Here is a 243,793-nt window from a genome sequence, read left to right as displayed (position 1 = left end):
CTCTTTGGTGATTGGTCGGAATGTTTGATGGACTTTTCAGGAGAAGTAGAGAACGGAAGTGGAAATTATTTCTCTCCCTTCAGCCTACAACTTCCAGCAGCCTTGGCGCGTATTATGGTCACAGTTTAATAATTTTATTTATATTTCATCGTGTTAATTTTTGCATCAATCTAGAAACCTACTTTCAGCTTTTTAAAAATCCGATATACCAATACTCAGAACTACAAATCCCGGCCACCACCGCGGTACGCTGTACGGCAATTTGCGATACGCATGATTCGATTGTCCAACGCTGGAGGGCGCGATGCCAATCAGCGTGCAGATCAGAGCGGGGCGATGTGACGGGAGTAAGGAGGCCGATGATTGGTTGAGCGGGGGTCAGGTGATCGGGTGGTTATGGCGGTGAGGTGTTTTTTCGATTAGGCCTGAGCTGAGTAGTGAGTCCTCGGGCTGGCGTTTCGTACTGAGCCGAGGCACGGTGGTGAGTGGCAGCACGAATTTATTGGTTTGCTTAACCTATTTCCCTCCTCATCTGCTACGGGCTCGAACGCCTGCGCGGAGTGGCCACCGGCAGCGAGGCCCGGCCCTGCACCAGGATCGGGTTTTCCAGCTCGACCCAGTCCCGTCTTCGCCCTCCCCTCCCTCCCTCCCTTTCCCCACCCTCCCTCCCTTTCCCCCACCCTCCCTCCCTTTTCCCCCTCCCTCCCTCCCTTTTCCCCCTCCCTCCCTCCCTTTTCCCCCTCCCTCCCTCCCTTTTCCCCCTCCCTCCCTCCCATTTCCCCCTCCCTCCCTCCCTTTTCCCCCTCCCTCCCTCCCTTTCCCCCTCCCTCCCTCCCTTTTCCCCCTCCCTCCCTTCCCCCTCCCTCCCTTTTCCCCTCCCTCCCATCCCCTTCCCCCTCCCTCCCTTCCCCCTCCCTCCCTCCCTTCCCCCTCCCTCCCTCCCACTTCCCCCTCCCTCCCTCCCTCTTCCCCCTCCCTCCCTCCCTCTTCCCCCTCCCTCCCTCCCTCATCCCCTCCCTCCCTCCTCTCCCCTCTCCCTCCCTCCCTACCCCCTCCCTCCCCTCTTCCCCCTCCCCTCCCTCCCTCCCCTCCTCCCCTCCCTCCCTCCCCTCCCCTCCCTCCCTCTTCCCCCTCCACCCTCCCCTCCCTCCCTCCCTCTTCCCCCTCCCTCCCTCCTCTTCCCCCTCCCTCCTCCCTCTTCCCCCTCCCTCCCTCCCTCTTCCCCCTCCCTCCCTCCCTCTTCCCCCTCCCTCCCTCCCTCTTCCCCCTCCCTCCCTCCCTCTTCCCCCTCCCTCCCTCCCTCTTCCCCCTCCCTCCCTCCCTCTTCCCCCTCCCTCCCTCCCTCTTCCCCCTCCCTCCCTCCCTCTTCCCCCCCCTCCCTCCCTCTTCCCCTCCTTCCCTCCCTCTTCCCCCTCCCTCCCTCCTCTTCCCCCTCCCTCCCTCCCTCTTCCCCCTCCCTCCCTCCCACCCTCCTTTCCCCACCCTCCCACCCTCCCTTTTCCCCCTCCCTCCCTCCCTTTCCCCTCCCACCCTCCTCCCCTTCCCCCTCCCACCCTCCCCCTATCTCCCTCCCTCCCTCCCTTTCCCCCTCCCTCCCTCCCTTTTCCCCCTCCCTCCCTCCCTTTTTCCCCCTCCCTCCCTCCCTTTTCCCCCCTCCCTCCCTCCCTTTTCCCCCTCCCTCCCTCCCTTTTCCCCCTCCCTCCCTCCCTTTTCCCCCTCCCTCCCTCCCTTTTCCCCCCTCCCTCCCTCCCTATTCCCCCTCCCTCCCTTTTCCCCCTCCCTCCCTTTTCCCCCTCCCTCCCTCCCTTTTCCCCCTCCCTCCCTCCCTTTTCCCCCTCCCTCCCTCCCATTTCCCCCTCCCTCCCTCCCTTTTCCCCTCCCTCCCTCCCTTTTCCCCCTCCCTCCCTTTTCCCCCTCCCTCCCTCCCTTTTCCCCCTCCCTCCCTCCCTTTTCCCCCTCCCTCCCTCCCTTTTCCCCCCTCCCTCCCTCCCTTTTCCCCCCTCCCTCCCTCCCTTTTCCCCCTCCCTCCTCCCTTTTCCCCCTCCCTCCCTCCCTCCCTCCCTTTTCCCCCTCCCTCCCTCCCTCCCTTTTCCCCCTCCCTCCCTCCATTTTCCCCCTCCCTCCCTCCCTTTTCTCCCTCCCTCCCTCCCTTTTCCCCCCTCCCCTCCCACCCTTTTCCCCCTCCCTCCCTCCCTTTTCCCCCTCCCTCCCTCCCTTTTCCCCCTCCCTCCCTCCCTTTTCCCCCTCCCTCCCTCCCTTTTCCCCCTCCCTCCCTCCCTTTTCCCCCTCCCTCCCTCCCTCCCTTTTCCCCCTCCCTCCCTCCCTCCCTTTTCCCCCTCCTCCCTCCCTTTTCCCCCTCCCTCCCTCCCTTTTCCCCCTCCCTCCCTCCCTTTTCCCCCTCCCTCCCTCCCTTTTCCCCCTCCCTCCCTCCCTTTTCCCCCTCCCTCCCTCCCTTTTCCCCCTCCCTCCCTCCCTTTTCCCCCTCCCTCCCTCCCTTTTCCCCCTCCCTCCCTCCCTTTTCTCCCTCCCTCCCTCCCTTTTCTCCCTTTTCTCCCTCCCTTTTCTCCCTCCCTCCCTCCCTTTTCTCCCTCCCTCCCTCCCTTTTCTCCCTCCCTCCCTCCCATTTGCCCCTCCCATTTCCCCCCTCCCCCTTTTCCCCCCTCCCCCTTTTCCCCCCTCCCCCTCTGCCCCCCTCCCCCTCTGCCCCCCTCCCCCTCTGCCCCCTCCCCCTCTGCCCCCTCCCCCTCTGCCCCCCTCCCCCTCTGCCCCCTCCCCCTCTGCCCCCTCCCCCTCTGCCCCCCTCCCCTCTGCCCCCCTCCCCCTCTGCCCCCCTCCCCCTCTGCCCCCCTCCCCCTCTGCCCCCCTCCCCCTCTGCCCCCCTCCCCCTCTGCCCCCCTCCCCCTCTGCCCCCTCCCCCTCTGCCCCCCTCCCCTCTGCCCCCCTCCCCCTCTGCCCCCCTCCCCCTCTGCCCCCTCCCCCTCTGCCCCTCTGCCCCCTCCCCCTCTGCCCCCCTCCCCCCTCTGCCCCCCTCCCCCTCTGCCCCCCTCCCCCTCTGCCCCCTCCCCTCTGCCCCCCTCCCCCTCTGCCCCCCCTCCCCCTCTGCCCCCCTCCCCTCTGCCCCCCTCCCCCTCTGCCCCCCTCCCCCTCTGCCCCCCTCCCCCTCTGCCCCCCCTCCCCCTCTGCCCCCCTCCCCCTCTCCCCCCTCCCCCCTCTGCCCCCTCCCCCTCTGCCCCCCTCCCCGCCCTCTGCCCCCCCTCCCCCTCTGCCCCCCTCCCCTCTGCCCCCCCTCCCCCCTCTGCCCCCCTCCCCCTCTGCCCCCCTCCCCTCTGCCCCCCTCCCCCTCTGCCCCCCTCCCCCTCTGCCCCCCTCCCCCTCTGCCCCCCTCCCCTCTGCCCCCCTCCCCCTCTGCCCCCCTCCCCCTCTGCCCCCTCCCCTCTGCCCCCCTCCCCCTCCTCTCTGCCCCCTCCCCCTCTGCCCCCTCCCCCTCTGCCCCCTCCCCCTCTGCCCCCCTCCCCCTCTGCCCCCCTCCCCCTCTGCCCCCCTCCCCCTCTGCCCCCCTCCCCCTCTGCCCCCCTCCCCCTCTGCCCCCTCCCCCTCTGCCCCCCTCCCCCTCTGCCCCCTCCCCCTCTGCCCCCCCCCTCTGCCCCCCTCCCCTCTGCCCCCCTCCCCCTCTGCCCCCCTCCCCCTCTGCCCCCCTCCCCCTCTGCCCCCCTCCCCCTCTGCCCCCCTCCCCCTCTGCCCCCCTCCCCCTCTGCCCCCCTCCCCCTCTGCCCCCCTCCCCCTCTGCCCCCCTCCCCCTCTGCCCCCCTCCCCCTCTGCCCCCCTCCCCCTCTGCCCCCCTCCCCCTCTGCCCCCCTCCCCCTCTGCCCCCCTCCCCCTCTGCCCCCCTCCCCCTCTGCCCCCCTCCCCCTCTGCCCCCCTCCCCCTCTGCCCCCCTCCCCCTCTGCCCCCCTCCCCCTCTGCCCCCCTCCCCCTCTGCCCCCCTCCCCCTCTGCCCCCCTCCCCCTCTGCCCCCCTCCCCCTCTGCCCCCCTCCCCCTCTGCCCCCCTCCCCCTCTGCCCCCCTCCCCCTCTGCCCCCCTCCCCCTCTGCCCCCCTCCCCCTCTGCCCCCCTCCCCCTCTGCCCCCCTCCCCCTCTGCCCCCCTCCCCCTCTGCCCCCCTCCCCCTCTGCCCCCCTCCCCCTCTGCCCCCCTCCCCCTCTGCCCCCCTCCCCCTCTGCCCCCCTCCCCCTCTGCCCCCCTCCCCCTCTGCCCCCCTCCCCCTCTGCCCCCCTCCCCCTCTGCCCCCCTCCCCCTCTGCCCCCACCCCCTCTGCCCCCCTCCCCCTCTGCCCCCCTCCCCCTCTGCCCCCCTCCCCTCTGCCCCCCTCCCCCTCTGCCCCCCTCCCCCTCTGCCCCCCTCCCCCTCTGCCCCCCTCCCCCTCTGCCCCCCTCCCCCTCTGCCCCCCTCCCCCTCTGCCCCCCTCCCCCTCTGCCCCCCTCCCCCTCTGCCCCCCTCCCCCTCTGCCCCCCTCCCCTCTGCCCCCCTCCCCTCTGCCCCCCTCCCCCTCTGCCCCCTCCCCCTCTGCCCCCCTCCCCCTCTGCCCCCCTCCCCCTCTGCCCCCCTCCCCCTCTGCCCCCCTCCCCCTCTGCCCCCCTCCCCCTCTGCCCCCCTCCCCCTCTGCCCCCCTCCCCCTCTGCCCCCTCCCCCTCTGCCCCCCTCCCCCTCTGCCCCCCTCCCCCTCTGCCCCCCTCCCCCTCTGCCCCCCTCCCCCTCTGCCCCCTCCCCCTCTGCCCCCCTCCCCCTCTGCCCCCCTCCCCCTCTGCCCCCCTCCCCCTCTGCCCCCCTCCCCCTCTGCCCCCCTCCCCCTCTGCCCCCCTCCCCCTCTGCCCCCCTCCCCTCTGCCCCCCTCCCCTCTGCCCCCCTCCCCCTCTGCCCCCCTCCCCCTCTGCCCCCTCCCCCTCTGCCCCCCTCCCCCTCTGCCCCCCTCCCCCTCTGCCCCCTCCCCCTCTGCCCCCCTCCCCCTCTGCCCCCTCCCCCTCTGCCCCCCTCCCCCTCTGCCCCCCTCCCCCTCTGCCCCCTCCCCCTCTGCCCCCTCCCCTCTGCCCCCCTCCCCCTCTGCCCCCCTCCCCCTCTGCCCCCCCTCCCCCTCTGCCCCCCTCCCCCTCTGCCCCCCCTCCGTCTTCCCCTCTGCCCCCCTCCGTCTTCCCCTCTGCCCCCCCTCCGTCTCCCCCTCTGCCCCCCCTCCGTCTCCCCCTCTGCCCCCCCTCCGTCTCCCCCTCTGCCCCCCTCCGTCTCCCCCTCTGCCCCCCCTCCGTCTCCCCCTCTGCCCCCCCTCCGTCTCCCCCTCTGCCCCCCCTCCGTCTCCCCCTCTGCCCCCCCTCCGTCTCCCCCTCTGCCCCCCTCCGTCTCCCCCTCTGCCCCCCCTCCGTCTCCCCCTCTGCCCCCCCTCCGTCTCCCCCTCTGCCCCCCCTCCGTCTCCCCCTCTGCCCCCCCTCCGTCTCCCCCTCTGCCCCCCCTCCGTCTCCCCCTCTGCCCCCCCTCCGTCTCCCCCTCTGCCCCCCCTCCGTCTCCCCCTCTGCCCCCCCTCCGTCTCCCCTCTGCCCCCCTCCGTCTCCCCTCTGCCCCCCTCCGTCTCCCCCTCTGCCCCCCCGTCTCCCCCTCTGCCCCCCCCGTCTCCCGCTCTGCCCCCCCCGTCTCCCCCTCTGCCCCCCGTCTCCCCCTCTGCCCCCCCGTCTCCCCCTCTGCCCCCCCGTCTCCCCCTCTGCCCCCCCGTCTCCCCCTCTGCCCCCCGTCTCCCCCTCTGCCCCCCCGTCTCCCCCTCTGCCCCCCCGTCTCCCCCTCTGCCCCCCCGTCTCCCCCTCTGCCCCCCCGTCTCCCCTCTGCCCCCCCGTCTCCCCTCTGCCCCCCCGTCTCCCCCTCTGCCCCCCGTCTCCCCCTCTGCCCCCCCGTCTCCCCCTCTGCCCCCCCGTCTCCCCCTCTGCCCCCCCGTCTCCCCCTCTGCCCCCCCGTCTCCCCTCTGCCCCCCGTCTCCCCCTCTGCCCCCCCGTCTCCCCCTCTGCCCCCCCGTCTCCCCCTCTGCCCCCCCGTCTCCCCTCTGCCCCCCCGTCTCCCCCTCTGCCCCCCCGTCTCCCCCTCTGCCCCCCCCGTCTCCCCCCGTCCCCCTCTGCCCCCCCGTCTCCCCCTCTGCCCCCCCGTCTCCCCCTCTGCCCCCCCGTCTCCCCCTCTGCCCCCCCGTCTCCCCCTCTGCCCCCCGTCTCCCCCTCTGCCCCCCGTCTCCCCCTCTGCCCCCCCGTCTCCCCCTCTGCCCCCCCGTCTCCCCCTCTGCCCCCCCGTCTCCCCCTCTGCCCCCCCGTCTCCCCCTCTGCCCCCCCGTCTCCCCCTCTGCCCCCCCGTCTCCCCCTCTGCCCCCCCGTCTCCCCCTCTGCCCCCCCGTCTCCCCCTCTGCCCCCCCGTCTCCCCCTCTGCCCCCCCGTCTCCCCCTCTGCCCCCCCGTCTCCCCCTCTGCCCCCCCGTCTCCCCCTCTGCCCCCCGTCTCCCCCTCTGCCCCCCCGTCTCCCCCTCTGCCCCCCGTCTCCCCCTCTGCCCCCCCGCCTCCCCCTCTGCCCCCCGTCTCCCCCTCTGCCCCCCCGTCTCCCCTCTGCCCCCCCGCCTCCCCCTCTGCCCCCCCGCCTCCCCCTCTGCCCCCCGTCTCCCCTCTGCCCCCCCGTCTCCCCCTCTGCCCCCCCGTCTCCCCCTCTGCCCCCCCGTCTCCCCCTCTGCCCCCCGTCTCCCCCTCTGCCCCCCCGTCTCCCCCTCTGCCCCCCCGTCTCCCCCTCTGCCCCCCCGTCTCCCCCTCTGCCCCCCCGTCTCCCCTCTGCCCCCCCGTCTCCCCCTCTGCCCCCCGTCTCCCCCTCTGCCCCCCCGTCTCCCCCTCTGCCCCCCCGTCTCCCCCTCTGCCCCCCCGTCTCCCCCTCTGCCCCCCCCCGTCTCCCCCTCTGCCCCCCCCGTCTCCCCCTCTGCCCCCCCCGTCTCCCCCTCTGCCCCCCCCGTCTCCCCCTCTGCCCCCCCCGTCTCCCCCTCTGCCCCCCCGTCTCCCCCTCTGCCCCCCCGTCTCCCCCTCTGCCCCCCCGTCTCCCCCTCTGCCCCCCCGTCTCCCCCTCTGCCCCCCCGTCTCCCCCTCTGCCCCCCGTCTCCCCCTCTGCCCCCCCGTCTCCCCCTCTGCCCCCCCTCTCCCCCTCTGCCCCCCCTCTCCCCCTCTGCCCCCCCCTCTCCCCCTCTGCCCCCCCTCTCCCCCTCTGCCCCCCCTCTCCCCCTCTGCCCCCCCCTCTCCCCTCTGCCCCCCCCTCTCCCCCTCTGCCCCCCCGTCTCCCCCTCTGCCCCCCCGTCTCCCCCTCTGCCCCCCCGTCTCCCCCTCTGCCCCCCCGTCTCCCCCTCTGCCCCCCCGTCTCCCCCTCTGCCCCCCCGTCTCCCCCCTGCCCCCCGTCTCCCCCTCTGCCCCCCGTCTCCCCCTGCCCCCCGTCTCCCCCTCTGCCCCCCGTCTCCCCCTCTGCCCCCCGTCTCCCCCTCTGCCCCCCGTCTCCCCCTCTGCCCCCCGTCTCCCCCTCTGCCCCCCGTCTCCCCTCTGCCCCCCGTCTCCCCCTCTGCCCCCCGTCTCCCCCTCTGCCCCCCGTCTCCCCCTCTGCCCCCCGTCTCCCCCTCTGCCCCCCGTCTCCCCCTCTGCCGTCCCCCGTCTCCCCCTCTGCCGTCCCCCGTCTCCCCCTCTGCCGTCCCCCGTCTCCCCCTCTGCCGTCCCCCGTCTCCCCCTCTGCCGTCCCCCGTCTCCCCCTCTGCCGTCCCCCGTCTCCCCCTCTGCCGTCCCCCGTCTCCCCCTCTGCCGTCCCCCGTCTCCCCCTCTGCCGTCCCCCGTCTCCCCCTCTGCCGTCCCCCGTCTCCCCCTCTGCCGTCCCCCGTCTCCCCCTCTGCCGTCCCCCGTCTCCCCCTCTGCCGTCCCCCGTCTCCCCCTCTGCCGTCCCCCGTCTCCCCCTCTGCCGTCCCCCGTCTCCCCCTCTGCCGTCCCCCGTCTCCCCCTCTGCCGTCCCCCGTCTCCCCCTCTGCCGTCCCCCGTCTCCCCCTCTGCCGTCCCCCGTCTCCCCCTCTGCCGTCCCCCGTCTCCCCCTCTGCCGTCCCCCGTCTCCCCCTCTGCCGTCCCCCGTCTCCCCCTCTGCCGTCCCCCGTCTCCCCCTCTGCCGTCCCCCGTCTCCCCCTCTGCCGTCCCCCGTCTCCCCCTCTGCCGTCCCCCGTCTCCCCCTCTGCCGTCCCCCGTCTCCCCCTCTGCCGTCCCCCGTCTCCCCCTCTGCCGTCCCCCGTCTCCCCCTCTGCCGTCCCCCGTCTCCCCCTCTGCCGTCCCCCGTCTCCCCCTCTGCCGTCCCCCGTCTCCCCCTCTGCCGTCCCCCGTCTCCCCCTCTGCCGTCCCCCGTCTCCCCCTCTGCCGTCCCCCGTCTCCCCCTCTGCCGTCCCCCGTCTCCCCCTCTGCCGTCCCCCGTCTCCCCCTCTGCCGTCCCCCGTCTCCCCCTCTGCCGTCCCCCGTCTCCCCCTCTGCCGTCCCCCGTCTCCCCCTCTGCCGTCCCCCGTCTCCCCCTCTGCCGTCCCCCGTCTCCCCCTCTGCCGTCCCCCGTCTCCCCCTCTGCCGTCCCCCGTCTCCCCCTCTGCCGTCCCCCGTCTCCCCCTCTGCCGTCCCCCGTCTCCCCCTCTGCCGTCCCCCGTCTCCCCCTCTGCCGTCCCCCGTCTCCCCCTCTGCCGTCCCCCGTCTCCCCCTCTGCCGTCCCCCGTCTCCCCCTCTGCCGTCCCCCGTCTCCCCCTCTGCCGTCCCCCGTCTCCCCCTCTGCCGTCCCCCGTCTCCCCCTCTGCCGTCCCCCGTCTCCCCCTCTGCCGTCCCCCGTCTCCCCCTCTGCCGTCCCCCGTCTCCCCCTCTGCCGTCCCCCGTCTCCCCCTCTGCCGTCCCCCGTCTCCCCCTCTTCTGATTTTTTTTTCCTCTCAAATCATTTTTTTATACTTTAGGCTGAGCTGAATTTAAATTAGTGCCTTTTTCACAATAGTTTGAATGTAGGATCATGGGGAGGTTGCACTGTTTTTGCTTTTTTTCCCCCCTTTCAGTATCTAATTAGTTAAATCATAACAATCAGCATCTTGAACAGGAAACTGGAACTGGAGAAGCAATCAACTTTGATCCAATGTTTTTGGTTGATACCTCCCTTATAATCTCAGCAGCATTTTAGAGGGAGAAGTGTAGTTTCAGATTTCTGTGACTCTGGGTAAATGTAGTTAGATGTTTCAGTCAGTATAATTCAGTTTGAGTTTGTTGACATAATGCATGAATGTTTACTGCAGAAAAGGGTAAATATCACATGGAAGCACATTCACTAAAATTAACAAGAATGTTTGACAATAGATGCACTAACTTGGCATTTCAGATTTATTGTCAAGAGTGCATAAATGATATCACATACAACCCTGAGATTCTCTTTCCTGCAGGCAAAACAGAATTGCCTTACTGAAGGTGCCAAACAAAACTACTCAATGCACACATGTAAACAAATTTGCAATACAGAAATAAAAAAATCCAATAAAGTGCAAAAGTCAGCGTCCTTAAACAAGGGCCCTGATTGAGTTTATTGTTGAGAAGTCTGATAGTGGAGGGGTAGTAACTGTTCCTGAACCTGGTAGTGCCACCTGTACCTATTTCCTGATGGTAGCAGTGAGAACAGAGCATGCGCTGGGTGGTGTGGATCCTTGATGATTGCTGCTGCTCTCTGACGGCAGTGTTCCCTGTAGATGTTCTCAATGGTGGGGAGGGTTTTGCCTGTGATGTCCTGGACTGTGTCCATTACCTTTTGGGTGATGCAGCTGGTCAGCACACTTTCCACCACAGATGGGTGTAGAAACTTGCCAGGGTTTCCAATATCACGCCAAACCTCCACAAACTCCTGAGGAAGTTGAGGTGCTGTTGTGCTTTCTTCATGATGCCATTAGTATGTTGGGTCCTGGAAAGATCCTCCAAGATAGTGAAATAATTGAGGGCAAAGGGAAATCAGGGTCCTTGTGTGTAATTTGCTTTGTTCTCTGTTGCAGGGAATATGAAAGCAGTGCCAACATGACATCAAGATATGGGAAAACCTACAGCAAGAAGGGAAGTGCTGGCAATTCCAAATTTGATGAGGTGTTCTCTGGCAAGCGGGCGAAAATAAGCACAAAATGGGGAGAGACGACCTTTAAGGCTCAACTGTCCCAGAAGAGGCCAAATGTCAGAGCAGAGCCAGTAGAGCAGCCCAAGCGACAGAAGCTTGAAGACCAGTCGCTGGAGGACCCATTTGGGTTCGACAGTGACGATGATTCCCTTCCTGTATCCTCGCGGAATCCAGTTCCAGGCAAGGGCCCGCAGTCCACAGAGTCTCTGAAACCAGCTGACAGTGATGGTGTGACTTGCTTGCCAGAGGTGAACAGTAGAATGAGTCGGCCCACAGGTGGTGTGGCTCTTGTGTGCAGTAGGTTTGCATCTTTGGCTGATACAGTCCAAGAGAACAATTCAAGTTCAGAGAGTAAAGAAGTCCAAGTCTCTGGCAACAGGTTAAACTCGCTGGGTAAGTCCAGGTTTCTCAATTCCACAGACCAGTTCTCTATAAACAGGACAACCGTAAAGTTACTAACACTGCGCAAAGAAGTGGCAGAAAGAAGGGTGTTGATTTCATTCTGCAGGTTAAAGGGTGGATGTGTAACCTGCACTGGATGTGAGGTCACTCAGTAGTTTTGGGCAAGTCAGAGTGGAGAAGAGCAATTTTGGGAAGTGTAGGTGTTGTGGCATCCCACAGATAGTATGGTTATCCACCAACTTGGGGTTCGCTACAATTAGAGTTGCCAGTATTATGTCCCAGTGATAAGGGTCAAATTTGTTGCACTTAAGGCCACAACGAGCCCATCTGTGTAACAGTAGATCCTGAGAGCAAAATAGGCATCCTGCCAAATGTCTTCTGAAACAATGGATGTACTGTAGTATGAAATAATATTAATGTTTTGGACTCCATGTTCCTGTTGCAGGGATTACCAATTAGTTCATATATTCGTGTCCCTGTTTTCAGGGACTCCTAGCAGTGCAATTACTCCGTGTCTGTTTTACGGGACTGGTTTTATAATGGTTTTAAACCTTTCGTTCTGTAGTTTACCCATGGGACCCAATCCGGAGTATATATTATGAAATGTTAAAAATGGTAGGCATCCAAAGATGAAAGGAAAAATATAATTGGGGATATGTAATTTTTGAAAATATTGGAGTCCTTGATGTTTTATGGTAATTTCATTCCACTCTGATAACTTAAAATCTTAGTGTTATTTCTTCCATATGGTTTCTGTTCATGTCTTCAAAAGGCAATAATTTCCCACTCCATATTAGAATAAGAGAGGCCTTTTCTTTGACATTAACTGTTAATTCTTTTTCAATGAGATATCCAACACAAATTCACCCAGTATAAGAACCTTGCCTATCAGTACTCTACCCAGTGTTAAACTTTTGGTGCTGGCCATTAGTCCTGGGTCTAGAGTTCGAGCTGGTCTTTGATCTGGAGTGAGAAGGTCAGATGGCCCAACTTTGTTCCTGGTGCTGGGTGATTTACATTTGTTCAGTTAAATAAATTTGTGTCAAGTTTCTTATTCTAGTAATGGTTACCATTGGAACTGCTAGGTCATCATAAAACCCAAGTTGGTTATCTAATGTAATTTAGTTCTGTTGTCCTTGCCAACGTGCATCCTGCACAGCAGAAATGTACTAGACTCTTGTTTGATGTTTAAAATGCTACTCAGTTGCATCAAATTACTATATATAAAAAAATCTATAATGTCACTGAGACAGAACAGATCAGCTGACATCAAGGAAGGTGTCAGAACCAAAGACAGGAAGGCTCAGTTGATGCTGCCTAGCTCTCCCGTGACCACTTGGGAATGTGTCTAAATTGGGAAAAACTGTCCAGAAGATGATTTGAATAACAACCCCATGGTCACATGCATGTAACTGGGAGCCAGCTTTCCAGATTTTTTTGTTCTATCGCAAGCCCTGGGATATTCTGTCCTAATTAATTGCTGTGCCCCCTGGAAGTGGTGGTCCAGTAAGCATGGACTGGGTGGTGTTCTATAATTCTCCAGTCTTATTTACTCAAAATGGCATTAACTACATGGAAATTTTCTGTCCTCATTGGCTGTTGTGCCCCTTCATTAAAACAGTGATGACACTTTGAAAATGAATTCATTGAGTGTGAAGCACTCTGGAACATCTTTAAAAAATTCATTGTAGAATTGTAAGTTTTATTTCCAGGATGAGTTACCAAAAACTTGCTGAGATGTCCAATCACTGGTCCTCATTTCAGGTGAGAATCAACTGAGAACAAAAATGTTATGGACCCAGAGGACCCCAAAACCCAGCAGCAATAGAAATTCACCAAGTCAAATGGTTACTTAAACAAAAGTTGCTTTTAATTATCTTTAAACATGAAAACAAGATCAAACTTAAACTTGTTACTATTAATGTAACCCCCTTCTAATTCTAAGAGCATCTGTATGTAATGTGTGTAAGTTCAGAAAAGTTCTTTGATTCACAGCCCAATCTCACTTCTCACTCCTCCATGTTCACCCGTATCAGGCAATTCTTACACTGTGCACAGAATTTAACATTTATGAATTTCACCAGGCTTTGGTGCTTGAAAAGTAAATGGTTACCACTCAAGAAGGTTTTTGTCGGTTTTCAGAGAGATTTGTTGCTTGTTGGACACCCACTTCAGCATCCTACCAAAGAAACTTGCCCCATCAGGGATTTTCAGATAATAATCTCTTTCTTTCAGGTGAAGCATTATGCAGCCAGACCTCTCCTCTTGTATGGACCTCAAGGGCTTTGACCAGGCTGAACTCACAACCCGTCTTCAAAATGGGGGTTTTCCACAAGCTTGCCAGCTTGTCCTGTTCTAGGCCCAGCTGCTGCTCTGCTGAACTGTGGGACTGAATTCTCTCTCTCTCTCTCTCTCAAAACAATAATCCATTTCTCCACAGCATGTTCAGTTAACACCTACTTGTGAAGTCCTTATAGGCATCCTTCAAAGTTTTTGCAAAGGCACTGGGCTGTCTGGCTTGAGCAGAGCTCTGGCATTTTAAATGAGATCTGTGTTGTGAAGTGTTTGTTTGTGACCTACACTAAAAGAAACCTGTCACAATTTCTCACCTTTAAAACATTTTGTATACAATATAAAATGTAACATAATCTCACAAAATCAAAATACTAAAGCTTATATCTGCTGTTGTGATAGTGGCACCTGCAGTCCCCGAGCGTCTACCACTGAGAGTTTCAAGTATTGGATTCACGAGTCACAATAGCGGAGCGTGACTGGTGATGCACTGGAAATGAAACCCATCGGAGGAAGATTGGGATGAGATTTTGTTTGTTTATTGGATGGGAAAGGCTTTTGTTGTCATAGCCTGGTTTATATGCCTACCCACCAGTGTGAATTCAGTGTGATGGAAAATGGGAATATCAGGCACAGATTTATTAGCTTGTTCTCCAGTAATCTACTGAGAACACAATTCAAGACTTGTACTGTAGTTTTAATATTTTATGACTTTGGTCTGTTGATCTCTTCCATCGTGCTTCTTTCTGGCATTCTCTCAAAGGTCCACCCTGTGAATAAGGAGTGAGCAGCACAGTCAGGCTATCAATATTTCCCAATGCACAATGCAAGGCCCTCTCACACATTAACATTACTGTTTCCTTGGCTTGATCAAGCAGTTTTATCCTGTAATGAAACAAAGTCGGCAGATGTCGTGATTGCAGTAAAAACAGAAATGCTGGAGGAACCCATCATGTCTTGCACCGTCCATAGGAGGTAAATTTACAGTGGCTTCCATTATGTTTGGGACAGACACTTTTCCTCCACAGTTTTAAATCTGTAATCAAACAATTCACATGTAATTAAAGTGTACATTCCAGATTTTATTCGCTTATTTGATTACGTTTTGGTTTAACCGTGTAGAAATTACAGCACTTTGTATATGTAGTCCCCCCCCCATTTCAGGGCATCACAATGTTTGGGACATTTGGCTTAATAGTTGATTGTAAGTAGTCAGGTATATTTAACTGTTTCTGTGGTCAGGTGTAAGGGAGCTCGGCTTGCTTCTAAGCATTTGATCCCCTTTGGAGTCTGTAGTTGCCATTTTCAATATGAGGACCAGAGTTGTGCCAATGAAACTCAAAGAAGCCACTATGACTTTCAAAGACAAGAATGAAACAATAAACGACACCGTCCAAACCTTAGTGTTACCAGAATCAACTGTTTGGAACATCATTAAAAAGAAAGAGCCTACTTGTGAACTCAGTAATCTCAAAGGAACTGGTATTCTTAGGAAAACTTTAACTGCTGATTACAGAAGAAATCTTTTCATAATGAAAAAAAATCCTCAAACTTGTGTCTGACAGATCACAAACACTCTTCAGGAGACAGGTGTGGATATGTCAATGACTTCTGTCTGCAGAAGACATCATGAACAGAAATGGAGAGTTTATACTACAAGATGGAAACCACAGGTTAGCCACAGAAAGGATGACCAGATTACAATTTGCCATGAAATATTCAAAAGATCCTGCCGAATTCTGGAAAAAATCTTGTGGACAAATTAATCTGTGTCTGAGTGACGGCAAGAGCAAAGTGTGGAGGCATAAAGGAACTGACTAAGATCCAAAGCGTACCACCTTTACCATGGTTTGCATCTTGCAGTGTAGCTTCTATATTTATGTTCATGAAGTCTTCAGACAGAGTTGGGGAAATGTGTCGGGGAAAAGGTGTGTGGGGGGGTGGGGGGGGGTTAATGGAAACTGGAGAAGTCCATGTTAATGCCATCCGTTTGGAGGGTGCCCAGATGGAAGAGTTGTTGTTCCTCCAATTTGCGAGTGGTCTCAGTCTGGCAGTGCATGAGACCATGGACATACACGTCAGCAAGGGAATGGGACGGAGGATTGAAATGGGTGACCACTGGGAGATTCACGCTATTGCGGTGGACAGAGCCAAGGTGCTGAACAAAGCGATCTCCCAGTCTATGCCCAGTGTCTCTGATGTAAAGGAGACCACAATGGGAGCACTGGATGAAGTGGATGACTTCTATTTCATACTGTAATTTGCATGACACCTTTTAAGTGAAGTGCTACCAATGAATTTATGTTGGTAAAAGTTCCATTATTGTCACATAATACTACATTTAGAATGTAACATCCATGAAATTCTTTTAACTTTTGTCTACCGTAAGGCAGACAGTCGCCACTTTCTCTAGTGCCCCTAACATAAACCCACAGCACCTGGTGTTCCTAGGCAGTCTCCACACCAAGTACCAATCAGTCCTGCGCCTGCTTAACTTCTGAGATCAGACAATCCCAAGTGTATCAGGCTATTCAGTGGAAATGAATAATCGATTTCTAAAAAATAACTTTGTAAAAGCACTGTGCTTTGTGGGACAATCTCAGAAAATCTTCATTTGAACTTTTTAATAATTTTGACCTGCTGAACAGGTTTTATTTGATTTTTATTAATTGCTTTTTTATTAGACAAAGTATTTTTTGATCTTAACTATGTACATTTTGGGAATAGTATTTAAAAGTTGATGTCGACTAATTTCATGGGTAATGTCGAGTGGCTTTGATTCACTAATCTTGACACAACCAAGCTAGATGAAGTAAAACCAACCCTTGTACAATACTTTGTGGATGCAATTCTTTGAGGTTAGCAGATCCCACACAAAGGGAATCCTGTTGTGGGCAGGAGATCCCTTGGAGCTTTTCCCAATATAACCACAACAAGGAGACATCAGAGAGTTCCAGGGAAAGGAAGATTTTATTGTTTCCTGGTCTTATCAACAACATTGTTGCTTTTCTCTCTTCCTCCTTTTCCTTTACTGGAAAAGAGGTTAAGAAGTCACAATTGCTGATATGTTATCATAAAGGTGTGATCCTCCTCTTTCAAAAAAATGTGATTTTCCTCTACCACAATCAACCCAGCCTTCATGCGCACATCCTCCATTATCTGGCCTGGCCCCCTCTACCTCCATGCAAAACAAGGACAGGATTCCTCCTGTCCTCGGCTATCGCCTCATCATCTAACATATCATCCTCCAACTACGATATGATCCCGCTACCAGACAAGAGAGCAGGAAGCTCTCTCCTCTTTTACCGATGCCGCTCCCTCTGTGATTCCCTTGTTCACTCCTTCCTCCCTTCCCATCAGTTGCCTCTTGGCACCTATCCCTGTGACAGCAAGAAATGTACCTTCTCCCTCACCACCATTTGGAGCCCTAAAAAGTCCTTCCAAGTGAAGCAACACTTCACGTGTGAATCTGCAGTGGTCATCTACTGCATCTGTTGTGGTTTCCTCTACATCAGAGAGTCTGGATGATCACTTCATTGAGTACCTTTGCCCTATCCACTACAATAGAGGGGATCTCCCAGTGGCGATCTCCCAGTGGCAGCTCATTTCAATTCACTGCCCCATTTCCTTGCTGACTTGTCTATCCATGGTGTTGTGCACTTCTAGACCGACACCACCTGCAAATTGGAGAAACAGCACCTTGTATTCCATCTGGGCTCCATCCAATCAAAGGGCATCTTGCTATGTGGTTTCCATTAGCCTGCCCCATCCATCCTCCACCCCATCTCTCCCTATCCCTATTTCTCCTTTTCTCTTGCTGTTTCTCTCCCTTTCCCTCCAGCTCTGCATTTGCAAAGCCACCCATTCCCAGTTAGAAACAGAACATTATAGCACAGAAAACAAGTTCTTTTGCTCTTCTAGTCTGTGCTGAAAAATTATTCTGCCTACTCCCACTAATCTGCACCCAGTCAGTATCCCTCCATACCCCTCCCATCCAGTACCTGTCCACATTTTTCTTAAATGTGAAAATTGAACCTGCATTCACCACTTCAGCTGGCAGCCTGTTGCATGTTCTCACTACCCTCTGAAGTTCTCCCTCAATTTTTCCCCTTAATCCGTCTTCTGGTTCGTATCTCACCTATCCTCAGTGGAAACAGCCTACTTATATTTTCTCTATCTATACCCCTCATTCCTCTACACTCCTGGGAATAAAGTCCTAACCTGTTTAACCTTTCCTGTAACTCGGTTCCTGAAGTCCTTGCAACAGCCCTAGTAAAATCTGCACTTTTTGATATGTTCCCTATTTTCTTTGGCTTGGCTTCGTGGACGAAGATTCATGGAGGGGTATGTCCACGTCTGCTGCAGGCTCGTTGGTGACTGACGTCCGATGAGGGACAGGCAGGCACGGTTGCAACGGAAAATTGGTTGGTTGGGTTTTGGGTTTTTCCTCCTTTGTCTTTTGTCAGTGAGGTGGTCTCTGCGGTCTTCAAAGGAGGTTGCAGCCCGCTGAACTGTGAGGCGCCAAGATACACGGTTGGAGGCGATATCAGCCCACTGGCGGTGGTCAATGTGGCAGGCACCAAGAGATTTTAAGCAGTCCTTGTACCTCTTCTTTGGTGCCCTATAGTTCATCACCAACATCGAAATACTCGAGCTGGCAGAGTCCGCAAGCATCAAATCCATGCTACTGAAGACCATCACGTCTCCAGAATGGAGGACCATCGCCTTCCCAAGATCGTGTTCTATGGCGAGCTCTCCACTGGCCACCGAGACAGAGGTGCACCAAAGAAGAGGTACAAGGACTGCTTAAAGAAATCTCTTGGTGCCTGCCACATTGACCACTGCCAGTGGGCTGATATCGCCTCCAACCGTGCATCTTAGTTAGGTGATAAATAAGTACCCAATACTCCAAATTTGGCCTCACCAATGTCTTGTACAACTTTACCAAAACGTCCCAATTCTCATATTCGATTCTTTGATTTTATGAATATCAATATGCCAAAACTTTCTTTACAACCATATACCTTTCAGGGAATTGTGTGTCTGTATTCCAGATCTATCTGTTCAATTGCACTCTCCATGCCCTTCCATTTATGATATATGTCCTACATTAGTTTGTCCTTCCAAAATGCAGCATTTCCCAGTTGTTTGCATTAAATTCCATCTGCCATTTTGCAGCCCATTTTTACATCTAGTCCAGATCCCTCTTCCTCGCTTTCCACAACGTCTCCACTCTTTGAATCATCAACAAACTTGCTGACCCAATTTACCACGTTATATAGGACCTGATCCCTGAGGCACACACCACTGGTCACAGGCCTCCAGTCTGAGAAGCAATCATCCACTACCATTCTCTGGCTTCACCCAATTTACCATGTTGTATAGGACCTGATCCCTGAGGCACACACCACTGGTCACAGGCCTCCAGTCTGAGAAGCAATCATCCACTACTACTCTCTGGCTTCACCCAATTTACCACGTTATATAGGACCCGATCCCTGATGCACACACCACTGGTCACAGGCCTCCAGTCTGAGAAGCAATCATCCACTACCATTCTCTGGCTTCACCCAATTTACCATGTTGTATAGGACCCGATCCCTGAGGCATACACCACTGGTCACAGGCCTCCAGTCTGAGAAGCAATCATCCACTACCATTCTCTGGCTTCACCCAATTTACCACGTTATATAGGACCCGATCCCTGAGGCACACACCACTGGTTACAGGCCTCCAGTCTGAGAAGCAATCATCCACTACCACTCTCTGGCTTCACCCATATAGCTAATGTCTAATCCAGTTTACTATCTCATCATGAATTCCAAGTGTGTAAACCTTCTGGACTAACCTCCCATGTGGAACTAATGTCCATGTTGACAAAATCCACAGCCTTTCCTTCATTTACCTTCTTGGAAACTCCTCACATAAACTATGTGATTGGTTAAGCTTGACTTGTGCACAAAGCCATCCATCTTGATGATCCATAATCAGTCTCTGGCTTGTATATCTTGTGTATCTGATTGCTTAGGACACCTTTCAATAATTTACCTACCACATGTCAGGCTCACCAGTCTACAGTTTCCTGGGTTAATTTTGAAAATTTTAAACAACGGAACAAAATAAACTACCTTCCAATCCTCTGGCCCCTCACCTTTGGCTAAGAATATTTCTGCCCCTACACTAGCCTCCCTCAATGTCTGAGGGATTATTTTGTCAGGCCCTGGGGATGTCCACCCTCATTTGCTTTAAGAAAGTAAGCACCTCCTCCTCATTAATATGTTTAGGTTCCATGATCTCACTGCTTGTTTTCCTAATTTCCCTTGACTCTGTGTCAGTTTTGTGAGTAAATACTATTAACACTATATCTCCACCATATCTTTTGGCTTCATATGTAGCTGACCACTCTGATCTTCAAGGGGACCAATTTTTCCCCTTACTATCCTTTTTCTCTTGATATACATGTAGAAAGCCTTGGGATTTGCCTTCAAATTGACTGCCAAAGCAACCTTATGCCTTTGTTTAGCCTTTCTTAAATTTTTTTCTTGCATTTTCTTTATACTCCACAAGTACCTCATTTGCTCTTTGTTTCTTGTATCCCCTCAAAACCAAGGTTCCCAATACCTGTTAACTTTGCCTTTAATCCTGATAGGAGCAAACAATGTACTCTCAAAGTTTCACCTTTGAACACATCCTTGCCAGAAAATCACTTACCTCAATACACACTTTCCAGATCTTTTCTCATTTCCTCAAAATTGGCCTTTAACCAGTTTAGAATCAGATCTATCGAGATCCATAATTAATATGAAGCTAATGGCTTTGATTGCTGGACCCAGAATGTTCCCCACACATATTTCTGTCACCTGCCCTGTCTGGTTCCCTAATAGGAGATCCAGTATGGCACTCTCTCTAATTGGTACTTCTGTATATTTATTTAGAAAACTTTCCTGAATACATTTGACAAACTCCAAGCTATCTATTTGCAGTGTGGGAGACCCAGTCAATATGTGGAAAATTTAAATCTCCTACTATCACAACTTTGTTTCCTTCAACTGTCTGCTATCTATCCTCCCTGACTATTGGGTGGCCTATAATACAGCCTCATGTGTGTGGTCATAGTTTTCCCGTTCCTCAGCTCCACCCATATAGCTTCAGTGGTCTGTCCTGTCTTAAGCACAGCTATGATAGTTTCCATGGTGTGCAAAGCCACTCCTCCCCTTTCATCTCATCTGAAGCAGCAAACCTCCAGAACCAGTCCTGCCCCTTCTGAAACCAAGTTTCACAGCCACAATGCCATAATTCCCCATGTCAATCAGATGCTCTAAGCACATCTGCCTTTTCTACAATACTCCTTGCATTGAAATAGTTGCACCTGAGAACAATCCTTTGATTTTTTTTTACTGCAGTCTTCACATCATCTTTTTCCTCCTCCACCTCACTACCTTCTCTGGCACTCTGGTTCCCATCTCTCTCCCTCCCCCCTGCATATCTAGTTTAAACCCACAGGAGCAGCACTGGCAAATCCTCCCACCAGGATAGTACACCCCCTCCAGTTCAGATGCAACTGTCCTTTTGGAACAGGTCCTACCTCTTCCCTAAAAGAGAGCCCCATAATCCAGCAACCTGAAGTCCTCCCTTCTCTACCATGCCTTTAGCCATGTGTTAAGCTGCATTATCCTCCTATTTCTAACCCCACGAGCATGTAGCATGGGTAGCAATCCTGAGAGGTCTTTGGAGGTCCTGTCCTTCACCCAACTTTGGAGGTCCTGTCCTTCACCCAACTTTGGAGGTCCTGTCCTTCACCCAAGAGCCTCATTTCCTAAACACTCTTTGCAGGTCCTCATCACCCTTCCTACCCATGTTGTTGGTCCCTACATGAACCAAGACATCTGGCTGCTCACCCTCCCTCCTGAAAATGGCATGAACTTGAACTGAGATATATCAGATCCTGGCATCAGGGAGGCAACATATGAAATGGTTTTTAAAAAAATATATGTATTTTATTTATTAAAAAACAAAGTAATAACCACAATTGCAAAATGAAAATATGAACAAATTGTCAAGAAAGATTTCATGGTTACATAGAAAAAAAATCTAAGAAGAACTACGAAGAAACCTAAAAGAAAACTAATCACCCCCCCCCCCAAGTCTACTCCTCCCCTAAACCAAATCCTACCCCACTACTCCCCTAAGTGAAAGAGATAAGGAGAATAACTTCAATCATTCATTCACTCTCCAGGGCGGAGATCCAGCTGTACCCAAGATCAGTTTCAAATTGGCATAATCCAAATACTTTTTAAATACATAATATTTATCCTGTCAATTGTAAGTTATCTTCTCCATTGGTATACAGGACCTCATTTTTAAATGCCATCTTTGTAAATCTGATCTTTCAATGAACCAGCTATACATTTCCTTGCTTCTGCCAAAGCTAATCGTAAAAATGCCATTTGAAATTTATCCAATTTATTAAGCAAATCCATTTCAGTAACTTCCCCAATTAAAAAAAATCTTTGGATCTAAAGAAAATTGTATTTTCAGGATATTCTGCAAACAGTCTCTTAATCTAACCCAAAACCCCTTAACCCGATCACAAGACCATACTGAATGCAGAAAGGTACCCGTTTGCTCATTACAACATAAACACAAATCTTGTGAACCCCTCGGGTTATATCGTTTCAAATATTCTGGAGTTAAATATAATTGATGTATTGAAATTATAAGTCACCAACTTATATCTAACATTAACTAACTTTGTCATAGTGTCTCTGTTAATCTTCCTCCAACTAGGCATGTCAAACTGAATTTCCAAATCCTTCTCTCATTTAAGTCTTGATTTATGTAAATCAATCTTCAGCATTTTTCGCTGTATTAATTTATACATTTCTGAAATAAACCCTTCCTTCCCTCCATCTCGAATCAATAATGTTCAAATAATGTTTCTTTGTGTAAATCCAGATGTCTCCCTAAACAGTCATACAGCATTGATTTAAGATGATAATAACAAAAAAGAGTATTATTAGGGATTTGATATTTTTCCTTCAACCTATCAAACGTTAAAAAACTACTCATCTCAAAACCATCATTTTTCGTTCCAATTCTTCTGGTTCCAAATTTTAGAGGTTATTATCCATCATAAAAGATAAACTCTTGTACTGAAGCAGAGGACTATGTCTGGATAATCCACCTGGCATTCCTATAGTTTTACTAACCTCTTCCCACATATTTATCAAATGAAACAAAACTGGCGATTTATAACTATTGATAGTTTTACTTGTTCACTTATAAATGAAATGATCCCTTCTAACCGCTACAATTCAATATCAAACCAAGTAACAGAACTATTAAATCAGACATTCTATTAATAATTTTCAATTGAGTTGCCTTATAATAATTCACAAAATTTGGTAGCTGCATACCACCTAACTCATATTTCCAAGTTAGTTTATGCATAGAAACCCGCGCCAACTTTCCTTTCCATAACATTTCCTCACCAAAACATTTAAATCCTTAAATTTATTCGGTATCTTACAAGATAAAAATATTGCAATCTAGGAAATGTATTCATTTTTATGCAATTCACTCTTCCTACCAACGTTAATGGAAAATTCTTCCATCTATTCAAATCCTCTTTTTTTGCGGTCAATAATGGTAAATAATTCAAATCTACTAATTGATTTATATTTTTATTCACGTTAATACCTAAATACTTAATACAATTTAAATCCTGCTATGCATTTACTTTTAGAATAATTTGCTTCCAACAATGGCATAATTTCACTCTTATTCCATTTCACTTTATAACCAGGTTTATAATTATATAACATTATTGTTATATAACTAGAACAATCACTCCTGCAAAACCTTCAAAGACTCTTTTGGATCAGTCAACTATACCAATACATCATCTGCAAATAAACTAATCTTATACTCCCTTAAATCTGACATAATTCCCTTTATTTTCTCTTCTTTCCTTATTACTTTGCTATTGAATCACTAATGCAAACAAAGCTGGGGACAGAGAGGATACCCTTGTCTAGCAGATCGTTCTAAATCAAAAGAACCCTGCACTGACTGCCTGTTCCCTTTCCCTCTCCTGCCTCGTAGGTATGATAGCATCCCTATAACTCCTGTTTATTATCTCCTCAGCCTCTAAAGTGATCTGGAGTTTGTTCAACTCCAGCTCCGATTCCTTAATTCTTTTTGTAAGGAGCTGCAGTCAGATGCAATTCTTGCAGATGAAGTTTCCAGGGATGGTGTGGCTTCCCTAGCAATCCATATTCTGCAAGAGGAACATGTTGATGGCCTGGATGTCATTCCTCACTATCTAAGAAATAGAAAAATAGTTAGAAAAACCTGTCCTTGCTTTACCTCAACTCCTGCTCCTAAACGTCAGCCTATGCTCATTGATCCTAGTGAACCAAAGCCTCAAACTCCCACTCCCTCACTGAGCCACTCACATGATGGTTGCTCAGCTGTCTGACTGCTTTACTTTTAATTGCTCTCGTTCCTGTGTAGCTTTCTTGTTCTGCAACTTAACTGGTTAGCTGCTCAATTCTCACCTGTCCATGTTCAATTTATCATCTTTTAACTGTTCCTCTGTTCTTTCTTCACCTTTCCCACAGCCTTTTGATTCAGGCTCCTGCCTACTTTTTGCTCAGACCTTGGAGAAAGACTCAGTCCCAAAACGTTGCTTAATAATGTCTCAGTCAGCTGGAGTCTGCCACACTGTCTAACCTTCGTGGAAAGGTTTTTCCAGACAAACACCCTTGACCACAAGGCCATCAGATAGTGGTCAGCATGGAATATCCTGCATACACTGAGGACTTGATTGACCATGGTCAGACCTGGAGCAGACCATCCAGGTCATCTGGCTAAATTACTCAGCCCCAGTGATCACAACCGAGCCCTGGGGCTTGGCTGGTGATGTGAGGAGCTCTCTGCATCAAATCCTTCCTTTGCAACCAGAACATCAGCCACAACACCCGTTAACCCTGAGATAAATGTGGTGGAGTGAAGACAGTTGCCCATTTCTTTGCAGAATGCAGATTCGCTAAGAATGTCACTGTTCTTCCCCAGTGGCAGCGTGATAGAGGACTCTCTGACTTGCAGGCTATTCTGAAGAAGCACACAGTTAGACATCCAGAACTACTGGGATAAATCAACTTGGTGGAAGGTGCACTTTGGTCTGCCCAAAACCTGTTGGTCTTTCAGCACGCAGAGATGATGGTTCAGGATTGCTGCTGACTGGCACGTTCCAGGAGTACATACTGTTACATGCATTGAAGCTTGGTGGAGCAAGGTGCTGTCAGAAGGACTACAGTCTAGAATCCTTCTGTTTACAGGGCATTGAGGAGTTAAGACGGAAGGGGTGCGAGTAACAATAAAATGCTGCAATGATGTAAATACACATAAATGTAACATTATACAGTGATGGAAATGTATGGCTACAAAACTAAGGGTGGGAAGACTGGTTTTGCCTTTGTAAATAAATGATGGTGAATAAAGTCTATTTTTGGTTCAAAAGGTATCTGCCTCCAATGGACACTGCGAGGCCTGCTGAGTTCATCCAGCATTTCTGTGTTTTTTGAGAAAGAAAGAAATAAGGAGAATAACTTAAATCATTCATTCACTATACAGTATTTTTTTACTTGTCACAAACAGGAGAACTAAAGGATTTATTGAGCCCATGTTTTAAGTAGTGGGGGATGGTGAATGGCTGGGGAAATGGAATCTAATTTCAGAAACAATGAGAGCTGTCAGCTTATGGACAGGTACCCGAGAGAGAAGGTGGGAACAGATATCATCAATTCAATTAAGCAGATCTCATTATTTTTGGATCCAGTGTGAATAATTTGGGATGTTACAGATTTGGAGCAATTGGAGATTTAGGGTCTTCTAATTCCTCAAGACCTTTCACAGAAGCACCATAAACCAAATATTAATATTTGGTTCTGGAATTTCCCTCCTTGAACCTCTGATGTGAGACCCTTGAAACCAAATGTTTCAAGAAGACTTTCAGTGAAGGAAGGCACTCTGAAGATTTGATGGTCATAGAATTATAGAACATTACAGTACAGGTTCTTCAGCCTTTAATGTTGTGCTGACCTACATATTCCTACCAAAATTAAACTAAACCCTTCCTGCCTCATGACCTTCTATTTTTCTTTCGCCCCAATTGTTCCAGCTGCCACCACGTTCCTTGGCAATGCATTCCAGACACCCACAACTCTGGAATGCACACACACACTTATACACTCTCTCTGGATAGCTCTTCAAAACTTTCATCCATTCTCTCTTCAGATATCCTTTGGTGTTTGCTTTTCCTATCTCTTGTTTCTGTCTCTGAGAATCTCGTCGACCTCTATTAAGTAATCACTTGGTCTTCCTTGCTCCAAAGAGAAAAGCCTTAGCTCTGCTAACCTTGCCTCATAAGACTTATTTTCCAATCCAGACAACATGCTGAGTGTAGCTCCTCTGCACCGTCTCCAAAGCTTCCAATAATGAGGTGACCAGAACTGAACTCCCAAGTGCGTGGAGCCATAATTGAGAAATGAAGGGGTGCTTATGGGGGTTTAATGAGGTGTTGGCGGCTGGAGGAGATGGGGAGGGTGTGCCTTGGAGGGCCTAAACATTTTAAAAGAACCATTAGAGCTTTGCATGTGCTGGTGGCAACAACTCGCTATGTAGTAAAACGATCTCTAGCATAATTGGGACTTTGGTGCCGGACTGCTGGATTTTCCAGTGTTGAATGTAATTCCTATTAATACCTCAGTACCCTACCTTTTTTATTTATGCAGTATTATATGGTAGAAATCCTATAATCCGACTGCTTGGGGATTGAATCAGTCCGGATGTTCCTGATTCAAGAGATGAACATGTAAATGTTGATAGTTTATTCATGAGCAAATACAGCACGCTTCATTCATCAAAACGAGCAATTTAAAGAAAAAGTCAACATTTGACAAAAATATAAACATAACTTTCACGATGAAAAAGAGCGTGTAATGCTTGAAATTATGTTCAAAAATGAATATTGTAAAGAAAAGAAAAATACAGTATACACATGGATTTTTTTATGATAAGAACATGTATTGAGCGTAGTTGCTTGTTGCTACTGTGCACGCTTACGCATGCACGCACACAAAAGCCTGCTAAATTTTTTAAATCTGAATTTTCGATAAGTTCACATTCTTGGGTGGTCTGGATTTCTGGACTTCTGCTATAATACTTTTTCTGGTAAAGTTGGAGGTTTCTGCAGGACTTCAATGCACAAGCAGAATGGCAGAAAGCACAATGCATAAACCTTGGTTGTTTTGGATTGAGGCCTCGAGCTGTGGCCAATGAACCATGAAGAACGCAGAGATTTAGTAGCTTACCTTCAAGCCCTGATAGAGCAAATTTTTGACATCTGTATTCTGACCTAAACAGTTTGGTGGTCATGACGATGCAGAGGGAGAAGAAAAGCTCTAAACTTTGAACTGGTGATTCAAGTTGCATGAAGGAATTTTTCATTGATTAATTCAAACAGAGACTTCACTGGCATTTCATTTTACTAATTCATTATATATTATGCGGTGATAACATAATTTAGCCTTCCTCTCAATGAACCATTTAAATGTAATGAAAAGTCTCCACAGGCTAAACATTATTAGTTAAAACTCCAATGTTTTAAAATAGTCTCTTTTCTGTTGTATAAATAGGGTGTGTGCATGTCATTATTTGCTGAATAGTAGAGAATCCAGCCGTAGATTTTGTCCTTCCAAGGTTGGCTGGTTGGTATAGTAGGATATAAAGTACTGATCATTTATTTGCTGAAATGAGACATTTTTTTACATGTGTTAAGAATATCATACACAAACAAAATGGGCTTTGGAGCAATATTTGAAGAGATCATTGCTGATCTGATGATGGGCTCATCTCCACCTACTTATCTTTTCACCGCATCCCTTAATTCCCCTACTATGTAAAAAGTTATCCAACCTTGTCTTAAATATATTCACTGAGGTCACCACTGCTTCAACAGGCAGCAAATTCCACCGATTCACCACCCTCTGGGAAAACCAATACCTCCTTATCTCTGCCCTAAATCTACAACCCTAAATCGTGAGGCTATGTCCCTGCTCCCCCCCACCAGTGGAAATAACTTACCTAGTTCTATCAGCACTTTGCCTGGAGATTTCTATGCCTTGGTTATTCCATTGTTCACCCAGATACTTTGTGACAGCCCCTTCATCCACCACCCCCTTAGAATTGCAGATTGCCACCACCACTTGAGTAAAAAATATTGCCTTTAGTTTCTGCTAACCACCTTTCTCCTTTGGTCATAAATATCTCCATTAAAAGAAAAAGTGCTCCTCATAATGTTGCCCCTACCAGATCCCCTCAGCCTCCTCTGCTTTAAGAGTACTGTTATGGATTCCAGAGGACCCCAAAATCCAGCAGCAATGGATATACACCACCACACAGGGTTATTTAAACAAAAGTAGTTTTTAATTATATTTGATCAAGAAAACAGAATTAAACTTTAACTTGTTACTTAACCAACAAAAAATTTACGAAAACCAACAAGGTCGGGTCAGATACAGCAATGAGCTCTCTGAACCCTTCTCCATTAACAATGGCGTGAAGCAAGGCTGTGTTCTGGCACAAACCCTCTTTTCAATCTTCTTCAGCATGATGCTGAACCAAGCCATGAAAGACCCCAACAATGAAGACGCTGTTTACATCCGGTACCGCACAGATGGCAGTCTCTTCAATCTGAGGCGCCTGCAAGCTCACACCAAGACACAAGAGAAACTTGTCCGTGAACTACTCTTTGCAGATGATGCCGCTTTAGTTGCCCATTCAGAGCCAGCTCTTCAGCGCTTGACGTCCTGCTTTGCGGAAACTGCCAAAATGTTTGGCCTGGAAGTCAGCCTGAAGAAAACTGAGGTCCTCCATCAGCCAGCTCCCCACCATGACTACCAGCCCCCCCACATCTCCATCGGGCACACAAAACTCAAAACGGTCAACCAGTTTACCTATCTCGGCTGCACCATTTCATCAGATGCAAGGATCGACAATGAGATAGACAACAGACTCGCCAAGGCAAATAGCGCCTTTGGAAGACTACACAAAAGAGTCTGGAAAAACAACCAACTGAAAAACCTCACAAAGATAAGCGTATACAGAGCCGTTGTCATACCCACACTCCTGTTCGGCTCCGAATCATGGGTCCTCTACCGGCACCACCTACGGCTCCTAGAACGCTTCCACCAGCGTTGTCTCCGCTCCATCCTCAACATCCATTGGAGCGCTTACACCCCTAACGTCGAAGTACTCGAGATGGCAGAGGTCGACAGCATCGAGTCCACGCTTATGAAGATCCAGCTGCGCTGGATGGGTCACGTCTCCAGAATGGAGGACCATCGCCTTCCCAAGATCGTATTATATGGCGAGCTCTCCACTGGCCACCGTGACAGAGGTGCACCAAAGAAAAGGTACAAGGACTGCCTAAAGAAATCTCTTGGTGCCTGCCACATTGACCACCGCCAGTGGGCTGATAACGCCTCAAACCGTGCATCTTGGCGCCTCACAGTTTGGCGGGCAGCAACCTCCTTTGAAGAAGACCGCAGAGCCCACCTCACTGACAAAAGGCAAAGGAGGAAAAACCCAACACCCAACCCCAACCAACCAATTTTCCCTTGCAACTGCTGCAATCGTGTCTGCCTGTCCCGCATCGGACTTGTCAGCCACAAACGAGCCTGCAGCTGACGTGGACTTTTTACCCCCTCCATAAATCTTCGTCCGCGAAGCCAAGCCAAAGAAGAAAGAAAGAAGTTACTTAACCTACTTACTTAACCTACCTAACCCACTTAATCCCCCCTTTAATACTAAGCACAGGTGTGTGTGATGTATATTTAAGATTAGAAAAGTTCTTTGGATCACAGTCCAATCTCACTGCAGGCAATTCTTGTAGTGTACACAGAAGTTAGCATTAACAGAGTTCACCAGTCTTTGGTGCTTAACAGGCAAATGGTTACCACTCAGGAGGGTTCTTGCTGGTTTTCAGAGAGAAATTCCTTTTCCAGGACATCCACAACTGATTCCTTCTCAATCAGTCTTGCTGACAAAACTTGCTCCCTTCAATGTTCTCCAGATGATCCTCTTTCTTTCAGGTCACCTTTCAGACCGCCAGTCTTCTCCTTTGACCAGACAGCTTGTCCCTCTGGAACTGATTTCTGTGACTCCTTCTCTCTCACTCCCTCCCTCTCTGAGAGCAAAGCTGTTCTGTCTTTCCCTGCAAAAATCACATGCTCTCCTAGGCAAGCTGTATGTTGATACTTTGTTGCTCCTCTGCAAAAGTCCTGCAAATTCTGTGTTTTAAAATGTTTGTGTGCAAGCTACTCTAGCAATTCCTCCCAAACCACCTTAAAATACTCTGTCACAGTACACATGAAAACAAATAAAGAAATCTAAGCAACCTGGGATATAGAGAAAAAAATCCAATGAAGTGCAAAGTAAGTCTCCATAAATGTGTCCCTGATTGAGTTTGTTGTTGAGGAGTCTGATGGTGGAAGGGGAGCAGCTGTTTCTGAACCTGGTGGTGTGAGTCTTTTGACCCCAAACCCCTAAATCGTGAGGCTATGTCCCTCGTCCCCCCTCCCCCCCCCCCACCAGTGGAAATAACTTACCTAGTTCTATCAGGACTTTGCCTGGAGATTTCTATGCCTTGGTTATTACATTGTTCACCCAGATACTTTGTGACAGCCCCTTCATCCTGCTTGTGCATTGAAGTCCTGCAGAAATATATGGTAGCAGCGAGATCAGTGCGTGTGCTGGTTGGTGTGGATCCTTGATGATTGCTGCTGGTCTCTGATAGCAGCATTCCCTGTAGATGTTCTCGATGGTGGGAGAGTTTTGCTTGTGATGTCCTGGGTTGTGTCCTCAGCCTTTTGGAGGGTGTTACGTTCAGAGATATTGGTGTCCCCATACTTGACCATGAGGCAGCCGGTCAGCACACTTTCTCCCACATCTGTAGAAGTTTGCCAGGATTTCCAATGTCATACCAAACCTTAGATTTCAGATTTATTGTTAGAGTGCATACATGATATCACAGGAACCGTGATATTCTTTTTCCTGCAGGCAAGGCAGAAATACCATTTATCGATATTGGTAAATCATTGCCCCATTATTTTTATTTCAATTATTCCAGCTGAAATATAGTAGTGTGCGAGTGGAATGAATATATGAAGAACTAATGGGAACCTGTTAAAGATAGGATGTTGACTTGGAGGAAAAGGATTCAAGAACAATATTGGTCAAAATTGTGCTCTGATAAATATGACATCATTTATTGATGTCAGATGTAGGTTGGTACAATACAATTTTGTGTATCAATTGTACCTTACATTGCAAAAATTTCATGGTTTAAAATCTGAAATTCTAGACACGTGTTTTAGGTGTGATTTAGAGATGGAAACGTTTATACATCTAACCAGGCTGTGCATGAAAGTAAGATACTTTTGGTATGACTTGGCAGAAATTTTGACAAAAATCTTATGGTTATTGGCAGAAAACTGTCAAAATATCAAATACAGTTTGTGAGGATTGCACTAGCGGTAGGCAGGAAATGTAAGAGTACCCCCCCCCCTCCCCTAATTATTACTCGCTGGAATATGGAAAATGCAAAGTTGTGTCCCCCCCTGGAAAAGATAACATAACCTTCAGAAGCAAAATGACGTGTTGGTTAAAATGTGACAATCTCGTTTGAATCGTACTGGCTTAAGGATATAATCAACTTCCCCCAAAAGGTTGAAATAGTATAGTTAGGTTAATAGTGTTGAATTCCTGGAGATGAAGATATGGACTAAAACAACCCCCTTTTTTTAGACAATTTTTTTAATGTTGGCAGTTGGGAGGGGGTTGAGATTTGGCAATCATACGAGACTGTAATTTTGAAATACTATTTATATGATGTATTTAATAATGTTCTATTTGAGTCTTGGAAAAATTAAAATGTTTATTAAAAAAACTAATGGGGCCTCATTAGTCGAGCTATAATATGTTTGAATTTGTACAAGCTCTGCCCCAAGCCATGTTTGATGCAAGAAGATGGGCCTTGCACTCAACATCTGCAAATCAAAAGCTTTCTCTAAGTTTCTATAGCATGACCTTCCAATGACAGTTCACAATGAGCCCTCTAATACATGGACTGCTCATTGCTATTGCTTTCTGACCAAATATCAATCTTAAATCCACACAATGTATTTCTCATAATTTTAAATCATTCTGTAACATGTTCTCAAAGGCTTTCTGTAGGTCCAAATATAGCCAAATTACCTGTGACTTGTATCCGTATAGTCACCAAGTCAGGCCCAGCTCACTCTTGATTTTTTTCAAATATGTTCATGTACATGTAATATGTATAAATACAGTGATCTGTTTCCAGACCATTTGTGACATGTGCTTGCCTGCTTTGCAATGTTCTTTTAGAGTGATTTCAAAATGCATGCAGGGAACATTTTAGTTTGTGTTTATGTCCTTAGAAAATTATACGGAAGTTATTTGCTTGCGCTGTATATAAGACAAAGGAGAAAAAACCCAACACCCAACCTCAACCAGCCAATTTTCCCTTGCAACCGCTGCAACCGTGTCTGCCTGTCCCGCATCGGACTTGTCAGCCACAAACGAGCCTGCAGCTGACGTGGACATTACCCCTCCATAAATCTTTGTCTGCGAAGCCAAGCCAAAGAAGATATAGGATATAAGCGAGAGGACCCTTTTGAAATCTTTTTATGCTCAGGAAATTTGTGTCAGTATCCCTCATGAATTGGAAAGATAGTATAGTAAAACTCCTGGTATCCGGCACCTATGGGCAATGATAGATGCCGGATAGGTGTATTTTCCGGTTGCTTGGTATTTTTACAATGCCTAACTAAAACACTGCATTAAGAATAAACAGTTTAAAGGAGAAAAGACAAAAATACAATACTATACTACCCTTCACTGAACAAACTTCACTTGTATGAATATATAAACCTTAAAGCATTTTACTTTATTTTCAGTCACATTCTTTGAAAACATTTAACCGCTGCCGCATCTGTAGCTTCCTCCCACTCCATAGAACTTTCCAAAAAAAATTACTCCCCCTCCCTCTTACCCCCGCCCCCCCAAAAAAAATTTACACATCAAGCCTCTGACCAGGAAAACTCTTTCTCAGCAAGGAGAAGGAGACACTTTAAGAGAATTTCCCCAACAGCGAGCAGCATGAACCAGCTCTTCTTTCTGGGCAACACCATTGCTGTTTCACACAACTTTATTCAAACCGCTGCTACGAGCAAAACACAACCAAGGCCCTCTGCTGGCTGAATATTTGCTCCATTCCTGACCAAAGGTTTTTTGTTAATTCAGAGAACATTCACTTTTACAATTTTAAACTTGAGTATTTTTAACCTATTTTATTTTGCCGGTTGCTTGTATTCCTGATTCCAGGGGTTTTACTTACACCACATCCACTATTTTAATCATAACTGTTCTGCTCGTTGCAACCTACAAAAGACTAACAAATGTGTTAAACCTGTTTGAGTGATTCTTTTTGCTCACATCAAATGCTATTGTTAATAGCAGTGGCCTTTGACCGTTTCCTTCATTATAGATTCAGCATTTTCCCAACTACTAATGTCAGATTGAACTTCTTCTCTCCTTTATTTCTTCAGTTACTTTGGTCCAGTCTGTGTGAGCTTGATATGATTTATGGAGTTTTGAAAGATCCTTTCTCCTTTTAACACCATACTCCCAATATACGGCCTCTTCCTGACAATTTGTTGTCTTTAATTACTCCAGAGCTGATCATTTTTATTTGCTTTGACCACAGCACTCAAGACCTCTAGCTCCACTATTTTTGGAAGGTCTTGTCATATCCAATGAAGACACATAAAAGATGTTTAATTTCTTTGCTATTTCTTTATTTTCTCAGGCTTGCTCTTTCTTTTGTTGCAAAATGTGGATGTTTAAGCTTCCAAAAGGTTTTGTTATTAGGCTGATGTGAAGTGTTGTTTATTCCCTTGCTCTTTGTGAAGTGATGCCATGAGATCTTTTAAATCCATCAGAAAGGACCAGGAAAACTCTTTCTAAGCAGGGAGAAGGAGACACTTTAAGAGAATTTCCCCAACAGCGAGCAGCAGGAGCTTAGTTTAATGTCCTATGCAAAAGCAGCTGTTTCCACAGTACAGCATTTCCTCTGCCATGCACTGGTGCTCAAATTTGGGCTTTTGTACTTGTGCCTCTGAATGGAATTTAAACCCCAAACTGTTTTGGGCAAGAGTGCTCCCCACTAAGGCACAGCTGACACTCGGCAAGTATTTTTGAGAACAGTTGCTGGCTTCTATCAAGTGTTAATTTTTCTAAACTTTAGTTCTAGTTATGTTTGCATTGAGTCCCTAAGCTGTGGGAGTGATGGAGGTAAATCCCCAGATATTCGGACTATCTGAAGGGACTCTCATTTCTTCCTCTTATTGTTGTGGGTGCCAGGCAATGTTAGAGGCGTATAAGCATAATGCTGGAGAAGCCCAGCAGGTCAAAATGTGTCCTTTATTTAGCAACGGTAAAGATACATAATTGACATTTTGGGCTTGAGCCCTTCATCAAGCTAATGTTAGTGGTGCCTTTTTGTGTTCCTTTATGGCAAGCAAAAGTTGTCAAATTTTGTGCATTATTAACATTTTGTGTATTAAAACATTACAATAAAGGAATCTTGACTCTTGTTCCTTTATATTCAAACTAGCCTTCAGTGATTGGAAGTCGGGCAGGGTATAGCAGCTGCATGTTAAATAGTCCTCAATGTAAACCGTATAATGGGAAGATATTGTTTAACACCAGAGATCCATTTGAAAGATTGCATAATGGCTGGCTTTGTGCATTGTCATCTGTTAGTATTCCAAGCTGCCTTTATAAGAAAGAGATAGGATATGTTGGGAGCAGAGTTAATATTATTAAAAGTGACTACTGTGACATTCATTTCCACTTGAAACAAGGCTATTTCTCCCAATTTCATAATTTTTTAAATAAATTAGCCGTCATTAAAGCAAGATATGGACTCATTTTGTGCTTTTAAGTATTGGAAGTTGGTAACTTCACCCTTTCCCTCAAACATCCAGTGGTAGAAATGAAGAGAAAGCCTGCTAAGAGTGATGTACAAAGATCCGGAAGTCTGCAAACTCCTTTGTGGTTAACTCTCATCATTTTTCTTTGCAGGCGAATCTGGCTCATGGATAGAATAAATGAATGATGGCTGGCATGCCCTCTATGTGTTAATTGGGCAGGATCTGAAACTAGGCAGAATGGTTTCAATTGTACAAAAGTTTGTCTTGGGGAATAGATTGAAATGATACCTACCAATTATCTTCAATAGAGGGATGGGTGCTTTCCTCTCAAGTCTTGGTGGTGTTTCAAGTAGAACAAAAGCTTTATTTCTGTTCTGTTCAAACTTAAAGTTGATCATTATTTTGGAAAAGATTGTAGGAAATGATGTTCTGCTCTGAAATAAATACATTGCATGGAGGGACATTGTTATAAAGTTGGAGTGATGCAGAAGCACCATATTGAATTTTTGCCTTGAAATTGAATGGGAGCAACCACAAAAAAAACTAATCGAGCAAGACTGAGGTTTTGAGTATCCTGAGTTAATGTTTTGACTTCAAATCTGTGTCACCATTTAGAGTATAAATCAGTGATGTGTGTTTTTTTTTAAATTTTTATTTTTCACACCATAAATCACATTAGCCATGATACACACTTTTTCTTTTTCACACATATACAGTGACTTTTTCTCCCCCCCCCCTTCCCTCCTCCCAAGCCACCCCCCCACCCCCCCCCTCCCATCCATTTTAGGTATACAATCTCGGTTACATTAAACCAGTCAGACAATGTTGTCATTCAACAAAAATACACCAGAAATTCTACTGAGTCTATTCTTTTCTTTCCTTCTCCTTCCATCAACTTAGGTAATGTTTGTCCCTGGTAGGTTTTCGCTATTGTATTTAATGTAAGGCTCCCATATTTGTTCGAATATTTCAATATTATTTCTTAAACTATATGTTATTTTTTCTAATGGAATACATTTATTCATTTCTATATACCATTGTTGTATTTTCAAATTATCTTCCAATTTCCAGGTTGACATAATACATTTTTTTGCTACGGCTAGAGCTATCTTAACAAATCTTTTTTGTGAATCCTTCAAATCAATTCCAAATTCTTTGTTTTTTATGTTACTTAGGAGAAAGATCTCTAGATTCTTTGGTATATTGATTTCTGTTATTTTATTTAATATCTGATTGAGATCTTCCCAAAATTTTTCTACTCTCTCACATGTCCAGATTGCATGAATTGTTGTTCCCATTTCTTTTTTACATCGAAAACATCTATCAGATACTGTTGGGTCCCATTTATTTAACTTTTGAGGTGTAATGTATAGTCTGTGTAACCAATTATATTGTATCATACGTAGCCTCGTATTTATTGTATTTCTCATAGTTCCAGAACATAATTTCTCCCATGTTTCCTTTTTTATCTTTATATTTAAATCTTGTTCCCATTTTTGTTTAGTTTTACCATTTGTTTCCTCATTCTCCTTTCTTGCAGTTTAATATACATATTTGTTATAAATCTTTTGATTAACATTGTATCTGTAATCACATATTCAAGGTTACTTCCCTCTGGCAAACTCAAATTGCTTCCTAATTTATCCTTCAAGTAGGATCTCAGTTGGTAATATGCCAGCGCTGTATCTCCAGTTATATTGTACTTATCTCTCATTTGTTCAAAGATAAGAATCTACTTCCTGAAAAACAATTTTCTATTCTTTTAATCCCTTTTTTTCCCCATTCTCTAAAGGAAAGGTTATCTATTGTAAAAGGGAGTAGCTTATTTTGCGTCAATATTAGTTTTGGTAATTGATAATTTGTTTTATTTCTTTCTACATGAATCTTCTTCCAAATATTGAGGAGATGATGTAATACTGGAGAAGTTCTATGTTGTACCAATTTTTCATCCCATTTATATAATATGTGTTCAGGTATCTTTTCCCCTATTTTATCTAATTCTAATCTCGTCCAGTCTGGTTTTCCCTTGTTTGATAAAAATCTGATAGGTATCTTAATTGTGCAGCTCTATAATAATTTTTAAAGTTTGGCAATTGTAAGCCTCCTTGTTTATACCATTCTGTTAATTTATCTAGTGCTATCCTCGGTTTCCCCCCCTCTCCATAAAAATTTCCTTATTATTTTCTTTAACTCTTTGAAGAATTTTTCTGTCAGTTGTATTGGCAATGCCTGAAATAAGTATAATATCCTTGGAAAAATGTTCATTTTAATACAGTTTATCCTTCCTATCAGTGTTAGTGGTAGATCTTTCCAATGCTCTAAATCGTCCTGTAATTTTTTCATTAGTGGATAATAATGAGTTTATATAATTGGTCTAGATTTTTGTTTATTTGTACACCTAGGTATCTTATTGCCTGCATTTGCCATCTAAATGGAGATTCCTTCTTAAATTTTGAGAAATCCGCATTATTCATAGCATTGCTTCACTTTTATTTACATTTATCTTGTAACCCGACACTTCTCCATATTCCTTCAATTTCTTATATAATTCTTTTATTGATAGTTCTGGTTCTGTTAAGTACACTATAACATCATCCGCAAATAGACTGATTTTATATTCCTTGTCTTTTATTTTTATTCCTTTTATATTATTATCTATTCTTATCAATTCTGCTAGTGGTTCTATAGCTAACGCAAACAATAAAGGTGATAGTGGGCATCCCTGCCGCGTTGACCTGCTTAAGTTAAATTGCTTTGATACATGTCCATTTACTGTCACTTTCGCTAACGGTCCCTTATATAATGCTTTAATCCAATTAATATACTTCTCCGGTAAACTGAATTTTTGCAATACTTTGAACAAATAATTCCATTCTACTCTGTCGAAGGCCTTCTCTGCGTCTAAAGCAACTGCTACTGCAGGTGCTTTATTTCCTTCTACTGCATGAATTAAGTTAATAAATTTACAAATATTGTCTGTTGTGCGTCTTTTTTTGATAAATCCAGTTTGGTCTAAATTTACCATTTTTGGTACCTGTTCTGCTAATCTGTTTGCTAATAGTTTAGCTATTATCTTATAATCTGTGTTTAGCAAAGATATTGGTCTATATGACGCTGGTGAGAGTGGATCTTTCCCTTGTTTTAGTATTACTGTAATTATTGTTGTTTTACATGAATCTGGTAAGCTTTGTGTTTCATCAATCTGGTTGATTACATCCAGGAGGGGCAGAATCAATAAGTCTTTAAATGTTTTGTAGAATTCTATTGGAAATCCATCCTCTCCTGGTGTCTTATTATTTGGTAATTTTTTTATTATCTCTTGTATTTCTACTGTTCCAAATGGTTCTGTTAATTTATTTTGTTCCTCTATTTGTAGTTTTGGTAGTTCAATTTTAGTCAAAAATTCATCTATTTTCCCTTCTTTCCCTTCGTTTTCAGTTCGGTATAATTGTTCATAGAATTCTCTAAAGTTTTCCTTAATTTCTTTTGGATTATATGTAATTTGTTTGTCTTTTTTCCTTGATGCCAATACCATTTTCTTAGCTTGTTCTGTCTTAAGCTGCCATGCTAGGATTTTGTGCGTTTTTTCACCTAGTTCATAATATTTCTGTTTTGTCTTCATTATATTCTTCTCTACCTTATATGTTTGTAATGTTTCATATTTTATTTTTTTATCCGCCAATTCTCTTCTTTTAGTTGTATCTTCCTTCATTGCTAATTTTTTTTCTATATTTACTATTTCCCTTTCCAACTGCTCTGTTTCCTGATTATAGTCCTTCTTCATCTTGGATACATAACTTATTATTTGCCCTCTAATGAATGCTTTCATTGCATCCCATAGTATAAACTTATCTTCTACTGATTCCGTATTTACTTCAAAATACATTTTTAATTGTTTTTCAATAAATTCTCTAAAATCCTGTCTTTTAAGTAGCATGGGGTTTAATCTCCATCTATACATTCTTGGAGGGATGTCCTCTAGCTTTACTGTCAGTATTAAGGGTGAATGGTCCGATAGCATTCTCGCTTTATATTCTGTTTTTCTTACTCTATCTTGCATACTAGCTGATAACAAAAATAGGTCTATTCTTGAGTATGTTTTATGTCTAGCCGAGTAGTATGAATATTCCTTTTCTTTTGGGTTTTGTTTCCTCCATATATCCAAAAGTTTCATTTCTTGCATTGATTTAATTATAAATTTGGTTACTTTGTTCTTTCTGTTTATTTTTTTCCCAGTTTTATCCATATTTGAATCCAAATTCAGGTTGAAATCCCCTCCTATTAGTAAGTTCCCTTGCGTATTAGCTACCTTCAAAAATATATCTTGCATAAACTTTTGATCTTCTTCGTTAGGTGAATATACATTAAGTAGATTCCAAAACTCCGAATATATCTGACATTTTATCATAACATATCTCCCTGCTGGATCTATTATTTCCTCTTCTATTTTAAATGGCACATTTTTACTAATTAATATAGCCACTCCTCTTGCTTTTGAATTATACGATGCTGCTGTTACATGTCCTACCCAATCTCTCTTTAATTTCTTGTGCTCCAATTCAGTTAAGTGTGTTTCTTGGACAAATGCTATATCAATTTTTTCTTTTTTCAGTAAATTTAGTAGTTTCTTCCTTTTAATTTGGTTATGTATTCCATTAATATTCAAAGTCATATAGTTCAGCGTAGCCATTTTATACTTTGTTCATCTTCTCTTTCCGTTTTTCCATCATTACCTTTCTTCCTTTTCCATTTCTGTTTTCTTATTTTAAACCCTTTATAAGACAACATTCCTACAACATCAAACATTTTCCTTATTCTCCTATTTATATCTTCTTTAGCCCCAATCTCCCCTTCCCCTCCTGAGTTGTCCTTTATCCCTTGTCGGACAACCACATCTCCCTTCTCCATTTGGGTTTGCAAATTCACTCGCAAGTGTCAACTGATTTTGCAGTGACCGCTATTCCCCCCCACCCAGCCCCCCCCAGAAAAGATTTCACTTTTCATATGTAACAAAGGTCACTCTTTTAATTCCCTCCTTATTCTCTCTATTCCATTACCTTCCCTTATTAATTCTTGTCTATACTATCTATATTTTCCTCTAAGTACAGATACATTCACGTATGCACATTATATCTATTCACTCTTATACCTCTTTACCCACATACATATCAATCGTGATCATTTTTACTCTCATTACCCGTCTTCATCCCTCAGTCTATTTTGTAATTGTTCTGCAAATTTTCATGCTTCTTCTGGATCCGAGAATAGTCTGTTTTGTTGTCCTGGAATAAATATTTTCAATACCGCTGGATGCTTTAGTATAAATTTATACCCTTTCTTCCATAAAATCGCCTTTGCTGTATTGAACTCCTTTCTCTTCTTTAGGAGTTCAAAACTTATATCTGGATAAATGAAGATTTTTTGCCCTTTATACTCCAGTGGTTTGTTGCCCTCTCTTACTTTTTCCATTGTCTTCTCCAGTACCTTTTCTCTTGTAGTATATCTTAGGAATTTTACTAAAATAAATCTTGGTTTTTGTTGTGGTTGTGGTTTAAAGGCCAATGCTCTATGTGCCCTTTCTATTTCCATTTCTTGCTGTAGTTCTGGACATCCTAGGATCCTAGGGATCCAATCTTTTATAAACTCCCTCATATTCTTGCCTTTTTCATCTTCCTTAAGGCCCACTATCTTTATGTTATTTCTTCTGTTATAATTTTCCATTATATCTATTTTTTGAGCTAACAGTTCTGTGTCTCTATAGCTTTTTTATTAGATTCCTCCAATTTCTTTTTTAAGTCTTCTACCTCCATTTCTGCTGCTACTGCCCGCTCTTCCATCTTGTCCATTTTCTTTCCCATTTCTGTTAAGGTCATATCTATTTTATTCATTTTCTCTTCTGTGTTGTTTATTCTTCTTCTTAAATCATTAAATTCCTGTGTTTGCCATTCTTTAAATGACTCCATGTATCCTTTAATAAGAGAAAGTACAACCTTTATCTTGCCTTTCTCTTCTTCTTCTATTTCACTGTACTCTTCCTCTTCCTCTTCTTCTTCCTCTGGGTTGGCCATCTGTTGTTTCTTTGTTGCCCTTTTCTTTTCTTTCTTGTTTTCATTGTCTTTTGTGGTCTCTTCTTGCTGCAGGTGTTCTGCAGCTGTCGTTGCCGGCTGTGGAGATCGACTCCCCAGCTGGTCCCCCCTCCCGTCGGTGTGTTTTTTTTCATGCGCGGTTGCGCACTTTTACTCGGCTCAGCGAGCCATTTTTGTAGTCCACTTTCTACCGACCTGAGGGAGCGGGTTTCTCTCTCCACCGCGGGCCTCTTCGAACAGGTAAGGCCTTCTCCTTCTTCTTCCGTTGTCTTCTCTTCCTCTCTTCTTACCGTTGGTTTCGATTTTTCTTTTTTTGTCGCCATCTTCTTTCCACCTTTATACTCACTTTTCTTTAATTTTTATTTCTGTGCCTTTGTATTTTCCTTTGTTTTTCCCGACTTTTCTGGAGAGGGCTGGAGTTCACCGTCCGGCCACTACTCCATCACGTGACTCCTCAATCAGTGATGTGTTGATGTATTCTCTATTTGCTTGGGAGAGTGCTCAGAGTGGTGCAGTGCAAAGTGGGCTGTTTGACTAGCTCCAAAACACTTCCCTCCAGTACATATATTGACTCCTTTCACTTCAGACACACTGGCTGTTGGGTGCATGATTTGCAATGTGCATCATCTAAAATGCACTTTAGCAATCTCTGAAACCAACAAATTTTACTCCATCCTCTCTTTGGAAATGTATTGCCTTGCTTTGTTGGGTCAGACTCTGGAAGGCACAACTCATCAGCTTTGTTGGTTTACCTTCATAAAGTGTAGTGGATCTGCCCCGTGTTTCTGAAGGCCATTCAGTACGTATAATCTTTCAATCTTTTAAATTAAAAATTAAAACTTTAGTAGTAATGTAATATCTGAAGACTAAGAACTGAAGTTGGATTGGAGGATGATGGAAGCAATGCACTTTACATGACTTTTACTTCAACAGGTCTTCTTTTCTCCAATCTTTTGTTCACTGTTTCCACTGTGGTGTGTGTAACTGTTATTTTTCAGACTTTTTTTAAAAAGTCTGATGATGAATTGGTGCTGTAGGTGATGCAAGAGAGGGCTGGGTTAGGGACAAGTTCAGTTTATTTTGGTGTTTGCCCAAGGTCTGAACATGATGGGACAGTTTTAATGCTTCCTGCTGTTGGCCTTGAATGTAGATTGGATCGTACTGTGAGTAAGTGACTTGAAATATTTCAGTGCTAATATAAATAAGAGCAGGATGGGCGAGTGTAAGGGATCTGTGCCTGTCACTTTCAATTGCCAACAGATGTACCAAATGTTGTGGTGTTACTCAGCACTGATGGAGGTCTGAGTTTGGGTGTAAACACACAGGAGGGTTTGGATGTTAAAGGTAGTCAGCAAAAGGTGTTGGAAAAATAAATGAGAAAATCTATATTGTTTCCTCAGAATTTCACATTTAATTTAGTATATCAGTTAAATGAAACATTATGACCTCGTGTATGTTAATGCTGGGACTTGCATTTGTGATGTGCTGGAGATTTTAAAAGAACATATGATTTCAGGGTATATTGCAGAATTTGAGTTTTGGCCCAATCCCCAAAACTGGCCACCCTGACGTAAATTAATCACCTTTTGGGAGTTTCTCCATTTGATTTCTGGGCCTTCAAAGAGGCCTCAAAATTAAGTTGGATATTTTCAAAAGAAGTTTATTAGTAGATTTAAAATTTTGTATTTTTGAATGTAATTGGAACTGGTCACGGTAAAAACATCAAAGGGGAAGGAGGTAGAATTGTCCAGAGGTGCAAAATTCTGAAAATATTGGAACTTAGAAGTAAAAATGCTGCAAGTCAGAATAACTGCAGGAAATCACATTCTGGTAGTTGACTTCTCTTTCTCTTCAATGTTATCCAACCTGCGGAGTATTTCCCATATTTTGAGCAGCTGGGTACATTTTAAAGTACAGTAATCTCCAGCCATTTAATTTGGGGTTCAGGCAGATTAATTTACAGTTTTAAAAATAATTCTGATTTTTTTTAAAGAAGTTGAGGCTGTTAACTTCAACATTTTACAAGGTATAAATTAAAGCAAAATTTGAAGAAAAATTTCAAACTATTTGATTATATTATTACTTCCATGAGAAATTTTTGTATTTGCACTCCAGGGAAGAAAGTCCTGGCCTATTCTTGTAACTCAGGCCCTCCTTTCTTGATAACATCCTTGTGAATCTTTTCCCCTCGGAAACTTGCCTATTTTGGCTGGGCAGCTGATGGTGTAGTAGAGTTACAGGCAGGTGGGGGAAGGACCTCTTTCTTCTAGATGTTACTGTTTATCCTATCTTCCTCTGCTTTGAGGGAAAAAAGATCAGCAAGCGTCATAATGTACTCCAACTCTGTTTAGGTACTGCTTTACACAAATTAGAACATCTCATGGGATTACACCAGTAACATATTTTAAAACCGTATTGATTGATGCAGAAAATGTGACAGATAATTTAGACATTGCAAGATCTTGAAGCACTGATTTATTATAATGTTGATTGGGAATAAAAAAAATTGTTGAGATGAATACTCTGCAGTACAATAAGGTGTCATGTGTTTTTATTATTTATAGATAGAGCACGCTAACAGGCCCTTTCAGCCCATGAGCCAACGTCAACCAAACACACCCATTTACCCAATTAACCAACTCACTCTGTACACCTTCAGATGTGGGAGGTAACCAGAATCCCCAGAGGATCCCCATGCAGACAATGGACAAATGTACAAACTTCTTGCAGGCAGTACTGTATTGAAATCTGGGTCGCAGGTGCTGTAACCGGGCCTTTCACGTTATCTTAGATAAGGCCTCAGCTTACACATTTTGTTGATCTTAAGTGTGATCTTGGGCAGACTGCAGGTTTTAATGTTTTGAACAATAGTGCCATGGTTAGTGTAGAGGTTAGCACAATGGTGTTACAGCGCCAGTGACCAGGGTTCGAATCCGACACTGTAAGGAGGTCTCCCTGTGTCTCTGTAGGTTTCCTCCCACCATTCAAAACATACCAATGGTGTAGGTCATTTGGATGTAATTGGGTGGAATGGGCTTGTGGCCTGAAAGTGTTTGTTACCATGCTGTGTGACAGGATTTAATTTAAATGTAAACATCCAAGCAAAATGCCTTTTTCTAACCAGATCCTTTTAGCAATTCTGCCACTGCTTCATTTTGGGATGATTTATTTGTGAAACTCCCAGTGGAAAAGGCATTCCAGCACTTGCCATGCATTGATTTTTCTTCCCCCAAATAGAGGAGCCTTTGGTCTTGTACCAAATGTCACATGAAACTGTGAAGCTTGATACTGCTCAGCGTTGTATGGTGAGATTTGCTGTTTGTATCCTCTTTGCCAAGCTTTTTAAGAATCGGCATAATTTGAAAATGAGCTTTTCCTTCCACATCATCATGACCTTCTATAGAGAGGTGGATGGAAAAGAGATTCAGCAGGCCTGATAAAGACACCCAGATGGTGTGTTGCCTCCCAGGTGCCGAGGCACAGGGTGTCTCCGATCGAGTCCTCCAGCATGTAATCTCAGGATTACTGCCTGTGCCTCATGCTACTGAGGGCAAAAATAGTGAGATAAATGTGTGGCTGAGAAACTGGTGCAGAGGCTTTAGACTCTTGGATCACTGGGGTCTTTTTTGGAGAAGATATGATCTACACAAAAAGGATGGAATACGTGTAAAACCCCGCTTTACGAATATTCAGATTATGAAAATTTGCTTATACGAAGAAACCTGTGTTTGCTTTTATGAAGGAATTATAATGGGTTATCATTTTTATGAAAATTGCCTCCAATAGTATTCATTGGATCTTTGCTTTACGAATTTTCAGTATATGAATGGTTTCTCAGGAACACTCAACCATTGTAAAGCAGGATGTACCTGTACCACCTAAACTTAAATGGGTCCAATATTCTGGCAGGCAGGTTGAATATGGCTGTTAAGGAAGATTGACATTTTGTAGGGGGATGGGAACCAGAGTGTCAGAGCTGATGAAAGGTGAAATAGAAATAAACCAGTGTGCATCAAGGATGACGAGCAGGTGATGGGACAAAATTGCAACAGGAAGGATGACAGATATAGTGCATTCAAAAACTGGTCTAAAGGTATTATACTTAAATGCAGGCAGCATTAGAAACAAGGTGGATGATGATCTTGCAGGTTGGAGAGTGTGATGTTGTGGCCATTACTGAGTCATGGCAAAAGGATGGGTGTACTTGCGAGCTGAAGGATACTTGATGTATCGGAAGGATAGGCAGGTAGGCAGAGGGAATGGCTCTGTTGGTAAATAACAATTGGAAAGTAGTGACGTAGGATTAGAAGAGGTAGAATCCTTATGGGTTGAGTTAAGGAATGGCAAAGGTTAAAGAATCCTAATGGCAGTTATATACAGGCCTCCAAACAGCAGCTGGGATGTGGACCACAAAATACAACCGGAAATTTTTAAAAAGGCATGTCAGAAGGACAACATTACAATAATGAAGGGGGATTTTAACATGAAAGTAGATTGTGGAAAGTCTTTACAGGATCCCAGGAGGGAGAGTTTGTGGAATAACTAAGGGATGGCTTCTTAGAGAAGCATGTATCGGATATTTTGGATTGGGTGCTATCAAATGAACCAGTGGTGATTAGAGACCTTAAGGTGAAAGGGATGTTTGGAGGCAGGTCATCACAATGTGATTAAGTTCACTGTGAAATTTAAAAAAAGAAAGGCTTAAGTCCGATGTGTCTGATATTTCAGTGGAATAAAGGAAATTACATTAGAATGAGAAGAACTCGCCAGTCAATTGGAAAAATGCACTATTAGGGAAGACAGCTGATCAGCAATGGCTGGTGCTTCTGTGGGGGAAAAAATGAGGAAAGTGCAGGACAGGCTTGTAGTAAAAGGAAGGAAAGTTGTGAATGGGAAAATGAGACAAATGTGCTTGACAAGGGCAGATAAAGAAAGTAAAAGCAGCAGAGAGGGTATACAAGGAAGCAAAAAATAAGTAGAAAGGACTGAGAGAGAGGACTGGAAAACTTAGAGAAGGCAACTAAGAAGGTTAGCAAATAATTTCAAAGAGGATACTAAAAGTTTTGTTAAGCATATAACGAGCAAAAGAGAGACAAGAATAGACATAGAACTGTTAAAAAATGATGCTGGAGAGATTGTAATGGAAGACAAGGCAAAGGGAATGAATTAATATTTTGGATCAATATTCATGATAGAAGACATTAGTAGCTTACCAGGCTCTCCGGGGTCTCTGGGAAGTGAAGTAAGTGCTGTCAAGATCATGGGAGAGAAGGTACTTGGTCTAAGGGTAGATAAGTCTCCCGGACTGGATGGAATGCATTCTCAAGTTCTGAAGGAGGTTGTTGCAGAGATTATTGAGACATTGGTAATGATCTTCCAGAAATTAATGGATTCTGGCATGGTTCCAGAGATCTAGATGATCGTGAATGTCACTCTAATGTTTAAGAAGGGAGGAAGGAAACTATAAACCTATTAATCTAATGTCAGTGGTTAGGTAAATATTGGAATCAATTTATCAAAGATGAGGTTATGGGGTACCAGAGGACTATCACAAGATAGATCCAAGTCAGCATGGTTTCCTTAAAGGAAAATCATTCCTGACAAGCCTACTGCAATTTTTTAAGGCAATAGAAGCTTTGTACTAAGGATCTTTGTACTTGGATTTTCAAAAGACCTTCAACAAGGTGCCACATATGAGGATGTTCAACAAGATGAAAGCTCATGGAATTACAGGAAGGATACCAGCTTGGGTAGAGCATTGGTTATAGGCAGGAAACAAAGTGCGAATAAGGGGATCCTATTTGGGTTGGTGGCCTGTTCCTTGAGGTGTTCTGCAGGGGTCAGTGTAGGGGCCACTCTTTTTACATTGTGTATAAATGATTTGAATAATGGAATAGATAGCTTTGTGGCTAAATTTGCAGATGACACCAAAATAGGTGATAGAACTGGTGGTGCTGAGGACACGGAAACGCTGCAGAGGGTGGGACAGATTTGGAGAAAAAGCTGCCAGATAAAATACCATGTTGGGAAGTGCACAGTCATACACTGTGGTTCAAGAAATAGATGGGCAAACTGTTATTTAGATGGGGAAAAAAAATTAATAGGTACAAAGGGACTTGGGAGTCCTCATGCAGCCCTCCAGGCTGAGTCGGCAGTGAAGAAAACAAATGCATTGTTGCAATTCTTTTCCAGAGGAATAGCATTTAAGAGCAGGGATGTAATGTGAATTCTATAGAGAATCGATGAGACTGCACTTGGAGTACTGTGCACAGTTTTGAACGCCCAATTTGAGAAAGCATGTGGTAGCATTGGAGAAGGTTCAAAAAATGTACCAAGAATGAAAGGAGTGTTTGTCATCTCTTGGACTGTACTTGTTGGAGTACAGAAGGATAAAGGGGGAACCTCGTAGAGACATTCCTAGTGTTGAAAGGCCTGGACAGAATAGATGAGACAAAGTTGTTTCCCGTGGTAGGGAAGGTAGGGTGAGAGGCCACAATTTCAGGTTAAAAGGGCATCAATTTAAAACAGAATGGCAGAGAAATTTCTTTAGCCAGAGGGCCGTGTGTCTGTGGAACTTGTTGCCACAGGCGACAGTAGAAACGAGGTTATTGGGTGTACTGTATTTAAGACAGAAATTGACAGGTGTTTTTAGTCAGGGAGAAGGCCGGGGAGTGGGGCTGAGTGAGAAGAATCAGCATTAAATTGCAGAGCAGACACGCAGGCCGATTGGCCTACTTCTGCTCTTGGTAAATGGTTATATGGTTATATATATGGTTGGATCTTGTGACTTTATCAAGAGCTGGTCCATAGAAAGAATCAAAATATTCACTTGCCTTGACATTTATAAGGATCAAACTAGTTTTGTTAAACGCATTCGAAGTGATTTGGGGGTGGGTGCGAGAAAGACTAGTTTAACAGTGCAAACTGTTTTCTTCTCGCCTCATGTTAAGACAGCTGATCCAACAGTCTGTCTTGAGAGAGCTGACTAGATTTAAAGTGATATCTGCAACATTGTACAATATCCACAGATGAAAATTACCATTAGAGAAGAAAATGTACTGTGATAATATATTGGTAGCCCTGTAGTGGATACCATTATTAACCTTAAACTGCATCACAAGCAAAGCTAAGAATATTTGCTGACTTAGTGGTGAAGGATAATAGCTGTGTGTGTGTTCATCCAATTAATTTACGAATTTGCCTCTGTACGTTTAAAGCCTTGGAAGAGAATTAACCCCTTGATGGATACTGAGCTTGGGTGAGATCTAGGTTCAAAGTGCTGGAACGTGCTGACATAGCGGAATCTTGCTCACAGCTGTGGTGATACTGCATGTGAGAGGGCAAAACAAAATATATTGGGATTCTTAAGCCTTGCCCTTCGAATGCAACTTTTAATGTAAATGTCCAGAGACAAGAGTTCAAAACACACCAAGCAGCTGGGGAAATTCTGCTGCTAACCTGTTCATTGATGGTGTCAGAAAATTCTAGCCCATATGTGACTCCAGATTCTCCCAATGTGGACGAATCTTACTGCCCCTGAAGTACCCAGCAGGCTACTCGGTTGCACCATCTTGCTTTAGTCAAACAGAGCAAGTTTGATGTGATCTTCCAGGATTGTTGTCTGAAGATGGCGCGCAAAATCATTGAGGCCCCTGTACACATCATCTTTCAGCTGCTCCTGTCAGGAAAGAGATAGCATATCAGAGCCAGCTAGGCTGAAGAGCAGCTTCTTCTCACTGGCAGTGAGAATTCTGAACAACCAAAAGGATCTGCTCACACTAACCATCCAAGACTCTTATTCATGAAACAATATTTATTTATTTGTGTATATGAAAACTTGTCCTGCATATGTATTGTTTGTCTGTACAGGTGCTCCTCAACTTACAATGGGGTTGCATTCTAGCAAACCCATCGTAAGCCGAAAAAAAAATACTCCCACCGTTTGTTTTTTTACAAAGAAACCTGTGTTCGCTTTTATGAAAGAACTTGATTGGGTTTTCACTTTTATGAAAATAGCCTTCAATAGCTTTATACTATTTTGGCTTACAAAAGTGGGGTATACCCTTACCTTTATTCCACACTGAAAAAAACCATTAACAACCACAGCTGAAAGCACACTGGCCGTGAAGAATATTTGAAGCATTGAACTAAAATTAATTGCTGGATGGTGGGGATACGAGAGAGTAGCGTACCGCATATCACAAGCGCGGGAAAAGATCAGAATTCGAAATTGAAAGAACGGATTCAAACCATTGTAACTGAAAAATCGTAAGTTGGGCCTTCATAAGTAGGGCCACATCTGTATATGTGTTATGTCTCGTTGTGTTGTCTTCGTTTTCCACCGAGGACCAGAGAATGCTGTTTCATTGGGTTGTACTTACGCAGTCAGATGACAGTAAACTTGACTAAAACCAGATTTTCACACACGAAATCGTGACCTTTCAGGCTACATACCTGGCACTACCTTGACAATTTCTAGGCACATCCTTTCCCACTGGCTGGATAAACTGACCACGTTTTACAGCACAGAAGTTTACTGTGAGCAGGGTGACACCTTGAGTTTTCAACATTGATTTCAGCCTGTATAAAGTGTCAAGGCATCAGGTCAGGCATGGGCAAGGAACCACCATCCTGATCACATCTCCTATCTTCCTGGAGTTAGTATTAATCAGTAATCTGATTTTTAATAACACTTGGAAGAAGCACTGATAGGAGCAGGTGCATAGATTGTAATGAAGGTGGTGGACTTCAGTGACTTGGAGAGGGGTATAGATAGGTTAAGTAAGTGGGCAAGGGTCTGGCAGATGGAGTACAATGTTGCCAAATGTGAGGTTATCCACTTTGGAAGGAAAAATGTAAGTTCAGAATACCACTAAATGGCAAACGATTGCAGCAGGCAACCATGTCAAGGACTTTGGAGTGCTGGTGCACGAACCACAAAAGGTCGGTTTGCAGGTAGAGCAGGCTATCAAGAAAGTAAATTGAATGTCGGTCTTCATTGCTGGAGGATTAGAATTTAAGAGCAAAGCAATTATGCTACCTGGTGAGGCTGCATCTGGAGTTCAGTGTGCAATTGTGGTCTCCTTACTTGAAGGATGTACTGGGTTTGGAAGCAGTGCAGAAGAGGTTCACCAGGTTGATTCCAGAGATGAAGTGGTTAGGTATGAGAAGAGATTGAATTGTCTACAACTGTTCTTAATGGAATTTAGAAGAATGAAAATGGATCTTTAGAAACATGAAATTATGAAAGGCATAGATGAGATAGAGGTAGGTAAGCTGTTTCCATTGGTGGGGGAGACCAGAACTAGGGAACATAGTCTCAATTTAGGATGGAGATGAGAAGGAACTGCTTTTCTCAGAAGGTTGTGAATCTGTGGAATTCACTGCCCATTGAAGCAGTGGAGGCTGTGTCAGTAAATATATTTAAGACCAGGTTGGATAGATTTTTACGTATTAAGGGATATGGGGAAAAGGCAGGTAGGTGGAGGATTCTGTCATGAGATCAGCCACAGACTCATTGAATGGTGGTGCAGGCTTAAAGGGCCAGATGCCGTACTCCTGCTCTGATTTCTTGTATTTTCTTATAATTTCAGCAGGTTCCTAGTTTAGGCCTGCAGCTGGCAATGAGAAAGTCAGCGTGAGATGAACTTGCAATCTTGTCCGGTCTACATCTATCCACTCTTGCATTAATTGAAGTGACCAATGTCTAACAAGTATACAGTATTGGATACTGTTTTGATGTGTTGGTGCAGATTGCCTCCCAGGGAGAACAGCAGCAACAATAGAGTTTTGGTCACCTCTGTGTGATTACTGTGTACAAAATTAAGTAGACAGGACTGGAGGAGAATGGTAGGGGAGGGATTAGAAGAACAGGAAAGAGGTATTGGTGCAATTGTAGAATTTCATGCGGTCACGGGCATTGGTCCGAGGTGGGGGGTGATTAGTGGGAAGGGATGAGTGACTGAGAGAGCTTATACAAGGCCAGCAAAGTTGGATCACAAAAACCAATGTTGAAAAAACTCATAGGTCTAGCAGCATTAGTGGAGGCAAAATGCATTCATCAATGTTTCATGTTGAAATATGTGGACATACAACATTTTCCTCATGGTGCCACTTGACCCACTGAGTTCTCCAGCATTTTTTATTCCAGATTCCAGCATCTGACATCTCTTTTCTTTGGCAATATTGAAGAATGCCAAAAATGGAGCATTTGGAAAAGATTTCTATTCCATATTTGAATGCCTCCAATCATTTTTTCTGAATTCTAAGGTTTTATGATTTGATCTCTAATCTTGTTGAGGAACTCCAGTAAATCTCAGTTTTGGCTAAAAAGAGCATTCTCGAAGTGTGTGTGGAGCTCCTAATGGCTTATGGTGTTATTGTGTGAGTTAACTCTCCAGTGAATCCCAGTGAAAATCTTGTTTATAATTTGGAATCCAGCTTAGCTTGGCTTTGTTGTTAAAGACTTGCTAGAATTGAACCAACCTGAACAGTACTATTAGCTGAATGTACTGAGTGAAGATTCATGTGATGAGTTTGAATCCCATCATATAAAAGCTGAAGAATTTAAAAATTCCAGCTTTTTTTTTTCAGGAAGCTTCTTTTGCAGACACTTCAGCTGCAGCAAATATTTGTATATTTGAACCATAAAGGTAGCTTTCATACCCCTGAGTGGACCACTGATACTCAGAGAGTCAGGTTCTGTTGAAGAGTGAGCTGCGTATGTCAAAGCTCTGCACTAACCACATTCATTGCTGGATTCATTACTCGAGCTGTTTGTCCTTGAATGATGTGTGGGTATGTGAAACAGAGAGTATTTTTAACCTGGTGCTCAAAATGATTGGTAGTAAAAAGTTAGGCAGCTGTTCCCCCTACTCCAGGATCTGCTAACACTGTAAGTGAAGGTGATACAATAGATAGCATCGTGAAAATAATTGTCGACAGCCCAATATTAGATTGGATTATCAAGGTTGGTAGCTCTTTTTTTTTTGCAGCATTTCAAATGAGGCTTTTCTGCAGATATGTATTTTGTTGTTTATCTTGAAAGTGGTCATTGCTTGATACCTTAGTACAGATACATATCTATGCACAGTTAGTTCATAGCTTGATCGCAGGCATCAGAGTGTTTATAATCACAGAAAGGCTTCATAACCAGGCCTGATAGATTTCAGTTTTATTGAGTGACCTTGAATTAAATCGTATTTATGATGCACGATTGGGCTTAGCTGAGATATTCTTGGTGGTTAAGTGACCTGCAGGTATTGAATGCACTGGATGAAATGGTTCAGTACACCTGCTGAGTTTGGCAATATATTGGTGATACTGGACTAGCACAGAGTTTTGAGTTTTGGTCCATTGATTCACCATCATTTGAATTCTACCATAGCAGCTGAAGAATTTAAATCTAAGTAACTCAATAAATTTGTAACTTGAAAGGAAATTTCAGCAGTTTTAATCAGTAGCAATAACATAAAACTATCAGATTGTTACTAAACCATCTGGTTTAACTGGTGTCCTTTAGGGCAGAAACTACTGTTTTTGCTTGATCTTGCCCAAGTGACTCAATTTGCCTGACTTTTAACTGCCTCGTCCATTCATGGAATTAAGGATGGGCAATAAATGCAGACATTCCCTGTTATGTCTGTAAAATAATAAACTGAAAAGTGATTCTTTCTTCCGTCGCCTTAGGCATTTGTTCACATAAAGCTTTTTGGATTTTATTCAGGTGCTAACTTTAGCAATGAAGTGCTTTTTGATGTGTCATACTTCAAATTGTGCCAGGTTTGGGAAGGTCCTGTTATTGCAGGGGATATCTTTACTGCCATTTTATGGTGCACCCTCATGCAGAGGTAAACCAGGTATTTGAATATTTCACTCTAAATGTTTCCTCACAAACCTTGGAGACCATCAGGTCTGCAGCTTCCACCTCTGGTCCACAAAGTGAATGTTAGAATATTCCACTAAAAGCTTAAAGATAGGTGGTATATTAAATTTATAATACCTTCTTGGCCAGCCATTGATTTGGTCCTTTTTTTAAATTTATCATTACCCTCCATTGCTGAAAGTTTAAAATGGCCACGAGATCAGTGGTCCCTCATGTTACAAAGTGTCATTAAAGGGAAAGCACAGCAGGCTGACTCAGCCCTTACTACAGAACAAGCTGGTAATTATGAGATAGTAAAGAATGCCTGCTTAAAGCTTACGAATTGGTTCCAGAAGCTTACAGACAAAAATTCAAGACTTTGAGGAGATCAATGAATCAATCTTATATGGATTTTGCCTATGAAAAAGCTGTGTAAAGAATGATTACAACAGATTAAGAGAACTGATATTAGTTGAAGAAATCAAAAGATGTTTTCCTAATGATATAAAATCATACTTAGATGAAAGAGAAGTAGGAACTTGAGAAGAATCTGCTAAGTTAGCCGATGAGTATGCTCTGACCCACAAGGTTAAGTTTATACCCAATGTGGTTCATCACAGTAAATTTGAAAATAAATCAGGAAAGAATGTAAGAATTAAAGATGAAGGGAAGCAGGAAAAGGAAAAACCTTCAGGCCCTCTTTGTCATGGTTGTAGAAAATCTGGTCATGTGATGGCAAATCGTTATAAACTAAAAAGAGGCAGCACTAGATGCCTGTATTCAAAAAGATAAGAGACCTGGAAACAGGAAGTTTCAGATCTGCTGACAACATTAGGAATGTGTTTAAATATTTTGTGTCAAAGGATTTGATTTCAGTAAAGGAAGGAGCACCACAAGTTCCAGTGAACATATTTCAAAACTCTGGGGCAGCCCAGTCACTTGTGTTGAACGGTGTTTTGGGGTTTGGTGATGAGACTGCCATGGGTGAAATAAATTTAATCCGAGGTTTGGGAGGTGAAACAGAGCTAGTACCTTTGCATAGAATATTGTTGAAGTCCGAAATAATTAATGGGATGATTACTATCGGGATTTGAGAGAGTTTTTCAATAGATGAAGTATCATTGATTTTGGGGAAGGACTTGGCAGAAGTTCAAGTGGGTCCTGTGGTGAAAATGACAGAAGCCAGTTATTGATGAGATAAAGACTGATTTTGAAATCTATCCAGCCTGTGCAGTGACTCAGGCAATGGCAAAGAAACTTGATAAGGAAGACAAAACTATTGATAGGGCAGCACAGTTTTTGATTGTGTAGATTTGTCAGGAACTTTTCTTGTTGACCTGGATGTTGATGTTGAACTTGAAAGTAAAGATTTTTCTTTATCACAAAAGGAGCTGATGGGCAAACAGATATTAATCTTGCTGAGGTGAGAAGCAAGGTTTAATCTGAGGAGGAAATTGAGAAAGTGCCATTTGGATATTATTTTAAATATGGTGTGTTTATGAGAAATTGGAGACCAAGGGATATGCCTGCTAATGAAGAATAGGCAGTTATTCATCAGGTTGTAGTTCCTAAAGCATATAGGAATTATATTTTAAACTTGCCCCATAGCACACCCTTGGGTGGTCATTTTGGAGTAAAGAAGACTAGATAAAATAACAAAACACTTTTATTGGCCTAGTTTAAGGGGGTACTTTGTAACTTTTTGCAGGATGTGTCACATTTGTCAGGTTGTGGGTAACCCTAATTGGCCCACCAAAGGCAACATTGGCAAAAGGCATACCTGTTTGTGGAGAACTTTTTTCGAGGGTTATTGTGGTGATAAGTTAGATCATCTCCAAACCCAGGAAAATGAGAAATTGAAAAAAAAAACTACTTTTAAAATTGACAATTTGTTTCCAGATGTGCCTCAAAGAAAGTTGGTGATTTGTCATGTGTGGATGTAGGAGAAGCTCATCCCATAAAACAACACCCCTATCGAATAAACATCGAAAAGAGTAAAATAATGGATCAGGAGGTGGCATACATGTTGGAAAATATTATTAGACCTTAGAACTCAAATTGGAGTTCTTTTTGTGCTCTGGTACCTAAAACAGATGGAATTGTTAGATTTTCTACAGATTACAGAAAGGTTAATGCAGTAACCAAAACAGATGCTTATCCCATTCCTTGAAAATATCATTGTATTGACAAAAATTGGGAAAGCTAAATTTCTTACCTCGGTGGATATGTTAAAGGGTTACAGGTGCATTCCACGAACCGAAAGAGGAAGGGATTTTTCCGCATTTGTGACACCATCGGGGTTGTATGAATATAATGCATACGTTGTGGCATGAAAAATGCCCCAGCGAGGTCCCAAAGGATGATAAATTCTGTTCTTCAAGGTTTAAAACATACACTTGTTAATATTGATGTCTTGATCACAAAAAGTGGCACATGGGAAGAACATCTGATGGAATTGGAGAAATTGTTTGCAATATTATCTGAAGCAAACTTAACTATAATTTTAGCTAAAAGTGAATTTGGACGTGCTACTGTGTCATACTTACGACATAGAGTTGGACAGGGCAAAGTTGCACTTAATCAAGCGAAAGTGCAGGTGATTTCTGAATTCCCTATTCCCAATGGCAAGATGGCAGTGAGAAGGTTTTTTTTTGGGAATGACAGGATATTATAGAAAGTTTTACAAGAATTTTGCTGAACTTGCTCTTCCTTTAACCAATCTCCTGAAGAAGGAGGAGAAATTTGTGTGGACAAAATCTTATCAGAAAGCTTTAGAAAATTTAAAAGTGATATTGTACCGTAACCCTGTTTTAAAATCTCTTGATTTTGACGAATCATTTTCTTTAGCTGTGGATGCGAGTGAAGGAGCAGTGTTATTCCAAACGAATTCCCCCTCAGTTGGGTGGTCAGCAATTGATGGGGTTAATGAGTCTTTGAAATCATGGGGTCATTGGGATCAAGTGGGGGAAGAGTATGTTATTGCTCCATGTGACTCTTTGAACCTGCATCTCAGAAATCTTGTTACCCATTGCATTTCTGTACATTCAGCTCTTGCATATCATTAGCCACCTCAAATATCTCATCAGTAATTCAGTATTAGTATTGGAATGCTCATAATTGTCTTGCAATGTTTGGCAAAAGTAGAGATTAAGACTGGAGCAGATAATGTGTATGAGAGATGAAAGTGGCTTTGTTGGCAAACTGAATTTTTACCAGCTGATGGTTGATATTTTTTCAGGGGATGCTGAACATGTTCCGGGACATTAGCCTGGATACTTAAAAGAGGTATCCGAGCCAATATTTGTGAACACTTTGAAATTTATGGGCTCATAGACAAGCAGTTTGGTGTTTTGAGAAGAATGAAATGTAGCAACCTGCAAACTTCATTCAGAAATGGAATGTGCATATTGAGCCTGATGTTGCAAAATGTATTACAGATATAATGCCTATGGCATGCGCCTCACTTGAAGAATTTGTCTTTGTTGAAAAATTCGAACTATGACAAAGTAGGTTAATGTCACTAGGTGCAGTAACATTGTCACAGAATGAAACGTCGAATGTCTACTCTGTTGAAGATTGTGGATTCTGATGCTGTCATTTGTACAGATCACTCAGGGGACACTAGGTTTGAGAACTATGGCTGAAGAATAGATTTTCTCTCAGCCAAGTGCACGGAAAAACAGTTAATGAGTTGCTCATCGGTTAACCAGAGTCATTAGAATTTTTTGTAAAGTTCCGGTTAAGGAGAAGAAATCTGGATTGACCAAACTACATTTTGTGGATGGATGACCAAATTGTTTTTGTGAATTGTGTGGGGATTTCACCTCATTTTGGCCTTTCACGTCCTGCCTTGGGAACTCATTCTTGGGTGACATTAGACTTGCTCTTCCAGATGAGAATGATTTCAAAAGACTGACCTGAGTGGGAAGAAATTTAAAATTGGCATTTCATGCCAGCTGTAATTAAAAGAAAGGAACGGAAAGGAGCACAGTGGTAAGCACAAATCTTATCGTGCCAGCAACCCAGGTTCAAACCCGGCGCCGTCAGTAGGAAGTTTGTAAATTCTCTCCTTGACCTGCATCAGTTTTTGTCAGATGCTCTGGTTTCCTCCCACTCTCTAAAAGCGTAGAGGGATTGGTTAATTGATGTGTTTGGGGGTCATAGGCTCGTGGACCGGAAGAGGTTGTTACTGTGCTATACATCTAAATTATTAAAAATTAAAGGGTAATCTGCAACATGTAAACTGAGATGTGTTTTGTTCTGCAGGGGTAAAGCACCAGGATCCATTGAGAGAAGAAACTGAGAAAAATAATTCTCCTAAGAACAAGAATGCAACTGAAAATGAAAAGAAAGCTGAGGTGGCCAGTGTTGGGCAGGCTGGCATTAAAGAAGATGAATCACCCTTTTGTAGTTGGGATGAGATCATGAAGAGCTCAGGGCAACCCTCTGAAAGCCATCAGAGGACTGAATTCCAACCATGGGTTGGTGGACTTAGCCGGATGCCCTGCGTCAAAAATGAGGCATCTGATGGAAGGCAAGGCAGGCAAGGAGATACTTTCTTAAACCTCAATAAGCCTCTGGAACTAAAAGGTAACCAAGGAAATTCTGAGCGGGCAGAATACTCCAGCAACAAGGACGAGGAGATGGAGAATGATTCCCAGCCACTCAGGTCAAACTGCAGGACATACTGTCGCTCGAATAAAGGTAAATCAGGAATTGCTGGCACAACAAATTTTGATAAAATAATTGATGGCACTGGGCAATCTGCTCCAGCTGACCTAATGGCCAAGGACAGCTTAAAACTAGACACCAAAACATCAGGGACAGCGGGCAAGCCATCCACGGCTCGGACTGCAAGAGACACCATTACCTTGCCCTCGTCTTATCTATCACCGTGCAACGTCACCCTTCAGGACACCACGGACCGGTGTGATGAATTCACAGCCAGTCCGGCTGACATGGGAGAAGCAGGCCGCCTGCGGAAAAAAAACGAAGCTGCCACAGGGAAGACTACTGTCCGGTTTCGGCCAACCCAGTTCAAGTCCAAAAAAGACGCAAAGCTGGAGTTCTTTGGGTTTGATGACCAGGAGGGAGAGGAAGGTGCTTTCCAATCAATGGGTGGTGCCGCCAACTATAAGATCAAGTACTTTGGCTTTGATGATCTGAGTGAAAGCTCTGATGAGGATGAAGATTCTGACTCAGAAGGCAGGCACAAGAAAAAATCTTCTATCAGGGAGGGTGACGTTATCGATCTGTCAAACTCCGAATCAGCAGACTCTCAAGGAAGCCAGTCGGTGTCTCAGGATGGCACAAATACAGGTGGGTGAGCATTCAAAAAATGACATGGAAATTCATCAATATTTTAGTTCTGCTCGTGCATGATAGCTAGAAGTCAGTTTTGACATCAGTAAAGATCCAATTGTAAGTTGGAGATATCTTCACGGAAAAGGCAATTCAAGAGCTTCAGCTATTCCACTATTCAGTTGGAATTGGATCATGGGTTATGTGTTTCTTAAAATTAGTAAAAAGTGGAGAACATGAATGCAGTAAAACTATAACATTGGATAACAATTTTTTTTCGTGAGGTTTGCTTTCTGAAAAAAATTGGGGATTATGATGGACAACTTCAAGCTGAGCACAAGATAATTTCAGATTTACTGTATCACGTAGGAAATTGGAGAAACATTAAATTAACTTTTATTGAATTTAGCATGTTTAATTGGATGATGATGCTGACCTAAAAATGTTTTGCTGCTGATTTTCAGTTGTACTCAACATCTGATGCCTCTCAGGTCAGTGACCAACAATAGCGATGATGGATTTCAGTTGCCCTGATACCACTTTTCTGTGTTCCAATGTCCGGGTGAAACCTTACACCATGTTTATTACTGACTACACCAAGATCAGCAGGGAAGAAGTCTAAATGCAAATGCAGAAATGAATTAAAATGATGACAGGAAATCACAAAAATAGGTTCATCTAAAAAACCCTACATGCTAGGAAATTTTAAGGTTATTTTCATGATCAGCAGCCCAAATATATCCAAAAGTGTTCAGGCATCTTTGGAAGTTTGGTGCCAGATTCGCAGACTGTATGTTACTCCTATTGATAGCCCAACATATTGCTGTTTCACTTTACATTACAAAGTGGTATTATACATTTTCCAGTTAGTTTAAAGGGAATGGCAAACTTCTATGTTTTAATTGTGCTGGAAATCTTGAACACTCAGGACCCTGGCTTCAGCCATAAACCAACCCATGTTCCTCTTGACCACACTGACCTACACTCCAGATCCCAAAATCACACTCTGGCCTAAGGTGTGAGTTTGATGCTGAACTATTGGTGTTTGCAGACAGTTGGATATCAGATTAGCACAATTTAACTGTATTCAAAATATAGTGATAATGTTCTTATCAGGGAATGTAGAACAGAACTAAGCATATTGAAGAAGATAATCGGCCTAGTTGTTGTTAACTTTGCCTCATGTGAAATTAAAACTAATTAACACTAACATTTGTAGTCAAACATTTATGTTTTTCTACTTGTGATGTCACACCTTTAAAGCTTTTGTAATATTCTAGTTCATCAGACAGTGTATTCAAATTAAACCAACTGTGTGATATTTGTAAAATATTTGCTGGGCTCAAAAGCTTGTTCAAAAATTCTTATCCGTGTCAGCTGGTTTTTTTTTAATTAACCTAGAGTAACTGCAATTGAGAAGTGATTTTCAGTTTGAATAGCAACCATTAAATAAAAATGGAATACTGTGGGCAGCATAGTAGTTCAGCTTAGTTAAACGGTACAGTAAATTGCTTCTCATGTTTTGGTGAATGCTAGGATAGATCTTGATGATATTTGAAGATTATTTGCAGGTTGAACCTCTATTATCCAGCACTCTGTGGTTCAGCAACTCCCATGTTTTTAATCTGCCACCGTTGCTACAAACTCCTTACAGACAGACAACACGGGACTCAAATCCAGGTCCCGATCACTGACATTGTAAAGGTTGAATCTGTCGCGATCAGGGCTGGCGTTTGAATCCCACGCTCTCTGTAAGGAGTTTGTACTAACGGTGGCAGATTCAAATTTTACAGTACCAGCAATTGGGTCCAGGATTTGCATCTGCGCTGTCTGTCAGGGGTTTGTACTAACATCCCGATCGCTACGTTAACAATGCCGTCCCACAGTATTATTTCCTGTTTTAAGCTTTGTTCTACCTTTGATATGTTACATGGGGGTCCCCTTAGGGGTCAGTTTCTGTTTTCCAGAAATTTCTGTGGTCTGGCAATGGCCAGGTTTATCTCCCCCTGATTGCCCAATGATTGAAGCCTCCACTCGCTCAGCCCTGTACCTTGCACCACCACTCTAATTCTTTTGTTGGTGCATGTCTAGCTTCCTGAACCCCATCAATGGTGTCCATGTCGTTCATTAACAAAAACAATGGAGGCATTCACCGTTGAGCATTTGCAACAAGATTTTTAAAAAATTCTGTAAGTAACTCAAAGACAAGATGGGTGTGGATTGAGTCTGGGTTTCTTGCCCTTGCCCTTCCATATTGATAAAATGGAGAAAAGTAGAGGTCTGGTGAGGTGTGACCAAGAGGAAAAACAAGGAAGAGATGGGAAAGGTCATAATGGGAAAGAGGGAATAAAATCTAAGGGAGGTGATTGAGGTTGGAACAAGTGGGGAAAAAGTAAGTGAAAAGATTTAATTGACCCTCTGCCTCTTTCTCGTGTGCTCTCCCTCTTTCTTGCTTTCTTTTATAAATTTTCTCACCCTGTTTATTCTGCTTTAACTGCAAGTTAAATCTCCCTGTTCTTTCTCCAATTATTCTGAGTAACTAAATTTCACCTTCGGTCAAAGTTGAACGCTGCAAGCTATGTAGCTGTATGTTGCACAGAGGAGTTCATATTTACAATGGATCAAAACAGTTCCAAACATTAGTGGGATTGTTATTAAACAATTTTAGGACACAATTGTATGACCAAACTAGATGAATTGTATTTTATATGGCCATGAAAATGTCAAAGGATTTAAATTTGTTTCTATTTATATGGGATTTATTTTAATAATGTTGCAGTTCATTTAAAAATGTTATGGAATGAAATTTGCTCAGTAAATAGGGTAATAGTCATCCAATTTTTTCTGTAAGCATTTGAAAACTGATGTCAACAATGCCTTTACTTGTGTGCACGTGTCAAAGAGGGCTTTAAATTAAACATTTTTTGTACTCTCAGTGAGCACCAGTACAGTAATGAAGCTATTCTTGATGAATTAGGAGGACTGAATGCGTTAGTTATCATGGGTGCTGGATCCTGTAGAGAGTTCAGTGAGTGAAGCCCAGCATTGTTGAAATTTTGAATCCTCTTGGTTCAAACTAGTGATCCTAGGATTTTAATGCAAAGATTGAGGAGACAAGATGACAGAATTTTTTTTAAAAGTCTGAATAGAGGGAGTTAAGAACTATATTAAAATAAATTAGTTCTTGATTGCCAGCAAATTTATGTCCCTCACTTTTAGATGTAAATGATTGGAGGATTTAAAAAATTTGCCTGAAAACGTGCAATTAGGCTGTAAAAAGTTGATGAGAAGCCGTCCATAGTGGCAGGGTGATTAGAGTTGCTGCATTACAGCTTCAAAAATCACTCCTTGTGAGTTTGTGTGCTGACAGTGCATTCTTTTTGTTACTCTCCCTGTGTGCTCTGGTTTCCTTCCACGTCCAAAGATGTTTGTTGATTGACTTCTGTAAATTATCCCTCTTGTAGATGGGCACTAGGGAATTGAGTTATTTGATGGACGCTTGCAAGAGAATAGATTACAGAAAGCAAGGTTAGGGAAATGGAAATGGAATTGAATGAGTGAGTGCCAGGGTAGCACGGTTAGTGTAGCGGACAGCACAATGCTGTTACTGAGCCAGCGACTGGGATTGGGCTTCGAATCCCGTTCTGTCTGTAAGGAGATTGTACATTCTACCCGTATCTTCCAGGTACTCCAGTTTCCTCCCATTCTTGAAAACATACCAGAGCTTGAGGCTCAATTGAGTGTAATTGGGCATCAAGGGCTCATGGGTCGAAAGGGCCTGTTACTGTGCTGTATGACTAAATTTAATTTAATAAATAGGTGAAATGGACCAATGATATGAAACTGAAGTAACCAAGCGAAGCTGGTGTAAGTTTCTGACATGATCAGACAAGGTTTGCTGTACTGAGTACGCAGCAAGATAATTGAGGTTTTTTTCCCCTCAATGTAGCCAACGCTGGCAAGCTAACACTTATTGCTGATTCGGAACTGCTTTGGTAGGGTGGTGTTGGACAACTGTTTTAAACCACTTCTATTCTGCATTTAAAAAAAACCAAATCTACAGCAGTGTTAGGTAGGGAGTTCAAGAAAATCCTACTTGGCTTTGATCAGGAACAACATGAATCTGGTTAGAATGCAGGAATTGAGGGTAATATTAACCTGGCTGTTCTAGGACGACAAATGTTTTTTGCCTACTGGATTAATGGCTTTCCAGAAGAAAGAATAAAGTCAGTGAATGGGTCAAATTCACGGATATCTTCAAAATCTCACACCAGCAGGGCATGATACCCACCTGTTTCAAACAGGCGTCAATCATATTGGGGATGAATAAGCCTACAGGTGCCCAAGAAGAGTGTAGTAACCTGCCTTAATGACTATCAACATCAACAGTGATGAAGTGTTTTGAAAGGATAGAGATGGAGCATTTCAGCTCCTGTCTGAGCGGAGACATGGATCCATTCCAGTTTGCCTATCATAGAAACAGGTCTGCGGCGGATGCCATCTCACTGGCTCTACATTGAAGGGAAATGTTTTACAGTCCAGAGGAGAGATTGTGGCTTTATTGAGGTGGAATGTATGGGCAAAATCAATTCCTTTCACACCATAAATCTTTGATCTGTGAACTTCTCTGACCTCAAGCAGTACAAATAGAATATCTATGTAGAAATTACAGACAAGGAATGATTCTGCAATGCTTTCTCAATATGTGGAAGAAATATTCCTCCATTCTGTCAAGCATTGTTGTGAGTTACGCTGCAAATGTAAATTTGAAACAGATAGTGAAAAACCTTCAGTTCTTAGGAAACCATCTAATGTCGTTCTGTTTTTAAAAAATCAGATCCAAAAATATAAATTTTGTTCAACTACTTAACAAGGAGACATTGGAAACCAGGACACCCTCAAATAGGGCTACTCCAATTGACCAGAACCCCTTGACAGACCCATATCAGTTCCTCATGGGCCCACAATAGGCCAGAATCATTTTTACGATTGTTATTGCTCACCTCCACTCCATAGAATTGCCACAGAATGATCTTATCCACCACACCCTCCCCTTGGAGCAGGCCAATTTGTTCACTGGTTTTAGATTCAGAAAAGACCCAGACTGACTAACCATCATCTACTGGGAGACCGGGACTGAGTTTCTCCACCAGGACAAAGTTTGCTCCATATTATTCATGATAGATGCTGCTGGTCATAAGGGATATGAAGCTGAATTCCTTGTTTTGGGGGGGGGGGGGGGGGGGGAGGTTTAAGAGTTGTATGCAGCCAAGGAACTGGGAACTATTATTCAGAGATGAAGAGAAAGTAAAGTATTGGCAATAATTCACACCATCCAAAGTAGTGGAAATGATCAACCAGCATGTTGATGTTCCCACCACCAACTCGGATGCATGCACACCTACAAGGGAGAATGGCAACATTGGCCTTGAAGTGCTCCGTCGTTGAGTGCACAGTATTCCAGTGGGTATAGATAGTCACTATAGCAAAATACTGGATATTCAACTACCACAGCTCAAATAGTGGGGCAAATTCCAATGAACTATTTTTAATATCATACAAGAATGAAGGTCTCAATGGGAGAATAATGTCCGAAGCTATCCCACATAGCCAGCAACTGGACAAGATTTCCACCACTAAACTTACAAATAAAAATAGAAGAGATAGGAAATATCCAGTTAACTACCGATGACGGACACACAATTAATGTTTGAAGTTGATGACCTTTCAGAACAGTGTCTTTCTCCACAGATATAGTCAACCTGCAAACATTACAGCATTTTCTGCTGAGGTTTTTCATTCCTAGCACCTAAACTGGAAAAGAAAGATTTGGGCAAATTTTAAATTGTGGAAAATTAAGAAAAATCTGCTAAAGTAGTCAAAACAATTGTCAAACCCTCCTCATTCTAACCTTTCGGGGTATCGCTTACAACAGACGTCATCAACGAGCTTCAAAACCTGGACATTAATATGTAATAATTGTACCCACTGGCACATGATGAGAAAGGAAACCATGTTTGCATTTTGTCTAAGTTTAAAAGTACCTTTTGATGGTACAATGTAGAGACATGTACCTTTCTCTACAATATGATCCAGTCCTCCCAAGAGTCTCAATTCCTCTTTAAACCAGTCTCCTGCTTGCTTGGATGTGAGGGAAAGCAGCGTCTCCATTGCCAAATGTCCCGTCTGTCCAAAAGAAAACAGATTCAACTCTAAAAGCAAGAAAAGCACAGCTTATTCCCACATATACCTTAATTGTACCAGGTGCCACAAAATAATAATATTCTGTCAGGCAGCACCAGCAGTAGGACATCAGATATCCACAACCACATTACTGTTCGACAGCAGATAACATTGCATCTCTTCTCCCCTCTCCCAGTTTGACATGTCCTTAACCTGACCATTGAGTCTATGGTACCTATGAATCTGCTCAATGCCTCCCAAGTTTGATCATCTTCCTCTCTGGCTTTCTGTGCTGTTAGTAATTAAGAAACTCTAGATTTCAAACTACTTATCCCATATGGTGCAAATCCTGATGTATTGGCCTTAGTTTTTAATGTTCAATCTCTTTAGGATAGGTGACTGGTGATAGATCCAAAATTGTGAAAATGCCAGTGGGCCAGAATCCACAATGCCAGCCACATTTCAGTGGACCCAGAATACAAACCTGCCTGTTCCCTCCTGTCTGATGCAATTGTAAATCTATCATTTTTCTTTTTTTTTTTAAATTTTTTATTTTTCACACCATAAATCATATTAGCCATGATATACACTTTTCTTTTTAAATCTATCATTTTCAACCGGAAACTAGATAGGGCTCCCTGCTCTACTCACTTTACATCTACGACTGGTGGCTCAGTACGATGATAACAAGCTACAAATTTGCCTATGATACCACAGTAGTGGGTTTTATAAAGGATGGGGATGAGTCATCATTCAGGATGAAGATAGGCTTCTTCAGGTGCATTCTTTGCAAAGAATGCGCCTGCAGAAGTGGATTCAGACCTGTGGAATGGTCGTTCAGGTGTCAGTGCTGAAAGCGCAGCGCTAGCCATCTGAAAGTGACAGCTTCACAGGAGGTGCCTCAGAGTCCGCTCCGGCTCCCGTCCCTTCAGGCTGTCAGAGCTGGGACAGGCGAAGTGGGCTTTCAGCGAGGGGATGTCCCCACACTGATCCACTGTGGCGCGGCCTGTCCCCGCGCTGACAGTCCGTGCCAGCCGCCCCACAATGTGGGGAGCTGATATAGGGCTGTGAGGAGAGAGCGGGGCAGCGGGATCAGTGTGGGGAAGTCCCCGCGATGACAGCCTGCGCCAGCCGCCCCACAGCGTGGGGGGTGATATTGGGCTGTGGGGATAGAACAGGGCAGCGGGATCAGTGTGGGGACAGCCGGGGGGCAGGGGCAGCTGGGAGGGGGCTGTCAGGCGCTCGCCAGCTTATTGTCATCCCCTTAGCAGCCGCATTCAGGCGGCTGCATTCAGATGCCGGGGGGACCTCAGTGCTCGGCGATTATCCCTCCCAGAGGATGGTTACAAAGCTCACCTCCCATGTTCCTCCTGCGCTTTCAACTGGCCTTCGAACAGCCGTATATGGGCATAATATGCAGCTTTACATCGGGGGATTTTGGCCACCTGAAAGTGCCTATTGAAAACCTGGCTGAATGATGCACCAACACCAGCCTTGCATTCAATGCCACCAAAACTAAGGAGCTGTTTGTTGACTTCAGGAAAGGAAAACCAGAGGTGTTCAATCAGTGATCATTGGGGGAATCCAGGGTGGAGAGGGTGAGCAAATTTAAGTTCTTCAGAGTCACTATCTCGGAGGAACTTTCCTGGACCTAACACATCAATGGCATCATGAAGAAAGCATGTTCACACCTCTATTTCCTCAGGAGTTTGTGGAGGTTTGGTATGAATTCAGAAACCATGGCAAATTTTTAAGGAGGTGTGGTAGAAAGTGTGCTGACTGGCTGTATCATGGACTGGTATGGAAATACCAATACTCCTGAGCATAAAGCCTTTCAAAAGGTAGTGGATACAGCCCAGGTCATCACAGGCAAAACCCTTCCACTATTGAGCACATCTGCAGTGAGTACAGCCATCGGAGAGCAGTATCAGTCATCAAAGACCTTCACCACCCAGTAAATGCTCTGCTCTCGCTGCTGCCATCAGGAAAGAGTTCTTGCACCACCATGTTCAGGAACAGCTGCTACCAACCCCCCCCCCCCCCCCCCCCCCCCCCCCCCCCCACCCACTACCATCAGACTTCTCAGCAACAAACTCAATCAAAGACTCATTTAAGGACCCTGACTTGTGCACTTTATTGCTTTCCTTTTTTGTTCTCTCCATTGCAGTTTGTTTACATTTGTGATCTGTTTACTGTTCTTTTATTTGTTTACATGTTTATGCTATGTACAGTTTAATTTTTGCACTACCAATAAGTTGTAATTCTGCAGTGCCCGCAGGAAAAATGAATCTTAGGGTTGTATGTACTCTGACAATAAACCTGAAATCTGAATAATTACTTGCATCTCTCGTGAGAAATTTGCTGTTTTAAGAAACCACCAGAACTATAAATTCGGGAAAATTGCAAATTTCATGCAGTCGTTTAACCTTTTTTTCCTACATTCTCCACTTGAGATGGACACCAATCAAAAACTGGGGTGAAAATCAAAAGTTTGCAGATGCTGTGATGTAGTAAAAAACGCACAGAGGCAAGGTTAGCAGAACCTTTTTTTATTGGAAGGCTAAGAGGAGACTTAGTAGAGGTCTACAAGATCATGATAGGGTGGGGGGGGCCAGTGCCTATTTCTCAGAGCGGGAGTAGCAAACACAGAGGACATCTTTACAAAGTGAAGAGAGGGAAGTTTAGGGGAGACATCAGGGGTAAGTTCTTTTCATATACAGAGTTGTGGGTGGCTGGAATGTCTTTCCATGGATGGTGGTGGAGGCTGAAATATTGGGGGCATTTAAGAGACTCTTAGGCACATGGATGGAAAAAAAATAAAGGGTTACGTGGTAGGGAGGGTTTAGTACATTTTTTTAAGGAATGTATAGAATAGCACAACTTTGAGGTCCAATGTACTGCAATGTTCTAAATGCTTGAGGAACTAAGCGGTCTCACAGCGTCCATTGGAATACTATTGACGTTTCAGGCCTGAAGCCTTCTTCAAGGAATAAGCAAAGAACTTGTTCCTTGAAGAAGGTCTGAACCAGTGACAGGGACCTCCCATTGGCTAACCCTTTCAGTTATGTGTCCCACTCCCATACTCACATGTCCATGGCCTCATGTGCTATTCCATCAAGACCACCTGTATATTGGAGGAACAACACATAATTTTCATTGGGGTACTCTCCAACTGGATGCCATTAAAATCGAATTCTCTGGTTTCTGCTAACCTATTCTCCTTTCTCCCTCTCTTCCCTCCCCCCTGCCTTCTTTCCCTTAGCTCTCCACCCCCTTCCCTCTATTTCACCTAGCCATCCCTCCTCCCCCTGCTTGCTGCTGTGCCCTCCCTTCCTTCTCCACTTATTACCTCCTGCTTTTGGGACCATGCTCCTCCCCCATCCCTACCACCCTTTATGTTCAGACGCCTGGCGTCATTTTTCCATACCCTAATGAAGGGCTCAAGCCTGAAACGTTGGTAATGTATCTTTATAAAGTACATGGTTTGACCTGCTGAATGTCTTCAGCATTGTGTTTTTACTTCAACCTTGCTGTCTGCAGACTTTCATGTTATACTTCTTTTACCTTGAAGAAGGGCTCAGGCCCAAAAATCACTAATATATCTTTACATCCTATGTGCGCTGCTGAGACCAGCTGAGTTCCTCCAACAATTCTGTGTTTTTTTTAACTAATCAGAAATTCCATTGTTAAGATTTCCATTAGCAATGTTGTCAGGTTGATGGTGATATTTTTATTAATGCATGTGATGAATTCTTCTATGCCCCACCAGATAGTCATATAGGCCATATATAGATAGCGCACAACATATTTTGACCTAATTAGAGGCTGACTTCAAAAGGTGATGTAAGCCTCTGATCAATTTTTTTCCCCTTTAATGCCCCCAAAAAATTTCTTGCTTGCAATTATCATAATCTTGTCAGAACCTGTTGTACTTAAATTAGAAGTTGCCTTATTTCTAACAGAGGCTGCTTTGAAAGGATTTTGCTATCATTAAAGTACTTTGGGGTGTTTTCAGACTGTGAAAGATGCTGCAAATATTTAAGATCTCATTTTACAATGTGACTTCAGGAATTTGCGCCAATTTTTAATAGAGATTCCAACCAAATAAATTGGGAAAATTTCCGTTTGCAAATAAGACCACAATGCCCTATAAAATTTGCTGACTCTTCTCCAGAAGAAAATTACGACTTCATGAAATGATTAAGAAAACTACTTTGGTAAATTTGTCGAGGGAAAAATATTAGTCAGCAAGAATATCCTTTTATTGTAATCGGCAGAAAATAAACATAAGCCCTGAATCATAAATAGTTTGGTCCATTGGAACATCACAACGTGCCATTAGAAGAGCATCGATGTGCTAAACTTTTTATTCCTGATTTTCCAGATTAAAGTTACAAAAGATGATGGTAGAAATTTGGGCATTTCACCCTTGAAGGAATGAAAGATCGTTTTAGAGAATTAGTTGTTGAACCTTAAAAGCACAAATCATTTGGGTGAAATAATAATGAGCTTTAGGGTTGATTACATTGAATGATTCCTGAAGAGGTAACAAGAGTGACCCAGATTGGCTTTTATCATCCACAAGTTAGGCCTTTTTACACAGAAAACCCACTTAATTGGTGTGTGACAACCTGTCTTTAAAGGCAGCTCAGGTTGTTTATACTGAACAAATAAATGCTGGGTCAGTGCGACCTTTTGCATAAGCAAACCTTTTGCATAAGCAAACCTGCATCCTGTAACAAAAGGAGGTGGGACCTGTAGCATCACAGTGTCAACATCCTATCTGAAGTATAACATACATGCTGGGAAGTGACTAAGCAAACCTTGACCCTTTTAGACAAAAGCCATTCCGAAACACATTGGCTCTGATGCAATTTCCCATGGTAGAATCAGACATGGGGTGAAAATGACACCCCCCCCCCCCCCCACCCCATCCACCTTTGTTGTATTTATACAGGTAGGTGAAACAGTTAAAAGACAATTAATTCCTGTGTTGTAATGGCTGTGTAAAAGAGGCTTGAAATTGTCCAAAGAAATTGCCAACTGGATGTATCAGACACACTCAACAACAAAAAAAAATCAATGCTGAAAACACTGAAGGGAAGCTTGTACCTATCCTGTGGCAGTTGGAACGAGGTACCAAGCTGAATTCCACCTTCCAATATATGGCAATAGATCTCCAGTTTATGGCTGATCATGTACATTTATCCTGTAACATTTATGTACAGTAATATTCATCCTGCATGATTGATGCTGATTGCTTAATCTGTCTTTGTTTTTAAATTACCCTATATAAACTTCAATAATTAATCCATGAAATTCAGAGTTCTTTCACCTGCCACATTCCATCCAATGTGACTTGATGCAATGATAGAGTGGAACATTTTTACAGAGTTCTATTGAATATAGATTATTCTCCATTAGAGACAAAATTGCAGTGAGACCACCTACACTAGAAAAACTTCTGTGAATGCTGCACTGCTGAATCGACTTGTATACCTCTGAAGAAGTGAATTATGGTGTTTACTAAAGAGAGACCACAGAATTTAAAAAAAAAACAATTCTTGGCTGTGCATGGAGCAGAAATGGTTAGATTACCACCTAAATTGGGAAGGGTTGTGGCTGTCATGTGACAGCACTGCTCCCTACCTAGTCGAGGACACACCAGCTCCACATCAGTCCTGCCCCACCCATTAGTGCACTCCTTGCCATTGGACCCATGTAAATTACCTGGACCTCCATCCTGCCTATACTTGGCTGTTGTAATTGGATCAACTCTCCTGCCACCAAGCCATAGTCCCTGCTAACGACCTGGGCTGGACCCTCCCTCTTTACCAGCTTGAACCACCCTGTTTCACTCCAGGCCTAGAAACGTCCAAGGGCACTGGAGAAACTGTAGGTAAGATGTGAACTGTTAAAAGGGTTGGGAGCATTTAATTAGCGTAGCATAGAGCCGTGCCTACACTGAGTCAAGGGATGGTGGGGCATTGTAGTAATTTTTCCTTGATCATTGTATGTACCAGTTTATGTGTGTGTGTTTTGTTTTACACTATTTTTCCCACGTTTGTTATTAAATGTACAAGTGTTTCAGTGCCAATATTACTTTCCCACAGCTGCTGTAAACTCTGTGCGTGCGTGCGTGTGTGCACGCTACATCTGTTACCATTTCCCACACTTGACTTCTGTAAATAAAACCCTTCACGACCAAAACTCTGTGTCCAGAGTTCTTGCATTTGAGACCTATCAAACCTGTTTCTTCACCCATAATACCATGGTGGCACAGGTAGCATAGCGGTTAGTGCAACCCTATTACAATGCCAGTGACCCAGGTTCGAATCTGTATTGTCTGTTAGGAGTTTTTGTTCTCTCGATGTTAGCATGGATTTTGTTTCTGTTCTCCAGTTTCCTCCCAACCTCCAAAAATGTTTTGGGAATTGTTGGTTAATTGATATATTTAGGCTGCATGGGCTCATGGTCCAGAAATGCCTGTTTACATGCTCTTATCTCTAAATTTTAAAAATAAATTAAAATTAAATTAATACATTTCTGATTGATTTTCAGTGTGTCATGGAGTATCAGGTTGTTCTGACGCAAGGAGAGCAGATGCAAATGTATCTTGTTTAAAAAAAAAGCCTCTGACATCCTTGTGCCAATATGAACACAAAATGGTGGCCTTTGGATAGATGTCACTTTCCTGTACTTCATATAATACTTCTGGTCTTGGCCTAAGGGATTTCTATAATCAGAAATTTGAGATTTCCATATGACTGGCATCAGTTTACTCTTCATGTTGTGGTAAAGTTCACAGTCATTCTATTACAAAGAAGAAAATCAAAATGAATGCCAGATAAATTTGTATGTAATATTGTTCTTGTGACTTCTATCTTCATAGTTTATTGAAGTAGAATGTAATTTGAATTGCCTTTCAATTGCATCAAAGAAATTGGAGGAACAAAATGCAGGCCTTTCAGGCCCTGACGTGGATGTGAAGATGTTGGTCTGTTGATCGTCAACTACATATATTGGAATATGACCAATTGAAATGAAAGTAAACCAACATTGTGCAGTCCTATGCCATAAATTACTGTATTGCACTACATTGTTAAGAGTTATATAGCAGCCTTTTTGTTTCACATTGAATGTGGTAATCTGCGCTCTTTCAGATTCTTTGGACTTCATTGATGAGTCAAATCCCAACTTCCCTGAGGTTGGTAGAAAACAAATGAACAGACAAGAAAAAGCAAAGGAAAATACCAGGAAAATCTTCCATGGACCTAAACGGGTAAGCATCTCAGGCTGCTGATATAATCAGAAGGTGCTTTATTTATAATCATGCTTAGACCTCATGCTTAGGGTTGTGTTTGATTGAGCAGATGTTCAATATTTTAAAGCCAAGTACAAAGTTTCAGTCAGTGTTCCCTTTTCCTGATGCCATAGATAGCAGGGTATTCTGCCCTTCCCAAACTGGCTATGATTTCCCTTAAAATTAAATCTATTAATATCAGACTTAAATGCAAGAACTCAATAACTTTAACTCAGTGAAGTATAGATTTTCAAATAATCAAAATATGTCACAAAAGAAGCTGGTGGATCACATCCAATCACTATGCTTGAGAACTTTAGATTGGCAATTAAACACATCTGTATCCTTCTACTTGCCTTATGTGGGTAAATGGGATCGGTGAAGATGGGCAAAATTTGGCTTGAACTTGGTGAACCTGTGCTGTGAAACAATGAATGCAATTCTCAATAACTCAACCTCTATGAATATCTATAGAATCTACTCTTTTAGAAAAAAGTTTAATCAAGATATCTTTCCATTCTTCCAATAGTCCTACACATTGTATTCTGTTGCTCTTCCACACAGCTTCACCAAGGCCTTGGGTAATTAAATAATGTTTCATATAGTTGAGTGCCTTTAGCATGAAGCTTAGCTTAATGTTTTTTTTCCTGTTCTTGCATGTTTTGGATTAATGTACAATGCCATCAATTTTTCATCCATGACATTTCTCTACCTCTACCATTTAAATATTAAATATATTTTCTATGTCTTGTGTATATGGATAAATCATATTGTATTTCATACTACTTGATTACTATTTTCGTTTGAGCCGCTAAACCAAGGGTGGCCAACCTTTTAATTTTTAATTTAGACATACAGCATGGTAACAGGCCATTTCAGTCCACGAGTGTGTACCAGGGCTGTAGGTTAATTAGGCGGCATGGATTTGTAGGCCAAAATTATGTCTAAATTAAATGAAAAGATTGGCCACCCTGCTCTAAAGCCTTCTTGCGTTTTAGCTTCTCACTAGCCTCATTCTTTTCAATAAACTTGGATAAATTCTGTGGCTTATCCATTTATTCCTCAAGATACCTCACAACGTGCCTTCCTCTCGTACATTCCCAATCAGTGATGTGAATTGGATAATGACCAAGGCTCAACTAATCTTTATAGTGACTCACTGGTTGCAGCATCTAAACCCAAACATGACCCATTTATACTACTATTTTGTCTTAGGTTTTCCTTATTCTATGCTGACCCATATTTCAGTTTCAATAAACACAGCATTGCAGTTAGTGCTAGGCCGTTACAATGCCAGCGACTGGGGTTCGAACTCCTGTAAGGAATTTGTGCGTTCTCCCCTTGTCTGCGTGCATTTCTTCCGGATTCTCCAGTTTCCTCCCACCGTTCAAAACTTACTGGGGGTTGTAGGTCAATTGGGTGGCACAGGCTTGTTGGCTGAAAGGGCCCGTTATCGTGCTGAATGTCTAAATTTAATTTTAATTAAGTTTGTGTACCGCTATGATTTGGCTTTTTGAAAGTTCAAATTTAATCCAAGTTCCCACATTTAGTCTGTTGCACCCTTATAAACTTAATTTATCAAACACAAATTTCCTTTCATCAGTATTTACTTAAACTTGTGTGTCCTGTATCTCTCTTTGGCTTGGCTTCGCGGACGAAGATTTATGGAGGGGGTAAAAAGTCCACGTCAGCTGCAGGCTCGTTTGTGGCTGACAAGTCCGATGCGGGACAGGCAGACACGGTGGCAGCGGTTGCAGGGGAAAATTGGTTGGTTGGGGTTGGGTGTTGGGTTTTTCCTCCTTTGCCTTTTGTCAGTGAGGTGGGCTCTGCGGTCTTCTTCAAAGGAGGTTGCTGCCCGCCAAACTGTGAGGCGCCAAGATGCACGGTTTGAGGCGTTATCAGCCCACTGGCGGTGGTCAATGTGGCAGGCACCAAGAGATTTCTTTAGGCAGTCCTTGTACCTTTTCTTTGGTGCACCTCTGTCACGGTGGCCAGTGGAGAGCTCGCCATATAACACGATCTTGGGAAGGCGATGGTCCTCCATTCTGGAGACGTGACCCATCCAGCGCAGCTGGATCTTCAGCAGCGTGGACTCGATACTGTCGACCTCTGCCATCTCGAGTACTTCGACGTTAGGGATGAAAGCGCTCCAATGGATGTTGAGGATGGAGTGGAGACAATGCTGTTGGAAGCGTTCTAGGAGCTGTAGGTGGTGCATCAAACACAAATTTCCTTTCATCAGTATTTACTTAAACTTGTGTGTCCTGTATAATATTACTATTAATAGATTCCTGGATTTTTCTCTTGGGAAGACTAGTTGATAATTCCTCATTTCTCTATCCTTCCCTTCTGGAACAGGGTTACATTTGCCACTTTCAATTCCATGAGAGTCGCGTTCAACTTTTAGGGAATTCATCTGCATACCTCAATATTTAAAAGTAAATTGATGCCAGTAATATTAAATATTCAGTCTTAATCCTCTCCAGTTCATGTAATGACACTTCACAGCTCGGTGTCTCCTGCCAGTTGGAGAGTGGAAGAGCCTGTTAAACAACTATGCACATAAGCTTCTAATAGCTTAAGATAGGTAGTCTCACAATATCACATGTCTGCTCAATGTCCAGCCCTTCAATCAATCAGTTACAGGTCATATCAGTCATCCTTTAGAAATTGCTTGAACTGGAATGTCAGCAGCATGCAGAAAGACGAGTCCCTAAGATTCCCATCCCAATAGTTCACTTTCCTTTTGCCTCTGTGGGGCTTCTGCCTTTATTTCTTTTTTATATATATCCACATTTGCTGAGTCAAACTAGTGAAATAGTGATCCTGTCCTGGGTCAGCAACTCTTGTCTTATTGAATACACGATGAAAACTTAGATTGATGGAAACAGTGGCAACTTACTGCAGCATTTTGAAATCTTTAACCACTTGTGGTTGCTTGTCAATCAATGCCCAGCTAGTGGAACTGATGCCTTCCTTCGCAGCTCTGGTGCTGCAACATGATTGGATTCGTGCTGGAGTATGAAGGAGCGGCAAAGACTAAGAAGGGGTCAGGGTCTTAAGTCTGCAGTCAAAGACCTTTCAGAAATTGGCAAGTGGATGGGATGGCAGGGAATAATCAGCTGTTGCTCGGGAGTGTGTTAATTGTGGTTTTGATTTTGGATTTCTTCAGACTGCTGCAGATCCAACTCCTCACTGCCTAAATGTGGGCTTCTGGGCCTGCCAAGAATCCTGTGTTGCTATGTAAACATGGCTGCTTGCTACTGGCAGAGGATTAACCTTCATATTTCTCAAGGCAAGATCAGAGCCTTGTATTAGTGACTGTTGGGATGCAGTAAAACTGGACTGAAGAAGCTTCTTCAAGGGACCCATCCAAACTGTGGATTTAATCAGGTTTTTAATCATGTGAAACCTGAATGTTTATGGTGAAGGCATAATGACTGAGAAATCATGGTTAAATATGGTCATTTGTGGACAAAGTTTCCACATTTGAAAACATGCTTGTTCACCACTGCTCTTCAGGACTGTAGGCCTCCTCATTTGGACGAGAGTCCAATTCATTTGTTAGATCAACTAAAGGTAGATCTTGTATATTATTGTCCCATATTTTACAAAATATTACTGTGAAACACACTTGAACAATCTTGATTACCACTAGTTCTTGGTGAGAAGGTGGGATTAATCAGGTGCTCCATTTAGGCACTGGAAACATCCTGTTGAAGCTGAGTTTTGAACTCATCAATGTACACAAAGTCCATCAGTTAATGGGTATAGGGAGGTATGATATTAATTGCTGTTTAGGATGCAGTAACATTTTTAAAAATTCATTATGGATATTCATCCTTTTTGTATAAGTGGCTGCAATCAATGAAGCCATGTATTGGCAAATATTGAATCTTCCCGGGGCAGCGGACAAATGAAATTCCACAAAGACATGGAATACATTTTAAAATGAACAAGAATATTTTTCTTCTCCTGTAATCTGCGCTCTAATTATCTGCCATGATATGTAGCTTTCCTTGATGCGGACCATAAAGACCAGATACTTTTTTCCCTGATGTTTATTGAAGGAATGTGTTATGTACGAGTATTCAGGATTCAATGTTTTATGCACAAGTTTTTCAATGTCCCTGTTTATATTCCTTGGGGAGGAAAAATTGGAGTGGGTAAGATGTGAAGACAAAGGGGAATAATGTTTGGGTGTACCAGCTATTTGGTAAAATGTTGTTTTGTAGGCACCTAGTTAATTGCACCATGCCTTCAATACATTATCCCTGTGAAGATCTGTGTTTACATAGTGCCTTTCATAGAATCCATAATACTTTGAAATGTCGCTGTGGTTATAATTAGGAAAGAGCAAGGAAAGTTGGAATAATGCACAGTCATCCCCTTGCATCTTTGTAGCTGCTTAGAGCATCAATGGGGTGATGACTAAGAGTATGGGCCTGGCAGAAGATAATCAATCATGGTGATGTGCCGGACTAGGAAATGAAAACAGCCATAAATAAAGCAAATTTGCATTTGAAAATGAGTTGGGTTTTAAGGCTTTAACCCATATTCTGGAACAATTCTTTTGGGAAGGAAAACAAGACTCCACATTTTAAGCATTGATTCAGCTGGAATTTTAAGAAAACTGTATGGGCAAATAGTCCAGCTTTCCTTGATGAAATGGAGTGGGTTTCTCAAAGAACATCTCGGAAGATGCTTCAATTGGCTGTCAATGTTTTTGTATCGACTGTTGGAATGTACTCTGTTGAATATAGAGAAAATTACATTGACAATTGGAAATTTCTGAGATGCATGTGGTTCAGGAAAAAAAATGTCTTGTTCCTATCTAAAATGTTAACAAAAACTTTATTTGTGGATGTTGCTGACATTCTTTTTCAATAACATTTGACAGCTTTTGTCTGCAGAGTTTTCTGTTTAACTGGCATTTTTGTTTGCAGTTTGTGTCACAGTACTGACATTGTCTTGTTTTCTTCCACTTTTGAATATGAATGCTTTGCAGTCCAGTTTGATCACCATTCTTGGATTATAGTGAGAATTTTGGACATTTGGTTTTGGCTCTTTGTCAAGTGTTGATAAAAACAGAAAATAGAACCATAGAAAATTAGAGCACAAATTTTTTCCCTAGTCCCACTGGCCTGCACCCAGACCATACCCTCCATACCTCTCCATCCAAAGTCTTCTAAAATGTTAAAATTGAGCCCGCATTTACCATTTCAGCTGGCAGCTCGTTCCACACCCCCTCAACTTTTCGCCTTTCACCCTTGTATCTCACCTACCCTCAATGAAAAAAAGCCTACATTTACTCGGTCTATCCCCCTCATAATTTCTTTTGATAATTTATATCTTCAAATCAATACGAAAATTCATCATTTACGTAAAAGAAATATAATTTTATAATTCATTGTTGATTTTGTGGAAGAAAAGAAAAAATGCAAGGAAAAAAAAGAACAAACTCTCACCCTCCCCTCCACACCAGGGGGGGGGGAAAGGAGGGAAATAGTCAATAGAATTGAAGAGAGAAAAGAAAAAGAGATGAAAAAAGTCTATCTCCTCCTCATTTAAAAAACCTCTATCAAATCTACCCTCATTTTTTTTATACTCCAGCGAATAAAGTCCTAACCTGTTTAACTTTTTCTTGTAACTCAGTTCCTGAAGTTCAGACAACATCTTGTAAATCTTCTCAGCACTCCTATTAATAAGAAAATGTCTTTCCTGTATTAGGTGACCAAAACTTCACACAATACTCCAAATTTGGCCTCACCAATGCTTCTACACCTTTAACATAAATCCCAACTCCTATACTCAAAAGCTCTCTTTATGTGTCTATCCCTGTGCACCACTTTCAGGGAATTATGTCCCACTCTTCTACTGCACTCCTCATTGCCCTTCAATTTACCATGATGGGAACACCTAGATCAAGCAACATACATGGAAGAAAACTTTTTTTTCCCCAGTTCTGATGAAAGGTTCTGCACCCAAAATATTGTTATTTTCACAGTTTCTGCCTGACCTGTTGATTGTATCCAGTGTTTCTTGTTTTTATTTAGATTTTCAGATTTAATTTTAATGTCAAGTGCTAATATTGGTTTGTGGATATATTAATTTTAAGATGCAGTCGACTGTCAGTACAGTTGTAACATCCCAGAGTTACAATATTATTTTGAAGTGATTAGACATTTGTGAACAAATATATTTCCTTTTGTTTTTTTCCATAATCTTCAAGAAAATTAACAGGAATTGTGGACTTGTATTTAATCCTCACTCTAGCTATTCTATGCTCTTCAGTAATTGTACGTGATTGAATGACAAAAGCATCAGAATCCCCCATATAAATACAAAACTTGCTACTTTAACATGATAAATTTCAGTTCTATTTCAGAAGGAAAGGCTGTTTGGTTCTTGATCAACCAATGCCCACAGCTGTCAATCTGATCCCTGCATCCCAGATTTGGGCAACACATTCACCATCATGGTTAGTGTTAGTTACACTGTTATAGTGCCAGCTATCAGGAATGGAGTTAGAATTCCATGCTGTCTGTAAGGAGTTTCTATGTTCTCCCCGTGCCTGCATGGGTTTCCTCCAGGTGCTCTGGTTTCCACCCACCTTTCACAAAAGTACTGGGGCTTGTAGGCCTATTGGGTGTGATTGGGGAACAAGGGCTCTTGGGCCGAAAGGGCCTGTGTAACATGCTGTATGTCTAAATACTGACAAGATCCAAATCTGACACAAACTTGGCAAATCATCAAGTAAATTCCAGTAGCAAAGCCTATTGTTAAATATTGGGTACTACACCTTAGGAAGGTTATTAAACCTTTGGAGAGGGTGTAGAGGACATTTATCTGAACGACTGGGGATAATAAACAGGGGGTCTAGAAGCTGGGGGCCACATCTCTTGGATAGGAAAAGTTAACAAGAGGTTTAGAATCATGAATGATTTTGAGTGCATAGTTGAGAAGCTGTTTTAAAAGTGTTATTTATGAGATTTAATGTGATTTGCAAAAGAGAATTAGATTTTCCCCCCACATTATTATAACTAGGAATGATCCAATTAGAAGGATAAAGAAGGAGAATGAATAGTGACTTTCTGAAGGAAATTAAACTAATCTTGGTGAGAAATTTACAGTCTGAGAAAATGCGGAAAAGCACTTAATTTGGCACGAATGTTCAGCTGAATGATATTCAAAATATGCAAAATATTTAGCAGAAACCTAGCTAATATATTTTAAGATCAAAGTAATTATGTTTTCTCTTTTAAAACCCACATGATGTCATTCAGTCCTTCAAAGCTGCTCAAAAATTTATTCAATCATGACTCATCTCTGTTCTAAATTCATTAATCTGACTCTACTATAATCCTTAAATCCTGTGACCATCTAAAGTCTATCACTCCCAATTTTTGAATTTTTCATTGAATCACCCTCTGATCTTCCATATTCAGGAACCCTTGTGTTATTCCAGTTTTTGAAAATTTTGTTGTCTGAGAATCTTCTAAAGTGGAGTTACAGAACATACAGGACCTAACCAGAGCTTTTTGTAGCTCATTTAAATCACTGTCCTTCTGAGATGAAAACTAGCATTTAATTGGAATTTAATACTATTTTTAGTCCTGGTCAATTGGCCTTAATTATTTATGCAAGATGCCTCAAAATCTCTGTTGCTCAGTGATGCCACATGTCTCAACAGAACTCCAGCTGCCAGTTTGCTCACAAGCAGTCCTGTTTGCAACTGGAATCTAAGCATGTCGATAGAACATTGCTTTTGTATGATAAAGCTGCAAACTAATAGGCTTCTGCCTGATCACAGCTTTGTTGAGGTCACATATTCTTTGCAGGGTAACTTGTAGCAGTCGGTACTGTCCTTGTCTGGACATTTTCTTTGGGTTTTTGTCTTCTCAACTGCACAAGTCCATAAACCTTTTGAGATGTGTTTTAGCTGGTTGTATTTTTAGAGATGTGAAACTTGTGCAGTAGCAAAAAAAGAGTTTCAGAAGAATCATGAATATAAACACCAGACTTCTGTTCAGCGTACTTAGTCTCCAACTACAATTTTAAGATCAACAGCGTTGAGTGGGATCACTCTGGACTTGCATCGCTCAGAAAAGGTATACTCCAGCAAATAGATCCAACAAGTGGATTAATTCAAGGGATCTTTTAAAAATGTGAAAGGTGTTTGGCACAAGGATAAGAACTAAATCACAGAATTTGGGAATTAAGAGTGAAGGCCTCATTCAGCTCGGAAACACAACATTAAAGGTTTTATGTGGAGCATTATGAGGGTGATCGTGTAACTCCCATCTTTTTTCCCGTCTCATCTTTTCTTCAAGCACATGGTATCACACCTGTGCACCCAAGCTTCTTGGGAGAAATGGCCTTATAGCTGACCTGTATGCTAAGCCCTGATTTGTTACAATATCACATGACTAAGTAGTTGATGGTGAATGAAGAGTTCAGTAATGTAGACTGCCATCTACTCTGACATGTATTACATCTCACCAATGCTATGAGATTTTGGGGACAAACCAAGAGTGCAGACTATTTGACTGCTCTACTCTTGTAACCCTTCCTAACCTAAAGTTAGGAACTGCAGTGGGCCATTTCGACCTCCAAGCCACTCTTCCATTCATCATTACTGCTGATTTTCAAGCTCAGTTCCATTTTTTTGCACTATTTTGCCCTGCCCTGGCAATGTTTCTGATAGATGTTCTCAAATGGGTGACGATAATCTACTGGGCAGTTTTCACCACCCGCTGGAGTGCTTTTCTGTTCGATATACGACAGTTGCCATTACCACACTGAGATGCACCCATTTGAGAACATCTATCAGAAACGTTACCAGGGCAGGGCAAAAAGCAACATCAGGGATTCTCCTCACCATAACTATGGGTTTTTTACTCCTTCCATCTAGTAGGTGCTAAGGAACCTCCAGAACCAGAGGCCTCCAGAAAAGCTTCTGTCCTGCTGAATCTTACATCAGAGCTGAGCAGTCTTGCACCTCTATCGTGCTATCAGTAATTTTACACTTGTTCGTGTGCTGGAGCGCTTGCTTTTGTTCGCAGTTACTTGTAAATAACATGATTCTGGTCAGATGCTTTGTATCTGTACTTGGCACAATGGCAAAAAAGTTGATTAGTTAATCAATTGATCAGTCTTTATTTGAATGATGTGCATTGTACAGTTGTTGTCCCCACAGAGGAAGGACACGATTGGATTGGAGGGTGCAGAGAGGGTTCCCGTGGTTGATTTCTCGAGGGAAAAGCATGATATTTGTAGGGCGTTTGAGTGGATGTGGCTTATCCAACGATGTTAGAATTACCAGCGATTTTACTGAAGTACAAGATTCTAAGGGAGCTTGACAAAATGGATACTTCCCTTTTTGAGGGAGTGGGGTGGTTATCTTGAACTTGCACCGTTTCCGAACAAAAGAATCAGAATCAGAATTTCTTGTGAATATGTCACAATATTTCTAGTTTTGTGGCAGCATTACAAATAGTGTTATTTGGACTTGCCTTTGAACCAGAAGTTTTCAAAATTTTTCTTTCCACTCACATACCACTTTAAGTAATCCCTATGCCATAGGTGCTCTGTGATTGGTAAAGGATTACTTAAGGTGATATGTGAATGGAAAGGGAAAGTTGAGAACCACTGCTCTAGACCCAATTGTTATTGAAATATTGAGAAAAATTGTCATTGGCCCATTTCCTTTGGAGTTACAAAACCGTGCACATAATGAGTCAACTGGGTACAATTAAAAATAGTTTTTATCCACTCACATACCACCTTAAGCAATCCTTTACTAATCACAGAACACCTATGGCATAGGGATTAATTAAGGTGGTATGCAAGTGGAAAGTAAAAGTTTGAAAACTACTGCTGTAAAGGATGACCCATTTCAATTGGAAATGAGAAGAAATTTCTTCTTTTTAGTGTGGTAACCCTTCCTAATTTCCTATCCCAGACAGCCATGCAAAGCAGTCTTTAAATATATTCAAGGAAGAGTTGCATGGATATTTTAACAAGGAAGTCAAGTATGAACAGGAAGCAGGAAAATTTTGGGTTCGCTTAAAGCTGACTATGCTATTCAATAAGATTGAGGGGCCGGTTATTGTTTTGCTCCTGGCTTTTATGTTCAACATGGCCAATATAATTGCAGCAAGGCATCTTTGCTCTGTTCCTTTTGTCAATTTGTACATCTATTTTGATGAAAATAGATGAAACTGCGGATGCTAGAATCTGGAGTGGATAAATAAATTGCTGAAAGAACTCAGTGCGTCCAGCAGTGTACATGACAGTGTTATGTCACAGAGCAGCAGCAATAGAAATTCACCAAGACAGTGTTATTTTTAAAACAATATATTTGTCACTAACTATTACTAAAACAACAACTTAACCCCAACTATGCGCAATTATACCTATGTGTTTGCATGTCATACCCAAACCATTACAGCTTAGGCACAATTCTGGAGTCGATTCAAAATTCAGTTTTGGAAATCCTTTGTTGAAACTCAGACTTCTAAACTGTTGTACAGAAGTAATCATGATGGAGGTGAGAGAGAGACAGTGATCAGACTGCAGAAAACTCTCAAATCCTTGTCAAGTTGCTTCCAGAGAAATGTTCTTTTCGTACAAATAATTGTCACAACTCCCCTCTTCCTTGCTTAGGGGAAATGAAATGTGTGACTTCCATGATGCTTCCTTTACCCAGATGTGGGTTAATCAGAATGACCATTACAATGGTCACGGTGGGGGTCAATACTTCTCCTGACAAGGAGAACCAGCAAAATTGTCCATTTCACACAAAGTCACCCCACCTTTGCGTCTGGCAGATCTCTGGTTGCTCATTAATCAGTCCTGCCTCTTCAAGTGCCCCTGTCACAGGACTTTCTGTAAAGCCCACTCCCATGACTCTTTGTAAGTGTCCCATGTTTCTCTTGAATAAACACCATTGTTTTCTTACCTTCTTCCAGAGCATTACTCCATTTTTATAGTCAATATTTAATCATGCCTTTCTGTCTGTGAGCTGTGAAAAGTTTGCAGCCTGTTTTAACCCTTTAAAGTGTCTTTACTAAATGAAATGTGAGCTTATAATAAATCAATATTTTGGGTTGAGATGCTTTTGATCAGTTTTTCTCCACAGATGCTGCCTGCCAGTTGAGTTCCTCCAGTTGACTTCCTTTGATCCTCAATTCAGACCAATAGTTTAAAGTTTGGATTTGAAACTTGTGTAATTTGTTTAAAAAAAACATAATAAGTTGGCTTACACAGGGCAACTATGAGTTTTCCTTAATGTGCATTAAAGGGTTAGGTCTGACATTCTTTCACATCATGCTCCACCCCATCATCTCTTATTTCTCTTCCCCCGTTTCCTTGCCCCTCAAGAACGTTCACTTTTGCAGATGGTATTTTCACAATGTCAAGAATGTGAACATTGATATTCTTCTTCCAATCTCCCAGGAAAATACTGTCACATGCTGCTTATTTAGAACCCATGCATGTGGAGGTTCAGAGTACCAGCAAGATTGGGTGAATTTTGGTCCAACTGCCACTTTTCAATTGTAGAAGTTAGAAAATGGTATAATTTAGAAAAGTTACTTTTAAGATTCAAATAGCATCAAGATGACTAGCAATGGATGCTCTGATGCAGATTAACCTGACCTAATATACAATTAAAATTCAAGGCTATATTTTCTGATGTTATATTTTTGTGTCTTGTGCAGTCTCCTACTAAAGCTGTGTATAATGCCAGACACTGGAATCAGCCCGAGACAGAAGAGCTCCCTTCCACACTGTCGCAACCTCACAACCCAGCAGGGAGTGCCACAAGCAAGCAACCATTGGCACAGTCTCAGGCAACACCGGTGAGTACTGTTCACTGACGGTATCCATGATTGGCATGTGCAGAAAGGAGAAGCTGACTCTTGTCGAGTGGGATTCTTAATAAACACAGCTGCCCTCTACAGATGGTGCTGGAGAATGTTTCAAAGTTAACTCTTGATGTTGACCATGAAAGAATTCCACTTCTTTTACTCCTGTCCCCGTCTGCAGTTCATGTTCACTACTCAAAGCTGACTGTCCATCCTCTGGATCTTCTTTTGGCTCCTTGCTGTACGTTTCTCCATTTTATCTATGCTGTAGCCTCACTTCCAAAGTTATTACTCCTCTCCAGTTAGATTTTGGGCAAAATTTGCTTGCTTCAGTGCATCTGAGCTCTCCTGACCTTACGTCATTGGAGGTTTCAATGCAGAAACCAAATAATTCTTCCCAAACAATATAGCTGCATGCCCTTATCCCATATCCTTTGTTCCTCATTTCTTCAATTCACCTCTCCAATCTAATTTTGGCACAGTTTCAACCATTTTCTATCCCAGGAAGGGAATTCTTCAGGGAGGGAAGTTAGCATAGCGGATAGTGCAATGCAGTTACGGCGCCAACAATTGGAGTTTGACTCTGGCGCTGTCTGTCAGGCGTTTGCACGTTCTCTGCATGTCTGTTTGGGTATTCCTCCGGGTGCTCTGATTTCTTATCACTGATCAAAAAAACTTACCAGAGGTTTTGGTTGATTGGATGTAATTGGGCAGCATGGGCTCAAAGGGTCTGTAACCGTGCTGTGTCTCAATTTAAATTGGCAAATAAATTTTTTCAGCCCTCCTCCAATCCTTTCATCACCAGCTTCTCATTTTGTGCCCCTCAATTCCTAGAAACCACCTGCTTTTAACTTCCCAGAACTGCCCGTATCTTCCGATTGTCTACTAAATCCTAAGCCTGAATTGTTGACGGTTCTCAGATGTGTTTGATTAAATTGAATGGAGTTTGATAGGGTTTATCTTTAAAACTTGAAGGAGCTCTTTCTGGTGGGGAGTAAAGAACTTCCTTTCCTGCCTTGTGTCACTTTTGGCTAAGTTGATACTTATTAAAAAAATTACCCTCGAGTGAAGTGGTGGTTTCCTCTCGTCTCAGGTGTGGAATTACAGTTGTAGTTGTTTCTAAAATTAGGCACAATACGCTGCAAGTACTGAGTCGGTGCAAGCAGAAATTTTGCAAAACAAAATGAGAGTTACAATGAGTTTTCGGGAGGTGAAAGGTGGTCAACCTGAAATGTCAGCCCTCTGATTATTTTCAGCATTTCCTGTTACTTCCAGTTGAGCAACATCTACAGTATTTTCCCACCTCCATTCTGACAGTAGGAGCTTTTGTTCTTGTTCCATTGCCTCCATGTCCCATCACGTGCTCTGACAACTTAGTTCTATACCTCATAACCCTAGTCCTGCTTCAGCTGATCAGACTCATCTGCACGTTATCTGATTAACAACCAGCTGGTGACCTATTTACTGCTGAGTGTGGCTAACTGCCTTCTGATTCAGTTACACAACTTAACACTGAGCTTGAATTTCAGCTTGACTATCTTATAATCCATTTCATTCCCAAGCAGGTTTACTTGGATACTTAATGAAGTTCATTCTTCTAGCTCAGACTGTTTTATTTGCCCAATGAGGACATATCAAAGCCAGCATTGTATGGCTCACAATTAAAAGGAAGTGGTAAGTTGTTGCTGTGAATTACAATCCAGTGGAAGATCTACCTTTAGTATTTTACTTTGAAAGTCCATTCATTTAACCATTTCCCTTTCCTGGACTGTTGAGACATTGAGCAGACAATACATGTTCCAGAATCTGGCCATCACTGGTAACGCCAGCATTCATTGCCCAAGCGGTATTGATAATGAGCTATCGACAATTGGATCAAGAAAGCCACCATGTTAGAGAGCATTTAAGAGTCAACCAGATTGATTATTTTGTTTCAGATGCACCAATCTGCTGGAGGAACTCAGCGCGTTAAGCAGGTTCAGTGCACACAAAAAAATTCGACTTCTCAGGTCAGAACCCTTCCTCAAGAGTTTATCCAGCAGATTAGTCTTGGCGCCAGATTCCATCATCGGCAGTCTATTATATGTCTTGGGTGCATCTGGAGTCAGGCCACATAGGGATGGGAGATCTCCTGAAGGGCATCAGTGAGGCTCGTTATTCCAAATTTCTGATCGTTGATTGAATTTAAATTTCACTGCTGCCCAAGTAGGATTTGAACTTGTTCTCTGGACTCTTAGTTCAGGCATCTGGACTGTGAATGTAATTACGTATTTCCTTTTTTTAAAAATGAGTGAGAAATGATCTCCTCATAACCAACAGAATTGAACAGGTTGGATGAAGGGAGGATATGTCCTCAAGCTGAGGAGTATAAGCAGGGCTCAGTGTTAGAGTCAGATAAAGGCTATTTAGGACTGAGATGAAGAGAAATATTGAATTTGTTCAGATTTCTGAATATTAAGGAGTTGAGGTAAATTGGGATAGTGCCAGGAAATAGCATTTTGAGAGTAGAAGAATGGCCATGATGCATGGTAGAAGAGACTCAAAAGGGCTATATAAGGTACTCCTGCTGCAAGTTATATTTCCTTGTACTCACTGAGTCATTAATGTCTGTGTTTAGTTAAACATTGTTCTTCCGCATCTCCCTTTGATATTCCTCATCAATGACCTTTTGCACTTGCCAATTGTATGGCTTTAGAAGAAGTTGTTACGGAGTCCAGAGGACCCCAAAACCCAGCAGCAATAGATATGCACCACAACACAGGGTTACTTAAATAAAAGTAATTTTTAATTATGATTGAACAGGAAAACAGAATTAGACTTTAACTTATTATTATCAACCTACTTAATCCCCCCCTCTAATACTAAGGGCAGGTGTGTGTAATGTGTATTTAAGATTAGAAAAGTTCTTTGGATCACAGTCCAATCTCACTGGTTGCAGGCAATTCTTGTACTGTGCACAGAAGTTAGCATTAACAAAGTTCACCAGTCTTTGGTGCTTAACAGGCAAATGGTTACCACTCAGGAGGGTTCTTGTTGGTCTTCAAAGAGATATTCCTTTTGTTCCAGGACATTCGCAACTGATTCCTTCTCAATCAGTCTTGATGATGAAACTTGCCCCCTTTGGGGTTCTCCAGATGATCCCTCTTTCAGGTCACCTTTTAGACTGCCAGCCTTCTCCTTTGGCCAGACAGTCTTCCAAAGGTTTGCCAGCTTTGTCCTTCTGGAACTGATTTCTGTCTCCTTTCTCTCTGTTTCACACCCTCCCTCTCTGAGCAAAAACTGTTCTATCCCTTCCTGCAAAAATCATATGCTCTCCCAGGCAAGCTGCTGAATGCTACTTTGTTGCTTTCTGCAAAAAAGCTCTCTTCAAAGGTCCTGCAAAAATTCTGTGTTTTAAAATGTGTGTGTGTGCAACCTGCTCGAGCAATTCCTCCCAAGCCACCTCTAAATACTCCGTCACAAAGTGAATTAGGCCATACACCCATCATGTCTGCTTACCTTCTGACAACATCACAGCTGATCTTATACCTCAGCACCACTTCCCTGCATTAATCCCTTACCTATTGATTCTTTAATTGCAAATTATGGAATCTCATCAAAATTTTAAGTTTAGAAAGACAGCATGGAAACAGGCCCTTCCAGCCCATGAGCCTGTGCCGTCCAAATACACAGTATTCGTATGGTGAAAGGAAACTGGAGCACCTGGAGGAAACCTATGCAAAGACGGGAGAAAATACAAACTCATGGCAAACTGCGCAGGGTTCGAACCCAGATCACTGGGGGTGTGCGAACCACTGCGCTAACTGTCCTTGGTGCTATCTGAATCATTATGCTTTGTGAGCAGCTAACTAGATATTTGACAATTCACATAGAAAATAACCATTAGAATCATGACAAAGTTAATTAAGTTTTTGTTTTGGGGGAAGAAAAAAGCACTGACATGAAGGTGCATTCTTCTGATTTTGGTTCACAGTACTAATCAACAAATATTTTAGTGTAATTGTAGCTTGTGCTTGACCTAGTTCACTTTTAGATTACAGTCTTAGTTGTAGCATTTATCCATTTTTTAAATTTGTGAATCATGCTTCTCAAAGCAGCAAACTTAGTTATAAATTATGTATAATGTGTTCTAGGATTTTATTTACTTCTTGATTACACTGGACAATTTTTTTTCAAAAGGTTTGCTTCCTGTAAAAGAACAATTGGGGATTATGATAGACAACTTCAAGATGAACCAAAAATGATTTCAGATTTTCTGTCACATACGAAGTTGGAGAAACATTAACTTTTATTATATTTTGCATGAAAAATCACATAATGATGCTGACACATTGCGTTAGTTCGATGGACCTAAAGATGTTTTGTTGCTGATTTTCGTTTGTACTCAGCATCTGATGCTTCTCATGTTAGAGTCCAATAATCGTTCAGTATTCCAGTTGCCCTGATACCACTTTTCCACGGTCGTAATGTCCTGCTGGAACCTTTCACCATGTTTGTCACTGACTGCACCAGGATCAGCAGGGACCAAGACCAAGTGTGAATGGAGAAATGAATGTTCAATTCCAAGGTTTTGTATGCTTGAAGTCGATTTGAAATATGACAGGAAATCATAAAAATAGGTTATATCTAAAAGAAAAGGTGCGTGATTATGAAATGTTAAGGTGATCTTCATGATCAGCAACCCAAAATCGATTAAATACACCTAAAAGAGTTCCAGAAGCAAAATCTTCATTGTCCAGTGTTACTAACTGGGTAAAAGTAGGACGTTGGTGACATTGTGGGTTTGATGCTTAACATCTTGTGCATGCCAACAATAATCTTTTTAAAAAAAATATATATATTTTCCACATATAAACCTATGCCATTTTTACTTGTAATCTTGGAGCTTTATGCCAAGCATGACTTTTCTGTCTCTGATTAAGGTGTATGTATGTATGGTAAGTGGGTAACATTGGGCAGTATAATGGCACAACAGATATTGCTGCTGCTTCATTGTTCCAGTAATCACAGTTTGATCTTGAGCTTGTTGGATACAGATATATTGACGGGGAAGCTTGCAGAGAGGCTGTCTGGTTCCCAGTGACAAAAAGGAAGTCCTCCTTTTTTGCAAAGACATGTGGTTGGTAAATGATTTGGGTGCTGTGATTATAGGTGGCTGAATAATTGGAAGGAGCGTGAAAGGGATTGATGAGTATGCGAGGGAATAGACTGCAGGAAAATAAATGAGACCATAGGATTGCAGATTGGATGGAATGATTAGCTTCATGTTTCATACGATGGAACAGCCCCTTTGCCCCATTTCGTCTCTGCCGCACTATTTTTCCACCTCATCCCAATGACCTGCACCCAGTCTGTAGCCATCCATAGTCCTCCAATCAATGTTACTAGCTAAAATGTTCTTCAATGTCAAAAGTGAACCCTCATTCAGCACTTCAGCTGGCAGCTCATTCCACATTTTCACCATTGCGAGAAATTCCCCTTAATGTTCCTATTAAACATTTCCCCTTTCACTCAACCCATGTCCTCTAGTTCTTGTCTCACCTAACCTCAGTGGAAAAAGCCTGCTTGCATTTACTCTATCTATACCTTTCATAATTTTGTATACTGTACTATTAAATTTCTCCTCACTCTTCTATGCTCCAGAGAATAAAGTCCTAACTATATCTTCTCTGTGCTTTTTCAATTTTATTGATTGCTTTTCTATAGTGAGGTGACCAAAATTGCACGCAATGCTCCGAAATTGGCCTCACCTCTATCTTGTGCAATTTCACCATCGCATCCCAATTCCTATACTCAATACTTTGATGAAGGCCAGTATGCCAAAAAAACTCTCTTTTCAACCTTATCTACCTATAACAACGCTTTCCGGGAATTGTGTATCTGTATTCTCAAATCCCTTTGCTCCACTACTCTCCACAGTGCTTTGCTGTGTACCATTTCTCTGCTACCTCGGTTAGTCCTACGAAACTTAATCTGCATTAAATTACATCTGTCACTTTGCAGCCCATTTTTCCAGTTGGTGTAGATCCCACTGCAATCTCAGAAAGCCATCCTTGTTGTCCATGACATCTCTAATCTTTGTGTCATCTACAAACTTGCTGATCCAATTTAACACGTTATCATCCAGATCGTTGAAAAAGATGACAAACAATATCCGATCCCTGAAGCACCCAAACCATAGGGCTCCAGTTCGATAAGCAATTATCTACAACCGCTCTCTGTCTCCTCCCGCAAACCCAATGTCTAATCCGATGTACTATCTCATCTTGAATACCAAGTGACTGAAGATTGAAACATGAGACAATTAAAGTTACTGTAGGTTATAGGAATATTGATTCAAGAAAGGGGTTTATTGTGCTCTATTTTTAAACAGCAACTTCCCCTTTCTAACTGTGCTCTTTGTTTCATCTTGTGCATGATGAGACATTCACCATTGTACTCCCAAGAACTTGCAACAGTTGATGAGAAAATTTGCACGTGACCCAACAAAGAAATATAATAGTCATTTTGTCAGCATCTTTTTTCTTAACCTAGTTATTTTCTGGATTTTGCTCTTAGGTTGTAGCCACCACAAAGGAAACTCCGCAGAAGGATGAAGGTGTCTTCAAAGCCCCTCCTCCGCCTCCCCGTGTGATCAAAACTGTAACCATACCAACCCAGCCATACCAAGACATTGTGACTGCACTGAAATGTAGAAAGGAGGATAAAGAGGTATTGGGCTCCTTCTCATTAATTTGGATGATACAATCAAACTTGGATGTTGGCAGAGAATTTTGGAAACTTTTTAGCCATTGAATGTTTATATAAGCTGCTTAATTTAGCAATACTAAAAATTGAAAGTGTTGGCTTGGCTCAGAAGATCACAGTGCAATTTACATTTTTCACCAATATATTAACAGCATTGTTCCAAGCATTTTGAATCCTGTGTTTTTCTTTCTTCCTCACGGATTGCATAACTGATGATAACTTGGCATAGGAAGAAATGTACAGTTCCTCCAGAATCATTGAAATATATGGCAAGGTGTGTAACACATTGGTGCAACAATTGGTGTTGTAACATTGTACAGCACAAACAGGCCCATCATCCCAACTCATCCATGCTGACCAAGGTGCCTGCATGAACTTGTCCCATTTACCCGAATTGCGCCCATATCCCTCTGAATCATGGGCAACTTTTTTTTTAAACTCACATCCCACCTTAAGTATTACCTATGCCATGTGCTCTGTGATTAGTAAGGAATTGCTTAAGGTGGGATGTGAGTGGAAAGAACAAGGTTTGAAAACCACTGGTTTAATCATATCTAATTGACTGTTATGCACGCGGTTTCATAACTCCAAAGGAAATGGGCCAAGGACAATTTTTTTCAAGCAAAATATTTCAATAACCATGGGGTCTAGAGCAGTGGTTCTCAACCTTCCCTTCCCACTCACACGCCACCTTAAGCAATCCCTTACCGTAGGCAAGATGGAATGTGAGTTTTTTGAAAAAAGGTTGCCCACCCCTGCTCTAAACCATTCCTATCCATGTACCTGTCCAAATGCCTTTTAAAATGTTTTTGTACCTGCCTCTACTGCTTGATCTGGTATCTTGTTCCATATACTCACCAGCATTTTGGGGGTGTGGGGGTGTGAAATGATTATTTAAGTCTTTATCCTTTCACCTTAAACCTATGCCCTATAGTAGACAATCCTACCCTAGGAAAAAGATTGTGACCCATTCACCTTATCTGTACTCCTCATCTTTAAATAGATTAAAACTCCTGGTATCAGGCACCTACAGGAAATGGTAGATTAGTTACTTGAGACTTCCTCTTACAATGTCTGCCTCTAATACACCTGCATTAAGAAAAAAATAGTTTAAAAGACAAAAATACTCTTCTGCACTTGCACTGAACAAACTTCACTTGCATGAATCTATGAACCTTAAAGGAATTTTACTTTATTTTCAGTAACATTTAACCTTCGTTGCATCTCCATGGAGCCACCCGAAAGACTAATAATAACATTATAGATAATTAATTCCCCCTCCTCCCCAAGTTACAGATAAAGTCTTAATTATATACTTAATAATATACTAATAACGATGAAGAATCTTATGAAGCAGGGAACAAGTGTCTTACTAAGCAGGCAGCCAACGACAAGTGGCATCAACATCATACTGAGCGATGCCATTTTATTGAAACACAACTTTATTCACACAGCTGCTCTGTGCAAAGCACAGCCAAGGCACCCTGCTGGCTGAATATTTGCTCTCATCTTTATAAAATGTTTGTGTTACTGAAAGAAAATCTACTTTTACAATTTTAAAACATTTATTTTAATTTTTATTTAGTCTTGTTATTTTAAATTTTTATTTATTTTCCTCTTTTTTTCAGTTGCTTGAATTCTGGATAACGGGGTTTTACTGTATATAAATTAAAAATTTTAAATTTGGACATACTGCACAATAACAGGTCCCTCCGACTCATGTGCCCATGCCACCCAAATCAATAAATTTTGAAATATATCACCAAGTTCAACCCCACATGTCAGGGAAAATATTCCCAACCTATCCAGTCTTTTCTTAAATGCTATCCACCACCAACAACGTCCTTGCGATCTTTCCTCCATCCTTTGCACTCTTGATAACATCTTTGTCAGCACTGCACACACTACTTCACGTGTGGTCTCAGCAACGTCTTGTTCAGCTGTAACACGACATCCACAACTATTGTACTCTGGCCTGATAGATATGATGCCAAACACCATCTTCCTCACCTACCTACCTGTCATTCAGGGAACTATGCACTTGTACCCCAGGTTTTCCTGACCTCTGCTATTCTGTGTGGAGTTTGCACATTCTCCATGCCTGTACATGTTTTTGTTGTGTACGTTTTCCTCTAACATTCCAAAAGCATATCAGTAGGTTAATTGACCACGGCGAAAAGTCCCAGTTGATGTAGCTCATGGCTAAAAAGAATCAAAGGGCAGTTGATGACTTATGAAAGAGTATAAGTTGCAGAATGCAGGTAAATAAGAAGCAGAAGGATGGAATGGCCTGATAGACCAAATATATTATTGATAGACCAAATAGTATCGTGTAATAAATAAGGATACCATTAAACACATTATATTTCTGCTTGGCTAAAAAAAATAGGAGGCAAACCCATTCCCACATCCCATCTCACAAGATATGGGAGCAGCCCATCAAGACTGCTCTACCATTCTAATCACGAGCTGATTCTTCCTCCCACTCAGCCCCACTCCTCGGCTTTCTCCCCGTAACTCTTGATGCCCTGATATGCAGATGTACTCTGCTTTAAGAATGCTCACTTTTACGAAGAAACCTGTGTTCGCTTTTACGAAAGCAGAGGCCGTGATAGAGGCTGCGCGTGCACCCCGAGCTTCTCTTCCTCTCTCTCCTACATCTCAGTCTCCTGTACCTCCCACCACCCAGCCTCCGAAGACTCACCCTAATTACTCTGTACATACATTATTTATACTTTATAGACTGTGCATTTATCATATTATTCCTACTTTTAATAAATTTTAAGTGTTATTTTAGGTTTTAGGTGTTATTTGGTAGGTTATTTTTTGGGTCTGGGAATGCTCAAAAAATTTTCCCATGGAAACCAATGGTAACTGCTTCTTTGCTTTATGCCATTTTGGCTTATGAAAGGTTCCATAGGAATGCTCTAGTTTCGTAAACCTCTACATCTCGGCCTAAAATGCACCAAATGGCCTCACTTCCACAGCCGCCAATGACACAAATCTTCCCAGGTCAACAAGTGTCAAGATGCTGGAAAACTGGAGCAACGCACAGAGTGCTGGAGAAACTTAGCAAGTCATGCAGTATCCGTGGAAAGCAATAGACAGTTGACCTTTCAGGCTAAAAACCCTTCAGCAATCGCAAGAACCTGAGGGTTAGGACAGGAAGGCAGGTGAGAGGTGAACACAGGTGGGAGAAAAAAAGGTGATGGGGAAGATACACTCAGAGAGGAGGAGGGCGGGGGGGGGAAATGAAGGAAGGTATGTGTGACAGGAAAATGAGAGGCTGTTTCTTTAGAAAGCAGTCTCTATCTCCAAGGACCCTCCACCACCCAGGTCATGCCCTTTTCACCCTGCTATCATCAGGAAGGAGGTACAGGAGCCTGAAGACGAGCCCTCAGTGGCACAAGAACATCTCCTTTCCCTCTGTCAACAATGAACCACAGGCGTTGACTTTGACTTTTTCTTGCACTATTTTTTATTTATTTTGTAAAGTGGTTTATATAAATGCACCGTGATGCTGCCACAAAACAATGAGTTTCGTGACATGTTCATGACAATAAATTCTGATTCTGGAATAGGAAGGGTTGGAGAAGGGAGATAAATGAGACCAATGAAAAAAGAGAAGTGGGGTGATGATCGCCAGAATTGAAAGATTTCTGTTGATGCCATCAGACTGCCAAGACAATACAATACAAGTTGTTGTTCCTCCCTGTGGCCTCAACCTGCCGGTACATTCGGCTATGGACAGACATGTCAGTATCTGCACTGAGAGGCAATGTGCCAAGTTAGTTCCATCTTGCATTCATGCTGACTTGCACTGGATTTTATTTCAGTTGTACACTGTGGTCCAGCACGTGAAGCACTTCAATGATGTGGTGGAATTTGGAGAAAACCAAGAGTTTACAGATGATATCGAGTACTTACTCAGTGGATTGAAGTGCTCTCAACCTCTCAACACACGCTGCCTTAGGTAGGTTATTGTGCACAGAATCGTTTTGCTCAAGTTTTCCTCAAAATCAACTGATACATTCTATATAGTTCTTGATCGTAATATAGAACAGATTTGGCATTGTTTTCTTGGAAATCCCTCAGATTTTTGTTTGCATTGTATGAGTTATTCAGAGGAAGGAATTAATGAACTTTACCTATTGTATGGAAAATAGCAGTGGTTGTGAAGAATCAATCAGCTCTGCCAAAGCCTGTTCTTTCTGATTTATCAAATGGCTTCACTCTTGTGTTCTGATTTTAGGGGGCGAGATCTTTCACCAGTCGGATCATTAGTTTAAGCCTCACACTGTATCCTGAGCCGCAGGTCGACTCTTCAGTGCAGTTGGAGTGGGGGGGGGGGGGGGGGGGTGGTCTGTCCTATCATCAGAAGCAATTCTGTTGCTCAAATTGAGGTTTCCTGGGTGCTCTGGCTGACATTCTTTCCTCAACTAATAATTGCATGTTCATTAACCTCATCATGTTGTTGTGGGACCCAGATGTTGATGGACTGATAGGTTGAGTTGAATTGCCGTCAGAGTGCTTGTAACACTCTTAAGGATGTGAAAGGTGCTGTATTAATACAGGTACTTTCTGAATTCTTCCTCTAACACATTTCAAAATTGGAATTTGCAGCTTATTTTTCTCCGGTGTGTGGATGACACTCCAGTTCATGTTAAATTATTTCTCCTATCTGACCTTCGAACTAATGTTCCCCGCGAGTCCATAGAGTCTTGCATTGTAATAGTTGGTGCAACTTTTTATAGTGTGCTTGCTGGAGCATGCAATCAGGAGCTGAAATGACTTTTGTACCAAGTCTACAGATTCAACGGTGGAAGCAGAGTGAGGAAAAGCAAACCTGCAATCAGCCGTTGACATGTTAGAGAGGCACTGAATCAAAGTAGATTTAAACCAGCTGTCATAGTTTAATCCACTTAATTATGCCAAATCTTCACAGGCAGTGGGAACTTTTGATAGTGTCCACACTATACTATTTGTTACAGATAATTCACTATGTTTGGATTTGCATGGACTCTGGTAACCATTTACCATTGTGGTTGATTGCATATCAGTAATCTTTGAGATGTTTGTATATTAAACTGCCAGAACTGCTATATCACTGTGCTGAGCAAATGACTGCTTAGTCATTGTGTACTAAGTAAACATTGAACCTGGCAAATCCAGCTCTGGTGTGACTAAAAATAAATGTAGCTCACAGTGGAACTCAGACCAATCTCTTGTTTAGTGATGATAAGGTTATTGTCATGTGCTTTATGCTATGTGCATATGTACCAAAATTCTTGCCTCCTGAAGCCAAGTAGATATTTGTAAAGAAAAGCTACAACAGTAGACTAATTAAATTTTAAACAAAATTAAAGTTAAATATTTAAGTTGGTCTTGTTTAATCCTCTGCCCCTAGACACAAGAAAAATTAGGATTTCCTTTGCTATCACCTACCATGCCACCAGCCTCCACATTCAACATTTAACAAACTCCTTGTGCAATTTCCACCACCTACAAAATGATCCCATCATCAGACACATTTTCCCCTCTCACCCTTCTGCAGGGATAGCTCCCTCCATGACTCCCTCGTCCATTCATTTTGTCCCACCAATCGCCTCCTTGGCATCTTCTGTGACACTTTCACCCATACCTCATTTCTCACCACGATTCGGGGCACAAGTAGTCCTTCCAAGTGAACAAACATCACTTATGAATCTGCGGGAGTCATCTTCTGCATCTGGTGCTCCTGTTGTGACCGTTTCTACATCAGAGAAACTATATCTGTACTGGGAGATTGCTTTGCTGAGTATCTTCACTCTGCCCGCATCAGCCAGGGATCTCACGGTGGCCAACCATTTCAATTCTTCACCCCACTCCCACGCCAACGTGTCTGCCCATGGCCTTATAACTCTGCCAAATCAATGCCACCGGTAAATTTGAGGAGTATTACCCAATATTCTATCTGGCCACTCTCCAATCTGACAGCATTAACATCAACTTCTCTGGTTTCTGCTAGCCTACTCCCTGTTCTCCGTCTCTTCCCCATCTCTGTCTATTTTTTCTTCCAGCTCTCCATCCCCTTCCCTCTCCATTCACAGAGCCACTCCCTCCTTGATCTATGTATTATCTCCTGCCTGTGGACCTGTACTCCTCTTGCTGCCCCTCCCCCCACCATTTTGTTCAGGCACCTGTCTATATTTTAGCTGATACTTTGATGAAGGGCTCAGGCCTGAAATGTTGGTTGTGTATCTTTATATTCGTTCTGTAAAGTACACTGTGTGACCTGCTGAGTTTCTCCAGCATTGTGTTTTTACTTCAATCACGGTGTCACAGGCTTTCGTGTTTTACTTAAATCAACAATTTAACACAATTAGTCTAGAGTATCCAATTATATATCATTGCAAGTTGATGTGTGATGGTCTATGCTATGCCAGTCAGTAATAGACCACTGCAGGATGGCCTGAATTGTGGATCTTTGGAAGGGAAAAGAAATGGGCAGGGTAGGACAGTGTGGTGGGGCACCAGCCAGGGCAGGGAGACAGAGGGCTGGGTGGGGTCGGGGAAATAGAGGGCAGGTAGTGCTGGGGAATAAGAGGGTGGGGTAATGAAGGAGCATACGAGGGGCAGGGGAATGGGATGGGCCAGGGACATAGGGTGGTGGGGACAGGAGCTAGGCAGGACAGGGGGTCTGGCTGGCCAGGAGGGTGGGGGGGGGCAGGCACGGTAGGGGACAAGGTAGCAGGGTAAGGGTTAGGCAGAGGGAGTGGAAGGGAGGCACTATTTTGGGGGGGGAAGGTGTCAGGGCAATGGACTGGGGGAGAGGTTCAGGACAGTGAGGGAGGGGGAATGCAAGTGGGATGGGGGGAGCGCTGGGCAGGGCAGTATGACTGGAGGCAGTTGTCCAAGTTGTGGGTTGGTGGTATCGTATTGCAAGAGGAGGTCATGGTTTGATGATATATTGTTCAAAGGAAGTTGGTCAACTAGGCCACAGCATTAGGGCCTTAGTAAGCAGATTACTCAGTTTGGAGTGGAGGACGATTATTGTCATACACAAGTTCAATGTGTATCTGCACCAAAATTCTTGCTTGCTGCAGCCAAACTGGTACAACCAGATAGCATAAGGCAGTCAAATAATTGAGATGGACAATGTCATACCTGCAGTTGATGATGAATGGTCTTAGGGAAGGTCAGAGGCCACTTGGGAAGGTATTCCAGAGGCAGAAGATGGACAGTTTGGGGTGACAAAGTTTAACCTGTCAGGGTCAAATTTCATTAAGATAGGGACATCAGGGCATGTCTTGAGGCTTGTTCAACATCAGAAAGGGGGAAGAAGAGATGAGGTGTCGTTCTGTGAGGAAATTGGGTCAAAGAAAAATTAAGGATGGCTTGAATTTGAGAGCGGCTGAAGTTTCCAATATTTGATTTGGTTTTTTTAAACTTTATTTAATATTTTCAAAACAAAAACTTTTGCTAAGTCCGTAATATAAAAATGAAAACTACAACTATCCCACCCTCAGCAAAGTCCATTAGGGAAGCATTAAGAAAATAAAAGAAACACATAGAGCAGTTTAAGATATTATTAAATTCATACGTTTCAAATAAGGCGACCACATCTTAACAAAAAAGTCATAATTATCATGCAAATTATGAGAACAAAAATATTATTTCTAGACACAATTTATTGTATTCTACTTCCTGCTCAATATGGTATCTAAATTGGAAATGAGCTGACCACTGTGAATAGCCCTGCAAGGGAGTTTCCTGTTATCTGTTCCTTCTCCATTTTACCACGCTTTGATCTCTATCTTTGCATCTGATGAAATGGTGCAGCCGAGATAGGTAAACTGGTTGACCGTTTTGAGTTTTGTGTGTCCGATGGAGATGTGGGGGGGCTGGAAGTCATGGTGGGGAGCTGGCTGATGGAGGACCTCAGTTTTCTTCAGGTTAACTTCCAGGCCAAACATTTTGGCAGTTTCCACAAAACAGGACGTCAAGCGCTGAAGAGCTGGCTCTGAATGGGCAACTAAAGCGGCATCGTCTGCAAAGAGTAGTTCACGGACAAGTTGCTCTTGTGTCTTGGTGTGAGCTTGCAGCCGCCTCAGATTGAAGAGACTGCCATCCGTGCGGTACCGGATGTAAACAGCGTCTTCATTGTTGTGGTCTTTCATGGCTTGGTTCAGCATCATGCTGAAGAAGATTGAAAAGAGGGTTGGTGCGAGAACGCAGCCTTGCTTCATGCCATTGTTAATGGAGAAGGGTTCAGAGAGCACATTGCTGTAACTGACCCGACCTTGTTGGTTTTCGTGCAGTTGGATAACCATGTTGAGGACTCGCCAAGGCAAATAGCCCCTTTGGAAGACTACACAAAAGAGTCTGGAAAAACAACCAACTGAAAAACCTCACAAAGATAAGCGTATACAGAGCCATTTTCATACCCACACTCCTGTTCGGCTTCGAATCATGGGTCCTCTACCGGTATCACCTACGGCTCCTAGAACGCTTCCATCAGCACTGTCTCCACTCCATCCTCAACATTCATTGGAATGACTTCATCAACATCGTAGTACTCGAGCTGGCAAAGTCCGCAAGCATCGAATCCACGCTGCTGAAGATTCAACTGCGCTGGGTAGGTCACGTCTCCAGAATGGAGGACCATCGCCTCCCCAAGATCGTGTTATATGGCGAGCTCTCCACTGGCCATCGTGTCAGAGGTGCACCAAAGAAGAGGTACAAGGACTGCCTAAAGAAATCTCTTGGTGCCTGCCACATTGACCACCGCCAGTGGGCTGATATCGCCTCAAACCGTGCATCTTGGCACCTCACAGTTCGGCGGGCAGCAACCTCCTTTGAAGAAGACCGCAGAGCCCACCTCACCGACAAAAGACAAAGGAGGAAAAACCCAACACCTAACCCCAACCCACCAATTTTCCCCTGTAACCACTGCCACTGTGTCTGCCTGTCCCGCATCAGACTTGTCAGCCACAAATGAGCCTGCAGCTGACGTGGACATTTACCCCTCCATAAATCTTCATCCGCGAAGCCAAGCCAAAGAAAGATCTCTATCTTTAACCTGGAAAGATCTCTATCTTTAACCTGTAATGATGCCAAGTATCAGCTCAAGAAAGCATTCTCTATCTGGGCACATTGTTGCCTTCTGAGACTCATCGTTGAATTTTACACTTGCAGTTCGTTGCATTTTCCCTCTTGATGCTCTTCGATGTTCAGGCACATTTATTTCATTTCAATTAATTTTTGCGTTTACCATTTCAAATGGTCCACTTGTAAGAAATTGTTACCTAGATGACCCCAGCACCTCATCATAAACATTCCAACCTTTCCCTTTGAACTGAAAATGTGTGTTTTCTGGCTTTTCCAATTTGGATCGAGTTGGCATTTCAGGTCAAGGGCTCCATTTGTCTCTCCACGGGGGTTATTTGGCTGAGTGCTTGCGGGGTTTTCTGCTTCAGCCTCAGATTTCCACCATTGTTTTAATTTGTAATGTGCCAGTTTAATCCTACAGCCTATGCACTTACAAGTCTGACTATAAGAAATGTAAGAGGCGCTTAGGCAATTTCTGCTGGTGGCAAAAAGGAATTTCATGTAATACGATGCCGTTTTATTGCTATGACAGTGAATTGAATCTTGAATCTTAAAGAGCAATGTCTCTCTTTTAAGTTTTGCGTTTGCGTTGCCTTTCAGTATTATCAGCTTGGCTACCAAATGTGCCATGCCCAGTTTCCGAATGCACCTGAGAGCTCATGGGATGGTAGCCATGGTCTTCAAGACACTGGATGATGCACAAAAGAACCAGGTAGTCTTTTTAAATTTTAAATTTAGACAAACAGCACAGTAACAGGCCGCTTTGGCCCACAAGCCCATGCTGCCCAACTTGCACCCAATTAACCTTCTCCCTAGTGCGTTTCAAATGATGGGAGGAAACCGGAGCCCCTGGGAAAAACCCACGCAGATACGGGGAGCGAATACAAACTCCTTACAGATAGCGTGTTATTCAAACCCCAATTCTTATCACTGTTAAAAGCTTTGCGCTAACCGCTCTGCCAACTGTGACGCCCTAAACTGTTTCATTCACTTACTTGAGGAAGTAACTATTGATACCAATTTTTGTGGTTCTTTTTTATTTAAGTTCTTAAATTCTTCAAGCATTGGCATGAAAATTAACACTGAACTAGTTGGAGCTCATGATTAAATAGAGTTTCTGGGGAATTTTAAGAATAGAAACAACAGTTGAGATTTAAAAGGGAGCACCGTACTAAAATCCCTGATGGGCCCAATGAGTGGTACTCAAACAGCACAATGACCTCTAGTTGAAGAAGATTTTAAGGGACTAGTGTGGGTGAGTAAGATTCAAAAAGAAAGAATTTTGAGATCAAAATGCTCTTGTCATCCAGGAGCCACTGCAAAGCATCATGCATGGCAATCATGGGTGAATTGGGGTCTTTGCAAGTTAGGTGCGAGATTACGATTTATGCACCTGGATGCCCAATGTCTCTTTTCCTCAGTGGCTCCCAACGGCTAAAAAAGTTCACTTTGATCCGAGTGCATGACTGCTTCTATTGGATATGTCAGTATTATTCGACAGGTTCCTGTTCTCAACTCTGCAGATCGGTATGCCTTCTAATTTGGAGGTTGCAACCATTTTCCCTCTGCTTGGAAATTTACTCTGAGATGTAGTTTCACCTTCATTTTATAGCTACCTGTCTTTAAATTTTTAATTTTTGAATTTCGACATGCAGCACAGTTACAGGCCATTTCAGCCCGTGAGTCTGTGCCGCCCAATTTACACCCTATGAACCGACACCCCCGGTACGGTTTGAACGGTGGGAGGAAACTGGAGCCCCCGGAGAAAACCCACACAGACATGGGGAGGATGTACAAATTCCTTTCAGATAGCATGGGATTTGAACGTCAGTCTGTTCCCAAAGTTTGTCCATTTGAAGTGAATGCTACATAATTGGAAATGTGTTTTGATACAGTTAAAACCCTTGGTATCTGTGCCTCTCGGCATGGAAGATGCCAGATAACTGAACTTTCTGATTGCTTGTTGCGTGATTTGCGAACTAATGGCGAGTTGCACCAATTTTTAAATGCATATATTTTACATATTTATTTCCCATAATTTTTTTTACTTGTTGCTTGAGGCTGTCAGTTGCTTGAATTCTGAACAACGAGTTTTACTGTACTAAATATCTAATTACATAGTCTTCATCTGCTCACTTGATATTCACAAATCTTTTTACTCATAAAGATTGCTCTGTATTTCTGGGAATGTTGGTAAATACAGTGTGTATCTGCGGTGTCCAATGAATGCTGTTGAACAGGAAGTGGATTGCATCGTTGTCTTGTGCGAGCAAATAGTGAAGTATCTCGAGCTGAGGTGTAGTTGGAGATGGGATCAGGAACATGAGTAGGTTTTCAACTGGATCCAGGGATCAGAGTGTGGGCTGGGTGGGCATCTGGGTTCAGGATAGAGAATGCTTTCTTGTGGCACCTTTCTCTCTCTCCTGATTGGAGCAGTGAGAAGAGAGCCTGTGCTGGGTGGTGAAGGTCTTTGATAATTGCTGCTTTGGATGAATTCCAGAGGTCAGGAATGTGAAGATTTGGCTGGAGCTGGAGTGTTTGTATGTTGCCACTTGCAGACATACAAACTAATCCATGCAGGGGTTGACCACTGAATCATCGTTTCCTTGGTGATATTGCCAGAGGCTTTAGTAATATCCTGTTTTCATTGTTATCCACAAGAAGCCTATGTCCCCTAATGAAAATGTGGTGTGTGTGTGCTCAGTGTCCTCCTTTTGTTATTGTGTGGCCATTCATTGAGTCCCTCACAGTTTTTTTCATTAAATTGTCAGAATCTAGCTCTTTGCACGGCGGCACTAATGTACATCCTGAGCCGAGACAGGCTGAACATGGATCTGGATCGAGCCAGTCTGGACTTGATGATTCGCCTTCTGGAGTTGGATCAAGACCCATGCTCACGTCAGCTGAATGAGAAGGAAATGAAAAAGATAAAGGAGAAAATCCGCAAGCTCTGTGAGACCGTTCACAACAGGCATCTGGATCTGGAGAATATCACGGTAAGCAATTGCTACTTGGTATCTCCTTACTTTAAGTTTAAGGGAGGTGCATTTAATTCAGTGGCTGATTAATACTTCATAAAGTGGAACTATAATTTAGTCAATGGAGAGCTGAGGAATTGGAGTTTCTCTGCCATCAGGTGATTGTTCATATTCCAAATGCTGCCCTATACCATTACTGATCCAGCAATGTGCAGTGAACCCCATTCTGACTTCTTACAAACTTACTCCTGGTACCAGCCTCCACCATCATACCTGGCAATGCATTCAAGACACCAACTACTTTGTGTTTTTAAAAAAAAAACACTTAATCCTGACATCTCCCCTCACCTTAACCAGATGTCCTTTGGTATTTGCTACTGTGTTGTTCCACAAAGATGACACCTGATTGATTGGCTGATGGGAGGGTATGCTACAACTGTACAAGATACTGGCGAGGCCACATTTGGACTACTGTGTGGAGTTCGTCTTCTTACTTGAGGAAGGATGTACTGGCCTTGGAGGCAGTGCAGAGGAGGTTCACTAGATTGATTCCAGAGATGAGGGGGTTAGTTTATGAGGACAGATTGAATTATCTGGGACTGTACTCTCTAGAATTCAAAGAATGAAAGGGAATCTTATAGAATGTATAAAATTATGAAAAGATTAGAAAAGATGGAGGTAGGTATTTTATTTTCCACTGGTAGGCAAGAACTAGGGGACATAGTCTCAAGATTCAGGTTAATGCATTTAGGTCAGAGATGAGGAGGAACTGCTTTTTCCAAAGGGTGGTGAATCTGGAATTCTCTGCCCAGTGGAGACAACCTCAGTGAACATATCTTAAGGTAAGATTGTATAGTAGGGAAATTGAGTGATATAGGGAAAAGGCAGATAACTGGAAATGAGTCTATCATTATATCGGCCATGAACACATTGAGTGGCAGAAGACGCTCAAAAGGCTGGATGGCCAACTCGCTCTCATTTGTTATGTTACTATTGGAGCTTTGGTGAGATTCTGAGTCTAGTATTGCAGCAAAGTCCTGCTAAAGCAGCATCATGCATGTCTATTCTAAAGTTTGCCCCATTAATATGGCACAGTGGTTATGAAGCAGTTGTTACTGGAGTATTCGGAGGATAATCACACTAACCCCCTCATCTCTGGAATCAATCTAGTGAACCTCCTCTGCACTTCCTACAAGGCCTTTATAATCCTTCCTCAAGTAAGGACGCTAGAACTCAACGCAGTACTTCAAATGCAGCCTAACCAGTATCTTGTACAGTTGTAGTATTACCTCCCATCAACCAATCAATCAGGTGTCATCCTTCCTGAACAACACAGGAACAAATACCAAAAGACATCTGTTTAAGTTGAGGGGAGGAAAGTTAAGGGAGATGTCAGGAGTAAGTTTTTTTTTAAAAACAGAAAGTAGTTGGTGTTTTGAATGCATTGCCAGATATGATGGTGGAGGCTGGTACCATGTAAGAGGTCATTTGAAGTAGGCAGTTGAAGTTGTTCACACAACCATTCAACTGTTTGAAGTTGTCTGTTTTGCTGTTGTTTAGTAGATTGTTTGAGTTAATCCAATGAGCTTTTGTATCCAAAACTGTTGATTATCCAGTTGCAATTGACAGGTAAACTTACATAATTGCATCAGACAGGAGGGAACAGGCAGGTTTGTATTCTGGGTCCACTGAAATGTGGCTGGCATTGTGGATTCTGGCCCACTGGCATTTTCACAATTTTGGATCTATCACCAGTCACCTATCCTAAAGAGACTGAACATTAAAAACTAAGGCCAATACATCAGGATTTGCACCATATGGGATAAGTAGTTTGAAATCTAGAGTTTCTTAATTACTAACAGCACAGAAGGCCAGAGAGGAAGATGATCAAACTTGGGAGGCATTGAGCAGATTCATAGGTACCATAGATTCAATGGTCAGGTTAAGGACATGTCAAACTGGGAGAGGGGAGAAGAGATGCAATGTTATCTGCTGTCGAACAGTAATGTGGTTGTGGATATCTGATGTCCTACTGCTGGTGCTGCCTGACAGAATATTGTTATTTTGTGACACCTGGTACAATTAAGGTATTTGTGGGAATAAGCTGTGCTTTTCTTGCTTTTAGTGTTGAATCTGTTTTCTTTTGGACAGACGGGACATTTGGCAATGGAGACACTGCTTTCCCTCACATCCAAGCGAGCAGGAGACTGGTTTAAAGAGGAATTGAGACTCTTGGGAGGATTGGATCATATTGTAGATAAAGGTACACGTCTCTACATTGTACCATCAAAAGGTACTTTTAAACTTAGACAAAATGCAAACATGGTTTTCCTTTCTCATCATGTGCCAGTGGGTGCAATTATTACATACTAATGTCCAGGTTTTGAAGCTCGTTGATCCGAAAGGTTAGAATGAGGAGTGTTTGACAGTTGTTTTGACTACTTTAGCAGATTTTTCTTAAATTTTCCACAATTTAAAATGTGCCCAGATCTTTCTTTTCCAGTTTAGGTGCTGGGAATGAAAAACCTCAGCAGAAAATGCTGAAATGTTTGCAGGTTGACTATATCTGTGGAGAAAGACACTGTTTGAAAGGTCATCAACTTCAAACATTAATTGTGTGTCTGTCATCGGTAGTTAACTGGATATTTCCTATCTCTTCTATTTTTATTTGTAAGTTTAGTGGTGGAAATCTTGTCCAGTTGCTGGCTATGTGGGATAGCTTCGGACATTATTCTCCCATTGAGACCTTCATTCTTGTATGATATTAAAAATAGTTCATTGGAATATGCCCCACTATTTGAGCTGTGGTAGTTGAATATCCAGTATTTTGCTATAGTGACTATCTATACCCACTGCAATACTGTGCACTCAACGATGGAGCACTTCAAGGCCAATGTTGCCATTCTCCCTTGTAGGTGTGCATGCATCCGAGTTGGTGGTGGGCACATCAACATGCTGGTTGATCATTTCCACTACTTTGGATGGTGTGAATTATTGCCAATACTTTACTTTCTCTTCATCTCTGAATAATAGTTCCCAGTTCCTTGGCTGCATACAACTCTTAAACCTCCCCCCCTCCCCCAACCAAAACAAGGAATTCAGCTTCATATCCCTTATGACCAGCAGCATCTATCATGAATAATATGGAACAGACTTTGTCCTGGTGGAGAAAAACTCAGTCCCGGTCTCCCAGTAGATGATGGTTAGTCAGTCTGGGTCTTTTCTGAATCTAAAACCAGTGAACAAATTGGCCTGCTCCAAGGGGAGGGTGTGGTGGATAAGATCATTCTGTGGCAATTCTATGGAGTGGAGGTGAGCAATAACAATCGTAAAAATGATTCTGACCTATTGTGGGCTCATGAGGAACTGATGTGGGTCTGTCAAGGGGTTCTGGTCAATTGGAGTAGCCCTATTTGAGGGTGTCCTGGTTTCCAATGTTTCCTTGTTAAGTAGTTGAGCAAAATTTATATTTTTGGATCTGATTTTTTTAAAAGAATTACATTACACGGGTTCCTAAGAATTGAAGGTTTTTCTTATATGTATTTTTCTGATATATATGCACATTTAGAGGATTTTCATACAACCAGGAATTTGAGAACTTGTTTGCTTTGTCTTCTTAGTGAGGATTTAGACCAATTTTCATTTGGCCCATTTATCTGGTGCTGATAATTTTCAGTTTTCCGACCTATGCTTCAGACATTTTGAGATAACAACCCATTTATCCTAATCTTCGTAAATCTGATTCTACATTACCAGTAAAAGAATGTGTGGAGCAGTTGAGTGAAAATGAAGAGCAGGACAAACTGGTCGTATCGTTGTGGGGTGCAGAGCGATGTTTGCGGGTATTGGAGAGTGTAAGTTTCATTGTGATTCACTATCTGTTTCTAATTTGCATTTGCAGCGTAACTCACAACAATGCTTGACAGAATGGAGGAATATTTCTTCCGCATATCCAGAAAGCATTGCAGAATATCATTCCTTGTCTGTAATTTCTACACAGATTTTATTTGTACTGCTTGAGGTCAAAGGAGTTCACAGAATCAAAGATGTATGGTGTGCAAGGAGGTAATTGGCCCATACATTCCACTTCAATGTAGCTGCAATCTATTTAGTCCCACTCCCTAATGCACTGTAAAATTTTCCCTTCAATGTTTTACCCAATTCTATTTTGAATGCACCACTCTTCCACCAGTGCTTTAAGATGCTAACTGCTTGCATTTAAAGAAAAGTTTTCCCTCAACTATCTGCATCATTAATGGTACTCATTCACCTTGCCAAATGTGAAGTGCCCAGTTGTAGCTCTTAGCTCTCATCCAGAAAGTGGGTGAAATGTTTACATTAGGTCCTTTCAAATGGTCCACTTCATAACACCAGTGGGCCCACAATCCAAATTTTGAGTCCAGGGTCGGAGATGATAGCTTCATCAATTGATTGTTTTTGAACCATTGATGGGGAATGTTATTTCAAAGAAAATATTCACCGGCTCTCTACATAGTGGCAACCAAAATGCCATATACATTGTGAGTGTTCGAACTGCTGATATCTGTCACAGTTTGTTGCATCTTGCAGTCGTGTTTGTCTTGATTCTGTTTTGGAATACTGAGGTGGAACAGAGAAAGAGTCTTTGCCAATATAAATGTTTGCTTGACTTCTCTCCAAATGTTTGAATGTACTGCTGGGTAAATGTACTTGCTGCCTTAAATTTATTTATTTATTTTTTAAAATCAGGTCACAGTTCACAATCCAGAAAACCAGGGTTATCTTATAGCATACAAGGACTCCCAGCTCATCATCTCTTCTGCCAGGTAAGCATGTGATGAAGAAACCCTTCATATTTTTGAATGGGGGGTAAGGTTCACCTGAATGCTTTCTGTTTGTGTCTGTCCAAGTGTGCATTGGAAATAAATTGTGTGCCCTTTAAGATGGGCACAAGATGTAGTCTCTTCCTGGACCCAAATATTCTCTACACATTCATTCACACAATTATTTTAAATTCAATTTTCCATCGGTGATATGTGTGACCAAAAATTCCTAAAGAAGTTCAAGCTGCATCTAACTCCATACTTTTCACCTGAGAACCAAAAAAAAACAATGTCCGATTTTAAATTTTTAGAATCCACTTCTCAAAAACCCCTGCAGCAAGATTTTTTTGTGGGAGGGAAGACTGGAAAACAGTTTTGCTATTGATCTGCTAAATGTGACATTTCCTGATTTTTAATGTTTTTAAATAGTCAGTGAAAAGGGATAATAGACAATCAATTTTAGTTGATACAAGCTCTCAAGATCTCTGCCTTGTTAATGTGGCATTATCATAATTAACTCCAAGGCATGCATCAGTACTTCAGATCTGTCTGAATTACAGTAGTAATTAAGTGTGCCTGCCATAGCTGCCGATGACCCTCAATTCTTTATCAGAAGTTGAGTAAAAGTGAATTTAAACCTCATTGTTCCTTTTGCATCAGTATGGTCAAATTCTGGAATCTGACAATGGAGAAGGAGGTTATTCATTGTTGGGCTCCATGATACAGCTTTACAATTTGTTCCACAGCCCTGGAAATACTTTTCTTTCAAATATTTATTTCATTATCTTTGTCATTTAAAAAAAAATTAGACATACAGCACGGTAACAGGCCATTTCAGCCCACAAAGTCAATGCTACCCAATTTACACCAAATTAACTGATCCCCCTCTCCCACCCCCCGGTACATTTTAAACGGTGGGAGGAAACCAGAGCCCCCGGGGAAAACCACTGCAGACATCGGGAGAATGCACAAACTCCTTACAGACAGCATGGGATTCGAACCTCAGTCCTGATCGCTGGCACAAACTGTGCTACCCATGGTTTTGCTATCTAATCACTGCTTATTTGGGTATTGCTTTTCAGTTGCATCTCCACGTGTTTATGGAAAAATCTTCAGTGATGGATTTTTTTAAAAAAAAACTCCAGATGCTAGTTATCAGAAGTAAGAGCAGAAAATTCTGGAAACAGTCAATATATTAGACAGAATTTGAGTGAAGAAAACAAGTCCCTTCAACTCTCCCCTCATTCTTTTTACCGGTCACTTTTTTTTTGTGGACCTTCCTGCTGTTCTATTAAAACCAGTCATGATTTTGAGCATTCAATTAAACAACCTTTCAAATCCTCTGCTGCAAGGAAACACCACCTTAAATTTTCCCTTGTCTTTCCATGTTAGTGCTATCATTTCACTGGGGAGAAACACAAAAGTCTGCAGACGCTGTGATTATAGTAAAAACACAGAAATGCTGGGGAAACTCAGCCAGTCTCGCAGCAACCATAGGAGGTAATGATACATTACTGACATTTCGCTGATGTGTTATCTGATACCTTCCTGTTCTTTGCTTATGCATTGAAGAAGGCCTCGGGCCTGAAACGTCGGTAATATATCTTTACCTCTTATGAGCGCTATGAGACCGACTGAGTTCCCCTAGCATTTTTGTGTGTTTTTATTATTTCACTGGAACAATTCTGTGAAATTGCAACAGTCTCTTTCTATTTGTTCTAAAGTGCATTGCTCAGATTGAATAGCTATGATCTATCCAGTATTGTATAAAAGTGAAGACATTTTTGCTTCCTTTTAAATAAACAAAGCCAAGGATCCATTGTGCTCTTGAATTAGCTTTCTCTCTGTGATGCTGTCATGCTAGGTTGTGTGTACAACTTGGTGCACATGTTCCTGTACCTACTTTAAAGTTATCCCATTTGGTTCATATTGTCTCTTCATTCTTGCTCCTGAGATATCCACGCACACAGATCTTCATCTGGGCCCCGTGCTTATTCAGGACTTTAGATGTCTTTGTGGAAATCTTAGCCTCTTGCTGCTCCAAATCTTTCTTGGGTTGGGAAGCCCAACTTCCCACTGAACCTGCAGGTACTACACTGTACTCCCCTTTCAAGATTCCTTTATTGTTGTTTAATAGTACAGAATGTGTAATATAACCCGAAATTGCCTTTTGCCTACCATAAGGCAGAGTTGCCATTCGTGTTGCCTTACACTCCTTGAAAGAGAGGCCCTTCTGAGTCACTTATTGTCTGTGGATTTGCCTCCCATGGTCCAGGAACATCTGCAGCTGCAGACTCTTGTTCGATCCATTGGCATCTCGAGCTCCAGCTCCAAACCTCTGAGATGATCAGGAAGCCTTCAGCACCCGAGGCCCTTTGGGAGTCCTTCTTGCCTTCAACATCCTCTTGGATTCTGGCTGCGATATCTGGTTCCCACAAGCCTGCTGCCTGTGCGGGTTCCCCAACCGCAAGACACCCACAGCCTATGTGGCTCACTTAGGCAAAGAGCCTTTCGCTGGTCTGCAGCCATAGTCACCATCCTGTAAGGTTGTCTTCTCTGCTTCCCGTTCTCAGCGGGGGTGGGCGAGAGGTGGTGTTCTCTCAGTTTCTGGTCCCCGCTGGTTTCCCTGGAGTCTGCAACTCCTCGTGGCCACTGCCAAGTGTAGGCACCGCCATCTTGGGTACAGACCTGCGGTGGCAGGGTTTGAAAATAAAATAGTCGGCTCCTAAATAGGCCACTTAAAGCTTGTCACTCCCCCAGGTCTGCGACAGCACTGCCATGACAGCAGCTCCAACAGTGCCTCCAATTTTGGATGCTACGTCTTTCTCTCCTTCAAAGACTATGGTTAGTTACTACCTGAATCATTTTTCAAGCCCTCCCATTGTTTTATCCATTTTTATTTCCAATTTTTGATTATCTTCCCACTCCCTTCCAAGCTTAATATTTGGTTATGTATTTTGGTTTTCCATTTCTATAGGCCAGTAATTTATTCGCTCTTTACCTCTAAATTCTTTCTCTGGTACAGAGAACAGTACAACTCCGATTATCTGAAATGGTCAGGACTGGGCCCATTTCTGATAAACTGTTTTTTTGGAGAATTGGTCATTTTTTTAAAAACAGCCCAGTAGCAAAAGCAAATCACTTGTAACAGTGTTTAAATAGCAATAAACAACAGGGAGGGCTTTTTAAGCATTAAAGTAATGTTTAATTCTCAACAAAAAAAATGCTGGTCACTGCTGATCACCGACACTTCCTCCCCGAGGGTCCTGCTCCTGTCCGAGAGCCCAAGGTCTACTGCTGCCAGGGGCCTGAGGTCCCCAATCAGTTTGGCTCCAAAAAAAATTTCAAATAAATAATGATTTTGGATATCCTTGTTTATCCAATTTTTAAAAAAATTTTGGATAACAGGATTTTGGATAATTGGAGTTGTACTGTATTCACTTGCAATTATTTGTTGCAAACTTTCCTTTGATCTCCCATCTCAACATCTGTTCTTTAATTATATTTGGATGCCCTCGTAAGGATTAATTTGTACCTCAATCACTTCTATGAAAGGCTCCAATTGTTCATTCGCTATTTTAAGTACTGGTACTAATGTTTTTTTAATTATCTGCCTGGGTCAAATCGCTTTGCAATTTGAAGTTAGTTGCCTTCCAAAGAAGTATTTTTTTATTTCTAAAAATATTCTAAATTTGCTATGATCTTAACATTTACTCTTGCCTCATGTCATTCCCCAGATCTAGATTTAGTCGTGCTTCTTTCCATCTTGCCTGGAAGTGCATTAACTGGTAAAGTTTTACTTTAACTTTTTAGGCATACAGCACGGTAACAGGCCCTTCCGGCCCATGATCCTGTGCTGTCCAATTATACCAAATTGATCTGCAACCCCTGTCCATTTTGGAGGGTGGGAGGAAACTGGTGGAAACACACGCAGGCACAAGAGAGAACATACAAACTCCTTTCAGACAGTGCCAGATTTGAACTGGCATCGCTGGCGCTGTAACAACGTTGCTTTAACCACTACCCTAGCTGCATCCGCATTTGCAGATTTTCTTTCAAGAGTTCACCACCCCTTTCCCAAGTACATGTTCCTCTCATGTCCAACTCTAATTCACGTATCTCTCTGAGATTTTCCCTTCTCGCTGGATTCTTTCTCTCCATTCTGTCAATCTTTGTATCCTGTAGGCTAATGAGTTTTCTGCTGTTTCTTGATTTCTCTTGTGCTCTGATATCTATCTGTCTATCCTTTGTATGCCATTTATACTACTGTAGTTAGTGTATTTTGCCTGTACCTGTTGGCTACAGCAAAAAGGAATTTTGGTGTATCTGTGCATTGCACTTGTGCTATGACAATAAACTGTCACCTGGCTTTATTTTCCCCCCCGAGCTTCATTATTGTTCAGCACTGCTGTAGTTTATTTGAATGCCAAATCCCTCTTTCCCATCTTTTCTGAACACCTTAAAGCCCATGTCATTGACTTTCTGGTCCTTTTTTTGGAATTTTGCCCTTGAGCTTGAACCTGAGAAAGCAGGCCTATAATATAACCACAATAACATTTTCATAAATTGGAGAGTATCACATCAGTCACTCTGCCTCCTCCTGTTAAATTGTCCTTCCCAGTTAAATGAGTTTGCTCCACTCCCATTAATCCAGCAGGAGTAAGAAAACTCAAAGCCAATGTTAGCCAATGTTTTTTGTTTTCCCTGCTATTCACCGCTGAGTGGGAAAAAAATCATTTTAATTTTCAGTCTGGTCTCCTGCCAAAAACTTTGTTTCTAGAAGGTGAACCAGAAAACCATTTTGCTGAGCAACTTTTTTACGCTGCCATCCTGCTCTGAGCAGTCGTGTTTAAATTTTGTTTTTTGAATCTGCTGCTGCGCACATCCTTTTTATATAAAAATGTTTTTATTTGCCAACAAGTTTTTAGTTGACTCAGATAGTTGAATGAATCTAATGGTTGTCAGCTTTGAATAGCCCTTGCGCAGTGAAGCATCATTGCATGCCATTGTTCTCCAGTACCGGATCCGAGTCAAGTGTTCAGAATGCACTTTCAGTCAAGATCTATTTTCTCATTTCCTTGCTTTGCATAAAGTGCTCATGTGCTCAGTGCTTCTAGCTAATGTGAAAGCCTGTTTCTGCTAATCTGCCCTCTATTTTTTGATTTATTTGGTGGCCCCAGTCTACCCTTGTTTCTCCTCCCTGATGCTCAAAAGGAAAAACTTATCTATCCCAATTGCCAAGCTGTGGTGCAATTAGAACCTAGTGAACTGTTTTCTGTTCTCTATCAATTCTGTCAGTTTTCTTGATAAGGCCACTGAGTGGCACTCAATCCAATTAAAAATAAAGATGCCATGCAGAGGTGCACTCTAAATTTCTTGATCTATCTGATAGACTAACGTATTAAATAGGCAGAAGCTGAACCTTGTGTGCATCAAGGGAACCCATCATTTTCATTTGAATGTCGGATTGCACTGCAGTTGCTTGAATTTATTTTGCAAGTTGTTACCTTTCATTGGCTGGAATAAGCTTTAAGCTTCTCGGTTGTAGACCATTTACTCACCCTAAAATTAGACTGCGATATACTGTCACATGGGTATTTTTTTCAGAGGGCATCAAAATTAAAGGAAAAATAAATGGCTTGTAGTAATTATAGGATTTAGTCATCACTTTATGATGAGTCATGTTCTTTAAAGGGATATTTAATTTGTCATGCAAGAAACATAAAAGTCACATTGCATGCATCAATCCCCCACAGGTGCCAGGCAAGAGTGCTACCTACTTAGCCGTAGCTAACGAATTTAGAATTGATACCAATGAAGGTGTATTAAAAAATTTCAGGACATCCGCTGCTTAGCGCAGCGCCTTTACACCACCAGCAATTGGGACCAGGATTCAAATCCTGTGGTGTCTCAAAGGAGTTTGTACATTCTCCTTGTATCTGTGTGGGTTTTCCCTGGGGGCTCCGATTTCCTCCCACCATTCGAATTGTACCGGGGATGTAGGTTAATGGGGTGTAAATTGAGCAGCATGGGCACACGTGCCGAAATGCCCTGTTACCAAGCTGTAGGTCTACAGTTAATAAATAAAGAGAAGTAATTATAATAATTGTAATCCCATTGAACCGTGATGAGACTGACCAGCTGTATATAGATGTGTGTGTATGCTAAGTCGTACCAATAATTGCTTAGGAAAGTATGGGTGGGGCTGAACAGAATGGAGCTCTTTTCTCGAGACTGCCGAATCATAACCTAATAGAGCCCTTTATCTGCCTGATTATAGTGATACTTTTTTTTAGGGGGTGCCCAGGGTTGAAGGTCACAGATAGAAGGTGGTCACAAATAGATCCCATGGTGAATTTAGGAGAAGCAGCAATTTCATTCATTGGATGGATGTGGCACGAGAAGTTGTTGAGGAAATGGCACAATGCATGTATGAAGAACCCTGCTAAACCAGGTTGAAAATAGAGTTTACCAATAGAGAGGTCAAGTCGGAGGGAAAATGGCTTTCAGCATGGACTAATTGAACAGAATGGTTTCTTTCTCTGCTTTGAAATTATTTGATAAATATATTTAATGGAGAAGCTTCCTTGCAATACTGTAGCACAAACAAGTTATGTGGTGTATTTTCCCTTTGTCAGCAATTTTAAAGAGCTATCTAATTCCATTCCTTTTCTGATTATACTGAAAATTTCCCCTTTAAGTATTTGAGTGCCATTTTGAAGCTATTATTCAATCTTCCCCTCCCCTTCAGACTCTGCTATTATTGCTTGTGTCGTTTCACTTCAACTTGCTTGTCCTGACACAGCGCAGATCAGCAACTTAACATGAAGCCTTTCATGTGAAGCTGTCACACTACTCCAGAATGACTGTCAGCATTAATACTTCATTGACTCACCTGTGAGGAAACCTAGAGGTGTCACTTTATGGAAACAGGAGTGTTGATTGCTTTGTTTTGTATAGATTATTACATTGGAAATGCCAATCAGTGCAGACCTGCTAGAGGAATGAATTCAAGAGTGAATGGTCTTCAGCATTGACTTGTATCTCATAGACTGGACCTAACACTTGGAAGGGAACCTCCTGCTTACCACCATCACACTCCCTCAGCTGACGAATTAATATTTCACATTAAGCATTTTTTGAAAGAAGAATTATTGATAGTAGATAGAGAATGAGAATCAGAATTTATTGTCAAGAACAAGCCATGAAATTCGGTCTTTTATGGTAGCATTATAGTACAAACATATTATAACCATCTTATAACATTACTATATCAAAAAAGTGCACGAAAAATAAGGCAGTGTTTTTGGTTCATTGATTATTGTGGAATCTGATGGCAGTGGGGAAGAAGCTGTCCCAGTGCTGCTGAGAGCTCATCTTGAGGCTCCTGTACCTATTTCCTGATGGTAGCAGAGTGCAGATGGTAGCTCTGCATACCAAACTGCATGCGTTTTTCATGCTCTGCTGGGACCAAGGAAAGCTGCCTCAGGACCTTCGTGATGCCATCATCATCACCCTGTACAAAAACAAAGGCGAGAAATCAGACTGCTCAAACTACAGGGGAATCACGCTGCTCTCCATTGCAGGCAAAATCTTCGCTAGGATTCTCCTTAATAGACTAATACCTAGTGTCGCCGAAAATGTCCTCCCAGAATCACAGTGTGGCTTTCGCGCAAACAGAGGAACTACTGACATGGTCTTTGCCCTCAGACAGCTCCAAGAAAAGTGCAGAGAACAAAACAAAGGACTCTACATCACCTTTGTTGACCTCACCAAAACCTTTGACACCACGAGCAGGAAAGGGCTTTGGCAAATACTAGAGCGCATCGGATGTCCCCCAAAGTTCCTCAACATGGTTATCCAACTGCACGAAAACCAACAAGGTCGGGTCAGATACAGCAATGAGCTCTCCGAACCCTTCTGCATTGACAACAGCGTGAAGCAAGGCTGCGTCCTCGCACCAACCGTCTTTACTATCTTCTTCAGCATGATGCTGAAACAAGCCATGAAAGACCTCAACAATGAAGACGATGTTTACATTCGGTACCGCACGGATGGCAGTCTCTTCAATCTGAGGCGCCTGCAAGCTCACACCAAGACACAAGAGCAACTTGTCTGTGAACTACTCTTTGCAGGCGATGCCACTTTAGTTGCCCATTCAGAGCCAGCTCTCCAGCGCATGACGTCCTGTTTTGTGGAAACTGCCAAAATGTTTGGCCTGGAATTCAGCCTGAAGAAAACTGAGGTCCTCCATCAGCCAGCTCCCCACCATGACCACCAGCCCCCCCACATCTCCATCGGGCACACAGAACTCAAAACGGTCAACCAGTTTACCTACTTCGGCTGAACCATTTCATCTGATGCAAGGATCGACAAAGAGATAGACAACAGACTCGCCAAGGCAAATAGCGCCTTTGGAAGACTACACAAAAGAGTCTGGAAAAACAACGACCTGAAGAAACACACAAAGATCAGCGTGTACAGAGTTGTTGTCATACCCATGCTCCTGTTCGGCTCCAAATCATGGGTCCTCTACCGGCATCACCTACATCTCCTAGAACGCTTCCATCAGCGTTGTCTCCACTCCATCCTCAACATTCATTGGAATGACTTCATCAACATCGTAGTACTCGAGCTGGCAAAGTCCGCAAGCATCGAATCCACGCTGCTGAAGACCCAACTGCGCTGGGTGGGTCACGTCTCCAGAATGGAGGACCATCACCTTCCCAAGATCGTGTTCTATGGCGAGCTCTCCACTGGCCACCGAGACAGAGGTGCACCAAAGAAGAGGTACAAGGACTGCTTAAAGAAATCTCTTGGTGCCTGCCACATTGACCACCGCCAGTGGGCTGATATCGCCTCCAACCGTGCATCTTGGCGCCTCACTGTTCGGTGGGCAGCAATGTCCTTTGAAGAAGACCGCAGAGCCCACCTCACTGACAAAAGACAAAGGAGGAAAAACCCAACACCCAACCCCAACCAACCAATTTTCCCTTGCAACCGCTGCAACCGTGCCTGCCTGTCCCGCATCAGACTTGTCAGTCACCAACGAGCCTGCAGCAGACATGGACATACCCCTCCATAAATCTTCGTCCGCGAAGCCAAGCCAAAGAAGAAAAGCAGAGTGAAGAGGGCCTGGCCTGGGTGGTGGGGGTCTTTGAGGACAGCGGCTGATTTTTTAAGACACTGCTTCATGTTGATGTCCTCGATGGAGTGAAGTCTGGTGCCTGTGATGTCGCAGGCCGAGTTAACAACCCTCTGGAGTTTATTCTTGTCCTGAGAGTTGGCGCCTCTCTGCAAGGCAGTGATGCAGCCAGCCAGAATGCTCTCCACGGTACACCTATAGAAGTTTACGAAAGTCTTCGATGATATACCGAATCATCTTGGACACCTCACAAAGTATAGCCACTGGCGAGCCTTCTTTTGTGATTGCATCAACATGGAGGCTCTAGGACAGATCCTCGGAGATGTCGACACCCAGGAATTTGAAGTTCTTGACCCTCTCCATAACTGAGCCTCCGATGAGGACTGGGTTGTGTTGCCCTGACTTCCTTTTGAAGTCCACAGTCAATTCCTTGGTTTTGCTGATGTTGTTTCATTAGACTATTCAATGAGCTGATCTTTATCTCTCCTGTACGCTTTCTCATTGGCACGTGATTCTGCTGACAACTGTGGTGTCATTGGCAAATGTAGATAGCACTGGAATTGTGCCTGGCCACACAGTCATGGGTGTATAATGAGTAGAGTAGTGGGCTAAGCATACATCCTTGGGGTGCGCCTGTGTTGATGATCAGTGAGGAGACATTGTTTCCAATTCGTACTGACTGTGGTCTTCCAGATAGTGGGGGTGGGGGTGGGGGGTGGGTGGTATAGAGGCTGAGAGTTTGTAGCTCCTTGATTCACCAGCACTGAGGAAATAATGGTATTGAAGGCCAAGCTGTAGTCAATGAACAGCAGCCGTATGTATGAATTGCTGTGTTGAGGTGATATGGAGCCAGCGATATTGCATCTGCTGTGGAGTGATTGTGACAACCGGCGAATTGCAGTGGGTCTAGATATTTGCTTATGTACGTGTTAATTCTGGCCATGACCAGCTTCAAAACATTTCATCACAGTAGAAGTTAGTGCTACTGGACGGTAGTCGTTGAGGCAGCTCACGCTACTCTTCTTGGGCACCAGCTTTTGAAGCAGGTGGGAACTTCTAACTGCAGCAACGAGAGGTTGAAAATGTCCGTTAACACTCCGGCTAGTTTGTTGGCTCAGATTTTCAGTACCTTGCCAGGTTCGCCTTCAGGGCCTGACGCCTTGCAAGGGTTCACCCTCTTGACGTGACCCTCAGAGACAGATACCACAAAGTCCTCAGCCCTTGCAGGGATTCTAGTAGGCACTGTTTGGTTTGATAAACAAGATAAACAAGCGAAGGTTCAAACAATGTATGTATTCCAAAACAAATAGTACAGTAACTTGAGAAGCCAATGTGGAAACTTGTTCATTTGTATGCAGAACATAACCATGCAATAAATCAGTACTGCTAAAGAGAGCCACATACTTGTGACATTTTATCACTGCTCAGCCAACAGCTACATGTCATTACAGCCTTGGTATGTGTGGGAGAGAAAAAAGCCAAATTCCTGAGATAGAGAATAAATGGCATAATGGCATATGACTGATGATAACATTGAAGAGAGGTGAGTCAGAAGAAAGTTGGTTGATTGTTGCAGATCGGTAAGCTCACCCCCAGATCATTGCTGTCAGGTTAACTACAAGGTAAATAACAAAAGGGGCAGCTGAGGTGTCACAATCTAGAATTCACTCTGTGAAAAAGTGGTGGAAGTTGATTCAATATCAGCTTTAAAGGAAATTGTATAAATGCATGACATAAGGCACTTTTACACAGCTGGCAGTGTAAAAATGTCGAGACGGAGTTTATAACATAAATTTCATCCCATAATTTTTCCACCAGGACCCCAACACTTTTTTACAGAGCAGCTGCAGTTTAAATTGACCACCGGCACTCTACAGAAATGGGCTCATAGCCCCAGTCGTCCGTCAGTCGCCCCTGCCCCCATCTAACTTCAGATGTGGCAGCAGGGGTGCTTTGCTGCCGAACCCAGATTTCACCTGAGCGCTGCACCAGCTCGCGGCGAGAAGTAGGTGGGGGTGACGCCTCAAGGCTGTCTTCCTTACCCATGATTCCCCCACGCAGCTGGAGCTACTCCGCGTATCCCTGGCTCTGGGGACGGGGGATGACCTACTCCCATCTCAACTACCCCCACCTCAAATGTACAGCCTCTGAAAACGCGTCAACTCCGGAATCACTGCAACAGCAGTGAAAATGTCCTGCCTGTGTGAATGGCCACTCCAGAGGCAAGTACGCTAATTTTTTTTTCATAATTTCTCCTGCACTTCTGTGTAAAAATGCCTAAAGAAATAAATGCAAGATATTGATTAAGAACAAAGTAATGGAACCAAATGGATAGCTCCTTCAAAGAGCTGTCCATGCTGGCACACGGGCGATTAAAAAAGACTATTTGCCACATTATTATTGACTTGGATATTCATTCAAAGGGCTGTAGTGCTTTGTGCAGTTTTTCTTTTTTAAATAGTGTGATTATAAGCGCATGGGTTCATGTAACCACACCAGCCAGAAAATTTAAATTTGTGGTTAAAAAAAAAACTTGTCAGTTTGGAAGCCAAAAGGCTAAAGATAATCTTTTATCCAGAATTTCAAAAACTGGCACTTTTTTCGATAGATGACATTTGCTCATAAAAGATGGAGTTTGGCAGCAAACATGACCCAATGTTGCTACCCTCGCTCATCTCCCATGTATCCCATCGCGTCTCCGAATTGCCTGTGCTAATGCCCATCCAGGTGTCACGGTGCTTTCAGTCAGCCCAGCGGCGACTCAGTGGCCTTCGTTGCTACCCATGATCCTCCACACAGCTGAAAATACTGTGCCAGCGCAGGGGAACCAAGAAAAGGGCAGTTTTCCTGCCAAAGGTACAGCGGGTGGGGGGGCTGGGGGGGAGAGAGAGACAGCAGTGCAACTCAGTCAGGTGAGGCAGGAAGAGATGGCAGTGCAACTTGGGCAGGCGAGGGGGAGAGACGGCAGCACGGCTCAGGTGAGTGGGGGGGAGAGATGGCAGTGGGGGCAGGCGGGGGGAGATGGCAGCGTGACTCGGGGGGGGGCTAGGGGCAGAGCCAGCAGCACGACTCGGGCGGGCGGGGGGGAGATGACAGCATGACTCGGGGGGGCTAGGGGCAGAGACAGGACCACGACTCTGGCGGGGGGGGGGGGGGGAGAAGACAGCAGTGTGACTTGGATGGTCTTAAACGGATGAAAATCAAAATAATTCCAAAATCTGGAAGATTCTGAATTGGCAGGTGCTCAATCCTGATGACCCCGGATAGATAGAATATTAAGACACCTGTATTGCTTAGGTAAGGAGAATGACCAGTGAGCAAGAGAATGAAATTGAGAGGGAAATATATCAGTCATGATTTGAATGGCAGAGTGGACTTGATGGCCTGAATGGTCTCATTCTACTCTGATATCTTGTGGTATGTGATTTCCATTGCAATATAGTTGTTTCTAATTTGCCCAAAAAAAAACAGCCCGTATTGTCACCCTTGAGTAAATTTTTAACTTGCCTGGAGACAATTGATGCTCATTTTGCTAATTGTGTCCTGAGAATCTACACAATTAAGGACATAATTTGATATTCAAATAGTGTGCTAAAGAAGGGGAGGAGGAGGGACTTTGTTTTTGTTTGTTGTGTTTGTGAGAAAAAGTTTAATATATTGTATATTTAAAATATTACTATGTATATTTTTTGTAAAGTAAAATATTCAAAAATAAGAAACGTGTGAATTCTTGATGTTTGCAGTTACCAATTAATTCTAACATTTTTTTTCCCATGTCCATTCATTGGACAATTACTTAACAGATGTGCTGCCAATTTATTTGGTCTGTTCCTCTGTCTTCTCAGGCATGACAACCACATTGTTAGCCCTGTAGTTTTTCATTCTTGGGAGAATTGAAACAAAATTCATATGCATGTGATTTACTTTTAACAAGATGCATTCGTTTGTTGGGCGACTTGGTGTTGGTAGTCAGACAAAGAATCCGTAGGTACCGGCTTTGATTTATGATTGCATTGGACCTGAGAATAACCATCTGCATGTTCCTCATTGTTCCAGATTGTTGAAGTTCTTTGGTAATAGAATTTGGATATTGGTTGCGTACATATGCCAAGGCTAATTTTGATGTGAGATTCAGCAACAATGACAGAATTTGGTTAAACCAAAGCTACAGCAGTCACCAACAAAATATACAAAAAGAAAAAATGATTGTGATGGCTTCAATTTGAGTTTTGAAATAATCCAATCAGTCCAGTATTTGTTTTCAGTCAAACCCTGCACTTCAACATTCTCCAAATGTGGTTTTGGCCCTTTCCAAAATTCACTGCCTCATTTCCACATTTAATTTTTAAAAACATGGCATTAGCCTTTGAGTTTTCAGCATGTATTCAGATTTTCTTGGTATGTACTGGCTTTCTAAATTTTCAAGTCTTAAAGTATAAAATTTTAATATAAACCTAGTTTAAAAAAAGAAGTATTTTCCAACACTTCAAGGAATTACTTGAGAATCCAGAGCCAATCATGGAAATACCCATACATTGGGGAGGCAGTTCAACCAAGATTCATTTCCTGGCCTCAATATGCCACGTACAATCTTTAATTATGCTTTAACACATTTCCCAATTCTCGGTATTTGATGGGCTGTGAAATGTTTTGCAGTGTAGTTAACTATAACAACCCAGTGTTGCATTTCATTTAATTGAAATATGGCATTTAAACATCTGTTATTGTTTGCTCATGTCTGATTGCCTGTTCACTAACAGATTGTGACCAACAATCTTCATTTACTGGCTCAACACTTGTGGTTTTATAGGTTTTGATTTTTGACCAAGCTGTGTTTGTGACCTTGGACGGGTTGCTGAATCATTTGGTCCTTGCACTCTGCCTAGTCAGTGGCTTTTATGTTCTGCTATGGGATTTAAACAAGTGTGTGGATTACTTGGTGCATCCTCCAGACAGGCAGCACACACGCCAATGACTGCAGTCGTTCAGTTCATTGTAGCACTCAAGCTGTAGTGGAAAAAAAGTTTTCGATATTGCAAGCCCAGTTAGATAATCTATCTGGTTCGAAGTCTGTTGGAAGAGTAGACACTAGTAAGTGCTCAGGCTAATGCCACCGAGTAGTTTGTGGAGTGGAAGTTTGTTCCATATCTGTGGCATTTTATTTGACTAGTTTGTCAAATATTTGCAGAATGTCGGACTTTAACTTCACCTTTGAAGCTTTCAAAAGTAGAAATAGTTGAAAGCATTTATTGTAAAGGGGGCAGGCTGCTCGTGCTCCAAGTGTGATTCCGAAAACACTGAATTCTTCGTTTCTGCTGACCTTCAATGGGGCTGAAATCTAGTTATGATCAAAGCAAGCCAAGGTCGGTATCGTAAGTCTGCAGCTGCTTGATGATTAAAAGATTTGGCTACAATGATCAATTGTAGACACAGGAGATATAGAAAAGGCCAATTACAAATGTATTTACAACTTGGATGGACTCAAGGATGACTTGCTTCTACTGTGGTGGCTGATGAGACTGTTGTGACTTCCATGAATGGCAGAAAGTAGCTGGTGGAAGAGTTGGATAGGGACTTTATTAGATGATCTGTTCTTTTTGCCATTTATGCAGAACTGTGTACATTTAGTGCATGGTCTCGAGACTTTTCAGTACCATCCTGAGTGCTGCTTCTCTGCTCGGAGACATAATAGGGCAGCAGTTGCCAGGAGCTGGTGGGAAGTTACACTTCAAGGAAGCTTTGAGTTGTTTTTTTTTTCTCTTTAACTGCCTGTTAACTTTTCATGACAGAACTTGGCCATAGAGCATAGAGTGTAATAGTCGAAACCATGTAAAAATCAACCCCCTATTTTTTTGGCCTAAAAGTCTGAAATTTTCCAAATGCGTGTAAAAGTCATTCCCTCCTATTTTTGACCCTGTTTGCCTGCCCACCGAAGCTCCCAATGTCCTGACCCCTGCTGCCCACCCATCCGAGCTCCCAACACCCTGATTGCCCGCCAATCCGAGCTCACGATGCCCCGAGCAAGTACTTTCGCTACATCTCAGCCACTTGCCCGCCCGCCCATCTGAGCTCCAAACACCCTGACTGTTGTTAATCCGAGCTCTCAATGCCCCGAGTGAGGACTCTCGCCTAGGTCCTGACTGCCCGCCTGTCCGAGCTGCCGACGCCCTGACCACTTGCCAATCTGAGCTCGTGATGGCCAAATGAGGGCTCTTGTCTAGGCCTCGGCCGCCCACTGGCCCATCTAAACTCCCAATGCTCAAAACATTGGACTTGCCTCCTGGTCGAAGCCAGCTGCCCATCCGTCTGAGCTCCCAGCACCTTGAACGACGCAGGTACTTAGCGCGGTCAAAAGTAGTCAACTCCCTAAATTTTACCCTAAAAATCAATCCACAAAACTCAACTATTACACACAAGGTATCTTTCAAGTGTCTGTGTCAGCAATTTGGAGGTGAAATGCAGTTTCGCAATGAGAAATGTCACAGAAGTGTCACAGCAATAACACAGCCTTGTTTGTTCTCACTCTTCACTGGGCTTAGTTGTGTTGTTAAATAGTTTGTTAATATCGTGGTTTGCATGCCATTGTGGAGCAAAGTAGAATGGAGACAAATTTCAGTAGGCAGCCAAATTTGATGTTGTCTCAATGGATTGATGGGTCAAGCTTGTATTTAGTGGCTGCTTCTGCTCTTGGAGTTTCACTACTCTGAAGAACTGTCAGTCATGCTTCTTGATGGATGAAATCCACAGTGAGTTGGGAATTGGGAATCTTTGACCATTGGGAAGAATAGTTGAGCAGAATCCTGTCAGTGAATTTCCTTGGCAGTTAGCAAAGTTGTATGTCTCCTTTCTCAAACATGATTATGATGACTGTACATCTGAAGTCCCCTGGTGTATCCTCTTCCTTCTCTGATGTGGCTAAGGAAAAGGTAGATTTATGTTTGAAGCTCTTCCTGCCAAATTTTAAAATGAGAGCGCAGATGCCATCTGCTGAGGTTTTATTATTTTTGAGTTAGATTTCCTTAATAACTTGTCTGTCAGGAATGACAATTGTGCTGGATAGGCTGCTGTGTGTGGGGTGAAGTGGTGGGGGAGTTGGGTGGGGGGGGGAGTGGAAAAAGAATCCAGGGTGCTAACAATAAGGGCAGAGACACACAGAGATCTTGAATGTTTTGGGTCCAGCAGTAAGTGATTGGACATGATTTGTTCTTAGTTTGGAGCCTGGAATGTTTAGGAAAGAAATGGCTTTTACAGCACTGAGGCACCCACACATATTGTGTTTATCACCAAGATGCTAAGCCTCTACCCTGATTCTTTAGATCGGCCATTCTCAGCCTTGTTTGGCTAGGCTTACCCCACCCCAGGACTCTGTCAAAGTTTATGGGTCTCCTTCCCGGTGAATCCGTCAAGTTTCGGTTTCTTCTGTACTTCTACCGACTGCATAAAAAAATCAAAAAATATTGATGTTGCGCGAGGTGAAACAAGGCTTCCACTTGAATGTGCTGTGGCACCAGGGTGACCACAGGGCCCCCGTTGAGAATGGCTGCTTTTGATCACAGATTTTCTGCTGTACCTTTGCTCAGAGCTTTTATTTTCCAACAAATTTACCCCCTCCATAAATCTTCGTCCGCGAAGCCAAGACAAAGAAGGGAGTAAATGAAGAATTTAATCTTTGAAGGTCATAATTCTTTATTTCCCAGAGCTGTGGAGCCTGAATTCAAAGAAGAGGTGGGCAGATTTTTTTGACTAAGTAGGAGGGATTATGAGGAGCAGGATGATGTTATTGAACTAGGGAATCAACTCCAGGGGCAAGATAGCCAGCTCCTTTTCCCCTTTATTAAATTCATTGCCCAAACAGCAGCTTGTAAACTTTTCCAAGTGCACATCAGTTGAATCAAAATAGTCTTTCCAGATTGATCATTCCATATTGATCAGATATCATTTTTTTTGTTTGAGTGCTGCAGCCTTAAACATTTGTTGAATTATTTAACTGCAATCTGATTTTTGTTGCATTATTTAGTCTTTTTTTTTCCTTTCACGGATAATGATCTACCAATGCACAGCTCTTCCACTCCTGATGTCTTGTTGGTGTGCTTTATCTGCAGGGCGTTAAGGCACTGTGAGCAATTGATCGCGCGATATAACCGGGAAGACAGCAAGCTCTGCCTAGCAAACAGCAATTCTCTGCCAGAGTACAGTGCCTCTAGTCATATTGGCAAAGCAGTAGAAGACTGCATGAGAGCAATCTTTGGTGTCCTCTTAAACTTGACCAATGACAACGGTAAGTTCCTGTGGAAAAGCCATGTCTATTTGCTGGAATCTACCAGCAAGTTAAATTCATAAATTGGGCCTAAAATGATGGGACTTGAGACTGCATCTAACTTGCATGGTCAATCGCAGTGAACTACTGGTGTTGGGATGAAATTGGGTGGGTGCAGCATTAAACCAGAAAAGCCTTCAAAAGGTGACTTGGATGTTTAGATTATCCTCTTAAATTTATTTTCCAAGTTCTTTGAGATGCATTCATTCTATTGTTGACCCCTCGCCTCTGTCCTTAAATTGAAAATATGTTCTTGAATTGACCTTGCTACCTAACTGGGAATTTGATGGCTGATTACCTCAGCACCTCTGCCATTTTTTGGGGCAGTACCAGAATCACTTTTCAGGCTCAATAACAGCAGCTGCCAATGGCAGAAGTCAGATGCCCCAATGTTGTTCATTTCAGAGCACAAGTTATAGCGGTAAACTGGAGCGTTGTAGGCTGAGAAGGGGAGGTGGGGGTGGGAGAGGTTTAAAGAGGGATTGCTGTTGGAAAAGTTTTTTTTTTAAACAGTGTGATATGTGCCCAGAACGGACTGCTCGTGAAGCAGATGTGATAGTGGCATTTAAGAGGCTTCCAGATAGACATCTGAAAAGAGGGAGATGTATCATGTAAATAGAGATTTACCATCGCTTAATTTGGCATCCTGTTTGTGGGTTTTTCTTGTGCGAGGTTCAACATGTATCAAGTATTTGGTCTAGTTTTGCAATGATGCTGCGAGGTCCTTTGTGCTCGCACCATTGGAAGAACATGTCCACATTGGTGATGGGGCCGGATCTTGATGATGAGTGCTTACAGTAACAATCTGGTAGCTTTTAACAGTGTATTGTCAATAAAACCACATCTGCTTCCTCACAAACTTTATGCTACTCATTAGGGAAAGTCAGTTACTCAGGCAGTGACCATTTAAATTATTCTGCCAGAAATTGTCCAGTCATGAGCAAGTATAAAAGTACTCTGGTACTTTGTGAGAGCAAAATTTGTAGCCTACTCATTGTTGTGTGTGTAAGCAATTATGTTGCTCCTTGCGTGTATCTGTGAAACTAGAATATTGGAAACAGACAGAGGCTGTGCAAAGGAGTGCTGTAGCTCATAAGTTACTCAACAGGCCACCTTGCCTGGTATCTCCTCCTCCCCCCCCCCCACATCTGTCTAAGTGTCTGTGGTTCCACATTGCCTTTATTAGTCACTTTAAACAGTGGCACCCATCATGTTTGGGACAAAATCACTTTTTTCCTTTATTTGCCCCTGTGCTCCACAGTTTTCAATTTGTAATCAAAGAATTCTCATGTGATTAAAGTGCACATTCCAGATTTTATCTAAGTTATTTGTATACATTTTGGTTCGACCATGTTGAAATTACAGCACTTTTTATACATAGCCCCCATTTCAGGGCACCCTAATATTTGGGACATAGGAATTGTATGTATATTAAAGTAGTTGTGTTTAGTACATTGTTGCATATTCTTTGCATATAATGATAGTTTGAAACCTGATTTGTAGGCATCACCAGGTGCTGAGTATCTTTTCTGGTGATGCTCTACCAGGCCTCTGCTGCAGTCATCTTCACCTCCTGATTGTTTTGGGGGCTTGTCCCCTTCTAATTTTTTTTTCCTTCAGCATGAGGAAGGCATGCTCAATTGGATTTGGATCGGGTAACTGACTTGGGCATTCAAGGATTTTCCAGTTTTTAGCTTTGAAAACCTCCTTGGTTGCTTTAGTGGAATGTTTGGGATCATTCTCTTGTTGTAGGATAAAGTGCTGTCCAATGCATTTAGAGGCATTTGCTCAAATTTGAAAAGATGAGCTGTTTCTGCTGTCAGCAATTACATCATCAATCAAGATAAGTGCACCAGTACCTGTGGCAGCCATACATGCCCAGGCCATAACACCCCACCACCATGTTTCACAGATGAGGTGGTTCGCTTTGGACCTTGGGCAGTTCCTTTATCCCTCTACACCAGGGGTTCCCAACCTGGGGTACATGTACCCCCAGTGGGACATTTGCACTTTTCAGGGGGTACATTGGGTCTGAGAGAATAACCACTACTGTACAATACATGGTGTTGTAATCTGCAGTCAGATTGCACAATGTCGTTATTTTTTATCCTTAATTTTTAGGGTTACACGGGAACCTATAAAAATGCCCATGGGGTACAAAAAGATTGGGAACCCCTACTCTACACTTTACTCCTGCCATTACTCTAATACAGGTTCATTCTGGTCTCATTTGTCCACATGATCCTTTTCCAGAATTTTGAAGGCTCTTTTAAATACTTGGCAAACTAATCTGGCCATCCTCTTTCTGTGGCTAACTAGTAGTTTTCATCTTGCAGTCTCGTCTCTGAATTTCTGTTTATGAAGTCTTCTACAGACATTTGTCATTGCCACATCCACACCTGCCTCCTGAAGAGTGTTTCAGATCTGTCGGACATGCATTTGGGGACTTTTCTTCATTATGAGGAGAATTCTTCTGTCATCAGCAGATGACTGATGACTGGCCTCCCGGTCCCTTTGAGGTTACTGAGCTCACCTGTACGTTTTCTTAATGCTGTTCCAGACAGTTGATTATGGTAATCCTAAGGTTTGGGCAATGTCTCTTACTGTTCTTTATTTTTAGCCTCATAATGTCTTTTTTTGTCTTTCATTGGCACAATTCTGGTCCTCACGTTGAAAAATGATCAAAATGATCAAAAGCTTAGAAGCCAGCCTAGCTCTCTTCAACCTGCATCAATTAAGCAATTAAACATCCCTGAGTGCTCACAACCACCTGTGAAGCCACATGTCCCAAACATACAGGTGCTCTAAGATAGAGGAACTAATTCTAAAAAGGGCTGTCATTTCTACATGGTCAAACCAAAGTATGTTCAAATAACCTTGAATAAAATCTGCAATGTAAACTTCAATCACGTGAATTGTTTGATTATAAATTTAAAACTGGAGCACAGGAGCAAATAAAGGAAAAATGTGTCTTTGATCCAAATATTATGGAGGAGCAGAAATCAGATATAAAGCCCCTCATCTGTTCTGCCATTCAATCATGAGCTGATCCATTTTCCCACTCAACCCCACAACCCAGCCTTCTCCCCTTATCCTTTGATGCCATGTCTATTCTGGAACCAATCAATCTCTGTCTTAAATACACCGAACGGCCTGGACTTCACAACCATCCATTGCAACAAATTCCATAGATTTACCATCCTCTACCTGATTAAATTTCTATGCATTCCTGTTCTAATCGGACACCCTTCAATCCTAAAGTTGTGCCCTCTTGTCCAAGACTCTCCTACCATGGGAGACAACCTTGCCGTTCAACATTTCAAATGTTTCAATGAGATTTCCCCCCCTAAATTCCATAAAATACAGGTCAAGAAGTGTCAAAAGTTCCTCATATAATAACTCTCATTCCTAGAATCATCCTTGTGAACCTCCTTTGAACCTTCTCCAACCCACAAAGCAAGCGTAGAAGCAGGTCATTCTTAATCCAAAAAGTAATTTTTCCACACACACCTGCAAGATTTTGTCTCCACAAGGACTATGTCTTAGTCATGAATTGATATAAGATTAGGGATGGGGAGTTAAGATATTTATGATTTTTCATTCACCACCTACCATAGTGTTGCAAACATGAACTTTTGCTTTTTTTTCCGTGCTTCTTCCCAAGTGGGCTGTTCAATGAGGAGAAGCACAGGTTCATCAGCAAAAGGAAATCTATAAATGGATTAGGTGATGGTTTCTTGGTTACTGGGGCCACTCCCTCTACCTTTTCGTTCCATTCTACTGCCAACTGTGAATAATTGCTCATGAGACCAAGTGTTTTTTTACAGAGTTTGGCTTGTACTCTGTGAATGATCATTTTGAGTTTTTCTGGAAGAGCCAAGTGTCCCATTTGAACCAAAAATCCTCAGGTATTTTGTGAGGAGATTATCTGAACTTTATGCAATTTTGCCATGTCTGAAGTTGTTGAGTTTGTCCATTTTTATTCTCTTGAGCACTTATGATGCAACTAATTGGTATCCTTATGGTTCAGAGAGCATTTCAGAGCAGTCCTCAGAGGGTAATCACTTGGCAAGTTCTCGAGTCAAAAACCAGACTAGGGAGAGACAGAAGTCTCCATTAAAAATCACATGAATCAAATTGTTTTAGAATCTGGTAGCTTCAAGCTATAATTGCACTGGCCATCATCATTCATATCTGTGCTGATCCCACTTGCCTCCAAGAATTCCACGTGTTTCTTCATGCCTTGCTCGTTCAAGAGCAGCAAGAGGTTGAGGTGGTGTCTTAAGAAAGTTGCCTGGATCCTCAAGGACCTCCACCCAGGCCTTGCCCTCTACACACTGCTACCATCAAGAAGGAGGTACAAAAAAGGAGCCTGAAGATGAGCACTCAACAGCACAAGGACAGGTTCTTTCCCTCTGCCATCAAATTTCCGAACGGACAATGAACCACAGACACTACCTCACGTTCTTTTTTTTCCCACCAATTTATTTATGAATATATTTGCACTGTAATGCTGCCACAAAACAACAAATTTTGTGACATGTTCATGACCATCAATTATGAATCTAATAATTGCTGTCACCGCATCTTTTTAAAAAAAATTCAAGAATAAATTAATTTTAAAATTCTTGGCTGCTCCATTGGATTCAAGGTTCCCACCTACCATCTTGCCTGTATCAATAATCAGGAACTCTGACTTATGGTCAGAAACCTAACCTCTGTAGCTGAATGAAGAATTTATTGTCATGTACAATGTGTGGGTATGCAAAAATGTCTCACTTGTTCATGAGAGCCGTTTACTTGTGTGTGATTTTAATTGAGAAGCAAACTTATGGCTCATTTTCAGCTTGTTTTATTGTTCATTTGTCTCTTTAGAGTGGGGCAGCACAAAGACTGGTGAGCAGGACAACCTCATCAGTACAACCATGAACTGTGTGCTTCAGGTTCCACAGTACATACCTCAGGAACAGAGATTTGATATTCGAGTGCTGGTAAGAAAATTGCATTATTTCCAGCCTAGCTTATCTTGTCTACATACACTATAAACAAGATTTTATTTTAAGGGTAAGCTCATTCTCAGTGCTTCTTTCAATGTGAATATAATTGACTTCTTTATGCACACAGGCAATCTATTATCAGGTAGTTCAATGTCCACTCCTTGTAAAGGCCAGCAGTAACTGCTTGCGATGATCTTTATGGAACATAACATTCCAGTTCAAAACCAGATTGCATCTCGGTTAATTTTGATTTATGATGTACCAGCAAGGGCGACAAGTAAATATTAATGTTTTTGCTGAAGGTTTCCACTCGTTTAGTCACTATTTTCCCCAATTGCATACTGTATGTGCTGGCATATAGGGTGATGCTCAAAACTTGAAAGGGGGGGGGGGGGGGGTCATCTTATACAGTGAGTCTAAAATTCAACACTTGACAGCTGCTGCCAATCTTGCAAGTTATGGACTAAGTCTCAGCGCTCCCTCACGGGGTCTGTCCGCCCAGTTCCAATGCCCTCAGCTCTCTATAGGCTTTGAACGGCTTGTTATAGGGTGATTTTAAAATGTGATAATAAAATTAAAACCTGAACGGAGTATTCTGGTATTCAAATATTGTGATTTGCTTTTAACAACATCCACTGGTCAGCATTAAGTGCCAGATTTTGGGGGTGGGATTCGTCTTAGACCAAGGGTATAGCTCAAAACTAACATTTTAGGTGGAAATTCCGAAGTCATCCAATACATGTGTATTCAATTTCTGATATGCAACCTGTTTTAGCCCATGCACGTGCATGCCGTCACATGATGAAACAGATCTGAACACTGGCAGTACCCCTCTCTTCCTTTTTTTAATTACTTTTTCTTCCTCTTTCAGATTAAATTCTTTAGTTCTGCATAAAATTATTGCACAATTTTGTTTTACTGGGGAATCTGAAAAGTTATAAGTTCCTTCATAGCATTATGCCATATCCGTGCAGGACCATCCAGAAGATAGTGAGCAAAGCATTCCTTTGGTTGAGAGTAGGGTCTCAGGATGGGCATAAAGGAGGTATGTGAGGTGAGGGGAAAAGCTAAAAGGCAGAAGTTGGGAGATCCACCTAAATCTAGGTACAGCATCAGTGGAGTTTGAAAGTCTGTATAGTTAATTTCTCTCATTCACAGTGGTGCATCTCATGCAGTTTAAGATCAGAAACACTGGTGCTCTTGTTCATGCTACTAACCCTCAGCTGCATCACCAGATCCAACAGTGTCATCAAGTTTTCGGATGACACAACAGTAGTTGGCCTCCTCAGAAATAACAATGAGTCGCACTACAGGGAAGAGGTAGAAAATGTTGTGAAATGTACTTGATCGCCTATTGGGGAGCAAGACAGGTCAGGTCACAGATGTATGTGTAGGCGAACATTTTGAGTCCAGTGATCAAAAATTCATTAGCTTCGAGTTAATTTTGAAAAAGGAGATTCTAAATTGGAGGAAGGCAAATTTTGTGGAAATGAGAAAGGATTTAGAAAGAGTGGATTGGGGTATGTTGTTTTCTGCCAAGGGTGTATTAAGTAAGTGGATGGTCTTCAAAGGTGAAATTTTGAGAGTGCGAAGTTTGCATGTTCCTGGTTGGATTAAAGGCAAAGTTAACAGGCGTGGGGAACCCTGGTTTTCAATGATATTGGCGATCTGGTCAAGAATAAGAGGGAGGTGGACAGGACGTGTAGGCAAAAAGGAGCTAATGAGATACTTGAAGAGAACAGAAAATGCAAGAAAATACTCAAGGAGGAAATCGGGAAGGCAAAAAGAAGACATGATGTTGTTTAGGTAGATAAAGGTAACCTTCAAGGGTTTCTACAAGTATGTTAAGAGTAAAAGGATAGAAAGGGACAAAATTGGTCCCCGAGATGATCAGAGTGGTCAATTATGTGTGGAGGAAAGCTGGGAGTCAGATAAAAGTCAAGTGGTAGAAAAATCTGGAGGAGCATTTTCATCCAAGCATTGTTAAATTTTGTGATTTTTTTTTTTGACACCAGAAAGAAAAAAGCCTTTTGTTAAATCACCAAATGAGACCAAGATACAGTGCAATTTTAATAAAAATGGTCCAAAGGTGAATAATCAACAGCTTAACCTCCCTGGTCTTGTGACACATTGTACCCAGATTAAATATCCAACAGTGGCTGAAAAGACGACTGCCAGGGACAGCAAGTAAGCCAAAGGCAGGGTCTCGACACCTCAGCCCTGAGGGATAGGATGGGACAGGTCCTCAACAGGTCTTGGCTTCACTGGAGTAACTGGCCTTGGGGTTCAATGGAAACAAAATCCCAGTTTCACTCGCACTTCCTCGTGCTCCGGGTTTCTTCTCATGTTGTTGCCCAATACCACTTGCATTTCATTGCTGTGTTTGAAGAATTATGCAGAGATGATTTACCCTGTTAAATGAAGCTGATCTGAAAGTAAATTGAATTTTTAAAAATTATTCTGCAGTATCAAGAAGCTGTGAAATGAGCTTTGTGGGAGTGTGGGAGGAGCAGTGGGCGGAAAAAGATAGTCACTTCACAGAAGGCCAGTGAGTCAGAAGAGTCACTTATAGCAACAACCTGCTGGAGCGTAAGCTGCATTGACTCATTCAGGCTCCCAGGAGTAGGATGTTTCTACCAGCCCAAGGAGAAAGTTGGCTCCATAGCAGTAAAGGAAATAAAATACTTCTGGTCATCAGATCAGTTGTCTTCTCTTCAGCATTGCCATTAACTTTTGTTCTCGATCTCTCTGTCACCGACGTTAGAGAAGATCTCTCGGATTTGTTTTCCTTGACCACAAACATTATAATGGTGGCTTTTGAATTGTAGGCTTTACTCAGTGTCATCATTACTTTCCAGCCTCCAGTTCCAACATCCTTTTTGCATGTTTGGAAAGGCAAATCACGAATGCACAGGACTGATTAAAGCTTTTGAGGTGTGGTGCTCTGTGTTCTGCATCCCTTACTCAGGACATCATTTTTAAAAAATATTTAAAGTTTAAAATCACAAAACCTAACATTAGTTACTACATTTTGATACATACATAATGCGATTAATCATTTGTATATAACAAAAACCCCAACCACCCCACTAATATCCTCCATTCCCCACCTACAAAGGGAGAGAAAAAAGAGATCCTTATCTTGTGCAATCACTTTTAGAACATGAAAGCTTCTTGGCTGCAGGAGTGGCGGCATCCGTCGGAGTGGATCGAGAGCTAACATCAATAGTTTTCAAATATGGGCTTCAAACTTTAGCAAAGAAAAAAATATTTATCTCTCAAATTCTATGAAATCTTTTCTAAAGGAATCCATCTTTTCATCCCTAAAACTGAGTCAGATTTCCACGTAATAGCTCAACACTTTTTAGAAACCACCAATGACAAGTGCAAAAATTCAATTGGATACATACTCAATTTCAATCTTAAAGCTGTCGACTTAATATCTCCTAGTAAAAACAACATTGGGTGAAAAGGTAAACTTACTTTTAATATCTGCTCTAAAAACAATTTAATTTGCAACCAAAAATTTTTAACCTTAGAAACCGTCCACATCGAATGAAAAAAAGTACCTCTTCTTGGCTGCATCTGAAACATAAATCTGAAGAACTAAGTTGAAAATTTATCAGTTGATACGGAGTCAAATACAATTGATGTAAAAAAAATATACTGCATCCTCGAGGTAGTTTTGTAATGCGTGCAACCACGTTCAATGAGCAATGTAATCGGAGTATGTTGATTATGCCCCTTTGCGATTTAAATATTTACACCATGTGTTCTGGTACCTTGGCTGGTATTGGTCATGCTTTGTTTTGGTGCCTTGTTACTGCTGGCAGGCTGTTTATTGCCTATTATGAGCAAAAGTGCTAATGACATGCCATGTGTGCAAACCTAGAAAGAGACATATTTGCATTTGTATAATGTCTTCTCAACCTCAGGATATTACAAAGCATTTTGCAGGTGCTTGGAGTGCATTTAATATTTTAATGTCGCGGTATGCAGCCTGAGAAGTAGGAATGCACAGTGAGATGTGTGTCCACGTCAGGATGAGTCGTCCTTTTAAATCCTGCCGTGGAATCTGAGAAGACTGAAAGTTCTCGATTTTAAAATTTATAGCTACCTGGGAAAATTCCTGCAGGTGATTTCCTGTAATCGCAGTTATACGCTCTTTTATGTAGGAGGTAGAGCAACAGGGATTGTCTTGGTGATGAATGCAAAAAAATTTTTTGAATTTATACATACAGCACAGTAACAGGCTAATTTGGACCTATGAGTCCGTGCCGCCCAATTTACACCCAATTAACTTGCTCCCCGGTACATTTTTGAAGGGTGAGAGGAAACCGGAGCCCCCGGAGAAAACCCACGCAGATGTGGGGATAAGGGACAAATTCCTTACAGCCAACACAGGATTCAAACCCAGGTCCAGTCCCGATTGCCCTTCTCCTGTCTACACCAAAATCATGAGTTTTGGATGGAAAGACGAGCATTTGGGATAATTAGATACTTAGGATTTTGTATGTTTGTGTTCTGCAGGGTCTAGGTCTGCTGATTAACCTTGTGGAGCACAGTGCTCGCAATAGGCATTGTCTTGTTGACATGGAAACGCCTTGCTCCTTTGATTCATTCTGCGCTGTGGATGGAAATGATAGTTTGCAGATGGAAGGACAGGTGGGAGCTATCGAGGCCTTGGTGCAGGTGGGTGTCTGTTATATAAAACAAATTTATTTAAGCCATTTGCTGAAGTACAATGTGATTTTTTTCATATTACCTGTCTCGATATAATTCAACCAGGATCATTTACCATGATAAGAGTGCCAGCTGGTGCGATTTGCAGTCCGACACTGCTTTCTCAGACTAATCCACTGACCAGTGGGTCTTGGCTACAGGATAAAAGACTGAGTGAGATGAAGAGATGGAAGGAGGTTCACACAGACCCAAAACAACAGCCAAGTGTAGTTGATCTAAGTGACACCTTGCTGATCTGTATATTCTGTATTATGCTCTGAGATATGCAAGGTTGGTTTAGTTAATATCTAACTATGTCCAACTTTCTAGATTTGCTGATAATAAAAATGAGAGAAATAAAAACATTACCCTTGAAGGACATGGAAAACTTGGATCTGTCTGGATATAGTCTCTTGTCTGTATTTGCAGATTAAGAATCCTACGTATTCCATCCTGTCCAGATGTTCACTGGTTCATTCCCCATGCTACCAATTGCTTCTTCCAGATTTGTGTATGTTGAAACCTTGAGTTAACCTAATGGATATACCTGGAGTGCTATGTTCAGCATGTATCATTGTTCCAACGTTCAGTGCAGAATTGCACCCTTGTGATTCAGATATGTTGTTCCCACTTTGCTGGCAGATGCCTGTCATTTCCATTTCCAAATACCTCATTTCCAGGTTACAATTCATCATGTTAAATCAGGTACTTAATATTATGAGGGGTCTTTCCCTCAGACGCTCCTACAAGTCTCTGGAACCCCTTTCAAACAGCTTTCCTTCATCTTTTGCTTTCTGTCACCTGGGTGAGTTTGTATCTCATGGCAATTTCATAAGATATAGGAGCAGAAGTAGGCAAATCGGCCCATCGAGTCTGCTCCACCATTCTATCATGAGCCTTGGATCTCCTGGTAGTTTTCTTCTACGGAGCCTTTTAAAATGCCCTGTTAAAAACTATTGAGCCTTCACTTTAACTCCTCAAAATTTTCTGTTAAATCAGGCAATTTACCTTCAGGAGGAATGCAATGATTCTTCAGTAGGAGAAACCAAATGGTCGATGTTTGAGTTGAAACCCTTTATCGAGACTAAATTGATACTATTTGACCCGCTGAGGTCCTCCTGTGGGTTGTGTTCAGCTTCACATTCCAGCCTCTTCAGCTTCATGTGTGTTTTTAAACTATTTACATTTGTTTCTAAAGAACATACCCACTATTCCTTAATTGAGGGAAGTTAATGTTGGTTTTTAATGTCGATTTCTATTAATTAAAATACAACATTTGTGGAATGAATAATTACGCTGGACAAGAATTTTTTTCCCCAAAGGTTTGCTTCCTGAAAAATATTGGGGATGATAATAAAGAACTTCAAGCCAAACACAGATTTGCTATATCATGTAGGAAGCTGGAGACATGAGTTCAACTGACATAAAAATGTTTTGCCACTGATTTTGCATCTGATGCCTTTCTTGTCAGTATCCAACATTGATGGATTTTAATTGTCCTTTTCCATGGTCGCAATGTCCTGGTGAAACCTTTCACCGTGTCCGTCCCTGACGGCTCCAGGATCAGCAGGGAAGACGTCCAAGTGCGAATGCAGAAAATAAATTTTCAATGACATGGCGCATTTCATAGTTTTGTATGCTTGAAGCATGTTAAAAATATGACAGGAAATCACAAAAATATGTTGTATATAAAAAATAGTACGTGATAGGAAAATGTTACGGCGATTTGCTTGATCAGCAGCCCAAAATCCATAAAATCCACCCACGTGTACAGGAAGCAAAGTTTTTGTTGTTCATTGTTATTTGTAAAGCCTGTTATGGAAACTTGAGCTGTTATACTGAAGTGTACCAAATCTTCCTAGGTGGCATTTGATAACTTGTCATTTTATTAGCTCGTAGTTTTATTAAGAATCCTGTGTATATGAGCCACTGACTCATTCTAAATTACATATTACGTTGCACATTTGTTTTTCTGGCAAAAGTTTGACCTATTTCATCTCTTGCTCTTTCAGTTGTTTCTGCAGCGGGAGCGAGCTGCCCGCCTTGCGGAGACTGAGACTGATGATTTCATCAAAGACACACCAGCACCACCACAGGATCAGAGTGGCCAGTGGCAGGAGACCGCTGGGTCATTGGAATGGGTGCAGTCTGAAAATTGTACCAAGAATGACAATGAAAAGAAGGAAGAGGAGGATGAAGAGATTGATCTAAATAAAGGTATGAAAGAGGCATTTCAGCATGGTTTTGATCAGTGAGATTCCCCTCCTCCCAAAGCTGTTCCACAAATATCCTAGTGTTTCAAAATTTGTTTGCTATTTAGTGGATTAGGGTACTGTGCACCTGGAAATTCTCACGGCATCTTCACATGTTCATAATTGTTCCATTTGAGAATTTGTTGCCCCTTTTTCAAAATCCATTTCAGTGTTCGATTTGTCAAAAGAACACGGTTCTTGGATGGCACGGTTAGCGTAGCAGTTCGCTGTTGCACTGCCAGTGACTCGGGTTTGAATCCAGCACTGACTGTAAGGAGGTTATACGTTCTCCCTGCGTCTGCGTGGGTTTCCTCTGGGTGCTCCAGTTTCCACCGACCCTTCAAAACATTTGGTGGTCGTGGATCAATTGGGTGCATGGGCTCATGGACCAGAAGGGCCTGTTATCGTGCTATATCTCTAAAATTTAAAATAATTGTGCATCTATTTACATTGGCTGCTAAGAATTCTGGCTACATCTGGAGATCTGTGATAGGAATCTCCAACCACTGGTTTTATTTGTGCTCTAGTCGTCAGAGACCTTCATGCATTGCCCCTAACAAGCTGAATTACTGTGCTTTATATATACAACAATAGATTCTGTCATTCCTGGATGCAGTTTCCAACTTCATTCCCGACTGAATAACTTGCACAGCCAGAGATTCTGACTTCTACCTGACACCAGCTCCCAGTTTAACATCTCATTTTTGTGAGACAGGAAGTAGCGGGTATTTCCTGTTTATAAATTTTGGACATGAGATCTGCTGTTATTCCGTGTTCATTAAGCAAAAGTACTTCTGTCTGCCACTAAGTGTGCACATGTTCTTCCCCCCCCAACCCCCCCCCCCCCCCCCATACTGTGATGCAATTACTGACCCAAACCCACTTGGTCGTTCCCGCATCGTTATTTTAATGCCCTTTAATGAAATATTTTCAGTCACATGAGACTTCAATAACTGACAGTCTGTCGAGTTTCAAAATACACCTGTACTGTTTCATCTTAAAGTTTTAATATATGTATTCACCAACATGGTTGAACTGCTGGACAGAGCACTGCACAATTCTTGGCTGGGGAATCAGACTGATCTAAGAATTTTGTTGTTTCGGTCAGTGCTAGAACAGGGCAGTTGGGAAAAAAAGGAGTGATACTTCAGTAAAGAGAGCTGTTGTTGGAGCTCAAAAACAAGAGACAGGCTGAGAACCAATATTTAAAAATGGTTGATGTAGATCTTGCCCAGCACTCCCAGCATTATCACTTGATACAACACATGGATAAAAAAAATAGAGGGTTACGGGGTAGTACTTAGCATCTTAGTACTTTTTTTCGAAAGGAATATATAGGTCGACACAACATCGAGGGCCGAAGGGCCTGTACTGAGCTGTAGTGTCTATGAATCGATGCTGAACATCAAGCACCAATATTAACACTGATCCTATTCTAGCTCGCTTTATTCTCCCCACGTTCCCATTAACTACTAATTCCCTGCACCCCTTCCTAGATTCTGCCTCTCCTCATACAGGAAGGACAATTTACAAGGGCTATTCAATCCAAACCTCTCATTTTTTTTGGAATATGCGAGGAAACCAGAGTACCTATTTTAAAATGTCCCTGAAATTGTTCCAAACTTGCTCTGATTTTCCATAAATTTTCTTTCTAATATTATCTTCAACACATCCAGATCCACCTTTACTCCTCTGTCCAGGGGTTCTTTTGCTCATAATTTGTACCTTATTTTGCAGCCTTGCAACATGCTGGAAAGCACATGGAGGATTGCATTGTTGCCTCCTACACGGCACTGCTTCTGGGCTGCCTATGTCAAGAGAGTCCAGTAAGTCATTTCATCATAGAATAAAAATGTCTTCCTGAAAGTGAAAGCTTGGTTTGTTTGTGTGTGTTTTTAATTGGTTCACTGTACCGTATCTTTGAACAATGGCTCCAGTCAAACGCTCAATCTTTGCATGATTTGAGCTAAGCATATGCAAACCCATTCACTTTATTGAAGAAAGAAGTGCGTAATTAATCTTGCAGCCCTGTAAGCACAGTCTCTTAGCTGGGATTCAGTTCCAAGGCTTTGTTAATAATTTTCTTGCTTGTGTGTTGAGTGGAAGCAAGCATCTTAGAATTTTCTCCACATACCCAGATGAGTGTAGCTCAGCAATGTTCAGAGCTCAGTGAAGCAGCCTGTTGAAATAACCTTATCTCACTGTGTCTAATGTTTGTTGCACCTGCAGTAACTCACCTCAGGTCCCCTGACAATAAATCCATTTCCCCTCTCACAGGCAAGGACCAGAGTAACAAATGCATGGGAACCCAACAACTTCCTTGTTCTCCAGTTACATGACCTGGTTTGGCCACGCTAATGATCCATCACTGTCACTACTTCCAAATCCCCGGGTAGCATTTTGGCAGTCTTACGGTTTGTCATAAATCTGGGGTCAGCAACCTTTTACCATGTGTGGGCCGAATGCTGTGTCAGTGGTTGAACGGCGGGCCGCACGAATGCTTCCTTAAATGAAATTTTTAAAAAGATAGATAAATGAGATGAATAAATAAATAGATAAATGGAATAAATACAATGATGTATTTCAGGTCAGGGAAGGCATCTTCAAATCAGGAAATTCACCAAAAAATTATGAGTTAGTCATTAAACATGACGCAATTAAAAAAACCTAAAAGTTACAGTGAAAACAAAATATCCCCAAAACAGACAGCAGTGAGGGGGCTCTCAGGCAGAGAGTCATGTCACAGAGAGAGGTTGAGTCACACACAGAGAGAGGAAGTGACAGAGAGGGGGATTTAGGCACACACAAAGAGAGGGATTTACACACAAGGAGAGGGAATCCAACCCAGGGAGAGAGTCCAACAATCTGAGTGGCATTCTCTACAACGGAGAGGGGGATCGCTTTGCTCAGCACCTCTGCTCCATTCCCGAGCTCAGCATCCTTCCAAAGGCCAACCATTTCGGGTCACACTCCCACAATCTCATGTATATAGCATTAGTGAGGCCAAATTTGGAATATTGTGTGCAGTTTTGGTCACCAAATTACAGGAAGGATATAAACAGTATAGAGAGAGTGCAGAGGTCTACGAGAATGTTGCCAGGGTTTCAAGGTTTGAGTTACAGGGAAAGATTGAGCAGGCAGCGACTTGATTCTCTGGAACATAGAAGGTTGCTGGGGTGATTTGATAGAGGTATTCAAAATTAAAAGGACAGATTGAGTCAATGTGGATAGGCTTTTTCCACTGAGTGGGGGAGGTCATGGATTGAGAGTAAAAGGGGAAAAGTTTAAGGGAAACATAAGGGGAATATCTTCACACAGAGGGTGGTGGGGATACAGAATGAACTTTTGGCGATGGTGGTAGAAGGGAGATCAATGTTAATATTCCAGGATAGGTTGGATAGGTATATGGACAAGAGAGATGTGGAGGGTTATGAGCCAATGCGGGTCAGTGGGATTATGTGGGAGAAGATGTTCGGCACGGACTAGTAGGCCCAACCACATGGGCATTGTCCAGCTAAATGGCATGGACATTGACTTTACTGCTTTCCTTTCCCCTTTTCTTATCTTTCCAATTCTTTCACTCACCCAGCCCAGCCATCCCTCCTCCCCATCATTGCTGCTGTCCCCTCCCTCCTTGCTCCACCTATCAACTCCTGCCTTTCCCACATTTCACCCCCCCGCCCCCCACTCTTTTGTTTGGAAGCTTGCCGGCATTTTCTCATTCTTTGATGAAGGGCTCAAGCCCGAAACGTCATTTATGAATCTTTGCCTTTGCTACATAAAGGACACTGAGGTCTGAGCTGCTCCAGCATTTTGTGTTTTTACTTCAACCATGGTATCTACAGAATATTGTGATTTACTTTGAGAGGCAGATGATTGCAGAGATGAGGAGTCACACAGAGAGATGGTGTCATATACACATGCAGAAAAAGTCTCACATACAGAAACAGGAGGTGAGAGTGAGTGGGGTGGGGGGTGGAAGAGAGAGAGAAGAGTACCCCACAGTGATATGTTGAAAGAGCATTATAGAAAGAGGTTATGTTGCAGAGAGATGGATTCTCACAGACATGGGTCTCATGCAGAGGAGAAGACACTCACACAGTGGGATAGTGTCACCGTGAAGGGAGGGAGGGGGGAGTACAGACAGCACCGTGGTTGGCGGCATATGACACTGCGGGAGGAGGAGAAGATCACAAGGGGGTCTCGCACAAGAGGCGGGGGGAGTCTTGCATAGAGGGTGGGGTGTCTCCAATTTACAGAGAGTGGGAGCCTACAATGCAGAGAGTGGAGGAGCTCGCCACAGGGTGGGGAGCCGTGCACTGAGGGTGGAAACTGCGCACAGAGGGGGGCAGCTGCACACCAGGCTGGATAAATTTGGGTCGTGGGCCATAGGCTGCCCACCCCTATCATAAACTTCACAGTTTACCGAGCTTAAAAAGAGATATAGGAAAGCTAGAGGAGTGGGCTGAGAAATGACTGATGGAATTTAATACAGATAAGTGTGAAGTGTTGCATTTTGGAAAGGCAAATCTAAATAGGTCATATACATTGAATGGTAGACAATTGAGGAGTGCAGAGCAACAAAGAGATTTAGGAGTTATGGTAAATAGTACCCTCAAAGTTGATACTCAGGTAGATAGAGTGGTGAAGAAGGCATTTGGAATGTTGGCCTTCATAAATCGGAGTATTGAATTCAAGAGTTGGGATGTTATGATGAAATTGTACAAAGCATTGGTGAGGCCAAGTTTGGAATACTCCATGCGGTATTGGTCACCGAATTATAGGAAAGATATAAACAAAATAGAGAGAGTGCAGAGAAGGTTCACGAGAATGTTGACAGGATTTCAGGGTTTGAGTTACAGAGAAAGGTTGAGCAGCCATGGGCTTTTTTTCTCTGGATGTAGAAGATTGAGGGGGGATTTGATGGAGGTGTTCAAGATTTTTAAAGGGACAGAGAGAGTCAATGTGGATAGGCTTTTTCAATTAAGAGTCACACCAGAGGCCATGGTTTGAAACTGCAGGGGGAAAATTATAAAGGGAACATGAGGGGAAATTTCTTCACGCAAAGGGTAGTTGGGATGTGGAATAAGCTTCCGCCAGAGGTGGTTGAAGCTAGGACGTTATTTACATTTAAGGAAAGACTGGATAATTACATAGAGGGGAGGGGATTGGAGGGGTATGGACCAGGTGCTGGTCAGTGGGACTAGGAGGGTGGCGATTTGTTCCGGCATGGACTAGTAGGGCCAAACTGGCCTGTTCTGTGCTGCATATGGTTATATGGTTATAGTTCCATCGAGAAAAAAGGTAATAAATGCAGTCCCTGTGGGCATTAGCCGCGTCCTGAAAAATGTCAAATATAGTCTTCGTTCACAGGACATTGAAGGTGAGATGCGCCTTTTCCAAAAGGGATCATCACCATTGTGGGCTTCCCATGACTCATCCACTCTGTGATGCTCACCTCTGGGAAGGCAGCGCTTAAGCTAGTATTTTTGTAATTACCTCTAAATTGAGGCAATGATGCCAACAATTCAATGTTGTATATGCACTCAATTATTCTCCTTGGTGTTATTGTGTCTTTTAGGTGAATGTTACTACTGTGAGGGAGCTTTTACCCGAAGGAGACTTCTCCATAATGACTGAGATGTTGCAGAAGTTCTTGAATTTCATGAATCTCACGGTAAATGTGCCATTTGCTCAAATCGTTTTCATGCCAGTGAGAAGTTGTGGCAATTACCCCATGACTCAGTCAAGGGAAGGAATGGAAAAATCTGTCATGTGGCGTGGGGACCATAGGTGATAGCTGGCTTAGTCACCAACTCAGGAATAGGTAGGGTGTGAGGAGGGAGAATCATCTGGTAATGAGCTGAGGAAGGGGGGGGGACTCGTCCAATGAGTGAATAGAGGCAGGCCAAGGACATGGAACTTGTATTCAATTGAGGGATTGCAGCAAGTTCCAATGTCAATGTAGAGGGCAGCAGGCAAATCCAGGGCTGAGTGTGGTGATACAATAATAGAAAACACTCGTGAGGCTATGTCAATGCAGAGAGGAAAAAAACCAATGAGCTTGACTTGTGAGTAGAATTGCAATTTAATGATAGGTAAATGGTAATCCAGAGGCCTGGATTATTGATTGTGAGAAACTAGTGCAAATCCCAGTGTGGCGGCTGTGGCCTTTAAATTGTGGTTTATTAAGTTAAGTCTAGTGTTGTCTATGAAACTACCAGATTGATATTTTAAAAAACGTATCTGGTTCATTGAAGTTTATTTGGGAAAGAATTATGCTCCCTTGTGGCTAACTAAAATGTAATTCCAGGATTACTAATATGGTTACTTCTAAACCTTTTCTTAAATGGACCCTCTCAATTCAAGTGGAATTCGTGCTGAATCTCGCCAATGGATTGTGGACTTCTTCATTTTAAAAATTAAATTTAAAGAGTGCCTGGAATGGCTGTGGTCCCATTTGGCTATATACAGTATAGATGCAAAATCTTCAAATAGTGACCAAACATTGTGAAATTCTGAGAGGATAGATTTTCTCATTTAGTTTTTTTTGTCAGAATGTGCTTTGTTATTGGATATCTTAAAACGTATGTGATGTGTTTCAGGGCTAGACCGAACTTTATCATTGGGTGTAATGGAGAAGACCATACTGACCTTCAAAAGCACATGCCTGTGTTTCTTACTAAACTTAACCCCAATGGGTTCCCAGATCAGGGAGTTCTGTAAAGCAGAGGTTGGAGCTGCAGTTAGAATGAGTTTTAATGCCCTGGCGTTGAGAAAAGTGAGTTTATGGTTGAGCACAGGCATCGTGTCTGGAGCCTGCCAGAAACTACAGATGTGAACCTTATTCGAGGTCCGACCAGTTGCTTCAAAATACCAAATTCAAAAACAATCTCAAAGTCGGCATCTTCATGCATATTTTGTTTATATTATTTTAATAAAACATTTCTAGAAGAGTTTAAAGTGTGGACTTGCACAGCAAAGTATTGACCTTTTAATGTAAGGGTTGTTGGGGGCATTCAGTTTCCACTGATAAACCACATTTCTGTGTCCAATCTTAAAATGATTTTTAAAGTTTGGGAATTAATTTTGTTGCTAAAATGACACTTTGGTAATTTTCAACAAATACTGAGTGGTATATTGTCAAGATGGAAATGTTTTTCATTGGCGACTAATAGCCATATCTAATATTTTCTCTTTTGCCTCCAGTGTGCAGTTGGGACAACAGGACAAAAATCCATCTCTCGAGTGATTGAATACTTGGATCACTGCTAAAGAACACCACGTTTCTGCAACAGATAGGCGATGTTCTGTCCCTTGGGGTTAAATCCCCTCCCTCATCAACCAATTCAATGGGCAAGATCTTCTCCCACCCAAAAGGTGGAAAGCACCAAGGGGAAGCTCACTGTTTGTCAGTGACGACTTCCAAAAGAGTTCAGGTCCATTGTACTGTCTGATCTGCAGGCAGTACCAAATGAATGCACAGGGTGAATCTGGTTGGAGGCAGAGACAAATCTTAGGATGAATGCCATGTGCTTTAGATGTCAAGACACAACTGATATTAATTGTATAGGCTGCATTTTTCCATACCCATGCAGGTATCTGAATAGCCCCAGTATTGAAAAATGTCCTGAAAGATCAAAATTCAGAGTTCTTAAAAATCAATCTAAATGGCCTTGTGTTACTCAGCAATACTACAGTGTGTTTTCATTGATCATGCTCGTTACGATTTAATGTGGGAAAAATCCTGCACCCCACACGTTTTTACATTTAGTGAGACAAATGTAGGCATTACTGTGTCTGGTCATCATTGCGTCTGAACACAGTGCATGTGGTCAATTGACAACTCATTAAGTTGACACCAGAAAACCATGTAACCCTCCAGAACAGCTATTTGTTTTACTACAAGCTGAACAGATTGATGTGATTTATGTTTTGACTCGTGTTCTATATATAGAGTTAAATAACACAGGAATATAATTATAAGACTATTTGTTTTACTTCTGATCCATTCAGCTTGTATTAAAATTAATGGTACAAGTGAAGCAGTCAATAACCATTTGATTACATTACCAATACACTGTTATTATCACTTATTGGATGGGGATTTTTGTCTTAAAAAATCTTTATCCTAAATTATCTCTGATGTGATTTTAAGTTGTGAAAAGCGCCATAAAGTGACCAGGTCCACACCTGATTTGGTTATCGGTAGTTCTTTCTGGGTTGGAGTCTTAGTGGATCCACAGAAAATGCATACAAGATGCCTATTTCAAGATATTTGGCGTTGCTGTGAAGTTGGTTGCTAACTTTCAGTACTCAGTTGAAAATTTGAATGTGACTAATCTTTGATTCCATTTTGGATGTTTTGGTGCGGCTGTCTGCTTTTGAGTCTACGTATCGTGGCCAGAGGTCATTCAGAGGTCCTCAGAGTTTGAACACTGGAGTAAAGTCTTAACTTTTGAAATTCCTATGTATGGTGAAATAGCTGATTTGAGCAGATGGGGAGAAAGCACTGGTACGTGGAATATATTTCAAGGTTCTGAATTGTAATGCATTTGTTTCTTGCTTGACTGAGTTTACTTGCAAGCAGGGCGAGGTGGAAATCCTACCTCCAATTGATTTTTGAATTTGAAGCCATTTTCACTATCTTCAGGATGTTGAACAGATATGTGGAGCAGGAGTAATTGTCATTCTCCTTTGCCTTCTCCACTGACACTCACTTCTGTCCTCTTTTCTGGTCAATGGCATTCACAATACTTGTGAAAGTTTTGTTGTCACTCCAGTGAGAGCAGAGTCTTAATATTGATATTCAACGAATGAAGTGGGGTGGGGGAGTGTTCAGTGAAGTTAAACCATGACATGCAGTCGATCCAACAGCTACATTGAATATTATAAAGTGAACATTTTAAAGTTGTTGGTCCTTCACACACATTTTAAAAGCCAAATTTGACACATCTAAATCCCATCCTTGATTCTAAATAGTCCAGGAAGGCAGACAGTCTATCTTATGGAAGTTATAAAACTGGGCAAACTGCTTCAATTTGACTGGCTTGTGTAGCAAGCCGTAGCTATTAAACTTAGTTGGTGAATAATGAGGAAAATGTCAACCTGGTCTTTAATTTCTTCAAGGTATAGAAGTAGTAAAGATCAATGTAACGGAGGAATTGGCAGAAGAATGAAGAAATGGTTCCTTTCCAGTGCTTTGGAAGTCTTTGCTTTTCTATTGCCCAGAGACATCATTTGCCCGTGTCCAATCATTGTGTAAAAATGCCAGTTTGCATCTCCATTGTGTCAAAGACTGCAATGGAAACTAAATTGGAGTTTAAGCAGAGAAGAAATCAACAATATAAAATGATAGTGGATGCTGTCTGGACTGCATTTCTATTCCATTGATCACCTGTGAGATTTGTAAGATGCTTCAGTGAATCATGGAATTGCAGTGGAAGAAAGGTAATTATTTACCTCCCCATATGAATGCCCCTTATTCTTTGAATTCCATTGGGCTTTGATTGGAAATGCTGCTTTAATCTTGAAGAAGCTGGCTGTTCAAATTAGCTGCAAGGTGGATGATTGTTATTACTTAAGTATAGAAGACCAAATTTCTGAAGGGAAGAACTACCAAAATCTTCATCTTAATTTTACTGGGTTTGGCCATACCCATGTCATTTTTGTTTTTTAAAAAAAAATTGTCTCAGAATTTTAATTGCTGCTTTTAGTTAGATGAAAGTATGTGTGATTTATCCAGCCTTGCAGAGCCTGTTTTTATATATATATATATATATATATATATATCTGTATATATAATCTGCAGTAGCAAATTGTTTTGTGATTTATTGAGACTTTAGTATATTTTTCAAAGTGGATTACATTCTCTGTGATGCTAAATAATTCTTTATAATGTGAAATAAAAGCTATTAAGAATTAGGAGACACAAGTTTTAATCTCTGGAACCCAACTTCAAACCAGCCAAGATTGAGGGATCCAGCATTCAGGGGCTGGTCATCTGCTGGCTACATGATATTTTGAAAGAGATTAAATGCTGCAGCAAATGCCTTCAAATTTCATGGACTGGTGAGCTACAATAGTGGGGTTTCTCCCCACCTCCGTCCTGATGGATCTCTTCTTGATGGCCACTGGAAACGATGAATGGTAGAGATCCTTGACAACTCACTGTGTTAAGTGTCCATCAAAGTCCTTCAGTCTCGAATTGCCCCTCGACTTTGGCTGTCTATTTCTCCAGGCCTTGTCTCTTTGCTGTTTGAGCAATCTTCAACATTTTACTTCTCAGGCTGGCCACAGGGAACTAGCTGCTGGTCAGCAGTTATTTCCATTCAGGTCAATAGAAACTATGCAGAGAATATTATATTTCAATAAAATACTTTTTTATTTTCCTCTCTCATTTTTTCCTTCCTTGTATTTTCATTTTTGATTAACCTTTAGTATTCTCCTTTGCTGTTGGTAATTGTTGCACTGTTTGGGAGCTGTGATTGTGATCCAGGGATTTGAACTAATGTCCCTTTTCTGATGGTTAAATGGCCATATTTTTGTTGTTTGTCTGCCTCTTCTGTCAGCTGTCTGGGCTTTTGTGGTTAACATCCCTAGTTCAATGTGGATCTTTTAATTTATTCTGCCCTCTGAGAGGGAGATAATTCTTTCCAATCTCGTATAAACTGCCTGTAACCTACAGTACCAATTGCTTGTGCCCCTGGAAGAGTTCAGATGCCATTCTTTGCTCAACATGGCTGAAGAAGGCTGAATTAGATTTTCCGACAAGATGGTGAGAACGCATGTGGGGAAATCTACCTTGAGGTGTTTAACTCTTTTCAATGCTCTGCTGTACTGCTTGATACCAACAATGGAAGGAACGTCTCCCGTGAACGTTGTTGGGTTTTCCTCACTGCTGTTTCTGCTGTTTCCATGGGCAATGAATCTTTCTCTCTCTCTACTTTTTATTTTTAATTGTTTGAAGCCCAAAAGACTTGACTAAATCTCAATATAAACTCCATGATGCCATTTTGAACACTCACGGGAGCAGGACAATTTGTGTGAAATGTCAATCATTGGTGCCAGAACATGTTTAGTGGGGATAAATTAGGAAACGAGTTTTTGGAGTACAAATGATGTCTGCTGGATCAAGAGATGAAATGTGTTCTTTCTCAAATCTGGCTTAGGATTAGCTGAGATCACAGATCGTAGTTTCAAGCAATCCATTGGGCTCGCACCAAGTTGAAGCAAGGTTCCAAAGGTTGCTACTGCAAGTCCACTGATCAGTTCTTCAGTATAGCTGTTGAAAACAGTCACCGTTTGAGCACAGACCTTCCTAGTTCTTGATGCCTTGTGTTTTAGTTTTAACTCTGAAGTTCTTACTAATTGTAATGGTCTCCAGTTTGAGATTTTGAAGCCATGTTTTATATTTGTCAAACTAGAGCTACTTGAAATTTTTTAATCAGATGCAATTTAATTTTAAGACTGCAGTTTACAGCAGTGCAGCTTCAATCTATTCTAGTTGGGTCCGCTTTTAGAACGAGTTGGAGTCTGGTTGTGACAGCGCCTCGGTCACTGTGACTTATTTATCTGAGCAGATTACAATTGCAATGTCTTCATTTACCCTGTGTGGTGAGATTGGATGCCCAGTGTAGAATCCTAGTGCCCCACAGTTCTGCAGCATTATTGAATGTGACGTGCACCCATCAGCCCGCAGTTAGTGCTAGATTTCCACAAGTGAAGTTTGTAAGATCATTTACTCACGTCTACATTCACAGCAACTCATCCTCTTCTTTCCACAAAATTAGTGTGTCCTAGAATGTTGCTGATATTGTGAGCACTGGGCTCAAAATAAGCAGGATGACCAGAAAGGATTTTTCATTTCCATTCTCTTTCCTCCCTTGTGTTGAATCAAATGGACTGAATGAGTGATGCAACAGAGCCCCAGTTTTGGAGCGTTGCATTGGATCCTGATTGCCTTTTATATAGGCAAACACTCCCTTCCATGGGCAGACCATCCATACTTCACTCCCTGGGGGCGGTGGAATCAGGTGCAGACATGCTCAAAATAGAGTAAATTTTCCATTCTGCAATCATGCCTCAAGACTGAAATTGAAAATAGCGCAAGCTTAAATCAAGAATCATGATTGGCAGAGTTGTGTTAAAATGTTTTGTTCTGTTGTCGATCCTGCAGATGGCTGGATTCACTTTAATTACACCAGTGATCTCTCATGATCAGAATACATTGCATTGACCTCTGGATTATGTCATTAAATATTTCTCATTGGCGATGTTTCAGTGAAAGCTTTGAAACAGTAATTTGACTTTGAGAACCGAATTTGATGATGGGCTTTAGTTTCAGGAATCCGCAGCATCTGACGCTGACGGAAAAGTCTTATTAGGTGGTTTTTATTTTGTTTGTTGTGTCCATGGTTTGGCGTGTGTTGCTGAGTAAATTTAGCAATGGGTTTCTTTGTGCTCAGCGTTGTTTAAGCTTTATCTTTCTCCTGTTTTTCTGCTGCAGAGCAGATCATTTTAACAGAAATAACCAAGTTGTTGGGATGAACGAGTGCCACTGGGGTGCCTCAGCCTTGTGTCCACAACTTGGAAGCAGAAAATCAAGTCGCCAGGTCAGCTCTCTGCATTTGCATTTTGAAATAGCTGTCCTGTCCCCTAGTTGTGCGGATTTAATTTTTAAGAAGGCCGCCCTTAGAGTGAGAGTATTTTTGCCATACATGTGTCTATGAATGGGGCTTTATGAACATGAATACCTTAAGAGGTGGGCTTTGGTTATTTATGTAAATTAGAAATATATTAAATATGAAATAAACCAAAGTGTTAAGTTTGAATTTGCAGATCTGCCCAGAGTAAAGAGTGAGCAAATTACATTTTTGTTAATGGTTTGGTATATATTGATAAAACCGTGGAGAAAATTTAACTGGAGGGTGTTTGCAGATGAGTTTTTCTGGGGGCCCCCATAGAAAATGCCATTAAAAATGGATATCCAATTCCACATCTGCTGATTATAGCTTTCCCAATGCTTTCTTCTGTTTTCCTCCGGACGGTGTGGAGGGAAAGGAATTGAAATTAGTTTACGAGGATATCGGAACATGCAGATGACAATCCATTAATACTCTGCTCATGTTAATTCATCATACTCTAGATTCTAAACAAACCAATTTTCCTTCACATTATACTGTTATTTAGTTTCATTGAAAATTAAATTTGTTTCTCACTTTTGACAGATTATAAAAATGTTGCCACAGAAACAATCGGAGTAAATTAAGTTCCTCTCGCACGCTTCTCAACTTTACTGTGCTGTGGTCTTGCCCAAGGTTTCACCAATCCAAACCCCTTTGAACTGTCAGTGTGCTTTCCCCGAAGTTTCATACTTGTAAACTTGTGCTCTGACCTTTATCGATCAATCATGTATCTAACAGATGTGATGTTTTTCCTCGTCAGTCAACAGTTCTGAGAATTTAACCAAATTAAGCTAAATGTTTGGAATTTATCAGGAGTCCCATTTTAAGCAGCATTTCAGTGTGAATTATTACTGCCTCTGCAATAAACTGGGAACTCAGAAAGTCCCAATAAATGTTTCCATTCACCATATGCCCTATATATGACATCAGTTAATTTTTTAATATTAAAATAGGCAGAGCGGTTAGCATAGCCTTTAGCGCACCACTGTTACAGCGCCAGCAGGCAAGACCAGGGTTTGAATCTGGCACTCTCTGTTAGGAGTTTGTACATTCTGCCCATGTCTGCGTGGGTTTCCTCAGGGTGGTCCGGTTTCCTTCCATCCTTCAAATCGTACCGGGCATTGTAGGTAATTGGGTAGCACAGGCTTTTGGGCCGAAGGTGCCTGTTACCATGCTGTAGGTCTAAACTTAAAAGAAATTTTAAAATTTATATTTTTTTAAAAAAACAGCTCACATTCATTGCCTGTGTAGGAGACCAATTCACTGAATACCCTATGGCTGCAGGGGTTTCATTTAATTACCCCAGGCCAAAACATCCCTGAAATTAGAATAGAGCTCCAGACACCACCTGGCAACTCAAGCAGATCATTCTTTCTCCCTTTTTCATTGCTGGTCCGCAGTGCTGGCTCTCCAGAAGCTATCCTTGTTTGGATCCCATTTAGAACCCAATTGGGCTACTGTGTAAAAATGCACACAGTCTGAAATTTCTTGATTTATGGTGGCAGGGGGTTTGGGGTTCTGTTCTGTCATGGTGGTACACGTACTCTGCTTCTGCCAAGAAGTAGAGTGGGGAGGAGGTACATCCCAGGAATTAAAATGAAACCTTCCAAAGGTGGACTCTAGCATGAATAGCAAGTGAATATGTATTTCATATTCTTATTTAAATTGATATTTCAGTCGTTAAAGCCTCGTTTTGATAGGTGGAAGAGTTTGTTTCTCGTGATTTTGATCCTGTGTTTGTCCCAGCAACAGTTTGCAATGGGGGAAATATCTACCCTTGGGCTGCAAGATGCTCCAGTCGCTCTGTAGACTTCCAATGTAAGTTGAGCAGCATATCTTTAATTGACAGATTGAGTGGGCTTCTAAAGGTGCATTTATGAGGATTTGTGTTCGCAATCCATGGTTTCGTAGGTGAGACGTGTGGCTGAGTTATTTCAAAAGGAAGGTTCCTCTGATGCAGTTTCCACTTTTCTCCAAAGTTTCACTCCCAACACTCACTGTGCACTCTGTCTATTATTCGTGGCTTGCCCGCGAGTAAAACCCCAGTGTCTTCATTTGCAATTGTTTTCATTCCATTCCGTTGTAGTAATCACATGGCTGCAAAGGGTACATGAGGGCCTGAACAGAATGGATTTAAAATAAATTTTAAATTACTTTCTTTGTGTAAATAGTTGTGTAAATATTGGCAATTGGAAATTTAGAATGGTAGAAATACTTTTCAGATTCCGATCCTATTTTTATTTTATACATATTTCTCAGTTTCAATCTTTCAGAGTAAAATCCAAATGGCAGGAAATAGTTTGTACCAGTTTCTGAAGTATGTCTTTGGTTACTTGTAAATAATTTTAACTCGAATAAAAGTTGCTACTTTCAGTACAGTTGGTGCCGTAACTTGTTTCTTTGCACTCAGTTGCTGTTAATGGTGCATGCTGTTGAATATGAAGCCATGATCAAAGCAGTTTTATGTGGGAGTTCCTTTCACAATTAGATCCACTGAATCCTGTTGTCTGTCAGCAAGCTATCTTCTTCCAAAGAAAACATCTTGGCTTCTAATAATTCTTTCATCAGCCAAGGCAATGAAGTGTCAAGAAACAGCCGAAATGACCGGACAACACCAAGGCTGTGGTAATAACGTACCATCTTGGCTGTCGATTCTGAAGAGCTGAGCTCCAAACCAACCTGCACTTCAATCCAAGCTCTGCAGCAAAAACCACAAACCTGTGCCAAAAGATGTGGGAAATTGCCTGGTATTTCCTTCACACTTCGATCCCACTCGTGGCTACCCTGTCGTTCTGGACAATCATCACCAGTTGTGTTGGTAGGCGACAGCAATAGTGTTTAGTGGTACTTGTTCACTCTTAACATCCTCATCTGCTTTGAATTTGAGGTTGTAAAGGGCTCCAGAGCCGATTAAACCTTGGTGCAAATATGGGCAGAAAAACTGAATTTAAGGCAAATGAGAGACTTTCCTTGACACCCGGGCAGCATTTGACTGAATATGTCATCACCAGGACCAGGTAAGGCTGATAATCGTGGGGGGGGGGCAGTAGATTTGCATTGGTTGGGGTTGTGATGCTGTTGTGTTTGACAGGTTCAAAGATAAATCAGGGCTGGACATGTGTTCTTAACAAACAGTGGTCTTCATTTACAAAAAAATTCACAAAATTAATACACGTGCGACTTGAATTATCGAGGGTTAAACTTCCATAGGACCCACCACCCACAGACATGGTATACTGTGTAACAAATCAACGAGGGTTTACTCAACCATCCCACAGGCACTGTCTACCGCGTAGGTAAACATGAACATATATCCATACACATGAACACGATCTCCACTGTTGGGGATCCGGGATGGGCACATTGAGTCAGCCCTCTAGAGCTGGTGTTCAGCAATGGTCAAAACTAACACACATCCACAGCAATAGTGCAAATAACGACACGTCGGGTGCAAATAGATCACAACTAAACATTCTCAACTCCCAGTGGGAATGCAAGGGTTAAACACACCAATCCTCTCTCCCTAGGCATGGTACACTGATAAACAGTAAACTAATTACAACTGTTACGACCCCAAAGGACCCCAAAACACAGCAGCAATAGACATTCACCAAGACAAGTAGTTTTTCAAACAAAAGTTGTGTTTAATCAACTTTAAACATGAAAACAGAATCAAATTTTAACTAAATGTTTGTCCAATTGGAGGCCGGTGACTAGTGGAGTTCCTCAGGGTTCGGTCCTGGGTCCACTATTATTTGTTATATATATTAACGGTCTGAAGGTAGGGGTAGAGAATTGGATAAGCAAGTTTGCGGATGACACAAAGATTGGTGGTGTTGTGGACAGTGAGGTAGATTACCATAGATTAAAAGGTGATTTAGGAAGGCTGGAGGTGTGGGCTGAGAAATGGCTGATGGAATTTAATACAGATAAATGTGAGGTGCTACATTTTGGAAAGGCAAATTTAAATAGGTCATATACATTGAAAGGTAGACAATTGAGTGCAGAGCAACAAAGGGATTTAGGAGTTGTGGTAAATAGTACCCTCAGGGCTGATACTCAGGTAGATGGTGGGGTGAAGAAGGCATTTGGAATGTTGGCCTTCATAAATCGGAGTATTGAATTCAAGAGTAGGGAGGTTATGATGAAATTGTACAAGGCATTGGTGAGGCCAAATTTGGAGTACTGTGTACAGTTTTGGTCACCAAATTATAGGAAAGATATAAACAAAATAGAGAGAGTGCAGAGAAGGTTCACGAGAATGTTGACAGGATTTCAGGGTCTGAGTTACAGGGAAAGGTTGTGCAGACTGGTGCTTTTTTTCTCTGGAGCGTAGAAGATTGAGAGGGGACTTGATAGAGTTTAAGATTTTAAAAGGGACAGACAGAGTAAATGTGGATAGGCTTTTTCAATTAAGAAAGGGGGAGATTCAAACTAGAGGACATGGTTTAAGATTGAAAGGGGAAAATTATAAGGGGAACATGAGGGGAAATTTCTTTATGCAGAGGGTGGTGGGGATGTGGAATGAGCTTCCGGCAGACGTGGTCGAGGCAGGATCATTGGTTACATTTAAGGAAAGACTGGATCGTTACATGGATAGGAGGGGACTAGAGGGGTATGGACCGGGTGCTGGTCAGTGGGACTAGGAGGGTGGGGATTTGCTACGGTATGGACTAGTAGGGCCGAACTGGCCTGTTCTGTGCTGTAAGTGGTTATATGGTTACCTCTATACCTAACTAACCCAAATTAGCCCCCTTCTAATTCTAAGCGCAGGTGTATGTAATGTGTATGTAAATTTAAGAAAAGTTCTTTGGTTCACAGTTCAATCTCACTTCTTCCAAGTTCTCTGGATACAGGCAATTCTTATACTGTGCACAGAATTTAACATGTTTAACGTTTACCAGGCTTTGGTGCTCGAAAGGTAAACGTTTACCACTCAGGAAGGTTCTCGTAGAGTTTGCAGAGAGTGATTTGTTCCAGGATTTCCACAACTGCGGTACCACCATTAGTCACCTCAATGTCTTGCAGATGGAACTTGTCCCATCAAGGTTTTCCAAGTGGTAACCTCTTTCTTTCAGGCCACCACAGAGTTCCTTTCTGTTTCACTTATTCCAAGAGAAACATAATACAGATAGTAATTCCAGCCATCCGCCACTCTGGTGCTTCTGTTTCCCAATCAGCTCTTCCTGGCTTGTTTCATCTGCTTTTCAGTGTCACCCACACTATCTGGGAGAACTTGTTAACTTGTCTCTCTCTCCAACTGCCAGAAAGCCCATGTGACACTCTTCCTTGCCAAACCCCCACCTTCTTCAACAAACAACAGGAGTTCTTCTCCTTGGTCAAGATGTTGTTTTAGATAAACAAAACCCAGGAGTCAAGATGTTGTTTTAGATAAACAAAACCCAGGAGTCAAGATGTTGTTTTAGATAAACAAAACCCAGGAGTGACCTTTCTGTGAGCACTTTGCAGAAAGGTACTTGAAGCCAGTTTGTCTCCTCCAAAACAATGGTCTTTCATTTTATGATGTCAGTTCAATTAGCACCTACTTGTGAGATCCTGCAATGTTATTGAATATGAATTCTTCAGTCTTTCAAATAAGATCTGTTTTAAAATGTGTGTATGTATGTAACCTACTGTAATCTTACCAAACTCCTCCCAAATATTTATAATCCATTACACAACTTACAAGAATATTCAAATGATCCTGGTCTTTGGCTCGGGATCGAGGACGGGCCCTTTGCATTTGGCCCTCTGGATCTGCCTGTGGCCTGCAGCCTGGTTCAGTGACAGTCTCCATACAACAGAGAGAGAGACCAGAGAAACTCCACATGTTGCTTTTTTTCAGTGCAGGACCTGACCACATGACAAGCAAGGATAAATCAACCTCACCTGTGGGCAAATGAAATCCTTGATTGGCATATGGGGTCACTTCCAATCTCAGGCTTGCTAGAGAGGTCATATGACAATCCACATTCCGACCAGGTTCCAGATGGAGAAGTCGCAAGCCCCTCCACAAACCACACAAAGGGAAATGTTTCTTGTGGTTGGAGCGCAAGCATCTCAGCCCTGGATGTTGCCACAGGAATCCCGATCCCAACCAGCTACAACTGCCGCACAATGAATCCCCAGTGATGGGGACGACGGTTGCTGATCACAATAGCTCAAACACTGAAGTAGTCCACATTTGCTTGCACCACACTCTCCAGATTGGCTGAAAGTGGCAAATTTGTGCCAGGCCCGAGTTCATTTTCTTCAATATCTGCTTATCCTTGGTCACTTATGAAAACTGCCTCCTCTCCTCTGAACATAATCAGCTGGCTAGACTGGAGTGTCAAGCCCTGAAAGTATTCTGTGCACTTTCCTGCGTTCATGACTCTCCGATCATGAATGGAAAGTGTTGGTCCTTCGTTAGGTCCCAATCAAAGATGATTTTGCTTCCTGAGAACTTTTGGGTGCATAAGGATTTTGTGCTGCAGCTCACGAAAATCACCATAAAATTTCCGAGCACGTACCTTTTATTTATAGATATAGCCTATTTCTGTGATTTCTTGTCATATTTTAAGTCCACTTCAAGCATACAAAACTCAAGTGCAACATGTCATTGAAAATTCATTTTCTGCATTTGAACTTGGACTCCTTCCCTGCTGATCTTGGTGCAGTCAGTGACAAATGTGGTGAAAGGTTTCACCAGGACATTGCAACCAGTGTCAGGGCAACTGGGATCCATCAATGCTGGCCGATTATTGTTGGACACCGACACGAGAGGCATCAGATGCTGAGTTCAAAGATCAGCTGCAAAACATTTTTAGGTCAGTTGAACTAATGCCAAGTGTCAGCATCGTGTTGCAATTAAACACGCCAAATTCGATAAAAGTTCCAACTTCTCCAACTTCCAACATAATGCAGCAAATCTGAGATCATCTTAGGGTTCAGGTGTCTATCACAATCCCCAATTTCAGGAATCAGAAAGCAAACCTTTTGAAAAAAATGTTGTCCAGCAAAACAAATTTGTTGTGATGTGTCCCAGCACATGCAGGGTTGAACGCTCTTGATACTGGCTGAATCCGACTGTGCTCAATGGATTTTAAAATAAAATCTGTTGCTGGAAATTTGAAATATAAAACTTGTACATGCTAAATAGATCAGGCAGTAGCTACTGACAGAGAAAGAGTTTGTTTCAGGTAAAACACCTTTGATGGAATTGGGCAATGCTTCTAACCAAGAGTTTAAAGGAGCAAGAAATGTTGACTGTTTTCTTTCCCACAGGCTGCCCAATGTGAAGGATGATTCCAAGATTTTGTTTCTGTTGATCCAGGGGTCCCCAAACTTTCATGTCTCAGTGACCTCGGGAGGGGGTGCGTCCAGCGTCGTTGGACACACACCACCTTCTCCACTCCATCAGTCCTTCGCTCTACTTATTAAGGGGCCGAAGCCCAATGCAATGTGGTGGCCAGGAAGAGGTTGGCCATCCCTGCCAGAGGCACTATTTTCAAAAGTTTTATCGAACCACTATGGCATGAACTTGCAGTGCCCCAGAGGTCAATGTGGATATACAGTACTCTCCATATTTGGGACAAAGACACTTTTATTTGCCCCTGTGCTCCACAGTTTTACATTTAGCATCAAATAATTCACAAGTGATTAAAATGCACATTCCACATTTTATTCAAGGTTATTTTGTATGTATTTTGGTTTGTCCATGTTGGAATTACAGCACGTTTTATACATATTTAATGCATTTCCGGGCAGATTCATTGCAAGAGTACAGGTAAATAAGGGGATTGCGGACCAATTGGATGACTACCCGGAACAAGTGTGGACCATAGAACATGATGGCACCCAGTCGCACAGCATTTCTCCAGATTTGATCTAAATCCATCTACCCTGCTCCTTAGTAGTGAATTCCACATTCTCATCGCCCTCGGGGGGGAAAAGAGGTTTCTGACAGGAGTTCTTGGCGACTGCCCTATATTTAAGTTTTTGATGGTACAGGGATAAAGAGCTCGCTGAGATGATCCATCAGGTCAGAGACAGGGTGAGTGTCACACTCCGTCCAAGATTCAGAAGTGGTAGGGGTCAGTAAGCCTGAAATTACATGCCTTTGAACCAATATCACCATCCAGCCCAGAGGTTATCAATTGGCTGTACAAGTTTAACATGCACCTTTCTTCCCTCAAGAAATAAAGTCTAACTCAAATCAACTTAAACCTTTAACATTTTAAATTACAGGCAATATGATTTTGGTCCAATTTTTTCCTGTAAATTAATTCCAGTTACTTTATTTAAAATCAGTGCTGTATTTCAAAGCCAATACACGATTTCCAAAGTGCCAAAATTAAACTGTTCATGGTACTGCTGAAGTGAAATAATCAGGGAGTACAAAACATTGACACACTTCCACTTGTGACGAGAGGCTTTTTCCACACCAAATCCAAGTTCATTCAAGGTGGGGGAAAAGGACTGAAAATAAACACTTCACAGGGTAGTGTTCAATTGGATTACAGTACTCCATACTGAGGGCGATGCAGGGTGTGAGTTTTGAGAGAGAACTTGGTGTCGTTTCTTGCCTGGCCTCTGTCCCCTCCAGCATTCCAACAAACTGAAAAGTATAAAGTAAGTTTTATTTCTACCACTTCTCCACTTCCCTGTCCCTTACCCTCCCTCTTCACTTCCCCCGTCCTTTCCTCTTATCCTCTCCACTCCCTCCCTCACAGGCAGTCCGTCAGATATCAGCAATTGAGAAATTAGCCCTCAACTCCTCTTTACAACTCTTATTTTAAATGTTTTCCTAGTGCATTCTGCTGGACGAACATCAATGGGGAGGAAAACAGGCCATTTGGCCCTTCTAGTCTGTGCTGACCTTGTTCAGCTAGACCCACTGACATGCCCCCATTCCATAAACCTCAAGATCGATCCAATTTATTCTTAAAACTCAAGATAAAGTCCACCCTACCACATCAGAGGGCAGCTTATTCCACACACCCCTTTCACTCTAAAGCCATGTCCTCTTGTATTTCTCTCCAAATCCGTGGAAAGAGCCTATTCACCTTTACTGACTTTACCCCTCAATCAAATCTCCTGTATTCTTTATTCCAAGGAATAAAGTCCTAACCTGTTTAATCTTTCCCTATAATAACTTCTGATGACCCAAACATCCTAATAACTATTCTCTGCACACTTTCAATCTTATCCTGTAGTTTGGCAGCCAGAACTGCACACAGTATTCCAAATTTGGCCCCAGCAATCTCTTAAACTTCAACATAACATCCCATACTCAATACTTTGATTTATAAAGGCTAAGATTCCAAGCACTTTTTTTTTTACAATCCTGACACCTGAGAACCTTCAGGGAACAATAGATGTTGCTCCCTGGCACTCCCCAGTGCCCAACAGTGTACATCCTTCCTTGATTTGCTCTTCCAAAATGCAATACCTTACACTTGTCTGCAATAAACTCCATCAATCATTTACTGGCCCAAATCCCTCTGCAAGCTTTGAAAATCTTTGCTGTCCTCTATGCCTCCCACCTTTGAGTCATCAGCAAACTAGCTGATCTATTTTACCACATTATCATCCAGATTATTGATATAAACAAACAATGGTCCCAATACAGATCCCTGAGACATTACTTGTCACAGGCCTCCAGTCTGAGAGGCAACCATCCACTACCACTGTTTTCTCCCACAGCCAAATTTGAATCCAGTTTTCAACCACTGTGGAAACTTAGCGTCCAAACCTTCTGAACTGTTCAAGGCCTTAAAGTCCTTGGAGACAGCATCCACAGCCTTTCCTTCATCTTCCTTCTTGGTAACTTCCTCAAAAAACTACAAGATTTGTTAAATATGATCTACCACATGCAAAGCTATGCTGGCTGTCCAAATACTTAAACATCTTATTTCTTATGTAAATTATTGGAAGGAATTCTACTGATGTCAGGCTCACTAGCTTATAGTTACCTGGTTTACTTTTGGAGCCTTTCTTAAGCAGAGGGACAACATGAGCTACTCTCCAATACTCCAGCATCTCTTGTGGCACAGGAGATTTTAAAGATATCTCAGGGCCCCTGTAATTTCAAAACTGCTCTCCCTCAAAGTTCAAGGGAAATGTATTTGGCCCAGGGGATTAGTCTCCCTTTATTTGCTCTAAGGCAGCAACCTCATGACACTTCTATTTGTTCCCTTTCCATCCCTATGCACTTTGCCAGTTTCCTTGAGTAAATACTGATGCAAAAAAAAAACTATTTAAGATCTCCCCCATTTTGTGAGGCACCACAAACTGTTGACCACTCCAATCCTCTAGGGGACCAATTTTGTCCCTTGTTATCCTCTTACATTTTTTAGAAATTTTAAAACCACGAAAAGCTTCAATTATTTTGTAATATTAAAAATCTATTACAAAAGCACGTTTTATTTATTTATTTTTATACATACTTGTATAAAAGATAAAGGGCTCCCTTCTCTTTTACCCCCCCCCCCCCACAAAGGAGAGAAAACATAGGTCAAGAAGTACACTGTTCTGCAAAACTTCTAGTAGACAGAGAACTGTTTTTAGGAGAAAGGGAATGTCAGAGTTTCATTTAAATATTCATACCAACTTGGTAAATATGGGCTCTATTTCCGTAAAATTTATGATACTTATCTCTTATGTAATTTATTCAAGTCCACATGCCATCTCTCTATTCCCAAATCTATATCAGACTTCCAAGTTACAGCAATACATTTTCTAGCTATTGCTAAAGCAATTTTTAAAATTGCACATGTTCCAAGCAAAATTGGTAATTTAGATTTTATCCTCTTAATATCACCCAATTGGATCCAGTGAAAATTTAATTCCAATTATACTTTCTAATAAATTACCAATTTCCAACTAAAAAGATTTAATCTATGGTTATTGCCAAAGAGTGCAAAAAAAAGTACCAACTTTTTGCACACATTGAAAACAAATCCAAAAATGTCTGGTTCAATTTATTTAACTTTTGTGGTGTCAAATGTAACTGATGAATAAAATTGTGTGGCTCACATTTATTGTGTTTTTCATAATTTCTCTACACAATTCCACCTAGTCACATTTAATTGTTCAAATCTTCCCAGCATTATCTGAAATTATGCACCCCTAGTTGTTGAGTTCTCTTTTGTAACAACTTCTACATTAATGAAAAAATTTCTTTGCATCTCCATTGCACAGTAATAACTCTACCTCTGTCTCTACTGGCAATAACAAATTTTGACCAAAAATTTCACACAAAAAAATCATAACCTGGTAATAAAACCTTGTGTTTTCAGATACCTTAAACTTTGCTTTAATTCTATGAAAGGTAATAAAAGTTGCCTAATAGGAGATCAGGCATTGCATCCTCTCTCTCATTGGTCCCTCTACATATTGATTTAGAAAACCTTTCTTCTACACATTTGACAAAACACCAAGCCATCCTGTCCTTTTACAGTATGGGAGTTCCATTCAATGTGCAGCGCATTAAAGTTTACTACCAGAAATTTGTTTCTTACAATGGTTTGCTATCTCCTGACAGATTTGCATGTCTCTCAGACTATTGGGCAGTCTATAATAAAGCCTATTAATGCCCTCACACATTTCCTGTTCCTTAGCTCCACCCATGTGGCCTCTGTAGGCCAGTCCACAGGTGTGACATTTTCCCTGACTAGCAATGTCAATCCTCCCCTTTTTTTCTCTTCCCCCCCTCTATCACATCTAAAACATCAGAACCTTGGAACATTGAGCTGCCAATCCTACCCCTCCTGCAAACAAGTGTCAGTAATAGTCATAGCCTCAGTCCATTTGCAAATTAAAACCCTAAACTCATCTGCCTTACCGACAATACTCCTCACATGGAAATGATCTCTGATGCATTTTTCCATTTATGTACAATCCCTCCAATTTCTGTCTTTACATACAGTCCTCTCATGTCTTTTATCATCCTCCACCTCACTATTACTCTGGTTCCCCTTCTCCTAGTTTAAACCTCCCTCCCCCCAAGCAACTCTAATAAATTTACCTGCAAGGATACTTACCTGCAGTTCAGATGTAAGCCATCCCGTCAGAACAGGTCCCACCTTCCCTGGAAAAAAGCAAATTATCCCAAAACTTGAAGCCCTCCCTCCTGCACCATCTCTTCAGCTACATTATCTTCCTATTTCGAACCTCATTAACACATGGCACAGGCAGCAATCCTGAGATGACCACCATGGAGATCCTGTGCACCTAACTTCCTCAACTCTCCTCGCAAGACCTCCTCACTCTTCCTACCCACATCATTGGTCTCTACATGGACCACAACATCCAGCTGCTCACCCTCCCTCCTTAGAATCAGGAGAACTTGATCTAAGACACCTCAGACATTGGCACCAAGAAGGCAACAGACCATCCAAGATACTCAATCTCTCCCAAAGAGGCTCCTATCTGTCTCCCTAACTGTTGAAACACCTATCACTACTGCACTCCTCTCTTCCCTCCTTCTGAGCTGAGGGCCCAGTTTTAGCACCAGAGATATTACCAATGTAACTTGTCCCTAGTAGGTCACCCCCACCAACAGTATCCAAAATAGTATACCTTTTGTTGATGGCAACAGCCACAAGGGTTGTCTGCTCCTTCAGCCTCCCCTGACAGTCACCCATCTGCCTTCCTCCTAACTGCCTCCAAACCCATCCCTGCCTCCAAAACACCACTCACCCACCAACCCTGCCTCCAAAAATAATCCAAAATTCATCCAGCTGCAGCTCCAGTTCCCAAACTCAGTTCATCAGGAGCTCCAGCTCAGTGCACCTCTTGCAGGCGTCATCAGCAACAAATGATTCCCACATCCTGCAGTCGGAACACTGGCCTGGCCTAACAACTGCCTCCATTACCCAATTCCTCAATTAATTAACTAGCTTAATTAAAAAAACAAACCAGTCTTGTATTACTGGGAGCAGAACTCTCCCTGAACCACTACTCCACAAACCCACTGGAGGCAGGACATTCACCCTGCCCTCTGAACCACTACACCACAAACCCACTGGAGGCAGGACACTCACCCTGCCCTCTGAACCACTACTCCACAAACCCACTGGAGGCAGGACACTCACCCTGCCCTCTGAACCACTACTCCACAAAACCACTGGAGGCAGGACACTCACCCTGCCCTCAGAACCACTACTCCACAAAGCCACTAGAAGCAGGACTCTAATCCTGCCCTCTGAACCACTTCTCCACAAACCCACTGGAGGTAGGAGACTCACCCTGCCCTCTGACCCACTACTCCACAGACCCACTGGAGGCAGAACACTCACCCTGCCCTCTGAACCACTACTCCACAAACCTACTGGAGGCAAGACTCTCCCTGCCCTCTGAACCACTACTCCACAAACCCACTGGAGGCAGGACATTCACCCTGCCCTCTGAACCACTACTCCAAAAACCCACTGGAGGCAGGACACTCACCCTGCCCACTGAATCACTACTCCACAAACCCACTGGAGGCAGGACACTCACCCTGCCCTCTGAACAACTACTCCACAAACCCACTGGAGGCAGGACACACATCCTGCCCTCTGAACCACTACTCCACAAACCCACTGGAGGCAGGACATTCACCCTGTCCTCTGAACGACGACTCCACAAACCCACTGGAGGCAGGACGCTCACCCTGCCCTCTGAACCACAACTCCACAAACCCACTGGAGGCAGGACACTCACCCTGTCCTCTGAACCACTACTCCACAAACCCACTGGAGGCAGGACACTCAACCTGCCCTCTGAACCACTGCTTCACAAACCCACTGGAGGCAGGACACTCACCCTGCCCTCTGAACCACTGCTCCACAAACCCACTGGAGTCAGGACACTCACCCTGCCCTCTGAACCACCGCTCCACAAACCCACTGGAGGCAGGACACTCACCCTGCCCTTTGAACCACTACTCCACAAACCCACTGGAGGCAGGATACTCACCCTGCCCTCTGAACCACGACTCCACAAACCCACTGGAGGCAGGACTCTCCCCCTGCCCTCTGAACCACTACTCCACAAACCTACTGGAGGCAGGATACTCACCCTGCCCTCTGAACCACTACTCCACAAACCCACTGGAGGCAGGATACTCACCCTGCCCTCTGAACCACTACTCCACAAACCCACTGGAGGCAGGACACTCACCCTGCTTTCTGAACCACTACTCCACAAACCCACTGGAGGTAGGACATTCACCCTGCCCTCTGAACCACTACTCCACAAACCCACTGGAGGCAGGACTCTCACCCTGCCCTCTGAACCACTACTCCACAAACCCACAGGAGGCAGGATACTCACCCTGCCCTCTGAACCACTACTCCACAAACCCACTGGAGGCAGGATACTCACCCTGCCCTCTGAACCACTACTCCACAAACCCACTGGAGGCAGGATACTCACCCTGCCCTCTGAACCACTACTCCACAAACCCACTGGAGGCAGGACTCTCTCACTGCCCTCTGAACCACTAGTCCACAAACCCACTGGAGGCAGGACTCACTCCCTGCCCTCTGAACCACTAATCCACAAACCAACTGGAGGCAGGACATTCACCCTGCCCTCTGAAACACTTCTCCACAAACCGATTGGAGGCAGGACACTCACCCTGCCGTCTGAACCACTACACAAACCCACTGGAGGCATGACACTCACCCTGCCCTCTGAGCCACTACTCCACAAACCCACTGGAGGCAGGACACTCACCCTGCCCACTGAACCACTACTCCACAAACCCACTGGAGGCAGGACATTCACCCTGCCATCTGAACCACTACTTCACTAACCCACTGGAGACAGGACATTCGCCCTGCCCTCTGAACCAATACTCCACAAATGAACTGGAGGCAGGACTCTCACCCTGCCCTCTGAACCACTACTACACAAACCTACTGGAGGCAGGACTCTCACCCTGCCCTCTGAACCACTACTCCACAAACCCACTGGAGGGAGGAGACTCACCCTGCCCTCTGAACTACTACTCCACAGACCCACTGGAGGCAGGACACTCACCCTGCCCTCTGAACCACTACTCCACAAACCTACTGGAGGCAAGACTCTCTCCCTGCCCTCTGAACCACTACTCCACAAACCCACTGGAGGCAGGACATTCACCCTTCCCTCTGAACCACTGCTCCACAAACCCACTGGAGGCAGGACATTCACCCTGCCCTCTGAACCACTACTCCACAAACCCACTGGAGGCAGGTCACTCTCCCTGCCCTCTGAACCACTAATCCACAAACCAACTGGAAGCAGGACATTCACCCTGCCCTCTGAAACACTACTGCACAAACCGACTGGAGGCAGGACACTCACCCTGCCGTCTGAACCACTACACAAACCCACTGGAGGCAGGACACTCATCCTGCCCTCTGAACCAATACTCCACAAACCCACTGGAGGCAGGACATTCACCCTGCCCTCTGAACCACTACTCCACAAACCCACTGGAGGCAGGACTCTCACACTGCCCTCTGAACCACTACTCCACAAACCCACTGGAGGCAGGACACTCACTCTGCCCTCTGAACCACTACTCCACAAACCCACTGGAGGCAGGACACTCATCCTGCCCTCTGAACCACTACTCCACAAACCCACTGGAGGCAGGACACTCACCCTGCCCTCTGAACCACTACTCCACAAACGCACTGGAGGCAGGACATTCACCCTGCCCTCTGAACCACTACTCCACAAACCCACTGGAGGCAGGACATTCACCCTGCCCTCTGAACCACTACTCCACAAACCCACTGGAGGCAGGACACTCATCCTGCCCTCTGAACCACTACTCCACAAACCCACTGGAGGCAGGACACTCACCCTGCCCTCTGAACCACTACTCCACAAACCCACTGGAGGCAGGACATTCACCCTGCCCTCTGAACCACTACTCCACAAACCCACTGGAGGCAGGATATTCACCCTGCCATCTGAACCACTACTCCACAAACCCACTGAAGGCAGTACTCTCACCCTGCCCTCTGAACCACTTCTCCACAAACCCACTGGAGGCAGGAAATTCACCCTGCCTTCTGAACCACTACTCCACAAACCCACTGGAGGCAGGACATTCACCCTGCCCTCTGAACCACTACTCCACAAACCCACTGGAGGCAGGACATTCACCCTGCCCTCTGAACCACTACTCCACAAACCCACTGGAGGCAGGACACTCACGCTGCCCTCTGAACCACTTCTTCACAAACCCACTGGAGGCAGGACATTCACCCTGCCCTCTGAACCACTACTCCACAAACCCACTGGAGGCAGGACACTCACGCTGCCCTCTGAACCACTTCTTCACAAACCCACTGGAGGCAGGACACTCACCCTGCCCTCTGAACCACTACTCCTCAAACCCACTGGAGGCAGGACACTCACCCTGCCCTCTGAACCACTACTCCTCAAACCCACTGGAGGCAGGACACTCACCCTGCCCTCTGAACCACTACTCCACAAACCCACTGAAGGCAGTACTCTCACCCTGCCCTCTGAACCACTTCTCCACAAACCCACTGGAGGCAGGAAATTCACCCTGCCTTCTGAACCACTACTCCACAAACCCACTGGAGGCAGGACATTCACCCTGCCCTCTGAACCACTACTCCACAAACCCACTGGAGGCAGGACATTCACCCTGCCCTCTGAACCACTACTCCACAAACCCTCTGGAGGCAGGACACTCACCCTGCCCTCTGAACCACTACTCCACAAACCCACTGGAGGCAGGACCCTCATCCTGCCCTCTGAACCAATACTCCACAAACCCACTGGAGGCAGGACATTCACCCTGCCCTCTGAACCACTACTCCACAAACCCACTGGAGGCAGGACACTCACGCTGCCCTCTGAACCACTTCTTCACAAACCCACTGGAGGCAGGACATTCACCCTGCCCTCTGAACCACTACTCCACAAACCCACTGGAGGCAGGACACTCACGCTGCCCTCTGAACCACTTCTTCACAAACCCACTGGAGGCAGGACACTCACCCTGCCCTCTGAACCACTACTCCTCAAACCCACTGGAGGCAGGACACTCACCCTGCCCTCTGAACCACTACTCCACAAACCCACTGGAGGCAGGACATGCACCCTGCCCTCTGAACCACTACTCCACAAACCCACTGAAGGCAGTACTCTCACCCTGCCCTCTGAACCACTTCTCCACAAACCCACTGGAGGCAGGAAATTCACCCTGCCTTCTGAACCACTACTCCACAAACCCACTGGAGGCAGGACATTCACCCTGCCCTCTGAACCACTACTCCACAAACCCACTGGAGGCAGGACATTCACCCTGCCCTCTGAACCACTACTCCACAAACCCTCTGGAGGCAGGACACTCACCCTGCCCTCTGAACCACTACTCCACAAACCCACTGGAGGCAGGACCCTCATCCTGCCCTCTGAACCAATACTCCACAAACCCACTGGAGGCAGGACACTCGCCCTGCCCTCTGAACCACTTCTCCACAAACCCACTGGAGGCAGGACACTCACCCTGCCCTCTGAACCATTACTCCACAAACCCACTGGAGGCAGGACATTCACCCTGCCCTCTGAACCACTACTCCACAAACCCACTGGAGGCAGGACATTCACCCTGCCCTCTGAACCACTACTCCACAAACCCACTGGAGGCAGGACACTCACCCTGCCCTCTGAACCACTACTCCACAAACCCACTGGAGGCAGGACATTCACCCTACCATCTGAACCACTACTCCACAAACCCACTGGAGGCAGGACATTTCCCCTGCCCTCTGAACCACTACTCCACAAACCCACTGGAGGCAGGACATTCCCCCTGCTCTCTGAACCACTACTCCACAAACCCACTGGAGGCAGGACATTCACCCTGCCCTCTGAACCACTACTCCACAAACCCATTGGAGGCAGGACATTCACCCTGCCCTCTGAACCACTACTCCACAAACCCACTGGAGGCAGGACATTCGCCCTGCCCTCTGAACCACTACTCCACAAACCCAATGGAGGCAGGACATTCACCCTGCCCTCTGAACCACTACTCCACAAACCCACTGGAGGCAGGACACTCACCCTGCCCTCTGAACCACTACTCCACAAACCCACTGGAGGCAGGACACTCACCCTGCCCTCTGAACCACTACTCCACAAACCCACTTGAGGCAGGACATGCACCCTGCACTCTGAACCACTACTCCACAAAACAATACACTCACCTTGTGTCTGATCCATTTAGCTGACCCTCTCTTTATATTATCTCAATTGCACTCTATCTCCAATCAATCAAATCAATTTCAGCCTCCTGACGCCAATTCGAAAAGAAGCAAGATCAGAGTTCCTTGCCTTTTCAAACCTCCCTCTCAGCTGTGCCGATGTCACGCCCCTGCGCATTCTGCCCTCTCCTTTCCTGACTATGAAAATAAATAAATAAATAGATGTGCCTACTCCCAGCACTCACTCATGGACTCTCCTTGCAGCCTCCTGACTCCAATTCAGGCTGAAACCCTTCATGAAAGGCACCTTGATTAATGGTTTTTGCCCAAAACGTCAATCATTCTTTTTCTCCCCACTGATGCTGCTCGACTTGCTGAGTTTTTGCAGCAGATGGTGTTTGGCTTCAACCTGGGTGTCTCCATTAATCCTGTCCCCCTCTCCTTAGATATCCTGGCCATATGTCAAATATTTTGACCATCTTTCGTCTCTCTTTGCTTCTCATCTTAAATACAGTCAAACCCCTAGTGTGTGGAATTTAAGCAACCAGCAAAAAAAATCAAGGAAAACAAATGAAATAAAGGTAAAAGATGTGCAAGTTTAAAACTGTGAAAGTAAATGTTCTCTGAGGTATCACATAAACCTTTGGTGAGCCAATGTTCAGCCAGTGGAGGGCCTTGGCCGGGCTTTACTCGTGGCAGCTGTTTGAATAAAGTTGTGTGATGGTGTCACCTGGGATGAAGAGCTGGTTGATGACACTCATCGTAGGGGTGATTCTTAAAGTGTCTCCTTATCCCTGTAAGAGTCTCCCAGATCAGAGGCTTTATCTGTAAATTTGGGGAGGGGGGTGCTATTTATCTATAACGTTATTGTGGATGGGGAGGAACATGCAGATACTGTGTGGATACATGTTTTAAAAATCCTTCCCCTTTCATCTTGCCCTGGGAGAAAGTTTGTAATGATGCACCTCATAAAATTTTTAAAAACTCCAGTCACCCATCAACTGCCTCCACTTCAGAGAAAATAATCCCAGTCTATCCAATCTCACTTTAGAAACCAAGCCATGCAAGTCCAGACAATATCCCTGTGAATCTTTTCTGCACCCTCTACAGCATAATTCCCCCCATTCCCATCATGGGGTGATCAGAACTGGATCTAATACTCTAAGATCATTTAGGAAGAACTCTCAGTTTCCCCCCTCCCCCCGGACCTTCACAGAGTGACTCAAGATTCCTTTATTGTCATGTTGTGGCAGCCCTTTCCAGCTCCACCATGCGGCCTCACAAAACGAAGGACGAACGTGACGATCCAGCAGGTTGCACGAGGCCCACAGAGCTGCCCTCCAATTGGCCACAACCAAAAGAGCTTAACTGGCCTATCAGGGAAAGCGGATCACAAACACACCAATCAGTGCTGAGAGGGTTTTGGCCGCGCCCCTCAACTTGAGAATAAATGCAGGGCTGTGAGCCCAATAAAGCTCAGTGTTAACTCCACTCAATTGGGTTTGTGTTGTTCCTTTTTGGGAACAGCTAACCTGCAGGAAGCTATAACTTCTGTGCTTATAGGCTCTTCAGAGCCATAGCTTGTAGCAGACAGCTACAATGTAATAAAATAGAGGGATCTAGGTTAATTGGGCAGCATGGACTCGTGGACTGAAATGGCCTGTTACTGTGTTGTATGTCTAGTTTTAAAAAAATTAAATTTATTACACTAAATTTACTTTGGACTGCTTTAAAGCAGACCACTTCACCATCAGCAGAAATTGCTGGGCGCCTCTTACAGTTGGAGAAAGAGAAGCAAAAGAAAGGCCTCTCAGAGACACCGAGTGTATGCGGATTTGCCTCCAGTGCTCCCGCAGCCATGCGGACTTTAGTCCAAGCCATCAGCAACCTGAGCTCCAGATCCGAACCTCCAACGCGATCAGAAAGCCTTTGGAACCCTCTCCCATCCTGAAGGGTACCCGGTAACCCTTCAGCCAAACTCTAGCGGTCTGCTGACCCCAGATGCCCATGGGTTCTGTAAGTAAGATCTACTGTGGTCCTAGAAAGGATTGGTCCCTTCAAGAGTTTCAACAACGTGGGCAGTACAAAAAGTGAAGGGGGAGGACAACTCTGATCTATGAGACCCCCAAGGCTTGGGAGTGATTGTGATGATCCTGCAAGTAAACTCGAGCATATGTAAAACAGGAAAGTCTGCAGACCTTGACTGAAGTAAAAAGACAAAGCTGGAGAAACTCAGCAGGTCAAACAGTGTCCTTTATAGAAAGATAATATAAAGTGCTGACTTGCTCTAGCATTGTGTTTTCAAATCCACCATGTGTTGAGTGCGAAGAGGGTCCAAAAACCATGTGACTGCGCCATTTTCCAACAATTCTGTTTACCCTTGAAGGGTAGAATCCACCCCACCCTGCAAATTTCTGAGCCACTTCCGCAATCCCTCCATGCCCCGATCTGCTGAATAGAGAGGGTGGGCGTTAGGATCCCGTGGCGAGAAACACTTCAAACGCCATCTGGTGGCTAAAGAGAGAATTGCCCAGAAACTGAATGGAGAGTGATGCATTCCAATATACAGAGCCCATTTCTGACACAGACTTTCAGCCATGGCCAGACTACAGCCTGACATGCAGTCATTGCTGTAAGTTTGGATCTGCCTCCAGCAGAATCAATGGTTAATTGGTATGTTTATTGCTGGGAAAAGCCAGGTAGTTTAGGTTGGAATAAAACCAAGCCAGTAAGTGATGGGATAGGATCAAATGGGCTGAGTGTCCTCCTGCTCCTGACTGCAGGTCGGTGTTGACGTGAAGGGTTTTCCATCATAAGCGGGGCTCGCACTGGGAAAGTTGTGTCCAGGCTCCTGCTGCTGTGTGGCGGGCCACTGCAGTCTGTCAACGGCAGGTTGGGTGAATACTGGGAAGGGAGGAGATAAGATGAGACCAGGAGTCAATTAACTGATGGCTCCAACATTGGCCTGAGTCTGGACCATGAGCGGGAGTCCCAAACAGGCCTCTGAATCCATGTTGACTTTTCTGCTCTGCTCATCCACACCAAACTAATATCATTTGCCCACATTGGGACCTTATTTCTCTCTGTTTTGCCTATTTAAATGCCTTTCTGAATGCTTTTAAAACATGGTCATTATAGCAGATTCTTCATCCTCTTCTGCCAACTCCAGATCTGATGCTTCACTGCCAACTCCAGATCTGATGCTTCACTCCCAACTCCAGATCTGATGCTTCACCCCCTCTGCCAACTCCAGATCTGATTCTTCACCCGTCTGCTAACTCCAGATATCAACCACTCTGTGTCAAATAAAGTACACCTTAGATCTTTTTAAAACTCCTTCCTCTCACTGAAACCTATGCACTGTTATTTTTGTTTTCCCCTACGAGGAAAAGATTTTGATGACCTACCTTGTTTATGTCTCTCATAACCCTTCAGCACCCTCTCGCTTCGATTCCGATACCTGATACCCCTTCAGCCACCAGTCTTGAGCCAGTCTCCAGTATTCTGCAGCCTGGTGAAGTCCCTTGACAGCAGTCGCCAGCAGCCCACAGCCTTCATTGGTTCCTCGCATTGAGTTTCCAACTGCCCCTGCTTGTGTGTTCTTCAGCCGCAGAGCCCCTCACTGGTCCGCCACTGCGGTCCCATCCCATGGGATGTCTCCTCTGCTCCTTCTCCAGCAGGGGGAGTTCTTCCTGTTTTCTGGTGCCCTGTTTCCCTGGAGTTTGCATCCTCTCATGGCTGCTGCTGATCATGGGCACCGCCATCTTGGATGAAGACCACGCAGTCGCAGAGTTTTTAAATAAAACTATCATTGGTTCCATTAACAGGCTTTTTAAGGCCTATGTGGAGTTGATGGCGGTTGGACTGACTGGTAGGACCCCGCAGGTGAGCGCTGTGTCTCTGCTCCCTGCTCTCTGTGAGTCTGCACTGTTACAGCAGCGCCACCATTTTCAATTTACTTATCCACCTACGTTGTCACTTTCAGGAAACTATGGTCTTGGACCCCACCCTCGGGTCTTTCTGTGCACTAAACATCCCGTAGTGCTTACTATTTACTGGATAAATCTTACTACTATTTTATGACCCAAAGATTCTCATCTGGCACCTGTTGGGATTGAATTCCATTTGCAACTTTCTAGTTGATCTCCATCTTGTTAGACCAGCCATTTTTCTTCTGACTATGCCCCCCAGCAGATTCTGCTCAAAGTTAATGGGCCCTATGAAACAGTTAAGTGTTGGTTTCTTCTGTACTTATCTCCTACCGACTACATTAAAAGCATAAAAAATATTTGTAAGGTGAAGTGAAAAGAGAACAAGGCTTTTACTTCAATGTCCTTTGGCCCCCATTAAGAATAGCTGCCTGAGACAACCATCCACACAATCCACTCCACTCCAAACTTACTAACTAAATAAGCGTGAGCTTTCAAGCACCTTTGTGTTTTTAGAATAACAACTCAGCTTGATGACTTGTGACATATGATCTCACTTGGGATCTGCTTAGTATTGCTAGATGCAGAATTTGTTCAACGGTAACCTCCACCAAATCCCATGTTCCCTCGTTCATTTCAAGTTTTCATTCTTGGTGTTTTCATTCCAAGTCTTAATTGACTAGGTCAGCTCAATGTGATGGTATTGTGCATTGGGGTAAAATGCGATGCAGTTTGCACAGAATGTGTCCCTAATTTTTTTGGACCATGCACACAAGTCACTGGGGAAGAACTGATTGGAAGCAAGTGGAGTCAGCTCGAATGACAGCTGGAATAATGAATGAGGGGGAGCCTCTGTGTCCACTCAGTTTCATAGGTACAAGGGCTGTTTGGGGATCTCTGTGTCATACAGATTAATTACTCAATCAGTTTCATCTATCTGTGAACTAATCCTCAGGAAATCCACTGGCATTATATTAAAAACGCATGCCTGGACTCAGATGTCACACATGCAAAGCAGCTTAAAATGATGGTTCCATTCATTCCGAGCCTTCGATGATCAGAGCTTTCCCTAATTGTCACAAACTCACTTTGGATATGTGGTCATTTCTGTAATACTTCAAACTTTTTCTTTCCAGTCACATATCACTTTAATCCCTATGCCATAGGTGCTCTGAAAGGGATTACTGAAGGAGGTATGTGAGTTGGGGTAAAAAAGGTTAAGAACCACTGCTCTAGTCCCAATTGTTACCGAGATATTTTACTTGAGAAAAATTGTCATTGACCCATTTCCTTGGGTGGGGGGGGGGGGGGGGGGTGATGAAACCGTACACATAACAAGTCAATTAGGTACGATTAAAACAGTGGTTTTCAAACGTTTTCTTTCCACTCACATACCACCTTAAATAATCCCATAGAACAGAGGGATTACTTAAAATGGTATGTGAGTGTAAAGAAACCACTGCTTTAATATAACGCAAATAACCATATTTAATTAGTTTTAAATATTTTTTGCTAGATAACTATTATCCATGAAACCCACAAAATTATCCAAGGTATCCTTTATATTTTCCTGGGGGAGCAGGCGCGATTTTTAAAATCTGAATGATGTGTTTCCATCAGGGTCTCTTCCAGTAAAAGGGAAATCAATGGCAAAGCTGCGCGTAGCGTAAATCTGATATAATAACAGAACATGGCTGGAGCTGCTCCGCAACTGAGGCACCATCTGTGGAACGAGAAACATTAACATTCCTTGCCTCCTGCTCCACTACTCCCAGTGTTGCACTGGAGTGGAACTCTGACTCTGGGATGGAAGATTCCTTTATTGTCATGTAATAGTACAGATCTACTGGGATCGTTGTCTGAAGAGGGCACGCAAAACCTTTGAGGTCCCCCTTCCTCCCTCCAGGCAGCATCTTCCAGCTGCTCCCATGGGGGAGTGTCAAAGCCACCACCACCAGGCTGAGAAACACCTTCTTCCCACGGGCAGTGAGAATGCTGAACAACCAAAGGAACTGCTCACACTAACAGGTACACACTAACAACGTGTGTATGTTGTGTACAGATTTTTTGCATCATTCTAACTCACCGGCGGGAAAAAGAATCTCGGGGTGATATATGATGTATGTACTCTGACAATAAATCTGAAATCTGATTAGATTCTGTAGTTAAGTGAGCCTGCTAGAGAGGGGTGGTGGGTACTGTTTATTTCAACTGCGTCTGATGTGCTTGAATTGTGTTTAGTTTCTATGTCTGTGTGTGATCCCTGTGCAACTTTTCCCTCGCGTGTAAATAACGATTCATGTTTTGATTAAACTATCCTTAGGCTTGTCACTCCTTGGCCTCTCCGAACTTGTTCCCACCATCACAGATGTGTTACCCAACACCGTCAAGGACTCCTCTGCCCTCATGAGCAACATCTGTTCTTCCCTGCTGGAAGAACTGCCAGAGGCTGACAAGACACATGGAAATTCCCCAGGGGCCTCGGCCATCATACACTGCAGGTCACGTCAGCATGAGTAGGAATCCCCTGTGATTAGCTTGTGATGTAGACTATATCTGTCAGCGAGGAACACAAACTTACTCATTGGAAAGTACACAGTGAGTCGCAGCCTCGATTTGCCTGTGTTCATTTACCTTCTTCAGGTGAGTTGTGTTGACAGGTGTAGCTTGCATTGAATTTCTCTATACCCAGTGCAACAAAATTCTTGACCAATGCTGTCAAACTCTTTTTCTACATTGGGCCCAATCATTCAGCAAGAGCCTCTTTCAGTTGTGAAAGCCCCAAGGGGAATGAATCAGTCTTCCAACTCTGTCCAAATCTCTCAGTTTAATTTGTATTAGGCTGCCCTTACCCTGACCTCTAGAGTGCTCAAACCTGTCTACTCCTATCTACCCATCCCATTGTTTTAAACATCTTTGACGTAGGTTTGGAAATGTGTTCTGTTTGTGCATGATGAGCCCAGACTGAATTAGAATAGAGCTAATACTCATCTGCCTACTGGTCAATAATCCAGTTGGTGTGTTGATTTTGTGTCCTGATCTATCCTTGTGCTTTACATTGCAGCAATCTGGGTAGCACCATTAACTGAATCACTGCCACACATTTCCAGTGTTTGGTGTTCAATCCTCATTTTGGGTCTAGTCTGTGTGGAGTTTGCACATTCTCTGCATGATCTGGCTTCCTCCCACATCCCAAAGACTGTGTACGTTGGTACATTACTGTGACTTGGCCCTGGTGTGTTTGATGAGTGTCAGAATCTGGGGAAGAATAAAATGGCAATGGATAGCATGGAGTTAGTGGATTGAAAGGCCTGTTTCTGTGCTGCATGACTCTAAAGTGGGCAGTATGGTTAGTATAGGGGTTAAGCACAAGGCTCTCACAGTGACAGTAGCCTGGGTTTGAATCCGACCCTGTGTGTAAGGAGCTTCGATGTTCTCCCCATGTCTGCATGGGGTTTCCCCAGGTGCTCTGGTTTCCTCCCACCTTCCAAAAAAATTCATATGGGGTAGTAGGTTAATTTGATTGTAATTGGGTGGCACGGGTTTAAATGGATGGAATTGGGTCCAACTGCTGTAGATAAATACATAGAAAGTTTGTAGGGAGATTGTACGTTTTCAGAGTCTGTATGGGTTTTCCCCGGGGGCTCTGATTTCTTCCTTCTGTTCAAAAAAAACGTACTGGGAATGGAGGTTAATTGGGTGCACAGACTTGTGGGCCAAAGTAGCCAGTTACCGTGTTGTATGTCTAAATTAAAAAAAATAGTTTAGTAGCACAGTTAGCCTAGTGGTTAGGACAACGCTGTAACATCTCCAGCTGCCCAGATTCAGCTCCAGCAACTCTCTATAAGGAATTTGTACTTTCTTCCTATGACTGAGTGGGTTTCCTCTGGGTGATCTGGTTTCCTCCCACCCTTTCATCAACATACCGGGCACGTAGGTGCATTGAGTGTAATTGGGGCAGCACAGGTTTGTGAGTTAGAAGGGCCTGTAACCATGATGTTTGAATTTAGGATCTCATTTGGCTGCTTTCAGGATGACCCCCCCCCCCCCACAACTCCTTCCTCACCACCGTCGGAAGGATTTGATTGTGCTCAAGAGGATTTGGGGTAGATTCGCCAAGATATTGTCTGTTTCATTTGTGAGGAGAGACTGGGTGTTGTGTTCCCTGGAGTGGAGAAGTTAAGAGAGAATTTGATCAAGGTGTATAAGATCCTGTGACCTATCAACAGGGTTGACTGCAACAAACTCCCCCCCACCCCCCCCCCTCCCCCACCAGTCAGAGGTAGATGAAACCTAAGATCCTAAGTCTCTCCCTGACCATGCTATGCATTCCAGATCCACCACCCTGAGTGTGAAAATTTGTGTGCATTCAACCTCTCACCTGAAGCCTATGCCCCTTGTTTCTGATAACCGCACTGTGGGAAAAAAGATTTTACTACCTATCCTATTCACCCCAGCTCATAATATTATATCAGGTTACCTCTAATATGCCCATCTTAACTATCCTCTCTATACACTGGACCACTCCAATTCAGGCAACAACAGAGTCTCCTCTGCACCATCTCCAATAGGATGGCATCCTTCCTACAGTGTGGTGGTCAATTGCTCCAATGGTATCTGGTATCAAAGCAAGAGATGAAGGTGGCATGCTACTACTCTCCTGGAAACTGCATGTAAATGCCATACCTGAGTGTCTGCTCTCACCACTCACCAAGATACAGTAAAATCCCCATTATTTGGAATTTAAGCAACCAGCAGCCTCGAGCAACTGGCAGAAAGACTGTGGAAAATAAATAGGTAAAAATACAAAAATACCAACATTTAAAATTAGCCCCTCCCCTAGCGGTCAGTTTGCCAATCCACAAAACACAATCGCAAACAACCAGCAAATTCACTTATCCAGCATTTACTAATCCCCATCGGTGTTGGATACTGGCAGTTTTATTGCACTATTCTTGCCAATGGATGCAGGTTACACAATCCTCACTGTTATTCCAGCCTGATCCTTGAGACAGTTCCCGACAGGATTTCTGCTCCATAAAAATCTGATTCAAGTTCATATCGCATCCCAACTGATTAAAATAATGCCAGGAATTTTAATCAGTTCCGTCTCCAAAAAAAGGAACAAATCGAACATCCCTGCTCCTGGGAACCAATGGGCCAATTGCAAGCGATGAGTTATCTCACCTACAGCACTCCAAAGGGTTTCTCTGACACGCCGAATAATTTTTTAGAGAGACTTATTTCTGAAAGGCCCTCTGGAGATCACAATACTCTCCAAAGTCTCTGAAAGCCATAATCACTGCCTCCACCCTGAAATGTGTACATGTGATCAAGTGCCAAAATGTCATCACTAATCCAAATGCTTCAAATACTGAAGGTCGGAATTGATAACCTTTTACAGAAGCACAACTGAGAGTATCCTGTCCGGCTGCATCCTTGTGCGATATGGTTGCTGCAAAGCATCAGATGAGAAATCAATAGAGATGAATCATTAGAAAAGCTGAGACGATCACAGGGGTCTCCCTCTCTTCTTTAAACAACCTTTACTGGCAGTGTTGTCTAAACTGGGCTCAAGAAATTATAGAAGACCCTTTCTATCCAGCACACAGGATCTTCAACAGTCTATCATCAAGGAGGAGGTACAGGGGCATCAAAATAGGACTGGCATGCTGGGGAATAGCTTCTCCCCACAGACTGTGAGTCTGATGAACAGTATCCTGTAACTGTGACAATCATAGAACATAGAATATTACAGCACAGTAAAGGCCCCTCAGCACATGATGCTGTGCCAATCTATCTCACTCTCTCTCTCTCTATACATATCTATATCTGTATACATATCTACACACACACACACACACACACACACACACACACACACACACACACACACACACACACACACACACACACACACACACACACACACACATATATATATGGATGGCTAGGATTAGTTTTATATATAAAAAAAACCTAATCCCTCCCTACCTCCTAACCATCTATTTTTCCTCCATCTATGTGTCTAAGAGTCTCTTAAATGCCCCCAATATTTCAATCTCCACCACTACCCCTGGCAAGGCATTCCAGGCACCCACAACTCTCTGTGTAAAAATCTTACCCCTTATGTCTTCCTTAATTTTCTTCCCTTCACTTGTACAGATGTCCATTGATGTTTGCTACTCCCGCCCTGGGAAAAAGGTGCTGGCTGTCAACCTTATCTGTGCCTCTTGATTTTGTAGACCTCAATTAGGCCACCTCTCATCCTTTTTTGCTCCAAAGAGAAAAATTCCAGTTCTGCTAACCTTGCCTCATAAGGCATATTTTCCAATCCAGGGGTGAACAGAACGGAACAGAATATTCTAAGTATGGATTCACCAGAGATTTATAGAGCAGCAACATCACCTCACAACTAATCAATCCCTGACTAATAAACCCCAGCAAAACTTTGGCCTTCTTAACTATCCTATCAACCTGCATAGTAACCTTGGGAAATCTATGGATTTGGACCCCAATGTCCCTCTGTTCTTCCACACTGTTAAGTATCTGACTATTAACCCTGTACTCTGCCTTCAATTGTGACCTTCCAAAATGCATCACCTACACTTATCCAGATTAGATTCCATCTGCCATTTTCCATCCAACTCTGCATCATGTCTATATCTTGAACCTATGATGGCCTTAATACTATCCACAACTCCTCCAACCTTTGTGTGGTCCACCAAATTACTGACCCATCCCTCTAGATCTCGGTCCGATTATTTATAAAAAATCACAAGGATCAAGGGTCCCTGCAGAACTCTACTAGTCACTGAACTCCAGGCAGAATACTCTGTCCACTACTCTCTGCTTTCTATAGGCAAGCCAATTCTGAATCCATACAGCCATGGATCCATGAATACCATGCCTAATGACTTTTCCATGGTGGACCTTATCAAATTCCTTACTAAAATCCATAGACACCACATCTACTGCCCGACCGTCATCAATTTCTTTCTTAACTTCCTCAAAACATTCAATTAGGTGCGTGAGGCATGACCTTCCCCTTACAAAGGGTGGCATGGTTGGCGAGCAGTTAGCGCAATGCCTTAACAGTGCAAGCAATCGGGAACAGGGTTCAAATCCCACACTGTCTGTAAAGAGTTTGTATGTTCTCCCAGGGTCTGCATGGGTTTTCCCCAGGGTCTCCAGTTTCTTCCCACCATTTGAAACATACTGGAAGGTGTAGGTAAATTGAGTGACACGGACTCAAGGGCCTGTTACCATTCTTAATGTCTAAATTTAAAGCCATATTGACTATCCCTGAGAAGACTGTACTTTTGTAAATGTTTATAATATACATATGATGCCAAATCACCTCAAATATTTATATATCTTTATTTTGATTATTTATGTGATCTTTATGTGCATGCACTGTGGTCTGATGAGATGCTGTTTCATATATGTATAATCAGATGAGATTAAACTGTTGCTTGAGAAAACCAACATAACCATGCAGCATCTGTGGAGAGAGCAATGTCTGAATCCTGATTATCTTACAGCTACAACTGCAATGCCTGACTGCGCCACCCAGTGGTGAATCCCACATCATGCAGAGCAGTCCCAGGACTGGCCCTTGTCTTCACTGATGCTGTCACCATTGACAGCACCCCAACTCACTCTCACAAGTTTATATGTCAACCTATCAAAACCTGACTGTGTCATAACTTTGCTCTGTACCAGCATCCACTCTCTACAAATACAATTCTCTTTTGCAGTAAGAGTTCAATCTTTTGCATTTGTGCCAATATTTCTCAAAGAAATGAGTTTTTAATACTTTCTATAGCATTTTGAAATTCTTGGATTACTTTAAAGTGCAGTTTTATTAAATTCCTTGGATCTCCCCTGCTCTCGTCTTCAACTAATTTTAAGCTATTTTTGTTTCTTTTTATTTGTTGGAAAGATTGTATGATCAAACCGAATGTTCTGAGAAATATGAATATCTCTCAGGCTGTAGGCTTTCGAGTCTTCTCCGCTATTCAATAAGATTATAACCGATACAATTGTAACCCTGGCTTTGCTTTGCTACCAACATTGACGATTTTTCATCCACCTTGCTTGTCAATAATCTCTCAAGAATCTTCCTCTTCATTAAAAGTATTCAAAGACTTTCCTTCTACCATGGAAAGATAATTTCAAATATTCACTATCTGAGAGATGAATTTCACCTCATCAATTTCTTGAATGGACAGCCTGTAGCGCCAGCTAAACTGCTAACTGAAATAACACACAACCAGACGGGTTGAGCTCAGTGAGCAGAACTGATTTATTGTAGGCTGCCTGGCTGGACTTATACTCCCAGTGTAAGCCCGGTGCCGAGGTCGAAGGGGAAACCTCCGACAGCGCCATTTTGGCTGGCTGCCCCACCGCGTGTGTTACAAGCAGGGCCGGTTCGCCTGCCTAACGGTGTGCCGCCACAAGCCACTTATTTTTAAACTGATCCTCCCATATGAAAAAACATCCTCTCCCCAAATGGTTCCACACTAGATTTTGAAATGCTTCATTTAAGAAAAAGGGGAGTAACTTGAGTCCTCCATCTCCATGTCTAACTCGATTGATCAAGAGAAAATCTGCAGCTGGCTGAAATCTTGAGGTGACATAGAATTGCTGAGGAAATTCACCAAGTCAAACAGCGTCCATGGGTAGAAATGGTTGATTTCCATTTTCACTCAGTACAAATGGACTGACTGAGTTCCTCCAGCAATTCTTTGTCTGCTCAATCTAGATATCAGCCTAATTAATGTACTCTTCTTTAAATAAGGAGATCATACTGTGCACAATATTTACAGTAAACACCCCATTTTCCAGAATTCAAGCAATCAGCAAAAAATTTGCAGAAATCAAGTAGGTAAAAATTTTGGATTTAAAATTTGCACACCTCGCTGTTAGTTTGCCAGTCACTTATACGGCATTTACCAATCCCCTATGAGTGCCAGATACCAGGGGTTTTACTGTATTCCAGATGAGATTTCACTGAAGTCTTATAATATATATATATACATTAAGCACATCCTTCCTCCTTTTATATTCAATTCCACATGCAACAACGTAACAATCTGCTAGCTTTCTTACTTACTTGATTCATCTGGAGACTTGCCTCTGTAATTAAGTTCAGGGCACCGAGATAATGTGGCACCTTGCAGTCTCTCAGCATTTGGATCCTGTTTCTATATTTTTCCTGCCAAAATAGACAATTTCACTCTCCGTGCCATGTTGCTCTTGGTTCAATCTTTGCCGCTCACCTCATCCATTCCTGTCCCTTTGCAGAGTCTGGTAGTCATCTTCACGATCTACACACTTCCCTATTTTGGATTATCTACAAATGCAGCAACTGTTTCTTCGATGCATTTTTCTAAGTCATCAAAGATGAATTGTAAAACGTGAGGCTCCATCACTGAACCCAGTGGCTCCTTGAAAGCTTTTTGATCATGCTGGAGGTTTGGATCTGGAGCTCGTGTTGCTGTTGGCTTGGACTGGAGTCTGTGTAGCTGCGGAGGCTGCAAGATTGCTGGATGTGAATCGACGGATATTCCTTGACTCTGCAGAGACTCTCTTTTGCTTCTTTCTCTGACCTTAAGGGGTGCCAGGCAATTTCTGCTGATGGCAAATCTTTGCCTTATGGCAGACTGGGAGATCACATCACTGAGTGCCTTCATTCTGTCTGCATCAGTAACCGGGATCACTCAGTGACCAACCATTTCAATTCTGCACCCTTCTTCTATGCTGACATGTCTATCCATGGCCTCATGAATTATCCCACCAAGAACACCTATAAATTGGAGAAGCAACACTTAATTTTCCATATGGGCACTCTTCAACCAGAAGGCATTAATATTGGCTGCACCAGTTTCTGCTCGCCTGCTCTGTTTTCCCTCCCTCCCCATTCTCGTTGGCTTCTTTCCATTCACAGAGCCATCCCCACTCCCACTGTTTGCTGGAGTGCCCTCCCTCACCTCCTGTCTGTGGGCCTGTGCACCTCTCCCTGCCCTTCCCCTCCCCATCTTGTTCAGGCACCTGCCAACATTGTGCTCATACCCTGATGAAGGGCTCAGGCCCGAAATGTTGGTGATGTATCATTATCTTTGCTGTATAAAGCACACTGCTAAGTTTCTCCAGCATTGTGTTTTTACTTTGTGTAATATTACATCTGTTTTATAACATGAAGATAAACTAATCTTGAATCTTGGTATGCATCTTACAAACTAGATAAAGAGCCATTTGTGCCTCCTTTCTGTTTTCTGTTAGCCAGCAATCTACTGACCCTGCCAAAAGGTTACCCCCGACATTATATGCTTGAATTGTCTGTGATATCCTTTGATGCACTGTATAATCAAATGTTTTTTGCAAATTTAAGTGTAATTTTCACTGGTTATCACAGCACTTGCTATTTTTTTTGAAAGAACAATAAATTGGTCAATCATTTTCCTAACACAAGCCTTCTTGACTTGTCTGATTTTCTAAGTGCCAGTTTAACCTGTAATTAATGGCTTGTAGCATTTTTCCTGTGACAAATGTTATGCTAAGAGGCCTAAAATTTCTTGCTTTTTGCCTTGTTCCCTTTTCAAAACAGAGTTACATCTGCTAATTTCCAATTGTATGAAACTTTCCCTTAGTCAAAGGAATGACTGAAGAAATAAACATGAAAATCTGCAGACATCGTGGTTAAAGTAAAAACTCAACGCTGGAGAAACTCAGCAAATCAAACAGTGTACTTTATATTAGCAAAGGTAAAGATACAGAACCAATGTTTCGGGCTTCAGCCCTTCATCAAGGTGTGAGCAAAATGTAGGCAGATGCCCGAACAAAATGGTGGAAGGAGAGGGCAGGGGGAGGAGCATGGTCCCAAAGGCAGGAGATCATAGGTGGATAAGGGAGGGAGGAGTTGGGGGGGATGGCTCTGACAAGATATGAGAAAAAGGTAGACCCCTCCCCATTTTTCCTCTCTTCTCCATCCCTCTCTTTCCTTTCCTCCAGCTCTCCACGTCCCTCTCCATTAACCAGTTCATGAGGTTTCTCATTGAGTGTTTACAAAAACGTGTTTCGAAACATGGTCAATTGTCGTGTGCTCGAACCTTTGAAACATGCCGGTGATTATTTTATTTTGGGTAAATCATGAAGAAATAAACCCAGGTAAAACACTTCACCCCATTTCTCCAGACTCAGTCACACTCTTAACAATAGCCCTCGCTGTTAATGCTCCGTTTCCACCTTTTCAGAAGTTATGGTTCAACTCCAACCATCAATGAACATCTGAGTTCATCAGACTCCATTGCATTTATGTCTCACTCAACAGAAGTGTTGGAAGCAGGAGTATATCACTTGGTTCCTTCAACCTGCACCACCAAACATCAACCTGACTAGAATTCTGTATTCAATCTACTTCCAGTGACCTATCACCCTCCCCACCACTCGTCGGCTATCTCCCTCCACCTCTGCTACCACCACCCTTTGAATTCCAAAGACTGGTGTCAGTGGAAGAACTGTCAGGAACATTTCTTCTTTGGCTTGGCTTCGCGGACAAAGATTTATGAAGGGGGTAAATGTCCACGTCAGCTGCAGGTTCGTTGGAGGCTGACAAGTCCAATGCGGGACAGGCAGACACGGTTGCAGCGGTTGCAGGGGAAAATTGGTGGGTTGGGGTTGGGTGTTGGGTTTTTCCTCCTTTGTCTTTTGTCAGTGAGGTGGGCTCTGCAGTCTTCTTCAAAGGAGGTTGCTGCCCGCTGAACTGTGAGGCGCCAAGATGCACGGTTGGAGGCGATATCAGCCCACTGGCGGTGGTCAATGTGGCAGGCACCAAAAGATTTCTTTAGGCATTTGGACTTAATATGATACGCTGCACTTTAGTTTTATCATTCCATGACCTAAGTAAGTGTCAACTCTCCTGGATAGCACACACAACAAATGTTTTCACTGTATTCCCATATATAGTGCCCTCCATTATGTTTGGGACAAAGATACCATTTTTCCTTTATTTGCCCCTCTGCTTCACAGTTATAAATTTGTAATCAAACAATTCACGTTATTAAAGTGCACATTCCAGGTTTTTAATTAAAAAAAACTTAGAAATACAGCATGCTAACAGGTCATTTCGGCCCACGAGTCCGTGCCACCCAATTAATTGACAACCCCCAGTGCATTTCAAATAGTGGGAGGAAACCCATGCAGACGTGGGGAGAATGTACAAACTACAGACACCACAGGATTCGAAGGCCAGTCCCAATCGCTGCCGCTGTAAAAATCCCCACACGTCCAACAGATCCAAAACACTCTTCAGAAGGCAGATGTGTGGAGAATCAAAGTAGAAGGAACAATGTGAAGATTGTTGGTTTGCCAGAAGGTATGGAAGATCAAGATCCTCTTCGTTTTTTTTACAGAATGGATCCCACAAATATTGGGGCAAGAATTTTTCTCTGGAGGCTTGGTATTGGAAAGAGCTCATAGAGCCTTAAGAAGAAGACCTCTGCCTGGTCAATCACTGAGACCTGTGATAATTCGATGCTTGAATTATTTGCACAGAGAAACAATACTTTGTTTAGCAGTGCAAAATGCGAGACAACAACAATTTCCGTTAATGATTCAGAATAGTAGAGATTTTTTCTATCCCGATTTGAGTCAAGAGGTTATTCAGCGTCGGCGTCGATCTAATCCAGTTAAAGAAGTTTTGTGGCGTAGAGGCTATAAGTCTACTTTTCGTTATCCAGCAGTGTTGAAGATGTTTTGTGGAAACTTTCAATCTCGTTTTTTTGAGAATGAGCGTGAAGCAATTATTTTTGCCGATTCGTTGTCAGATGTAGGAGGACAAAGACGTAGTCCACCATTGTCTCCTAAAGAAAAGTCTGGTTGTTCTGGAAATGGAAGAAATGGAAGAAATGGAAGAAATGGGAGAAATGGGAGAAATGGGAATGGAAAGAGTCCAACTTCTCCTGAAATGGGGTCGTCGAGTTTGGAATCTCTTGAAATAGAAGAACTTTCTTATTCTTACTTTATTTTTATGTCATTATGATATCTTGTTGTTATTCTATGTTTGGCTGGGGAGGGAGAGATTTGTTCTATTAGTCATCAGCCACTGGTGGGTGATCCACACCCAAGTTTGGTTTATGGATTACTACCTTTTGGTAGATTTTTGGGTTTTTTTAAACTTTATCTTTTTTTCTATTTTTTTCATTTTTATTTTATTTAGACTTTAATGTGTGGTTTCTTTTTCTCCTATTGGAGGGCCTATTTACGTTATTTTGAGTTTTTATATATAGATATTATTAGTTATATTAGTAGATATGTCAAAGTTGAGGTTTGCTACTTTTAATGTTCGAGGTTTAAACACTCCGATTAAGCGTAAATGCATTTTGACGTATATTAAGAAAATGAAAATTGATCTCGCTTTTTTACAAGAAACACATCTGAATGTCAAGGAAAGTATGAAATTAAAGAGGGACTGGGTAGGGCATGTATATTCTTCTTCATTTAACTCCAGGGCTAAAGGTGTAGCAATTTTGATACATAAGAATCTATCTTTTGAATTACAATCAATGGAGGAAAAGGCAGGATGTATTCTTAAATTAAATTGTAAGATTTTTAGTGAATTGCGGCATATTTATGCCCCAAATGAAGATGATGAAACATTTATCTCTGATGCATTTTTATATCTGGGTCAGGCTAATGAGAATGTTTTAGTTGGTGGTGATTTTAATTGTGTTCTGGAACCTTTATTGGATAAGTCCCCAAAGAAAGTTAAGAAATCTAAAATGGCAGTTCAGGTTTAAGCATTGATGAAAGATCTCAATTTAGTGGATATTTGGAGATGCCTTAATCCGACAGAGAAGGATTTCTCCTTTTATTCAGCTAGACATGATTCATTTTCAAGGATTGATTTTTTTTAGTATCGGCACATTTACAGGGGAAAATGCAACAAGTGGAATATAAAAACAGAGTGATTTCGGATCATTCTTTGTTATACTTTACATATATAACTTCTGAGAAAATTCAAGTGGCTTATCGTTGGAGGTTTAATATAATGTTGTTAAAAAATACGGAATTTATTGATTTTTTGAAAGAACAAATTAATTTCTTTTTGAAAGAAAATTCTAATTCTGTTTATAGTAAATTTGTAGTATGGGATGCTATGAAAGCTTATTTGAGAGGACAAATAATTAGTTATACTTCTAAAATAAAAAAGAATCGATTAAATCAGGGTTTCGAGTGAGAGAAACGGATTAGTGAGTTAGAAAAGGAGTTTCAGAGAGACGCTACAGAAGATCAGAAAATAGAATTGTCTAGGTTGAAACTGGAATATAATACTTTGCAATCTTATCAATTTGAGTGTATGATTAACAGGACTAAACAACGATATTATGAATGGGGAGAGAAAGCACATAAGGCATTGGCATGGCAATTAAAGAAGGAACAGGTTTCGAGGACTATTAATGCTGTTAGACGGAATTCATTTATTACGTATAAACCTCGTGAGATTAATGATGAATTTTGTTCATTTTATAAAAAGTTATATACATCTGATGGAAAACAAGAAAATGGATCGATTGATCTTTTTTTTTATCACAGTTGAACTTACCGACGTTAGAGGATGTAGATATACAGGAGTTGGAAGCACCATTTACTGACTCGGAAATTAAAATGGCTATGATAGAAATGCCGAATGGTAAATCGCCTGGTGATGATGGATTTTCAGTTGAATTGTATAAATTTTTTTATGATGACCTCTCTACAGTGTTTGGAGATGTACTACGTCAGGTTGGAGAACATTATGAATTGCCTGAGTCTTGTTCTAGTGCTTTAATTACAGTAATTCCAAAGAAAGAGAGAGATCCTTTGAAAGTATCTTCATATAGACCGACTTCGTTGTTGAATGTAGATTATAAAATTATAGCTAAAATTTTAGCGAATAAATTGGCTAAGTTTTTACCTAAGCTGATTCATATGGATCAAACAGGTTTCATAAAGAATAGATATGCCTCGGATAATATTTTACGTGCGATTAGTTTGATTAATAGATTTCAACAATCTTCAGACCATCCGATGGTGATATCTTTAGATGCTGAAAAAGCATTTGATAGAGTTGAGTGGAATTTTTTGTTCAAAGTTTTGGTGAAATTTAAGTTTGGTCCTTTTTTTATTGGTTGGATTAAGGCTTTATATAGTAAAATGGTAGCTAGAGTATTGATGAATGGTTTGATTTCAGAACCGTTTAAACTCACCCAATCTACTCGTCAAGGTTGTCCTTTATCACCAGCTTTGTTTGCGTTAGTGATCAAATCTTGATAAGACAGAATACACAGATACAGGGTATGAAAGTTTTAGATGAGGAGAATAAAATTAATTTATTTGCTGATGATGTATCGGTGTATCTAACAAATCCAGCTCAATCACTTTTGCATTTGAAGGAGTGTTTGATGCAATATGGACGTCTTTCTGGATATAAAGTTAATTGGGTAAAAAGGGGGAGTCACGTGTTGGAGTAGTGGCCGGCCAGGGAATTCCAGCTCTCTCCCGAAAAGTTTAAAAAAAACACACAAAGCACAAAGGTACAAGATTAAAATTTACAACAAAGTAAAAATAAAGGTGAGAAGAAAATGGCAGCGAAGAGAGAAAAGTCGAAAACAATGGGAAGAAAAGAGGAAGAAAGAACGTCGGAAGGAGAAGGTGAAGGCCTTACCTGTCCGAAGAGGCCCGCCGCGGAGAGAGAAGCCTGCTCCCTCAGGTCAGTGGAAGTCCCGGGCTCGGGACTACAAAAATGGCTCACAGAGCCGAGTAAATGTGCGCAACCGCGCATGAAAAAAAACACACTGACGGGAGGGGGGAACAGCTTTGGAGTCGATCTCCATAGCAGAGAGAGACACCTGCAACACAGCAGCAGGTGCAGAACACAGAAAATAACGACAACAAGAAAGAAGAGGATAAAAAGAAATCAAGGAAACAACAGATGGTCAACCCAGAGGAAGAAGAAGAAGAACAGAAAGAAATGGAAGAAGAAGAGAAAGGCAAGACAATGGATATATCTTTTTTTAAGGAATATATGGAATCAGTGAAAGAATGGCAATTACAAGAATTTAATGAGATAAAAAGAAGAATTAAGAATGCAGAAGAAAAAATGAATAAAATAGAAATGGTCATGTCAGAGATAGGAAAAAGAGTGGAAAATATGGAAGAACGAGAAATAATTGTAGAAATGGAAGTAGAGGACTTAAAAGAGAAATTAGAAGAATCTAATAAAAAAGTTAAAGAGGCACATGAGCTGTTAGCTCAGTAGATATAATAGAAAACAATAGAAGAAATAATATAAAGATAGTGGGCCTTAAGGAAGATGAAGAAGGCAAGAATATGAGAGAATTTATAAAAGATTGGATCCCCAGGGTCCGAGGAAGACCAGAATTACAGGAAGAAATGGAAAAAGAGAGGGCACATAGAATTTTAGCCCCGAAACCACAACCGCAGCAAAAACCAAGATCCATTTTAGTAAAATTCTTAAGATATACAACAAGAGAAAATATATTGGAGAAAGCAATGAAGAAAGTAAGAGAAGACAAAAAGCCACTGGAATATAAAGGTCAAAAAATATTTTTCTATCCAGACATAAGTTTTGAACTCCTGAAGAAGAGGAAGGAGTTCAATACAGCAAAAACGATCTTATGGAAAAAAGGATATAAATTTATGTTAAAGTACCCAGCGGTACTTAAAATAGTTATTCCAGGGCAACAAAACAGACTATTCTCGGATCCAGAGGAAGCAAGAAAATTTGCAAAACAACTACAAAACAAGCAGAGAGATGAAGACATATAATGAGAGTAAAAATGACCACGAACTATATGTATGATCACCGCCAGTGGGCTGATATCCCCTCAAACCGTGCATCTTGGCGCCTCACAGTTTGGCGGGCAGCAACCTCCTTTGAAGAAGACCGCAGAGCCCACCTCACTGACAAAAGGCAAAGGAGGAAAAACCCAACACCCAACCCCAACCAACCATTTTTCCACTGCAGCCGCTGCAACCGTGTCTGCCTGTCCCGCATCGGACTTGTCAGCCACAAACGAGCCTGCAGCTGACGTGGACTTTTACCCCCTCCATAAATCTTCGTCCGCGAAGCCAAGCCAAAGAAAGAATACATGAATGTATCCGTATTTAGAGGAAAATATATAGAGTATAGACAAGAATTAATAAGGGAGGGAAAGGGAATAGAGGGAATAAGGAGGCAATTAAAAGAGTGACCTTTGTTACATATGAAAATTGAAATCTTTTCCGGGGGGGGCTGGGTGGGGAGGAGTTACGGTCACAGCAAAATCAGTTGATGTTTGTGAGTGAATTCGCAAATCCAAATGGAGAGGGGAGATGTGGTTGCCCGACAAGGGATAAAGGGTAACTCAGGAGGGGGAGGGGAGAATGGGGTTAAAGAAGTTTTAAATAGGAGAATAAGGAAAATGTTTGATGTTTTAGAAATGTTGTCTTATAAAGTGTTCAAAACAAGAAAGCAGAAATGGATAAGAAGGAAAGGTGATGATGGAGAAACGGAAAGGGAAGATAAACAAAGTATGAAATGGCTACGGTCAACTATATGACTTTAAATATTAACGGAATACATAACCAAATCAAAAGGAAGAAACTGCAAAATGTACTCAAAAAAGAAAAAATTGATATAGCATTTGTGCAAGAAACACATTTAACTGAATTGGAGCACAAGAAATTAAAGAGAGATTGGGTAGGACATGTAACAGCAGCGTTGTATAATTCAAAAGCAAGAGGAGTAGCTATATTAATTAGTAAAAATGTGCCAATTAAAATAGAAGAGGAAATAATAGATCCAGCAGGGAGATATGTAATGATAAAATGTCAGATATATTCGGAGTTTTGGAATCTACTCAATGTATATTCACCTAACGAAGAAGATCAAAAGTTTATGCAAGATATTTTTTTGAAGATAGCAGATACGCAAGGGAACATATTAATAGGAGGGGATTTCAACCTGAATTTGGATTCAAATATGGACAAAACTGGGAAAAAAATTAACAGAAAGAACAAAGTAACCAAATTTATAATTAAATCAATGGAAGAAATGCAACTTTTAGATATATGGAGGAAACAACACCCAAATGAAAAGGAATATTCATATTATTCGGGTAGACATAAAACATACTCAAGAATAGACCTATTTTTGTTATCAGCTCGTATGGAAGATAGAGTAAGAAAAACAGAATATAAAGCTAGAATATTATCGGACCATTCACCCTTGATATTGACAGTAGAGTTAGAGGACATCCCTCCAAGAATGTATAGATGGAGATTAAACTCCATGCTACTTAAAAGGCAGGATTTTAGAGAATTCATTGAAAGACAAATTAAAATGTATTTTGAAATAAATACGGAATCAGTGAAAGATAAGTTTATACTATGGGATGCAATGAAAGCATTCATTAGAGGGCAAATAATAAGTTATGTAACAAAGATGAAGAAGGACTATAATCAGGAAACAGAGCAGTTGGAAAGGGAAATTGTAAATATAGAAAATGAATTAGCAATGAAGGAAGATACAACTAAAAGAAGAGAATTGGCAGATAAAAAAATAAAATATGAAACACTACAAACATATAAGGTGGAGAAGAACATAATGAAGACAAAACAGAAATATTATGAACTAGGGGAAAAAATGCACAAAATTCTAGCATGGCAGCTTAAGACAGAACAAGCTAAGAAAATGGTATTGGCATCAAGGAAAAAAGACAAACAAATCACATATAATCCAACGGAGAACAAGGAAAACTTTAGAGAATTCTATGAACAAATATACCAAACTGAAAACGAAGGGAAAGAAGGCAAAATAGATGAATTTTTAACTAAAATTGAACTACCAAAATTACAAATAGAGGAACAAAATAAATTAATAAAACCATTTGAAATAGTAGCAATACAAGAGATAATATAAAAATTACCAAATAATAAAACACCAGGAGAGGATGGATTCCCAATAGAATTCTATAAAACATGAAAAGATTTATTAATTCCTCCCCTCCTGGAAGTAATCAACCAGATTGATAAAACACAAAGCTTACCAGATTCATGTAAAACAGCAATAATTACAGTAATACTAAAGCAAGGGAAAGATCCACTCGCACCAGCGTCATATAGACCAATATCATTGCTTAACACAGATTATAAGATAATAGCTAAACTATTAGCAAACAGATTAGCAGAGTATGTACCTAAAATGGTAAATCTAGACCAAACTGGATTTATTAAAAAAAGACGCACAACAGACAATATTTGTAAATTTATTAACTTAATTCATGCAGTAGAAGGGAGTAAAGCGCCAACAGTAGCAGTTGCTTTAGACGCAGAGAAAGCCTTTGACAGAGTAGAATGGAATTATTTATTCAAAGTATTGCAAAAATTCAGTTTACCGGAGAAGTATATTAATTGGATTAAAGCATTATATAAGGGGCCATTGGCGAAAGTGACAGTAAATGGATATATATCAAAGCAATTTAACTTAAGCAGGTCAACACGGCAGGGATGCCCACTATCACCCTTATTGTTCGCGTTAGCTATAGAACCACTAGCAGAATTGATAAGAACAGAAAATAATATAAAAGGGATAAAAATAAAAGACAAGGAATATAAAATCAGTTTATTTGCGGATGATGTTATAGTATACTTAACAGAACCAGAACTATCAATAAAAGAATTATATAAGAAATTGAAGGAATATGGAGAAGTGTCGGGTTACAAGATTAACGTAAATAAAAGTGAAGCAATGCCAATGAATAATGCGGATTTCTCAAAATTTAAGAAGGAATCACCATTCAGATGGCAAATGCAAGCAATAAGATACCTAGGTATACAAATAAATAAAAATCTCAGCCATCTATATAAACTCAATTATTATCCACTAATGAAAAAATTACAGGACGATTTAGAGCATTGGAAAGATTTACCATTAACACTAATAGGAAGGATAAACTGTATTAAAATGAACATTTTCCCAAGGATATTATACCTATTTCAGGCATTGCCAATACACTTGACAGAAATTCTTCAAGGAGTTAAAGAAAATAATAAGGAAATTTTTATGGAAAGGGGGGAAACTGAGGCTAGCACTAGATAAATTAACAGAATGGTAGAAACAAGGAGGCTTACAACTGCCAAACTTTAAAAATTATTATAGAGCCGCACAATTAAGATACCTATCAGATTTTTATCAAACAAGGGAAAAGCCAGATTGGACTAGATTAGAACTAGATAAAATAGGGGAAAAGATACCTGAAGACATATTATATAAATGGGATGAAAAATTGGTACAACGTAGGAGTTTTCCAGTATTACATCATCTACTCAATATTTGGAAAAAGATTCATGTAGAAAGGAATAAAACAAATTACCAATTACCAAAACTAAGTTACTCCCTTTTACAATAGATAACCTTTCCTTTAGAGAATGGGAGAAAAAAGGGATTAAAAGAATAGAAAATTGTTTTTCAGGAAGTAGATTATTATCCTTTGAACAAATGAAAGATAAATACAATATAACTCAAGATACAGGGCTGGCATATTACCAATTGAGATCCTACTTGAAGGACAAATTAGGAAGCAGTCTGAGGTTACCAGAGGGAAGTAACTTTGAATATGTGATTACAGATACAATGATAATCAAAAGATTTATAACAAATATGTATATTAAACTGCAAGAAAAGGAGAATGAGGAAACAAATGGTAAAACTAAACAAAAATGGGAACAAGATTTAAATATAAAGATAAAAAAGGAAACATGGGAGAAGTTATGTTCTGGAATGATGAGAAATACAATAAATACGAGGTAACGTATGATACAATATAACTGGATACACAGACTATGCATTACACCTCAAAAGTTAAATAAATGGGACCCAACAGTATCTGACAGATGTTTTCGATGTAAAAAAGAAATGGGAACAACAATTCATGCAATCTGGACATGTGAGAAAGTAGAAAAATTTTGGGAAGATCTAAACCAGATATTAAATAAAATTACAGAAAACAATATACCAAAAAATCCAGAGATCTTCCTCCTAAGTAACATAAAAAACAAAGAATTTGGAATTGATTTGGATGGTGCACAAAAAAAGATTTGTTAAGATAGCTCTAGCCGTAGCAAAAAAATGTATTATGTCAACCTGGAAATTGGAAGATAATTTGAAAATACAACAATGGTATCTAGAAATGAATAAATGTATTCCATTAGAAAAAATAACATATAGTTTAAGAAATAATATTGAAATATTTGAACAAATATGGGAGCCTTACATGAAACGCAATAGAGAAAACCTACCGGGGACAATCATTACCTAAATTAACTAAAGGAGAATGAAATGAAAAGAATTGACTCAGTGGAATTTCTTGTTTATTTTTATTGAATGACAACATTGTTTGACTGGTTTAATGTATCTTAGATTTTGTACTTTAAATGAATGGGGGGAAGTAGGGAGGGTGGGATGGGAGGAGGGGGGGGAGAAAATGACACTGTATATATTTGAAAAGGAAAATATATGTATCACGGTCAATGTGGTTTATGGTGTGAAAAATAAAAAAATTAATACAAAAAAAATTGGGAAAAAAGCGAAATATTATTGGTGAGTGAAGGAGATTATTCAGCTTATAGAAACATTCTTAATTTGAAATGGACGGATTGAATTAAGTATTTGGGTATAATCATGGATGTTAATTATCAATCTTTATATAAATTAAATTATGTTCTGTTAATTAAAAAAATTAGACTGATTTGATTAAATGGAATGATCTGCCTATTAATTCATTGGGTAGAATAAATACCCAATAAATTAAGATGAATATTTTTCCACATATACAATATTTATTTCAATTTATTCCGTATTTGCTTGATAATATTATTTTTCGAGATTTGAATAAAATGGTTAGGGAGTTTTTATGAAACGGTAAATTTTCAAGAGTAGCCTTGAATAAATTAACTTGGAAATATGAGCAAGGGGGACTACGTTTACCACATTTTCAAAATTATTATGAGGCAGCCCAACTTAAATTTATTAGTTCATTGATGGATTTGGAACAGCCCACTAGTTGGGCCAAAATTGAGATAGTAAATATTTTTGAATTTGAAATACATCAATTTTTGTTTAGATGGAATGTAAATTTGTTACAGCAACATAATGTGCCTATATTAAAACATTTAATGAAGTTATGGACAAAGAAAAAGAAAATGATAGATTGTAGTGGTGAATTGTCGGCCTTGACTCCGTTGTATAACAATCAACTTATTTCTTTCTCAATACATAATCGAAGTTTATTATATTGGAGATTTAAAGGTGTGGAAAATTTGAGAGATTGTTTTAAAGAAGGTAAATTTTTATCTTTTGATCAGATGAGGGACAGTTATGGTATTGATAAGAATTCTTTATTTCTTTATTATCAAATTCGATCTTTGGTAAAACATGTGTTTGGTAGAGATATGAAGACTTTTCTTATGAAGGTACCAGAGAAGGGTTATATTTCAGTTATGTATCAAATATTACAGCATGGTATGGATAAAAAGGGTTGGGATAAATCTAAAGGTAAATGGGAAGCGGAAATTGGTTTTATTTTTTCCGAGGATGATTGGTTAGATATTTGTTATGATAGTGTAACTAGACTGATAAATGCACATTATGCAATGATTAATTATAATTTTTTACATCAATTATACTTAACACCTTAAAAGCTAAAAAAATATGGTTTTCATGAATCAGATTTGTGTTTTAGATGTGGTAACGCTGTTGGAACTTTTTTTCACGCGGTTTGGTCATGTATACATGTGTATATAAATATATATATATATATATATATACAATCTTTTTGGAAGAATGTACAATTGTTTCTGCAATACCTGTATAAGATTAAAATACCTTTAGATCCGACAGTATTTTTACTGGGTAATTTGCAACCTCTGAAAAATCTGGGATTAGATAAATTTCAGCTTGCTTTTGCATATTTAGCATTATCTGTAGCGAAAAAAAGTATTGCTAGGACTTGGAAAGATACGAATATGATTGATATTAATAGATGGCATAATGAGATGAAATATTGTTTAATAATGGAAAAAATCATAAATGTTTTGCGTGATAATTATAGTTTCTTTATTAATAAGTGGCTGTTATATTCAGAATATTTACATTTTGATTTACATTGATTAGATCTTAATATGTATGCTTAATTTTTCTTTATTTTTTTTCTCTTTATGGCTCTCCTTAGGAGAGTTGGCTGAAAAGGGGCGGGGTGTTCTCTTTTTTTTCCTTTTTTTCTTTTTTTTCTTTCTTTTTTCTTTTATATATATATATAAAATATATCGTTCATGTTTAGTTTATTTTTATATATGTTACTTATTATCTGTATTTTGAATGAATAAATAAAGTTTAAAAAAAAAGAAGGCAGATGCGTTATGTCAATGACTACTTGTCTGCAGAAGACTTTCCTTGAACAGAAATACACAGGTGACACTGCAACAACACCTTTATATTCCGATAAAGTGGTCTTGAAGCAGATGGCATGAATATCAAATTTCTGTTAATCCCCTCCCTTGAGTCTCTCTCTTTACCTTCTCTCTCTCTCCCCACCCCTTCCCTGCCTTCTCCTTTCTTCACCCTCTGTCCTCTCCCCTCATCATTTCTCAGCTTCTTTCACTTCTTCATCCTTCCTCCTGTTTCCATAGCTCTCAGGTTCTTGAGCCTCCCTTGTAAAGCTCTCTCTCATTTTTAGAAGTCAGTGTGCACAAAAATCTTATGCTGTGCAAATCTTTTTTCTTGTGACAGAAGTCTGTGCACACTGAGTGCTTGTGCAAATGTAAACTTTGGAATGGTCTCAAGATTATTTTGGCCCAGCCTATCTCTCATGGCTAATAAAACTGTATTGGCATGTTTTAATATAGTGATTCCCAAAGTGGACACTACTGCCCTCTTGTGGGCAGTGGAAACATCCAAAGGGGCGGTGAGGAAAAAGGGGGAATTCTCAACCTTCCGTCTTGTTATTATTCAGTCTACTGCAAGGTTTAAAGAAGAAGCCAGTGCAGTAATTTTCTGGCCAGACTCGGGGTGGCAGTAGTGAGCAAAATAAATGGTGACAAGGTGTTCTCGCGAGAGCTGGTCTTGGTGGCCACCATGTTGTACTGGCATCACTACACCCACTACTGCCACCACCACCCCACTCCACCCCATTCAGCGCTGCCACAAGCCTCTCACACAAGCGCCATCGTATAGGGGGTGGGGGTGACTGAAAAAGTTTGGAAACCATTCTTTTATGATGGCATTCTACACAGGAACGTTATTTAGTTAAGATTTTATTCTGTACTTTGAATTACTTTGTTCAGTTTTTGTTCCATTAAATAAAACATCAATGAGTATTTCTTATTTTCATGTGATGCAATGTCTAAATAAATTAATAACAATAACACCCATCAATTCACAGGTGAGGTGATATAAGTGATGTGCAAATGTGGTATTTGAAAAACTGACTAACTAGTTAGCAGAGACAGTTAACTAAGAGATTATTTTAAATAAATATAATTATTAATTACTAAATTAATACTCCCCCCAACCTCACTCCATTCTACAGAACATCCTGTGCAACTGTATCAAGGCCTGGGTTGGAAGCTGTACCACCTCGGACCGCAAGACCATGCAGAGGACGGTGAAGTCAGCGGAAAAGATCATTGAGGCCTCTCTTCCTACCATGAGGGACATCTTCAACACTTGATGCAGGCGAAAGGCAATAAACATTGTGAAGGACTCCACACACTCCTGATGTAAACTGTTCTTCCTTCTGCCATCTGGTAGGAGGTACTGCAGCAATTGGGCCCATAAGTCCAAATTGGGCAACATTTTTTGTTACCCCCCAGGCCATCAGACCCCTGAATTCCCAGAACATATGTGCATAGAGTACCTTGGTACCAAGGACTCTTACAGTAGATAGCTTAATAATTAATTTTTATGTGTTTAACTTCTATTTTAACTTATATTTATGTAAATATTCTCTGTTATCCTGGAGAAAGGCTATCTTGTCTTTACTGTGAGAGCATGGTATGAACGATAAATAAAGGTGACTTGACTTCATTATTTTAGATAACTAGCCTTTTGTGTGCTGGTTGCAAAATGTGTGCATGTGCACATGCTCACAGCTAGAGAGAGCAGTGCCCCTGTTACACTCAGCATGGACTTGTCTGACACCGCAAAAGGATTGTGACACCTCTTTTATACACAATATCTCTTTCAATTTTTAGTGACTCTTCAATTTAATTATACAATAAACTTATCATACCTGAGGGCAGAGAAACACTTGATGTTTCAGGTTGATCAGAACAGAATACACGAGAAAAGTAAAGACGGACCAAAATGCTGGAGAACTCAGTTGGTCTTTTCAGCGTCCATAAAAATCCCGTCATTTTGGGCCTGAGCCCTTCTTCAGGGAATAAGAAGAATGAACAGGAATCTCAGAAAGGATCAGTACTGGCTGGGGGAGAAATGCAGACCACATGAGAAAACAAGTCTGCTTGAAGATGTGAATACAAGAGTAGGTGTAGAGAACAAAGGGAGTGTTTGCTTTAGGATGCAGACGAAGGTTCTGCAGGTGACCAATGTTGTTAGTGGCACAGAAGCAAGGGCAATACAGTGCCTGATAGTTACGAATGGCCTGATGAGTGCAAGAAGAGGGGTTGGAGTGAAGGCAGTAGAAAGCAACAAATGGCTGAAAAGTGTTATTCATTTGGACTGCTGAAACAATCAATGGGATGTAATTGAGAAGATGTTTATAAGTCACTTTTGAAGATAGCCAAAGTGATTTTAAGGCTTGTGTTGTTGCGAGTGCAGCTTACAACATCACACAACACCCCTCCCCACCTTCTATCAACTCCATCTTGACTTCCTGCTGCCTTGTGAGGCAGTCAACATATTAAGAGACATCAAGCACAATCTCTTCACGCACCTCCCCCTCAAATCTCCACCCCCGCTCCTCATTCCGTCAAGCAGATTCACGTGTGGCACAGTGGTTTGGTGTAGTGGTTAGTGCAACACCTTTACAGTGCCAGTGATTGGAACCAGACCAAGGTTAAAATCCCGTGCTGTCTGTATGGAGTTTGTACGTTCTCCCCGTATCTGCATGGGCTTTCTCCGGGGGCTCTGGTTTCCTCCCACCCTTCAAAAACATATCAGGATGTAGGTTAATGTAATGTAATTGGGCGGCATGGACTCATGGCCTGTTACTGTGCTGCATGTCTAAATTTAAAAAGAAATATCTTTACCTCATTTGAATGATGCAAGACCGGCTGATTTCTCCAGTATTTCTGTGTGTTTATATTCTTTCCCATTGTTATCACACTTCTAAATGAACCCCACACAAGGAGCTAATGTTATCTATGCTCTGTAAACTTATCTCTCTTTGTAACTATATGCTGTGTTTTACTTGCTCTACTATGCATGCATTGACCAGCTAGAATCCTCTCAAAATAAACTTTCCCACTGCACCTTGGTACATGCAACAATAAACTTAAACTTGCATCAGCCCAGTATGAAATGGGCAACAGGACATGCCTGGATTAGACAGTGAAGGATATGGAATTTGGTTCCTGAAAGAGCATCAGAAATTTGAGATGGGCAGCATGGTTGGCCTAGCAGTTAGTGCAACACTGTTGCAGCACCAGGGACTGGGACTGTAAGGAGTCTGCGTGGGTTGCCTCCAGGTGCTCTGGTTTCCTCCTACCCTTCAAATCCTATGGGGGTTGTCAGTCAATTGGGTGTAATTGGGTGGCATGGGCTCGTGGGCTGAAAGAGTCTGTTACGGTGCTGTATGGCTAAAAATGTATTTTTAGAAATCTACAGGAAGTGAAATAATCACACTTTGAGTTTCTGGCTCTCCCCTGTTTTGTAAAAAAATATGGATTCAATTTCCTTTTCTGTAAAGCAAGGCATCTGTGTATTAGAATGTCTTTATTTCCCTTCTACCAGTTAAGAAAGTCTATATTTTCCATTCATTAATTATGATTGAGTGAGTAACTGCTCCCATTGTTCATCTGAACCAGGTGTGAAGTTATATCCTCCAGAGTATATTAACCTTCAGAAGAGACTGCTGTACAGTTCCAATTTTGGTCACTTTCCAAACAATCACAAAAATGTAAGAAGCCATCCTTGGACTCCTGGGAGTATGATCAGCAAACAATTTGTGCAAATGGTTTGAGATTGGTCCAATTCAATGCCCTTGGGGGATCCAGTGCCTTTGATGCAGATGAATTTGAACCCATCTCCCAGTGATGAAACATCTCACCATTCATTCTCAGACAAAAAAAAACAATTTCACATCTGTTCATCATGCACAATGCACCACTCAGTGAACAAGAACTCTATCTGTAATAAAACCCACCAAAACTGGCCATGTTCAGCACCCCAGGCAGCATCTGTGGAGAGGAAAGCAGCTGATTCAGGTTGATGACCTTTTGTAAGGAAAGGGAATGAGAGGAAACAAGCAGCAAAGACAGGGGGTGGAAGAGGGGAACAAAGGCAAGATCTCTGTTAGGATTAATGGAGGTTAATCAAAAGGTTAGGCAGCAAGTTTGGGATCAGAAAATGCTGGGAAGTCTTAATCTGCAGCCATTCCTGCATCTTACAGTGTTGGAATTAATCATGGAAAAGTCAGCCAACTGGCCAAACTGGAATTCAAGTTGATGCATTTCAGTTGCTCCTGCCCCAATTCCAGGTTGTTCAGCCTGGAGTGTAATCCAAACAAGAAATCTTGCATTGGAGTAGATGGCAGATTACATACATGACAATCCTGAGATTCTTTTTTCTATGGATGAGGCAGAATTACCACATATGGGCAGTGCAAAAAAAAACTGTACTCAATGTACAAATAAAATAATGTAAACACACTGACTGTAATAGATTAAATAAATCAATAAAGTGCAAAAGTAAGAGTCCTTAAATAAGTTCTTGATTGAGTTTGTTGTTGAAAAGTTTGATGGTGGAGAGGTAGCAGCTTTTCCTGATCCTGGTGGTACGTGTTTTGTGGTACCTACACCTCTTTGCTGATGGCAGTAGCAAGAACAGAGCATGTGCTGGGTGATGTGGATCCTTGATGATTGATGCTGCTCCCCGTGGATGTTCTTGATAGTGAGGAGGGTTTTATCTGTGATGCCCTGGGATGTAAGTCCAGGGCTTTCTGCTCAGGGGTATTGGTGTCCCTATACCAGAATGTGATGTTGCTGGTCAGCACAGTTTCCACCACACATCTACAGAAATTTGCCTGGGTTTCCGATGCCATGCCCAACCTCTGCAAACTCCTGAGGAAGTAGAGGGACTGTCGTGCTTTCTTCACAATGGCATTTGTGTGCGGGGTCTTGGAAAGGTCCTCCGAGATAGTGACTCCCAAGAACTTAAATTTGCTTGCCCTCTCCACCTCTGATCCCCAATGATCACTGGATCATACACCTCTGGTTTTTCCATCCTGAAGTCAACAATTGGTGGCATTGAGTGCAAAGTTCTTGTTGTTGCACCATTCAGCCAAGTTTTCAATTTCCCTGCTGTATGCTGACTCATTGCCCCTTTTTGTTAAACAACCCACTACCATGGTATCATCAGTGAATGTATAGATGGTGTTGGACAGATATGTTGTGAAAGTCAGCCCATGCTGTAATAAAACAAACAGCAGAACCAATTAAGTGTACAAGTTTCTTTATTCAGCCTTGATAACATTAGCTGGAGTGAGGGATACAAAGAAAGAGTTCAGTAACTTGTTCTCTACAATGAGCCCCAACTCAAAGAATACAATGTTCACCCCACTTTTATACACCTTTCGGCAGGGAGTGAGACCCTACAAGTTTCACATGTGTTTCATACAGCTGGCAATTCTTGTTTTTACAATAACATGTTCTCTTGTGATATGTGCAAACAGCAAGGAAATGTCAAGGTGTCCTTATTCCTTGCTTATTTACTTTTGCAACATTTTTTGTGGTTAGTTATTATCTCACTACAGCACAGAGAAGGTCATGTGAGAAGGTAATTACATGCCCACTATGTTATAAGGCAACTACTGTATTTTCTCACCTAATTCATTAACAATTTGTTTTGTTAAACATAATTCTTTCATAATGTCACTGCATTGAGTTGGGCAGCACTGAAACAGGGCCTTTAGCTCCCACAAGTCTGACACCAACCATCAAGCACCCTTCCACTCTCATCTCACTTTCCCTCATGCATGCCCATCTCCCTGCCTCCCACCTACACCAGGGGCACTTTGTATTCACCATCATCAAGTGCTTGGGAGGTGTGGTAAGACTGGAGCACTCAGAGGTAGCCAATGCAAACGTCACACAGAGAGCTCCCAGGATTGGAACTGACCCAGGTGTCTGGAACAGCCAGATGGCAATGCTAACAACTGCATTGCTTTCTCTCCCCTTAAGGTTGTATTGTGCATCAAAAATTGCTTACACATTGCATTTTTGAATGCTCTGACAGTAATGTTTAGTGCAAAATAAACGGCAGCGCTGCTGCTAATGTGGACTCAGGAGAGTGGGGAGCAGTGACACAGCACTGCTGTGCCGGGTTACTGCCGGGTTCTTATGCCGACAGCTCCATGCAGGATTAAGTGGCCTCGGAATATGATTTGAATATATCATGACAAATCTTTATAGCTGACAGAAGTTGAAGTATATTACCCATATTACATTTTCAATGTATCATTATGTAACAATAAATGGAAGCTTTGACCTTTGATGAACACCAATGGCCATTTGTTCATTTGTTTTACATGTTGCCCATGTCTGCCTTCAAAAACATCTGATTTAGGTTCCAGCCCACCGATTGTTGAATTTGTTCATGTGACAGGGAATCTGATATTTATTTATTTAATTAGACATACAGCACGGTAACAGGCCTTTCCGGCCCATGTACCTGCGCCACTCAATTACACACAATTGACATACAACCTAGGTATATTTTTGAAGGGTGGGAGGAGACATGTGCTCTTAGGAAAAAACTGTATTGGGAAGGGTAGTGGCTGTCATGTGACATAGTCAGAAGACACATCAGCTGCCAATCAAGGTTTTGTTCCACCCCACCATTAGTGGACACCTTGCTGTTGGTTCCACATAAATTACCTGGATTAGACTCTCCAGCCTGCTTGCACTTGGCCTTGGGCTGTTGGAATTGGATTAACCCTCCTGGCTCCCAGCCATTGGTCCTTGCTAACGACCTGGGATGGACCCTCCAGCACTATAAAGGTGTCATGTGTACTTTATTTTCTCTCTATTTGCCAGCTTGGAACCACTCTGCTTCAATCCAGGCCTGGAAATGGAGAAGGATGCTGGATAAACTGTAGGTAAGATGTGCACTGTTAAAAGGTTGTGAGTGTTTGATTAGTGTCCCTTGTAGCATCGACCTGTGCCTGCACTGAGTCAAGGGGTGGTGGGGCATTGTAGTGATTTTTTTTTTCTCTCGATCATTATATGTACCGGTTCATTGTATATGTGAGTGTATATTTTGTTCCCATGCTATTTTTCTTAGTTATTAATTGTCTGCTATTACTTTCCCTTGGCTGCTGTAACGTGTGTGTGTTATATGTGTAACCATTTCCCACACTTCCCTTCTGTAAATAAAATCCTTCCCCCATCAAAACTGTGTCCAGAGGCTTTGCCTTTGAGACCTACCAAACTGCTTCCTCACTCACAACATACAGCACAGTAACAGGCCCTTCTGGCCAATGTACCCGTGCCACTCCATTACACCCAAGTGGCTGAAAGCCTCTATGTTTTTTGAAGGGTGGGAGGAAACCGGCACTCGGGGAAAGCCCACCCAGACATGGGGAGAACGTACAAACTTGCAGACAGTGCTGGATTTGAACCTAGCTGCTGGTGCTCTGACAACTCCTATACTAACTGCACTCTTTTCTATACTCTCTAGTCACCACAGAAGTGCAGCAAATCCTTGAATAACGTTATGTTCATTGTTTCGTTATCACGTTGATGAGAAAAAAGTAACAAGGTAAAATACTGTGGTTATTTTACTGATATAAAATTGGTTTTGTGTAATGTTGTTTAACTTGAAGTAGTACTTTCCAAGAATGTATCGACAACATTAATTAAGGACCTGCTGTATAGTTTTTGACTCCCTTCCTTTCCTCTTTGAGGACATGTCCATTTTATGCCCAAACCATGTCCTTTGAGGATGGAATGAATTTCGCCATTTCTCTAAAATAATAGTTACCCATTGTCAAGTGCACAGTTCTGCTCAAGACCATTGAGTGGCCGATGAAACAGATAGTTGGCCAGTGTAAGTAGATACATTCATACCAATATTAAAAATTACCAGTTAAAAATTCCTAGTGCTCACTTGTAAGTTAATAACACGTTGCTGTTGATAATCTTCCTTAGCAGTTTGCCTTTCAGGCAGGAACTGCAGTGTTTGAATCAACCACCTATTGGAGAAATTCTCAAGGCGATGGTCAAATTGTGTTAGGCAATGGATTTTTTTTTAGTAAAACACTCTTTCAGTTGAAGCCGGGTAATTTAAGCCTAATAGAAAAAGGGGGAAAGGGTCTGTGTACCAAATTTTGATAACCTCATCACATTATTAAATTAAACACAAGATAATGGAATCATTAAATGTTTATTCGCAAACTTGAATTTCATTTCAAAGGGCAGGAAAAGCTTGAAGGAGAATGTGATCTTTTGCTGATTCATATTCCCAGTCAATACTTTGTGGAACCTAGTGAAAGGGGTTTGCTTTTCATGACGAAACTCCTTTCCTGAATTTCGTTGAGATCCATAATCTCTTCACTCGATGCGTGAAGTGGTGGGGTGGCACTGTCTTTCCACCTCCCTTAATGTTGCTGATGGACTACTCAAGTTCCTTGTTTCTTTCTTTCTTTGGCTTGGCTTCGCAGACGAAGATTTATGGAGGGGTAAATGTCCACGTCAGCTGTAGGCTCGTTGGTGGCTGACAAGTCCGACGCGGGACAGGCAGACTTGTTTAAGGATTTGATAACTGCCCCACTGGAGAATCAAAATTTATTGTCATGAACATGTCACAAAATTTGTTGTTTTGCGGCAGAATTGAAGGTGCAAATATTGCAAAAAAGAACATCTATTTTAATTAAAAAAAAAATTCTTTCAAGAGAAAGTGAGTATGTCTGTGGTTCATTCAGAAATCTGGTAGCAGAGGTGAAGCTGTTTTTGAGCCACTGGATGTTTGTTATCAGGCTCCTGTACCACTTTTCTAATGATAGGAGTGAGAAAAGGGCATGACCTGGGTGGTCGGGGTACTTGAGGGTAGAGGCTGGTTTCTTAAGACACTACCTCTTGTAGAAGGCCTCAATGAGATGAAGGTTGATGTCCATGATGGTGCTGACCAAGTTCACAACTCTGCCATCTTTTCCTATCCTGTGTATTGGCATCTCCATACCAGGCAGTGATGCAACAGGTCCAAATGCTCTCCATGCTACACCTGTGGAAATTTGCAAGAGTCTATGGTGATGTGTATCAAACTTTTCACCAAGTGTACTTGCTGGATAGACGCCTTTGAGATTGCATTGACACGGAGGCCCCAGGACAGATCTTCAGAGATGTTGACCCCCCCAGGAATTTGAAGTTCTCGTCTCCTCCACTGCTGATTCTCCTGAAGTCCACAATCAGCTCTTTAGTTTTGCAAACATTGAGTGGAAGGTTGAGGTTGAAACGCCACTCAACGAGCTGATCTATCACTCCTGCATGCTTCGTCATTACTGTCTGTGATTCTGCTGATGACCACTGTGCCATCAGCATGAAGCAGGGATTTGGGTGAGTTGAAATATTGGCCACTTGCAATGTTTTTTTTTTATTTTTAATTTTTCACACCATAAATCACATTAGCCATGGTACACACTTTTTCCTTTTCACACATATACAGTGCCATTTTCTCCCCCCCTCCCTCCTCCCATCCCAACCTCCCTACCTCCCCCCTCCCATCCATTTAAGATATAAAATCTAGGATACATTAAACCAGTCAGACAATGTTGTCATTCAATAAAAATACACCAGAAATTCTACTGAGTCCATTCTTTTCATTTCCTTTTCCTTCCGTTAACTTAGGTAATGATTGTCCCTGGTAGGTTTTCGCTATTGTATTTAATGTAAGGCTCCCATATTTGCTCGAATATTTAAATATTATTTCTTAAACTATATGTTATTTTTTCTAATGGAATACATTTATTCATTTCTATATACCATTGTTGTATTTTCAAATTATCTTCCAATTTCCAGGTTGACATAATACATTTTTTTGCTACGGCTAGAGCTATCTTAACAAATCTTTTTTGTGCATCCTCCAAATCAATTCCAAATTCTTTGTTTTTTATGTTACTTAGGAGGAAGATCTCTGGATTCTTTGGTATATTGTTTTCTGTTATTTTATTTAATATCTGATTGAGATCTTCCCAAAATTTTTCTACTTTCTCACATGTCCAGATTGCATGAATTGTTGTTCCAATTTCTTTTTTACATCGAAAACATCTATCAGATACTGTTGGGTCCCATTTATTTAACTTTTGAGGTGTAATGTATAGCCTGTGTATCCAGTTATATTGTATCATACGTAACCTCGTATTTATTGTATTTCTCATCGTTCCGGAGCATAACTTCTCCCATGTTTCCTTTTTTATCTTTATATTTAAATCTTGTTCCCATTTTTGTTTAGTTTTACCATTTGTTTCCTCATTCTCCTTTTCTTGCAGTTTAATATACATATTTGTAATAAATCTTTTGATTATCATTGTATCTGTAATCACATATTCAAGGTTACTTCCCTCTGGCAAACTCAAACTGCTTCCTAATAAAATAACAGAAAACAAGTAGGATCTCAATTGGTAATATGCCAGTGCTGTATCTTGAGTTATATTGTACTTATCTTTCATTTGTTCAAAGGATAAGAATCTATTTCCTGAAAAACAATTTTCTATTCTTTTAATCCCTTTTTTTCCCATTCTCTAAAGGAAAGGTTATTTATTGTAAAAGGGAGTAACTTGTTTTGCGTCAATATTAGTTTTGGTAATTGATAATTTGTTTTATTTCTTTCTACATGAATCTTCTTCCAAATATTGAGGAGATGATGTAATACTGGAGAACTTCTATGTTGTACCAATTTTTCATCCCATTTATATAATATGTGTTCAGGTATCTTTTCCCCTATTTTATCTAATTCTAATCTCGTCCAATCTGGCTTTTCCCTTGTTTGATAAAAATATGATAGGTATCTTAATTGTGCGGCTCTATAATAATTTTTAAAGTTTGGCAGTTGTAAACCTCCTTGTTTATAGCATTCTGTTAATTTATCTAGTGCTATCCTCGGTTTCCCCCCTCTCCATAAAAATTTCCTTCTTATTTTCTTTAACTCCTTGAAGAATTTCTCTGTCAGTTGTATTGGCAATGCCTGAAATAAGTATAATATCCTTGGAAAAATGTTCATTTTAATATAGTTTATCCTTCCTATTAGTGTTAGTGGTAAATCTTTCCAATGCTCTAAATCGTCCTGTAATTTTTTCATTAGTGGATAATAATTGAGTTTATATAGTTGGCCAAGATTTTTGTTTATTTGTACACCTAGGTATCTTATTGCTTGCATTTGCCATCTAAATGGTGATTCCTTCTTAAATTTTGAGAAATCCGCATTATTCATAAGCATTGCTTCACTTTTATTTACATTTATCTTGTAACCCGACACTTCTCCATATTCCTTCAATTTCTTATATAATTATTTTATTGATAGTTCTGGTTCTGTTAAGTACACTATAACATCATCCGCAAATAAACTGATTTTATATTCCTTGTCTTTTATTTTTATTCCTTTTATATTATTTTCTGTTCTTATCAATTCTGCTAGTGGTTCTATAGCTAACGCAAACAATAAAGGTGATAGTGGGCATCCCTGCCGTGTTGACCTGCTTAAGTTAAATTGCTTTGATACATGTCCATTTACTGTCACTTTCGCTAACGGTCCCTTATATAATGCTTTAATCCAATTAATATACTTCTCCGGTAAACTGAATTTTTGCAATACTTTGAACAAATAATTCCATTCTACTCTGTCAAAGGCCTTCTCTGCGTCTAAAGCAACTGCTACTGTAGGTGCTTTATTCCCTTTTACTGCATGAATTAAGTTAATAAATTTACAAATATTGTCTGTTGTGCGTCTTTTTTTGATAAATCCAGTTTGGTCTAAATTTACCATTTTCAGTACCTGTTCTGCTAATCTGTTCGCTAATAGTTTAGCTATTATCTTATAATCTGTGTTAAGTAAAGATATTGGTCTATATGACGCTGGTGTGAGTGGATCTTTCCCTTGCTTTAGTATTACTGTAATTATTGCTATTTTACATGAATCTGGTAAGCTTTGTGTTTTATCAATCTGGTTGATTACTTCCAGGAGGGGCGGAATTAATAAGTCTTTAAATGTTTTGTAGAATTCTATTGGGAATCCATCCTCTCCTGGTGTCTTATTATTTGGTAATTTTTTTATTATCTCTTGTATTTCTACTATTCCAAATGGCTCTGTTAATTTATTTTGTTCCTCTATTTGTAATTTTGGTAGTTCAATTTTAGTCAAAAATTCATCTATTTTCCCTTCTTTCCCTTTGTTTTCAGTTCGGTATAATTGTTCATGGAATTCTCTAAAGTTTTCCTTAATTTCTTTTGGATTATATGTAATTTGTTTGTCTTTTTTCCTTGATGCCAATACCATTTTCTTAGCTTGTTCTGTCTTAAGCTGCCATGCTAGGATTTTGTGCTTTTTTTCACCTAGTTCATAATATTTCTGTTTTGTCTTCATTATATTCTTCTCCACCTTATATGTTTGTAATGTTTAATATTTTATTTTTTTATCCGCCAATTCTCTTCTTTTACTTGTATCTTCCTTCATTGCTAATTCTTTTTCTATATTTACTATTTCCCTTTCCAACTGCTCTGTTTCCTGATTATAGTCCTTCTTCATCTTGGTTACATAACTTATTATTTGCCCTCTAATGAATGCTTTCATTGCATCCCATAGTTTAAACTTATCTTCCACTGATTCCGTATTTATTTCAAAATACATTTTTATTTGTTTTTCAATTAATTCTCTAAAATCCTGCCTTTTAAGTAACATGAGGTTTAATCTCCATCTATACATTCTTGGAGGGATGTCCTCTAACTTTACGATAGTATTCTAGCTTTATATTCTGTTTTTCTTACTCTATCTTGCATACGAGCTGATAACAAAAATAGGTCTATTCTTGAGTATGTTTTATGTCTAGCCGAGTAATATGAATATTCCTTTTCCTTTGGGTGTTGTTTCCTCCATATATCCAAAAGTTGCATTTCTTCCATTGATTTAATTATAAATTTGGTTACTTTGTTCTTTCTGTTATTTTTTTTCCCAGTTTTGTCCATATTTGAATCCAAATTCAGGTTGAAATCCCCTCCTATTAATATGTTCCCTTGCGTATCTGCTACCTTCAAAAAGATATCTTGCATAAACTTTTGATCTTCTTCGTTAGGTGAATATACATTGAGTAGATTCCAAAACTCCGAATATATCTGACATTTTATCATTACATATCTCCCTGCTGGATCTATTATTTCCTCTTCTATTTTAAATGGCACATTTTTACTAATTAATATAGCTACTCCTCTTGCTTTTGAATTATACGATGCTGCTGTTACGTGTCCTACCCAATCTCTCTGTAATTTCTTGTGCTCCAATTCAGTTAAATGTGTTTCTTGCACAAAAGCTATATCAATTTTTTCTTTTTTCAGTAAATTTAGCAGTTTCTTCCTTTTAATTTGGTTATGTATTCCATTAATATTTAAAGTCACCAAGACACAAGAGAAACTTGTGCGTGAACTACTCTTTGCAGATGATGCCGCTTTAGTTGCCCATTCAGAGCCAGCTCTTCAGCGCTTGACGTCCTGCTTTGCGGAAACTGCCAAAATGTTTGGCCTGGAAGTCAGCCTGAAGAAAACTGAGGTCCTCCATCAGCCAGCTCCCCACCATGACTACCAGCCCCCCCACATCTCCATCGGGCACACAAAACTCAAAACGGTCAACCAGTTTACCTATCTCGGCTGCACGATTTCATCAGATGCAAGGATCGACAATGAGATAGACAACAGACTCGCCAAGGCAAATAGCGCCTTTGGAAGACTACACAAAAGAGTCTGGAAAAACAACCAACTGAAAAACCTCACAAAGATAAGTGTATACAGAGCCGTTGTCGTACCCACACTCCTGTTCGGCTCCGAATCATGGGTCCTCTACCGGCACCACCTACGGCTCCTAGAACGCTTCCACCAGCGTTGTCTCCGCTCTATCCTCAACATCCATTGGAGCGCTTACACCCCTAACGTTGAAGTACTCGAGATGGCAGAGGTCGACAGCATCGAGTCCACGCTGCTGAAGATCCAGCTGCGCTGGATGGGTCACGTCTCCAGAATGGAGGACCATCGCCTTCCCAAGATCCTGTTATATGGCGAGCTCTCCACTGGCCACCGTGACAGAGGTGCACCAAAGAAAAGGTACAAGGACTGCCTAAAGAAATCTCTTGGTGCCTGCCACATTGACCACCGCCAGTGGGCTGATAACGCCTCAAACCGTGCATCTTGGCGCCTCACAGTTTGGCGGGCAGCAACCTCCTTTGAAGAAGACCGCAGAGCCCACCTCACTGACAAAAGGCAAAGGAGGAAAAACCCAACACCCAACCCCAACCAACCAATTTTCCCTTGCAACCGCTGCAATCGTGTCTGCCTGTCCCGCATCGGACTTGTCAGCCACAAACGAGCCTGCAGCTGACGTGGACTTTTTACCCGCTCCATAAATCTTCGTCCGCGAAGCCAAGCCAAGGAAGAAAAGAAGATAGTTCAACGTAGCCATTTTATACTTTGTTTATCTTCCCTTGCCGTTTCTCCATCATTACCTTTCCTCCTTATCCATTTCTGTTTTCTTGTTTTGAACCCTTTATAAGACAACATTCCTAAAACATCAAACATTTTCCTTATTCTCCTATTTAAAACTTCTTTAGCCCCAATCTCCCCTTCCCCTCCTGAGTTGTCCTTTATACCTTGTCGGACAACCACATCTCCCCTCTCCATTTGGATTTGCGAATTCACTCGCAAGCGTCAGCTGATTTTGCAGTGACCGCAACTCCTTCCCACCCAGCCCCCCCCCCCAGAAAAGATTTCACTTTTCATATGTGACAAAGGTCACTCTTTTAGTTCCCTCCTTATTCCCTCTATTCCATTTCCTTCCCTTATTAATTCTTGTCTATACTATCTATATTTTCCTCTAAATACGGATACATTCATGTATGCACATTATACATATACACACATATACCTCTTTACCCACATACATATAAATCGTGGACATTTTTACTCTTATAACATATCTTCATCTCTCTGGTTATTTTGTAGTTGTTCTGCAAATTTCCTTGCTTCCTCTGGAACCGAAAATAGTTTTTTTTTCCCATAAGATCGTTTTCGATGTATTGAACTCCTTTCTCTTCTTCAGGAGTTCAAAACTTGTGTGTCTTTTTAGTTCTCAGTCTTTTGTACTCTCGTTACACGTCTTCATCCCTCAGTCTATTTTGTAATTGTTCTGCAAATTTTCGTGCTTCCTCTGGATCCGAGAATAGTCTGTTTTGTTGTCCTGGAATAAGTATTTTCAATACCGCTGGATGCTTTAGTATAAATTTATACCCTTTCTTCCATAAAATCGCCTTTGCTGTATTGAACTCCTTTCTCTTCTTCAGGAGTTCAAAACTTATATCTGGATAAATGAAGATTTTTTGCCCTTTGTACTCCAGTGGCTTGTTGCCCTCTCTTACTTTTTCCATTGTCTTCTCCAGTACCTTTTCTCTTGTAGTATATCTTAGGAATTTTACTAAAATAGATCTTGGCTTTTGTTGTGGTTGTGGTTTAAAGGCCACTGCTCTATGTGCCCTTTCTATTTCCATTTCTTGCTGTAGTTCTGGACATCCTAGGATCCTGGGGATCCAATCTTTTATAAACTCTCTCATATTCTTGCCTTCTTCATCTTCCTTAAGGCCCACTATCTTTGTTATTTCTTCTGTTATAATTTTCCATTATATCTATTTTCTGAGCTAACAGTTCTTGTGTCTCTATAACTTTTTTATTAGATTCCTCTAATTTCTTTTTTAAGTCCTCCACCTCCATTTCTACTGCTGCTTCCCGCTCTTCCATCTTGTCCATTCTCTTTCCCATTTCTGTTAAGGTCATATCTATTTTATTCATTTTCTCTTCTGTATTGTTTATTCTTCTTCTTAAATCATTAAATTCTTGCGCTTGCCATTCTTTAAATGACTCCATGTATTCTTTAATAAGAGAAAGTATATCCTTTATCTTGCCTTTCCCTTCTTCTATTTCACTGTACTCTTCCTCTTCTTCTTCCTCTGGGTTGGCCATCTGTTGTTTCTTTGTTGCCCTTTTCTTCTCTTCTTTCTTGTTTTCGTTGTCTTCTATGTTCTCCTCTTGCTGCAGGTGTTCTGCAGTTGTCATTGCCGGCTGTGGAGATCGACTCCCCAGCTGGTCACCCCTCCCGTCGGTGTGTTTTTTTGCATGCGCGACTCCTCGCGCATGCGCGGTTGCGCACTTTTACTCGGCTCAGCGAGCCATTTTTGTAGTCCACTTTCTACCGACCTGAGGAAGCGGGTTTCTCTCTCCACCGCGGGCCTCTTCGAACAGGTAAGGCCTTCTCCTTCTTCCGTTGTCTTCTCCTCCTCTCTTCTTACCGTTGATTTCGATTTTTCTTTTTTCGTCACCATCTTCTTTCCACCTTTATACTCACTTTTCTTTAATTTTTATTTTTGTGCCTTTGTGTTTTTCTTTGTTTTTTCCGACTTTTCTGGAGAGGGCTGGAGTTCACCGTCTGGCCACTACTTCATCACGTGACTGCCCCCGAAATATTGGCCACTTGATGTAAAGCACACAGCAATGAATCCATGTAACTTACAACCATGTAATTGCATATCCAGTTGTGTTTCAATCTTGGGTGTTCCTTTATTGAAACAAATGTAATGTATGCTATAACTGGAATATAATTTGTCCAGTTCCTTCTGGAACTGATTTCTGTCTCCTCTCTCTCTGTTTCACACCCTCCCTCTCTGAGAGTTGATAGTCTGACCAGCACCATTCAATGTTTTGCAGGGAAAATATTGCAGAAAGAATATAAATTTGGAACCAGTAAATATCCAGAGATCTGTTTGTATATTGCAAGTTTATGTATCATTCTAGAGTGTGTTTACCTATTAAATTAACTTCTGAACTTGGGCAACTTTGCCTAACTGATCCAGTAGAGGACAGGGAATCCTTCTGATCTGTACATTTGCACACTATTGGTGTTGCATTTGAAGCTCTGGCCATTTTTAACCTTTCATAATACCTACTCCAGACTGAGCCCATGGATAAACCTTCATGGTATGAAAATTGGAATGCAAAGTATAAGCACTTAGGAACAGAGGAACATAGGAAGTAGGAACAGGAGTAAGCTAGAAATGGCCCATCGAGCCTGCTCCGCCATTCAATACGATCGTGGCTGACCTAATTTATGACCTAACTCCACCTACCTGCCTTCTCCCCATATCCCCTAATTCCTCTATCATGTAAAAATTTATCTAACTGAATTTTAAATATGTTTAATGAGGCAGCCTCAACCACTTCCCTGGTTAGAGAATTCCAAACATTCACCACTCTGGGAAAAACTATTTTTCCTCATTTCTGTCCTAAATCTACTCCCCCAAACCTTGAGACTGTGTCCTCTCATTTTAGTTTCCCCGGCCAGCTCAAAAAACCTTCCTACATCGATCCTATCCATACCCTTCATAATCCTATATGTTTCTATAAGAAACATAAAAAACTGGATACTTCTTGGTAATTTTTTAAAATTTAGAAGTACAGCACAGTAACAGGCCATTTCAGTCCATGAGTCCATCCCATCCAATTAGCACCCCATTAACCTACTTAAGAATGGTGGGAGGACACTAGAGCAACAGAGAGAATGTTCAAATTCCTTACACTGATCTTCAAGGTTCCTTTTATTGTCATATAATATATAAAACTGTAATATACAGGATATAGTTCAACTTTCATCCCCCATAAGGCAAACAAGTATTCCCCATGAGCATTTCTCGGTGCCTGTAACAATAAGAGAACAAGGCAGTTCAGAGACACTGAGCATGGATTCCCCTCCAGTGCTCCTGCAGCCGCGTAGACTCAAACCATCAACATCCTGAGCTCCAGATCCAAACCTTCAATACAATCAGGAAACCTTCAGTGTCCGAGGCCCTTATTGACAACAGCACCCTCTCGAATCCTCGTTCTGATACTTGGTTCCCACGAGTCAGTTTCCAACAGTCCACAGCCTGGTGTGATTCCTTCAACCAAAAGTCACCAGCAGCCCGCACCCTGCGTGAGTCCTTTGATTGCAAGTTGCCAATAGCCCACAGCATGTGTAAGTCCTTAAGGTGCTGAGCCCAGTGCTGGTCTGCTGTCATGGCCACCTTTCTTGGAGGGCCATCTCTCTTGCTGCTCCTTCTCAAGGGGGGCATTTCTGGTGCCCTGTGCCGATCCGCTGCTCCCCAGAGTCTGAAACTCCTCGTGGTATACTGTCCAGCATAGGTGTCATCATCTTGGGCACAGACCTCAGTGATTGCATGATTTCTTTTTTAAAAAACAGGCCATTTAAAGCCTGTATGGAGCCAAAAGCATCAGGACTGGACAGTAGGTCCCCTGTGGAGCAACGTGGTTTCTGCTTCCTGCTCTCCCGAGGCTGGAACTTGGGAAGGGGTCTCGTTCGTAACCCAGGGACTGCCTGAAGTCCATTTGCTGCAAATTATTTAATTTCTTCATAAAACTTTACATTTTCCTTTACATCAGGGCACATACGACAACAGATCAATATTCAGGATCTTCTCATCGAAAGTGTCCACACAATTGATCTTAGTGGAACAATTATTAGCGGATGTCTCGTGAAAGTTAAAGTTTATTGTTTCATGCAGTGGAAAAAGTTTGTTTTATGAACAGTTCAGTTTATCAAGGTTCAATCAGGAGTCCAGGAGAGGGGGTGAAACTCAGAAGTCTGCAGACACTGATTGCAGTTAAAAAGACACAGGAACTCGGCCAGTCTTGCAGTGTCCACAGGAGGTCAAGATCTATTACTGGTGTTTCAGGCCCGAGCCCTTCTTCAAGGTCCAACTAAAAAACAGGAAGGCATCAGAATTAAGACTGAGGAATGACAGGGGGAGGAGTCCAGACTAACAGCCAAAAGGTGTTAATTGGATATGAGGAAAGGTCTTAATTGATTTTATTCTGTGAAAGGAGACAGGAGGAAAGAGACAGAACTGGAGAAAGGAGACATGGAGGGAAAGGTGGGGGCTGGGTTGAATGGAAGCCAGAGACGTTGATGTGAATGCCATCCAGTTGGAAGGTGCCCAGACAGAAGACAAGGTGTTTTTCCTCCATTTTGCGCGTGGTGTCAGTCTGGCAGTGTATGAAACCATGGACAGGCATGTCAGTAAGGGAATGGGACAGGAATTGAAATAGGAGATTTCCACTGGGAGATCCATGCTATTGTGGTGGACAGAGCCAAGGGGTTCAATGAAGCAATCTCCCAATCTGTGTTCAGTCTCTCAGATATTGAGGAGACCACAGCGGGAGCACTGGATACAGTAAATGACCCCTGCAGATTCAAGTGAAGTGCTGCTTCACTTGGAAAGACCATTTAGGGATAGCATTGCTGAGATGGGGTGAGTTTTTATTATGTTTGCTGCTATTACTGAGCAGTGGGAAGAATAACGGGCTACAGTTGATACAGACAGTCCCCAGGTTAAGAACATCTGGCTTATGGACAACTTGTAATTACTCAGCGGTTCATACAAGGAAGGAGAACGTCATCTGCCATTTTAAGTCAGATCACATGGCCATAACACAGTGTGTAACTTTATATTTGACTTAAATTTTTCTTATTTACCCTGGTAACCATGCCTCCAAAGCATAAATCCAATTCAAGTGCTGGTGATTTGCCAAAACTTACTGTAGTTATTGAGAGCCTCAGCTTCAACAAGGCCATTTATTTCAAGAAAAAATGGCTGTGCACAAAACTCCCTTGATGCCTACTTCAAGAAATTGACTCCAGTAGTTTTATATGCAGAGAAAGGTAAAATGTATAATATATACTAAGACAAACATTTGACTAACTGATGCTAAATAAGAACTGAATATACCTGTTCTCTCTTGCCTACAAATTCGACTTAAAGACAGACTTGGAAACGGATCTCGTTCGTAACCCAGGGACTGCCTGAAGTCCATTTGCTGTAGAAGGTTCAATAAAGTCTAATCAGTATTGTATCTTCAGTTCATCTGGAATTCTCATCCCTGCCTTTAAATAGTAGCCTAGCCATACCCTTCTTTCATGACTTGGCTTTTCTGACTGGGCCATTCGAGAATTCTACATCTAATGTGTTCCGTCTCTACCCTTAGAATGCTTGGCACAACAATATAGAAGGAGCTTTACTCTTTATCTTTTCCTTTGTGTTCTTGCCAACCTTGTTGTCGTATGGAGGTGATATCAAGGAAGCGTTCAGGAGGGAGATAGAGCAGCTCTGAGTGGTGTCACCACAACAACAATGCATCCAACGTTAACAAAATCAAGATGATTGTGGACTTCAGGAGGTAGTCAGGGGAACACAGCCCAGTTCTCAGAGGGCTCAGTAGTGGAGAGGGTCCTGGATGTCAACATCTCAGAGGATCTGTCCTGGAGCCTCCATGTTGATGCAATCACAAAGAAGGCTCGCCAGTGTCACGGAGTCCAGAGGACCCTAAAACCCAGCAGCAATAGATATGCACCACATACAAAGGGATACTTAAACAAAAGTAAATTTTAATTATGTGAACAAGAAAACAGAATTAAACTTTAACATAACCTACTTAATCCCCCCCCCCTCTAATACTAAGTGCAAATGTGTGTGATGTGTATTTAAGATTAGAAAAGTTCTTTGGATTACAGTCCAATCTCACTGGTTGCAAGCATTTCTTATACTGTGCACAGAAGTTAGCATTAATAAAGTTCACCAGGCTTTGGTGCTTAACAGGCAAATGGTTACCACTCAGGAAGGTTCTTGTTGGTTTTCAGAGAGAGATTCCTTTTTTTTCAGGACATCCACACCTGATTCCTGTTTAATCAGTCTTGCTGATGAAACTTGCCCCTTTCAGGGTTCTCAAGATGACCCTCCTTCTTTCAGGTCACCTTTCAGACAGCCAGCCTTCTCCAGACAGTCTTCCAAAAGTTTGCCAGCTTTGTCCTTCTGGAACTGATTTCTGTCTCCTTTCTCTCTGTTTCACACCCTCCCTCTCTGAGAGCAAAACAGTTCTGTCTCCCTGCAAAAAATCATATGCTCTCCCAGGCAAGTTGTATGTTGCAACTTTGCTCTTTTTGCAAAAAGCACTGCAAAAGTCCTGCAAATATTGTGTTTTAAAATGTTTGTGTGCAACCTGGTCTCATAATCTTTCGCAAAACACCTCTAAATACTCTGTGACACCAGCAGCTATACTTTGTAAGGCACTTGAGGAGATGTGGTATGTCACTGAAGACTCTCAAACTTCTACAGGTGTACCATGGAGAGCATCACTTCCTGGTATGATAGTACCAAATCTCAAGACAAGGAAAAACTCCAGAGAGTTGTTAACTTGGCCTGTGACACCCTAGGCACCATCCTAGGACAACCAAATGAAGTGGTACCTTAGAGCAACTTCTATCCTCAAAGACCAACCCCACCCCCCCCACCACCACTCAGGCCATGCCCTCTTCACTCTGCTACCATGGGGGGGGGGGGGGGAAGAAAGGTACAGGAGCCTAAAGACGAGCACTCAGCGGCACAAGGACGGCTTCTTCTCCGCTGCCATCAGATTCCTGAATAATCAATGAACAAAAGGCACTGCCTTACTTTTCATGCACTGCTATTTTTATTTCTAATTTTTATATTGTTGTAAGATAGTTAATAATATGAACATTTAGACTATGATGCTACCACAGAACTCCAACTTTTGTGACTTGTTCATAATAATAAATTCTGATTCTGAGAATTGGGCAATGTAGAAAGAGCTTGACTCTGTATGTAACTAATGCTGACTCTGCCAGGTTTAGAGGGAGCTTAAGTTTAGATGTAACCCATGTTACCTGTGCTCTGGAGTGATATTGGGAAAGGAACATAAAACATAGAACATTACAGGACAGTGCAGGCCCTTCAGCACTCAATGTTGTGCTGACCTATATAATCCTACCAAAAAAAAGTAAACCCTTCCTACTTCATAACCATCTATTTTTCTTTCATCCACCAGCCTCCGCCACCACTCCTGGCAAGGCATTGCAGGCACCCATAACTCTGTGTGGAAAGATTTACCCCTGATGATTCCCCTAAACTTTCCTTCCTTCACTTTGTACAATTATCCTCTGCTACTCCTACCCTGGGATAAATGTGCTGGCTGTCTATCCTATTTATGCCTCTCAGAAACTTCTATAAAGTCACCTCTCATCCTTCTTTGCTTCATTTATGACATTTTCTTGTCATAAATGGCCTTGTGGCTCCTAACCCTGCCTCATAAGATTTATTTTCCAATCCAGGCAACATCCTGGTAAATCTCCTCTGCACCTTCTCCATAGCTTCCACATCCTTCCTATAATGAGGTGACAGAAATGAACACAATCCTCTTAAGTGTGGTCTCACCAGAGATTTGTTGAGTTGCAACATGACTTTTCGACTCTTGGACTCAATCCCCTTTTTAACAAAACCCAACATCCCATAGGCCTTCTTAAATATCTTATCCACCTGCGTGGCAACCTTGAGAGATCTATGGATTTGGACTCAAACTCCAATATTCCTCTGTTCCTCCACACAAGGTATTCTACCATTAACCCCACAGTTAAATGCATACTTCATCTGGGATGAAATGTGACTTTAGATGGTGCTGAGAGAAAAAAAAGTGCCATTAACACAGCATGCTTCCAAAATCCTGCACATCACTCTGTGAAACTTGGTGTCGACATTCACCAGCAAGGCAACACAGTAAATGTTTTTAGCAAAGCTTATTACTTCCTGGCAACCGCAGGCATAGATGTCACTTTTGAATAAAGTGTTGCTGGCCTCAAAATGATTTGGCACAGTCCATTGTCAAAACAGACCGAGAAATCAGCTCCCTTGGCTTTTTGGATGATACAGAGCAGATGGGATTAAGCTACTGAAGTCTCCCTTTGAACCGTGTGATTGATGAGAAATCTATGGGCTGAACTTGTCATTGTCACAAGTCTCCTGCATAAGCCAACAATGTCTCTGGTATATCAAAGTTTTCTGCAGAAAAGGGTGTAATTTCTTGAAATGGAAATGGTTTCAACAAGGAATAACCAAAATAACATAATAATCACTCTCATGATATGAACTACTGTCACTTAATAGGGAACTGAAGATTGGTTTTATTTTGTCAGTTTGTTACTTTTTATCCTGCCTTTCAAGTACACATTTTTTTTTTACTCTGGCTTTACCTTACTCTTAATTTAGTCTATGTGTAGTCTGAGTCCAGCGTGTTCTTTGAATGAAGTGATAGGAGAAGGTATTCGGTTCAACAGTCAATTTATTACACAGCACAAGAATAAAACTTAACAGAGCTCTGGGTCAGTCGTTAGTTCATAGGTCACCTGCACAGTGAGCTATTCCCCAAGACTGACCCCTATTGTCCAGTTGGCTCAGTTTATATAGGTCAACCTTATCATACAGAACAAAAGTTGGCTTCCTTTGCTAGATTTCATTATCATACAGAACAAAAGTTGTCTTCCTTTGCTAGATCTTTTTGCATAAGGGTTATTTATCACAAGTCATCTCCTGTTTTGCAGATATCTGGGGTGTAGCACTCCCATCTTAATCCTCCAGGCCAGACTATCCTGTTGTGTTGATCAGAAATTAATTCATCCCCAGATATTTCTAATCACCATTCTGTTCTTGTCTGGCCAATTTCTGCTGTTCTCTTTAACACCTCCTCATGCCTTAATCTTCCTCCTAGACTGGTTTTCCATTCCCTTTGTTTCTTGCAGGCCATTCTTTGTTCTGGTCTGGCCTGTGTCTCCTGTGCTACTCACCACCTCCTTCAGTTTGAGCATTCCTCCTAAATCGTTTTATGCATTTCCTCTCCCTGTATTTGGGAGCAGACCATTTTGCTCAGCCAACTTTGCTCCATGCTGTGATTGCCACTTAATCACATTCCTCTTTTTCCCTGAACCAAGCAGTAAATATAAACTTATTAATTAATAATTTCTTTCATAATGTTTTAACCCCTAGATTCCAACAGTCCCCCTTTTGGTCTCATGAAAATGAGACCAACCACCAGTTAACTTATGGGACCAAGACCTCATGAGTTTTTTGCAAGGACCGGCATCTCCGACCCCTTGTTAAACTTAACCTCACAAACTTGGCCATTATGAACACACTTCAGTCCAGTGGGGGCCCCCAACACAGTGTTCAGAAACGTCAGTCCAATCCGCAAAGTACTGTTTCAGTTCGTTATGGGCCTCCCAGGCTGACCACAAACCCTTTGTACAGTTGTTTCCTTCTCCAGATGCTTCAAGGGCTAGGAACAACATCACCCATAGTCCCCACATAGTATTCATCCCAGCTCCCTTCATTGTTTTGATGCCAATAAATGGATTATACTGTCAACCACTGATACACAGTCACTGTAGTCCAATAGTCTCTTTAAAAAGGGATGTTAAGTGTTCTTAGTCCGTGGTTTCTTCACAGAGTCCCAGTCATCTCCGTTCGAATCTGTTCCAGTGTCCGTGTCGGTGGGTCCGTGGCTGTTCAGACTCCAATGATACCACGTCTTGCTTTTTCCCTGTAGTCGAACCGCGTGGGACGTTCTCTCCACCGCTCTGTAGGGTCCTGTCCACCTGGGCTCCGACCACTTTCTTTTGATGACCTTTAGCAGAACCCACTCCGCGACTGAAGGTATCGGTGTTTCCCCTTCTCTGTTGGGACTTGTGACCTGTTGTGAAAAATCTGACATCAGAGCCGTTAGTTTTTCATAATAAAGTTTGCATCCCATTGAACTTACCTCATTCTTCGTAGTCTGAATTCCGGCTCCTGGTCCTGGAAACTGGTGCCCTGTTTGTAGTTCATATGGAGTAAATCCTGTCACAGAACTTACCGAACTCCTTATTGACATTAATGCCAGGGGCAACGCATCCACCCAATTTAGTTTGGTCCGTGCCTGTACTTTCCCGATCTTACCTTTTATTGTTTGGTTCATCCTCACCACTTTCCCTTGGGATTGTGGATGGTACACCATTCCAAAGGCATGTTTCAGTCCCAACATTGCTTCTACCTCCTGTAGATCTTTATTCTTAAAATGACTTCCATTATCGGACCTAATTTTTCTAGGAAATCCGTGTCTCGGAATATACTGGTTGATCAGGAATTTACTTACCGTCCTTGCATCTTCTCTTTTGGCAGAGATTGCCTCCGGCCACCCTGTGAACACATCTACTGCTACTAAGAGGTATCGATAGCCACTTACCCTCTCAATCATGTCCGTATAATCCAGTACAATTTCCTGCCCTGGTAACTTAGGTAACGGGAACTGTCCTTCATGTGGCTTTACAGTCGCCTTGACATTGAAAGTTATACATACCTCACACTCTCTAAAATGGTTCTCCACCATCGCCGGCAGGAAGGGGTGCCACCAATGTATCAAGTACCTTATCATCTGCTTCTTTCCACAGTGTGTTAGCCCATGCGCCTCCTCGAGGAGGGGTTTCATGAGTCCAGATGGTAAAACTGGCCTCCCGTCTATCGATCTCCATAATCCTTGATCCTTGGTTGCCCCCCTTTCCTCCCATACCATCCTTTCCTGAGGTGATGCCTTTGCTTGTTCCTGTATTATTACTTCTACCCTTCTTTGGCTTGGCTTCGCGGACGAAGATTTATGGAGCGGGTAAAAAGTCCACGTCAGCTGCAGGCTCGTTTGTGGCTGACAAGTCCAATGCGGGACAGGCAGACACGATTGCAGCGGTTGCAGGGGAAAATTGGTGGGTTGGGGTTGGGTGTTGGGTTTTTCCTCCTTTGCCTTTTGTCAGTGAGGTAGGCTCTGCGGTCTTCTTCAAAGGAGGTTGCTGCCCGCCAAACTGTGAGGCGCCAAGATGCACGGTTTGAGGCGATATCAGCCCACTGGCGGTGGTCAATGTGGCAGGCACCAAGAGATTTCTTTAGGCAGTCCTTGTACCTTTTCTTTGGTGCACCTCTGTCACGGTGGCCAGTGGAGAGCTCGCCATATAACACGATCTTGGGAAGGCGATGGTCCTCCATTCTGGAGACGTGACCCATCCAGCGCAGCTGGATCTTCAGCAGCGTGGACTCGATGCTGTCGACCTCTGCCATCTCGAGTACTTTGACGTTAGGGATGTAAGCGCTCCAATGGATGTTGAGGATGGAGCGGAGACAACGCTGGTGGAAGCGTTCTAGGAGCCGTAGGTGGTGCCGGTAGAGGACCCATGATTCGGAGCCGAACAGGAGTGTGGGTATGACAACGGCTCTGTATACGCTTATCTTTGTGAGGTTTTTCAGTTGGTTGTTTTTCCAGACTCTTTTGTGTAGTCTTCCAAAGGCGCTATTTGCCTTGGCGAGTCTGTTGTCTATCTCATTGTCGATCCTTGCATCTGATGAAATGGTGCAGCCGAGATAGGTAAACTGGTTGACCGTTTTGAGTTTTGTGTGCCCGATGGAGATGTGGGGGGGCTGGTAATCATGGTGGGGAGCTGGCTGATGGAGGACCTCAGTTTTCTTCAGGCTGACTTCCAGGCCAAACATTTTGGCAGTTTCCGCAAAGCAGGACGTCAAGCGCTGAAGAGCTGGCTCTGAATGGGCAACTAAAGCGGCATCGTCTGCAAAGAGTAGTTCACGGACAAGTTTCTCTTGTGTCTTGGTGTGAGCTTGCAGGCGCCTCAGATTGAAGAGACTGCCATCCGTGCGGTACCGGATGTAAACAGCGTCTTCATTGTTGGGGTCTTTCATGGCAAAAAGAAAGAAAGCCATGAAAGACCCCAACAATGAAGACTTCTACCCTACACGGTGGTAATAAGTCATGTGCTGTTCTGTCTGCCTGTATCATAATAAACTGAGGGCCGTATCCTGCTGCCCTTTTAGCGGCCATGTCCGCTTCCTGATTTCCCCGAGCCACCATCGTATCTGTTCTATCATGTCCTTTACATTTAAGAACTGCTAATGCCCTTGGTTTCAGGAGAGCCTCAACCAGTTTCCTAACGTCCTTCTCGTGTTTAATTGGGGTCCTTGCTGCTGTTAAAAACCCACTTCTAATCCATTGACTAAGTTCAACCTGTATTGTCCCTACCACATATGCCGAGTCTGTATATATATTGACCTCCTTCCCTTCTGCCCATTCTAATGCTGCTATCATTCCTTGTAGTTCTGCGAGTTGTGCTGACTCCTTTTCTCTCACTGTCCCTGTAATGATTTCTTCAAATCCTCCTGTAGTTTTTCGTACCACCGCATAGGCAGCTTTCAATCCATCTGTGGGGTGTCTGTAACAGCACCCATCTGTAAACAAGGTTTCATCTGGTTCTCTTAAGGGTGTAGCCTGTAAGTCAGGTCTTATTTTAATATCCTTCACTACCCTCTTCTCACAACAGTGTGGTTCTCCCTCTCCCATATTGTCTGCCATGTTAATGCCTTCATGGGTAAATGTAACATTTGGAGCATTCAGGATCTTTTCTAGTCTCGTCTGCCTTAGTGAAGTCATTGTAAATGCTGTCGAGCTCACAAATGCTACAATGCTATGTGTTGTTAATACCGTCAGGCCATGTCCCATTACTATGTGTGCCACCTTTTGTAAAATCTTTGCTACTCCCGCTGCATGTCTCGTACATGGTGGGTGTGTGTCTTCCGTTGGGTCTAGTGTGATACTCACATACATGAGCACACATCTTCCACCCCTTTTTTTCTGAAAAAGAACACCATCAATTGTGTGTGCTTTTTCAGAAACATCCAAAAAGAAAGGTAGTTTATAATTTGGAATCGCCAAATCTGTAGCTGTTGTAAGAGCTTGCTTCAATAGAATAAAACTCTTCTCAGCCTGTGCAGTCCAATCAAGTGTAGCTCCCAGATTCCTCATCCCCTGCTCATTCACCAAAGTTCGCAGTGGATGTGTCAACTCACCATACGATGGGATAAACTGCCTACTATAACCTGACAAACCCAAAAACGAAAGCATCTCTTTTACTGTCTTTGGTTTTGGATGATGTAGTATCGCTGTTCGATGTGTAGGGGAAATCCCTGTGCCTTTCGCTGAGACCATTCTCCCTAAAAAGGTGACCACCTGCCTGCAACATTGCAGCTTTGAGTGAGAGACTTTAAAGCCTGCCTTGAACAGCTGCACTAGCAGGAGACAGGTGGCCTCCAAACAGGAAGTATGATCAGGTGCTGCTAATAGGATGTCATCTACATACTGGATCAGAACTACCCCACCTGGCAGTGCTAGCCCCCCCAGCTGTTCTTTCAACACCTGATTGAAAATCCCTGGAGATAAGATAAAGCCCTGCGGAAGCCTAGTATACCGCAACTTTCTACCTCTATACGTGAACGAAAACACATCTCTTAATGGTTCTGCCAGCGGCAAGCAAAAGAAAGCATCCGCTAAATCTATGCAAGAGAACCACTTGTAGTTGGGGGTTAAAGCAGTCATGGCAGTATATGGGTTTGGTGCTGGAACTGTGGGTGTTCTCACAATACCATTGATGCGCCTTAAGTCATGGGCCATCCGATATTTGCCCGTGTCTTGTTTAGGAACAGGTAAAATGGGTGTATTCCAACTAGAACGCGAATGTTCCAACACCCCTGAATACATAAGGCCATCCATGGTCTCTGCCAAACCTTCCTCAGCTTCAGGTTTGTGGGGATACTGCATCTGCCAAATAGGGGTGTAATCTGACAGTTCGAAGGTTATGGGATCAACCTACTGACAAAAACCCACATCTGCTGATCCCACTGACCACAGGTTCTCAGGGAGAGAATCTAGCATAGGGGCCAAGTCGGGGTGATCCATCTTCTCTCTACAATGAAAGCGTTCAATCTGTCTATGCTCAAGGAGGACTTGATCATATGTCGGAGACAAAATTCTGTATGCCTGACCAGATGAGGAGAACTGCACTGTCGGTATTTGGGTGTTAGACCAGTCACTAAGGGACATCAAGTTCCAACACATCGGTCCCAAATCTTTTGCCTGGTGAGTAGTGCCAATTGCAAGGGTGACATGAGGAATGGCCTCACCTGCCATCTCATACCATTCCAGCTGTTCAGATGTCAGTCCTACCGTAGCGGCCACTCCCTCCTTTCCTACCACTATGTAGTCCGAATTAATTTCCCATAGCATGCCCTCTACCTCTTCATCCCCATCCCTATTGAAAAAGAGGGTCATATGGGGAGGGTCCGAGGGAGGGGTATACGGGTGTAACGTCTGGATCCACGGCTTCCATTGATTATAAAGCTTTAGCAGCCCTCCCTTCTGTGGGTCCTCTGGTTGCAGCAGCCCCCAGTAAATGTCAGCCCATTGTCCCTCAGACGTGGATCCTCCAGCTGCCGCCAACAACATCTGAGAACTGGAATGCAGTGTAGTTACTGAACAGTTCATAGAATATCCATTTGGAAAGGTGACCTCTATTCCGCTGGGTCCACAAAGGATCGATGCTCTGCACTTGACCAACAGGTCTCTGCCCAAGAGATTTGTAGGGCACCTGGCTGACAAAATGTATTGATGTGTAAAAGTCTGTCCCGCCACAGAAGTGACTAGTGGTGTAGAAAACGGCAGATTTTCTGGTGTACCCGAGAACCCTATCAGCTGGACGCTAGAGGATGATGTTTTATCTTGAAATTCAGTGCCAGTGAGTGTTGAAAATCTGGCTCCCGTATCCACTAAAAAGGATACTTCCATGTCCATAACTTTAATCTGCAGGAAAGGGTCTGCCAACCTAGCCTGCTCGTGGGTGCTCGGGCTCCGTCACTGTGGGCAATATTGCTCCTCCTCTGTCAGCAAAGGGAATTGTCTCTTTGGAGCTAAAGCCGCATGGGGTGCCTGATGTACCGGGCGTGGCACTGACGATCTCTGGGGCTGGACCCAATGCTCATTTTGTGGTGGTCCATATCCCCTTCCCCCAGTGTCCCGAGGATCCCAAGCCAGGGGGCAGTCTCTCTTCCAGTGTCCTGGCTGACCGCATACAAAACATACGGCTGGTTGCATTCGTGGAGCACCCCGACCTCTCCCTCTTACTCGGAATCCCCCCATTGGACCTCCCATTCTGGCCACATAGGTGGGACCCGGTGCCCAATATGGGGCCGGGTGCCAACTCATATTATTCCCTTGTGGTGGCTGCGGTGGCTGCTGAATCATCTGGTTCACACCCTTTGAGGAAATCTTTTTTGCCTCGTTTGCCTTTTTCCTAGCCTCTTCCAATTGAAGCTTAAGGAGTTGCACTTGTGCAGACTCCATAATTTGTTTGTCCTCCTTTTGCTTAGCCCTGTAACGTTTCATGTGATGGGTCAAATGTTTTTCCCATTGCTCACTCGAGCAGCCAGGAATATCAGGGTTATTCTCTAACGCTTCCCAAACTACAGCTGGCAGTCCACTTGTTACTGCAGCCCTAAAGTGTGTAGTCTGCAAGGGATCTGTGGCTGGGTGTAGTCCTGCTTTATCCGTCCAACTCTCCTTACACTGACTCAAAAAGGTCGAGATCTCCTCATCCTCTGACTCCTTTTGTCTATTGTGAGGAGTGGGGGTGGTGTGATCCTCTGACATTCCTACCGAGAAGGCATTCTCAAGTGTCTGTTCTTGCTCTCTCTCATTTGTTTTTTCCAGTCGCATACTAGTTTCCCTTACTTTACATACATTCTGTATTTCCTTTGTTAACTCCTTCATTTCCTCCACCCTTTCCTGCAAAACTCTCTTAAGTCTCTCCTTCGCCTCCTGGAGTTCGTGACCTGTTAACTCAGTGACATTCACTATTCCCTCACTTATCTGCATCACTGGCATCTGGGGAATAGGATAAGGTGGTGGCAATGTCTCTGGTAACTTTGGATATAGCGGGGCTGACGGCTTAACCTCCCCTGTTTTCTCCTTAGTGTTATGGGATCCCTTTTTAATATCCTGTTGAAGGTTTGCTTCCACAGCCATGCAAGCCAATGTCATATTGTGTAAATCTGCCCTTCTCTGTTCCTTCACTTCTCTCTGTTGTTTAAACCTTCTTCTATTCCATATAGATCCATGTCCTTTTGCCTCATGTTCCTGTACCTCCTTGGCTGCTTCCCTCTCTGCTTCTCCTAAGTACAGTACCAGCCGGATCTTTTCAAACCCTCGCGGTACCTTCCCCTGACTCTGCAGCTCTTTCCATATCTGTTCATACCGTGCTATAGCCTGTACCTCCTCTCCCTTCGGTAATCCTCCCAGTAATTGATTCCTTGTTTTTTCCCCACTGTCGGTTTACAGATGGGGGATCCCCTCTGTCTCCCCCGAGCTCTTGCCCTACATCCCTATTTACTCCTTCCATCTCCATTCTGATCTTTAACCCTTTAGACTTCGTACTTCACTGGGTCTCTCCCCGGTAGGATTTTGACACCCTGCAATCTACTTCGTCCCTTCCCACGTTATTATAAACACCAGCGGCACACTGTACACAATCCTTAAACAAATACTTATTATAAACTATTATGATACACTAGACGATTCTTAAACAGATACTTATCCACTATAGAAACAAATAACTATAACACAATACACCTTATACAGATACTGATTATACACTACTATGGTATACAATCCTTAATCAAATACTTATTACACACTATAAAAACAAATAACTATCACAATGCACCTTATACAGATACTTATACACTACTATGGTACACGATCCTTAATCAAATACTTATTACACACTACAGAAACAAATAACCATCACCATACACCTTATTCTAATTGGCCAAGTGTCTAAACCTATCTCTCGAGATCGCTACGAGGGGACTCCAACCCCCTTTCTACTAGGAGGACTCCAACCCCCTTTCTACTAGGAGGACTCCAACCCCCTTTCTACTAGGAGGACTCCAACCCCCTTTCTACTAGGAGGACTCCAACCCCCTTTCTACTAGGAGGACTCCAACCCCCTTTCTACTAGGAGGACTCCAACCCCCTTTCTACTAGGAGGACTCCAACCCCCTTTCTACTAGGAGGACTCCAACCCCCTTTCTACTAGGAGGACTCCAACCCCCTTTCTACTAGGAGGACTCCAACCCCCTTTCTACTAGGAGGACTCCAACCCCCTTTCTACTAGGAGGACTCCAACCCCCTTTCTACTAGGAGGACTCCAACCCCCTTTCTACTAGGAGGACTCCAACCCCCTTTCTACTAGGAGGACTCCAACCCCCTTTCTACTAGGAGGACTCCAACCCCCTTTCTACTAGGAGGACTCCAACCCCCTTTCTACTAGGAGGACTCCAACCCCCTTTCTACTAGGAGGACTCCAACCCCCTTTCTACTAGGAGGACTCCAACCCCCTTTCTACTAGGAGGACTCCAACCCCCTTTCTACTAGGAGGACTCCAACCCCCTTTCTACTAGGAGGACTCCAACCCCCTTTCTACTAGGAGGACTCCAACCCCCTTTCTACTAGGAGGACTCCAACCCCCTTTCTACTAGGAGGACTCCAACCCCCTTTCTACTAGGAGGACTCCAACCCCCTTTCTACTAGGAGGACTCCAACCCCCTTTCTACTAGGAGGACTCCAACCCCCTTTCTACTAGGAGGACTCCAACCCCCTTTCTACTAGGAGGACTCCAACCCCCTTTCTACTAGGAGGACTCCAACCCCCTTTCTACTAGGAGGACTCCAACCCCCTTTCTACTAGGAGGACTCCAACCCCCTTTCTACTAGGAGGACTCCAACCCCCTTTCTACTAGGAGGACTCCAACCCCCTTTCTACTAGGAGGACTCCAACCCCCTTTCTACTAGGAGGACTCCAACCCCCTTTCTACTAGGAGGACTCCAACCCCCTTTCTACTAGGAGGACTCCAACCCCCTTTCTACTAGGAGGACTCCAACCCCCTTTCTACTAGGAGGACTCCAACCCCCTTTCTACTAGGAGGACTCCAACCCCCTTTCTACTAGGAGGACTCCAACCCCCTTTCTACTAGGAGGACTCCAACCCCCTTTCTACTAGGAGGACTCCAACCCCCTTTCTACTAGGAGGACTCCAACCCCCTTTGTACTAGGAGGACTCCAACCCCCTTTGTACTAGGGGGACTCCAACCCCCTTTGTACTACAGGGGACTCCAACCCCCTTTGTACTACAGGGGACTCCAACCCCCTTTGTACTACAGGGGACTCCAACCCCCTTTGTACTACAGGGGACTCCAACCCCCTTTGTACTACAGGGGACTCCAACCCCCTTTGTACTACAGGGGACTCCAACCCCCTTTGTACTACAGGGGACTCCAACCCCCTTTGTACTACAGGGGACTCCAACCCCCTTTTACTACTGGGGACTCCAACCCCCTTTTACTACTGGGGACTCCAACCCTGTTCTACTAGGAGGACTCCAACCCCCTTCTACTACAGGGGACTCCAACCCCGTTCTACTAGGGGGACTCCAACCCCCTTTTGTTTTATTCTTTGGCTTTAACGAGGGCTTTTGCAGAGTAGTGACAACACACAATTTATCTTTGCCAATAGCAGAACTTCGTTAAAACAGGCGTCTGCTTACCTCCCTTTGTAGGATGGTCACTTGTTGTTATCACCACACCACAATCGACCGGTGTTTCGTAACTTTTTCTTCCGTCACTTCTCCATCTTCATCACGTCGGGGTCACCAAATTGTCGGACTCTGGCTTTACCTTACTCTTAATTTAGTCTATGTGTAGTCTGAGTCCAGCGTGTTCTTTGAATGAAGTGATAAGAGAAGGTATTCGGTTCAACAGTCAATTTATTACACAGCACAAGAATAAAACTTAACAGAGCTCTGGGTCAGTCGTTAGTTCATAGGTCACCTGCACAGTGAGCTATTCCCCAAGACTGACCCCTATTGTCCAGTTGGTTCAGTTTATATAGGTCAACCTTATCATACAGAACAAAAGTTGGCTTCCTTTGCTAGGTTTCATTATCATACAGAACAAAAGTTGTCTTCCTTTGCTAGATCTTTTTGCATAAGGGTTATCACAAGTCATCTCCTGTTTTGCAGATATCTGGGGTGTAGCACTCCCATCTTAATCCTCCAGGCCAGACTATCCTGTTGTGTTGATCAGAAATTAATTCATCCCCAGATATTTCTAATCACCATTCTGTTCTTGTCTGGCCAATTTCTGCTGTTCTCTTTAACACCTCCTCATGCCTTAATCTTCCTCCTAGACTGGTTTTCCATTCCCTTTGTTTCTTGCAGGCCATTCTTTGTTCTGGTCTGGCCTGTGTCTCCTGTGCTACTAACCACCTCCTTCAGTTTGAGCATTCCTCCTAAATCGTTTTATGCATTTCCTCTCCCTGTATTTGGGAGCAGACCATTTTGCTCAGCCAACTTTGCTCCATGCTGTGATTGCCACTTAATCACATTCCTCTTTTTCCCTGAACCAAGCAGTAAATATAAACTTATTAATTAATAATTTCTTTCATAATGTTTTAACCCCTAGATTCCAACACTTAATAGGGAACTGAAGATTTGTTTTATTTTGTCAGTTTGTTACTTTTTATCCTGCCTTTCAAGTACACATTTTTTTTTACTCTTCTCTCTATAAACTCTCTGACCTTCATTAATATTTGAAACTGGCTTTAAGTAACAGCAGGAGCACAAAAAGGTTGTGAAGTGTATATTTTTAAAAATTCTTTTGCATCCTGGCTGACATTTATTGGTGTCCTTGTTCTGATAATGCACAAATTGTGCCACAAAGGTGGGTTGTATAATAGAGGAAAGTTCTTGCCATGTTTACTTCCTCACTGGAAACATTTGAATTAACTCATTTATATATTTTACAAAATTAGGCAAGCTGGCAAAATTGTTTTGTTTGAGTAAGATTTAATACACAGACATACAACATGGACACAGACCCTTCCCCCACTCTTCATAATGATCAGCAATCACACATTTACACTACTCCCATTGTTCTCCATCCAAGTTTGGAACTCACTCACAAACTAGGGATAATTCATTCACAAATCAGTATGTCTTTGGGATGTGGAAGGAAATCAGAACATCTGTAAAGAAGAGGAGGAAAGGAGAAGGTGCAAATTCCAGAGTTTTCATATTCAAGGAACAGTGTTAATGTGTTAGAAGCAGTTTGCGCTGAGGGAGGGGGTGCTTTTGAGACCTGTATACAGAGTGGACAGATTTCAGATTTGTTGTGAGAGTACATAAGTGACATCATATAGAAATGAGAATTTTTCCTGTGGGTGAGGCAGAATTACCACTTATTGGTAGTGTGAAAAAACTGTACTCAAATTACGCATGTAAACAAATAAAGAAATGTAAACAAACTGCAATACAGAGAGAAAAAAAATCAATATACTGTACTGCAAAAGTAAGAGTCCTTGAATGAGTCCCTGATTTTGTTGTTGAGTCTGATGGTGGAGGGGGAGCAGCTGTTCCTGAACCTGGTGGTGTGAGTCTTGACCCCTATTCTTCTTTGGCTTGGCTTCGCGGACGAAGATTTATGGAGAGGGTAAAAAGTCCACGTCAGCTGCAGGCTCGTTTGTGGCTGACAAGTCCAATGCGGGACAGGCAGACACGGTTGCAGGGGAAAATTGGTTGGTTGGGGTTGGGTGTTGGGTTTTTCCTCCTTTGCCTTTTGTCAGTGAGGTGGGCTCTGCGGTCTTCTTCAAAGGAGGTTGCTGCCCGCCAAACTGTGAGGCGCCAAGATGCACAGTTTGAGGCGTTATCAGCCCACTGGCGGTGGTCAATGTGGCAGGCACCAAGAGATTTCTTTAGGCAGTCCTTGTACCTTTTCTTTGGTGCATCTCTGTCACAGTGGCCAGTGGAGAGCTCGCCATATAACACGATCTTGGGAAGGCGATGGTCCTCCATCCCAATGGTAGTAATGAGAACAGAGTGCATGCTGGGTAGTCCTGATCCCTGATGATTGCTGCTGCTCTCCGATGGCAGTGTTCCCTGTAGATGTTCTCGATGGTGGGGAAGGTTTTGCCTGTGATGTGTTCACTGTATTTTGCAAGGATTTCTGCTCAGGGTTATTGGTGTCCCCAGACCAGACCTTGATGCAGCCAGCCAGCACCACATATCATAGGAAATTTGGCAGGATTGCCTTGTCAATATGGGTTTAGATAAGATTGTTGAAAGACTACCATCTTGCATCTTCACAGAATTCGCTCGAGACAAAAATTGAGAACAAAGAACATTTATTATACAACAATGAAAAGTTGGGTGCTTCCCCTTACCCTGGGAATACACACATACACTGGGGCTCACCCAACTTTTATACAGTTTATTTCAGGATAGGAATACTCTCCCCCTTACATTCTTCTGCCTCCTGGATAGGTTTGGCATTAGGCAATCCTGCCTGCCTACGTGCTGTTTCTGTGAACTTGGAGGCCCAGGGGGGTATCCTGTCAGTGTCTCATCATGTCATTATCCTCATTGTCCTTATTCACAAACCTGTCTTTGTTCTAATTTACACCTTCCCAACTCTCAGGGCTACAACCTCTTCATATGTAGAACTTGCTAATACTGTCTAGGGCTTACTAATTACATATGCAAAACCTGCTAATTCTATCTAGGGCTAGAAGACCCTTATCTTATTCAGACTTCTACTTCCTACATTCTATTGTCTATCCTTATCTCATTCATACGGTGAACTTGCTGATTCTGTCTAATAGAAGATTCTTATCTTACTCAGACTGACTCTGCTTCCTACATTCTAATATCCATTTCTTATCCTTTTCATACTGGCTTTATTAATTTACCCATATATCTATATTAGTTTCCTCATCTTCATATTTTTATATCAGTTTTACTCATCTCTCACAATCCTCACTTTTCTTTTAGATCAGTGATAGTGATCTCTCACAATGATCAGTGTTACTGATCTCTTACAGTCTCAATGGGATGGGCAAGGAGAAAATGTTTCCTCTTGTGGGGGTGAATCTAGAATTTACAATCTACAAGTCAGTAGGTTTAAAAAAAATTAAGTGTCAGTCAAACAAGTTTTTGAATGGTTTTAAGGCAGAGGTACAGGATAAGCAAGGAGGTGAAAGATCAGTGTGGGTCATTGGGAATATGGATTTGAGGGTAACACGGTTAGTGGAGCGCCAACATCCCGGGTTCAAATGTGGTGCTGTCCGTGAGGAGTTTGCCTGTTCTCTCCGTGTCTGTGTGAGTCTTTAGTTTCCTCCCACCCTTAAATGTACCAGGTATAGGTTAATTGCTTGTAATTGGGTAGCATAGGCTCGAGGGCTGAAAAGACCTGTTAGCTTGATGTATGCATACCTAAGTTTAATATTTAAAAAAATTATATTTAAAAATAGACTCACGTTGGAGGTGCTTTTCACTAGAATGGCTTCAAAAACACAGCTCACTGCCACCCTCACAGCGGTTGGGTGATAAATGCTGGCCATCTTATTAATTATTAACTGCGGATTCCAAATCATCCTTCCGTCCCACAAAGGTTCAACAGCACCAAAACGGTCGTCCTCTACCCGCCCTTCACGGCAGCAGTGGGGGGTGGGGGAGTGAGGAGGCGAAGGAAGCAGAACTCACCCGGCTTCATCGGCGGGGTCCGGAGCGCATGCGCCGCAGTTCAATGTCACCCCGGAGCGCATGCGCCGCAGTTCGATATCTCCCCAGAGCGCATGCGCCCCTCGCCGGGGTTGTTGGCGCATGCGCGAGGGTTTTTTTTGGCGCGGTGAGCCGGCGTCGACTATGGTGGGCGAGAAGGGCGCTGATAGAGTTCTCCTTTGTCGACCGCTGTTGGTGGCGATAAGACTATGTTCGGAAGATCCCTACGTTAGCATAATCAAGTTACCGAGTCTTTAGTGTTGATTCAGAAACCGTTTAAAGCCCATCTGGGCATCATCATGAGTTCTTCGAACGTGTCACACTAAAGAGGCCGCAGGCTCCGAACGGTCTTGTAATGGATTCTAGTCGCTGCAGGAGGGGAGAAATACTGTGGGCAACAAGGTAAATGAGAAGCACGAATCTTGTCTCATGTCCTTCAGAGAAAGAAAAAAGTTTATATGTACTGCATGGGTCAGGGAAAAAGAGGAATGTGATTAAGTGGCAATCACAGCATGGAGCAAAGTTGGCTGAGCAAAATGGTCTGCTCCCAAAATACAGGGAGAGGAAATGCATAAAACGATTTAGGAGGAATGCTCAAACTGAAGGAGGTGGTGAGTAGCACAGGAGACACAGGCCAGACCAGAACAAAGAATGGCCTGCAAGAAACAAAGTGAATGGAAAACCAGTCTAGGAGGAAGATTAAGGCATGAGGAGGTGTTAAATAGAACAGCAGAAATTGGCCAGACAAGAACAGAATGGTGATTAGAGATATCTGGGGATGAATTAATTTCTGATCCAATCAACAGAATAGTCTGGCTTGGAGGTTTAAGATGGGAGTGCTGCACCCCAGATATCTGCAAAACAGGAGATGACTTGTGATAAATAACCCTTATGCAAAAAGATCTAGCAAAGGAAGACAACTTTTGTTCTGTATGATAATGAAATCTTGCAAAGGAAGCCAACTTTTGTTCTGTATGATAAGGTTGACCTATATAAACTGAGCCAACTGGACAATAGGGGTCAGTCTTGGGGAATAGCTCACTGTGCAGGTGACCTATGAACTAACGACTGACCCAGAGCTCTGTTAAGTTTTATTCTTGTGCTGTGTAATAAATTGACTGTTGAACCGAATACCTTCTCCTATCACTTCATTCAAAGAACACGCTGGACTCAGACCACACATAGACTAAATTAAGAGTAAGGTAAAGCCAGAGTCCGACAGAAGTTGTAACAAATTAGGAATGAAACAGCCCATAAATTGTTTACAAAGAAATAGTCATTAGAATGGAATGCTTCCAGATATTTGTTTCAACTGTGTTTATTAATTAACCAAATTCAACTAATAGCAATCTACTGTGCCCATATGCTCTCTGTGGCATGTGTGGTTCAAATCCATAATTAACATCCACAAGATTGCTGAAACGTGTCGGGCAAAGACTATGCCTCCACTGATGTTGATTAAAACTGTTGGCCTCTCTGGAGGAAGTGGAATAATCCGTCAGAGATACAAAGCAGAAAGCAGGGGGCTGAGTGGGTTCTTGGGCCTGTACATCGCCAGCGGTTGGGAAAGGGGTTGAAAGGAATTTGTCCCTTCTCTTGTCTCTGTGTGGGTTTTCTCGGGGGGGGTGGTCTTGGTTTCTCCTACCATTTGAAATGTATGGGGGTAATTAGGCGGCACAGACTTGTGGAACAAAATGGCCTGTTACTGTGCTATCTTAATTTTTAACATTTTAAAAAGTTGAACAAGTGAGGCCAAATTTGGAGAATTATATGTAATTTTGGTCACCTAACTACAGGAAAGATATCAATAAGATAGAGAGCAGAAAAGATTGGCTCAAATGTTGCCCAGACTTCAGGAACTGAGTTACAGGGAAAGATTAAACAGGACATTATTCCCTGGAGTGTAGAAAAGTGAGGGGAGATTTGATAGGTATTTAAAAGTGAGGGGGACAGACAATGTAGATAGACATTTTTCACTGAGGGTAGCTGAGATACAAGCTAGAGGACATGGGTTAAGAGAGAAAGTGGAAAAGTTTAGGGGAAATGTGACTAGAAGGGCTAAATGGTCTGTGCTGTAGTGTTTTATGGTTCTAGTGCTCTATGAAGGGGAACTTCTTCACGCAGAGTGGTGGGAGTGTGGAATGAGCTGCCAGCTGAGATGGTGAATGCAGACTTAATTTTAACATTTAAGAATTTGTACAGGTATGTGAGAAACAGAAGTACCTTCACAGAAATTGCTCGAGACAAAAATTGAGAACAAAGAACATTTATTGTACAACAGTGCAAAGTTGGGTGCTTCCCCTTACCCTGGGAATACACACAGATACTGAGGCTGACCCAACTTTTATACATTTCATTTCAGTACAGAGATACCTTCCCCCTAACATTCTTCTGCCTCCTGGATTGGTTTAGCATTAGGTAATTCTGCCCACGTGGATTCTAACTGCTTATCAGTTTATGTGCCTTCCTGCAAACTTGTTGGCCAGGAAATATCATGTCTTTGTTCTTTACTCAGTAATCAATCCCCAAGACTTGCTAAAGCTATCTACTTGCTATCCTGTTTTGAAGATCCTTATTTTATTATACTTTTATAACCCTTCCTCCCATTCCAACATCCCTTCACCCTGATTTAACCCATAATACTTCATTTCTAATGAGCACTTGCTTGACTCCTCACATTCCAGCATCCCTTCACCTTAAGTTAACCCAAATACTTCATTTCTAATGAGCACTTGCTTGACTCCTCACATTCCAGTATCCCTTACAGGTACATGGATGGGAAAGGTATGGAGTTCCATGGATTGAGTGCAGATCAGTGGGACTAGGGAAAAAAAAAAGTTAAGCACAGACTAGAAGAGCCAAAGGGGCCTGTTTCTGTGCCTTCCTGTTCTATGTACAGACTGATAACACAGGAATACAATTTTGTTTTTTTAACAAGAGGTTTGCTTCCTGAAAAAATTTGGGGATAATGATGGACAACTTCAAGCTGAACACAGATAATTTCAGTCTGGCGGGGGGTGGGCTGGCGGATTGTGTAAACAACTTAGTGTTGATAAGTTAAGTGTTGATCTTGTTGTTCTTTACCCAAAGAATTAATCTAATTTTTAAGGAACCATTGTTTTGGTGTATTTCCATTGCTGCTGGTATATGGCATTCACTGAACTCGTAACAGTGAGGATTGCTCTGGGTGTGATTGGGTGGGTTATTCTTGGCTGCAGTTGGGCAAAGTATGGGTGGGACTGTTGCGGCCAAGTTGGGTTCAGGTTGAGTTTGGACTATTGATGGTTGGGTAAGGTTTTGGCTTGTTGCTGGGGGTTTAATTTTTAAATATTTCAGTAGATCTCAATGCCATTTCAGTAGATCTCAATGTCTTACTGATGGCACACTAATGGCTTTGTGAAAAAAGCATCTCAGAGCCTTTGCTTCCTCAGGAGTTTGCAAAGGTTTGATGACTCGGAAACCGTGGCAAATTTATACACGTGGTGGAAAGTTTACAGTCTAGATGCATCACAGCCTGAGTATAAAGCCTGGAAAAGGGAGTGGTTACAGCCCAACACATCTCAAGCAAAACCCTCCCCACCATTGAGAGCATCTACAGGGAACACTGCTGTCAATGAGCAGCAGCAATCATGGGGATCCACACCACCCAGCACAAGCTCTGTTCTCGCTGCTACCATCAGGAAAGAGGTATAGGGGTCATGAGATATGCACCACTAGTTTCAGGAACAGCTGTTATCTCTCCGCCATTAGACTCCTCAACAACAAACTCAATCAAGGACTAATTTGTGGACTCCTACTTTTGCACTTTATTAGTTTTTTCTTTCTGTATTGCATAGTCAGTTTTATTTGTTTATATGTGTACATTATGCAGTTTTTTTAACTATCATCAAGTGACAATTCTGCCTCACCCATAGGAAAAAGAATCTCCGGGCTCTATGTGATGCTGTGTATATACTTGGACAATAAATCTGAAATCTGTTGCATTTACAAATCTAACATTTGAGAATTTGATATTGGTGACAAAATAAAGAAAGATTTGGGATGGGCAGTACAGAAATATTTATGTAATGAGTTGACTGCAGAATGAATTGTAATGCTCTACAGTTTCTATTTATTGAGCATCAAGGACCAGGGCCACCGGTTGAATCAATGTGATTAAAACACAAAATACATTGAAAATAGCTGATGAATGCAAACTTGGTGACAGAAATGAGTGACAGAGCAGTCTAGTCACCCAGCCATAGGAAGGATGTTGTTGAGTTGGGAAGCATGCAGAATAGATTCATGAGCATGTTTCTGGTACTAACTTGACTTGAGATGTAAGGGGATACTGGATATGCTCTTTTTCCTGGAACATAGAAAGCCAAGGGGCAACCTTGTAGAAGTGGGACATCAATGAAGTAGACAGTGCATGGTATATGTTGGTGTTTCATACGACCCCGAATCTTCATTTAAAATGTAGATGAGCTATACTCGCTGAGTAAGACTACCCAAGTCTGGCACTTACTGCTGACCAGTTGAGTGATGCTATCATGATACTTTAGAAGCAAATTGCAATAAAGGTTTAAATTTTATTGGCATATTTTAAAATAAGCAACTGTCGGCTCTTTTAACAGGTCATTTAACATGGACACATGGAAATGCACTGAGACTCCTCTCTTAAGGTTTGGATCTAATGCTTGGCGTGGAGGAGCACTGAGACTTTAAGGTTTGGATTTTATACTTGGTGTATAAGATAATCCCTCGTTTTGGGGGTGACATTTTTAATATTCCAATACTGTCATGTATGCCAGCATACATGCTGTGTCTTTTTTCCCCAAGGGTAGGTGAGTCTAAAAACTGAATGTGTAGATTTAAGGTGAGAGGCAAAGATCTGAAGGGGATCTGAGGGCACCTGTTTCATGCGCTGGCAGAGAAAGTGATGGAAGCAGGTACAATGACATTTAAAAGACATTCAAGCAGATCCATGGAGAGAAAAAGGTGAGAGGAATATGGGAAAAATTAGACTAGTTCAGGGAGATAAAAGCCAGCATGGATGAGAAGGCCCTGTTTTCCTGCTGTACAAGTCTATAATTGCAGTAGTTTTCAAACTGCCCCCCTAAACTCACATTCAACCTTAAGCAATCCCTACGCCATTAGTGCTCTGTGATTGTTAAGAGATTGCTTAAGTTGGAATGTGAGTGGAAAGAAAATGGTTTGAAATCCATTGTTTTAATTGTACCTAATTGACTCGTTATGTGCATGGTTTCATAACTCCAAAGGAAATGGGCCAATGACAATTATTCTTAAGCAAAATATTTCAGTGACAATTGGGTCTAGAGCAGTGGTTCTCAACCTTCCCTTCCCACTCACATACCACCTTAAGCAATCCCTTACCAATCACAAAGCACTGAGTTTAGGGGGGCAGTTTTCAAACCATTGGTCTATAGCATGTTAAAGTAGGTTATAGAGGAGGATTCAGGAAGGAAATTCTAAAGAATGAAAGATTTTTGTAGGCGTGGTTGCCATAGGGCAAAAAAAGATTGAATAGCCATTGAGATGAGAGGAAGTGTTGGCATTGCATGAGAGATGATGTAGGTTGGAGAGCTGCAGAGGTGAAGGGGAAACGTGTTCTTAGGATTTTAACCTAATGATGATCATTTTTAAATTGTAATTTGTGGCAAACTCAAGCCAGTGGCAGAGGAAGCAGTGATTTGGATTTGGATGACTGGCAAGTACATTGGAATAGTTGCCTGGAAGTGACAAGTATATGGAGGTGGATAATGCTGCCGAGGAGGGGATATTCGACTAGAAAATCAACAGTTGTGTTCGTGAACCAGACTGAACAAAGTATGAGTGCATTTAAAAAGATCTGTGAAAAGTGCTAGCTATGCATGCTTTGCTACCTTGACCATTAAGGTACCCCTTGAATTTTTTTTTGCCAGAACCACTCAGTGGAGTTTGGAGCAGAATCCACTCTGAGTACTATGAAGTGGATGAAAGATTTTCGTCAGGGAATTAATCTGCTTGTGCATGAAAGAATTTCAATAATCCCTGTTACAATTACAATGCAGGAATCAAAGAGAATAATTCCTCATCTCCCCAATCCATTAACTGCTCCAGCAATACATGATCAAACCGCATGGAAAAAAAAGTTCCAACAGAGTTACCACATCTAAAACACAAATCTGATTCATGAAAACCATACTTTTTTAGTTTTTCAGGTGTTAAGTATAATTGATGTAAAAAAAAATTAATTCATCATTGCATAATGTGCATTTATCAGTCTAGTTACACTATCATAACAGATATCTAACCAATTATCCTTGGAAAAAATAAAACCGATATCCATTTCCCATTTACCTTTGGATTTATCCCAACCCTTTTTATCCATACCATCCTGTAATATTTGATACATAAATGAAATATAACCCATAAGAAAAGTCTCAAATTTAGTAATTTCATATCTCTACCAAACACATGTTTTACCAAAGATCAAATTTGATAATAAAGAAACACAGTTCTTATCAATACCATAACTATCCCTCATCTGGTCAAAACATAAAAATTTACTTTCTTTAAAACAATCTCCCAAATTTTCCACACCTTTAAATCTCCAATGTAATAAACTTCAATTATGTATTGAGAAAGAAATGTTGATTATTATACAACGGAGTCAAGGCCGATAATTCATCCGTCGAACCTATCATTTTCTTTTTCTTTGTCCAATTGCTCCAGCAATGATATAAGAATAACATTCTAATAGTTCCAGGACTGAAAATATTTACCTGCCTAAGAGTCCTCCATCTTGGTTATGTGTATGCCAGAATCAATGAGGATTTATTTAGAGAAATCAGGTAGGTTGGATTGAACATCCTTTCCACAAATATTTGAGTTTCTTGCTGCCCAGCTCTGTCCTCTCTTTATTAGGAAGTACTTCTGAGGCATAAATTTGATGACACTGGACATCAAAGATTTTGTGTCCTGAGCACTTTTGGGTTTATTTTATGGATTTTAAGCTACTCATCATGAAAATCACTTTATCACGTATCGGTTTCTTGGTGACTACAGCCCATGACAACATTCATCAAACATACAAAACCATGTCATTGAAAATTCATTTTCTATAGTCGCACTTGGACTTCTTTCTGATAATATTGGTGCACTCAGTGACAAACGTGAAAGGTTTCACTGAGACATTACAACTATGGAAAAGCAGTATCAGGGCAATTGGAATCCATCAATGCTGACCAACTACTGTTGGATGCTGACAGGAGAGGCATCTGATGCTGAGTACAAATGAAAATTAGTGGCTAAAAATGTTTAGGTCAGTTGAACTAATGTAATTTTTCAGCATTATTATGCAATGAAACATGCTAAATTCAATATATTCAAGTTAATGTAATGCTTCTCCAAATTGCTGTCCTGTGTAATTGCTCAAATGGCCCTTGGTGCCAACAGGAGCAACTGAGTGAGATGCTAACTTTGAGATGGATTTCTCCAACTGGAGGAGCAATCACAGATTTGATTGACAAGTGAAAGTTTGCAAACAAACCAAGTGAATATTTCTAAAGGAGAAGCAAATGAATCTGTCTTTGTTTTTCCTGGAATCCTGTCATCTGCCTACAAAGGGAAAAGAACATTTAAAGTGGCCACTAAATGGGATCAAATATCTAGGAGTTAGAATAGATAATTCCTACATTATTCTTGGCCAGAATTAATCATTCGGGTATTAACTGCTTCTTTTCCAGAATAGCTTTGAGGACAATAAACCCGAACAAGTAGAGGACATCATTACAGCAGAATAGGTTTGCAGGGGAGTTTCTATCAGAAATCTGTGTGGGTGTAAAAGGTACGAGTGTGAAGAGCACCCAAGGCATAAATTATTCCTGAGTATTTTATGGTATTTCTCACTTTAGAAGCTGCCTCCTAAAGCCTTGGCAGTGCAATATTTTGTTCAAATAAACAGTGATAGGAGCATTAATCATCTGTTCCCTGTTTTGTATAGTAAGAATATGTAGCATTTGGATGCAGAAATTTAGCTACTTGATACTAGAGCATTAGAACAATTTTGTACATTGCTCTAGCACCTATTTTGATCATGGGAAAATGGCAGCAATTTTGAATATTTTATAATTTTCCAGACTTGGACTCAGAGTACAATCAACACCTACTACAACTTATCCAAATCCATTCTATACAGATTCCTGAGTCCAAATTTGTCCCCTTCCCTCCCCCGCTCCTGTGACACAAAACATTTAATGCTTGACTTCTTCTTTGGCTTGGCTTCACGGACGAAGATTTATGGAGGGGTAATGTCCACGTCAGCTGCAGGCTTGTTTGTGGCTGACAAGTCCGATACGGGACAGGCAGACACGGTTGCAGCAGTTGCAAGGGAAAATTGGTTGGTTGGGTGTTGGGTTTTTCCTCCTTTGTCTTTTGTCAGTGAGGTGGGCTCTGCGGTCTTCTTCAAAGGAGGTTGCTGCCCACCAAATTGTGAGGCTCCAAGATGCACGGTTTGAGGCGATATCAGCCCACTGGCGGTGGTCAATGTGGCAGGTACCAAGAGATTTCTTTAGGCAGTGCTTGTATCTCTTCTTTGGTGCACCTCTGTCACGGTGGCCAGTGGAGAGCTCGCCATATAACACGATCTTGGGAAGGTGATGGTTCTCCATTCCGGAGACGTGACCTACCCAGCGCAGTTGGATCTTCAGCAGCGTGGATTCGATGCTGTCAGCCTCTGCCATCTCGAGTACTTCGATGTTGGAGATGAAGTCGCTCCAATGAATGTTGAGGATGGAGCAGAGACAATGCTGGTGGAAGCGTTCTAGGAGCCGTAGGTGATGCCGGTAGAGGACCCATGATTCGGAGCCGAACAGGAGTGTGGGTATGACAATGGCTCTGTATTCGCTAATCTTTGTGAGGTTTTTCAGTTGGTTGTTTTTCCAGACTCTTTTGTGTAGTCTTCCAAAGGCGCTATTTGCCTTGGCGAGTCGGTTGTCTATCTCGTTGTCGATCCTTGCATCCGATGAAATGGTGCAGCTGAGATAGGTAAACTGGTTGACCGTTTTGAGTTTTGTGTGCCCGATGGAGATGTGGGGGGGCTGGTAGTCATGGTGGGGAGCTGGCTGATGGAGGACCTCAGTTTTCTTCAGGCTGACTTTCAGGCCAAACATTTTGGCAGTTTCTGCAAAACAGGACGTCAAGCGCTGAAGAGCTGGCTCTGAATTGACAACTAAAGCGGCATCGTCTGCAAAGAGTAGTTCACGGACAAGTTGCTCTTGTGTCTTGGTGTGAGCTTGCAGGCGGCTCAGATTGAAAAGACTGCCATCCGTGCGGTACCGGATGTAAACAGCGTTTTCATTGTTGAGGTCTTTCATGGCTTGTTTCAGCATCATGCTGAAGATAACTAATCAAAAAACTAATCAAAGAAGAAAACACACAGAACAATAAAAGCATTCACAACAAAGGAATAAATGAAACATCAGGGAGTTATAGGTATGTCCTGGCATGGCAGCCTGGATCTAGGCCCATTTCTTTTCCTGATTTTAGCGGGCTGGAATGAGGCAGGCCCCCCCAGCACCTCTATGCCCCCCCCCCCCCACTGCCCCAAAAACTGAGGAGGAAGCAGAGAAGGCAGAGCAGTGAGGTGCAGCAGTTCTCTCTACAACCGTGCTCCTATAAAGCTTAGGTATGGTGGCCAAATCTTTTGGAAAATGTCATACTCCAGGGAAACACAGCCTTTCATCTCCTTGCTCCACTGCCCAATGCTCAAACAAGAGTCAGACTTCCAGGTAACCATTATGCACTTCCTGGCCACTGCCAATGCGATCATTACAAATTGAATTTGAAATTTGGATAGCTTCATTTTAAGTCTTATGTCTATTATATTACCCAACAGGAACAACTTCGGGTCCTGTGGGAATTCCTTACCTATAATTTTCCCTAAAACTTCCACCTTGTTCCATCCATAGGGCCTCACTTTGGTACATGTCCAGGTTGCGTGCACAAAGGTCTCTGTCTGAATGATGCATCTAAAACATTGGTCTGATAATTCTGGTTTAGATATATTCATCTTTAGCTGGTGCAAAAAAATTCTATTCCGTGCATTCATGATTGCAGTCATGCTGGTCCGACACAGGTTGGAGGCTTCGTTTAGGTCCTTCCACTTGTAGGAGGAAATATATTGCTGAAATTAATTTCCGTGTGTTCCCCCTTCAAATCATGGTCTCTGTCACTGCACTTTAGTTGGACCTAATTTGTTCTGTAGAAAAGATCTCTGAAGTTTGAATGTCCTATTTGATAAATCATATTTCTAAGTTGTTCAAATGACATTAGCTGCCCCTGCTTGTAAAAGTCCAGGATCTTGTTACCTACTGTCAAAGGTATTAATCGATTTGGAGTTGGGAGTTTTTGGGGACAGTCCCACTTGTATTCCTAAATATTAGTTATGTGAATAATTTGTTTCAATATGGGGCTGTCAGTTTTTCTGTATTACAATTTGGCATCCCATTTATAAATGAAATCCTCTGCCTCCTTCTTGCCCACCAAGTGCAGGCCAATTTGTACCCAGGATGGCACCCCCCTCCCTCGATTGGGCTGCCCAATAATACTTAATAAAGTCCAGCATCCATAAATTGACCAGACTGTAATCCCCAGTTCAATATCTCTGTAGAGACCCTTGCTACTTTCCCATTCCATAAAGATGAGCGAAAGTGGGTTCTGGAAAAAAACCTGGGGCAACGCTACAGCAGTGTCTGGAAGAGATGCTGAAGTCTTGGCAGCACATTTATTTTAAAACAGTTGACCCTGCCCACTAATGTTATGGGCAGTGACATCCATCTGTTCAGGTCCTCCATGATTTTTTTCCCCAGCGAGGGTGTGTAATTTACCTTGTATAAATTATCTATTTTAACTCCTAGATATTTGATCCCATTTAGTGGCCACTTTAAGAGTTATTTTGACATTGACTTTAGTCCTCTGCAGTGAGTGACATAATTTTGCTCTTGTCCCAAATGATCTTAGAAACCTTCCCATAGTCTTCCAGGGAAGAGTGCAATTTGGACAGTGATTTCATTGCATCTGTCAGATATACCAATGTAGCAGCAAATAGGTTGATCTTGTGTTCTTCTTGGCCTACTTGGTAGCTCTTAATGTCTGGATTTTGATGAATGGCCTCAGCCAATGGTTCCATAGCCAGTATGAACAGAGCTAGAGATAATGGACACACCTGTCAACTAGACCTTGTCAGTGGGAAGGCTGATGAAATTTGTCCATTGGTCACAACTTCGCCTTGGGCGTGTGATATAGCACCCATATCAATTAATAAAAGTTGGCCCTTGCCTCAATTTCTCCATACTTAATAAAAAAAAAACTCCCACTCCAGTGTGTCAAATGTCTTCTCTGCATCAAGACCCCTCTCATTTCTAGTTTGTGCCAGGTGTAATACAATCAACAGTCTACTGATATTATCTGCTGCATGTCTTTTTAGTACAAAGCCCGCTTGATCTTTATTTACTAGCTGTGGCAAATACTTCGCCAATCTGTTTACCTGAGCTTTAGCTATTATCTTATAGTCCGTTTTTAATAATGAAATTGGCGTATAAGAAGATGGCAACAATAGATATTTGTCTTTCTTTAGGATTGTCGTAATAATTTGCTTTGAAAAAGAATCTAGGAGCGTGTGGGTCTCCATTGCCTGACCTACCACCTCCATATAAAGAGGCATCAGTAAATCTTTGAATTCTTTATAGAACTCGGATGGAAACCCATCCTCCCCTGGATGCTTGTTAGTTTGTAACTAATTCAGTGCTTTCTCTATCTCGTCTTCTGTGAAGGGACCACCTAAATCTTCCTGCTCCAATTTTGTCCATCCTCCCCAATAATTCTGATTTATATAAACCTTTATAATATTCTTGGAAGGTGTCACTAATTTAATTTAGTTTATAGGAGACCTCATCTTTCCCAGCTTGCATCACACTGATTGTTCTTGAGGTCTGCTCATTCCTCAACTGCCACAAGGATTTTGTGAGCTCTTTTCCCCCAATTCATAATATTTTTGTTTTGATCGGAGTATGGCCTTTTCCATAGTGTATGTTTGAAGTGTGTTATATTTCAGCTTCATATTTGTAATAGCCCTGTATTGGTCTTCTGAGCCTGATCTTTAGAAGTCCTTTTCCAAATGGGCAATTTCTTTCTCTAATTCATTCACCTCCTCATATTCTTACTGTTCTAGTGTATCCAATTATTTGACCCCTCAAATATGGCTTGAGGGTGAACCATAGGAGGAATTTATCTGGAGTAGAGGTAGGTAAAACATAGAATCTGTTGACAGTGGTTAAGTGAAAAAAACACAAATTCTGGGTAACTCAGCAGGTCAAACTGCCTTTATGTAGAAAAGGTGAAGGTACATCAATGTTTAGGGCTTTAACCCTTCAAGGTGTGGGGGAACATGAGAGGTGTCTGAACTGAAGGGGGAAAGGGGTGGTGAGG

The 243,793-nt window shown here is 42.6% G+C and overlaps 1 protein-coding gene and 1 long non-coding RNA gene across 4 annotated transcripts in view; both read left to right on the top strand.

Annotated features, from left to right (window-relative positions):
- The first annotated feature begins 361 nt into the window (after positions 1–361).
- On the top strand, positions 362–150,680 carry LOC138736324 (wings apart-like protein homolog). Of its 3 annotated transcripts, XM_069885641.1 has the most exons (19): positions 362–481; positions 10,068–10,576; positions 56,176–57,228; positions 70,557–70,675; positions 82,420–82,560; positions 89,125–89,277; positions 93,150–93,286; positions 99,004–99,115; positions 101,175–101,399; positions 103,533–103,644; positions 105,138–105,235; positions 106,110–106,186; positions 123,431–123,606; positions 128,521–128,636; positions 133,173–133,334; positions 135,377–135,581; positions 137,354–137,442; positions 141,198–141,293; positions 142,826–150,680. In XM_069885641.1, the coding sequence occupies exons 2-19, from the start codon at positions 10,090–10,092 to the stop codon at positions 142,889–142,891; spliced, it is 3,624 nt and encodes a 1,207-aa protein (XP_069741742.1). In that variant the 5' UTR covers positions 362–481; positions 10,068–10,089; the 3' UTR covers positions 142,892–150,680. The 3 variants fall into 3 exon arrangements, with proteins under 3 accessions (XP_069741742.1, XP_069741743.1, XP_069741744.1); XM_069885642.1 differs by lacking the exons at positions 362–481; positions 10,068–10,576 and adding an exon at positions 50,945–51,015; XM_069885643.1 differs by lacking the exons at positions 362–481; positions 10,068–10,576 and adding an exon at positions 55,532–55,902.
- An 80,837-nt stretch (positions 150,681–231,517) lies between these two features.
- Positions 231,518–243,793, top strand: part of LOC138737553 (uncharacterized) — a 31,572-nt gene continuing 19,296 nt past the window's right edge. The window contains exons 1-2 of the long non-coding RNA XR_011341019.1: positions 231,518–231,724; positions 235,939–236,030. This is a non-coding gene — a long non-coding RNA (uncharacterized lncRNA). The remainder of the gene's footprint in view (positions 231,725–235,938; positions 236,031–243,793) is intronic.

This window comes from Narcine bancroftii, chromosome 6, assembly GCF_036971445.1.
Source record: "Narcine bancroftii isolate sNarBan1 chromosome 6, sNarBan1.hap1, whole genome shotgun sequence".
NCBI lineage: Eukaryota > Metazoa > Chordata > Chondrichthyes > Torpediniformes > Narcinidae > Narcine > Narcine bancroftii.
Note: the sequence above shows the minus strand (reverse complement) of the source record. Positions and strands in the feature narration are given on the sequence as shown.

Excerpts from the sequence above, each read along its gene's own strand:
- LOC138736324 (XM_069885641.1), top strand. The coding sequence starts at position 10,090 with ATGACATCAAGATATGGGAAAACCTACAGCAAGAAGGGAAGTGCTGGC. Across the intron at positions 89,278-93,149 it reads GTAGAAAGGAGGATAAAGAG|TTGTACACTGTGGTCCAGCA; the intron begins GTATTGGGCTCC and ends ATTTTATTTCAG. Across the intron at positions 135,582-137,353 it reads AGAGATTGATCTAAATAAAG|CCTTGCAACATGCTGGAAAG; the intron begins GTATGAAAGAGG and ends CTTATTTTGCAG.